At 42.4% G+C, this 234787-nt stretch overlaps 4 protein-coding genes across 12 annotated transcripts; 1 reads left to right on the forward strand and 3 right to left on the reverse strand.

Moving 5' to 3' along the window:
- Positions 1 to 40213: 40213 nt before the first annotated feature.
- On the reverse strand, positions 40214 to 102438 carry NPNT (nephronectin). Of its 4 annotated transcripts, XM_083756549.1 has the most exons (14): positions 101921 to 102438; positions 95999 to 96099; positions 77458 to 77508; positions 74336 to 74428; positions 70780 to 70872; positions 65021 to 65140; positions 63269 to 63388; positions 60843 to 60977; positions 57155 to 57277; positions 53096 to 53560; positions 46627 to 46722; positions 45328 to 45426; positions 43102 to 43358; positions 40214 to 41133 (listed from the first exon to the last, which is right to left on the reverse strand). In XM_083756549.1, the coding sequence occupies exons 1-14, from the start codon at positions 101989 to 101991 to the stop codon at positions 41038 to 41040; spliced, it is 1920 nt and encodes a 639-aa protein (XP_083612675.1). In that variant the 5' UTR covers positions 101992 to 102438; the 3' UTR covers positions 40214 to 41037. The 4 variants fall into 4 exon arrangements, with proteins under 4 accessions (XP_083612675.1, XP_083612676.1, XP_083612677.1 ...); XM_083756550.1 differs by lacking the exon at positions 77458 to 77508 and having other exon boundaries at positions 101921 to 102437; XM_083756551.1 differs by lacking the exon at positions 70780 to 70872 and having other exon boundaries at positions 101921 to 102435.
- A 9076-nt stretch (positions 102439 to 111514) lies between these two features.
- On the reverse strand, positions 111515 to 166974 carry GSTCD (glutathione S-transferase C-terminal domain containing). Of its 3 annotated transcripts, XM_083756555.1 has the most exons (14): positions 166810 to 166944; positions 160334 to 160479; positions 158834 to 158903; positions 156211 to 156627; positions 155475 to 155927; positions 154701 to 154955; positions 153689 to 153782; positions 129240 to 129355; positions 128959 to 129003; positions 126886 to 127014; positions 125316 to 125449; positions 119896 to 119926; positions 116035 to 116104; positions 111515 to 111947 (listed from the first exon to the last, which is right to left on the reverse strand). In XM_083756555.1, the coding sequence occupies exons 4-14, from the start codon at positions 156619 to 156621 to the stop codon at positions 111811 to 111813; spliced, it is 1875 nt and encodes a 624-aa protein (XP_083612681.1). In that variant the 5' UTR covers positions 156622 to 156627; positions 158834 to 158903; positions 160334 to 160479; positions 166810 to 166944; the 3' UTR covers positions 111515 to 111810. The 3 variants fall into 3 exon arrangements, with proteins under 3 accessions (XP_083612681.1, XP_083612680.1, XP_083612682.1); XM_083756554.1 differs by lacking the exon at positions 158834 to 158903; XM_083756556.1 differs by lacking the exons at positions 158834 to 158903; positions 160334 to 160479 and having other exon boundaries at positions 166810 to 166974.
- Positions 166975 to 167006: 32 nt separating this feature from the next.
- INTS12 (integrator complex subunit 12) lies at positions 167007 to 180069 on the forward strand. 3 transcript variants are annotated; one of them, XM_083756679.1, is made up of 7 exons: positions 167007 to 167136; positions 169476 to 169633; positions 170654 to 170806; positions 171958 to 172148; positions 175898 to 176057; positions 177444 to 177596; positions 179266 to 180069. In XM_083756679.1, exons 2-7 carry the CDS (start codon positions 169484 to 169486, stop codon positions 179842 to 179844), a joined length of 1386 nt encoding a protein of 461 aa, XP_083612805.1. In that variant the 5' UTR covers positions 167007 to 167136; positions 169476 to 169483; the 3' UTR covers positions 179845 to 180069. The 3 variants fall into 3 exon arrangements, with proteins under 3 accessions (XP_083612805.1, XP_083612807.1, XP_083612806.1); XM_083756681.1 differs by having other exon boundaries at positions 171961 to 172148; XM_083756680.1 differs by lacking the exon at positions 167007 to 167136 and adding an exon at positions 167172 to 168189 and having other exon boundaries at positions 168416 to 169633.
- Positions 180070 to 180755: 686 nt separating this feature from the next.
- ARHGEF38 (Rho guanine nucleotide exchange factor 38) lies at positions 180756 to 232058 on the reverse strand. Of its 2 annotated transcripts, none has more exons than XM_083756493.1 (14): positions 231694 to 232058; positions 222570 to 222760; positions 215152 to 215275; positions 208615 to 208762; positions 207319 to 207336; positions 200446 to 200645; positions 198916 to 199049; positions 195724 to 195828; positions 194703 to 194825; positions 193355 to 193675; positions 190755 to 190895; positions 187444 to 187642; positions 185580 to 185845; positions 180756 to 183760 (listed from the first exon to the last, which is right to left on the reverse strand). In XM_083756493.1, the coding sequence occupies exons 1-14, from the start codon at positions 231893 to 231895 to the stop codon at positions 183575 to 183577; spliced, it is 2358 nt and encodes a 785-aa protein (XP_083612619.1). In that variant the 5' UTR covers positions 231896 to 232058; the 3' UTR covers positions 180756 to 183574. The 2 variants fall into 2 exon arrangements, with proteins under 2 accessions (XP_083612619.1, XP_083612618.1); XM_083756492.1 differs by having other exon boundaries at positions 185571 to 185845.
- Positions 232059 to 234787: the final 2729 nt, after the last annotated feature.

Genomic DNA, 234787 nt, shown 5'->3' on the forward strand with positions numbered 1-234787 from the left:
TGGAACATGTGCAAAGGAGGGCAGCCAAGATGATCAAGGGTCTGGGAACCAAGCCTTATGAGGAACAGTTGAGGAAGTTGGATTTGTTTAGCCTGGAGAATAGAAGACCGAGTGGTGATAAGGTAGCCATCTTCAAATATCTGAAGGACTGTCACATGGAAGATGGAATAGTCCCCAATCTTGTTGGCAAGCAGCATTGGGAGCCTTCTTTGGTTGAAGAGCAAGATAAAAATGGTTGGAATAAACAAACGATAGCTGGCAAGGGAAGCAAGGTTTCCCAGCCTGGAATTGGCATTGCTGGAGTACTTGACCTGTTGTCCTCCGAATGTTGTGGGCTGCCACTTCCATCATCCTTGGCCATTGGCCATGCTGGATGGGTCTGGTGAGAGTTGTAGTACGAAGCATCCGAAGAGCACAACATTGGCTACCCCTGCTGCAGTGTGTCTTCTGGCCTGGAGTCATTTCAATACACCTGCAATGCTTGTGGATATCACCAACATCTTTACAACTTTTTTAGTTCCCAAGTACAAGAAATATGCAGATGTACAAGCATTTTGGAGGGGGGGAGGGGGGAAGGTGAGAGTCGTTTTTGCCTCCAGGTATTCCAAAGCGTGTTTCATCAACTGTCAAAGGACAAGTTTTTTCTGCCGAATATGTATTTACCTGGCATTATCACGGTAAGCTGATTCCAGTGTGAGTCACGGCTCCACCTTTTCTCAGGCACCTCTGTAGGGAGAAATTTTATCTTGTTTCTTGGTTTAGGACATAACTCTGGCGCCACAGAGCACAAAAGTAGCACAATAAATCTTTCTTCCGCAGGATAATTGTTAATATTAGCTACAATAACAAGCCTGTCAGTATGCAGGGATTCAGGGGCACTGGGTATGGTAGACCCCAAGGAATTAGGGGAGGTTTAGCTTTCTCGCCTCCAGAGTACTAGACTCGATTTGCCTGGTTCCCACCCTTCCAAATGCCTTCAGTTAATCCTTTGGAGTCCTTAATTAGCCTTCTCGTTTTCTGACGCTTTTGAAACGTCTGACATTTCTCTCAAATCTGGCTGCTGAATGATAGTAGCGTATCCGCGATTAGGCTTGATGTTCCATAAGGACTGTGTGACTTCAAGGTATGGCAGAATCAAGACCCAGTTTAGAATGGACATCAGTTACTGTAGGTTTGTTTTCTCTTAAGGATGTCGTTCACATCCTATTGAAGTCAGTGGCAGATTTCATGTTAATTGTTATTTTTGCCATTTATAGCCCACCGTTCGTCCAAGGAGCTCAAGGTGGTTCTCCTCCTCAGTGTTATCCTCACAACAACCCTGTGAAGTAGGTCAGGCAGAGACACTGTGACTGGCCCAAGATCGCCTACTGAGTGACCTTGGGATTTGAACTGTGGTCTCTTAGTTCCTAGTGCAGCACTCTAACCACAGCACCACATGCGCTATCAATGTGCTTGTCAGTGCTTGTGGATTGCACACCTAGGCTGCAATCCAGTTACATGGAGCTATGAAAGCCGATAGGCACTGGCAGAGGAAGGGGGTTGCGGGGTATGTGGTCCGCCCCAGGTGTCATCCCTGAAGGGGTGACATCGCTGCACTGCCCCCCTGGGACGCTCGTCCTCCCCTGAGTTGCTCATTGCGGGCGGCACCGCCCCTGTGCTCACCATGCCGCCCCCATGGGATGCTCGCCGCCCCAGCCCCACAGCTCGCCCCGGCTAGCTCCGCCTCTGCCGACGGTGACGGTTGCTGGCATCCGTCTTTCTTGAAAAACAATGGAGTGTGCCTCCGAGTGTCAAGTCAAACCGCTGTGGAATCACAGCACCCACTGTGGCTGCAGAGACGGATAACTCACAACTGCATTGTTGTTGCTGCATTAGCAACACCAAAGTGACCCCACCCCCACCCCCAGGGTGCAAGCCTGGGCAGTGTGTGTGGAGGCCCTAGGCTGCCCAAATGATATCACCCCCCACCCTGGCTGAAAAAGTTTGCTGATCCCTGGACTAGATGATCCTATGCCCTTTTAAAATGTTTGGGGGGGGGAGGTTATTTGGTTGTTGTTTTTATTTTCATTATATATTTTGTGGTTTTGTGTTCTGGTTTTGTTCTGTGAGCCGCCCTGAGACCTCTGGGTATAAGGCAGTATGCAAATTCAATAAATAAAATAAATAATAAATAATGATCCTTGGAGGCCCATTCCAACTCCACAATTCTATGATTCTAGACAGAACATTGGCCTGATCCAGCAGGTTCATCTTATGTTCTTGAACTGGGATAAATGCCGGATTTACATATAAGCTAAACAAGCTGTAGCTTAGGGCCCCACTCTCTTGGGGGGCCCCCAAAAATTAAAGGAAGAATACCTGGATGTGCATTTCCAAAATATAAGATAAAAAACAAAATCTACATGCAGCAACAGTTGTGTAGGCTCCTGTGATGTAAGTAATGGGTCCTGCCTGCTAGCCTGCTCCCTAAAATATCACTGGCTTGCTCATTTCTGTATATAGGGTACATGTGCAAATGGCTTTAGATACCTATTAGGTCCATAAATAACCATACAGCATATATTCATCACAAAAAACAGCGACAATTTGTTGTTGACAAAGGACAGCTGGACATATAAAGGGCCCCATTACCTTCAGTAACTTAGGGCCTCATCAAATCTACATCCAGCCCTGACTGGGATAATGCCTCTTGATTACCTAGGGTGGAAAGATGCCTAGAAACTCCTGAATTTTTGCATAGCTTCATGGAGACTGACAGCTAGCTTCCCCAAAGTCCCAGAACACAACTGTCCAGAGCCTGACCTTTGGCCAAGGCCTGACAAAAACCTGGCTGACCCTCTGCTTAAACAAAATGGACTATCCAGAGAGGCTAATGACTGTCATCCTCCCTCAGGAGAACAAGAATGTATTGCGAGGAAATTCCCTTTCATTTTTGTTTACATAGCAGTAATCCGATGAATTATTACAGGCTGATGTGTGTTGGCTGCTGCATTGCTGGCATATGACAAAATCATAAACCATCCCCTGGTTGTCCTTTCGTTCAAAGATTTTTCCAGGACATGGTGAGGCACGATCGTTAATGCGTTCCTAAAACGTTCACAAGTCCTGTCAACATGGTAGCATTCCTCTCCAACAATGTTTGATGGTGTAGAGACGGACTGAAATGCAGTTAGTCTGGTATATGCTTTGCACAGATCATGGAATCATGGAATTGAAGAGTTGGAAGGGATCCCAAAGATCATCCTTTCCAAGCCCCTGCAATCAACTAGATCAGGAATGGCCAAACTTGGCCCTCCAGCTGTTTTAGGACTACAACTCCCATCATCCCTAGCTAACAGGACCAGTGGTCAGGGATAATAGGAATTGTAGTCCCAAAACAGCTGGAGGGCCAAGTTTGGCCATGCCTGAACTAGATGACAGGTGGCCATCCAACCTCTGGGAGAGTCCACAACCTCCTGAGGGAGACCATCGAACAGCTCTTACCGTCAGAAAGTTCTTCCTGATGTACATATAGTCAGACTTCAAGCTACGTCTTCTTAGTTTACCTAAGCATAACCATGTTTTGCATATCCTGTGCATTTAGAAATTGTGTTCTTTCAGAGAGTTTTCATTGCTTCTTTTTAGTGGGTCATTTTTGGAACCAGGGACCTCAGAGTTTTTAGCTTAGCAAAATCCGACGCCTTCTTGAAAACTAAGAGAGACAGTAGAGGAACAGGGAGGTGGAACATGAAAGAAATTCTCTCACTTCCTCCCCTGTGAAGGAGTGACTGTTATAATGAATCCATGAAAGGAGTCTCCTCACAATGAGAGGGGGAGCTGAGGCTGTGGCGAGCAAAGGCATCCTGGAATTAGTTGCTAATTACAAGTTCCTGCAGCGGCTGATTAATTGGCACTTGTGTCTTCAGCTCAGTATTTGTCTCACATAGGGACTAATGGCACATCAACACTTTGGCCCTTAAACCAAATTTAGCCATTCAAGTCCTTCTCCAAAGTAAACTATTTCTGTGTGGAGAGCTAAGTATATCATAGAACATTCTTAATACCCTCAACAGACGGCAGCTCCCAGAATTCTTTGGGGAAAGCCCAAGACTAACTAACTATGCCCCCTATGGGTTTGGGTGATACAAAGCTAATTGCTAAGTATTTAGAATCCTCACTTCCCACCAAACTTGACGTCTTTAAAACTTTCTGCCCTTTCTCAAAGGAGTACAAAGATACCATTTTATTCACACAATAGCCCAGAGAAGTAGGAGTATTTTTTTAAAAAATCCCTGTATTTTTTTAAAAAATATTTATTTATAAACATTAAACTTCTATAGCCTTGTCCCTCCTCTCGTTCAAGGCAGATTTTGGGTTATGTGAAGACGGAGAACCTATGTCCTTCCAGATGTTGTTGGACTACAGTTCCCATCATCCTTCATCATTGGCCATGCTGACTGAGGCTGACGGGACTTGAAGTCTAGCAAAATCTGGAGGGCCACAGCTTCCCTATCTGTGAGTTAATAGGCGATGACCCGCCCAATTATTTTCATCCCTCAGTGGGGGACTTGAACCTTGATCTCTCCAGTCCTCATCCAGTGTTCTGCCCCCTACACTACAGTAGCTTATCTGGCCACCCAAATTGTCCAGTTATCTGAACAATATAAAAATATGTAAGTTAAGAGTTTGCTGTTTTCACATGCAGCTTCTTCTGTGATTCCTTGTGTACATTCTGAAGCGAAAGAAATTGGTGAAACAGTTGCACCTGAGATCTACAACCTGCTGGCTTGCAGCACAATCCTATGTGCATTGACTCAGAAATAGCTCTCATTGGTTTGCTTCAGAAGAGGCTCTTCAGGCACCTTCATTGCATATCTTTAAGCACCAGGCAAAAGCATCCCACTTCTCCCAGGCCTTTGGCTAAGGAAACAATCTATGGCCTTTTAAACTGTAGTGGGATGGGGGTCATTGTTTTTGTTTGTATGCATTTTTGTGTTTTTCTATTGTAAAGCATCCTGTGATCTTTGAATGAAGGGCAGTATAGAAATATAAATAATAACAAAGCAGGGCTTTTTTTCAGCCGGAACTCGCTGGAACTGAGTTTGACACCTCTCAGATGGGCGACATTGCCATTATAAGAGAAAAATGACCTCGGTCCAGTATACCTGAAGGAGCGTCTCCACCCCCATCATTCTGCCCGGACACTGAGGTCCAGCGCCAAGGGCCTTCTGCTGGTTCCCTTGCTGCGAGAAGCCAAGTTACAGGGAACCAGGCAGAGGACCTTCTCGGTAGTGGCACCCGCCCTGTGAAATGCCCTCCCACCAGATGTCAAAAAGAAAAACAACTACCAGATTTTTAGCAGACATCTGAAGGCAGCCCTGTTTAGGGAAGCTTTTAATGTTTAAAAGGTTATTGTATTTTAATATTTTGTTGGAAGCCACCCAGAGTGGCTAGAGAAACCCAGCCAGATGGGTGGGGTATAAATTCTTTATTATTATTATTATTATTATTATTATTATTATTATTATTATTACAAGGGAAGCATTCAGGGTGAGTTCCACTACCTCTTTTTCTAGAAAAATAGCACTGATAACAAGTATGCATAGGATCACACTTTGACATTATGTTGTTCAGGTACTCTAATGTATAAATGGAAAACAAGGAGTCGCAGCAGCCTAAAGTCTCTTTCACTTTCAATGGCTTGTGAATTACTAGGAACCAGCATCATGGCTCTTTCTTAAAAATTGAGATCTGTCCATGTAGTGTGAGAATGTCCTTGGCCAGTGTTTCTCAGCGCCACACTCAAATTGCCAGTTGCCCTTTCATGTCCGGTTGATCTTAGCAGAAAGAAGCTCCATTGTGAACAGCAGGTGAACTGTAGCCTGCAACAATTATGTGAGGAGGCGATGTTGCTCTTCGTTGAAGGTGTGCCTGTTTTCAGATCAAGCCGCGGCACAAACCCCAATGGGGGAAAAGGTAAAACTCATTAGTGTTTGGCAGAAGAACAAGCGCCTAGCCAAAGCCTCTCTTGTACACTCTTCACGGCATGACAAAACTTGAAGTTGTTTGTTGCTGCGCAGCCCGCTCGGGAGTCCCGCGTCCCTTGCCAGTCCCTCTTAAGAAATCTCGAACAATAAACAATAACCTTTTTATTCAGTTGCAATCAGTTGAAGAGCTGCTCCGAGAGATAAATCTGCTAGAACTGTCATGAACAAAGGGATGGTCATGGGGCTTGGCTTTTGCCGAACTTTACTGCTAGAAGCACACCTTGCATGTCTAGTTTAATGTTGCCTCCCACCCTGCCCACAAAGGCTCGCTTTTTTTCCGGGTAAAGTGGCTGCAGGAGGCTTTGGGTTGAGCAGGAAAAGTCTCTTGGGGTGAGACAGGCAGGGACTGCAGAACTCTTTCCTTCCTGGCAATTTCCCTGTTCAAAATTGGCATCACCCAGAGAGCTGCATCTTTTGTCTCTCAAGGAGAAAAGCCAGGTTAAACCAGGCAAAGGGAAGAATTATATAGGGTCCCTTTTTTCCTACTCATATCCTCTGCTCAGCCTGAAAGCCTGATGTACCTGATATAAGGATAAAAGGCTCTTGGCAGAGGCAGGGAGAGTGGAATCATAGGCTTAAACGCTGAGATCTGTTTCTAAGAGGAGCATAGAAGGAAAGAGGCATGACTGTGCTCACTTTGTTGAGAATTTTGTTCTGCCAATCCCAAATTGTTGTTGTTGTTTTTTGGCAATCCAAACCATGTTTGCACAACCATGTTGAAATTTCAGTTCACCTCCAAAGCACTGATTATTGATTGATTATTTAATTTCTATACTGCTTAATATATTACAAATACCTCTAAGCGGTATGCAGGGAATTGAAGCAACAACAGGCAGCTTAGACAAAATATTACAAAAATACAGAGTTACATATGAAAATGTGCCCTGTCCTCAGGAGCAGTTTCTCAGGGGCTGCACCCGAAAGAAAATTCTGGGAAATTCCAATTCATGAATGCATATCCACTCTCACTATCCTGGAAGCAACCCTATTCTGTTCATTCATCTGCCACATCAACTATTTTATCAAATACCTAGATTATCTTGGTCTGGAAGAAAATAGGAATTTGTAGCCAACCTCATGTAGTTCATTCCCTCTCCTTTCCCCCCCATCTTTCAAAAATTCCCCCCTGCACAATCTGGTGCCTAGATTGTGGCTAGTTTGAGGTTGGCGAGTTCTGAGATAAAATGGAGATGTGTAATTATTACCTTCATGCTGTCGATATACATACTCATTATATCTTGTCATTTGTTTGCCGGAGACATAGAAGATTTGTTCTTTTTGTGGTGGCGGCAATGTTTGTCAAGTGTACAGAGCACAACAATGTAGTCCTGTGTTCCTTCTTAAACACTTGCAATTATCTTTATTAAACTAAGGAGGAAGTAGTATTTTTTTTTGAAAAAGCTATTTTCTTAGTATCATTTTCCCATGAAGCACTGAGGATGAAAGAAAGTCAGATCCTTGGTTACTTTTTCAGAGTTTAAGTCACCTGGAACTTCTTGAAAAAGTGTCAACAAAAACCATCATTCCCTCACCTGGTTCACCTCATGATGAGCTCAATGTTCCTCAGCTCCCTCAGAGCACTCTCTAGGGCAGGAGTCGCCAATATGGCACCCTCTGGGTGTCGCTGGACCTTCATCTCCCATAATCCCTAATCATTGGCCATACTTTCTGGAGCTGATGGGAGCTGGAATCCAACCATACCTGAAAAGCACTACGTTGGTTGCCCCTTCTGCTCCCCTATTTACTATTAGGGCGTTGGCATCAGGGAGAGCTAGTGCAGAGCACAGCAGCACAGAGGAGTCTGGTTCACGAGGAAACTCAACCACCAACCTCAGTCTGCTCTCAGCCAACCCTCACCTGCCCGTCTTCTTATTTGTACTCAGTTAGGAGATTGGAGACTACCTGTCATTGGCTCTGATTACACTTATGGTTGATCTGGCCTACTGGTCCCAATGGAGAGCTAGGCCTATACAAATCCACCTTAGCTGGGTTTCCCCTTTCCTTTAATATCATTACTATTCGTGCCCGAGTCTAGCTTATAGACAAGATATCCTTATCTAGGCAGTCATTAAACAATTCTGCAACTATAAGAGCCAGTTCGTTTTTAAAGGACTGATAAAATTCTTCTCCTAGCCCGGCCGGACCTAGGGCTTTGTTTTCCTTTGCCTTTTGTAAATATTCAGTGACTATGTCTATGGATATTGGTTTACTTAAGGCCTGGTTATCTTCAAAAGAAAAGCTAGATAAATGAAGGTCACTGAAAAACTTTTAAGATAGCACCAGCTACCGCTGCTTCAGCAGCAACAGACTTCTCTTCCATAAGAACTGAATGCCTGAGCAGAGCATCTGTTGCCACTAAGGAGCATGAGAAATGGAGTTACAGGTGGCTCCTGACTCCATCTACTTGAGTGTTACTGGACCATGTCTGGATCCAAGAACTGCAGATTACCCCCTCCCATAGTTCAGTCCAAACTAGCAGGTCCTGAATGGAGATTAGAATAGGGATAACTTAATGCTGGGTTAAGTTAAATAGATGTAAATTCTGAAAGTTTCCTGTACTTAAAATGACTCTCTGACTTACTTTCTTCTTGCAACAGAAGCAGAGTTGCCCTTAACAAATAGAGCCATTTATAGCCAGACAGGCTTAGTTCTTCTTGTTTTTTCTCAGTGAACCAATGGTGTTAGGTGCTGGTATGGCAGCAGCTGTAGCGGGCATCACTGTTTAAATACAACATATTGAAATCATGTAAAAAAGGGTAATGGTTTTTTATTCAGTTCTGTGCTTAATTCTAATTTACACTCAGTGGTCTACTTACAATAAGGTATAGAACTTGCTGTAAGTAACTAAATCTAATGTGCACACTTCTGAACATTTTCAAAAACCTCCATGCAGTTGTGGTCAATATGTCATGCTGGAGATCGAGAGAGAGAGAGAGAGAGAGAGAGAGAGAGAGAGAGAGAGAAGAAATTAAAACCTGTTGTCTTTTTGTTTTCAAAGAATGCTGGCCAATCGCCGAGTTCTATTTGAAGATTGTGCACCAGCCAGATAATCATCTCCAGGTTTCAGCTTGTGTCCCAGGAGCTAAGAGCTTAAAATTTGAACTCATTAAGGAGATGCGATAACCGGATTCATTGTCCAAACTCTTCCCTCCGTTCGTCTGGAATAGGCAATTTGCAGCCGCAAGGTTTTTGTTTCGCGCTACGTGATAGGGGTGTAGATAGTCAGGATTTGACTGGGATGCTGCTGCTATTGACTCTGCTGTTGTTTCCCTTTGTGTCTGTGTTGTGGGCTCCTGTTTTTGAGACCGACACATTGTGAAGTTTAGGGTGGAGGGGGATGCACTGCAGACACACAATGGGGACAGAATGGAGAGGGAGATTTTTTTTTAACATTTGAGATAATGTGCTTTTGGAGAGATGGTGTTTGTCATGACTGCAGACTTGTTTTAGGCTGAGTGGAAAACTGAGATACACAAGGAGTTCATTTACTTACAGTGTTTAAACTGTTTATTATTCCATTACATTTGTATCTTGGTTGTAAAACACCTTGGTACTCAGACGTTTTAGCTCCCGAATGCCACAAACCCAGAAATGAGTGTTCTGGTTTGCCATCATTTTTTGGAAGCCGAATGTCCGACGTGATGTCCACAGCTTCCAACTGAGTGGAGGAAGCTCCTGCAGCCGATTGGAAGCCACGCCTTGATTTTCGAACGTTTTCGGAAGTCGAATGGACTTTCGGAACAGATTCCATTTGAGAACCAAGGTATGACTGTACTGTGAATAATGACAAATCATATAATATATTATTACAGTGGTACCTCGGGTTACATACGCTTCAGGTTACAGATGCTGCTAACTCAGAAATAGTGCCTCAGATTAAGAACTTTGTTTCAGGATGAGAACAGAAATTGTGCGGTGGTGGTGTGGCGGCAGCAGCAGGAGGCCCCATTAGCTAAAGTGGTGCTTCAGGTTAAGAACAGTTTCAGGTTAAGAACGGACCTCTGGAACGAATTAAGTTCTTAACCCGAGGTACCACTGTACTAATATATTATAACTATATTAAAATATTTTGACCAAACTGTGGGAGGCAGTGGAAGACAGGAGTGCCTGGCGTGCTCTGGTCCATGGGGTCACGAAGAGTTGGACACGACTAAACGGCTAAACAACAACAATATTAAAATATATAACACTATATATAATATAACCAGTACATAGAGTAAATGCATAGAACCATAGAACTGTACCTAGTCTAACCCAGTTCTAATCCAACACTCTTAACCAATACACCATGCTGGTTCTCCTGATGATAAGATCCACACAGCTAATTTTCTCTTAGAATCAAAATAAAAGTGATGTTCAGACTGGCTGCCACCTCACATCCTCTTTTACATAAGATGAGCCTACTGGATCAGGCCAATGGCCCATCTAGTCCAGCATCCTGTTCTCAGAGCGGCCAAACAGATACCTGTGGGAAATCCTCAAGCAGCACCTGAGCATAAGAGCCATCTCCCCTCCTGTGGTTTCCAGCAACTGATGCTCAGAAGCACCACTTGGAGCATTGCTCCTTCTCAATTTGTTCATTAGATTACGGGTGACCCAAAGAGAAGCTTGAATAGAGATCACTTGTGCACGGACTAGCCAGGAACAATGCCTCCTTTCTTTTTGCCGGAGGAAACATGGAAAGAAGAGCTCTTTTATGAATGGCCGGTCAAAATTGATAGCCAGTGGAGGAAATCTGAAAAGCTCTTTGGGTTGATGAGAATTGCCCTTGCTCGTCGGGTTTCCAAGTTATGGAGGTGATTAATTTATTTAGCTTTCGTTAGGGAGGGACTGTGTTAGAAGCAGGTTTTCCACTGCAGCTCATTCCAGACTCCCTGCAGGGGAAACTCACCTCCCTTGGAGTGAATGAGAAGCCATAGAAGCAACATGTTTGCAAAGGCATACTACAAAAACAAACGTATAAATACCGTAATTTTTGTTCTATAGGACGCATTTTTCCCCCTCCAAAAATTAAGGGGAAATGTATATGCGTCGTATGGAGCAAATGCAGGCTCCTTGGCTTCAGCGATAGCAACGTGAAGCCTCTGAAGCGCAGAGGGAGCACTCCCTCCGCACTCTGGAGGCTTCGTGTTGCTTTAGCTGAAGCCTGGAGAGCGAGAGGGGTCGGTGCGCACCGACCCCTCTTGCTCTCCAGGCTTCAGGGATAGCTGCCTGAAGCCTCTGGAGTGCAGTGGGAACACACACTGCACTCCGGAGGCTTCGGGTTCCTTTTGCTGAAGCCGGGAAAGCAAGACTCTCCTGGCTTCAGCAGAGAGGGAGAGCTGCGTAGCACCCCTTCAGCGAAGCGGAAGGAGAAATGGAAGGGGCTCCGTTTCTCCTGCTGCTTTGCTGAAGGGGCGCTGAGCAGAGAGGGGGAGAATTTTTTTTTCTTGTTCTCCCCCTCTAAAACAAGGTGTGTCCTATGGTCGGGTGCGTCATATAGAGCAAAAAATACAGTAGTTACATCTAATTGTTGGGATTCCATGCCACCTTTTGCTGCAGCCATAGGATCGTTGTGTGTCACAAGTCTGTTTACATTCCAGCACAGATTGCTGGCGCAAGCAGAACTTCCGCTCTGTATAGCTGTTGTTTTTGGCTCTCTCTGTCTGAGAAGACGGCAAGGAGAGACGACATGTTTCTTTGCCCTGATTTATGATTAATAAATGCGTAGCTTAGTATGTACCTACAGCCTCAAGCCTCTTCTGCTGCGCAGTATACACTGCTGAGTAAAGTGTGCTCAAGTCGGCAAGCTTGAATCGCTGATGTACGTCGAAGCTAGAGGTCAATGAAGCTTCGCAGCGGCAAGGCTGAGAGGGAGACGTTCCAGCTGGGACCGAGCCAGCTGGTATTTCAACCCCTAGATGCCTACACTAATCAGGGTCGAGCTTCCTTTTTGTGAGGGGTTTTTTCACCCTATCATGACTCTTGTCCCATTAAACTTTAATTAGTTTAATGTAAATGCCCAGTGCGCTTCCATCGTCACAAGTCCCACTACAGCAGAGTATTTCGCACAGCAGTTGAAGAAGGGCAGGAAAGGCAGTATCTTTTCAAAGAGGAGTCTTGGAGCATGCGGTTTGTAACTCAAAGATAAGGTTTATTTACAAAAACAAAAAACAACCCTGGCGAAGAACCACACATCTCAGCAAACACGCCCAAAAAGGGGGAGAAAAGGGAAGAACAAACACACAGGAGACTATTTATACAAACTCATGTTCCTGGAAGCCTAATGACCTCCAGCTGCTCAGTGATTAGAGCGTTTCTGCTACCCTTTAACCCTTTGATAGCAACACCCCCTCTCGCTCGTAACACTGAGCTGTACCAACCTTAATTCAAATTTAAACCTGAACAGAAACATTTATGAGATTGCGGACTCAAAGCTTTCATAAAACCGTCTGCAAGGTTTTCTTGGCTTGGACAATACTTTAGTTCAATTAAACCTTGTTTTACACTTTGGCATACATTTTGATAACGGATATCCAAGTGTTTTGTGTGTGCCTTGAATTGACCTGATTTAGCTAGTTTAATACAAGGTTGATTGTCTTCCCACACTCTGATAGGTAGGGAACATTCTCCAAACAATTCTTGTACCAGTTGCTTATAAAATTCCAGTTCTCTACATACATCTGATAATGCATTAAACTCAGATTCAGTTGAACTTAAAGCTATAAGTGACTGCTTTCTTGATCTCCAACCAATTAGTGCATTTCCAAATTTTATCGCCATTCCTGACACTGATTTTCTATCTGGTCCAGCATCTGCCCAACTGCTGTCGGCCCAACATTCAAGTTGTGTGCTGCCCTCTGCTGATAGTTTTAAGCGAAACCTTTTGGTAGTTTGGAGATACCTTAAAACTCTTTTTACTCCTTGCCAAGCATGCATTGATGGTTTTTCAGCTTGTCTACACAGCATGTTGACAGCATATGTTATATCGGGCCGAGTCCACTGTGCAATGTGGAGTAGACTGCCTATCGCTGACTGGTAAACCCCGGGATTAGAGAACTCTGCCTGTTGCTCGGCTTGAGCATCCTTTGTGTAACTTAACTCCATTGGGGTTTTAACGCCAGCACAGTTGTCCATTTTAAACCTTTCCAGCAACTGCTGGATCTTAGCTTCTTGGCTGAGCCAATAGTTCCCATTTTCATCTTGCTGAATTTTAACTCCTAGATAAACAGATACATTGCCTAGTGATTTTATCTGAAACCTTTCTCCAAGCTTTGTGGCAAATTGTTGTGCAAGTTTATCATCCTTTCCACTGTATAATAAATCGTCAACAAATATCAAAACTGCTTCTTGTTCACATCCCGAGCCTTTTAGATAAAGACACGCATCTGCTGCGCTCTTTCTGAACCCCATGCTCTCTAGAGCATCGTTTAAGCAGGAATTCCAATTACGGGCGGACTGTTTCAACCCATAAATGGATTTGTGTAGGCGCCAGACCTGGTTTGGCTTGTCTCCTTCAAAACCTGGTGGTGGTGTCATATAGACTTCCTCCTGTAAGTCTGCGTTTAAATAAGCCACATTGACATCAAAATGAAACAGCTTATTTCCCTTCTTAGCTGAAGAGGCTAAAAGCATTCTTAGTGACTCTGATCTTGAAGTAGGGGCATAGATTTGAGAATAGTGAACACCTTTGCGCTGCGAAAACCCTTTTGCAACTAGTCGGGCTTTATATTGCAACTCTTCAGTAGTTGTGGGCTTTAAACGATATACCCATCGACAACCTACAGCTTGTTGCCCTTTCGGAAGCTCTGTACTTGTAAACACACCGAGAGACTTCATTGAAGCCATCTCCTTTTCCATTGCTTCCTGCCACTTTACGGCTTCTGAGCTTGGAAGCTGTTGTACCTCTATATAGCTATCTGGCTCACACTGTGCCATATTTACGTATACACTTGTCACCTTAAACCGCTCTGGTGGCTTGCCCTTTGTGGCACGATTTGATCTGCGCAATTGTTCCTCTTGTGCCCCCTCTGACCGTTGGCTGTCAGAATCTGTCTCAGACTTTATACCTGGATGTGCCTCTAGGGATAAAGACCTCCGTTTAGATACCTCCCTTGGGCTTGGTGTTGCAGGTGACCTGCTTCGCTTTTGCTGTCTGCTAGGCCTACTGACTGGCGATGTTGGAACACCCCTAGATTTTGGCTTTCCTACCTTAGGAGAAGGACCTTGTGCCTGGTCAGAATCTGCATCTGAACCATGTGCACCATCCTCTTCTGGCTCACTACTCTCTGGACTTTCATTCTCAGCATAAATGCCTTAATCATCTCTCAAAATGTCAGGGTTAGCATGTAAGTGAGTCCATCCAGATTGCTCACAAAATTCAGCGCTCCTACTGAGGACCACTCTTGTAGTATCCCCATTTGGGTTCACGAACCTCCAAGATTTGGCGTGTGGTTCGTACCCACAAAAGATGAGTTTCCTAGCCCTTGGACCTCCCTTTTTCCTTAACGCTTTTGGGATAAGTACATAGGCTGGACATCCAAACACCCGAAAGTAATTAATTTTGGGCTTCTTCCCATATAAAGCAAAATAAGGGGTGGTGCCAATTACAGAATTATATACTCGGTTCAGAATATGAGTAGCCGCCTGCCAGGCTTCCGCCCAGTAACTTTGAGGGAGTTTAGCATCAAACAACATAGAGTTTGCCAACTCTTGCAGAACCCTGTTTTTACGTTCGGCCACGCCTCCTTCTTGGGGGGAATAAGGTGTAGACAGACGATGCTTAATTCCCTTTTTCTTAAAGAAATTCTGCAACACAGACCCGGTAAATTCTGACCCTCTGTCTGTCTGAAAAGCAAGTACTCTAGTACCGAATTCAAGTTCCACTGCATGAACCCAATTTTTAACTGTTTCTGCAGTATCTGCTTTTGTTTTGAGAGGAAAAAACCATGTAACCTTTGTTTTGTCATCCGAGAGACACAGTGCATACCTCGAACCTCCCATGCTAGCAACAGGCATTGGGCCACATAGGTCCATATGCACAAGTTGGAATACTTTGTCAGATTTCCTATCTGAACTGGGATAGCTGCATCTATGAACCTTCGCCCTTTTGCATGCAGTACAATCCAAATACTTAGTACATTTGTTCATTTTGCACCCTTCTGATAATTCAGGTTGCCTTTTAACATACTGAAAATTAATATGTCCCAGACGGCGGTGCCATAAATGGACACAAGAATTATGGGTAGGTGAGTTCACACAACCAGCATGAACCTGTTCAACTTCATCTGGACTTGTCTCAAAATAATATAACCCATCTCTGCATTCCACCTGCAAAAGAGATACGTTATTTTTTGAAATAGTGCAAACCCCATTTTCAAACACAGTTTTAAACCCAACTCTATCAAGTTCTGACACAGACAAAATACACCCCTTCATTCCCTTTAGCACGTAGGCATCAATTTCTGTTTGCAAACATTTCAAGAACACTGTGCCTACGGTCTCTAAGGAACGTTTAGTTGAATCTGCCATTGTCACAACTTTAAGGGTTTGCAAATGTCTGCAATTCTGCAAACGGACACTAGATGGCGCCACCAGGTGGTGAGATGCACCACTGTCGATCAACCAGCGTAGATTGCTGCCTTGGCCACGCCCTTGCATCAACGCCATTACTGAAGCCATGTGCTGTGTGCTGTGGGAGTAGCCACGACCTCCTCCTCTTCTTCGACGTCCCCTGGAACTCCTTGTCTGGTAACTAGGGGTAACGGCCTTGGTGCTGTCTTGACCAGGTTCACGTGTGCAATTCCTAATTAAATGGGAAGGGGAACCACAGCGAAAACAGTGTCTAGCTGCAAAAGCATTTACTGTGTGCTCAAACTCAGCATCAACACTCTTAGGCACAGCATAACTCCCTTTTAAAGACAAACCTCTTTCTCTTTGCCTCTTATCCTGTTCATCTGCAAGCCGAGATGAAATGTATTCAAGGGTTAATTCAGTTGAAGGCATAGCTTCCAAAGTTAGAGCTAGAGTCTCATAGCTTTTATCAAGAGAAGACAACAATATGTATGACTGCTGCTCCATAGAGAAAGGAATGCCCAGCTGTCTTAGTTGATTAAAGGCAGACACCATTTTGGCAATATGTTCTTTCACACACGCTCCTGGTTGGAGACGTAAATCAAACAAACATCTTGTAGCATGGATCTTGGCCCCCGCAGTGTTTCTGGAATTTAGCCGCTGCAGAACCGTCCAGACCTCATGCGTGTTCTTTAACTCAGAAACGTAAGGCATTTGCTCTGGTCCCACTGCCAAAACTAGTAGACCTTGGGCTTTCCTGTCACGTTTCTGTGAAGCTGCTGCTGTTGCTTTGTCTTCTGCAGACGCGTCTGCAGCTGCCTGTAAAGGCGGTGCTTCAGTACAATTCCACAACTCTTTTGCTTGCAACCAAACCCTCACTCTAGCCTTCCAATCTTGCCAATTTTTCCCATTGAGTCGCGTAAACGGGACAGTAAAACTTTCCTGGGACTCTGCCATCCTCCCTGGGGCTTAGGAACGATACTCACACACCTGTAGACCGTCTCCCAGCTGCTGAGGTGGCTCCTTGAAGAATAAGACGTCTTCCAGCGAGTACAAACTGCTCAGTGCCTGTTTAAAACTTTTCTAGGCACATTGCAGGACTCAAGCTGCTTTGAAGGCTTTCGTTGTCGGCAACCGCTTCTGTCTTCGCTCCAGTCCTTTCATAAATCACTCTGAACTGCACTCCTTAGCTCCTTCTTGACGTACAAACACCCATAACCTGTCCCATTAAACTTTAATTAGTTTAATGTAAATGCCCAGTGCGCTTCCATCGTCACAAGTCCCACTACAGCAGAGTATTTCGCACAGCAGTTGAAGAAGGGCAGGAAAGGCAGTATCTTTTCAAAGAGGAGTCTTGGAGCATGCGGTTTGTAACTCAAAGATAAGGTTTATTTACAAAAACAAAAAACAACCCTGGCGAAGAACCACACATCTCAGCAAACACGCCCAAAAAGGGGGAGAAAAGGGAAGAACAAACACACAGGAGACTATTTATACAAACTCATGTTCCTGGAAGCCTAATGACCTCCAGCTGCTCAGTGATTAGAGCGTTTCTGCTACCCTTTAACCCTTTGATAGCAACACCCCCTTTTCTCCCCTTTTTGGGCGTGTTTGCTGAGATGTGTGGTTCTTCGCCAGGGTTGTTTTTTGTTTTGTAAATAAACCTTATCTTTGAGTTACAAACCGCATGCTCCAAGACTACTCTTTGAAAAGATACTGCCTCTCCTGCCCTTCTTCAACTGCTGTGCGAAATACTCTGCTGTAGTGGGACTTGTGACGATGGAAGCGCACTGGGCATTTACATTAAACTAATTAAAGTTTAATGGGACAACTCTGCCTTCCTTTCTTCAGGGCTTGAGGAATCGCACTATTGAGTCAGCCCCAGGAGCACCTAACCAATTGGAAACACTTCTGCAAAAAGACCCCATGGTGCCAGTAGCCCTCTGTCCAGGGGATGCCACATCGCCCTCTTCTGACTCAGAGGAGTACAGGTGTCATGGACTGGCTGGATGCTGAGGAGTGGTGGAAGGCACCAGCTAGGGAACCCACAAGGGAAGAAGGCCCAGAGCCAGGGGATTGGTGGTAGGACAAAGGTGTGCAGTCAGAGGGGCAAGAGGGAGAAAACTGGGAGGAGGTGGTGTTGGAAGCTGAAGAGGCAACAGAGCAGGGAGAGACTGGCAGAGAGCAGTTCAGAAGCAGCGGGAGGCCAGGAGACAGAGATGAGGCAGGCTGCTGAAGAAGCCAGGGAGTCTCCCCCTCCTGCTGCAACCAGCTCCACTGCCCTTTTGTCTCCTAAAACATGCAGAGAAATGAAGAGGGCAAAGCAATGAAAGGCAAGATGACAGAGCCTTAGGCTGCTGGGGCAGGAACCAGCAGAGGTATGATGCTTTATGTGTGTTTTTGTTGTTGTTGTTGTTTTATGATTTTAAGTTTTATACATTTCAATAATTTTACAATCATTTTAACATTTCAAAACTTGACTTCCTTCCCCCTCTTTCTGCGGTTCCTTAAATTTATTTTTAATATTTTCTGCATATCCAAATTAACTTAATTTGCTCATTTATTCATCTACTTTAAATATATACTGTTATAAAACTGCAGGTTATTACAATAATCCTGCCAATGTTCTTATCTGTTTACAGTTTGCTTGTAAATATTCAATCAACCCATTTCCATTCTTTTATAAAAAGTTTGATATATATATATATATTCCAATATGTTTCACCATTCCTGCATATTCCATATGTTTTTGAATCCATTCTTTCGCTGGGATGATTTCTTCTTTCCATTTTTTGGCGGGTAACATTCTTGCCACTATAGTCGCATACACAAATAAATTTCTCTACAGTTTGGGTAGATCTGTCCCTATAATTCCCAAAAGGAAAACTTATGGGGGTGTTTCCCCCCCCCCCAAATGTTATTTTAAACAACTTTTTCAATTCATTATATATGCTGTATGGGCACATCAGCAGAGCCAACCTGGTGCTCAGCTAGTCGCTGATGCGATCTCCCTGTCACCTGGGCCCTTTTCCTCTAAGTAAGCAGCAACAACTCCATGAGCAAGAGACCAGGTGCACAGCATCACCTGATCCTCTTCACCAACTGCTCGTCGCTCACCTGTCTCCACCTAGAGCACTGCAATGCCATACAAATGGCATCTGAGCCACCCCCTTCCTGTCTCCCAACCAGCTAGGGCCTTATTCTGCACCCTTAGTTTGGTCTTCCACACAGAGTATCTGAAGGAGCGTCTCCACCCCCATTGTTCAGCCCAGACACTGAGGTCCAGCACCAAGGGCCTTCTGGCGGTTCCCTCCATACGAGAAGTGAGGTTACAGGGAACCAGACAAAGGGCCTTCTTGGCAGTGGCGCCCGTCCTGTGGAATGCCCTCCCACCAGATGTCAAGGAAATAAACAACTATCTGACTTTTAGAAAACATCTGAAAGCAGCCCTGTTTAGGGAAGTTTTTAATGTTTGAAGTTTTAGTCTGTTTTTAATGTTCTGTTGAAACCGCCCATAGTGGCCAGATGGGCAGGGTATAAATAAATTATTATTATTATTATTATTATTATTATTATTATTATTATCATCATCATCATCATCATCACTACTACTACTTATAACATTGCTTAAACTCTCATGCTGGGCTGCAAAACCACCATTTCATTTGCCAAGCACACTGAGTTCCCTCCCTCTTGTTTCTCAGTCGACCTGCTGTGGTTACATTGGCATCATAACTCGGCAGCTGACTGATCTTCTTCTTGTAGGTGGATGGTGAAGTGAGGGCATGAAAGCCTCCGAAACGTGCTGGTTTGAGCAAAAGAATGGGAGGGGTGGCCTTGAGCCAGTTCCAGCTCCTACATGCTTTCACAAGCCAAACCTCAGCCTTGCGAGACTTCTATAAAAGATGCTGAAAGACCTTTTTTGACAGCTGACTAATCTCCTTGGAGTGGAAGGCAAGTATCGAGGTGAGATAAATGCAGCCATAATACCTTGACAGAGAGAGACCAGCTACTTTACTTGTACTCTCTCTCTCTATATATATATATTTAAAAAAGAACACACACACCTTAGGAATCAGGTTTTTCTTTTTTAAAGGTAACTTGGCATTCCACAAGAGTTGCAAAAGGGAAAAGAAAATACTAATTCTGCATCAAATGACTTCTGTTTGCATAGCAGCTCTTGTCAAAAAAGAAAAAGAAAAAAAGGGGGGGAGGAATAATTTGGTCATTTGTGCCAGGAATAACATCCAGGGAGTTCTCCATCTCCTGAGGGCAGAGAAGTTAGGTTATTGTTCAAAGGTGGATCAAGCAAAACCAGCCAGGTGTCATGCATATAAATATAATGAGCTTGCTACTTACAAGGCCTGCAAAGAGGAACACTTAATTTTCAAATACACACCCTTGGAAATAAAAACATTTAATTAATCTTTTTACGGCCTTTCGAAACAATCTTCTCTTTATCACCTCCATATATTATACCCCCCAAAAGCATTAACGAATGCAAGAGCTCAAACACTTGCCACAGTCTAAGGGCGTGTCTTCACAAACTTTTGATACAAAGAGCAAAAGCTTAACGGCTTCTAAAATAACTGTCTTAGGATTTGCCGTCCGTTCTTCCAGTCACACTTCTGAAGGGCAACAGGGCTCCATGCTACTAGTGATAGACACCATATTGACTTTAATAGAGGATTAGACAAATTCATGGAGGGTGAGGCTACCAGAGGCCACTTTTGGAGACACTGTGCATCTGAAATGCCAGTTAAGAACATAAGTTCATTCTCATGGGGAAGAATAAATAACTGCACTTGGCACTGTTGCAGCATGGAAAAATTGGGCAGGTGTCTCTGGACAAACACACAACACCCCCCCCCCCCTGCAGTCCTCACAACACACAAAGCTCTCCCTTTGTGTACCACCAACCTTCTTCATAACAGACGGCATTTGCCTATCAGTAAATAATGCCCACTTGAAATGCTGTAGTTACAACAGTTCACAGATCACACCCATGTGTGTCACTATGAAGATAAAATGATCTCACACGTCCCTTTCCCCCAGCTCTGTGGAAATTGAGGAGAAACTGCAAATAAGGTTGGGGACTAGCTCCAAGGACACACACCCTCTCGTGACTTAGGGCTTAATAATAGAACTTGGAGACAACAGAGGCATCCACTGTCAGGCCATCCATCAGGAACCATCTCTGTCAAGTTTCTAATTGCTTCAGCATTCCAAGGATTGTTGGACAGTCCAAGTAGGGATGACAGTTGGCCTGTTCATGGTGGTGGTTCTGAATCCGTTGCCAGTGGGGCCACGTTACCAAGAGAATGATGATTAACTGGGTGTTTTGTTTGTCATGGATTACAAAGAAAGGCTTAGTTTAAATATGTAATCAAATCCAGTCCACTCATACAGAGTGAAAATGTCTTTTATGAAACCAGTGGGAGGCAAGAGTTTACAGTGGTACCTCGGGTTAAGAACTTAATTCGTTCTGAAGGTCTGTCCTTAACCTGAAGCACCACTTTAGCTAATGGGGCCTTCCACTGCCACCGCTGCACGATTTCTGTTCTCATCCTGAAGCAAAGTTCTTAACCTGAGGTAATATTTCTGGGTTAGTGGCGTCTGTAACCTGAAGTGTATGTAACCTGAAGCGTATGTAACCCGAGGTACTGCTGTATCTCTTTTTCTTTTGGCAGGGGGAAATAGCAAATACTGAGGAGAAGTTGTGACTGGTTGTGGTCTGGTGGCCGCTGGAGTCTCCAATGACAGCAACATCCTCAGCAGGGCATTGAAGGAGCCTCTCATATATAACAAAGGCTCTTGCGGTACCTTACAGATGGGTGAGATTGTTGTGGCATAAGTGTTTGTGGACTTCAGCTCAATGGAAGAGATTCTGCTCTGCATCTGGTTCAATCCCCAGCATCTCCAGGTAGGGCTGATGATAGTCCTTATCTGAAATCCTGGAGAGCCGCTGCCAATTAGTAGAAACAATATAGGGATGCGGGTGGCACTGTGGTCTAAACCCCTGAGCCCCTTGGGCTTGCCGATCGCAAGGTCAACAGTTCAAATCCTCACGACAGAGTAAGCTCCCGTTGCTCTGTTCTTGCTCCTGCCAACCTAGCAGTTCAAAAGCACGCCAGTGCAAGTAGATAAACAGGTACTGCCGCAGCGGGAAGTTAAATGGCTTTTCCGTGTGCTCTGGCACTTGTCACGGTCCTCCGTGTGCCAGTAGTCATTTAGTTAGGCTGGCCACATGACCAGGAAAGCTGTCTGTGGACAAACACTGGCTCCTTCAGCCTGAAAGTGAGATATACGCCATACCCCATAGTTGCCTTTGACTGGGCTTAACCACCGTCCCGGGGTCCTTTACCTTTTTTACCTTTACAATACAGTGGTACCTCGGGTAACATATGCTTCAGGTTACAGACTCCGCTAACCCAGAAATAGTACCCCGGGTTAAGAACTTTGCTTCAGGATGAAAAACGAAATCGTGCTCCGGTGGCGCAGCAGCAGCAGGAGGCCCCATTAGCTAAAGTGGTGCTTCAGGTTAAGAACAGTTTCAGGTTAAGAAAGTACCTCCGGAACAAATTAAGTACTTAACCCAAGGTACCACTGTACAGAACAAGCTAGGTCAAAGGTTTGGCTCAGTATAAGGCAGCATTCTGTGTTCCCATGTCCATCTGCTGCCGACACAGCCACCTGTTTGGAAATTATATCCTTGTGATTTTCTTAATACAGTTTATTTTCCCTGTTATAAAAACACAACACAAGGCAATTGCAAACTTATTTATCCTCACAACTTCAGTTGGCCTTAACTGCTCATGACTGAAATCTTACCTGACTGAGAATTTGCTCCTTCCATCAGAAAAGAAGTTGCTCTCTCTGATCTATTGCCTTTCAGCTCACGTTTAATTTCACCTATTGACTCTAATCTATGGCCAAAACAAACAAGCCCGCCGATGCTGCAGGGAAATTGGCCCCTTCCAAAAACAAAAAAAAGTGGTGCATAATGTTTTAATATGCAATTAATTTAACAGCTTCCCCTGAAGAAATTAGCAATCAGCGCTGGTGTTTGCAGCAGTCAAAAAATCTAATTATGAAGAACCCTTAGAAAGTTATATGGAGGCGGCTGGCTCATTCATTCCCTGCTTAATGGTGCCCATAACCGCTAAATAGTCCAATGTGTCTGGCTTTTATGTAAATCACTGACCAATTCAGTGCAGGGCTAGGAAGCTATTTTTCTGCCTTCAGCTTGAGTTACATAATACATTGCGCAAGGCAATGCTATTTACCTGAGGGCACCCACAAAATATAATAATATGGCTAATATTCCCCATGTCCTCAGTTAAAAATTAAGGACAAATCTATTAAGAATCCCATCTGCCTGAGGAAATTTCCTGCAGAGATTTGCAGTACATTTCTTCTCTCGCACCTGCATGGCACTTGGTCCAGGGAAAGAGCAGGGTGGAAAGTGTGAGGGTTTCAGCCTCCAGTCATGCCTTTAAGGATATAGGCAAAAACCCAGCATTCTTCCTTCAATGTTGGAGGCAGTATGCCCTTGAGTACCAGTTGTTGGGGAACACCAGTGTGGAATGTGCTGTGGTCTTGCTTTCTGACTTCCTGCAGGCATCTGGTTGGCCATTGTGAAAACAGGATGGTGGACCAGATAGGCCATTGACCTGGTTCATGCTGTCAAATTAGTGTGGGGAAATCTTCAGGACTTGCAAAACGCTCTCTGCAAGGGCACACCATTGCTCTTAAAACTCCCCCGTTTGTTGCACTGTTAGAATCTGAAATTACAACTCAACATTATGCCCATGGCACACCTCTCAAATAATAAACCACTTCCTTAGTGTTCATGCGCACCCACACACCCTGCTTGGGTTCTTTGTGCAATTGGTCTCATCCTGATTCCTGCTTCTTAAAGTAAATCAGGATGGTTAAAAGGTAAAAAAAAGGTAAAGGACTCCTGGACTGTTACGTCCAGTCAAAGGTGACTATGGTGTGCGGCGCTCATCTTGCTTTTCAGGCAGAGGGAGCCAGTGTTTGTCCGCCGACAGCTTTCCAGGTCATGACTAAACTGCTTCTGGTGCAACGGAACACCATGATGGAAGCCAGAGTGCACAGAAATGCCATTTAGCTTTCCACTGCAGCGGTGCCTATTTATCTCCTTGCACTGGTGTGCTTTCGAACTGCTAGGTTGGCAGGAGCTGGGACAGAGCAATGGGAGCTCACCCCGTCATGGGGATTCGAACCGCCAACCTTCCAATCAGCCAGTTCAAGAGGCTCAGTGGTTTAGACCACGCGTCCTATTGTTAACAGAGGAACACTTAAGTGATTTAAGTGTTATATAAGTTGCAATGCAATAGAGTTAAACATACATAAGCCCAGTCACATCAAGAATCCTAAACTTGCTTAACTCTGCAATAGATTGTGTCTAGTATTAAATATTGGGGAACAGGCATGTTATTTAGGTTTTTTTTTAGAAGAGTGATCCCAGCCAGTATGTTTATGTAGCAACATGTTGATGATAGTAATACTAATGACGTTATTATTTTTTAAAGGCCCATATTGGCTGTGGTTGTTCACCAGCAGCTAATTTGAGGAATGTTCATAGGTATGTGGTACAGTAACTGCATTGCATGCAGAAGTTCTCAATTTCAATCCCAGCATCTCCAGGTAGGGTCTTCCAGTCTGAAAGCCTGAGAGCTGCTGCCAGCCAGTGTAAACAGTACTGAGCTAGATGGATCAATGATGCTGACTCGGTGTAAGGCAGCTTCCTTTGCTACTGATAGCTCCCAAACGAATCATGATCTACTACAATAAGTAATATATAAATAAGTGACAACATTGTTTCACGATCATGTTATTATACGTAAATCCTTGCATTAAAATATCCAGCTGATGTGGCATACTACGCATGGTTTAGGCTCAGAAAGCCGGGAGTGCTTCCCTTTGTGGCAGAGCTGGGTGCCGCATGCCTTTGTGTACTCGATCACAGCTGATGACACAAGCCATCCGAAAAAGCAATTTGTACAGAGAGGAGCAAAGGATGACAGGTTTCACTGATTACTTGCCAAGGCCAAAGAAACAGATGGAAACATTGGCCTCAAAAGGTCTACAATCACAGGAAAAACAATGAAATGACTGGGTCAAAAGTGTGATTTCTTTTTTTAATTTTTAAAATAAAAGCTTGGACTACTGCAATGCTCTCTGCGTGGGGCTATCTTTGAAGGTGACCCGGAAACTGCAATTAATCCAGAATGTGGCAGCTAGACTGGTGACTGGGGGTGGCCGCCGAGACCATATAACACCGGTCTTGAAAGACCTACATTGGCTCCCAGTACATTTCCGAGCACAATTCAAAGTGTTGGTGTAGCACCCTGCTTGTGGTTAACGCTTAGCTGGAATGAAATATTCAACGCAGCAATAGAGAAATTAAAATAATAATTTATTTGTCAGACAAATAAATGAGAGGCTCAGTGGTATATGGTTACCAAGCTCTGGCCTGGCCTCTTGCCATCCTGGCCAGCACTTATATTCCCTTAATCCAGCCCCCTTTGCTCCTCCTGTGGCTGCCTCTGTCCAATCAGCCTGGTTGAAATTCCTATTGGCTGTTTGGTAGAACCAATCACAAAAGATACACCCACAAAAGATACACCCACTTCCTTGCCCTTATAAGGGAGACAAAGAGCTATATATAAATGACAAATAAGTAATAATATATCTTACATGGAATCTTAATTACTAGCTCACCTCTTGCCCTCCTTGCCCTATTGCCTTCTAAAACAAATGTTTAATCTTACATTTTTATGTTCAACAGATGTCAAGGATCTTGAGTTTCACATCAATATTGAAAGATTTCCTTCATTTGAAAGTTTCTAAACAAATGCCTGACAACCATATATATCAAGAGTGCTTGGATGGCGTCTTCTGTCTAGCAGGGGGGCTAGGCTGGTGGCTGACTTAATTTCAGGATAAATACAACTCTTACAACCATATGAAATAAGAATCTAGCATTCCTTAAATCCTTTGCATAATTACATTTAAGCCAATATATTTAAGCTAATATATTTCATTCACTTATCATAGGTAGCCTTTTAAAAGAATAAAGCCTTTGTAAAGTAAAAAGGAACTCAGTAAAAAACAGCTTTTAAAAAGAAGCCTCTTCAGTTTACACCTCCCCCCTTTCCCCCTCCTTTCCCAGCCAGCTAGATGCTTCTCCCATTAGCTCTTCCCAACAGCTTTAGAAAATTTCCCAAAAATGCTCTCTTTTCTTCTAGCCAAGCCAGTTGCCTTTTTCACTGCTCTTGGCCTTTCAACCTTGGAAAGAAGATCTGGCTCATTTTACTGGGAGGCACATTGGTATTATTTTACTATTTACCCTTGCCTTTAATTGTGTTTTCTCAGCCTTGGGGCAGCATATGTAATTCTCCCTTTTTTATGACTTTGAGAATTGTTTTTCTACTATAAATCAATGGGGCCCCCTTGTCTTAGGAGAAAAACCTCTTGCCAAGGTTCTTTCTGCCTGGCATGAAACATTTGAAAATCTAAGCCCATTTAATTTAGGAACCTGATCAAGATATAAGCCAATATAAGTCTTGATTAAAAATGCAGTCTATATTCAGATGCCACATTCCCCCCTTTCAAGCTCAAGGACCTTCATCCCAAGTGTCCTTGATAGCTTGACCTTCATCATATTCCTGAGGTAAAGCTCTGTATAGGGCCATGATATGAGGTAGAGTTTCATTTGAAACCATCTTGCTAATTGTACTTCTAAAACATGAAATGATACATGGCATCATACACAAAACCATTACCACTACTGTCAAGAAAAACAAGCAAGACAATAGTATCCCTTTGAGTCCTGTGACATTAGGTAACCAATTGGTGAGCCATCCCATATCCCATCCTTCCCATGTTTGTACTGGGACATGTGCTATATTCTCCATCTTTGTGGCCAACACACGGATTGCCTCACCATTATCTGAAATGTTAAAGCAACAGGCATTCCCTGTCAAGTTCAAGACTCCACATAGGCCTCCCTGCCTGGCAAGTACATAATCCATTCCCATTTTCAGCTGCAAAATGGCGGCTCTACTTTCATCCAACTGTTGTGCAATAAGTCTCAAACTCTGGGCCGTTGCATTGGTTACAAGTTCCACTACTGCTTGCAATTGAATTATTCTGTTTAGATTATAAATAGGATCCCGTGCCCCTTGTATGAGCTCACCAGGATTCCAGGAGGCAGGATCATAATAGGCTATAATGCGCTCTGGCGGCCAATCATCAGTACCGCTCCAACTTTGGGTACTTCCTCCTGCTATATGAGAAATATCAGCATTCCTTCGTGTTCGCCTGGCCGAACTAGTGGGCATAATCCACATTGGTGGTAATACCCAACCCAAGAAACAAGTCCCACTCCATTTGGAAGGGAGCTTTTTGTATGCCCATTCTCCACATATCCACCACAACCATCGGGTCTGAGGTTTTTGGTACGTGGAGTACAGAAGGCGAAATACCAAAAGAGGTAGAGAGTTCACAGTGCAGTATGTTAGATTGCCTTTTTCTGTCACAGTTATGTTCCACACCACTTTCCATGCGTGAATAAAAGGAGGTGCACAGGGCAAGGTATTCCGAGTTCGATAGGTAGTACCGTGTGCCCAGGTATGACTATTCTTAATATAATCCCAAGTATAGTGACAATGAGAAGAGCCTATCATGGGAGAATCAGCTGCATCTGATGATTTATGTACACAGAATTCCCCTTGTACAGGTATAACTCGTAATGGTTTAGTTGAGTTCCATCCGGGGAAATTCTGTATTTCTGTTTGGTGTGGCATTTCGCTTACCATACCAATGGCATCTAATGGTATCGGTAATAAGGGCATACCTCCCTCTGAATCATCTGGCCCAAGAGAGCAAACAAGGCAATTGGTCCTATTTGCAACATTGGCTACCATCTCAGCTAAGCCTACCCACATATTGTGGTCATGGCTGAATCCATATTTAGCCAATTTGGTCAGATTCAAGGACCCTTCCCCTTCCCAAGGGATCAGGATTAATAATAAAATCATGTTGATGTCTAGCATATGCATTCCTTCCACAAAAGATTACCTTATTGTGATAGCAAATAATTATTAGCCCCAATATAATTCCCCCAGTGACAGAAATGGGGTACCACCAAGACCAAAACATATATCCCGAGGATCCCCAATGAGTAATATCTCTGATAATTGTTCCACAAGGGGGCAGTCAATCAATTGTATTAGAGAATCTTTCCGTTCACAGTCGCTGGTTCAGACGCTCCTCAAGCTTCAGGCGTGCGCAGGTCAGCCAGCTTCCAGGTTGTGGCTGCAGCAGGCCGGTCGTCAAATGTTGCCCGTGACCTAGCCCGTTCCCGGTAGGGCTAGATACAGGGGTTTTTGGAGAGAGTTAGTTTTAAAGGATTAGAGGGGTCACCTTTGCACGTCCAACTGCCTTCGGACTTCTTCAAACGAGAGTGATGAATCCAGGGGGTCACCTCAGCTACCTTCACCGCTGTTGGAGTAGAGAGCAAGACGGTGTAAGGTCCACGCCACTTTGGTGCAAGTGGATCACGTTTCCACTCTTTCACCCATACGCTATCGCCAGCCTGGAACTGATGAATCGGCTCGGCAACGCTGCACGGCGTGCGTTCGAGGGCCCACCTGTTAAGAGAAACAAAAACACGGGAGAGAGATTGCACTTGTCCCTGTGTCACATGATCTCCTATTTGTTTAAGGTCAGCTGGAATATCCTGAACAAAGGAGGGCGGTCTCCCATACAGGAGCTCAAAAGGTGACAACTTAAGTTTCCTTCTGCCACTTCTTCTTCTCTTGCTTCTCAGCCTCATCCCTATTCCGATAAACTCGGCGTGCAATGGCCATAATTTGGCTCATCAGCATCCCTTCCCATCCTTCTGATTTCTGAATTTTCTTACGAATATCAGAAGCGCACTGGGCCACAAATGTAGCAGTAATCATTCTGCTGTTTTCAGGGGCTTCAGGGTCAAAAGGAGTCCATATACGATAGGCTTCTTGCAGCCTCTCTAAAAAGTCTCCTGGACTCTCATTTGGTTTCTGTTCTACTTCTGAGACTTTAGACATATTAGTGGGCTTCTGGCATGCCCTGCGGATACCTTGCACAAGTGTCTGGCGGTAGGTGGTAAGTCTGGCCAGATGAATTCCATTGTTTGGATCCCAATTAGGATCTTCCAAGGGAAAGTTATCTTGGAGATGACGGTCAATATTAAAAATATTTCCCACTCTGGCCTGCTCACGCAAATATATCTGTGCCTTTTCAATTATGTCTCTCCTTTCCTCAGTGGTGAAAAGAGTATTTAGGAGCTGGCGACAATCTGTCCAAGTAGGGCTATGAGTATTTACTATTGAAGTCACCAAGTCCATCATAGCCTGAGGTTTTTCTGCAAAAGATGGGGTGTGTGTTTTCCAATTCATCAAATCTGTAGTTGTGAATGGAATATATTGCAGGGTCGAAGTTCGAGGTGGCCGTGGTCCGGGTTGCCCGTTAACCAGCGCAGGCTCCTCAAGTGCATCAAATACTCTTCTAAGAGGGGCTACTACGTGATCTTTCTCTTCGCTTTGCTCTAGGGGCCTCAAATCATAGGGGATGGTATTTGTCCCAAGGCGTTCTTTTAGCAGCTTTATACGCCTGGCTGTATTGCTTGCTGACCGATCAAGGTCTCCCTGTAACTTCTGTAATAATTCTCTAGGACTTGGATGTACAGGGGTTTGGGGTGGGCAATCAGTTGTTCCACTAAAGGAGACTGTAGATGCAGGTCTATTAGGAGTCACAGGTGGAATAACCACTTCTGCTTGGGCTTTATTATAGGACTCCAATGCCTCCTGAAGATATTTATCATAATCTATCAAGGAATCAAGCTCTGTGACTCCACTCCCATTATTCATTCCACTTTCTTGCCTTGGGGTTACAACTGGCGGAGTGTTTGAATTAAGCTCCCTTCGATGTGGAGCATAGGGTGGAGGTGGAAGCACCTCTTCCTCTGGTCCCTCAAAAATGGGTTTGAGTTTATTTGGCAAGATTCCTTTCCTAGCTTCAGCTTTTACAGCCAATAATTTGCATCGTTTGACTTTGCATTCCCTTATCCATGGAGGATTTTTATTTAATGTGCTCAGCCAGGAATCTATATATGGAAATTGTTCTGGGCACCCTCCAGTTTCTTTGGCGATATTAGACCAAAGTTTGCTTACTAAATTTATATCAAAAGTTCCCTGAGATGGCCATTCAGTATTTTGTTTCGGCCATTCTAGTTCACATAACGTTCTCAAGCGCTCTGGCGTCATTTTGACTCCATATGCCCCTGAGAAGGCTTTCTTAAAATTATTTAACATACACTCAAGAGGTGTATTTTCCCCCTTTGAACCCCCAACTCCCATTGTATGGCCCTGTGAAGTATCCACTCAGTCACTCCACACTCAGGTCAGCTACAGATTGCTCTGTACTTTCTCACACATACAATGCGCTAGATACTTCACCACACTCTACCTCCCAATTTTCCCTTTTCCTCCACCAGACCAACATCTGATGTACCCAACCACCTAGCGTACTCAGTTTCCCCTTACTGAGACGCAGAAGTTTGATCAAGACTTCTCTTCCTCCCAATTAATTGGAGGGCCAAAAATCCCTTTGTGCACTTACCCTTGGTTGGTTCCCTGTTTCCCCCGGTCCGTCGCCGCCAGTGAGCAGGGTATCAGACAGACGAGTCTTCTGCGTTCCCCCTGGAAAAATTTACCAGTGCGCGCTGGGTAAGCAGTGGTCCTCTCTCTTGTACCCTGCCCAGTAGGGCGAAGGGGCTGCGTTCCAGCAGACCACTTATCCGAGTCACAGTGGCACCATAAAATGTAGCACCCTGCTTGTGGTTAACGCTTAGCTGGAATGAAATATTCAACGCAGCAATAGAGAAATTAAAATAATAATTTATTTGTCAGACAAATAAATGAGAGGCTCAGTGGTATATGGTTACCAAGCTCTGGCCTGGCCTCTTGCCATCCTGGCCAGCACTTATATTCCCTTAATCCAGCCCCCTTTGCTCCTCCTGTGGCTGCCTCTGTCCAATCAGCCTGGTTGAAATTCCTATTGGCTGTTTGGTAGAACCAATCACAAAAGATACACCCACAAAAGATACACCCACTTCCTTGCCCTTATAAGGGAGACAAAGAGCTATATATAAATGACAAATAAGTAATAATATATCTTACATGGAATCTTAATTACTAGCTCACCTCTTGCCCTCCTTGCCCTATTGCCTTCTAAAACAAATGTTTAATCTTACATTTTTATGTTCAACAGATGTCAAGGATCTTGAGTTTCACATCAATATTGAAAGATTTCCTTCATTTGAAAGTTTCTAAACAAATGCCTGACAACCATATATATCAAGAGTGCTTGGATGGCGTCTTCTGTCTAGCAGGGGGGCTAGGCTGGTGGCTGACTTAATTTCAGGATAAATACAACTCTTACAACCATATGAAATAAGAATCTAACATTCCTTAAATCCTTTGCATAATTACATTTAAGCCAATATATTTAAGCTAATATATTTCATTCACTTATCATAGGTAGCCTTTTAAAAGAATAAAGCCTTTGTAAAGTAAAAAGGAACTCAGTAAAAAACAGCTTTTAAAAAGAAGCCTCTTCAGTTTACACCTCCCCCCTTTCCCCCTCCTTTCCCAGCCAGCTAGATGCTTCTCCCATTAGCTCTTCCCAACAGCTTTAGAAAATTTCCCAAAAATGCTCTCTTTTCTTCTAGCCAAGCCAGTTGCCTTTTTCACTGCTCTTGGCCTTTCAACCTTGGAAAGAAGATCTGGCTCATTTTACTGGGAGGCACATTGGTATTATTTTACTATTTACCCTTGCCTTTAATTGTGTTTTCTCAGCCTTGGGGCAGCATATGTAATTCTCCCTTTTTTATGACTTTGAGAATTGTTTTTCTACTATAAATCAATGGGGCCCCCTTGTCTTAGGAGAAAAACCTCTTGCCAAGGTTCTTTCTGCCTGGCATGAAACATTTGAAAATCTAAGCCCATTTAATTTAGGAACCTGATCAAGATATAAGCCAATATAAGTCTTGATTAAAAATGCAGTCTATATTCAGATGCCACATTGGTGCTGACCTTTAAAGCCCTAAACAGCCTCGGGCTGTATATCTGAAGGAGTGTCTCCACCCCCATCATTCAGCCCAGACACTGAGATCCAGCGCCAAGGGCCTTCTGGCGGTTCCCTCATTGCGAGAAGTGAGGTTACAGGGAACCAGACAGAGGGTCTTCTCGGTAGTGGTGCCTGCCCTGTGGAACGCCCTCTCTTCAGATGTGAAGGAAATAAGCAGCTATCTTATCTTTAAAAGACATCTGAAGGTTTAGGGAAGTTTTTAATATTTAACGCTGTATTGTTTTTAACACTCGATTGGAAGCCGCCCAGAGTGGCTGGGGAAACTCAGCCAGATGGGCGGGGTATAAATAATAAATTGTTGTTGTTGTTGCACATACACTCGTCCTGTATTGTCAGGCATTGCCCTACCATTAGGCAGAGTGACGCAGCTGCCTTAGGCGTCTGAAGCTGGGAGGCAGAGGGAAATGGCAGGCTGTTGGAGGGGGAAAGGATATATGCCACACAGCCGGCCCTCATCTCTGAAGATGGCCCTGCTCTCCTCTGATGTGGTAGAGAATGGTGTACCACTGCCAGTGTTGAAGTAATATTCAGCGGCTAACCTTATCAGTTTCTCTGAGTCAGGTGTGAGGAAACTTTGGTCCTCCAGAAACTGCTTAACTACAATCAACATCTTTCCTGGCCATTGGCCATGCTTGCTGGGGATGATGGGAGTTGTAGTTCAGAAACATGTGGAGGTACAAAGGTTCCCTATACTTGCTCTAAGTGGAATAGGAGAAATGCCACCATATTGCCCTTCGCCTCAAGCATCAAAATATCTTGGGCCAGCTCTGTTACTCTATGTTTGTCTTCAGGGTGCATATCTTATTCTGTTTTCTTTTTTTCTGATAGGATTGACTTCGTTGGCCTTCTTGTGGGACCACAGCATCTAGAGATGGGGGCTCCAATTCAGTGGCAGGGAATTCTCCTCCTCCTACCCCAATGTCAAGCTCCATTCCACGTTCACAAGAATCAGGTTTGTTCCTTTAAAAAGCTAAACAATTTTGCGGGGGTCAGGAATGTTACTTTTTGAAATATGGCAACCCTACAAGAATACAATGTTGATATAAATTCAGCGTGGATCAAGAGGTATGCTTAAAAATTAAAAACAAACAAACAATAGTACCACAGTGTAAGCATCATTGACCTCTCCGCCCTCACCACTGTAAGAAAGAGGAAATGATCTCCCATACAGAGATGTAAACCTGAAACCCAGTAAATTGCGACACTTAGGCTGCAACAAGGCAGTGGAACAATTAAAAAGACATTGCATTTCTTCAAGGCAAGGGTGTGTAACTCTAAGAAGCGGGGGATATGATTGAATGAGCACAGGCAATTTTCACAGCAACTTGCTGTTGGGTTTTTCTGCCAGAGGAATAATAAATTGGATTTAGTGGGTCACATACAGAGTTATGGTGAGAACCAGATGTGCGATACTTCCTCTATCTTTCGGGAAACAAGGAACATAATAACGAAAACATTTGCTATAGTTCAGTCTGCTTCTAAATGGAAAAGCCTGTTAGGAGGGTATCTGACCAATTCTGAGAGGAGATGAGAAGCCTGTTGTGCATGAGGATTCCACCCCCCACCCCCCGCTGAAACAAGAATGCATAATGGCGGCTGCCAAAAATTGCGAAGATTTACCACTTGCCCAATAATAAATGCTGGAAATGTCATGAGACTGAAGGTACCTTCTTTCACCTTTGGTGGACCTGCCCAAAGATTAAAGCCTTTTGGGAAATGATTTATAATGAAATTAAGAAGGTACTTAAGTGCACCTTTTACAAGAAACCAGAGGCTTTCCTCTTGGGCATGGTCGGTCAATTGGTGTCAAGGAGGGACAAGACCTTTTTTATGTACGCCACTACAGCAGCAAGGATCCTTCTAGCAAAGTATTGGAAGACACAAGAACTACCCACACTGGAAGAATGGCAGACGAAAGTGATTGACTTTATGGGACTGGCAGAAATGACTGGCAGAATCCGTGACCAAGAGAAGGAGACGGTGGAGGAAGATTGGAAGAAATTTAAAGTATATCTTAAGGACTGTTATAAAATTGAGGAGTGCTAAAATGTCAAGGGGAAGGAAGATGCAGAATTACAGCTGAAACTATTTGATGATTTAAGGTGGAATTGAGAAAGATAATAAGTTTTAATTTAATTGGTAAAAAGGGTTGCTGAAAAATTGTAAAACAAGGATGCAAAAAGGGTGAGGTACGGGGAAGTCCGAGAAAGGAGGGTTAAGAAAATGAGGTTAAGAAATGATATTTTGTGTATCTGTTTGATCTTATCGATGGTTATATGATGTTGCTGTTTTATTTTAAAAATTGGAAAATCAATAAAAATTATTTAAAAAAAAAAATTGGGCCCTACACATTCAGGTGGTGCTGGTGACCAAGATTGGTGCTTTGTCTTCCAACGCATTTTCAAATGATTTGCCATCTGTGACTGAAGAAAGGGACTGAATTTTAGTTATGTATACAGTGGTACCTTGGGTTACATACACTTCAGGTTACATACGCTTCAGGTTACAGACTCTGCTAACCCAGAAATATTACCTCAGGTTAAGAAGTTTGCTTCACAATGAGAACAGAAATCTTGCTCTGGTGGCACAGCAGCAGCAGGAGGCCCCATTAGCTAAAGTGATGCTTCAGGTTAAGAACAGTTTCAGGTTAAGAACAGACCTCCAGAACAAATTAAGTACTTAACCCGAGGTACCACTGTATATTGTTATAATCAGAGTTGCCATGGGTCCTCTTTTTCCAGGACACATCCTCTTTTTCAGGGATAAAATTTGGGACAAATTGCATTTATTTGCTTTCGATGGCCGTCATAGCATCCTCTCTCTTCTTTGCTCTTCAAAATATGGCAGCCCTAAAGTATTGTAATGCTTTCTGTGTGGAACTAGCCTTAAAGATATATGGAAGCTTCAGCTGGTGCCGTGTGTGTTCCAATGCACATATAAAACATTACCCATGTGCTTCAGTGAAAGGATAATCTTCTACATATGCCTCCCTTTGCTTATGATTGCTGTGTTGCTGGAACTCTAGCTGGTAATCTGTAGTCTGACTAGCCTTCACTGGGTTGAGGAAATCCAAGTCAGTTGTATATCATGTTGGCTTGCATCTTATCCAATGTACCTTGCACACAATAAATGCTTGCATTTCCTTTCCTTCTTATTCTGTCCTGATTAGTGTAGTATACCCATCCCCTTCAAGCTTTCCACACAGATCTTGGCTCCCCTAACCTAACAGGCCTCTAAATGGACACATTTAGAGAGCCAATGTGGTGTAGTGGTTAAGCGCGGTGGACTCGTAACCTGGTGAACCGGGTTTGCTTCCCTGCTCCTCCACCTGCAGCTGCTGGGTGACCTTAGGCCAGTCACACTTCTCTGAAGTCTCTCAGCCCCACTCACCTCACAGAGTGTTTGTTGTGGGAAGAAAGAGCCGCTTTGAGACTCCTTAGGGTAGTGATAAAGCGGAATATCAAATCCAAACACATTTATGTCAAACAATGTCCTTAACCTGCGCAAGGTTCTTAAATTGTAAACAATAAAACTGTATTGGTGGTGCAATATTTGTGGTGTTCCGTTCGCATGTGCTGTTCAACACATGCTGTGGCTGTGATCATGTGGAACTGGGATGTGCAAACCAGCCCTGCATTCCAGTTATAGTTTTCCCTTTAAGGATGTGTAAGATTCTTTCTCTCCAGAGCTGTTGAGTGCAGTCTTAAAATGAGTCAGATGTCAGCAGTGCAGTCAGCTTTGTTTCTACATTTGCTTTGTAGAATTTGTAGATGTTGTCTAGAAGATGCAGTATGCATGGCCTTTTGGCCTCTCTGTTTAGTTTTAGTTTCTAAAGGAATTTGGCCATGGAGTTAATGATACACATCAAAGAAAATGAAGGGGAGGGGAAAGTTGAAAATAATGTACAATGGTCGTTCAATTTCCTTGCCACTCCTGCTTGGCTCTAGTCAATGATCAGAATAAAATCATACCAAGATTAGGACTTTACAGAAATTATGCTTGTTTATTTCAACAAATGGACATAGCCTTACATGGATGACAAAACCAGATATCGTATTGTACCCTTGGTTATCTGCATTTATTTTGCTTTTAGAAATAACAAGAATGACAAATGCATGTGAATTTACAAAGATGTCTTCATTTTGAGTCTGTTTTGGAAAATTATTCATTTCTTTAAAACCATATTAAATTATTAAGATGTCCTACAGTACATTTGATAAAATGTGTTCCACTTGAACTTTGTGCAATACAGGTTTGTTGGCACCAAAAAATATTATTTATTTTTTTAAAAAAAGAACTGTTGTCAGAGAGGGAAGTCACTGAATGGAGGAAAGTTATATATATGAATGATATTGGACTTTAGGTACATTTTAATGCCCAAGTCGAGCAAGAGAGATCTGCTTGTACAGAAAGCTTGCTACATGGGCATATCAAATACAGATGTCTTGATCCAGATCATCATTTTATTGTTTGGACACACATTGGCATCTTTACTGTAATGCAATGATAATTCACCCCTTATCTGCTCTTGTGCAATACCTTCTTTCCCCGTATATACAGCTGGACCAAAATCATTGTGTGTAAAATACTGTGTGTATTGCTTGTCACGATAGTGAGATCTGTAGTATAGATTTTTTGTGCTTGTTTATAAGAACTGTATCTCCATAAAATGCCCTGTGGAACGTAACTAGAGCTGTTCTATATATAGCGTGAAAACAGGAAGATCAGCCAAAAAGAAAGAAGGGAATAGCACACACAGAGAAAAATCAGCATTTATGTTTGTTAGATCAGACTAAGCCGAATAGTTGGGGAAAGGTAAGATCAATAAAGCTGCCAGTGAAAATTACAGAAAAATGTATTTTGAGATAGAAGAACTTTCGACAAGTTATCAGAGGCTGTCTTGAGATGCTGTACTGCAGACTACATGAACTAATGGTCTGCCTCAGTATTAGACGGCTTCCTATGTTCCACTGAAGATGTGCATGCAACTTGGCTTTAACAGTATAAGGGGAAGTCACTCCCTCATCCAGCCTTGACTACATGAGCTTTCATGACATCTGGTGCCCATGCATGTCACCACAAAAAGAGATATAAGACTTCCCCCCGTAGTTATTGCACCAGCAACACGGTAAGCAGATGTGAAAACAATTCATGCATCTACCTTCCCGACTGGCGATTTGAAAAACCACCCTTACTGAAATCCTCTTAAGCTGGATAAAGTGATGCCAATTTGTAGCCATTGGAAGCAGCAAGCCTTGTCTTTGTCAGGGACTTTTCTCTATATGGGAGACACTCAGCGGCTTTTGCCCATTGCAAAAAGCAAAGCACAATATGTTGGGTGAGCTGTATCAAGGTTAAAATACCAAGTCCTCAGTGTTGAATGTCTTGCCTACTCTGACATGCAGAAAGTCTCCTATGTGAGCAGGCATCCCATTCACTTCAATGGATAGGGCATCTCTGTAAGTGCAGAGTTCTTCCATTAAACTGAATTGGGATGCGCTTTTTGGTGGTTGCATTGGAGCTCCAGGCCCTGTAAGATATTATCATGAAAAACTGTACACATACAAACACACACAAAAATCTAATTTGAACCAAGTAAAGATGTTAAGAGCATACACTTTTTTAGGATTACAAAAAAAAAGTTTTGTGAACACTTGCTGTCCTATCATACAACATGATTCAGGTCCATGATAAATACACACTTTAATACTGCCAGTATATCACTAAAATCCATGAACAATATGGAAACCTTTGGCCACAATCTAGAAAAAAACACTTGATAAGCTTTTGAATTTCATCCTCTTTTTTTTCCTCCCCGGGAGCAAGAAAAAAACCTCTTGGAACAAAATGATGGCCGCATTCCAGATACAGAAGCTAACCAGATCGGCAACTGAATTTTGTTCCAACGCTGATGGTTGGGACAGTGTCTTTCACTGCACCTGAGAGAAATGGGCTAGTTTAGGAGTGCAGGGCAGGCCATGTGCTAATCATAGAATTGTAGAATTCAGAAGGACCCCAAGGGTCTTCTAGTCGAACAGCCTGCAGTGCAGGAATCTCAGCTAAAGCATCCATGATAGACGGCCATCCAACCTCTGCTTAAAAACCCCCAAGGATGGAGAGTCCACCAGTTCCTGAGGGAGACTGTTCCTTTAAAAGATCCTAAAGATCTTCCTGATCTTTGGTTGGAATCTCTAACTTCTTTTCTAACACCTCACTGCTGCTCACCACCCTGACTGCCCCCCCAGCATCTGCTGCCTGAGGCAACTGCCTGGCTCTGTCTACTGGTTGAGCAGGCCTTCCCTGGCTCTGTGGAACCAAACATCTTTTGGAACTTGGGATAGCTTCAAAATCAGATTTCAGTGCACTGTGAGAAGACACTGTACAATGGGAGAAAAGTCAAAAGTCTCAGGGTGCAAGATTTCAGATTAAGGAATTCTAGATTGTGGCAGATGCAGGGACCAAAGAAAGGGGTGTGGTGGGTGTGGGCCACCCCAGGTGTCACCACTGAGGGGGGGCATGACAAAATGCCGGGCAGTACTCACTGCAGGGCCTGCAGCACGCCCAAGCCACGCGTCTCTACTAGGAGACCTCGGGCGCCTGAGTGGGAGGAGGCAGGCAGACTCTGGGGGCCCAGCAGTGCACCCCACCCCTATGGGAGGCTTGCCCCACTCCTGGGTGCACCGTCCCAGGCGTCCAAGCAGCTTCCTCTGCCACTGGGCAGATGGCAAGCTATGTGCCACTAAAAGGCTGTAGTGGAATATACTCTGTCTTTCAGCAAAAGAGACATTAAGTTAGTATCACCTTGCATGTTACTGGCTTAAATAGAAACAAAAAGCAGTTGGGTCTAATACTGGGCTAAATTCAGCAAACATTAACCATGGCGATGTAAGTCCCATTGAAACCAGTGGAGCTTAAATAGATTGCATGAATGCACCAATAAAACAGCCACATTCCATGCCTTTCCTCTGATATTTGACATGATGAATTTGCAAGATTCTGCCCATTACCCTTAATCTGCATTTTACATTTCAATATAGTTTCTCTATAATAGTACAAGATTCAAACACAGCTGTACTGTACCTTCTTGTTTTAAAAAAATAAAATAAAAATAAAACAAAAGGATGGCATTTTGGTCTGTGGAAAGAAAACTCTGAAAATATTGGTTGTGGTTTAAACCCCATTTCACACACCAATCCAACCAGATAAAACCGAACAATGTGCATTTAATGATTCCGAAACTTACTTAGACGGAAACCTTACCAAGTTATGTGTGCAGGTGAGGTACAGGGGTCTTGCTCACAGCAGGAATGCTGCAACAGGTTGCCTGGCAGAACAATCAAGCTGCATTCAAAACTTAAAAAAACAGCTTGCCTGTTCAGCTGTGCAAGTAGCAGCAGTTTTCAACTCCCTTGTGCGCACCTTTAAAATGGCAACTTTAACCGATTAAAAAAAAAAATCAACTGCCTAGATAAACATTATTCTGGCCCAACTCTAATGACATTATTACTTCTATAAATGGCTCATTTGGTGTGTTCAAAAAGCTGCATGGTGACTCCGGGGGGCTGGGAGTAACCTTGGAGTAAGTTGAAAAGATCCTGGCATCTGTGTATACTGCTAATGGCAGTATGCTTCATTCATGGCATCGTTCGCTGCTAGGATGGTACTTAGCTGTACCAATGACTGAGCTACCTAAGCATTCTTTAAATGTACAAATCCTTGCGTACTAAGGGCATACAGGCACTTAAGAGTAAAGACTCTTAAGTGCCTGTATGCCCTTAGTAGGGCAGGGACATCAAACTTGTTCTCTGCATCTTGCACCTGTTGGACTGTCTGTATCTGTAATCCATCTGCCCATACACCAAGACTTAGCTCTGCTCCAAGTGGCCCTGAGAGCCAGAGTGAGGTGAGTGGCAGGGAAGGAGGGAGACTTTTTGGTGGTGGTGACCTGCTGTGGAATGGCCTCTGGGGAAAATCTCACTTGCTCATGCTGCTATCGTTATTGTGGTGCCATATGAAAAACCCTCCCCAGGTTTCTTCATCTTTCCCATCTTTAACTCTTTTAAGCCATTTGAATCTCCCTTTGACTGGAGGTTTGTTTTATTATCATTCTATTGTGTTTACTATTGCATTTTTATTTTCCTTTTAAGCTGCCCTGGGCAAAGTATGGAAGACCAGTCAATAGCTGGAAACCAGTCTGCCGGCTGCTATAGTCTTTTGCTCAAGATGGCCAATTCCTGACCCAAAGAGAGCTCTTTTGGCTTTTAATAGCTGCTGAGAAATGACATTAATGTCAAATGTTCCCTGGCCACATGACTATTAAATTCACAAGAGCACCTATCAACGCTGTTGCTACCAGTTATGAGTGCTTTTCCTTCTGACATGAGACCATTGATTTGAGTAACTCAATACTGTTGCAGTGAATCTAGCACCCAACTCATCATTACATTTACTTATAGGTGAAGTTCATTGCCACCCTATAAAATTGTCCACACATGGCAACCTGTGTCGTAAATACTTACTGCATGACTATCATTGTGGGTTTCTGTGTTCTAATCTAACTTGAATGTGCACAGCTGCCACTTAGTCTTACAAATAGATCCTGCAAATACACAACACATATAAATACATTAATATCCATACACATTTATACATAACACAGCACTACGAATATTAAGGGATGCAGTGCCTACTCTATAATAACTGTCTCTTGTTATTAAGATACAACTAAAGAATAAATGCTATTATATATATATATATATACATACACACACTCTCTCTCTCTCCTTTAAAAGTTGAGGGCAGTAGAACAACAGCTCAGGTTTATTCCTGAGTTATTTTCAATTTATACAGCTGAACCAGTCCCATGGCAGAGTATAAACAGCAAAATGGAGAAACACCCAGAAGTCTATTAATGCAATTGCTGTATGTACTGAAGTCTCCTTTTGATGAATCCTAGGAACAGTTGGTTCTTTTTCATGAAGGATATTCATAGCCATAATCCAGAATTTATGCCTTTATCACATATGCAAACGTGAGCTGGATAACTGTTAATGAAAATCCCCAATATTGGCTTGAGCTTACTTTGTCCTTTATGGAAAGTTCATTTTTTTTTAAGATGTAGGTTCACTGGGATTTCATAAAGGCAAGGGAGAACCAATTGTCAGTCCACCATCTCTCTTGGCTACAAGCCATGGGCAATGTAAGTACGTTCTTTTTACCAGTTTGTCTATTACCACTAATGGTCTTGAGAACACAGGCCTTTCCTCAAGCTCACATCATCCAATCCAATTTCCCCAGTTCTTCCTTTTCCTTTCTCGCCTTTGAAAATAACCTGGGGGAGAAAAGTATTTATTTATTTATTAAATTTATATACCGCCCGGTACCCAGGGGTGTCAGGGCGGTTCACAAAATAAAATCAAGATATATAACCACAAAATACATAATAAAAATAAAGAACAACCCAATAGCCCCCACTATTGTGAACTGTAACATAGAAAGTTTATTGTATGAACCAAACTGTAGCACAGCTATGATCCCAGCGTAGGAAAATGTGTGTATCGGTGAAAGACAAGAGGTTATTTTACCATGAACACATAGGTTAGACTGCACCACCTGTATTTTGACAGTAAAATGAACTCTCAAGTCATTCTTTATGTGTGATATTGATGAGCCTAAGAAAAAATAAGCAAAGAAAAATATGACTTATATAGCATTTTCTTAGAAGCTGCCTCTGGTAGAGATAGATCAGCACCACTTTGATAATCAGAAAAGGTCCTCCTGATCATGCCACATCCTGCAGAAATACATCACATGATCATATGGAGAAGGGCCTTCTTGGTGGTATCTAGAGTAGACTTTCTCAAATGTCAAATCCAGTATGCTTATGAATACCAGCTGCTCAGAATCCTAGGTGCAGAAAATGCTGCTGTACTTGTAGCAGGGATGCCATATATCTCGGACATATATGGGTTTTGTGTGTTGGAAATAGCATCTAGGCAGAATTCCCCAAAATTGGTTAAAATCTCATGGAAAACCCAGGCGTATGGCAACCCATGTTGGAAGTGTTGGGGGTTTTTTTGGTGAATTTCCATAAAAATAACTCCAAAACGTCTTCTTTTTTATTTTTTTTTGGAGATTTTGCATAGAAAGCTCAACAAAAAAGTCAACAATTTTGCCTCCCCTCCAAAGAAGAAGAAGAAGAGGCGGCTCAACAACCAGCTTGTATGCCAACCCTAGGCATCAGGTTGGCTACTCCAGAAAATGCTGGATTAGATTACCTTTGGCCTGATCAAGCAGGTGTCAACAGTGTTTGCATTTCACCAATTCACCAAGGTTTATTTTAAGGCCAGTTTTGCTGCTTCATGGATGTTGCGGTTTGTGTGTGCATGCATCTATACACACACAAATTTGATTTGTTTTATCGTGTCTTGAACCACCCTGCTGTTGTTATAACTGAAGATGGTATATAAATAAATCAATAAAATAATATGGATAAAATCTAACAATGACTCCAGTTCTGATCATCTGTCTTCTCAATGCATCTAACTCAAACTCTCCAAAGGCACTGATACAATCCCTGCTCTTACAGAAACCGTGAGAACTGCCACCATCTTCATAGCTCATGCAACCTGAGTTTGGTCTTAACTATGACAAAGCCTCTTGTTGAATGGCAACAGCAAATGGAGACATTCTATTTCAGGGAGATCTCTACTTCCTGCCAACATGGCTTTCTCCGAACAGCGAGGAAGTTGATGACTGCTTTTGAAGTACAACAGGAATGCTGTCATCTATGGTAATTAGGAGAGACTGGATAACACATGGGCCACAGGCAGCCATGTGCTCTTGTTATAATCTAATATTTTTTTAGCTCCACATGATCCCAAGGATGAAAGTAGCGAAAGGGTCTGAAACACTGCAAAACTAAAAGAAAACCCCGAATTACTTATAAGCACAGGCACACCAACAAACCACTGTTTATTGCAGCATGAATGTGTGATATGGTTGAGTTCTCTCTCCTCTGCCTTCTTCTCTTGTATACCTGGCTATGGAGGAGTCATCATGGTTTGGTAAGCCACGGTTTCCTGTGACCAAACTGGGAATGGCAATTATTCTATGTCTGGGAAGGAAAGCTTAATTTTTAACTTTTTATATCATTATTAACCATACCCAGGAATCTCAGGGATTCAAACCCAGTAGCCACATTTTACAACATTTTACAACATTTTACATGTGGAGTTTAATAAAGAATAATATCATTCTCAGGAACTCCCTTTTCCATGCACCCTAGAATGATACTCACACTCTTGATGCCAGATCCTTGCAGACTTATTTGTGTTTGCCTCCAGCCATGACCGCCATTCCTTCCCCAAACTGCTGGTCCGTGAGCCCCGGCCTTTCTCACAAAGACTTGAAGTAAACCAGAATGGATCCCAGACACTTTATGCCTGAAGGACAGACACAGATCCCCAAAGTGACCTAAATGGCCAAGAGGAAGGACCAAGCGTGCAACGTGTCCCGATTTTCCTTTGGGTTCAGAGACAGATAAATACTGTCCTCCTATAATAATAAGAGAGAGAGAAAGAGAGAGAGAATCTTTGACTCAAAATGCTCATAGTCATCATACTTAAACTAAAGCACAAGTTGGAAACTTCAGGCTTTGGGGGCAAATGTGGCCATCTGGGCATCTCTACCTGGTGCACTGAACAGGTCACAACCCTTCACTGGAAATGCTTTGCACTCTGAGTGTTTTAACCTGGCTGGAAGATTGTACTCCGATAATGCCAGCATAATATAACCAGCAAAAAAGATAAGGTAAAGGTAAAGGGACCCCTGACCATTAGGTCCAGTCATGGGCGACTCTGGGGCTGTGGCGCTCATCTCATTTTATTGGCCAAGGGAGCCGGCGTACAGTTTCTGGGTCATGTGGCCAGCATGACTAAGCCGCTTCTGGCAAACCAGAGCAGTGCACAGAAACACCGTTTACCTTCCCACCGGAATGGTACCTATTTATCTACTTGCACTTTGACGTGCTTTCGAACTGCTAGGTTGGCAGGAGCAGGGACCGAGCAACGGGAGCTCACCCCGTCGCGGGGATTCGAACCACCGACCTACTGATCGGCAAGTCCTAGGCTCTGTGGTTTAACCCACAGCACCACCCGCCTCACCCGCAGCAAAAAAGGTAGTGTAAGTCAAATTCCTTCTGAATGGAGTTTGGAAGAGGAGTAACTTACCCTAGTGTGACACATGTCAATAGAACCTATGCCAGCTTTCTATAATTCTTTAGTTCTCTTGCTGCGCAAATAAAGAGCAGCAGCAACAGAACAGTGTTAATAACCTAGGACTTACTAGACAATCCTCCCTTGCTTAACTCAGATTGTTCATACATCAGTTGCTTGGATGTATGGCCTGAACTTACTGTCTGAAACTCATCATGGGAGATTCACTTAGTTCTCTGAGTCTTGCTCCCTAGTAAATGTGCATATGATTACAGCCTTGGATTCCCACCCATTATTATTTTTTAAAAAACAGCATGTCCATATTTGTAAAAATTGCCCCAAACCCAATAAACATGGAATAAGACTCCAGTACTCCCTAGTGTCCATTCCCTTGCTGCCAAGCATGTGGGATTCATCTGAAGTCATTCATGCACCTCTTCCTCTCTGGGATATTATCTGTTCAAAAGTCATCAGCTGCTAAATGAAAACCAGAAGACTGGCACCATTGAGAAGAGCCAAAATCAAAACGCATGTAGTATCAATCACTTATTTCATGGGGCCTTTCATGCAAGAAGTCAAAACTCTGCTGAATGAGTCTTCGTGCCACATAAACATTAATGTGGATTTCTTTATTTTCATCTCATTTTATTAAGTGTTTCAAAGCTGGGGGTGGAGTTCATGACAGGATACATAGTTTTTATATGAAAGTGGTAACAGAAAAAACAATCAAACATACAAAACAATTGCCCTGATCCAACAAGAGAGATCCATACATGTAAGCAAGTCTTATACATACACATGCAGAGTTTCAGTAGAGATGTCTATCTCAAAGAACATCCTATTTTGAAACATGATACTCTTCTAAGCATTATTGAACTGGCTAGATGTGTCCTGTATGTCAGAGACACCAGTTACTGTGAATGTCTAGCTGCTTGTAGCAACAAATAGATGAGAGACCCACATGTTTCTGGGCTTAAATATCCTGAGTATCTTAGGAGAAATGCACACTAAAATTGTGGTGAATTGTCATAAGGAAATTCCATGAAATGTGGTAAAGCAAACTTAAGACTAGAAAAAATGAGAAACCGAGAGGGGGAAAAATTGACACCTGTCAATTCCTACTAAAGAATCCCCCCAAAATAACCTGGAATTGGCTCCACACATTACCTCCCCTCCATAAAATCTTTAAGTCTGGAGTAGAAAATTACCCAACTACACAACTGTGCGGCTGTTCAGATTACTTGTTTCTTGCCCCTCAAACTTTGGTGATAAAATAGGCTTGAACTAAATCTGAGGAAATCAAGCAATACCTGAGGCATCTTTCACGGGTTCCCAGTGCAAATCATCGTCTTTTTCCTTCATCCACCCACACAGACCAGCATCAAAGTTACAGCTGTGAACCAGAACACCTGCAGATCAAAGGTCAAAAAAAGAGCGTAAGGTCTTGACTGTTGGAGCTGGTGAACTTTTCAGCCTAAAGCTGCTTGGTTAGAATTTATAGCCAATGTTGGGGGCGGGGGGGGGGCAGAGTGATCAAATTAGAGAAAGTTGGGCCTATGGATTTTATTAAGGCTTCACTATTGTGGGTGTGGTGGTTTTTTTTGGGGGGGGGGGTTGAGAACTGTCCCTAGTGCACTTGTATTGCTAGTAAATGTGGCCCATATTTTTATGGCAAACAGAAATACTAATGGTGACTATGTTTCTCCCAACAGTTCTGTTTGCTGCAGGAAAATACAGCACACACATAGCAGCATCAACTGCAGCCTATAACATAGATTCACTCTGTATTACTAGCAGTTGGAGAACACTGGTAAAATATTTTATCTATTTTATTTCATTCCCCCCCCCCACCCTTCATGGAATCCAAGGTGACATGTGTATGGTTTCCAGGTGGCCCAGGCACCGACCAGTCCTGCTTAGATTCAGCAGAGAGGTGTCTTCAAACACTTGGACCTTAAGGGGCTCCTTAGTGCATTTTCATAGGTAAAGCTAAAGGGACCCCTGACCATTAGGTCCAGACGTGGCCAATTCTGGGGTTGCGGCACTCATCTCGCTTTACTGGCAGAGGGAGCTTCTGGGTCATGTGGCCAGCATGACTAAGCCGCTTCTGGCGAACCAGAGCAGCGCACGGAAACGCTGTTTACCTTCCCACCAGAGCGGTACCTATTTATCTACTTGCACTTTGACGTGCTTTCGAACTGCTAGGTGGGCAGGAGCTGGGACTGAGCAACGGGAGCTCACCCCGTCGCGGGGATTCGAACCACCGACTTTCTGATCGGCAAATCCTAGGCTCTGTGGTTTAACCCACAGTGCCACCCGCCTCATTTCCATAGGTGGCACCAAAATGTGTCATGATGACTCCTGTAGCTGGCAGTGATCTGGACACAAGAGCTGGGGACTGCAGGGGCACCAAACTGGGAGGCAGGTCACGATCTGGGCTCAGAGCTTAAAGTAAACGGATCTGAAGGGTGGTGTGTCTCAGCGCCAGATTGCAGGCCAGTTGACTCAAGGATCGCATTGCAAATGAAAGGACTAAAAATGTTGCACGCACACACCATAAGCCAACAAGAAACACAATTAAAAGAAGATGTGAGAACTGTGTTGGCCACCTGGATCATCGTTCGCTTCGTCGTCATCGGCACTAATTCCTCTTTCAATTTCAAATGTTTCAAAGAGATTATTGCTCACTCCAGGCTGGCGTGGAACTGGGGGAAGGAAAAAAAGGGAAGCTATTTAGAAGGAATGAATGCAGTAGATAAGGAAGTAGGCCACTGAGTAATTCCAACTTTAACATTAAATAAATAATGAGAGAATGCTTTGTGCTCCTGGAAAATTCAATCTATTTAATCGCCTTTCATATGTGGATTTATAGCCCCCACTCAGCAACTTATACAGTAACATTTATCTGGTTTCTGTCAAAGGTAAGTTGAAAAAGCTCAACGACGTTTTGAACTTAGCAGACTTTGCCCCATAGAAAACTTCTACTGTCTCCTTCTCCTCCTTTCCTATCCCTGACATAGCAATTGTTATCATGGCAGCATTTCGAAACACAGAGATGCTGCTACTGTAATGCAACCTTTTTAGAGCGGTGGCATCTTAGAAAAAGTAATCAGTTTTGTCATGAGCCTTTTGCAGACAAGACACACTTTCAAATCCAGTAGGTACACATGATTACCAGGTGTGCAGAAATCATTTGAAATTCCTGCATTCTGCTGGCTTGTGTACAACTGGTTGTGTGCAGGATCTAGTTGCAAGAATCATAGGAAGCAACCCTGTACTGAGTCAGACCACTGGACAGATCAGGATTGTCTACACTGACTAGGTGTAGCTCTCTGGGGTTTCAGGCATCCTGGGGCACCCCCAGCCCTACCCATAGATTCCAAGGATCAAACCAGAGGCCGTCTGCATGCAAGGGTTTACCACTAAGCTACGGCTCTTCCCTCACATAAGTCTTCCCTCACATAAACAAGTCACCAAGGCAAAGTGGAGGATGCTCTCCACATCAACACAGTCCCCAAAGGAAAAGGCTGCTTTAAACCACTCCTTGTTGAAACTGACCAACCACCTGCAATGCAGGAATCTCAACATGCGGTCCCTCAGCCACTTTGAAACCATCCTGGACCCTGCTTAGCTTTGCAATTGTGCTAGCAGTTTTATTGCCCCACTGGAGGCAACCTTAACTGGTTAAAACCTTTACTTATGGAGAAGAAATGTGGTCAAATGCCTTTTTGTGTATGTGAATTCTAACTGAAGGAATGTTGCAAAGGATACTACTTGAGATATGGCTTTCATCGAATATACTCTGCACATGAGCCTTGTTGCTTTGTATCTTGAGTGGATATAACAGGGGAAAGAACCAATAAAGTTATTTCTTGCACATCTTCAAAGAAATGAGTTGTGTACCAGAAGATTTACTGTGACCGCTGTACAGTGGTATCTCGGGTTACAAATACCGCAGGTTACAAACACTTCACGTTACAGACTCTGCTAATCCAGAAATAGTACCCCGGGTTAAGAACTTTACCTCAGGAGGCCCCATTACCTAAAGTGGTACCTCAGGTTAAGAACAGTTTCCGGTTAAGAACAGACCCCCAGAACGAATTAAGTTCATAACCAGAGGTACCACTGTATAATCATAGATATCTAGCCATATTGTTTTAATTTTTTTAAACTATTCTATATGACATCTGAATGCCATTTTATCCCCTTATTATCTCTGCACAGCATGTTTGGTTTTCAAAATAAGGTTGACAAATAAACAATACAGCCATTGTATTAATACAAGTTAGCCTTCATTTAATAAAAGCTTTCATTGCTCTTCATTTTTTTTAGCTCTTTCTCCCCTTAGACACATTTTTGTTAAAACTGAAGGCAGAACTAAATCATCTGAACACATAACTCTAACTTTGCAATAAATAAGGATGGATGGGGAATCCTGTGACAGATCTCCCAAAATACGCACAATTCATATAAATTAAAAGTAGGTGACAAAAATCCTAATGAGAAACTGTTTAAATTTCCCATTTATTTCAACCTATTATGTTCATTAAATGTAATTTTGATGTTTTCTGCATTCTTTGGCAGAAGGGTGGAGTTGTGGTGGAAATGCTTGGCTTGCTAGGGCAACATATTTATTCCAAAAAATTAACAAAAAGTAAATAAAGATCTCTAGAAAACAGGAGTGCCAAGAGGAGGGAGTGGGAACAGAATATTTTGAAGGGCTAATTAAAACCAATTTTTCACTCTGCCTTTTAATCTTGAACGCTTTTATCTATTTGCCAGTGGCTGAATTTGGCTGGGAAAGAGTTGCATTGTGGTAAGCCATGATTAAGGATCTCGGTTTCAAGTTGATTCAACGGGGCAAAAAGAAGCTTACTCAATGCTGTCAGAAAACCTGAGCACTAAATATCAGCCACAGGATTAAAGAGAGTGTTAAATTAGGACTTTCTTGAGAGAGAGGATGCAGAAAAGGAAACACAACCACCCTATGAGCTAATAGAAAACTCATTCTCGACTGCTGATCCTTATGTACTCAAAACTGCCATCTGCACACCAGGAGGAGATATCAGCAGGCCTCAGGAGAATGGCAACACTGAAAATCTTTAAGACAACACAAAAGCTTAGTGAGTGGGATTAGTGGGCATGGAATGCTCATTGAATTTAGAATTCAAAGTCCTGATTTTGACCCCTAAAGCCTTAAATGGCTCAGGACGGCAGTACCTCAAGGACCGCCTCTCCCCATATGAATTGATCTGGATCCTACAATCATCATCTGAGGCCCTTCTTCATGTGCCCTCTCCACAAGAGGTCCAGTGTGTAGCACATGAGAACAGGCCTTTTCTGTGGTGGCTCCCTGTCTGTGGAATGCTCTCCCCAGGGAGGCATGCCTGGCACCTTCACTACATATCTTTAGGCGCCAGGCAAAAACATTCCTCTATAGCCAGGCATTTGGCTGATTAAACAAACCATAGCCTTTTAAATGTGTTTGTGGGAGGTGGGTGTTATTGGTTGCTGTTGTTGTTAAGATATTATTTTGTATTTTCATTTTGTATTTTTATTCTGTAAACCACCCTATGATCTTCAGGTACACTAATAATAATAATAATAATAATAATAATAATAATAATAATTGGCCAAGGACACATCTCAAATAAAACTCCCCAAACTGGTCCAGACTGAAGGCATGAAACTGAAAATGTAAAGGGGACAGAATCTAAAATCCTTCTTACAGAGATTATCACTAAATGAGTTATTTTACTTAACACAGAGTAAGAAATTGTCTAGGCAAATGGGTTTTGAATACAGAAGGAAAGATTCCCATCACATGCCCTGCACAAATTTTCTGTCTAAACTGAGAGGGCACCTGTTTATTGTATTTTTAGATAAAGTTAATTACAGTGCTAGTTTTGAGCTTATGTTGTATCTTCCTATTATTTAACGGTTATGATTTAAAAAAAAAAGATTTATGCACTGCTAACAGGGTCCTCAAGGCAGTTTGTAGCAAAACATGATTATAGTATGAACATTAAACTAAAAAGAAAATCATAAAACCCACCATTAGTCACCACCAATTAAAATAGCAAAAAAACGACAAACAAAACTTTTAAAAAAATCAAATAAAAAGAGTTGCCCAATTAACCTGCTCAGAAGTACCTGCAGAAAAGTAGTTGCCTTTGATTGTCCTTCTGCTCAGGGCAGTTTCTGTGGGTTGGTTTTTTTCCCCTATTAACCAACATGCTTTTATTCTGGACTACGTCATCGACTGTCAGGGACAAGAAGATCCCTGGCAGGTGATGTGCCCTTATACAGTGTGCCTTTTAATTTCAAGCCACTTTGGGTGATAATCTTGTCAGAAAAGAAAGCAGGGTGTGAGCTGAATAAAAAATATTTTCTAGGGAGGAAATCACTGCTCTGCATTATTTTGGTCCAAATTACACAAAGAGTTAGCAGTTTATTTAAGTAGTTTGTTCAGGACTGGGCGCAATCCTTCTTGAACAAAAAGTAGCTGGAAGGGGGCGACTGTTCTGGAAAGTTTAACTTTCTCCTTTAATGCTACTTGGAAGTCGGTTGGCTCAGTTGGTTAGAGCATGGGGAGAGAGGGAGAGAGTGCCTTGCCAGGCAATATCCACCTAAAACTTAAATTTAAAGCTTTATTTCATTGTCCACGCTATTTTTCAAAAACTGCCCTCGAGTTAAGTTAATAAAAGGCAACATAAACTGGCCCTGGGCTCTCTGGAAAGAAAAAGGCCTCAGGGCAACCACCGTAGGAATGCTTAACAAATCGTTAGCATCCAGAGAATGAAAGGAATCTTGTGTGCAGAACACACAGCTGTGCCTTTGCTTCCATGTATATCAACTAAAGAATAGCATTTGGTTAATATTGCCTTGACTTGCATATATCTGTAACTCAGAATGTCAAGGCATGAATGCTGAGTACCTGACATTTCTGCAAGGATGATATGTGGTGTTTGCATGGCACACCTATCACCCTATACTCTTTACACCCATATGACTTCCTTAAGTACTGGGCAATTTCTTCCAAGTATCCTCTCTCACTTGTTCCTTTCTATGACAATTCCTTTCTCCTCCACTTTCTTCCTTTTATGTAGGTACCCTCGGACTTAGAACCTGCAAAAGGACAAAATTCCAGCCAAACTGGGAAGATGGGCTGCTTTTTCAGAGGGTAGAACAGGGGTAGGCAACTTAAGGCCCGTGGGCCGGATGCGGTCCAATTGCCTTCTCAATCCGGCCCACGGACGGTCCAGGAATCGGTGTGTTTTTACATGAGTAGAATGTGTCCTTTTATTTAAAATGCACCTCTGGGTTATTTGTGGGGCCCGCCTGGTGTTTTTACATGAGTAGAAGGTGTGCTTTTATTTAAAATGCATCTCTGGGTTATTTTGGGGGCATAGGAATTCATTCATTCCCCCCCCAAAAAAATCTAGTCCAGCCCACCACATGGTCTGAGGGACAGTGGACCATCCCACAGCTGAAAAAAGGTTGCTGACCCCTGCCTTAGAACCTGTGAGCACTCCATGCCATCAAGCTACCCTGGCTGCCAATCACACTGTGGCTTTACTGCCACAAGCACATTACAATATAGACCACTTGAATGGTCAGCCACAGCGTTGAAAATACTTTATCTGTACAAATGTACTTATAACTTATTCTTTTACCGTGATACCTCAGGTTAAGAACTTAATTTGTTCCGGAGGTCCGTTCTTAACCTGAAACTGTTCTAAATCTGAGGTACCACTTTAGCTAATGGGGCCTCCTGCTGCCACTGCACCGCCACCGTATGATTTCTGTTCTCATCCTGAAGCAACGTTCTGTAACCTGAAGCGTCTGTAACCTGAGGTACAACTGTTCTTGGATGCATTAAATTGAAAGATGCTTACAACACAATATTCTTTTCCAAAAACAGACAGAAAGGAGGCACTTTTTAAAAATGCCAACACAGAAGCAATATTTTGGTCACACTGCGCACAGTGCCTGCATGAGCACCCTTGAAATGAATGGGAATCGCAGTATGGTTCCTCTTTATTTCAACAAGAATTGTACGTTCCAGGTTGTGACTTCATTTTCCTTAAACCTCTTGTCGTGTTTTGTTTCTTCTGTCCCAGTTTATCAAGCCTTCATATCTGCAGCATGTACTTAAAAGGAACAGATATCAAACCAGATAGTCGTTTCAACAAGGGGAAGAGCTTAACATGCCTCAAACTGTGCTGCTGGGAGTTGCTGAAGCCAAGCCAAAATCACTCCCAAAGCCATTAAGGAATGCACTTGTCCATCTGCCATAAGATAACAAAACGCACAGACTATTTTGCTCAGCAATGCTTCTGTTTATGAGGCTGAAGAGCAAGACTTGTCCAAATACCAACCCCAAGCTCTATAATTAACCTCAGCCCTGGTGCTATAGATGAAACAGAGTGCTGGGTATTTCTTGGCAGGCATGCTAAAATGAGCAAGCCAGCAAGTGTCATCTGTGGCATGAAGTCAACTTGGCATAAAAGTAATGCAGTATCAATACAGCTCTCCGAAAGATACTTCCTCATATGAGGAGCATCTTTACAGCACCACGAGCTTTAAACCTGTCTCCTTGTGGTGGGCACATTCCATAAAGCAGGAATCAAAAGTTATTTTTAATTTGATTTTTGCAGTTGCTTAGCAATAAATACCGAGGGGATGACTCTGTGAATTCATGGATAAGAGCATTGTGCCACTTAAAAGCTTGCACTTGAAAATAGAAATGGAGCCAATAAAGTCACCGCTTTATCTATTTCGTGTCCCTCGTTTCATTCAGTCGTAAAGTGGAAGAAACTTTCCATAACACAGCAACCTGCTCAATTCTTTGCCTTCCAGATGTTTGGTTAAATGCTTTCATTAAAAAAAAAGCATTTAACCAAAGTCACAGTTGATTTACCAGTTTTAGCTATGGCACAAGGCCCCCCCAGGCCTTGAGTGACCAGAATTACAGTTATAGCTATGTACAGTTTTGTGTGTTGCATGAGACTTCAAATGTTTTTCATGTACAGAACGGCAAGGTTCATTGATAGAAAAAGATTCGGTGGTACTTACTAAAGACATCTCCTCGTGGTTTCTGAGGATCGATTGGTATCCTGTTGTCAACTGTGAATCCCTGCGGAGCTGTGGTTTCACTAGGAAAGTGCAGCGGCTCTTTAGTTGTGAGTCGTGGTGTTTTTGTCGTTATAGGCTTAGGCGGAGTTGGAGGCGGCGTAGGGGGCCTTGTGACTGGTGGGAGTCTTGTCACTGGCTTCAAAGCTGGCCTTGTGGTTGCAGGCTTGGGTACAAACCTGGTAATTGGTTTGTGTGTCGGCCTCGTGGTTGGCTTTGGGCTGGGTCTCATTGTTGTCCTGAAAGGAGGCCTCGCTGTAGCTGGAGCATTCGGTGGTTTGATGGGATGCCTCACACCACCAGTTTCAGGTATCCTATTTGTCATGCCACCACTGCCTTTAGGAAAGGTTGTATTTCCCTTAAATACCGTTTGTGGGCCAGATGGATCAATCATAACTTTGGGAATAGCTGAAGGCAAAAAACACATGGATGATGTTATCTCTCTATGCAAAGCATACCAAGGACACAATTGAAATATTCAGAACTTATGGACCAAATTTGAACTTTTAAACCAGTCACTTAGCCATTTGGGGGTATACTTCATGTACCTCATTTTGCAGCAGGGCTGTACAAATGTGGCAGCCCAACTGCTGACCATAGCAATCAACATAGATTGTATTAATCCAGTTCAGGATTAACCCTGCAGGTAAACAATTTTTTTGCAGGGATCAATTTAAGGTGCCACCTGTGACCTCTGAAGCTCTAAAGTGGGGGTGGGGTACCTATGGCCCTCCAGTTCTTGGTGGACTGCAACTCCCATGTTCAATGACCATTAACCAAGCTGGCTAGGGCTCATAGAGTCCAATGACATCTGGAAGATCTGCTCTAAATCACCTGGGGGAAAGGTAGTGAGATGTGAAGGCCCAGGAGGATCAGAGGGGGCTTGGTTATATGAACAGCATCACATTATATGAACAGCATCGCATTACTCACAGCATCTGTTAATACTAGTTCCTTTCCTCCTCTCTTTTACTTTTGAAATGTGATTGATATTATTGCTCATACACACCCTTTCATAATAATGAGAATAGTGTGCAAGGTTCAAGCTGATCAATGGTCCCCAGACTTTATTCCCATGGACCACTTGAAAATTGCTGAGGATCTTGGTGGACCAGTTAGATATTTTTTTTCTGCCTGTGGCAGCAATTGTAACGCTCTGTGCTAGACGCTGGTTTTTCATTATATTTTTATAGACATGCTGCAAACCACCTGAATGAAGTTTGTGGACCACTGGTCAACCACAGACCACAGTATAGGACATGGTCTTTTCAGGGATGTGTTTGAAAACACCGAATCAAATCTGACACAACCAACACACTCAAGAACCCACAAACTGAGCACATGAAAAGTGTACATGAATACCTCTGAAGTGAAGGAAAACTATAAGTTTTGAAAAACTATAAGAAGAAGACTATCTGGCTGAAATGTTAAGGTATTTATTCAGGGTGGGGTGAGTTCTACATATATGAATTGGCCTAAGCTGCAGTGCCATAAGGTGTGAATTGAGTCCCTGCTGCTGAAATGTGATTCTATACTTAGAAAGAGTTCCTCTGCGGTTTCTGTAGGCCTAAATTACCCATGTTGTGATATAGCCCCATCCCACCAGGATAGTCTTGCATGACAGAGCTAGGCTGCATGGTGGTGCTTGCTAAGCAACATCAATACACTGTAGCATTGGTGCAGGGACTCAAGCTGTCTCTGACCCTACTCTTAGGATGTACACCAAAACATATTGGAACACTTCTATTACCGTATTGGCTTGAATATAAGCCTCATCCCCCCCCCCAAATTTGCAACCTTACAGTATGCAGCCAGGACCATGGGGCAAACAGCGCCAGGAGAATGGCAAAATGGCGCCCGCCCCGCACATAGTCCCCCGTCCTCTCCCCCAAGGCCAGGAAGGGAGAGAGTGAGGAAGGGGAAAGGCCACTGGCAATGCAGCTTATATTTGGGTATTTCTTATTTTTACTTTCCTTTCCCACCCTCCAATTTTAAAGGTGTGGCTTATATTCGGGCCATCACGGTACAATCTGTGTCTCCCGTGTCCTTGGCATTAGCCACTAGAAATGTGAAGCAAGGCTCTGGAGATTCACAGTGCAATGTGACAATTTACACAGCAGGTTAAGTCTAGACTTTGTATTGTGTCTAACAAAGTTCCACTCAGAGTCAACCCATGTTCATTAATTTCAAAGGGTCATCTTTGGGTGATGTAATCGGGATTGAAGGGAGGACATTTTTAGCAGCTTCTTCCTAGCAAGTTTAACATGTGCTTTTTTTGTAGTTTACAGGCTTCGTCTATAAGGTAGATACAAATAGCCATCTAGCCTTGACATAGAACAAATAATCTTTTCAGATGACTGAGACACTTAGTGTTTGAAAAGCTATAACGACATCTTTACTTCCGCACAAAAATGAAGAAACCCACAAAGGAATTATTGTTAAGGAAGAGGATTGATCATTTGCTGCAACCGTTACATTGATTATCTGTCATCCAAACGTCTAAGGGTTGAAGCCTCACTGCATTAGGAACGGTACAAAGACAGACAGAGACCATCCCTTACCCCACATTTCCCTCTGATATGCCATCTCAGAGAGAAGCACATTAAAAGGATCCCGTTCACCTCTGCCATGCGCCTCAGCTGAGCCAAAACCCGTCTCATTTTCAATAATATCGAAAGCTGGTGAAAGATTTAGCACTATCAGATTAGCACTATCAGTCGCGTTCTCGAAAGAAAGACATCTTTGAAAATCACCTATTTGGATCCATCAAAGTCTTTCATGCAGGTTGACGGACCAAGTTAGGTGTCCGTGCAGTCCAACAATAACCACACTACCAATCTTGTTTCTTCACAATAAGCAAGCACGTTTCTAATTCACATGCGGAAAATCCCTCCCAACAAGCAAAGCCAAAGAAGCCAGAAGCAGCTTCTCTTGCACAGATTCTCAGATCTCTCTTAAAAGCTAGTCACATGCTGTCAAAAGCATGCAGGAAACAGAAGTTACTATTTGCTTCTATAACTTTATAAACTCTCCAACTTTACAAACTCAGAGGTGATTGTACCATGCAAAGTCCCTAAAGATTTCAACATGCTTCAGACAACAGGAAGGAGTAATTTGGGGAACAGAATTTACAAATGCGGATGTCTATAAAGACATCTTTAAAGGTTTTCTTCCTTCCTCCTGTGTTTCTTGACATATAACTATTTTCAGCGAAAACAGTGAACATACCATGCTTCCTTATACTGAATCAAACCATTGGTTCACCTGGCCAAACTCTGTCTTCTTTTCAGGTGGCCTTAACCTCTCCAAGGTTTCAGACAGAGGGCTACCTGCTACCTGAAAATCCTAATTATAAAGCATTGAATTTGGAGCTTTCTGCACATTCTGCCACTGAACCTGACCAGACTCCACTGGGTTAAGCCAATGACTTCCAAATGTTCAGTTAAGATCAAACTATAACTGTATGCTTCAAGGGAGGCTTCCTAAATTGGGCACTGAGGCCCTGAGCTGTGAAAAGCAACTGATAGTGCAAAGTAGGAAAATAGCTTTCAACTCAAAGAGGGACTAGGGCGTACATGGCTGGGGAGGCTTCTTAAGAAAGACCACATTGCTTAGTACTTGAACTCTATAATGAAATCATAGAGATGTGTGTGATCTGCTAAAGTTAACCACTGAGAATTACAATTTTATGCAATGCACACCATGACAGGAAAAGCATTAATAACAGTCAACAGGAAAGGCTTCGGCAAGCAGACCATATTCCTAAGAAAAGCTGCAGACTGCAAAACATTAAAACAATTAGAGCAATGTACAGAGATGTAACTGCAAACTACGACCACTGGCTTTTCAATCTAAAAACGAAAAGTGCTTGAGGAAATTTATTTTTACACTGGCATATCAAGGCTCATAAAACTTTAAATACACTAGATCAGTGTGATGGCACGAGGATGCCTGGCGATGTTTCGGGATTTGGAATTCAAGAAGAAAATGATCATTACGTACTTATGCAGTTCATTCCGTCACCTCTGTATCCTTCTTTACATTTGCATTTGTAAGATCCCTGTGTATTGTAACACTGTGAAAAACTCCCGCACTGATATTGGCCAAGTGAGCATTCATCTATGTCTGAAACGAAAAACATTGCATGAAACTCCTGTGATAGCAATCATAGGGCACATTTTAAAACTGAACATCAATTATCATTCTCTTGCTTGCTGAAATAGTGAAGCAAATCAGGAATAGGTAATCTGTGGCCCTCCAGTTATTGATGATCTTCTATTATCTCTGACCATTGGGCATGCTGGCTGGGACGGATGTGAGTTGGAGTCTACCAACATCAGGAGGGCCACAAGCCAGGATTTAGGTTTAAGCTACTGGAGGTAATGGGGCCCTTTATATGTCCAGCTGTCCTTTGTCAACAACTAATTGTCACTGTTTTTGTTTTTGTTTTGTCGAATATTCAGTATGGTAATTTATGGGCACCCTGTATATAGAAATGAGCAAACCAGTGATATTTTAGGGAGCAGGCTAGCAGGCACGGCCTATTACAGTGGTACCTCAGTGGTACCTCAGGTTACATATGCTTCAGGTTACATACGCTTCAGGTTACAGACTCCCCTAACCCAGAAGTAGTGCTAATAAGGTTAAGAACTTTGCTTCAGGATGAGAACAGAAATCGTGCTCCGGCAGCGCGGCGGCAGCAGGAGACCCCATTAGCTAAAGTAGTGTTTCAGGTTAAGAACAGTTTAAGGTTAAGTACGGTACAAACCTCCAGAACAAATTAAGTACTTAACCCAAGGTACCACTGTACTTACATCATGGGAGCTTACACAACACAAAATACTGTTGCTGTATGTAGGTTTTATTTTATTTATTTTCTTATCTTATATTTTGGAAATGTACATCCAGGTTTTTTCCCTTTAAATTTTGGGGGGCCTCCCAAGAGAGTGGAGCACTAAGCTATAGCTTGTTTAGCTAATACGTAAATCTGGCACTGGCCACAGGTTTCCCATCCCTGAAAGAAATTGTATTTATATTTTAACATACTGAAACACCAATTGTGAAAATAAAAAGAAGTTGACAAATGATTGACTTTATCAGTATTCTGAGGCCCAGCCCCAACACTTGATGTTCAAAATAATCTTTGGAAGTAACCCTTCTGCCGCAGCAAATGCTTGCATATTTTTAGTAAATGGTTTTTAAAGAGGCATTGGAAATTCTGTAGGCAGGCAGCCAAGAAGGAATGGCTGAGACATTTTAGGCCATTCTAATTATAACTTACAAGTGGGAAAGAAAATAAATATATGTTTTTTAAAAAACAACAAAACAACAAAAAAAACTAGTAATTCGCTTCATGAAAACATTCAACACACTTCCAAATGCATATTAGGATGTGCAAAGTCCACTCGATTCAAATTATATTTGGCTGACTACGTGGTTCCTCCATAAACAGTTGGGAAAAATATTGGTTATTTACAGGAGTTTGGCCAATGTTTTGAGGATTCCAATCTTTTGGGTGAAAGTTTTAGGAAAGTTTTATGTCTTCTACTGAGTCAGAGCATTGATCCATCTAGCTCAGCATTTTCATCACCATTATATTTAATTTATCTACCGCCCTTCATCCGAAGATCTCAGGGCTGGCCACATTAACGGGCAGCAGCTCTCTGGGCTTTCAGGAAAGGGCATCTCCCAGCCTCACCTAGAGATGCTAGAAATTGAATCTGGGACTTTTCACATGCAAAGCAGATGCTTGAACCCTGAGATACAGCACTTTTAATTTACTGCTTGCACGTTCTCACAGTTCTCCCTGAGGAACTGTGGTGTGGGGTCGCTGAAGCAGCTGTGCAACACTCCTGTTGTTGTCTAGACCATGGGTAGGCAAACTAAGGCCCAGGGGCCAGATCCGGCTAAATCGCCTTCTAAATCCAGCCCGCAGATGGTCCAGGAATCAGCGTGTTTTTACATGAGTAGAATGTGTCCTTTTATTCAAAATGCATCTCTGTGGGGCCTGTCTGGTGTTTTTACAGGAATAAAATGTGTGCTTTTATTTAAAATGCATCCCTGGGTTATTTGTGGGGCATAGGAATTCATTCATTTTTTTCCTCAAAATATAGTCCGGCCCCCCACAACGTCTGAGGAACAGTGGACCAGCCCCCTGCTGAAAAAGTTTGCTGACCCCTGGTCTAGTCCAAGTTATGAGGTACTGGGCCCCTATTTGGGTGCTGAAGCATGGAGGAGTATGTGGTATCATCAGTTTCAACAGCAGAAGCAGTGACGCCAGCTAGATGACTAACAACTGCTACCATAGGGCCGATGCTTGCTAAATGCCACATATCGTCTTCTCTCCTCAGGTGGGAGTGGAGCCTAATGCATGTGTTAGCTTCCAGTTTGTCAAAAATCTTTTCGAAAAACCTCAGTAACGGATTGCTCAGTGGTGATCAGCAATAGCAACGTTCGGGATTTCTGCGGCAAAGAGTTCTCTGCACCTGAGCCTGCAATAAATCTGAAGGTGGACCTTTATTTGCACAGGAATTGTTGGAGAGGTCACTGTGTTACCAAAAAGTTTCTTATATGCACGGGTCTTCGCAAGAACAAAATCCTGCTGACAGGTCATAGATTATTTTAATGGATAAGGCCTACGTTAGCTATTTCAGGACTTTGCAAATTAGTTCATTGTGAAGAGTTTGTGCAGCGGCTATAAAAAATCTTTCCCTTCCACAGCCTCTTATCCCCTAAATCTCAGTAAATCTTAAATTAGTATTCTACCACATGCAAATCACATTGGAATCTGTCTCCGTTTTAAGCAGGCTGATTGGGAACGAGAAAACTCATGACCATCAAGATGAGGTATCGGCTGTAATGCCAGTTAGTGTGAATGCAATACTTTTTTAAAAAATTAGCACTCAAGAAACTCTTAAGGAATTGAAGACAACTTCTGTGCAGTTACAGAAAAACGGGGACTATGCAGATTTGTCGATGTGCTGTCTGAACTGCTTTATCCACCAGAGAGGAGTTTGTGGACTTTGCAGTATTATTCCCCGACCTCAAAAATGGGACAAGTAATGGAGACATCAATTCTAGCCCAATGTGAGGGAAGGTTTCTGTATTCTAAGGATGGAACTACACATTATGGGAGATATAGACCTGCATATCTCAATAAAGGTAAAGATAAAGGACCCCTGACAGTTAAGTCCAGTCGCGAACGACTCTGGGGTTGCAGCGCTCATCTCGCTTTACCGGCCGAGGGAGCCGGCGTTTGTCTGCAGACAGTTTTTCCGGGTCATGTGGCCAGCATGACTAAGTCACTTCTCGTGAAACCAGAGCAGTGCACGGAAACGCTGTTTACCTTCCCGCCGGAGCGGTACCTATTTATCTACTTGCACTTTGAGGTGCTTTTAAACTGCTAGGTTGGCAGGAGCTGGGACCGAGCAACGGGAGCTCACCCCTTCGCGGGGATTCAAACCACCGACCTTCTGATCGGCAAGCCCAGAGGCTCAGTGGTGGTGGAGCTGCATTGAAGATGCAGGGCTACTGTGTTTTGGGGGGTGGGTCTCTTGATGGGCTGTTGTGCACATCACAGAAGGGAAGACTGCCTATGCCTCCTGTAATAAGTAGGTAGATTTGGAGTAACATTATATTTTGCACACAGTTTTCTTCTAGGAATGCTTTTGTGATCAGCTCATTTCATTACCGTAACACTGGTATTTGCCTCCAATGTACATCAAATCAAATCCTTTATGGCACTTGCAAATATAGCTTCCAAAGGTATTGACGCACTTCCTGAACCGAGGACAGGTAACTCTGCCAGTGGCACATTCATCCACATCTACAAGTAGAAATCCATTAATTTCACCAAAAGGTTTAATCATAGTACATTCAAAAGTATGTTCATGCGACAAAACCCGAAGGTCAAAAATACTTTTTGGAAATTACCTTTTGCTCTAGCTTTGTGTTTTAAACTGCCTCACAGAAAATACAATTTTGTTTTTAAGGCATATCCATGCTCAACTTTTCTGTCTCTCCGCACCCATTTCTCCAAGGCTCTCCCCTCCCAAACTCAGGTCACACACAAGACTTTCCTTTTGTGCCACAGTTCTAGGTACAGGACTGGACTTTAAAGTTCCATGTATGAGTGCTGGAGTTTTATTGTCCCAGAGCTTTCCTTGGGGAAATCCACGTTATACTGCGTTAAAACCAGATTTTTTTGCAGATTGTTGTTTGCTCCAATTCAGCAGTAAGACGCAGGTCTGCCCAGGAAAACGCCAGAATCCAAAACCCCCCCACGAAGCTTAGACACAGAGCTTTAAAACGTCTGTAAAACTGGATGTAGGAGTAACACAGTTCAGTTTTGTTTCCCAAACCTGAATAGATTTTAGTATAGTATACAGTTACCCATGTGATTTTTGGTGAAGTACTGATTGTAGGAGAAACTTGAGGGGCATTAGCAACAGTTTTTGTTGGGGGGCAGTAAGGGAAAGATGCAAAGCCTCAGACTCATGCTTAAAATAGGTGGTTTGTTATAGTCTGAAAGTTGTCCGACACATTTCAAGAACGATCAATCCTGGGGCAAAAGGTCTTCATATATATTACTGTTGAACCAGTTGAATAAACTCACTCAGGGAACATTCCTTCAGTCATGAAAATGTTCTTTCACAAAAATATTTCCTGAGTGAATTGTTTCTGCCGAGGTACCAGGGTAAGAAATACAGTGACCCTTTGCTCCTCAGAAGATCATTCTCAAAATGTGTCAGGCAGTATTTTCAAAACTCCACTCTGAGACTTTGACCTTTCCCTTTCCCCCCAGTGCTGATGTGCATCAATTCATTCACTATTAGATATTGCCTTTAATTTTAATTAAAAGTCACTGGGTGAACTCACACAAAACACCCATGTATAGTTTTGTGCCCTCCAGATGTTGCTGGACTCCAACTTCCCTCAGCCCCAGAGCCAGCATGGCCAAGATTGAGGGCTTATAGGATCTGTAATCCAGCAACATCTAGACGCATGGTACCCACCCCTAGTTTAGCTGTATCCAGCCTGATCAAAGTGTCAGCTCATGTGCTTCTCCCCTGCAACATATAACCTAAGTCGTCTTTGTAGATGACAAAGCGGCAGCAGGATTGCCAGCTTTTTAATTAGCTCTGCTCTTGTTAGTCTATCAGGAAAAAATAAGTTGGCGAAGGCTGCACTTAGGAGTAAGCTTCCTTGATCACAGTGCGAGTTACAGTACTTTCAAGTACATACGCAGAAAGGATAGGCAACAAAATATATAGTCTGTCTCAGGTAAAAATGGGCAGTTTTAAGCATGTGCTTTAAGGGTGTGTGTGCGTTTTGCAGCTGGCATCCGTCTGTCTCAGGAGATAATAAAAGAGTGCACATTCAGGGGTAAAGTCAAACCATTGGAGAGTTACAGTGCCTGCTGTGGCTTTAGAGACAAATACAGGAGAGACATGTTTTGTTGCACCTGGGGCAGATGACGGGATGTACCATGGCATTTTTTCCCTCTACACTCCTCCTAGTGATCATTCCTCCTCTGGTCGCTGCTGTAGATACATGACCTGACTAATTGTCTCCAGGCACTGTGGTCATCTGCAAGGGATTCCCCCATGTGTTGTCAGCTATCATGTCAGATTTGCAGACATCTTTGTAATGCAGAGTTGGTCTGCCAAGGGACCTGGTGTCAGAAGCCAGCTCCACATGGAGCACGCACGTCCTTGGGGATCCTGCCAGCTTCTGTTCTGTGGACGTGACCAAGCCAGTGTAGATGTCGCTGAGACAGGAGTGTGAAGATGCTGGGAATGTGAGCTTGGGAGAGCACATTTTTGTTTGAGGCTCTGTCCTGCTATGGTATCCCCCAAATCTTCCTGATGTAGCGCATGTGGAAGGCATCAAGGCATCGCTCCTGGTGATGGTCAACCATAAAGCAGTGTGGTCAACCGTGTGTGTGTGTGTGTGTGTGTGTATTTCAGCCAAACAACCATCTGATGTAGCTCCATGTAAAGCTATGTGTCTTGTCTCCCACCCACCAGTGTCAATGGCCAACAACAACCACTGCTGCCCAGAATTTCCCAGTGTGCATGAAAGGGAGAAATAACACGCTTAAAACTTTTGACTTACCTACACAAGTTCTACCATCAGGAGCTAGTTGCAAGCCTGGGGAAGGACAACGGCACCGCACCTCCCCTTTCACGACATCACAGCCGTACTGACAGTTTGCCATGGAACATGAGAGAGCGTCTGTGGGAACATCATACAAATGAAATTATCAACAATATTTCAGAGGCTTTGTGAGATTGGGGAAGGGAGGCATAGCTCAGTGGTAGAGCATGTGTCTTGCTTGCAGAAGCTCCCAGGTTTAATCTCTGGTATCTCCAGGTAAGAAGGTGAGAGATTGCCTGCCTGGAACTCTGGAGAGCTTCTGCCAGTCACTGTAGACAATATGGAGTTAGATAGACAGGGCTTCTTGGAGAACAAAACATGTTTGTTTGATCTTACCTACTTAGTGCAGGAACCATCCTCAATCTGGTGAACCTCCAGGTGTTGCTGGACTAAGACTGCCATCATTCTTGACTTCTGGCCAAGCTAGAAGGCACTGATGGGAGTTGTAGTCTAAAACAACTGCAGGGTACCCAGTTGGAGAAGGCTGTTGTACAGCAAAGCTCCAGTATAGAGGGAGTCCATTATTCAAATGACCACCCTATCCTGTGGTGATTTTAATTGTCCGTATTCTTCTGTCAAACAGTCCCAGGTACTGATATGGGAAAAGCATGTGACAGAATGGCTATATCTGTAACCACCCTGTGACTTTCTGTACCTTGAAATTACTCAAGAGGTTGGCCGCTGGGTTTTTGCAGAATGGATCTTTCAGTGAACTCACTAATGAAAAGCAATTTCCATTCTTAGGAGAAACTGGTATGCTTTTATCTGAAACCCTCCTTCTAAAATCTAATCTCTTGGCTGTAGGGAAGGTTCCGTCATTCCCTCTCCCATTCTTGGTGTGGTGAAGTATTCAAAATATTCGCTTTTGTAAGAGAAAGGAAGAACCTGGCCCCTGGGGAGTTTTGTACTATGGTTTCCAAACACAGAAACCAGCAGGCGCTTGACAGTTTTAGTGAGTTGCGTTTACATTGTACAGTAACATGCAGCCAGGTATGTTGCAGCTCTTGCTAAGAACAACATTCCCAAATGAGCTGATTGTGAGTAAAAGAGAGGCTGTGCTTGTATATTTTGAAGAAATTCAATTTCTGCCTACTCCAAAATTAACTGACCTGATCCACACCACCCAGACAAATGTGTGAATTGGAAGCTACAGTAATTGTCCTTTACTACTCCAAATATTGCCTTTCAGTTCTTGGCTCAAAAAACCCAAACCAAAATTCATCAAGAATGTAGATTTTAAGATAAAATATATTTTGAAATGCATGCATTGACGAAGTACAGTAGAACTTAGTTACATACAGTTCATGACGAAGTACAAGGGCTGTATATAACTAAGTTCTACTGTGAGTAGGGTCGTTGAAATTAAGGACCTAAGTTAGGTATGTCATTTAATTACTGTTGGTCTACTCTGCTTATGACTGACATTGGATACAACCCCATATTTTTACACACACAAACACTGAAACACTAATTTATATTTTTCATGTGATTATTTTCTGAAACAGGACAGAACAGATTTATCGATGAACATGGGCTGCAAAGAAACTGCTCTGTCCATCCCATATATCTTGCAATAATAAAAATAATGGGATGAATTATTCCATTTTTATTGTTTGCTTTTCCAGTTTAGCAGACCGTTCATCCTTTACTCGCGGCAACATTTTCTTTAATCAATTAAAAAAAACCCTAAACAGAAGGGTCTTGACTTACTAGAACATGATCCATCTGGCATAAGCATGTATCCATTCAGACAATAACACTTGTAGCTGCCATAGGTATTCATGCACCGGTGTTTGCATGGTCTTGGTTTCAGACCACACTCATTGAGATCTAAAAAGGGCACAGAGGGGAGGAATCAAAAACAGAGCAGGCATTGCATATTGGCATCTTTAAAATTGAAGAAGATGGTAGTGATAAGGTTCTCAAACCCAGACCAGCCTTGATCCTAAAATGCCTCTTGCAATATATTCCCATACCTACATATAGTCAGAAGGACGGTCTGTTTGCAGTACTTCTAATCCCATAACAATAGAGGCATTGCACACTCTCCACTTCCATCCCACATCAATTATTCCTGCCTATGTAGCTGTAGTCAAGGCTTTTGTTGGCACCAGACTTAACCTGCATCAGTTTAACGATTCCTAAGGTCTGGGCTGGTGTAAATCATAATCATTATTAAAGCTGGCTGGCTGGGGAGAGGAGGAGTTCTAAGTATGGAGTGTATGGTTCAGCTTCCCTCAGAACATGGACAGGCAACCTTTTGTCTGTCAAGGGCTACAGGGCTAATCTGTCAGGGGCTACCTGCCAGTGAATCAAAGTCAGCATGGGATGGGGCCAGAATCAAAAGTGTGTGGAGTCATCCCTTTTATCTTTCTGCCATTTGCTCTTCTTTTCTGCCATCCCCTTCCTTCCTTCTCTCCCCCTCTCTCTCTCTAGCTACTATCCCTTTTCTTTCTCTCCTTTTCTGCCACACCTTCCATCTTTTTTACCTCCCTCTTCCACCACCCCACTCCAACAGACTGAAGGGAGAGGGCAACATAATTTTTGCCAGAATATTTTTAGGACTGACATTCTATCAGTCCTAGGATAGATTTGGCTATAGATAGGCACGTATGACTCAATTGCTCCATTTCCTTTAAAATCAAGTTCAGCTAAACTCTATAGGTTAGAAGGCAGATATTAAGTGAAGAACATAAACTAAACCCAGCAGATAGAGTAGGTTCATATCTTTTTCTCTCCCAAATAATGCAGTGGCTTAGTAAAACTAAATCCCAGTCCACCTGTTGTATTGTTTGGATCATTCTACTGAGCTTTGAATCTGACACCATCTGGCATAATATATTTTGGTACTCAAGTGTAATGATATTGGCTAGCTATTAGTGGCATAGTCTAAGAATAATGTGCACATACTTTAAGTCTTTCTGCTGGGAAGTGTATTCATACTTTGTTCCAGTAAGCTTCTATAAGTTGCTGAATTTTAATTATATGCACAAAATATTTTTGCTGGCTTTATTCGATCGCTTCATCAGCAAGACAGTGCGAGCATCTAGTATAGTGCTAGAGTTTTGTTTAATGTTTTGAGATTCACTTCTTGCAAAACATTCTAGAAACCTTAGGAAGATGCATAAGGTCACATTTGTTTTCCCACCCCTGGTGTTCCATTCACTGGCCAAAAGCAATACAAGGGGCTTAATTAAGGGTCTCCATTATAATTCCATTAAATCTAAACAAACATTGTGTGATTCCTTCCCTTCCGCAGCCTTAGCTTCTTCTGGGAAATGGTTTACACTTTCAAGTTATATTTGTAACAGCTTTCCCTCTGCCTTGTTTAGAACACATAGTACACAGGCAAGTGAAAGAAAAGTCATCAAAACCTTTTTACGGTTGTTGTGGCTAGTTTGTTGTTCTTTTCACACATTTCTTACCATTTCAGAAGGACGTTTAATATTTCTGTGTAGCAGGCTTTGCTCTGTGACATTTCTCTCAGTGGTTTTCTCTTCCATTTGAACTAGCTAGGAAATGCCACTGTTTCCATGTGCCTTGTGAGTATCAGTTATGCTGAATCAATGCAATGGACATCTGAAAAATACATCACCTGGAACTACCTTAGCGTAGTTGCATGGGGTGGCCACAAATGTCGATGGACCTCAGCTACCATAGACTCTAACCAGAGGCCATACTGGCTCAGCCTGATGGGAGATGGAGTCCCTGCTTTAAAAGATATTCTCCACTTCTTCAACCATGGCACAGCTACCTTTCTCGAGAGGGAAATGGTTTCATCAGTGGGGCAGTGAGAGCAACCACTATTTTCTCCAACCATGCTCCTGGAAGGATAATATATCATGACTGAATCAGGGAACTAGACACTTTAAAGAGGGACATGTGCCCTGTGACACTCTCAACTTTCATCAGCCTTGACCACTGGTCATGTTGGCTAGAACTGATGGAAGTCCAAGCACATCTATAGGGCACCATGTTGTCTGCTGGTTCCTTGGTGTGTGAAATCATTTAACAAATGTTGCATTGGAGAAATATATACATATTAGCTTTGTCTAGGTCAACAAATAATCCTTTCAACATCCCTGTAAATTAGATCACTATGATTATCCCTAAATGCCAAATGTGTGTACGAGGCTAAAAGAAAGAGAGAAAGCAAAGAGAGAAAAGGCCATCCATTTTCAATAGTGTTTAGCCAGGAATTTCCTGGGTTTTTAAACAACTCATTCTCTTAGCCACTACACTTCACAACTCATTTTACATATGGTTTTATATTGTGATGTTTAGGGGAGGACTGTTTATTACTGAGCAGGTTCAGGCTAACATTAACATTTAGCTTGGAGTCAGAGAAATGCAAGACTCTTAATAAATTGGCACACACATGCTGCGTTTGCTGAAAAGGTCAGGAAACTTTATCTTTTGTCTATTTTTTATTTCACAGGCTCTCCAAACATTTCACTTAGCACAATTTCTCTACGGGCAAAAGAGGGGAAGAAGTATAACCCAGCAGTCTGAATCTTCTAAGATGAAAAGTTTCAAAGACTTTGCAGAATCTTTTCACAACATCTATCGCAATCCTCCTTTCTTCTTTGCACTTTGCAAAATTTCTAATGGGGGTTAAGAGGTTTTTTTTAATGAACCCACTTATACTCCTGACTGAGATTTCCCTTCATTATTCCAAGTTAAACAATATGACAATAATGCTATTCACAATCATGGGGTGGGGTAGGGAACCAACAACAACAACAATGCAAGAATAGTGTCACCATCAAAGCTGCATACTGAAAAGCTTTTAGAGCAGGTTGGATGCTGCAGCACTTTGGAAAAGCAGTCCCAGATATAAGCGCAGGCTGCTAAGCTTGAACATCACATTGCAAGAAGAAAGACAGTTAATGTGAACACATGAATTACTCCAGAAAGACAACTGCTTGTGCGCTGCTATATTTGCATGAGAGCTACAAAGAGATAAGCAAGACTCCACCTACAATAATGTGGTGTGCTGTATGTAATAATGAAATATTATTTGCTCTTGAGGATATAATTGCATCCCTACATTTCATTATTGGTCTGAAGCTGCTTTCAGACATACATCTGGGGTCAGCATCAGGGGCTGGCATCAACGGATACCTACAAAGAACCACAACCTGCTGGGTGCCCATCTCTAAGCCCTGGAGGTGCCAAATCCTGCCGCTCTTTTTCTTTGCTGTGTCTACCTGTTCACCTACTGTCTCTAAGCATGGAAGCAATGACAAGGGTGATGCAAAGGTTGGATGGACCCTGGGGAAGAAGACAAATTGGCAGACAATGAGGAGAAGGAGAGCCCCATCAGAGAGGTGAGTCCCCTAAAGGAAGCTTCTTGCCCAAGGCCCACCCCAAAAAACTAGCAGTGGTCCTCTTTTCACACAATTAACTTTGCAGATTCCTAGTGTATGGAAGTGACAGGTGTATGGAGGACACAGCCTGGGGCAGTTTAAAAAAAAGCATAGGGAGAGATTCATGTCACACCTTGTGTCACATCTCAAGTACCATCCAATGAATGGCTTTGACACTACTGAGAAGACTTTCCCCACAGAGGAGGAGATGCTATAGTGTGAATTGCAGGGGGAAGGGCAATGGTCCCAATTTGTCAGCAACAGGTGATCCTGGACTAAAGTGTGAGCACAATTTTCCCAACAGCAAAAGCAGCTGCTTGAGCAACATCATCCAGCAGCCCTCCTTTTGCAACCCCCACCAAGGAGCCCTAGCAAAGATACAGCACTGCTCAAGAGCGTTTAGATTTTGATCATCAGCTTCAAACTGTACTGTGCCAGTGAGCATCACAAACAACCAGGAGCAAGGATCTGTGTGGCTTACTGCAACTTTTAAAAATTGGTTGTTGTTGGCGCTGTCTCGAAGGACAGTGGAGTGGGCCTCTGGGGGTGAAGTCAAACCGCTGTTTTAGCAGTACAGTGTTACCTCGGTTAAGAACTTAATTCGTTCCGGAGGTCCATTCTTAACCTGAAACTGTTCTTAACCTGAAGCACCACCTTAGCTAATGGGGCCTCCCGCTGCTGCCACACCGCTGGAGCATGATTTCTGTTCTCATCCTGAAGCAAAGTTCTTAACCCGAGGTACTATTTCTGGCTTAGTGGAGTCAATAACCTGAAGCGTCTGTAACCTGAAGTGTCTGTAACCCGAGGTACCACTGTACTGAAATGACCTCGCTGGGGGCTCAAGCCTGGGCAATTTATTTAGAGGTCCTTGGCTGCCCCGGCAACAAGCTCCACCCCACCCCGCCTCGGCCTCTCTGATTTGGTCCAAAAGGAAAGGAAAGCAATACGTTTGGCACCAGCGGAGTTGCCAGAAGGAGGCGTACAGGATGCCATCCGCCTTGGGGACTCCAATCCAGATTTGTGCAGAGTTTACTCCTTTCCCTTTTCTTCTCCTGAAGATTTCCCACAAGACAGTGGAGATTTAGGATCAGAGTTTTCCTTCTCCTAGATGGGCTATCTTCCCAGGTTGATGAGCCCCATCTGCTCCTTGCTTCCCTCTACAGCGCGTGCAGAAAATGCCTTCTTGACTGTTGTTCTAATACCAGGTCAAGTTATTTAACCATCCATCCCAATGCTGTCTTCTCTGCCTGGGAGTGGCTCAGGAAGAGACCTCAAACAGAGATACTCCTGTTTGAAACCCTCAGTCAGCGTAGGCAATAGTGAGATGGATCAATGATTTGACTTCAGATATGGCAGCTTCTTAATGTCTACTTATGCTCCTAACTGGAGATTCAGTAACTGAACGTGGTCATTCTGCATGCAGAACATGTGCTCTGCCACTCTTCCTCAGATATGAATGCCTATGTCAGGATGGCATGTAATGCTGTAAGTTGCAAGGCTGCCTGTATTGGTCATGTGTCACTGCCATTTGCACAGTACATGTTATGTTTTACATGCATTAAACATGCTAACCCAGAAATTAATATCTGTGTCAGAAATACCCCAATATTAATGATTATTAAATAAAATTCTTCGGCCTATTTCAATCAGACTGTTTCCTTAACCAATGCAGGATTTGGGTTTTCTTGTATTTTGTTTTTAGTGCTTTGGTATTTTATGGATTTTCAAGTTGCTTTGAGACTGTGAAAAGTAATGAATAAATGTAAATAACAACTATGGTAACAGACTGTTTTCTTAGTTTGAGAAAGAGCTTAGAAAAAGCAGCATGTGTCGTAAAAGATCTGAGTAGGAAGGGAACTATGAGAGCAAATGAAGAGAATTGTCTAAGGTCAAGCTTTTCCAGGAGAGAGAATTGCAGCCTCAAGGAAGTGTCAAAGCAAAGTCGCTTTGCATGCCAATTATATTGCAGACTGGGCTTTCACATGGCAGCCAAAATGAGTTCATTGTCCTTTCAGCACACTTGCAAGAGGTTTCATGGTGGGGGTTTAAAGCCGTGCAGGTGGAAGGAACGCACCACCTGAAGTAAAGGATTGTCCTCACCCCTCCACGGGAAATGTGTTGCATGATGATCTGGAGGGCTGAAAAAATGTGGTTCGCTGGGCCAGTCGTGTGAGGTTGCATATGGGTGGTCAGCTTCACATGTTGAGGAGAAGGCATAGCAGAAGTCAAAAGACCGAGACCCAGTAAAACAACATGGCAAATACCATCAAATACCTGTATGTGCAGGCATGGAGCTCTGGATCAGGAGAATTTTAGGCGTATCCCATTATAGACCTTCACACTGAACACCAAGCAAACTACAGATTGCACATGGAAAGTCTTTTGTATGCAACTTATGCTTCCCTCCTAATCCAGAGGTGGAAGTGCTTACTTTCTGGGGAGAATCAGCAGATATTCATGGCTATTTTACCCTTTCTTTGCATACAGATTCTGTCCACCTAGTATTCTATCCCACCCCCAACAGTTTAAAATCATTTCCCCTATGTCAATTCCAAAAGCAGAGATGACACTAGCTAGTGGCTGAGTGGCCTGCCCTCGGGGAAAGCTGTTTAGTGACCACAGGCCAGTAAACTCCACATGTCTGTTATCTTAGCCAGCACACAAATGGATCCACAGGTTTGCCTCCTAGTTCTACTGTAAGATTTGTCGAGGCCCTGCTGATTCTTTGAACTGTGACTATTTCAGATTATTATTTCAAATGAAATGTAAGTGACCACTTATATGTCCTAAAAAGAGGAAATGCGTCATCATCACCACCATAAAAAAGGAATGACACTATAAATAGAATGCAATAGAACGGTAGAGTTGGAAGGATCATCTAGTCTCAACCCCCTGCAATGCAGAAATATGCAGCTGTCCCATGTGGGGATTGAACCTGCAACCTTGGCATTATCAGCACCATGCTCTATCCAACTGAGCTATCTCCCACAGTATTACTATAAATCAAGTAGAAATCCAATATGTCTCGTAGTGGGGAAGTCTGTTACCAGGTAACCTGTGTGCCTGCTTAGTTTATTCTCCAGGTGTGAATGGCTGGTGGGCAACTTCAAGGCCCCCACTCTCCCTTCTTCTGACCATCTTTAAGCCAGACATGGGCCAGTCAAATAGAGGACTGTCCTCTGCAAAGTAGGATACATGGCTACCATGCAAATGTGTTATGGCAAAAACAAATGTGAAAGTCACTGAAAAAGTACATGGTAGATTTTCTGTTTTCTACTCACTCAATTTACTGTACAATCCTATGAGAACATCTATGCATCTGGCCTCACTTCAGGTAAAGGTGTCTAGGATTATAGCCTAAGGCAGCAGTTCTAATGCACACCCTCTACCCTTAGGACGTTACAGATCCACCACAGAATCACAACCCAGTTGCTCACAGCATCAGCTGCCAGAAGTGGGAAATTTTAATGTCTTCAGCTCAGCTAAGTTGGGGAAAGGAGAAGAATTTGGAAGTCATGTATGCAATTAATTAATTAATTAATTAATTAATGCAAGCAATTGATCACATAAACATGATTATTTCATTTCAAAGTTCTGTGTTTAGTGTGCAAGAAATGGAAATAAATGTTAAAAGTCCTGCCTTACGAAAAGGCATTGTCTTCCACTTGTTAATGAGAAGACCCTTAAATGTGTTTAACACACAAACACTTGCACATTTATAGAACTCTGTTATAAAGGGAATGCACAGGAATTGTAGCCTTTTGGGATTATGACAATCATAAATGCAGTGAAAATAAATTGCCACAGACAACACCATCCGGTTGGAGCTAGACAACTCCATCCGATCTCATTTCCAGCAGGAGAACTTTTATTTGATGATGGTGTGATAATAATTTGGGGAGACGTTTCCCATTCAGGAAAGGCCATTCATATTACAAAATGACATTGACCTATAATAGAGCCAGGCAGTGGATGCCAAAGAAAGCAACAATAATTACACCCATCCGGCTGCTTGACGTGTGATCTGCAGTTCTGCCTCATAAGTACAGTTTGTTTAAAATATAGGCAACTCTTTGCAGCCAGGGCTAGAGGAGTGAATAGCTTAATCTGGTCAGTTAGGGTGCTGGACCCTTTAGCAAAGCTCTAATTGATTCCTGATTAAATCAATGAAAGGAAGAGCATATCAAAGCCACTGGGCATGGAGGTAAATGTGTCTTTGTGTTCAACATGCAGGTTTTTAACAAATGTAAATAGTATCAGTACAAGCACAGTCCTCACCCCATACACCAGCTGATTCTATTCTATTCTATTCACCCCATACATCAGCTGATTCTAAAATCTCACTGGAAAGCTCCTCATTGAAATGAATTGGAGTCCTATGATTAAGTAGCAGATTTGTCAACAGGATGCTGTGTATAATCTAAAATCAGCATGAGCTTTCTTCTCTCTGTTGAGCTCGTTTCACAACAGCTCCTCTGTTTTTGATATTTTAAATTGCTGCGGACCTACAGTATCTTTGTGGCGGGCACTTCTGAGAGCTGAAGTTCTAGAATAAAAGCAATACATAACAACATTTCTCCCAATAGTAAAACAATATATATAGCAAAGTGTCTGTAAGATGGAGAAAAAGAAGAAAGCAGAGGAAATGAGGTCACAGGGAGGGTGGGCTTAGATTCCCCATGAATTCGTCAAGGAAGGATTAATATATGCAAACAAATGAGTTTTAAAAAGCGTTTAGAAATCATTATGCCATCAGAGGATTAGTAACTCTCAGGGAACACAGTTCTGTACAGCACCACCTTACTCAAATTGTCAGGTTTTCTAAAACACTCGTTTGCTTTTCTGTAATGAGCTTAGGAAAGCTTTATCAAGGCTAGCTGGAGAGAGTGGCTGTGACTTCCTTAAGTACCTGGCAGTGCTCAGCACTATATAAAATAATACTTTGGGGAGAAGTGAATAAAAATAGTGTAATATGTTGACAATACTGGTCATTTTAAACAACACTGTTCTTTTTCATTATAATATGACTGGGGTCATTGTGGGTAGTTTGCTATTACAAAGTGAAACTGGAATTATTATTATTATTATTATTATTATTATTATTATTATTATTATACTTTAAATTAGCATGGGGACTTGCTTTCATAAAAGCAAGGTCCTTGTTACCTAAATCAAAACCAGCATTTTAAGTTTTAGGCTGTACACCTGATCTTAGAAAGGAACCAGTCTTGTACCTCTAACAACAAAGGTACAATCTTGTACCTTTTTTAATACTTTCATAAAATGGATTGTGCTGGGATGCAGTATTAGCAACTGCCAAGTGGGTGTCTTTGAGAAGGGTGGAAGCTCTAATTCAATTCAAGTAGGTGATTGGTGCTGTGATTTTCATGCAGGGAGACCTAGAAACTCCAGTTCATAAACTGCATCTGGCAGGAAATGACCGCCATAGATATTTTTCCACCAGTTCTTCTTGGGCATCACCAATAGGGCTGCAAATATATGAACCAGCTTTCACCCTGCTAAATTCAGCAGTATGTCAGCTGACCCAAGGGCAGTTGAAACTTGAATTAGCTGCAGAACATTTAGTTCAAGTTTCAATTGCTCTTTTCAATACCTTGAAGCAATACCACATTCCTTAAAATAACATAAATCTTACCTTGATTGCATGTTTTCCCAGTGTATCCTGGATGACACTTGCACTTGTTTGGTCCAACGCATTCCCCATGTTTACATCCAGGCTGACATACAGCTGTGAATACACGTAAGCAGACTTGTCACTCTTCTTGTCGAACTGAGGTGCACAAACATTATTTGATTATAATGCATTTGACGCAGTGGTCTTATTCACATGAAATGCTACGCCAAACCATGGTTTAGTGAGACTTACTGAGCAAATATCATGGCTGGCTTTGCTCCTCCTCTGGGCCTGTTGCTGCCATGCTACCCTGAGCTAAGGCATGGTTTGAACCTGGGCTTGTGGTCTGTGTCACTCCCAACAATCCACGAGCTTGTCCTTTGCCTACAGGTTGTGGTTTGTTTGGGGGATGTGCCATGAGCCCAATTTTGCACATAATGTGCATAATGCATAGTTCCAGGTACTTGGGGAGCAGCAGCACAGGGTGGTGATGGAAGCAGCTGGATTTCCTCACCCTTGCTAAACCATAGTTTAGGGCCAGTGAGGAGTAAAGGAGAGAGTTGGAGCACAGAAGTGATGGGAAGAAGCAGTGCTCAATCCTTCCCTGTTCACCACTTTTCTGCTACAACTCTCCCCTGCCGCCCAATATGCTTCCATTAAAATACACACAAACAAGGGGGGAAATGGCTAGCCTCACTTTTAAGCAATTTAATTTAAAATGCAAAATATGACATGTGGGTTGCTGAGGGAATGTATTGTATGTCCACTACAACTTCCAATGGCACTATGAAGAACCAGTAAAAAAAGGATATAGCAAAATAATAGGCCTATGCATGTCTACAACTAAGCTGCATTGAGTGCATTGGGATTTATGCCCAGATGTGGCTGGGGCAATGCAGCCAGATGGGCGGGGTATGAATAATAAAATTATTATCATTATCAGATATGTATAGGCTTGCAAGCTAAGTGTAGTGTGTATAGAGCCTAAGAGTCCATACATTCATACCATAATAAGGTGATAGTTATTAAAAGGAATTTTTAAAATATATCCTACAGATGCATGCATTGTGTATGTTTTATGCATATTTTGGAATGCCATGCTTGAACTTTTCCTGCTATTAAAACTTAACCAGATGTATCTGGACACATGTTGGGTCCCTCTTTCACCATATATACCAGTACATAGCCTCATGATCCAGTGTTGGTTCATTATTTGTAGGCAAGGAAGAAGCTTTCAATTAAATGAAGAGTAGCCCTTAAAAGCTTCTCTAGACAGGCACTGCAAATGTATTTTCTTGTCAAAAGCATCTCCATGTATCTAGCATGGATGACACTGAAAACATGGAACTTGATAGGTTGGCAGTGACATTTCCTGAATTTTCTATGAAAAGTTAGTGCATAAAATATCACATTTCTAGAGTAGAGGGTTGGTGGGGAAGCAACCTAAGTCAATGATTAAACTGCCCTTTCTGATTAAGGGACACATAACTATCCTAGTTGTGCTATTAGTTTAAGTTTTCTTAATCCAAATAAAAAATAATATGTAAGTTTATAAAACACGTGCTTCATTCATGAAACGTATTTTACTATAAAGCCGTTGTAATGGTTTGATGTGCACATTTACAACCTTTTAATGTGCTTTCCCAAAACTTTATTGCGGGCAGCTGGCCTTTAATCTTTAAGCAGCTCTCTCTCTCTCTCATATTGGAGTGACAGTGCCAAATGTTGGACATATGCTTCCATATGCAATGGGGAGAAGCACTGGAGAACTAAACTTGTGGCCATCTTAAATAAAACAGGTATTGGAATTCCAATCACCCACCAAATTATGGCATTATTATTAGGATTGTGTATGAGAAAACCAGTGCAAACAACATGCTGCTACTGTTTTTGAAAATGGCTTTCATACTGCACATACAGTTGCTTTACCAAAAAATAAAAATCAAGTCCCAGGTACCTAACCAGCTAAGCTACTTACATTTTATGTAGCAGTAAATCAATATTGCACATCAAGATAATATATGACAAACATTCCTTTGTATGGTACATAATGTTGGAACACCTCCAGGAAAGTTCAGTGCAAATTACTCATACACCGAAGTCTGAAGCAGTATTTGCCAAATCTTATGTTGCAACAGAGGCTGAAATTGGCTTCAAAAAATTAAGCCACCATGTTGGATGAGTTCACCATTTCCCCCCCACAAGAGCTGGGAGGCTCTGGGGCAGATTTGATCCTCATTCTCTGCCAATATTTGGTCAAATGGCATCAGTCCAGGAGCCCTTGTTGTGCCTTGCCTTAAAACTGACAGGTGTGAGGAAATCTCACATTTGTCAACCTTGCTCAGAAGGCACAATCGCATCCCTAAGCCTAGCTGACTAGGCAAAAGAGACACCAGAAACCAGAAGGCAGCCTCTTGTTCTGTGAGCTGATTGATAAAATACGTATGCTCACCAGAGTGTGTCTGAAAACTCAACATGGCAAGCGGAGTTGGGGTTCCCAGTTTTCGTAAAAAGTAGAAGGAATCAAACAATTGTTTTAAAATGTATACCATGCCAATCATGTGCCCCCTTCCTCTGCTTATTTACTGGGAAGCTCTGCTAAATTAAACTGAACTTTCTTTCAAAAAGTATTCAGAAGAAAGTCCAGTTGAATCCAGTGGGGCTTGCTCCTGAGTACTCGTGCAGAACAGCTCTATGCTTATTTACTCAGAAGAAATAAGTCTTGCTATACTTAATGGGTCTCTCTCCCAGGTAAGTGTGTATGGGTGTGTGCTACTCACACCGATTTCAAGTCACAATGAGGTAAGACCTCTTTAATAAATTGTAAATATATTACAAAACATATTAATAGCATCCATAAAGGGATAAAGCAAAGTATTTGGATCTTAAAAGCTAATCATTTAAATATCAAATCATATATATATATATATATATATATATATATATATATATATAATGTCTACATTAGTCATTAAATACATTCGTGAAGTGCTGCTATCACCCTAAAATAATAAGCAAAGTAATTACATGCATATTTCTTGTTGGGTTGTTATATCATTCTTGCGCTCCATGCATGACTTTAGAGATCATGCCTCCAAAACACCATCTTGCCAAAATTATTTTGAGAAATATGTTCAGCTAACCTTTGGGCTGGCACCTTATCCTGGCTATTCTCTGCCTTAAGATGTAGAAAGCTGCAAAACAAATGTCCATAAAAAGCAATTCCAGCTTTTTGTCTTTCCCTGCAAGGAGGATGGACTTGGCTTGGATTTTATCAACTTGCTACATTCCCGGTGACTTACACACATTCAACATTCAGAGCTTTTCTTCTGAAATAAAAAAAATAAACTGGGACACGTTTAAAAATAGAAATGTCTTATGTCACTATCTTGTTATGAGACGTCTGCAAACAGATGTTGCAATGCACTCTCTATGAAAGTTACAAAAAGGAATGATGTTGTGCTATTCTTATTTCACCCATCAAAGAATTCCAAGTAAACAGTGAATAGGACAGTGTTTCCCCCCACTTCCAGCAGCAAAGGTATGCACCATTCCGCAGTCTAAATGTAATGCATCTTACAGAACAGTGTTGGGTTGTGGGGGTTTTTTGCCTTTAAAGAGACAGTATCCCTTCATATCCAACTATAATAACAGATTTCCCCCTAATTGTCTTCAGGGTGCTAACTCTGGTTAAACTGACATCACTTGAAACTTGAATAGATTTTTAACAGTTGGGGACCAATAAAGGAACCAGCCATCTTTTCATTCTGGTTTTCATTAAACCTAAATAAAGCTTTCGGTCCACAAACCCTTTTGACTTCCCTAATGACAGATCACGTGAAAGGCAGATTGCCGTACTGTAGAATCAAATGGAAATTAGATGAAATATGTTTGGCTTCAAATACTCTGCCATGCCTCAACAGCTGATTATAGTACTGGATTATTTAAAAACATGCAAAATATCAAGTCCAGATTTTGTTTTATTGCATTAACAAGATGGGATTGCAACACATCTGGAGCCTAAGAGTTCGACTTCAGTATCACTTGTGTGAGTTTAAATTCTGATTTAAAGAGGAAGTTCTGACTCAAAGCCAGACCCTGATGAAGCTCAGGGCCAAGTGCTCACTTCTACCTTTTCAAGGAGTGTGGGCAGCAGGGCTTATCCTGCTCTGCATTGCAACATGCACCCCCTATATGTACACCATATTGTGTGAACCATCTGTCCAACACCAATGGAACAGTTTGCCAATAAAACAGCAGCAAGTGGTTTGGAGGGGAAGTTTCAAAGAGGCACACCGGCACGGCTTTTTGCCCCCTAAAATATCTGCTACTGAAGGCCACTTTTGCTCCTGGGCACATGTCTCTCTGTGTTGGTGCTGAAGCAGCAGGATTGGATAGATATGAGAGGAAAAGGTAAGTCTCTTTAAAGGTTAAGGAACCCCTGACATTAGGTCCAGTCATGGCCGACTCTGGGGTTGTGGGCTCATCTCGCTTTATTGGCCGAGGGAGCCGGCGTACAGCTTCCGGGTCATGTGGCCAGCATGACTAAGCCGCTTCTGGCGAACTACAGCAGTGCACGGAAACGCCGTTTACCTTCCCACCGGAGCAGTACCTATTTATCTACTTGCACTTTGACGTGCTTTCAAACTGCTAGGTTGGCAGGAGCAGGGACTGAGCAACAAGAGCTCACCCCGTCGTGGGGATTCGAACCACCAACCTTCTGATCAGCAAGTCCTAGGCTCTGTGGTTTAACCCACAGCGCCACCCGCGTCCCAAGACCTCCTAAATGTAGCACAGTACAAAACAATACAGCCAAATTTCACATATATACCTTTTGTCCTGAGTTTTGTCGGAAAGCAAATGGTGCCAATTACATGTATGGGGAAAATGGGTCTGTGTGCACATGGGGAAGGATACTGTTTCCTTAATACACAATTCATTTTTCTGCAGTGTTTTGCTTAAAATACATTTTGCTGTTTTAAAGCAACACGCTGGGGATGGGGGGAGGAGCAGAACAGAATAGCAGAACCTCATTTTTGACATAAACATAACAATGCAGTTCTGTACTATAGGTACAGCATAGTTAAAGATTCACGAATTGAAGTATAAAGAGTTAAAATAAGAGTCCCAAATTAAACAGCTCTTTTAGTGAGAAAGGTCTATTCCAGGTCATCTTCAAGACCATCATTTATTTTCTATTTAAGAGTTCAGATTAGGGCATATTTAGTTATTATACAGAATTGCATTTATGTTCAAGCACACAACCCCCCACCAAAAAACAACAACAACTAGTGGCTTCCCCACTCCCCACCCACCCCAATATCTGTAACTCATGAAGGAATTTCCTATGGGCAACATTCAAAAACGATCCCAACAATTAAGCATAAACATGCATGAAAAGGAATATAAATAATTTGAGATGGCAGAATCTAGCATGTATTTTTATCCCCAAAGCATAAAGGAGGAACAGCAGTTTCTAGAGTGTTGTTTCTTTGCAGCTGTAGCAAGAAGGCAGAAGCATGCAGAGCTCTTGGTTATATAGCAGCATCTCCAGCACCCTCCATAATCGCTTTCGCAAGCTCTGATCTTTCTTACATGCATTCTACTACAAGTAGAATATCCTGCACAGATTAAAGAGTCACGCTCTTAATCTCAGGGAGGTGGGTTTGAGCCTCACACCTGGCAAAAGATTCTTGTCAGTAGGTCCTTTCAACTCTAGAATTCTATGATTGAGTGTTTTGTTGAAGAAGGCTAAGCAATGCAGCCAGTTATTACACTATATTTTTATTATCAAGGATATTTTACTGGTTATGACTTTAAAAACAACAACTTTGGGTCATACCCAGTGTCATGTTTAGTCACTTAGCACTACGCATGCTCTGCTGCTCAAATGTTTTGCACCTGCAAAATGTTGCTACACAAGAGAATGCATAAGAAGATTGCCGAGGACTTTGTTGCACAACAGACTGTGCAACCTGTTGCACAACAAGTTTCCACTAGTGCAACTGTTGCACTGGATTTTTCTGTTGTGCAACATTAAAGCTCACCCATCCACTAGTGCAAGAGCCTGTTTGCTAGCAGACAGATGCTATTGGATGCAGCCCTTTGTCTTATTCTTTAACCGTTAGCTCAGTTGGTGTTAAAAGCTACATTCTGGTCCGTCAGGAGCTTTTTCAGATGTTGCTCAGTGTCACTTGTAGTAGAAAAGTGTCCCTGAAATACAGCTTGCTCAGTGCTGCTGAGCTTTCCCTGCAACGCATAGCCTCAGGATTGTGTTAGGTCCTCCCCAAGTTCAGTGATGTAGAAGAAGAAGAAGAAGAGTTTGGATTTGATATCCCGCCTTTCACTCCCCTTCAGGAGTCACAAAGCGGCTAACATTCTCCTTTCCCTTCCTCCCCCACAACAAACACTCTGTGAGGTGAGTGGGGCTGAGAGACTTCAGAGAAGTGTGACTAGCCCAAGGTCACCCAGCAGCTGCATGTGGAGGAGTGGAGAGTCGAACCTGGTTCCCCAGATTACAAGACTACCGCTCTTAACCACTACACCACACTGGCTCTCAATGTAGTGGGCAGGCAGAGGAGAAGTACCAGAGTTTTTCCTCAGAGCTGAAGCAATGCTGCCCTCATAAATGGGTGTGGGGCACTCCACTTTTTCTAATAATGACAACCCTGTGAGGTAGGCTAGGCTCAGATAGTGACTGGCCCAAGGTCTGATCAGGGATGTGAACCCAAGCTTCACCCCTGTACCACTCTTCATCAGCTTCCTATCCTATGACTGTCAGCTCATCCCAGTATATTAGGTATTTATGCTATGCATTGCTGCTGTGTGTGTGTCTGCGTGCACTTGTATGTGTGTTGGGCTCAACACTGTTGGGCTCTCCTTGGGGGTGTTAACAATGGACTCTCCTTAGGAGATAATACTCAAGGTCTGAGAAACACTGAGCTAGGCATAAGCAAGATTCTTCCAGAGATACTTGCAGTCTATCATTGAGGGGTGACAATTATTTCCCCTGACCATACTCTAAAAGCATGACGTAGACCTGTGTTCTCAGTGTAAGGGCATCTTGCGATCCTGAAATGATCAGAACAAAGCCAGTCAAGTTCAAAAACTTGAGATTACATTCTTTAAAAATCTGTAAACTGTTCTGCTTGCCATGCTTACATTTTTAGAAAGAAGTCCACTATTGCTCTGAAGATGGGGCAACTTTAAAGGCCACATGTGCAACATAGCTTGATTTGTTAAAGCTGCTGTGCAAACAACAAGCAACAATCAGGCATGCAGGTCAGCCCAGAATAGGTTCATCTTACCAAAATAACAACAAAGGCATCTACTGGCATTTTAAAACTATGTTACATAGAACCCTGAGGCTCCATGTAAGCTTCTCAGAGGTTTCTAAATGAGAAGATCAATAATGATAGGCAAGTTTCTCTGAAAGACAGATTGAATGTCCATATATTGGTCCATATATTTAGCATGCTTTCTCGTTTCTCATAGTGCTATTGTACAGCTCAGCAAGCCTGGCGGAATTCTGTGCAAGCTGACAAGACCCTAAGTTTGTGATGGCCATTAACTTCAATAGGTCTACTCTGAGAAATATTTGTTGAATACAATCCAAAAGCTAAGAAATAAAATAAGTAAAAAAAACAAAAAACAATTTAAAATCATATAGCAGCTAGCATATCACTTTACAATTTGCTGCAACAGGCAAAAAAATTCATTAACTGGTCCACCAAGACCTTCAGCAATTTTCAAGTGGTCCAGGTGCAAAAATTTGGCAGTCACTTTATTTGCTGTTGAGTGGTACACAAATTCTGTTAAACAAATAAATAAAATAAAAATATGTGTAGTAGATTGAGCAGAACTGTCACTCCCATTCAGGGGGGAGGGAGAAAGACTCAGAAATGATGTAACCCATATACCTTATATTCAGCTATCTTTGCAAGTAGCCTTTCGTTCACCCAGCTCCTTAAATGCCTGGCATGCTAAGACCTTAATGTAATCGTAGCCAGTATGCAATAGTATCACATAAATACACCATTTGTGTCATCTAGTCACTTAACGTATTCCAGGCATTGCTGATTTCTAATTAAGGGGCAGCTTCTCAGCTGATGCAAAGCAACATTACTTTATAGCCTTCATCATGTGGACAAAGGGAGACGGACACAGTTTTGCCTTCCTGCACAGGGCTGGGGAACTGGGACCAAATTAAAGGACAAGTGGATTCTGAATATACACTAGAGGTGTGGTCTTTCAGATGTTAGACTCCCAGAATGGCTAATGGTCAGGGGTGATGTGGCTGAAGTCCGGCAACATCTGGAGGACCACAGGTTCCCCATTTCTCTCCGACATCCACAATGTTCTAGAAACCCATGTCTTTCAACCAAGTCATGCTTGCCTCCATCTGACAACACTAACAACTCGTCAAATTTATGTTGAGCCGAACCTGCCTTTGCCCCATTTCAGTGCAGCACCAATGCTTTGTGCAACACTAGCCCTGACCGGAGGGACGCGGGTAGCACTGTGGGGTAAACCATAGAGCCTAGGACTTGCCGACCAGAAGGTCCCCACAACGTAACGGGGTAAGCTCCCGCTGCTTGGTCCCTGCTCCTGCCAACCTAGCAGTTCGAAAGCATGTCAAAGTGCAAGTAGATAAATAGGTACTGCTCTGGCGGGAAGGTAAATGGTGTTTCAGTGCGTTGCTCTGGTTCGCCAGAAGCGGCTTAGTCATGCTGGCCACATGACCCAGAAGCTGTACGCCAGCTCCCTCGGCCAGGAAAGCAACCCCAGAGTCAGTCACGACTGGACCTAATGGTCAGGGGTCCCTTTACCTTTACTTTTAGCCCTGACTGGAGAGCCAGAAGCAGATCAGAATCATACACAGCCATGCACTGTTTCCCTTGCCAAGAGCCAGGTCTGCACAGGAGATGGACTTGAGGGTATGCATCCATGGCATGTGGTGAATTTTTTTGTAGGGGAATAGTTCAGGTCAAAGGCGCCAGCTTGTGAAGGCAACTGGGGATGGGCGATGTCATGCATGTGATATCTTGACATCCTGACGTGAGTGTTGTGCCTCTGTCCCTAAACCAATCAGAACATTTCCAGACTTTAGGAATGAGGCACCAGGGGAACATTTAGGTGAATAGCCTAATCACCCTAGTCCACTGACCGTACCCAGTGGGATGCATCCATGTTGGGTCAGAGAGACAGAGTGGAGATTTGGCTACTAACCACCTTGCCCCCCAGCAGTTTCTCTGTCCAAGCTGGCAGAGGTGGTCTTGAGTGTGATGCCAGAAACCCACCAGATGCTTGTCTTGGGAGATTTCAGCATCCATGTGGAGGCTACCTTGTCTGCCCCAGCTCAAGACGTAATGGCTGCCATAACAACCATGGGGCTGTCTCAGTACATCACTGACCCAACTCATGACTGGGCAGTGGGTCAGTGGCGTAGCATGGGGGCTGCAGGGGGGGCCGGCCGTACCGGGGGTTAGGGTTAGGGTGCGCAAATCCACGGGTTAGGGAGCGCAAATTACTTGCATTGCCCCGGGTGCTGACAACCCACGCTACGCCACTGCAGTGGGTTAATGTTTGGGCTGGAGGGGTAGATATTGAAATGATCTCATTATCAAGGGCCAACCATTTCCTGGATTCCATCTTGCCCCTAGAAGCCCAAATGACTCTGGCGGCATGGGATGTCTATTTCCAGCTACACCTGCTAGCTACAGCCTAGACAGGGATATCCTGGCCGCTGTGACCCACATTCTAGTCGATTCCAACTTAAACTACTGCAGGGTGTTCTATATGGGCTGGCTTTGAACACAAGCCTGGTCTTATTTATGTGCATATTGGGATGGAAGGGAAATTCCTATTTTCTGCGCAACAACCAAAACTCTTCTTTGCAGTATATAGAAGTGGCGAAGAGTTGGCATGGCTACAGGAAAAACCTTGAGGCACATACTGCTCTTCATCTGTATAGGAGCAAGGCCAAATTCTATTCCCTCAAAAATATGAGTGGGAGCTTTGCATTTCAATGGAGTGGGAAAAGGCGGACCATTTGCGGATCAGCATTTCTGGACACTTTTCAAAGATTTTTCCTCTCTAAAGTAAACATGCTGAAAGTTCTTACTGAGGTCAAATATGTCACTACCACACCAGCTTAGTTCCTCAGTGCAGGCCCATGCCACCAGAATGTTCTCAGGTAAAGCTCCCATCTATTTCAATCTTCCTTGCACAGGAGGTGGTCTGGTGGATCATGCCCTGGTTTTAGATCACCTGTCCTCAAAGTAAACAGCAGAGGGAAAAGTCTTGAGCATCTCTAGATAAGAATTTGCTTTCATTTGGCTTAATGTCCTTCTATGAGCTACACTTCTCTTTCTTGCCCAGATGGAGGACTAAGGGTTAAAACTCAGTGTGTTTTGCAAGTTTAGCATATACAGTCAGAAGCACCACTGAGTTCAAGGGAGCTTACTTATCAAATCATAGAATTATAGAGTTGGAAAGGACCACCACCCACCGGCTCACTCCAAAAGTTAAAAGAGAAGGTGCTTCAGTGAGGCATCTAATCATAAGCCTGCATTTTTATCAAAGCTTATATGTTTGATCAGGGCTTGTATTTTAAAATGAGCTTAAAGATTTTCAAATGTTTCATGCCAGGCAGAAGTCCAGCTGCCTAAGAACCTTGGCAATGTTTTTCCTCCTAGACAAGGGGGGCCCCTGATTTATAGCAGAAAACAATTCTCAAAGTCGTAAAAAGGGAATTACAGGCTGAGAGCAGGACACTGACCTTGCATGTTACAGAGTACAATTAAGCTGTAAGAGTGGTCAAAATTAAGAGTGGGTAAATAGTAAAATAACACCATGTGCCTCCCATTAAACTTGAGCCATATTTTCCTAAGGTTGAAAGGTCAAGAGCAAATTGAAAAGCAACTGGTCTGGCTGGCAGAAAGGGAGGGAAGTCTTTTTCTAAAGTTGTTTCTTTCTTAAACTGAGATCCTTTTAAGATTTCTTTTCCTTTTAAAAGGTTATTTATGTATTAAATATATTGGCTTAAATGTAATTATGCAAAGGATTTAAGAAATGCTAGATTCTTATTTCATATAGTTGTAAGAGTTGTAACTATCCTGAAATTAAGTCAGCCACCAGCCCAGCCCCCCTGCCAAGCAGGAAACATCATTAGATATATGGTTGTCAGGCCTTTTGTTTAGAGACCTCCAAATGAAGGAGATCTTTCAATGATGATGTGAACTCAAGATCCTTGAAGATAAAAAGTTAAGATTAACCATCTGTTTTGGAAGGCAATAGGGCAAGGAGGGCAAAAGGTGAGCTGGTAATTAAGGTTCCTTGTTGAGACACATGTAAGATATATTACTACTTATTTGTCATTTATAGATGTAAGAATATATAGCTTTTTGTGTCCCATAAAAGGGCAAAAGAAAATGGGTGTATCTTTTGTGATTGGTTCTAGCAAACAGCCAATAGGAATTTCAACCAGGCTGATTGGACAGAGGCAGCCACAGGAGGAGCAAGGGGGCTGGATTAAGGAAATATAAGTGCTGGCCAGAATGGCAGGAGGCCAGGCCAGAGCTTGGTAACCATATACCACTGTGCCTCTCATTTATTTGTCTGACAAATAAATTACTATTTTAATTTCTCTATTGCTGCGTTGAATATTTCATTCCAGCTAAGCGTTAACCACAAGCAGGGTGCTACATCAGCACTGTTCCCAATTGCTTTATAATTTACAGAAGTGATTATTGCATAGCAAAAATCTAGTACACCTGCAACATTTGTCCAAGATGGGGGGGGGGGGAATACATGACCAAAAAAGGACAAGTTAATCCACATAGTTACATATGACTGAGTTTAGTGAAGTTCTCTATTACAGAAAAGAAAACCTGTGTTTGGGATAATTAACCAGATGCTCATAAACAGAGACGTATAATTATTTGTGTCTGCCTTTTTTCGGTACACTCTGGCTGACTTATTCTGCTGAGTAAAATTTAATAACGTAACAATTCTGGAACTTAGCACACAGTTTGCTGTTGAGGCAAGCATCAGCTTTGTTGGAAGCAGTAAGAGCAGAAATAGATTCCTATATATCTCACTGAAGCAGCCAAAACAGAATCCAAAAGCAGAAGTGAGCTATAAATCACTGTTGCATCATACACCCAAACCCTTACAAACAAGTAAGTAAAGGTAAGAGCATCCATTATTTCTAGGTCCTTTTGTAAGAGGATTTAAAAAGAACTGTTGCCTTTGTCTTCAGCCGTGTACAGAAATTAAATACAGCTATAAACTGCATTATAAATCCTCATAAAAGAACAGGCACCTCAACAAAAGATTTCGCTGGTGTAGCACTCAATTGACTTTTTGATATTCCCTTCTCTTAATACAGTATTAACTGAAGTCTGGAAAACAGAATTTACCACACCCAGGACATTGTCTTCACTTGTTTCTGGGGGAAGCTAGTTGCTGGGAAGCTAGATTCTATAGAATCTGAACCTTAACATAACGGGTTGATAAGACTAAAATCTAAATGGATTTGTTGCAATGAAGTTTCACTTCATTCCAGTTATTGGCATCCAAAGACTCTCTAGAGCTACACAAAATGAGTTTATTTGAGTTTCTTTTTAAATGCACTGTAGGTTCTTATTTTCAAATCAAGATATAATTTCCCCAAGTTCAGTAATTTGGTTTGTGTCTTTAGAATTCTCTTCTGGCTGACACCTACACTGAAACCAGGCTTCCATGTTTGCTGCGAGGCTAATCAACTAGAAGAAGATGCTAAACAGCTGTAGCCAAAGTAATGCCCTCTAGCAAGTGTTGTGGTGCGACTCCTATTAGCCCCAACCAGCATAGCCAATGGTTAGGCATTATGGGAATTGTAGCCCACCAAAGATATTTGCTACTCCTGGGATAAGGATATGTCTCCATCTATTGCAGTTTTGTTCTCATTTCTCCTTTTATTGCTCCTTCCTCACTTGTTCAGAAAAGAGAGTAAGGGACCAGTAAACACACAACTATGTTGGTCCAGGTGACCATGTTAGTCCAAGTAGGCATGGCAAACTGGTAGAGATACTCTGAGATAAATGCAGCAGAACACCTTGAAACTTGGATGTCAACGTTCTTAAGTGCATCATACATTGCAATGGATCCTGAAGGGAAATTAGTACTGACCTTTCTGTGACAAATGTGGAAGTGGAGCTCTAGCCAGGGACATAAGCCAGGATGAGATGCTGACTGCACCAGTTGTTCACAGTATGTTTTGGGACACATGACGTGAAGAACAGCTGGTGTAAACTTAGTTTTCAACAGAGTAGGATCTAAGCTATCAAAAAGCAGTATCTCGCTAAGTACCTGATACTGGAGACAAACAGCAGGGATTGCGTATCACCATTAGGCCCAGTTTGTGATATCTGCAGTGTCTTCCAGCTGGTTAACCATTGGGAGAAAGTACGCTAGTCTAGGTGATCTTTGATCTGACCAACCAGGCTATTATTTTCTTGTTAAGAAGTCAGTGGCCATGTTTGCATGTAACACCAAGACCTGGTGGTTTGTGTTAGCCATGCTTTGGTTAATAAACAATGGCTTACAAAACTATAGCTTAGTGTTGCGTGCAAACCAGATCATTGTGTATGGCACCCATGTTTCTACAGTGCCTTGTACGAAACTGGTTTTAGTGGGAGCAGCATTACCTAATCCAGGCATAGGCAAACTCTGGCCCTCCAGATGTTTGGGATTAAAATTCCCATCATCCCTGACCGCTGGTCCTGTTAGCTAGGGATGATGGGGATTGTAGTCCCAAACATCTGGAGGGCCAGAGTTTGCCTATGCCTGACCTAATCTAACCCCCAGCCTGAGAACTTGCAAGGATTCTCAACACCTTTGTTCTGCTGACACTGATTTCGAAAATCCTAAACTGCAAATCCAGCAAACACAGCAAGCTATGCCAGTCTCAATAGGGCGTTGCTCCGATCCCATTAAGAGAGCACATGGCTCATGAGCAATGTCAAGAAAAAACAGCATCTACTTAGCTTAAAAAATAAAAGTTTTAATATATGACTGCATGCACACACGTGTACACATATGTGTGTGCAGTGGTGGAGCAAGCCGATCGGGCACCTGGGGTGGAGCGCATGTCCTGCGCCTGGGGGCGGGGCCAGACAGGATGCTCCACAGGACCTCTGAGTAGTCTGCCTGCCTCCTCCCACTCAGCTACCCTACAGCTGAGGGGGAGGCGGCAGGCAGACTGTTTGGGGCAGCACAGAGCCTGCGGGTGCCCAAGCCACCGCGTCACTCCCAGGAGAGAAGTGTGGCTCGGGCGCGCTGCAGGCCCCGCGGTGAGTGCCGCCCGGCATTTTGCCACCTCCTCAGTGGTGACACCTGGGGCGGACCACCCCCACCGCCCCCTTCCTCCACCCCGTTCCCCTCTCTGTCTATCTATCTTTTGAAGACTGTGTCTTTAATCCAAACATAAGGTGCCATTTCTATAAAAATAGAGCACACACGTTGAAACCAGGTACTGCCTGCAAGGGCTCATCACTAGATTCATCACATATTAGTTTATGTGATGAGTCCAGTGCTGCCACTTAAGAAACTGCAGAACTTTCCATTCCATAGCACAGTAGGTATTTCTCCTTTGGAGCCAAAGTTGCACATTAACTTTTAGAGGATGTGCTATGTTTTATGCCGACTGCACTCAACGGTGAAGCAATACTGCTAATCTACTTTGCTATACAACCCTGTCATACTTCCTGAGAAATGTCACCTGGAGCAGTCTGTACCACTTAGGATCCTAAATGAAACATTGGTATAAAGCTTTTAAGAAACCTGCCAATTTATCCTATAATTTTTTCAGGAGGTTTTGTCTCAGGCACATTTCAAGTCAATGTAAGTGGTAACCGGTTGGTCTCAACTAAGTAGGTCAGGAAAAAGAAAATCAGTGATCCAAAACAGATCTGCCTTGTCTAAAACCAGCTTGCTCATGAAATGGAACACTTCTATCCAGTCATCTATAAATGTTTCATGTTATCATTTACTAATAATACTATGAATTATCCAACCAAATACAGGCCAGTAAGTCTTCTAACTTTTTGGCCTGTTTGCTTGTATTATTCACAGTCCTCCTCTTAAAACTGGCATCAGACTTGCCCTGCTCCAGTCTCTGGTCATTCATCATGGTTTGCCTATATGTAATTGTAGAAAAAGCTGCTAAAATGGGAGCCCATCGCTTGATGCTGAAATTCCATCTTTAGCACAAGCATGAAAAATCTCTTTTCTATCTGACTAAAGCTGAAAATAACAATGACTTTAATACTATTGGCAAGCAGGTGGGGGGGGGGATATGTCTTAACAGCCCAATCCTGTGTTTATTATTCTGCTATTGCTTCCCTGTTCCAAGTGTCCAATGTGTTTTAAAATTTTGATTTCCATGTGGTTCTCTAATGCAGCCTTTGCAAAGCTGATGCCCTGCAGATATTTTGAACTACATCACCCATCAGCCAGCACATACTAATGGGAGCCATAGTCCAAAACCTTGGGAGGTGTTATGTACTGAGTTGAATAGGATTCAGAATGCAACAGTCTGATTGGTCTCAGAACAATAGGATCCAGAATGCAGCAGTCTGATTGGTCCGCAGGAGCCACCCAATCCAACTCCAGGTGGAAGTGAATCCACAACCTGATTGGCCTACAGGAGAATCCCGGAATTAGCCAATCACGTGGGGCCCATTGTGTAAATAATGTATATAAAGCAGACATTTCAGGGGAACTGGCATTCCTCACTACTATGAGCTGAATAAAGAGCATGAAATCCACACTCGACTCCGAGTATATTTCAGGAGGGCAGCAGTCTGGCAAAGGTTGCATCTAATACATCTATTTTTTATTCTGTTTATGAAGCCTGAGTTTTGGATGTGTAGCCTGCCTGCCTTGGTGTCATGTTAAGAAGCTCAGTCCCTGTGTCCATTCAGGTTCCTGGTTTTCTCTTGGTTTGTACTTTCTGCTTTGGTCTTGTCAAAAAGCTTGACGGCTAGAGCTGTGCTTAATGTTTGCCTACAAATATTTTCAATGATTCTATGGGATCTGAAATATCCCACACCTTTTCCCACAGCCCCCACACAACTACTCCACTAGCAGATACTTTAGTGCTTCTCAAACTTCTTCCAGGGAACACTGATGCCATTTTATAGCAAATCCACTTGGACAAAGCTACTTCAGCTTTATGGTGTCTCTGGGGGCAAAGGGAGCTATTTCAAAGTGAGGAGGCAATGTTTCCTGTGTTGTATTGTCAGGACTCTGAATGTGCAAACACTTCCACACCTTTTCAGAAACTCCTCTTTTTTAAAAAAAAAAAAAGGGGGGGAAAAAGAGGAAGCTGAAAGGAAGAACGGATTTGCTGGTGGAAAAATGTTCACAAAGCACCCGCCTCCATTGTTTCAGATCAGCCCTGCTGGTGACCTTTTCAACACACCAAATGGTATTTGTCACTTTAGTGATGAACTTTTAGTTTCTAATAGGAAGGAATTCTATCTTGATGTATTTATTTCAGGCATTAGGTAGATACTTTTTTCCTACTGGTTCTTGCTCCTTTGCCTTCAACAGATACTTGTTCAGCAGACATTAATGCTTATCTACATGTTGTGTATAGGACATGGGTGGTGCTGTGGATTAAACCACAGAGCCTAGGACTTGCCGATCAGAAGGTCGGTGGTTCGAATCCCCACGACAGGGTAAGCTCCCGTTGCTCGGTTCCTGCTCCTGCCCACCTAGCAGTTCGAAAGCACGTCAAAGTGCAAGTAGATACATAGGTACCACTCCAGCGGGAAGGTAAATGGCGTTTCCGTGAGCTGCTCTGGTTCGCCAGAAGCAGCTTAGTCATGCTGGCCACATGACCCGGAAACTGTATGCCGGCTCCCTCGGTCAATAAAGCGAGATGAGCGCCGCAACCCCAGAGTCGGTCACGACTGGACCTAATGGTCAGGGGTCCCTTTACCTTTACCTTTACATGTTGTGTAGATCAGGCATAGGCAAACTTGGCCCTCCAGATGTTTTGAGATTACAGTTCCCATCATCCCTGAACACTGGTCCTGTTAGCTAGGGATGATGGGAGTTGTAGTCCCAAAACATCTGGGTGGCTGAGTTTGCCTATGCCTGGTGTAGATCTTTATCCACCAATCTCTGTGAATCAAGCTCCTGCTAAGTCCCAGGGATTTTTTTTTCCTGAAAATGTATTTGAGCATGAAGTCATTGTGCAACCTCAAGCAAAGCATTTTCTCTTGCTTCAACTTTCAAATCTGACCTTGGCTCCATCCATGTACCAATAGCTGGGGTTAGGTAGAGGAGCACTAGGTGCCTCTTTCTTTTTCCCCAATAAATGGATGCATGTGGAAGAAAAACCCATTTGTGTTCTGTACAAACTATATTGTAATAAGCATGCATGTTCAACTTTCAGCACTGCCTGAGCACCTGTATGTTAGGTAAAACACACACACACACACACACACACACACACACTTCATAAAGAAGCCCCCAAATGGATATTCAGCACGGCTACCTTAGGCTCAGAGAGCACAGTGGTCTGCTGCCCGCTACCCCATGTCTCCGTTGTTCTTGGAGACAAAGGGCAGAAGGAACAGGTGCTGCTGCCGTAACCTGTCGAGTTTGCAAACTCCTAGGGTGGAGGTTAGGTGAACTGTTGGCAGAACACATTGGCTCTCCCTCTGTGAATCTCTCTTATCAGATAGGGACCTATTGCCCCTGCAATAAGCAGCACCCACTCAGTGTGGGATGCACAATCTCCATCCTGGTTCTATCCTCCTGCTGCCTCCACCCACCATGACGCAGTGTGACTCCTCTTTCACCTACAGGCCTGCACAACTTTTGACCCATTAAGCTGAGCACAGCCCAGCAGTCATGCATGGGAGCATACTAGGGACTTGCTAAACCTGTTTTTGCTGCCCACCTGAGACTACAAAAATTGGGGGGTGGGGAGATATGTTGTCAAGCACATTGCAAGCCACCTTATAGTTTTAGTGGGCTGAATTCAACTTGGCAGGTCACTCATTTTTCAGACTTGCCCAGTAGTTAATGGTGATTTCCTTCACAGGGTTACTGCAAGAGTAAATTAAATGGGAGCTGCAAAGTGTTCTGTATATTAAGAGTGATAACAGCAGCTACAAAGATGGTGCGGATCATTCTCAGAACAATTACTACTCTTCTTATATAGCATCTTCCTTAAAACCCAGTTGAAATCTCAAGTAGTTCTCTGTTAATCATTGCAATTTTGTTTGCTCTTCCTTAAGGGAATGGCCCCAGTGACCATTTTTAAATAATGTTTAAAAATAATTACACAAAACCACTGGCTATTATCTGCCCTTGGATCCACAAATGGTATTCTTGAATTGTTTGAATATAAACATGCCTTCTCCCCTTAGAAGAGATGAGATTGGTTTATTTCTGTCTTTAAAGAAGCTAAATGGGTAACAAAGAATATGTCATTTAATGTGGCTCGGAAAATAATAGCCTGGTAACCTATTTATTGTGGATAAGAAGAAATAATGCCAAATGAAAGTGAGATTGCTGGAGCCTACTATTCCTGACAACTTCCTAATCATTTGACCAGCATTTATTACATTGATGTAAAGTAATGATTTTCATGCCTTACATCACTAAATGTGAATTGCTTTCACATTTTTATGTGAAACTTCAGTGGCATTTCTAGGAAATGTATCCAAAGCTGTTATTACACAAGCAAAATAAACTTCCACTTGCACAATGGAACTTCTTCCCCACCGCAGATCCTCAGCATTATGGGTGGAGCCAGGATTTGGGGGGGGGCAAGACTTTGTCAGGGGGGCAGGACTTTTGTTAGGCAGGACAGAACCCATGTGATTGCTCAGTTAGTTAAGTATTTCTATTGTTTTACTTGATCTAGCAGTGGGCTGCTGCTCCCCCACCTCTGTGTTGCTACACCCATGCTCAGCACCCTCAAAATCTGCTCCAGAGAATGGAAGAGGGGACCTTTCCAAATACATTTTGGAGGTGCCTAGGGTCTTCAGCAAAGGAAGAGGAAATCATGTTGTATAAATGCATTGCTCTTTCCTTCAGTTTCCTCCCTCGATACTTTGTTTTGTTTTAAGATATTTGCAAATTGAGAAGTTTTAGGTTTGCATTTAAATGGTTTGAAATGTTTTGAGATGCAAACTTATATAAATAGGGTTCTTTTTTTAAAAAAAAAGAAAAATAAATATTTTTCATTGCCCAACTAAGTTAAGCATTTTTCATTTAGATTTATTTCAGTGGGAGAATTAAGCTTAGGTGCAACTCTTTCCAATTAGAAACAGTGGGAGACTGAAATGTTCAACTCTGGTTGGATTGCACCCGTTTGTGCTCAGAGTACAGAGGTAAAATTCTAATTAGATTTGTCAACTGCGGAGCATCAATCAACAGAACCAATAAAGACCTTAATTTGGGGCAGGAGAGAAGCAGAAATGTCACACTGCAACCAACTGCATTCCATCACAATAATGAAGACAGATTGATGCTTGAAGAAATGTACTTTATCAAATGTGAAGAAAGCTTTGTGGTTGATTATCTACAGCGTGCCAGATTTTGCATTTTTATTGTTGCCACAGGCTTCGTTTTGTGCAGGACTAGAACCAGCTGATAGAAATTGCAGAGAAGCCGATTTAGGATAAACACTAGGAGAAGCTTCCTAGTAGTAAGAGCTCTTAGATAGTGGAAACATGGCTAGTGCATAAGCTTGCACTGCCAGGTTCTCCTCCCCCATCACCCTCTCCGCTGCCTCTTCCCCATCACTGTTGCTTCCTCACTACCCCTCCTCCTCCTATGATCCATTCTCCCCCTACTGCCACGCATGTTGCCACATTATTGTGGTGGTGGCACCGGCAGTTTTCCTGCCTTCCCCTTTGCCTCCCTCCTACCCCACTCTGAGGAAGGGCCATGGCATTCTTCAGAGCAAGGCATTCTGGGTGAGGTGTCTAGGAGACTGCCTGCACTGCCGCCGCTACTGCAACAAGCTGAGTAAATGCTGCTCAAACTTTAAAAGGTTTAAAGTTACTCATCGTAAACAGCTTTTTCTAGCTGCGGCAAACTACAACAGTGGCACCTGCCAGGTCTGGAATGCCTCAATCAGAGAAACAATCCTCTTCATCATTCCTCAGAATGAGGCAAGGAGGAAGAAAATGTGGAGAGCAATAATAATAATAATTTATTATTTATACCCCGCGCATCTGGCTGGGTTTCCCCAGCCACTCTGGGAGGCTTCCAACAAAATATTAAAATACCATAATACATCAAACATTAAAAGCTTCCCTAAAGAGGGCTGCCTTCAGATGTCTTCTAAAAGTCTGGTAGTTTGACATCTGGTGGGAGGGCATTCCACAGGGCGAGTGCCACTACCGAGGAGGCCCTCTGCCTGGTTCCCTGTAACCTCACTTCTCGCAGCGAGGGAACCTCCAGAAGGCCACCAGCACTGGACCTCAGTGTCTGGGTAGAACGATGGGGGTGGAGATGCTCTTTCAGGTATACTGGACCGAGGTCGTTTAGGGCTTTAAAGGTCAGCACCAACACTTTGAATTGTGCTCGGGAACTGAATGGGGTGGCTGGGAGCACAAGCAGGGCCAGCAGGTGGGTGACAAGGCAAGTAAGTGGAGAGGGGTTGCTAGATCACCATCCTCTCCACCTGCTATACAAGATAAATGTCTTCTTAGCTTCCCTTGTTATTGGCCCTGAGTGAAACGGACTGCCTCAGTGGGCTCTTGTTTTCTGGAGGTATTCAAGCCAAGGGTAGCTAGGTGTCAAGTAGGCATCCTGAACTGTAATCTCTGGCTTGAGCAGGGAGTTGACCTCCATGGTTACTTCCAACTCTGATTATTTTATGATTCTGTGATTGTGAGATTGTGTCTAATCTGGTGCAAACATAGAAAAATATGCAAGTAGACAACAGAAAACATGGCAATCTATGTCTGGCTACTTTGGTCAGCTCTCCAATTCAACTGAAAGCTAGCATTTCTGTATTCCCATCGCTTCTATAGCTTCTAGCTGAATGCTTCTTTTTCAGAAATTGTAGTTGATAAAGTTGACAGGGCAATGAGAAAGTGAGAAATGTTATTAATATATGTACCACCGCAAGACACTGTCAGGTTAAATACCGGAGCATAATCTGGGAAGGATTTATTTTAATCTTTTTCCTTTAACTTCAGTAAGGATGTTTCTGAAAGGTTTTTGTTTAACCTTCTCTAAATGTTGTTAAAGAACAAAATATACAGCTAAAAACTGCTTATGACTGCAATAAGTTCCGCCTTTTTTTTGGAAAATTGGGAACAGAAAATGTTAATCTACAAACAAAAATTATGTAGATAAACTTTTTCAAAAACAAAAAAACACCCTGAATCAAATGTAATGCTGTAAAAAAATGAAATGAAGATACATTTGGTTTAATGCTGCATTTAATTTCCATAATTTACAGTACTGTTCATATGGAAATCTGGAGTTTAAAATGGGTAAGATTCTTAACCTGTCAGTGTCCCTCTAGGTGAAAGCAAAAGCCCCATGTACATTATAAGCCCTGCATCAAGTGAGTGTCTGTGATTATATGAAAGCCATTATTAGAGAGGAACAAGCCCTGTTTTAAAAGGCTCAGAGCCCAGCAGCGGTGATACTCACGTTGGCATTGGCCCCATGAGTGGCGAGCCCAGCCCCAGCAGCAGTCGACTCTGCTTCCAAAACGGCACAATCCAGTCGTGGAAAGTATTTGCCTGGGCCACCTGCACCAACGCCAAAAATAAATTTGGGAAAGAATGAACATAAGGACACATGGTTGCAGTTCTGCTGCCCTGTGACACCATACTGACATTCTATACTTATAGGATTCTTGACAAAAGGCCTCTAAAACCTTTGGGCTGACAATTTCCACTGGAGGCAATCACTGTCTTCATTAACAACTCACTCCAGTACACTGAACTGCGCCTATTACTTTAAAGCAGGATTCGGATCTATTCAGACACACAAGTTTGTGAAGGTGCATCTACAAGACATTACTTGATATCACAGCTATCACTTGATGATTATGCAGATATAGCATCATAACAGAACTTTCCATCTTTCTCATTTCAACTCAGAGGCAATATTTTTCATTGGAGTATGTTCGTTCAGTTGCCAGCTGTCAAGTGGGCGGGGGGGGGATCAGTGACACACATGCAGGTGTGACGCAGGCTACAGAGAAGTTTTGCAAAGGTTAAGATTAATGGACCTTCTTGCCAACTGAACTCTTTTTCAGAAGCCATTGTTCCTTGTCCTGTCCTCAAAAGGTACAGTGCACTCTTCAGTCTTCTATGTAGATATTTTGGTTAACTAAAATACCCTCCTTTATCATCTCTTCTTCGCTCAACATAACCCATTTCCTAAGTGTTGCATAATAAGAAACATACCTTTATCATGCTTTTAGTTTTCCTTTTAGGTCAGATTCACACAATAACGACCCTACAAGGAGGCTTCTCAAAATCCAAAGCATGGGGAAACTACCATATGTTATTAGGCCACATGCCCTAAAATCAAAGATATTGCAAAGCATTTCCTGGTGATTGTAATGGTGCCATGAACTCTTCAGAGCCAATGGAGCTCCTACATACAGAACTGCTCACCTGTATGGGACAGCCTTTGCAAGGTCTGAATTGTAAACAACCACCCTCTTCCTCCATAATGTTTAGAAGGTTTTACTATCTCGTTCCCTTGTATCCCACCATGAATAGTCATCCATCCCTCTGCTCTGTTTGTTCTATGCTCGTCTCTTCTACTCCATCTTTTTTCAAGAAACCATGGCTTGTCACAGTGTAATGGGCCAGGGTTCCAGCACCCCCTTAGCTTTGGGTGGAGGGATTCCGAAGGCTCTGTATAACCCACTACCAATGAGACGCAGGTCTTTGTTAGCTTGGACAAGCGCTCTTACATTGCTCTCATACATTCTCATTTAGAAACACAGAAAGGTTTCTTATACCGAGTCAGAACATGTATACAGCAGTTCTCCAGGGTTTCTTCCAGTCCTACCTGGAGATGCCATAGATTGAAACTGAGACCTTCTGCATGCGAAGGAGATGATCTACCACTGACCTATGGTCCTTCCCTTTCTTTCATGATACTGTGCTCAGTGGAACTTGTTATGCCCCACAGGAATATTACTAAAGTTATAAACTAGGTGTGGGGAACCTTTGGCCCTCCTGGTGCTGCTGAACTACAACTCCCATCAGCACTGGCAATTATGGTCAGTGGGCAAAGATGATGGGAGTTGTAGTTCAGCAACATCTGGAGAGCTGATGACATCCCCACAGCTATGTACAAGTCCTGGCTATGATCTTAGGACCAACATCGAGAAAACTTATACATATATACATGTAACTTTCCTATTCTCCTCCAAACCCATTTGAAGCACATTCTAACTTCAGAAGATGATTTCCCCTGCTTCTTCCCCATCCTCAAGATGTGGGAAGTGACTGAGCCTCTTGTGGGTTGCCTTGTACCTCTGAAGCTCTTGTGGCACCTTGGAATTGCAGCACAACTGTGACAACCTCCAGCTCTCCTCCCGAGTTTGAAGCAACTGAGGTGTGGAATTGTCCCCAACACCTTGATGAATTTCAGAACAGCAGTGCAAGAACCCAATAAAAATACCACCCTTGGGGAAGAGATGGAATCCTGGTGACCACAAATGTTGGGCTGACTATCATGAACAAGTGAAATTTGTGGACCCCGACACTACACTGCAATGCACAATGAAGTAGGAATAAAACATACTTTATTGGAGCAAAGTGTCCATATGAGATAAATGTCAACTGCTAAACAAATTGAGAAAAGCACAGTTAAAGGAAGGACCTTTTCATGCAAGATCCTGTTTAGTCTTTTCTACATTCTGCATGACCTACTCCCTAATTTGCATCAAAGTTTTTCATCACATTTTGACATATTATAGCTGTAGCAATTACACACACATTCCAGCTCTTCAGCGCTCATTTTCGCATTTCACTTATCTCGATTCATGTTTAAACTTGAGCTGCAGTCTTCTCGGTATACTGATTCACTGACTCTGTGCTCAAGACATCAACTTCTGACTTATTTAGCTTATAAAATAAGATTTGTATATTAAATGGGATTTTTTAAAATAAGCCATCCAGTAGATCCGTATGATCGTGAAGTAAAATGGATTATTGGGCACATAGCAAGAAGAAATTGCAGGAATTGCTGTTACTGCATTAGTTCTCATGCTACATTTACTAAATAGAGACTCAATGGCTGTGTTCAAACGCAATGCAAAACCACAGTTTAGCACTACGTAAATGAGCCTAGCCTCAATCTGGGCTCTCACACTCCTCCCTCCCCTTTCTGTACTGCTGGGATAAGAAGTTCAGAAGCTTTTGCTTTCTGTTTTAATTAATCACAGTTTGTCATTTCATCTGAACCGAGGATAGTCATTCAACATTAACTATGGCTGGCTTCCGAACAAGCCAATTTAAAACCATGGGTAGTTGAGCTAGCTTGTTAAACCACAGTGAGTGTTAAAAACTAGTTAGGATGTAACAACAAATCGCAGTTAATTAAAAGCAGAAATGAATGCTTCTGAACTTTTCCTCCCAGCTGTGCGGGAGGAGGAGAGAGAAGGGAATGTGCAAGGCTGGGAAAAGTTGAAGTCTTCTAGGCTCTTTCACATAACACTAAATCATGATATAACATTATATTCAAACACAGACAGTGCTGCATAAATATCCAGTCCAGGTAAAGAAATGAATGCATGCATGCATGAAAATAAGTGTCTGAATGTGTATTATTAGGAACTGTGAGCATAAATAAGATGCACATCCGAATGTGCGTTAGGAACTGCCCCTAAATACACATCCGGCTACAGATTTCATCCATGCAGACTTCATCACTTTCAACTGGATGAGTATTCAGTTGGGTAAGCATCTCCACACTGCTGCATCTAGTCACAAGTAACTACCCTTTTTACATATAAAAAGAACTCAATCAAGACAACTGCATAAGGTGGATTCACACATGTGGCTTAACTAGTTGAACCTAACTATTGTTAGGCTCTGTGGTATTTCTTTTACAAAGAAAAAAAAAGGAAGAAGCATTTCCAGTCAATCATTCTACCACACAGATCTGCAACCTTTGGTAAAAACCCTCCATACTGCTTAAAAAGATGAAAGACAACTGAGCTACCCCTGGCAGTGAGCCAGTGTGGTGTAGTGGTTAAGAGCGGTAGACTCGTAATCTGGTGAACTGGGTTCGCATCTCTGCTCCTCCACATGCAGCTGCTGGGTGACCTTGGGCCAGTCACACTTCTTTGAAGTCTCTCAGCCCCACTCACCTCACAGAGTTGGGGAGGAAGGGAAAGGAGAATGTTAGCCGCTTTGAGACTCCTTCAGGTAGTGATAAAGTGGGATATCAAAATCCAAACTCTTCTTCTTCTTCTGGCAGAGGCAGAATTAGGGCAGCGTGAGCATCTTATTAGTGCCCCCCATTTAGTTCAATGTCATTTTATTACATGCTATTTATATCATTGCTGTATTGCTATAAAATGTTTATTGCTAGCCAGCTTATGATGGCTTGCTTCAAAATGCAGGGTAGAAATAATACGAAGTACCTCCATACGTGCAAGCTTCTCCAAATTAGGTGCAGTTGCACGTGCAAATTTCAGATATTGTGAAAGCCACAGGAGCTCATTACATTGACTGCAAACCATATACCAAAAAGGTTGGCTACACCTCACTATCCCCAGGTGTCTTCATAAATTCCTTAAGAGAGAGACACCGTGTCAGTTTGCAGACCTTCGTCATTTCCAGTCAATGAATGAGGCAAATTTCCAGGTGTGCCTTTTTTCCTTGGCTTGGGGGATACCAGAGAACATTAAACAGATTTCACTGGAAACAAACACCTCCCAGTCAATTTGCTTGCCACTGCCGCGTGCATCATGGCATCCAAAAAGGAAACTGTTTTGTAACAGTCATCAGTTCACCACAAATTTCAAAATGAGATGGCTTTATATACAAAATACACAATAGCCATGATCTACCTGATAAATCACACTGAGATTATTGGTTATTTTGCATGGAAGTAGCAACTGAGTAATAAAGTTATAACGAACTCTGGGTTGCCCAAACCTGTCAAAGCTTGTCTATCTCACATCTCCACACAAGTGAAGTATGTACATTCCATGAGGGAATGCAATCTAACCCTACATTTCACAGCTTTTCTATTTCCTACTTTAGATACCTGTTTTGCAGCCACACAAGTATGTCTGGAAAACACACACACACACAAGTACTTGGGGTATTATGAACATTCGCAGACTTGATGTTGGTTGTACAATTCACCTAAGGGATGTCCTTTCTCTGCACCATGTATATATATATATATATACATAAATGAGTTTTGGAGGTTTCAGCTATTCAGTTTTGACAATCTGCACGATTCTGCATAAATAAAGGGGAAATGGTTGCCAATGCACACACAGCACAATAATCAATATACTTTATTCTGACGTTCTTGTTGATATGTTTCCCTTTTGTGAGATGTGTCAAAAGTATCGTGTAAAAAGAAATCCATGGAATGCAGCCAACATCCATTGATATGACTGCCACACACTCTTGTCTTCTTCCTGTCAATTAATCCAGAGCAATTTTCCTTTGGTTTCATATGCAGTACAATTCCTAATCCAGATTAGAACCCCCAACTAAATCGTTGCCACCGGCTCTAAGAAAGTAACAGGAATCCACCCTTTTAGTTGCCCTTACAGTTAAAAGCCCATAAGGAAGAATCAGTCTAGATTAGTAGTTCAGTTGTGCACACATTTACTCAAAGGCAAGTTCCAAAGAACAAAAATGGAAGTTATTTTCAAATAAAACACACCTAGATTGTGTTTAACATAATCAATACTACAGTATTATAAATAATATGCTCTGATAAATAATAGGATAGAAAACAACCCATTCTTAAAAATGCAGCCCCCCCAGGCCAAGAAAACTGCTGTAGTGACACTGACAGTGAAATCCTAGCCATGTCTACTCAGAAGTAAATCAACGGATCTTACTCCCAGGCAAGTGAGCTTCAGGTTGCAGGCTAAATTGTGCATCAGAAGTTCCTGATTTGACTCATTCTTCCATGAAACAAGCCATCTCTCTGTGTGTCAATGCCCCATATTTGCCCCATATTAGTTACTGCATGGGGAAAAGGGGAACAAACTAACCCTCCCCCTTCCCTTATTTCTACTGATTACATTATGCTCCTGTGCCCTCTGCAGTTGGGGTTTGCAGGTGCGTCTGCCGCGTGTGTTTTTTCCCCGAATGCCGAGCGCGCCGAGCGCCAGATCTGTACCTTGCACACTCCGGAAAGAGCCCTGACCTCTCGGGCAAGCGTGGGGCGAATGTGTCACGACGAGGAGTCTCCCCGGCTGGCAGGTTGGGACCCCCAGGTCCCCCAGAGGAGCCTGAGCCCGCCCGCCCGCCGCCCTGGGTCTCTCTCGCCTCGCCTCGCCTCGCCTCGCCATCCATCTGCCCACCCGTCGGTCCAGTGTCCCAAGTGTCCAAAGTCTGCGCTTACCTTCCGTCGAAGTCCCCTAAAGCCTCCAGGTAGAGCCAGGACAGAATGATTAACCTCAGGGATAAATCCATGGTCGGGAAGGGAAGACAGAGAGAGAGAGAGAGAGACGGAGAGAAAAAGAGAAAGGAGGAAGGAGGAGAGTAGCCTCGGCGCGTCTCTAGCAATAGAAACGACGGCAGCAGGTTGGGGAGGGATGCGAGGCGGCGAGGGCGAAGGCGCACGGATTCCTTCTCCTCTCGGAGGCGCTCCCAGCCAAGCGCGCGCTGTAAACTGAACTCCGGGTGCCCTCGGGGCTGTTGCTAATCCTGGCTGGCGGAGGGATGGGCGGAAGAAGAGAGAGAAGTCCACGAGCAGCAGCAACAGGAGGAGGGAGCCCCCTTCTCTCTCTCTTGCGTCCCTGCCTTTCTCTCACTCTCTTCCTCCCTCCCTCTTCCTAAAGCGAAGGAGACGCTGCGCTCTGAAGGCGGCGCTGCCGCTCACCAACGAAAGAGGCGCACGCGAGAGCAACCTCGCCACCTTCCCCCGCGGCTTTCTCCTTTGGCAGCGGGGAAGAGGAGCGCAGGCTGGGAGGCGGAACTTCTTATTTGTTTCTTTTACTTATTCCTCCCCCCCCCCCACACCATTCATTAAATCTCTGTCCTTCCCTGCCTCTCACCAGGGAGTGATAAAGCACCTACAAACAGCCAGCAATTAAAACCATTCGAAACCATCTCCATCTATAAAAAACAATTGCAGATGCAGACTTCTCAGCACCACAATGGAAAACTTATTCTACCAAACAGGGACAATTTTGGAACCCTGTTATCGTTTCGTCATCAGCAGCACCACTGTATGCTATGCGAGAACTCCATAAATTTATTATAAAAGCAGAACAACACCTCAAAACACATTTTGAGTCATAGAATTGTGGAGCTGGAAGAGATCTGAGGATCATCTATCCCAACCCCCTGGAATGCAAGAATATGCAGCTGTCCTACAGCTCCTCCTTTGGTCCTCCAGAAGTGACTGAACTACAACTCCCATCAGCCCCAGCCAGTATGTTCAATGGTCAGGGTTGATGAGAGTTGTAGTACAGCAACACCTGGGGGAGCTACAGGTTCCCCAATTCTGTTGGTATGGGAAAGAAACACAGACATTATTTTATTCATTTAGTGCATTATTAATACTTAATGACATCTGATTGCAGCTGAAGAGTTGCAGCACCAGCTTCTATGTGTCTACTGGTAGAAACTTCTATGTGTCTACTGGTAGAAACTAACTAAGTTAGTTATTGGTGTGAGCTTTCGTGTGCATGCACACTTCTTCTTGTTAGACCAATTGCAGTTGTTAACAGTCGTCAACAGGTTTACCACCCCTATCAGCCAATCACCCATTCCCACCACCCTTCTGAGTAATACCCCTCCCCACTCCCTCACTATATATAAGGGTCTGGTGACTTCTGTTTCAGTGTAGCTGAAAAAGTGTGCATGCACATGAAAGCTCATACCAAGAACAAACTTAGTTGGTCTCTAAGGTGCTACTGGAAGGATTTTTTTTTTGTTGTTTCGACTACAGCAGACCAACACGGCTACCTACCTGGAACTAAATCTTTTATGTGTTTGACCTTCTCAGGCACCCAATGAATCCCACCTGACATTGGCTGGAAGGTGCCTGCAGCTGAGATGAGGTTCAAGACTGCAAGGAGGTCAGCTGCTAAAAAAACCAAAACCAATAAGCCAACTCTGCTAGGACAAAGCCCCTTGCATGAATCTAAGCAGCTTTTTGAATCCCAGACATTGTCCTTTGAACCCCAGACACTTGATATTGATATCCCTTGTCCTTTTGATATTGTATTGCTGCTTTATCACTTGTAAAATAGGTTACAGAAATGGAAGTTGTGGTATTGCAAGATACGTTTTAAGTACGGTAAGCGTGGAACATGCAAACATGCAACATCCATGGGTTTTGCTGCTGTCATTAGTAAAGGGGTTTAGAGCAGGAACCACCAACTTTTTGCATTTTGAATTTGAGAGAGTGCTGAAGGTGGTGGTTGTTGGCATAGCAGAACATTAGAGAGCCACCCCCTAAGAACCTTATGCTTACCATGGGGAGTCACCTGTGTCCTGATTCTGGAGATCACACACACACACCACAAACACATTGGTACTTTTGCTGTTCAATAGCAATGGGTTCCTGCAGAAATATACTAGGTGGCTCACAACATCCAGTCTTATTTCACAGAAATCTCTTAAAAGCTACCCACACATTTTGCCCTGTAACTTCCTACCCAGGAGGACTAGAGGTTTGTTGTTGTTTTTTTAAAAAATAAAAGTCAAAGTCCGGGACACCTGCCCTGGGTTGGCAGTGAAAGCATTCACTGGAACAAGGTTGGTGACCCCTGGTTTAGAGAAAGAAGCATCTAAAGGGAAAAGGAAGCAGAAATGAAGTGTTCAGCCAAATAGCAAAGGGCAGATAACTCCTTGAAAAAGATGTAACGCTAAATTCCAGCACAGCTTTTCCATGTGGGGAATCACATGTGCATATGCACAAAGGACCATGCAGATGCTTTGTGAATAATAGTGTCTATCATAACCACCTACAACCCAGAGTTCTGCCCAATCTCTGTTTAGTTACCCTGCCATAAACAGGGCACAGGTTTTCATGGGTGTGGTGGTGGCAGCAGTGGAGATTGTATGGCTCCATCAAGGTTGGCACATGCCAACTTATGAATTCGTAATTCAGACTTGTGCACTTTATGGTGTGTGTGTGTCAGATGCATTGGCTAACCACGTGTTTTACAACAGCTTCCACTGACCGAACCTTTTGGAGGCGGGTCTGTGAAATCATGACTGCTCACATCTATGTAGTCAAAGACTGCACAACTTGGGAGAACCACTTTCTACACAACCTGCATTGTTATGTTTGTAGGTCTTCCCAATGACACATCTGTAGTCTACTCATTTGGAGCTATAGTTGGCAGCTTGCATCCCATCTACTTCTGGAATGACAAGAAATTCTCCCTGCTTTGGGAGATCATGATCCTATTAATGTTTGGCCCAGCCTACATGCCTTGCCTTTGAGGGGACACTGCATGGGTCCTGTGAGATGGGTAGTTGACCCTGTATATACATTCTAGTTAGAACTAATGGAAATGGGGTGAAGAGGCAGTAGGCATACAACGCTCAGAAGCAGTACACTTCAAATTGCTAGATGTTGTGGGTCTATGTTTTGATGCCATGGCTGCTTTAGTTGAGATTCCTGCACTGCAGGGCGTTGGTCTTGATGACCCTCAGGGTCTCTTCCAACTCTACAATTCTATGATCACCTTCATGCCTTACTTGTGAATTTACACAGCAGGGATGCAGAATCTGCCACCTTCCAGATGTTGTTGGACTTCAGCTCTCATCATCGCTGTCAACTAGCTATGCTGGTTGGGGCTGATGGGAGTTGGGAGTCCAACATTTGGAGGGCAACAGGTTCCCCATCCATTATACAAGCAGCCATACAGAAGACACTGCTGAACTAGAGAGCCAGTGTGGTGTAGTGGTTAAGAGCAGTAGACTCCTAATCTGGGGAACTGGGTTCGCGTCTCCGCTCCTCCACATGCAGCTGCTGGGTGACCTTGGGCCAGTCACACTTCTTTGAAGTCTCTCAGCCCCACTCACCCCACAGAGTGTTTGTTGTGGGGGAGGAAGGGAAAGGAGAATGTTAGCCGCTTTGAGGCTCCTTAAAAAGGGAGTGAAAGGCGGGATATCAAATCCAAACTCTTCTTCTTCTTCTTCTAGTTGTATGTCGTGTTGATTCAGCAAGGCAATTCATAATACTCTCAAGAGTATCCCCTCTGTGTCTTATGTCAGTGTGTGTGCTTTGCTTTATCAATGCAAGAGAACAGGATCAAAGACCCTCCCTTGTGGTTGACTTTTCACCCATTGATGCATTTTAGGAAAATAAGTTGAGAGCTCTGATCCTGGATCCCCCAGATATTGTGTAGCTTGAGCTTAAATAAATTTGGTGGGATCATCTCATCCGTCTTCATAATGCATAGTTGTGGCACTGAACATGATACCAGAATGCAAGTTAGAAGCTAATAATAAAAAGAAAGGGGGGAAATGCTTTGAAAGCCACTTACCAATCTGAAAATATATCCATGGAATGCTTTGCTAACACACCCTAAACCATGACCTCGGTTTGAACACGAGTATCATATGGAAAAAAATAAACAACCCACAAAGCACATAGTTGAGCAGATAAAATTACAAACTGTGTGGACTGGGAAACCATGCAAGAATTTAAACACAAGCTCCAGTTGTTGATGCATTATGGGAAACAAACATAGGAAATGCCAAATAAAGAGATTCTGAAATTATGTTGCACTGTGATTCCAGCAAGTTGGATCAGAGTGAGGTGATTCAGAGCATCACAAACCTTGCATGTCTTGCATACTGTAAAATTTTCATCAGTTTGTTTTAGTAAATACACAACACAGAATGACTAATAAAACATGGCTTTAAGGAAAGGCTTGGGTTTTTCTAATCCCAGACAGAGAGAAATGAATCCAGGCAGAAATATGTAGGATCATGCACTCTTGGGAGGAAATACACATCGAAGGCATTGCAGCAAGCAAACAAATCAAATTCAGTGGTGACACTGGCAAATATTCCTCTTGGCTCCTTGTTCACATGCCAAGTTGGAATGAGTTAAAGCAGGCAAAGGAAACAAGCATACCCGAGACAAAAAGTGTGGCAAGATAAAGCAAGCTGATTTCTTGCCCAGAGACACTGAGCTGTGTCCAGGGTCTTATTGGCTGTGTGTATACACATCAGGTGGTGTCCACAGCAAATCCTCTACTTAACATTCCAATGTTAAATTGCTCTTGCATAGCACTGTGACCTATCTGTAAAATATTCTACCATGTCTAATTTACCAAAGGACTTCCACTGTGCACCCGGACCTGATTTTCTACAGCCATGTTGTTCACAGCTGCTGGCTGTTCTCCAGACTTGTCACTTTTGAAATGTCATTACCAGTGCATGTGAGATATCTGTCAGTCTGTTTGCTTAGCCATCTGCTTCTCTCTCCCCCTTCCACTGAGTACCTGAGCTGTGACTGTGTTGACAGGGTTCAGGGTTCCCTTCTAGAGTTGATGCCAATCTCCCAACATTTTTCCTGTTTCTGCTAGGTGGCTGCTAGGTAGGATCAAGAGCCATTTGCCTTATCACATTTCTCTTTAGATGCTGGAAAGCTTTTGGACACACCTTTGTAACTTATACACTGTTAATGGAGTAGACCTGCAGGAAAGAGGACAATATGATACATTGCTTGCTATCACCCTTGTAAAAAGGTAAAGGTAAAGGGACCCCTGACCATTAGGTCCAGTCATGACCAACTCTGGGGTTGCAGTGTTCATCTCGCGTTATTGGCCGAGGGAGCCGGCGTGCAGCTTCCGGGTAATGTGGCCAGCATGACTAAGCTGCTTCTGGCGAACCAGAGCAGTGCACGGAAACACCGTTTACCTTCCTGCCGGAGCGATACCCTTTTATCTACTTGCACTTTGACGTGCTTTCGAACTGCTAGTTGGCAGGAGCAAGGACCGAGCAACGGGAGCTCACCCCGTTGCAGGGATTCGAACTGCCGACCTTCTGATCGGCAAGTCCTAGGCTCTGTGGTTTAACCCACAGCGCCACCTGCGTCCCTACTTATCACCCTTGTACCAAACTTTAAATTTGTTGTTGCCTTTTCAGTTCTGATAGTACCATGCCACTAGGTTTACACATGTCCCAGATCAAGTTCCCAACTGAATTCTTCTCGGTTTGAATATTTCTGACCATGCTACTTCCTAACTTGGGAGCTGTGATCCATTAGTTTTAGTATTTGGGAATCAGTTTTTAAGCTGATGATACTAAATTGTTCAGGGTGGTTAAAACCAAAAGGTGTTACAAAGAGCCCTCAAAGGAGTTTTCCAAACTGAGCAGACAGTAAAATGACAAACGAAATTCCATGTAAACAAGTGTAAAGTGATGCACATTGGGGCAAAAACTTATTAATTTCAGCTATGCATTTATAGGGTCTAAAAGGTAAAGGTAAAGGTACCCCTGCCCGTACGGGCCAGTCTTGACAGACTCTGGGGTTGTGCGCCCATCTCACTTAAGAGGCCAGGGGCCAGCGCTGTCCGGAGACACTTCCGGGTCACGTGGCCAGCGTGACATCGCTGCTCTGGCGAGCCAGAGCCGCACACGGAAACGCCGTTTACCTTCCCGCTGGTAAGCGGTCCCTATTTATCTACTTGCACCCGGAGGTGCTTTCGAACTGCTAGGTTGGCAGGCGCTGGGACCGAACGACGGGAGCGCACCCCGCCGCAGGGATTCGAACCGCCGACCTTTCGATCGGCAAGCCCTAGGCGCTGAGGCTTTAACCCACAGCGCCACCTGCGTCTAAATTATCTAAATTATCTAAATTATCTTTAATTTCATTTCATATTACAAAGGCACATCCAAACATCTCCAGAAACAACAAAGTGTGTCTTCAGCCCTCAACTTCACTTTTTTAGCTTTCGCTGAAAAAAATTGGGGCCTTATTATTAAGCTCCTGCTGATTGGTTGAGAAATTAAACTGATAATGCTTGTAAAGAGTGAGATTCGTGGAACACAGTGGGGCCTACTTCTGAGTGAATATGCATAGGATTGAGTTGCAAGGCTTCAGTTCTATGCAATTTGGGAGTAAGCCCCAGTAAATACAGTGGAACTGTAGGAATGCCCTATAAAACTTCTAGATTTGCAAACCCCCAAACAAACAGATCTGGCTTAGGGCCAGGTGAGATGTTGCGTGACAGATGCAGCTATCACAACTGTCTTCCAATATTTTTCTTCCTTTTTGTAGTGAAGCCTCAGGAAGCTGCAATCTTGAGTGAAATGGTTTGTGGGTATGGTGAGCTCAATGGGTCCTTTTCCAATTGTGTTGGGCTGTGTGTGCTGAACTGAAAACCAACTGAAGGGGAAGGTTTAAGCAGGCTCTCTTTCACCATTCCTCCACTTAAGACTGTTGCTTCCTGTCCCCGCCTTTCATTTAATGATAATGAAAATAATAAATAGTTGGGAGATTGTTACTCACATCTGCCATGTGATGTCTAGTTTGGCTTTAAACCAATGACTATTTGCTCCATATTTTCACTGCCAGGTTAGTTTCCCCACTCTGTCACATTATATGCAACATACGTCATAGTATGGCTTAAAACCATACTAAATAAGTGCTGCTGTGTTCCGCTCTGCAGTAGTCATCTATTAAATACAGAAACGCTTATCTCCACTTTTGCAGATAAGGGTTTGGTTATGAACAGAGTGTTATGAACATGGCATGTTTACTATTAGTTTTGATCCATTTCCTCTGATGAAACACCTCTGAGAGTGTGAAGGACATTTGGTTTTGCTTATATTTATTTTGTCAATTTTACTCTGGTATACTTAGCCCAAGCAAAGGCTCCTCCAGTGGCTTACTATGTTTTTCCTTCCTCTTAAATCATACACATGGCAGGGGACATTAAAACATGCAACGTTTAAACAAATGAATTGGAGCAACATTGAGAATGCAAATATTTTATAACTGTAGACGGAACACTTTATCATCCAAGGATAATAAGCAAATTGCTTTCTTAAAAAGCAATTCACCTTCCTGGGAAAAGAATTGCAAAGTGTGAGTGCCAGGACACAGGAGCTCCAAGATTTCACTGCTCACATTTGCGCCTCCACATATTAAGGAACTAGCAACAGGGCATTCTTTGATGCTCCTTGGCCATTTCCCATATCCCTTAAAAATCTGATATTCAAAGACCCCCTTCATATTTGCATAGTTTGCAAGATCTGGTATTCAAAGAACCCTTTGTACTTTACATCTTGCAATGCTTACAAACGATTGTGTGAAGAATTACTTGGAAAAGTAAGGTCAGACAATTAATTAGAAGTGAAGTAATTCTAATACTAAGAGGACTCCTCTATCCAGAAACTGTGCTGCCCAAGGGGAAAAACCAATTGTGCATTCTTTGCTCTGAAAACATCTACCAGATAACATGATCGTTAATATTATTTTCGTGGGTTGATCAGTCTTATATCCAGCAGGATAAAAAATTTAAGCACAACAATAATGTGCATTGGACATGCATTTATATCTCAGAAACACAACAGTGAATTGAAAATTGCTGATTTTAAAGACAGCAAGCACAACAGAAACTTGGTAGAAAATAACATGCTGAAATGTTATAGCAACAGCAGCCACCATCTTCTGTGCATTACTAAAAATTGTGCAAAAAGAAGAAGCAATATATCAGATCTCATTAGATGGCGAGAAGTCCTTAAAATGAAGTGTGATTTCTATAGGCTTGCTTAATAAATTTAAGAAAATGCATACAGGTGTTGCCTTTATGTTCCTTGCCTATATACAAAAAAGCAACAGATGAATTATTCGCAAATAAATACTTTTACTGCACAACCACAGCACTGCTTATTTATTAATTTATTTCATAAAATTTATGCCCCACTTGATTGTAAAAAAACACACCTGAAAGTGGTTTACAAAAAAGTAAAGCTATAAAAATCAAGAAAAACTTACAACCATACTTAAAAAACACAAAAGTTAAAATACTAAAACAGATTAAAATTACCTCAACTTTCTAAGCATCTGGGTGGGCTTTTCTAAACAAGAATGTTTTTAGCAGGCACCAAAGAGAGTACAGTGAAGCTGCCTGCTTGATATCAATAGGCAGGGAGTTCCAAAGTGTAGGTGCTTCCAAATGCAGAATGGGCTTGGAAGACAAAAGGAAACTATAAAGCTAAACCAAGGATCATGCTCCTTAATGAGTTCTACAGTTAATTAAGTCGGAGAAAGTTCTCTACATTGCTGTTGTGGCAAGTCGGCATAAGATCATAAGAAGAACCTGTTGGCTCAGGCCCATCAAGTCCAGTATTCGGTTCTCAGAAGCATACTGTCTCTGACTATGAGCAAAGCCATAATGGGCAGTAACCAGTGACAAGACGTATCCTCCATGAATTTGTCTAATCTTCTTTTATAACCATCCAACTTGGTGGCCATTACTGCCCCTTGTGGGAGTGAATTGTCCACACTTCTGCTTGTCCTGTGCCTGGAAAGCAGAGGTTTGAGTAGTCCAAGCATTCCGCCCCCCCTTGCCCCACTCATTTCCCAAGGAAAACCCACTCTTTAGCTCTAAATCGGAGCAAACATCAATCCAGAGAAAACCTGAATTGCCATTTGCTCCAAATGAAAGCTAGAGTGGTTTTCTCCAGGTGAGAGCAGCGAGACTAGAGGAAGTGTGGATAAGCCCCAAGTGCTACATGAAAAAGTACTTTCTTTTGTCTGTTCTGAATCTTCCAACATTCTAACTCACTGAGTGTCTCCCAGTGTTTTGGGAGAAGAAGAAAAACCTTTATTGTTCACATTCTTAGCATGGTTGCAGAATAAGCATGTTACTAGATTTTAATGATGAGAGTTGAGTACCCTTGTTAGTATAGTCAAAGTCTGAGTACAAAAATACTTGCAAAATCTGTTTTCGAACATGCAAGATCTATCTTCATAGAAAAGGAAATGAAATCACCTTGCCAGTGATGAAGCTTTTTTTTAAAAAAAAAAACTTTATTGGTATTACTGTGGGGGCAGATAGACATTTTGGGATATTCCTGCTCTGAGAACCAGCTGTCATTTAATCACACATTTCAAGGAGGATTTAGGAAGCTTTGCAAGCAGCCCCACTGCCAACCCCTTTCCTCTCTGCTTCCTTATTTTGGAGACAATGGATTCAAGATGTGCGCTGTCTGCTTCACAGCTGCAGTTTGTATCTCCAAAATGTTATTGGACTTTGATCACAAGGAGTGATTATTAATTCAAATTGATCAGAAAAGCCGTTTGAACTAAATTGGGACACCCACTATCAAGTTGTTCTTTGGGGAACATGTCTCTGGTTCCATTGATATCACTTGCGCAGAGTAGTTGCATTTTTCCACTGCCCAAGCCCGGTCCAGATCCACCAGTCCCATGCAGTGTTTACCTAAAAATAAGAACAAATAACATATACACTTTCTCATAATTATTGTAATACTACAAATGCAAATGTATATTTCAGCAGCAACACACACTGATGAAAACGGGTATCCTAGCATCAATTGTAACAATAGTGAATATGGTCATTTTGGTATCAATCATTAACAGCAGTGGTGCCAGTATATATTTTGCAGTGTCTCAGACCTTTGTTTTGCTTATTAATGCAACTTGGAATAATTTCCTAATCTGGTTATTTCTAATACAGCTGAAATGTCTTTTTATAGCAAGTGTAGGGAACATTTGGCCGTCCTTATGTTGAGGAACATCACCTTGCCAACAAAGGTCCGTATAGTTTTTAAGCCATGTTTTTCCCAGCAGTGATGTATGGAAGTGAGAGCTGGACCATAAAGAAGGCTGATCGCCGAAGAATTGATGCTTTTGATTATGGTGCTGGAGGAGACTCTTGAGAGTCCCATGGACTGCAAGAAGATCAAACCTATCCATTCTTAAGGAAATCAGCCCTGAGTGCTCACTGGAAGGACAGATCCTGAAGCTGAGGCTCCAATAATTTGGCCACCTCATGAGAAGGGAAGCCTCCCTGGAAAAGACCCTGATGTTGGGAAAGAGAAGGAGAAGGGGATGACAGAGGACGAGATGGTTGGACAGTGTTCTCAAAGCTACCAGCATAAGTTTGACCAAATTGCGGGAGGCAGTGGAAGACAGGAGTGCCTGGCGTGCTCTGGTCCATGGGGTCACAAAGAGTCAGACATGACTAAACAATTCAACAACAAATTTTGAGGAACGACAACTCTCATCATTCCTGGACATTGGCCATGCCTACTGGGGCTTATGGGAGTTTTGGTTCAGACACTTCTAGAGGGCCAAAGGTTCCCTCCACCTGCTTTATAATATTTAGAGTAGAAAATGTGTGACCAAGTGAGACGGATTAAGGGCTGATGTTTGCATACTAAGTTACGATAAATGAAAGATGTGTGTTTTTATGGGGGCTCAGTGTTAGAAGACATGCAGAAGTCCATGGATTCATCCCTGGCATTACCAGTTAAAAATGACTTCTGGCTGAAACACAACTGATGCTAGCCAGAGTGGACAATATTAACTAGAGCACTCACATTTAATTGCAAGAACGTTTTGTAATATTGCTGCTAATTAATATTCTTGCTGATGATCTACACTGTTGCTGTTGTTGAACATCTGACTATTTTCATTTTTTTTCCATTTTAAAATAATACCTTGTTAACATTTAATTCCAGAAAGTTTAATACAATATGGGCAAAATATCCCATTATATTATGGATAAAATAAGCATGTCGAGTTACTGAAGAATTCTGAAATACGAGAGAAAAAATTAAATATGCCACCTCCCTTAAGATAATAGAACTGATTTTTTAAATGTCCTGATTCTGCATTTGTTTAAAGTGGACTTGTTATACATGACAGCATATATCTGCAACTTATTATGTAGGTAGATTGTACCATCTTACCATCTAATACTGGAATCCTATACCCACTTGCCTGGGAGTAACCCCCATTGAATTCAGCAAGCAGAAACACACAGGATTGTGCTGCAAGTTATTTTTATATGATTACTGGCAAGGAATGAGTGGTAGTGCAGTGGTAGAAAATTTATTTTTGTTGTATTGTTCTGTATTGTTTCATTTTGGGTTGGAACTTTAATGCAAAAACAATCATCTTTATAATAAACGAAGCAATGGTGACCATTTTAACTATGAAACCCTGTGTGTCTTTTTTCAGAAAGAAGCACCACTGGATTCAATGAGGTTTACTCCCAAGTAAGCATGTCCAGAATTGCAAGCTAAATAGTACACCTTATGTAGAATCTCACTATCTGATTCTGCCTCTAACAGAGCATGTGGTTAGTGGTGATCTGATCTGACCTTTACCCTAGTCATTTGAAAACAAAACTTAATCCTCACCAACCACAGGGTCATTAGCAAGTTTAAAAGGTGAAGAAAGATGACTGAAATGGAAGAGATTATTTTAATGGAGCGAATAAGCCTGATGTCAAATATATCTTCAGAAGAAACAAGGAGAAGAACAAAAATGCCAGTGAGAGATCGTTTTTTGTGGTTCACAAATGTCTGCTCTACCTACTTTATCTTTGAAGGGGGGGGGGTAGAAGTACTATAGTGTCACAACATCAAATTTACCTGAAATGCTGAGTTGACACTCTGTGATTCATTTATAGCCATCCACTCCACCCTTCATTAAGTAATACATTTCCTTCCCATATCACCAAAGGGCTGGAAGAAATGGCCACTCCCATTTGGTGGAGTGGCACCTCCTGAACTCACAGCTGTGACCTTGTCAGCACGTTTTCCTTTCCAGATACAGGAGTGCCTTTAAAGTTTTGCCAGTTTTAGTGAAAAAATAGGTAAGATTATCTCAAGTCCTCAGTGCTTCCTGTTGTACTCTTAGGCACCACAGAAGTGATCAGGGGTCAGCAAACCTTTTCAGCAGGGTCCACTGACCCTCAGACCTTGTGGGGGGCAGGACTATATTTTTTGAGGGGGGAAAGAAAGAACTCCTATGCCCCACAAATAACCCAGAGATGCATTTTAAATAAAAGGACACATTCTACTCATGTAAAAAGATGCTGATTCCCGGACTGTTTGTGGGCTGGATTGATAAGGCGTTTGGGCCAGATCTGGCCCCCAGGCCTTAGTTTGTCTACCCATGGTTTAGATGCATAGACATTGTTTCTTCTTACTGCCTGTTATACATTCGGAGTGAATTTTGTATTCAAAACATGCAACAGTATCAAACCCTCTTTTGTCTATTTGTCCCAAACACCTTGTCTTTATTTTTTGAAAATCAATGCCCCATTTACGAGCCAATAAAGTTCCCAGAGTAGCTTGCAAGAAAACATAACTCTAATATAAAAACACTAACAAATTAGTAGAACTGATTAAAAAGGCAGAGAAGCCATTGAGTCTAAGAAAACAGTATAAAAACAAAAGGATCTAAAGTGCCCGACCATGTTTTAAAAAGACCTTTATCTGGTGCTGAAAATAAAAAAGCTTTGGCATCAAGTAAAACTCCCAGGGGAATCCCTAGAATATCAGCCCACCTATGCAATCTTACATATTCTGAAGACATTTGAACAGCTGTAAAAGAGAAACACAAGCCCAAAGCTTCCTTGGGCATATGGAACTAGCTATGCAGTTGTGTGGATCCCAGCCAGCTACTCTTCCTCTGTTATAAAAGGTTCCACTAGATCTATTGCCATCCTTTGTAATTGCGTCCTTGTTACTGTCCTTTTTTTGGCAAGAGGGACACTTTCATAAAAAGGGAGAAAACTTTCATAAAAGCCACCACCCTTTTCAGATTCTATTTATTTTGTTTCAAATACTGTGGTACCTCGGTTTACAAACTTATTCTGTTCTGGAAGTCCGTTCTTAAACCGAAACCATTCTTAAACTGAGGTGCACTTTCCCTAATGAGGCCTCCTGCCGCCAAAGCCCTTCCACCGTTTGGGTTTCGTTCTTAGACCGAGGTAAAGTTCTCAAACTGGGACACTATTTCCAGTTTTGCGGAGTTTGTAAACCAAATCGTTCTTCAACCGGACTGCTCTTAAACCGAGGTACCACTGTATTTCTATCATGCTTTTTAAAGTTCTCCAGACTAAGGCTACTAGAGTACTGGGCTTGCCTAAGGCCATTTATTTAGTACATGGCTGATGTGAGATTTGAACGGGTGATTTTCCAGCTCTTGCACTATAGTAGCTCCCTTGCACTGTTACTAGCTCCCAATGGCATCAGAGAGAACATTAGCATGTTTCTCAAATTCTATCATCTCCTTTATTGGACTACAGTAACAGATGAATGTTCACTGTATCACTGTGTGATACTTTCAACCCCATATTTAAACTGAGCTTCAACAAAGAAAACTATTTCACTGTATCTCTAAATACACCTCCCTGTGTGTTCTGAGAAACCAGCACTTTCATTCCTTGTTGATAAGCATGCCACAGCAACCCATATATAGTAAGCTAAGGACATCACCAAGTAGAGTGTATGTAATCTACACAACAGCTGTTCTATGGAAAAGCATACCTATTTGCCTGCGTTCAGGGGGAAGCTGGACAGCTGTCTGATCAGCAAATCGGCAAAGAGTCATGTGCTCCTAGAATAGAAAAAACACACAGAGAGATAACTATTGCTAGCTTCTTCCATTACATTATTCCAAACTAGCACCATAGTAGCACATACTGGGAGACTGTGTACATCTGAAGACCCCAATATTGACTGGAGATGCCTGTTTTGCTATGCAATATTATTCAGAACAGGTCCTTCTGGCATGACATCAGATTTGGACACCAATGAAAGGGATGCTAGTAGAGGGTATAAACTGAAGCATTCAAATTAGCCTAAGATGGCCTGGTATGACCTGTGTGGACTCTTTCAACACTGTAGTTAGATCCTTAAGCATCTGTATCACATCTGACCCATGGAAGCTTTGTACCATGCAGCTTCACCAACACAGGTGAGATGGGAAACAGGCAAAGAAAGTACTTCTTCATGCAGCACATAGTTAAACTATGAAATTCACTTCCATTAATTGTAATGGTGGTCAACAACTTGGACAATCTGGTGGAGGACAAGGCTTTGAGCCATGATGGCTATGTTCTGTCTGTCTGTGCCTCTGAACACCAACAAGAGAGGAGAGACTTCTGTTCTGCTTGCAAGCTTCCCATAGGCATCTGGTCAGTCTCTATGAGATAAGGATGCTGGACTAGATGGGTCTTTAGCTTAATCCAGCAAGGATCATATTATGTTCCCAGTGTTTTGCTACTGCAACACCAGACTCACAACACTGCAGTGCCCAAAGAGCTCTTGTACCCAGGCCTTTTTGTTTTCCTTTGTACAGCAAATCATAGAATTAGGCTACAAAATCTATCAGTCCCACCTGGTGAACCACAATTAGGTTACGCTGATCACATCTTATGACCCACAGCGATATGGTTTATAATATACTTTTACACACACTAGACCTTAGAGGTGATTATGCTTTTGACGGGGGGGGGGGGGGGAGGAGTGCAAAAGGAAAGAAAAATGCCATAACAGTGCTTTGGCTGACAGCTGCACTAGCTTGGACAGCTGCAATTTCAAGTGCCAAGTCACAGCAATCAGAACCATTTCAGAGCTGTATATCTTGACAGAGCTATTTGTAATGTTAGATGGAGATAAGTATGTGAGAACACAAAACACTTTTGGAAGGAATTTAGGTAATACCATTTACAAACGACAAATCCTCCCATTCTGCTTTTTAAAAGCAACAGGGATTTTAATTTCACAGGATTTCTTGAATTTTTAGGTTTCCAAATTACAGTTGGATATTACACTCTTGTTTTTGTTATGTAATAATTGTCCTGATGAAATATTTGTATTGCATTTTTAACCCCAACTTTCTATAAGAAATGCCTAAGATGGCTAAAATCCAATAAATAAATTAAGAAGGAAACAGGAATGCTGAAAATATGCAGAGTTATCAGGATTTAAAAATAAAATAGTCTTTTTGTTTAACAGAGAATATTTTTAGAAACTATGGGAAGGGTGCTATTCCTGTACCTTGACAAAACAACACCAAAAAGGTATTTGGGATAGCATAGAGCGCAAGATATGCAATATTCAGCTTCAGGAGAGGGAAAAGTGGAGAAATGGCAGGCAAGGTATGGGTTGAGCATCCTCTCATATGCGCCATTGCTTGTCCAATCAAAATCACCCTGGCCAAATTCTTTTTCCTTTAAAGGCTTTTCCCATTATGTGCCCTAATAGGTTTCAAACTGAATAGTCAGTTTCAAACTGAAATGTGTGTATACTATTTCCCATGAGAAAAGAGAACTTGCTACAAATTGTTCTAAAAAGTCAGCGGTGAGTTGAGTCTTCACAGTGGGATGCCACAGTTGCCATTTTGAATAGGGTGGGTGGGAATCATCAAGTCTCTATAATGCTTCGGTTTTACTTGACACTAATCCTTGAATTTCCCAGCAAAAGGAAACAGAAAATTAAGATGAACTATGGAGACAGTGACAGTGTCTAGCCACCACATTCCAACTTTTGGCAACACATCAGTAACTGAAAATATATCAATCCAATATGCAAAGTTGTATAATATATAAAGCCTACAGAACCAATAATTATAAATTTATACATTGAACTGAGCTACCATCTGGTCTACATCCATGTAAATAATACAATACTGATTTTAGAGGGGCTTCTTAGCACAAGTTTTCTTCTTTAAAAAAATCAACTGATACAAATTTATTAAAACAATATGCTTCTTAGAACCTGTGGAGATTTCATATCTGTTATGTTCTATTTAAAAGGTTGCATTAATTTTTCTCATAAAATACAGTCTTTTCAAAATTTATGTGAAGGTTGGAAATGTAATGCAATGGAAAATGTATCAACTATTATTTTCCAGTGAACTATGTGATGGTTTTAGACAAAGTTAAGGATGCATATACTCAGTGCCAGATTTATGTATGAGCTAAACAAGCTATAGCTTAGGGCCCCACTCCCTTGGGGCCCCCCCAAAAATGTAAAGAAAAAAACACTGGATGTACATTTCCAAAATATAAGATAAAAAACAAATAAAATAAAACCTACATACAGCTTCAGTGTTTTGTGTTGTGTAGGCTCCTATTTGTTATGTGCAAATGGCTTTAGATACCTATTAGGTTCATAAATTACCATATAGCACATATTCAACACAAAAAAGTGACAATTGGTTGTTGACAAAGGACAGCTGGACATATAAAGGGCCCCATTACCTTCAGTAGCTTAGGGCCTCATCAAATACTGCCTGCATATACTATAAATAATATTTAAGTTATTTTTCAAATGAATATGTCATATTTTCTAGCCAAATAGGGCATTAAAGTAAAATACGGTTTTCAACAAGCCAGAAAGAAGGCAGAACATAGCTCTTTATGTATTCTTAGAAAGACCTCAAAGCATATCTGTGTGAGCTGAAACATACATGGTTATCTTCTACATTTTGGAGCAAGTTTCAATGGAAAGAAACATTCCACACATGAAGTGCTTGCTTCTGCTGAAATGAATGGAACATTCATTGTGGGTGATGAGCTTCATCTATATGTCCATAACAAATTGGCAGGAATTATTATGAAAATTTATTTTTACTTATTTTATTTAAACTCTTTGTTTCTGTAACTATGTCACTAGGCTTACTTGTGCCAAAAGCAATTCAGCCGCCCATCTTATGAAAATGTGGTTATTAGTTCACATGCTGTTCACTACGAAAACTACATCTCAAATATAATTGGGAGAAAAATAAAGCAATTTCAAGCCATCACTGTCCAAATTGAATCTGGATAGAAGAAAATCAAATGAAAAGGGAAAATAGCAGCCATAAAGAAGGAAAACGGTTAAAAAATGGGAAACTGGCATAAAAATGCACACAAAAGCCTTCAGGCCTATCCAAAATATTTAGTGGAGCAGATTAGGAAGAAAGTACTCCTAGAAGGCTCAACAGGTTCTTGACATCTTTGTATATTTGATGGATGAATATGGTTCTTTTATAGTGAAACAATTCAGTTGTTTTATCATTGTTCTTTTCATGGTTTTATGTTTTAACTAATAAATAGTTGTTTTAATTTTTTTTAATGATCCTGTCATCTACTTTTAGAAATTATTGAAACTAAAAAATGAGATATAAACTAAACTACACACAGAAATGTATTCCATACTGTATTTACGAAATGTCTTTTTCCTGCACTAAAAGAAAAAAGAGGAAGGAACACATGGAATGCAATGGTGAAGTTTCCGTATTCTGATGTGATTTTAACCCTATCATTAAAAGAGAATTACCCATTCCACTCAAACCATACGGAAAGACACAGAAAACGGCACAGAAAGAAATTCTAAACCACAGCTTCACCTTTTGCATACCTTATAGGATAACACTTCCTTGAACTGACGGCTGAAATAGAAAAGAAGATGGATTTGATCACCATGAGAAACGACGATTTTAAAATAGATGCAGTCTTTAAGGCATATGGCTGAATTTTAAACAAATACTTGGGTGGGTTGTTATCTGGAAGTTGAACAAGATCCAGAAGCAGACACTACTGAGAGTTTCTGTTCTTTTTTAGTAAATGTCTATAATGTGCCAAGTTTTATCACTTACAGACATTTATCATTTAAGATATTTTAAGTGCTAAACAAATGCATAGGGCTGTATCATGTCACTGCTACTGACTCACTGAAAGCAAGCATCTGACTTTTAATATATTTATCCTACATAGGGCTGATGATGGATTCAATGTTCAGTCTGCATTGGTTGGGATTATACCCTTTTTAGAATCAGGTTTGCAACTCGGGAGTACTTTTGAACATAATAGCATTGCTCCTAAACTAGTCAGATGGTGGCTGTAGCCAGGTTTGCTGCACATGTTGGTGGCCCCGGTGGCTGCTGCCGCTTTGCCGTGCGTTTGTGGGGAGGGCTCTTCCCCCTGCAGGCCCACTCTCCATCAGGCCAGGGGGCGGGGCCCACGCTCACCACTGCCGCAGCTTTGGGGACACTAGTGCTGCTGCAGCGGTTGTTTGAAGTGTTTTTATATGTTTTAAACTGTTTTTATTTTTGCTTTGTTGTACCACCATAAGCGGTGGTTTTTATCCATGTATTTTTTATTTTGTTTTGGTTTATTTTAGGTTGGGGTTGGGTGGTTGTGGAGTGGGGTGGGGATTGGTTTTGTTTTCATGTAATTGTTTTTTATTTGTTTGCTTTTATATTCTGTAAATGGAAGCGAATATTAGGCTTGGGATTCCTACTGTGGAGGGGCGAGGGAGGTATGGCGGTGGGGGCAGATGTCATAGGCGAAGGGGATCGAGATACGGATATGCTCGTACCCCTTCCAATCTGCGCCCCATCCCGAGAGACGAGGGTAGGGTGAGCAAGGATTACTCACCTCCGTCACTGGTGTTGTGCAATGCCAGGTCTATAGGCAACAAAACCGCCACCCTGCGAGATTTCTTCACCTCGCAGGGGGTTGACCTGGCATGTGTGACTGAGACCTGGGTGCGCGAAGGGGTAACTGTTACCTTACGAGAGATGGCGCCCCCGGGTTTCTCCGTCCTTCACCAGTCGCGGACTGTGGGCCAGGGGGGAGGGGTGGCGTTATTAATCCAGGAAGATTGTTCTTTCAGGGCTCTACCATCGCCATTGATCCCCGGCATTGAATGTGTTGGCCTAGTGTGGGGCTCCAAGGTGAGCTTGGCTGTCTGGCTGGTGTACCGGTCACCTAGTGCACCAGCAGCCACCCTGTCAGGCCTGCTGGAGGCAGTGGCCGGCTGGGCCTTGGAGTTCCCTAACCTATTGGTATTGGGGGACTTCAACATCCATGCTGATGCCACTCCCTCCTCACAGGCTCTGGACCTGGTGTCTTCCATGGCGACACTAGGGCTCTCCCAGTTTGTTTCGGGCCCCACACATCAAGCAGGCCACACGCTGGATTTGATCTTTGGTATCGGTATAGATGTGATCATGTTTCCTTCGATGAAGGTGCCATGGTCTGATCACTATGCTCTGAAAGCCAGGATTGACGTTCCACCCCCACCCTGCTTGGGTGGCGAGCCAATTTGGGCTCGCCCGCAGAGGCTGATGGACCCTGATAGATTCCGTCAAGTCTTGCGGGACCTTTCTCCCCCTGGCGACTCATTGACTGAGCTTGTTGAGGCCTGGAATACCCAGCTCCTAGCAGCCATCAATGAGATCGCACCTAAGCGCCCTCTGCGACCCCGCAGAAACCGGGCTCCCTGGTTTACCGAGGAGCTCCGGAAAATGAAGCGGGACCTTAGACGGCTAGAGCGAGTATGGCGGGGTGCCCGTGACGGAGCTTCAAGAACATCTTATAGGGTTTTTATGAAAACCTACGAGATGGCAGTGAAGGCCGCTAAGAAGTCCTACTTCTCGGCCTCCATTGCATCCGCTAGCTCTCGCCCGGCGCAATTATTTAGTATAATTCGGTCTTTAACGTCCCTTGAAGGACAGCCAAATTTAAATAACAATTTGACACACAGCTGTGAGGCATTCGCGACCTTTTTTGCGGAGAAGGTCTTGTTGCTCCGCCATGACCTCCCTGCCAATTTGGATACAATAAAGGAACTGGAGGCCCCTCGACTGTCCTCGGGTTCAGTATTAGACCACTTTGACTGGATATCCCCAGCCGATGTGGACAGACTCCTCCGAGCTGGAAAGTCCACCACCTGTCCTCTCGACCCGTGCCCGTCCTGGCTGATTAGAGCGTGTCCAGACGAGGTGCGGGCCCCCCTGGGGGATATCATCAATCTGTCCCTTGGCACCGGGACATTCCCAGGGGAACTGAAGGAGGCAGTGGTGCGCCCGCTCTTAAAGAAAACATCATTAGATCCTTTAGATCTATCCAATTACCGCCCAGTTTCGAATCTTCCATTCCTGGGTAAGGTGATTGAGAGAGCGGTTGCTGAACAGCTTGGTAGGTTTCTGGATGAAACATCAGCTCTGGATCCATTCCAGTCCGGCTTCCGCGCTGGTCATGGGACCGAGACGGCTCTGGTCGCCCTAACAGATGATCTCCGCAGGCAGCTGGATCGAGGCGGGTCGGGGCTGCTGATTCTTCTAGACCTGTCAGCAGCCTTCGACATGGTCGATCACGAACTCCTGGACCACCGCCTTGCCGACGTGGGGATTCAGGGCACAGTCCTTCAATGGCTGCGCTCGTTTCTCTCTGGTCGGGGACAGAGGGTGGCGCTTGGGGGGGGAATTGTCATCCCGCCACTCCTTGGTGTGTGGTGTGCCCCAGGGTGCAATACTCTCCCCGATGCTTTTTAACATCTTTATGCGCCCCCTCGCCCAGCTTGTCCGGAGTTTTGGGCTGGGCTGCCATCAGTATGCTGATGACACCCAACTCTATCTGTTGATGGACGGCCACCCAGACTCGGCCCCAGACACACTGATCAGATGCTTGGAGGCTGTGGCTGGATGGTTTCGTGGGAGCCAGTTGAAGTTAAATCCTTCGAAGACAGAGGTCCTCTGGTTGGGACGGGACGACATGGGACTGAGGGGGCAACTCCCATCTCTTGCGGGGGTGCAATTAGTGCTAGCACCGTCCGTTAAGAGTTTGGGTGTAATCTTCGATACCTCCCTCTCCATGGAGGCGCAGATTGCAGCTATAACAAAGGCGGCATTTTTTCATCTCCGCCAAGCTAAGCAGTTGGCTCCTTACCTCTCTCGCCCTGACCTAGCCACTGTGATCCACGCGACGGTCACCTCCAGACTGGATTATTGTAACTCGCTCTACGTGGGGCTGCCCTTGAGACTGACCCAGAAACTCCAGCGGGTGCAGAATGCCGCAGCGAGACTCCTTACGGGGTCTTCGCTTAGAGATCACATTCATCCGGTGCTATATAAGCTGCACTGGCTCCCGGTGGAGTACAGGATCAGGTTTAAGGTGCTGGTTTTAACCTTCAAAGCCCTATACGGCCTAGGGCCCTCGTACCTACGGGACCGCCTCTCCTGGTATGCCCCACAGAGGAACTTACGGTCTTCAAATAAAAACACCTTGAAGGTCCCAAGCCACAGAGAGGTTAGGCTGGCCTCAACTAGAGCCAGGGCTTTTTCGGCTGCGGCTCCAACCTGGTGGAACACTCTGTCACAAGAGACAAGGGCCCTGCAGGACTTGACATCTTTCCGCAGGGCCTGCAAGACAGAGCTGTTCCACCTGGCCTTTGGTCAGGGCGCAGCCTGACTCCCTCCTTTGGCAATCTTTACAAGACTTTAGTTTATGGTTGCCATTAATTTTGATTTTAATTCATTTTTATAATGTTTTATAATGTTGTACTGTTTTAGTGTTGTTAGCCGCCCTGAGCCCGGCTTCGGCTGGGGAGGGCGGGATATAAATAAAATTTATTATTATTATTATTTGTTCCTAGAGAAAGATGGTTGTGCCACAGCTACATCCACATGAACTGGTTCTACATAGGGCTGCACAGAGAAAAATGTAGCAGATAAAAGGTTTCTTTGCAGATTGTCCACCACTGGTGTTGTACCAACTACTGAGAACTGTTATAATAAAGAATGAAACAGAGACATGCAGTTTAATTTCCTTCTCTGCACAATATTGTGTACTCCAGTGAATCACAAAAGTCAAGAGATTACAACTGGAAAGTGAAAGGACTGTTTTCAATCCAATAAAAATAATATGACTGTATGAAAAGGTATATGATCAGGCACTCAGAATTCTTGCACCTGAAGCACTACTTGACTTCTACTATGTTCTGTGGTCCATTCATAGGTGCATCACGGCTGCAATCCTGAATGAGCCCCACTGAGACTTATTTCTGAGAAAGCATCATGGGATTTGCATTGCAGAAGTTTCTTATTTTATAGATCAACGACTTTATTTAAAAGAACCAAGGTTTACAACTGTGGGTGTAATAAATGTTAAAAATAATGTGTGCATGGATGATTAGGCAAGGCTAATTAAGCCTCTGAACAAAACGATAAACAGAATGTGACGCAAGCATACTGAGAGAGATCTTTATTGCAGGCATGTATTATGTATTTTTTATAGCTGCTACTAACTTCCATTTCAGAAATGTCACTGGTAATTTGCAGAACAGTTAGAAATGTATCTTTACAGCTAGAATTATGAAGTCATAGCTCTAGGTGACACATTCAGCCATTGTGACAATGAGCAGGATGTAACTCATCTTTGGGACTACCTGTTCCCCTTAAACAGAGGCAACACAACAAACCTATTATTCTCATGTCTTCTTCTAAATATCTGAGCCTAAGGTGGAGCTTCACATCACTTGACATCTGTCTTCTAGCACTTTAAGTAAGGTGTTAAAAACAAAAGGTATTGTTGGACTTGGGTATTTTTCTTGTTCTGTGGGACCAACACATTTACTACCTATGCAATCCTTTGCAAGTTTTCTCAAAAGTAAACTCCAGTGGGTGGTATCCAACAAAGTAGTTTGCTAGCACAAGGACTTTGGGCTGCAATGAAGCTCCCTATCCCACTCTTCTGCCTGTGTGTTGCCTACACCACCTACATCTGTTTTGGATTTCCCCCCAACCCTCTGGAGCAGATCTGAAGAGGGCACAGCAGTGCATGGCGAGAGGAGAAGGAGGGCAAGTTTCATTGTGCAAGCAGATTTATTTATTTTTTGTACTAGCAGAAGCACTTTTGGGAATACCACCCACTAAGCTCAACAGAGCTTACTCACTAGTAAGTTCATATAGAACTGTGGGCCTTTGTAGTCAATGCCATACATGTCAACCCAGGTTCCTCTCCACACATACACACTGATGTCAACAAACCACTGACCTTTGTGGAAATGCAAACTTGGCTGTGTTCTGAATGAAGCCATAACAACATGGAGAGATAACAAACGCTGCATGAGCTTTGACACAGCGTTCAATCACCATGTCTGTTGCCACACCACAAGCATGCAGTGCTACCTGTGAAAGTAAAACAATGGAATTTAATGATAACTGTGCATTCAGTTACTATTCAGCCATTTCTGGATGGCTGAATTATTGCAACATCAAAGAAAGAGAGCAATCTGTTGCAAAATCAATCTCTTTTTAGCCAGATAATGCAGCATCCATTATTTTCTTTGCTTACGTTGAGACAAAATGTAGCTAGCTCAATAAAATATATTCACATTTGGCAGTAGATATAAAATACAATACTAATCCAAAACGAACTAGTGCAACAGCATTATAAAGTTAAAATCTGGCATGATACATAAAGGTCTCAACCCAACGTTTTTTGACAGTTCTAATCACCATATAGGGCCAGATGCCATTTCTTTTCAAGATAAGAACAAAAACTGCAGGCCTCAGATATTAATCAAACAATGCGTTAAAATTGCCCAGAAAGGTTCATAGGTAAAGGAATGTTCCAGTATTACTTATGCATTTCATTCATAGAGCTCCAAAATGAATCATGGCTGATTATGCTGAACATGGAGATAGCTGAAATTTGACAGTGTTCTGGCATAGGTTTCAAAACAAACCGAAATGCTTCCTGCTAGGTCTACTCTCAGTCACCTGAGATGACAGCTTCAGCTACAGATAGTTCTATAAGCATGATAACTACATAGTGCTTAAAAAATGTTTGGGTTTGGTTGATGAACTGAAGATACTGTGGTTGTTGCTTTTTAAAGACTAGTTGAGAGTCATGTGACCCTAGGAGGCTGCCAAGAAGGAAATACCACCCTTGCGCTGGAAAAAGTTTCTCTGCACTGCATTACAGCCTTAAGCATGTTCAAGGACCAGACTGCCTTATGTCTGCATCATCTCTTAGTATCTTCTTGCCTTCTTGTGTATCAACTGAACTTGTATCAACTATTCCTGTCACTATCCTATTAAGAAATCATCTCTACTGACATTTCATACTTCTTCGTGTTGAATAATGTAATAATTATTGGAAGCTGACATTTCACAGAGCTAATTATGTTCTGGTTTTAAACACACTCTTCCAAGAGCTAACTTCAATGCTCCATTATTACTATTTGCTTGCAATAAGATAAAATAAAATCCTCCTCCCTCCTCTTTGCCATGTCACCATTTCAGTACTGTACTAATTAACTTCAGTTGTTTTCTGAACTTGTATGTTCATTTGGCCTTATAAGGCAGCATGGAGGACACATGAATTCCTTATTTTGTACACAGCACAACCGTTGGGAATCAACAAATTAGCAATAGCTCAAAACTCTAACTTCTGATTTCCCGTTAACACAAGTTTATACAATAGCAGGGTTTATAGAAAAATAGTTGAGGTTACATAATATTAAGTGATAGGTTGTAAGTGAGAAGACAATATATGAAGACAGTATTTTCTTTTTAACATTACATAACAGCAAAGTATGAATATTTTCAAAATCACTTACCCCTATATTAAAATTTCCTTTAAAATAGTCCATATTTGCTTGGATGAACCAAATGTTGTCTAATCCTAACACACTGCTTCTTTCTTCAGCACGTGTCAGTGACAACTCTTTATTTTCTACCAATATGATCTATATTTTACACAAAATAACAGTTAGTTGTGGTAAACTTTTTGGTGAAATAAAAATTGTTGCAATAGCATGTTGAAGCACTTGTCGGGGCAGGGGCAGGTGAGAGAGTTGTATTCTGAAACAGAAATGTATCTGTCCAGTCATTAATAACAGCAGACTTCACTTGACTCTATCCTTTAATCAAACCTGACTATGCAGGATTTTGTGCATGCCAAGCAAACTTCACTGCTTTCTTAGTGAAAGATTGTACGGCCTGCTTTCAAAGCATAACGCAAAGTACCTCCATGTTGCTGACCTATCGGAGGGGCTTCCAAGCCTGACATTGATGCAGCAACACATCTATGACTGCTGCTGTCCCAGTGAAAGGGACAGTCTGGTTCTGCCAATAGAGATTCAGCAGGCAACACTTGTATGCCAACTTTTAAATGCATGCCGGAAACTTTTATATTGTGCTACACCTATGCAGGCAATTAAGAATACATCCTTTCACAATGGTTAGTTGATGTCTGTTTTTAACTTGTTATGGTTTTTAATGTATGGTTTTATGTTTTGTTGCTGTAAACTCCTTTGGGAGTTTTTTTTAAGGACACAGTGGTATGCAAATAGCTTTATAAATAAATTAATCAAGGCAGAAAGAAAAGGTATCTTCTTCTGGTACTGCACAGAATCTAGTATTCCATCTTGTGAGTAGGTGCTAATCTGCATAAGACCATAGGCTGGGAGCATTTAGTTATATTGCATATGGCAACTATCCTATATATAGCCAGACTTTGCTCCTACAAAGGAAAATATTACAAAAAGTACATTTCCCCCCCAAATTAAAACACATGGTGCCTGTCACATCTAGTTTCTTCAAACACATTTGTGGCAATTGGACCCAGTTAACACAATTTTGGAGAACTGTGGAAGTAGCAGTTCCCAAAGGTATCTGTGAACAAACCTCTCTGGTTCATTTTTCAAGCATTTGGAAGAGGGCCAACTTTTTCAGGTTCACTTGTAGGCCTGAACATGATAGACTCAAATTTCCCAGAGAAAATCTCCTTGAGACTTAATATGGAGATGTGTTGCTCCTTAGGGAAGCATACAGATCCCGCTTCTATAGTTTATCAGCCAGTAACTGCATCTGGGCATTTCTCTATCAGCCAGTAACTGCATCAGGGCATTTCTCATATAAAATCCTTCTAGAAGAATGGGAAAAAACACAGATTGCCAATCTGGGTTTTTTATTGTTATTTCCAATTGAGTTTTTGTTTTGTTTAAACTGTGATACGATTGTTCACTCTTTTTTTGGGGGGGGGGGGTGTTGATGGTTTTCTCTGTTACTAAGCCCAGAAAGGAGTAATGTTGTCTGTAAAACAACTTAGCCAAAATGAAAAACTAACCCAAATTAGCCACAGTTTGAGATTAGTTCATGCAAGGTTTTATATTGGACCTAGAATAAGGAAGGGGCTGTCAGACAATGAAAGCCACAAACCCCACCTCCTGCTTGTCCACCAGGAGCCTCTCCTCATAAGCCACACCCCCAGCTTGTAGGATCTTGCTTAACTGCACTGAAATGGAAGAATTAAGTTCATGTTCTCAAACAAAGGCTTTAGCTTAGTCGCAGAATCAATGTTTTGCATGCAAAAAGGTTTTAGAGTGTCTATTTGAGAGTTTGGAGACCTGGTGTGAGGATGTCCCTGGGCTACTTTTATTCTTACTTTTTAAAAGTTGCCTTCAGTCATACAAATTTTATTGCTGGGAGTGAAAAACAGTGCTTTATCTTACTCAGAATATGAGAATGGGTAAATTAAGTACTTTATTCTACCACGAAAAAAACGAGAGTGGGTGTTTGATTTAGATAATTCTATCACTTTCACATATTTTACAAACAGCCTGTGTTTGATTGTGTATCTGAAATTCCAGGTTATTAAAGTCTGAATTTACATTTTACTGAAACCTTACCTGACATGATGGAAGTACGTGAGCAAGGACAATTCCAACATGGCCCTGTTCAAAGCAGAAGAAAGTGCACAAATAAACCTCGATCCCAACGAGCTGATCCATTTGACAACAAAATATTCCAATAAAATATTGATAGAGACTTTGGAAGCAGATCAAATTCCAGAGTTTTGGACTCTTGTGCTGTTGGACTTATAAACATACAAAACCAACTGTGACTGAACTTACAAACAAACAAACAAACAAACAAACAAACAAACAAACAAACAAACAAACTACCTTACCCCACCACTGCAAAAATCCACAATTTTATCTCCAGGTTTAGCCAGCTTTTTCACTAAGGCCACCATATTGTTGAGCTGCTGCTGTTTCCTAAAAGCGCGATCACTGGACATTTTTCCTAAGGATGACAACAAGGAATATACATTTGCAATCGCTTATGGCAAAAATGTGGTTTTTACAGTATTTCCTTTTAAATGTAAGTGATTAGATACAGACTTGCAGCTCCACATATTGAATGACTTTTTCCATTCACAGAAAGGGCCAAGATCCAATGGAGGTTGCCGGATACAGGAATCAACTGACACTGATTCCCTCCTGCCTGCAGTTTCTGCACCACTTCTCAGGCTGCTCCAGAGTGTTCCCCAAACCCTCCAGAGCAGATTTTCAGGGGGTACAGGGGGCTGCAAGAGGAAGGTGGAATAAAAAAAGGTGTCTTCCTTTCATCCGATTTATAGTTTGTCCTAATGCCAAGGATTTTATGTTGCAGGTGCCAAGGAAAAGGAGGAGCCTGTTCCCAAAGAGCTTGTGATACATTTTAATCATTTATTATTACTTGTGTTATTAGTCACTTGTTACTCTGAGGTCTCCAAGTAACTTACAAGACATTTAAGAACATAAATATGAATGCATTGATTATACCATATCAATAGAACAAAACAACCACCATAACAGTCCCAGGAATATTATTATATGGAAGGTTTAGAGACCAGCAATGAAGTGCTAACAAGGTGAAGAAGAGGAAGAAGAAGAAGAAGAAGAAGAAGAAGACAACCAGAGGAACTACAACACATTTAATACTACAACACATAAGTGCATTCATATATAATAATAATAATTTATTATTTATACCCCGCCCATCTGGCTGGGTTTCCCCAGCCACTCTGGGCGGCTCCCAATCAAATATTAAAAACACAATACAATATAGAAGGATTTGATCTATAAGGTGTTTTTCACATATATGAGCCATCAATTGACATTGCAGCCATCTAGAGATAAGTTTGCATTTGTGTCCATGGGTAGCAAGAGAAACAGAAGCTACTTCTCCTCCTATGGGGGAATCTTTCATATGTCTATGCTCTCATCTAATATTCATTTTCCAGATAACTGTATGGTGTGAAAAGGGTTTCCACATGTCCTTGATTATGAGGGAATAAGTCTTCTATCAAAAATTGTCCCTGTTCCATAGCACTCTGCTGCATGTGCTCTGGCACAGCAAATGATGACTTGGATCCAGAGATGCTTGGACTGGGTTCCTCTCATACAAAAGAGTTTTTCTAGCTCCTTTCTGATAATGCCCTTTGCATTCCTTGAAAAGCTGCTCTAGGGAGTTAGAAGGTCCTCTGGAAGCAGGTATTGTTGGAAATCAGTGATACCACCTGTTAAATGCAAGCTTAAAAGCTCTCCACCTTGCTTATGGAGCAAGGCCCACTCATTATGTGGAATTTGGGATACTCAAGAGAGCTTGAAGGGCTGTGCCAGTTCCCGCAAGATCTCGCATGAGCATTCCTAGCCATGCTGAGCAGGCCTAGTCCAGCAAGGAAGGCAAAGCACTTAAAAGCTCTTTCTATGCCAGGTCTGCTTATAACAGTAGCTCTCCAAGGTCTCAGGCAAAGAGGTCTTCTTACTTATCTTACCCTTTTAACTAGAGGGCCAAGGATTCAACTTGAGGTGCTCTACTTGTCAAGCATATGGTCTATCTCCCAAATGAACTATTGAACAGGTATGATTTGTGTAATAGCTCCCCAGCATATATAGAATGGCTATCTCTTTTGTATTTAAAAAGATAAAGTAAAACAATATTTTAGTAATAAAGTATACTACTTATTTGTCATAGGCAATGACATTTGTTTTTAAACTGCATTCCCTTTCTCGCAGCAGCTGAGCTGACATACCGTATCTTAAAACTATGAAATTGAGATTGTACTATATTGGATTGGTACAAGCTAAAAACAATGGCAGTACCTGTAGGAAACAATAATACTTCTAGAAAGTTTTTTTCTCCTCTCCACAACTAGGCTTGTGGAAATCTGATACTGATACCATGTTTGGTGGTGTTCAGCAAGTGGCTATGATTTCTTGCAAAACACAGGACTCATTAAAAGTTTAAGTATTTGTTGAAATGCCACATTTTCCTTCACAGTCTCAGAGCAATTTATACAATAGCCATAAACAGGAGCTGAAACTTATAACATGGGAATTAGAGCCAGCCATGCATTTTTTAGGAATAATTTATGCACCAAGATCAAAATATTTCTTCTTCTGTAATTACTTTTGGTCCAAACACATTTAACTTGACGTAGAGGAACAGCAACAAATGTCTCCGAGTTATTAATGTCACTGTGGCTTTAAAGTATATCCCAGCTGGCTTTGTTCTTCAAAATTATGCACACAACCAGGTAAAACACAGGAAGTGATTCTATTGCCTTATTATAGGGGGATCAGAAATGAAATATTATGACCAAACAAATGAAACATCTCATTGCCTCCGTCTAAATACCACTGCCATTTTTAGAAAGTTGGACAATAAATTGCAATGAGGGAGCTGCTTAAAAACTCACTGCAGAGGGAACTGCAACTTCACAGAGAAATGGACACCTGCAGTTTTTCAGTCACAAAACATGGCAAGTGCTACTATTATTGTTTGGTGTGGCTGGGGTCGGCCAGATGTTACAGGAAACCAATTCTCTGCATTGTTGTAGTCATGTCATCTCATGAGCAAAGCTTTAGCACTCCCATAGCTCAGTGGCATAGCATCTATTCTGCAGGTAAAAGGTTTCAGGTTCAACCCCCAACATCTCTTGAGATGCTTGAGGTAAATGCTCTCCTCCTTCTGGCTTTTTCAGGGCTTTTGTATTTGGCAGCAGACTTGCCCCTGCCTGGCAACATGCTAATTCCATGGGAAATGCTAATGGACTATGCTGCATTCACTTTATTTGGGAACCCTATGACCTAAGTTGATATAGCTCATTGAGGGCACTTCAGGAGCTGTGGCTGAGGCAAAATTAAAAGAAGGATGAGGCCAAGTGAAGCCAAACTGAATGAATGCCTGAACAGGGGTTGTGGAAGATTCCAAGCATAAAATACAAGGCTTTCAGATACTTCACCCTTTTGTGTTCTACAAAGTACAAAGGTCCTTCTCCATCTCTCTCATTTTCAGCCAACAAGATTCTACTTTTAGACACACACTACAGTTGAAAAGTTGGTTTAAAAGGTTGTTGAAGACAGAACAACACAATAATGGTTGTTTTTTTAAAAAAATATAAATAGTACCCCCCCGCCTAATATAGCTAACTAATTTGTTCTGCATTAAGGTAAGCTCTGCAAAATGGTTTTTATCATATAAGGTATCAGAAAATAAAGCCAATTTCTTCTTGGATTTTAAAGATAAAATTAAGCATTTCAAATTAACACTAGCAGCTTGCTTTACTTGTATTAATTTTATCAGATGTCAACAAAAGTTTAATAAAATTCTGTACTGAAGGGAAAAGCACACCTAGTTTTAATTATTTCCAAGCCTCTTGTTAATCTGTCCTTTTATTGAAGTTCCCACTGGTTGTGATTTTTGTATAGCCTGCTTTGTTTTGCTGTCCAAATAGACTTCTTAACTGCAAGCAAAGTAGGGCTTAAAAAGAGAAATCTGATTCACATTGTATAAATCATCAAGGGAAGTTTTTATAGTCATTTGACCTTTCCAGGAAATAATGGAAAAGGCATGTGTAGGACAATACATATGCGTGTGACTACTTTTGTTATGTTTGTGGTTTTTATATGTTGTAAGCTGCCTTGAGCAAGGTTTTAACTTTGGAAAGGCGACATACAAATAAAATGATTAATCAACAAAGTTATTCTCATATGCAAAAATGTGCAGGTATCCAAATCTCTGAAGATAAAAATAATTTAGCCTTCCTTTCCCACTATTTTATCTCTTCTATTATTATAATAAATTTATGAATCACCTTTTACATATGCCTCAAGATGATTTACAGCCATATCATAAAACAGCTAAAAATCATGGTTAAAAATACAAAAACAGATTGCCATAGATTTAAAACGTAAGCAGGGACCTTTTCATTTTTCTGGAAAAGCTTGTTGAAACAAAACAAGTTCTTTGTTTGCAGAAAATACAGAAAGTGCTAGACAGCATGTGACATCTCAGCAGTAAAACTATTCCATGGAACAGTGGCAGCCACATTGAAAGCCCTGCTGCATTTTGGGGACTTCAAGGAGAAACTCTCCTATGGAATCCAGTAACCTACAAGCAACTTGGTCCTGAGCTCTATAGGGCCTTATATTTTAGTACCCAATCCCTGAACTTGGCACAAGAGCAGATTGGCAGCCAATGTAAATCCCACAAACGTGGTATTCTAGGCTGTTAGTAGTGTGCCTCCACAAGCAACCTACTGTAGTCACTGTGTTCTACCCTAGTTGAAGCCTCCAGACCTCCTTTCTTTTACAAAGTGTTGGCATGCTTGTTTCTTCTTTGTTAATATATTTTAGTGATTTCTGATGTACAAAATGAAAACAACCACCACCATACAAGGTAAAAGGCTACTAATGCTTTGATCCAGAGATAAAGGGTGCTTCCAGGCAGGTGAGATTATTGTGGGATTGATACTCCTCAAGCATGCAAGTTTCTCACACTGTCCACATGACATTGTCTTCATCTAGATCTTAACTCCCTTAATCCTAATTTACCGTTTCCATGAAAACTCCAATGGTTAAAAAACGCCCAACTGTTGCCAAGAGGCTGTTTGCAATCTCGGAAACCCATTTGCAATATTAAGACCCATCTATAAGTACCCAAAGGCACCCTGTATAACCAATGGGTAGGAGAGCTTCAGATACTTCAATCCCCCAATTTGGCAAAAGGTAGTTCTGAAGTTCCACATCATTACAATTGTATGCTAATTTATTCTGACAACATGAAATGGATATTTATTCAAAGTGTGCTCAGTCTACTCACCATACCATAATGCCACTGCTTTTCTTCTGGTTTTGATTAGTAAAAAGAGGAAAGCGTCACTGAGAAATCCACCACATGTTTTTCATTTAACATGCAAAGATGGTTTGGTTACTACAGTACATGCAATGTTTAATTTCCCCTGTCTTGGGGGGTGGGGGAAGGATATCTGAATTAAACTACAGTGGTACCTCGGGTTAAGTACTTAATTCGTTCCGGAGGTCCGTACTTAACCTGAAACTGTTCTTAACCTGAAGCATCACTTTAGCTAATGGGGCCTCCTGATGCTGCTACGCCACCGGAGCACAATTTCTGTTCTCATCCTGAAGCGTATGTAACCTGTGGTACCACTGTATAGGGTTTTTTACAAATGTGAATATTAAAATCTAGTAAAATCCTATTAACGAAAGATTTCTTGTTCTACTGTTTATCACTAGATTAAGTAATTCAAGAAGTAAGTCACCTATTATGGATGGAATGATGGGAAAGCCCCTTTGGTTTGATTCAGAAAGGGCTCAGCTAATAAGCGTTATTTCCCCTGCTAAAAATGAAATCAGAATACAACCTGTTTCACCATCACCACACACAAAAATTCAACATTTCAAATTCACTGCATCCTCAATGGCATCAAATGGGTAGCAATAAACCCAAAGTCCCACTGTTGATCCCATGAGCTCTCTTGCTTTGTCTCTTCCGTGAAAATGTACTTAACTGGTGTTGGTGGTGATTGCAACAACTGGGAATATCTCACACAGGCCTCTGTGTGGTTTCTCAGTTCACCCCAGATAACTGGCATACTGAAATGGCAGCATTCCAGACAGCAAGGACTCTGGTAAACAGTTTTCCAGGATGACTAAATATTTAGTAGGGACTTTAGCTGCCTAGGAATCTGAAAGTCCCAGGGCTCTTTGCACCTTTGTGCTTCATGACAGTATCCCAGGGTTTAAGAAGCCCAGGGACATATGGTTTCCAGGCCACCTAATAGCAATATGAAGTGCAGTGCTCAGACACCCAAGGAAACTATAATTCCAAAGGATTCTGTAGATATTCCAGACACAAGGGAGCAATGAAGAATTTGGAGAGGTCTCCTTGTACTATCTACCACTAATAGATACATTTTCAGGGAAAGGTCTGGAATGAAGACAACATGACAATCTTATCATGTGATAGACACTGCGAAGTTTGGGTGGAACTCATATTGAATTGGAGGGGAGGGGGCTCCATTACAAAGCGCTTCCCTTCAGTAGTTTACTAACTACAGGCAATCTTCATTTTGTGCAGAGGTTACGTTCTGGACACCCCCATATGTTGGCAGACTGCACGTAAGTCCGCTCTGCCCCTTCCCCGTCCACTTTGCCCGTTCATATTTTGGGGCTATTTCTGGATTCAGTGCTGTGTATGCAGGCATGTGCAACTGCATGTCATTAAAGGTAAAGGGGCCCCTGACCATTAGGCCCAGTTGTGGCTGACTCTGGGGTTGCGGCGCTCATCTCGCTTTATTGGCCGAGGGAGCCGGCGTACAGCTTCCGGGTCATGTGGCCAGCATGACTAAGCCGCTTCTGGCGAACCAGAGCAGCACACAGAAACGCCGTTTACCTTCCCGCTGGAGCAGTACCTATTTATCTACTTGCACTTTGACATGCTTTCAAACTCCTAGGTTGGCAGGAGCAGGGACCAAGCAACGGGAGCTCACCTTGTTGTGGGGATTCGAACCGCCGACCTTCTGATGGGCAAGTCCTAGGCTCTGTGGTTTAACCCACAGCGCCACCCGCGTCCCTAGGACACGTCTAAATTGGTTATTGCCTGTATAGTTCTTTGTAGCAGCTACGAAACTAGCCCATGAATAACAAGAATAAAGTTTCTTCACAACCAGAATGGTTAAATCTTTATAGCTACGACTTAAAATAACAACCATTTTTATGTTATCTTTACTAACATAAATTCTCATACTGCCTCCTAACATGAAGTCATGTACAATGTGCAAAGAAATGTAAATTAGGAATAATTACCTCATTTGCTTTTGTAATAAATCATATTAAAAGTTCAGCTTCAGGATAAAGCTATTTGCCCTTCAGTTGCCTAAAAGGGGCAGGGAAATGGCAGCAACAATTCTGAATTGTTGTTACATGGAATTAATAGAAATTAAAACATTTTTGGAGAAGTTAATTGCCTCCTCAGTTCCTGAATGCCTGATTTCTTGGCGTAAAAGAAAAGCAGCCTTCTTTTCTGAAACAAATGTACCCCTCAACCCCAAACTTTTCCCAAAGACGGTAACTCACTGTCACACAAATATCAAGCTCAGCTAATCCTGTTAAAGTAAAGACAAAAATCAGAACACGTCCTAGAGATTCCAAGTTTAGAATATTGTGATTTATAGGTATTCCCAGCCTAGCTATCTGCTAATCCAACTTCAAAAAACCAACTAGCACTCTTGCACTCAGCAGTCTTTTCAGGGTGGGCTTTAGCACTACTCATTCTGTTTATGAAGATAAAATGCCAAAGCAGCCCTAAATCCCTTTATTGGCTTTCGAAAGAAAGACCAAGATGTGGGTGGAAAATTAAAGGGGGGGAAAAGTTTTTCATCACTACTGAGAGATTGGACACCAGCCCAAATCCTTTGAGCCTTAAAGTTCTGTGATGAAAAGAAATTAGTAAGTGTTCACAAAAATATGAAATGGTTAAATATATTTATGCCTTTCTATATATCTGTTTTGCTGGTTAAAATACTAGCCATGTTGCAAATGAATATATGTCATTAGGCGTCCATCATGTGGCTGAGTGCAAATATAAATAATAAGAGGCCTGAGATCTTTGAAATATGCTCCATTACATTTAATATATAGGGCTGCTCTGGGCAAAAGCAATTTTTCACCAGTGGTACGTCCTGCCCCAGCTGTCAAAAAGTCCATCTGTCCATTTTTCCCTCCTGCTGTACAGCAGGGTGGTATCAGCACAGAGGAGAGGAAGGATCAATGTACTATATGAGCACTGGGGCATTGTCTCTGCAGGAAATTGTCTTACCACCATATATTTTATTGCTATAACACAATGTCTACATCTTCATCACCTTAAATTCCTTACGTCTCCCAAGGTCAAGGTGGCATCATGCTTCTTCCTCTCTCCCTCACAACAATACCATGAGGTACCTCTATCAAAGATAGTGACTAGCCCTAGACCAGACATGTCCAACTTCAAGTAGGCTGTGAAATACAATCCAATATCAAAAACTGGCAGTGATCTACCACCCGGGGATGCGTGCAGGGTGGGCGGCAGGCTGCTTCCCCCGAGGGGGCAGGGGTGGGCGGGCAGGCACTGGCTACTTCCCCTGATGGTGGAGGTGCTGGCTGCTTCCCCCGAGGAGGCAGGGCTGAGTGCAGGGTGGGCAACGCTTCTCCCCCCCCCCCCAAACCAGCATGCGATCTCTAGATCTCTTCCTTGAAACCAGCTGGGCTGGGGATCTCTGGGTGACACTTCTCTCCCCACCCCCAAACAGCACACAATCTTCTTTCGATCTCTCCTCTGAAACCAGCTGGGCTAAAGATCTCTGGGTGATGCTTCTCCTCTCTCCCAACCAGTGTACAATCTCTCTCTCTCTCTCTCTCTCTCTCTCTCTCTCACACACACACACACACACACACATGGCATGCCTTCCCATCTGCATACGCCTATGCGCTCTTCCTCCTCCCTGCTCCCATCTCACACTGGCTTCTCTTTCTGCCTCTGTTGTGCGTGTGCTCGGCCCGCGATCGAGCAGTTGATCACGGTTTACCGGTTGCACATGTCTACCCTAGGCTATTCAGTAAGCTTCATGGCCAAGTGGTATTTGAACATCCCCATATCTGACAATCTAACCATGATATCACACAGTATGGAGCTGGTAACTCTAGTAAACCAGTAAGATACCCTATTATGCATGAAACTCTTAATTATATTAGTAGAGCCAGAAATCTTTCAGCTCGGTTGTGACCCTATCTGCTCCACACCTATGTGGGGCAGGTGGGCATGGTTTGATCAAAATAAGACAGGCAGGCTAAATGGGGAGGCCTGATGCACCCTACCTGGCTCCCAGGCCAGAGGTTCTGCTTTACATAACATATAGCTCCTTCAGCCATAGCAAATGCAATCTTACATTTTTGAGCCAAAACAAGAGATTGTGGAACACACAGCTTCTGAAGTTCCATATTAATCATTGAAAAATGAGAGTACTTCTTACTTGAGTGCTAACACCCCAAAATAAAAGTCGCATTATCGTAACTGCTAATAAACTTCATAAAGAACCCACAAGGCCAGCAAGTTCAGGCATACAAAATCCATCTGTCATGGGGAATGATTGTGCTTCGGGATGATCTTGCTCTTTATATAAACAGCTGATTCTTGCATAAAGCTTAGCAGAAACCAAAATATTAAGTTGATTTCATGTCAAGTTATTTAATACTTTCTGAAAAGGCTGACTTGTCTTCTCAAAAGCTCATTCAGTTATATCTAAAATTGTTTTTTATCATGAGCTATGCAGGGAGACCCATGTTGTTGGCAGAAGGAAGAGGGGAGCTGCCTGTCAGTCTCCATTCTATCTCCTGAGAATGAGGTTTCCATGGTAGCTATGGAGATAGGTTGGACTTGGTTTCTGTCACTATCAGTAGCACTGGTGTGGGCAGATCCAGCACCCCCAACTCCATAGGAATTCAAGACCGTGCAAGCACAATCTTCTCGCTTGGGACAGGAATAACTGGCCCTGTCCTGCTCTTTAAAAGTAAAGCAGGAGGAGTGTGCCAGGTGTTGGGACAATGTCTTCACTACTTCATAGTATTTTAGAGCTCTGTCACAGACATATGAATTGTGTGCTCTGCACTATGGGCTAATGTTTAGACTGTGTGCTGACTTCTTGAACAAAGTTTTCAGCTTTCCTTGACCAGGAAATCTGACTACTGTGTCCACGGGTAGGAGTCTGGAAAGAATTCAGTGTAAGTTATCCTAAGGCATAATATCAGAATGACTACCGTACCTTATCTCCAGGACCATTTTCTTCCAACACCTGAGCAGCATGTTTCACTGGAATTCCCTTTTAGCAGCTGAACACCTCCATTTCCCAGTAGTAATTCCACAGGGCTTGACTTGCAGTAAGCTATATGGCATTGCTCCTGACACCCTCTTGAGTTTTAAAGAAGTTGATCTACATGTGTACTATAATAATGGAGCTGCTTCCTATTAAATCTTTTAGAACCATTGTAAAAGAGCTATATATTCGGGTTGGCTCTAAGCATTTGTTTTTGCTATGTTTTTTCCTCACCTTAGTTGCAAGTGAATATTATGTTTTGGGGGTGTTTTTTTGGGGGGGTTGCTTTAAATTTCCTATCTTAAATCTTTGGGATGCAGTGGATTACTTAAATAACTGCTCTTAATTTTGCCTGTTCCTAATCTCTACTTGTTAACTATACATGGAAAACTGAGTTGCTATATCAATGGCAAACTATTTAATAATGGTATCTCCTGACTTGATATCTAAAAATCAAAGTGAGCAATTAGCTTGTAAGCACCAAACCAAAAAGCCTTTGGGGTGTGGGGGGGGGAGGAACACACAAAATATGCTTTTAATTATATGCATGCAGTATCAACTTTGTGTGTTATGGCTGGACCATGAAATCTTTTGAGATAGGTTTAATCTGTTTCTAGTTAATTTTCAAAACACTGTAATCTCCTAGTCAGTAACAAACACTACTGCTAAATTTAACCGACAGAATTTAAAATGAACGGTACATTCTGTTCTTTTAGATACTTGGATAAGATGAACTACAGAAGGAAATGAATATTTTTGGAGCTTTTTGGTATGTGGCCTATTTTATTAAGTATTCACAATATACTAGAAGAAAATCAAGACTTTTATTATTATTCCTACAGCCTTTTTATATGCTGCACTGAAAGCCAGACTAAGAGAGAGACTGGTGATCCACTGAGTAGATCTCCAGTCTTTTTAAATTTCTGTAAAAGCCTGTAGGGTGTTTCAATTCAGATCAAGGCCATTGCACTAGAGGGAAAGGGGTGTATCCTTTCCTTCAACACCATTTTCCAAATGAAAATCCCCTCCACCAAGCACTTTACCCCATTAGGGAAATGTATGGGCATTTGTAGGGGAAAGTGCTGGCAGACTTGCTTGAGCATTAAGCATTATGGCACAAACCTCTGTTAAAGCAAAGGACATGATCAGGCTGACCCTCAAATTATAACACAGTGTTGTTCAAATACTTGCTGCTGTGCTTCACTTATAACACCAGTGTTCCCTAAGTTTGGGCATGTACAATTCATACACATGCCAGACACATCTGAAAACAGTGTCCCTCTTCTGACTGGCTCATAAAGCTACATACCACTTTTAAACCCTTCAATGAGGTTTGCTGCAAGATGTGGAAATGAAAGAGGCATTACTGTGCTAAAAACAAAACATTGCAGAACACACTAAATCCCTTTCGATTACACAAATTGCTTTTCTGGACAATGACCAATAGATTCACATCTGAAAACACTTGGTCGCAAGCAATACTACCACCTTCAGTAGGACTAGTATCAGGAAGGTGTTCTCAGGGTTTCTGCCAAATTAAGTGTGAATGAGCACATCCATAAATCTAAGCACATACGTAACTATATTTGCCAACTTGAAGATTTGGCTTGAAACTAATTGTGCATAATGTAACTTTACATTTTTGTTTTTAAACAAAATAAAGGCTCTGATATAATTTTTCCAATGAAAATATTGTTTCTACAATTGCTTGTTGCAATTTAATGTGTCTGCAAATGAATACCAGTCCCTCTGCAGGGACTTTAATTGTGCTTAACAGAAACAAAAAAAAGTAAACAAGAACGCAAAGTATGGGAAGACCATTTTTCAGTAGGGTTTCTGTATTATTAGCGTCTATATATGGATGTGTTAGAAAGCCACAGCTTTAAAGAAAAGTTAACGTTATCCTCGTAAACACTCTCAAAACACAAAGTTAACATTATCCTTGTAAACATTCTCAAAATACATTTACAAAGGACAAACATTAAGTTTATGAAACACAGAGAGATACTTTTATTTGTATCAAGTCACAGAATGGCTAGTTTCTGGCAACGGTTGACTTGGTGAGCATGCAAACACAAATATCTACTGAGCTAGGCCAAATTTTGGCTTAACATATCATCTAAACTGGGATTCATAGTCAAGCTCTTTCCTTACTAACCATAAGCTGTAGCCAAGGTTAGCAAAATAAATAGCTTAACCAACAGCCAGGGCTTGGACAGCAGAGTCAGCCAAACTTTAGCTTAAGTCAGCATAGCACAGCAATAAAAAATGATCAGAGAGCAAAGCAGCTGGGAGCTCCTGTCTGGGAGCTTACACAGTCTCTCTAAGTCTGTGTGTGACTTAGTATGTTGTGTGAACCAGCTTGTTAAGTGGGAGCTTACAATGGCATACATATGACCAAGCGATAAGCAGATGGCCAGTAATGCCCTACCAAAGAAAATCTTAGCAATCCCCTGCTTCCCTGGATTTTGAATCGGGTGCATGAGTGTAGTAAGATTTTCTTCACCTGTCACTTAGCAGGAAAATAAAGACCACCCAGCTTGCTGAACAGTTACGTGCACATTATGGTTAACCATTGCTTGGTCATCTGTATTCATTCTTCATATCTTCTCTGGGTTTATTTCACATGATAAAAGGCAGTATCAAATTTGAAGTGCATAAGTCCCCTAAACATATCCGAACATTAATAGTGAAAGCAAAGTCTTTTTCCAGGATCTGATAATGTATTATTGTGCTTTCTGATTACGTTTTAACATGCTTGGTATTTTTATTGTTGCATTTTACCTCTGAGTGTGAATTTCTTCAGGACTGATATCAGAACTGATATATATATATATATATAAATTTAATAAAATTTTAATAATAAACGGTGGGGAAAGAAACATCATTCAATGATGCCACTATGACATAGGCATGGAGAAGAAATTCAGTTTGATTCTTGTTTTAATACAAATCTATCCAACTTGCAGTTACTGAAACAATGCAAAAACCAAAACACACTCATAACTTGAAATTCTTACTTCTTCAAATTTTGCAATGCAAAATGTGTACAAACAAAAAACATGTACAAAACTGTAAATTAGGGGAGAAGTTGGTATAATATTGCATGTATTAGTGAATATAGCACACAGAATGCATTATGTTAGAGGAAATTGCTTGCAAAAATGTGTAAGGATAAATTGCATACATAAATGTATATATTAGGAGAAATATGCATTGCAATGTAGACCAATTCTTGAGAGGTCTCACAAATGTGGCGAGGTGTATTTAAGATAGGAAAAAGGAGGAACTGAGGGAAATAGAAACTGACAGATTTGTCTATCCCTACTATGTTATTGCTGTTGCACAACACAGTTGTAACATTCAGAATTTGCTATCACAAGACTTGGATGGTTATCTCCACCATGGCAGCCTGATGGTACAAGTTTCTTAAATGTATATATCACTTCTGATATCAGTCCTAAAGAGATGGGTCTGGGGCTTTATTTCTTTCCATCAAGCTAATACATGAAATTTCACCTCATCTCTCCTTTAAAAAATAGAACAACAAACTGGACTAAGAACAGCTAAGTACATCTTGACAATTTCACATTCACAAAGAAAACATAATTGCCCTAAATACAGATTTTACCTTGATCTTTATCTCATTTTTGTATGTATCAAACACATCACAGCTGAGGCAGAGCCTAAACAAGCATGAAAAAAAATCAATGTAAAAATGTACAGCAGATAAGATGTACCAGTAACTTAAAACCTCTAATGCAGATGGTATTAGATGTCATAAATGATGGCATGAAATTGGTCCATGACGAATCAAGTATACAATGGATGAACTCTTTCAAGGAAATAGGATTTCTAATGAATCATTCCTAAATGTTCCAAAACAGAGTACCAGAATGAATATTTTGGGTACTGGTGTATGTCTGTTGTCACACAAAATCACTATTATGCCTTTTGTTGTTGTTGTTTAGTCGTGTCCGACTCTTCGTGACCCCGTGGACCAGAGCACGCCAGGCACTCCTGCCTTCCACTGCCTCCAGCAGTTTGGTCAGACTCATGTCTGTACCTTCGAGAACACTGTCCAACCATCTCATCCTCTGTCGTTCCCTTCTCCTTGTGCCCTAAATCCTTCCCAAAATCAGGGTCTTTTCCAGGGAGTCTTCTCTTCTCATGAGGTGGCCAAAGTATTGGAGCCTCAGCTTCAGGATCTGTCCTTCCAGTGAGCACTCAGGGCTGTAAGAATGGAGAGGTTTGATCTTCTTGCAGTCCATGGAACTCTCAAGAGTCTCTTCCAGCACCATCATTCAAAAGCCTACACTACTGTAATTCATGGCTTTTCAACAGGACTCATTCATATATAGTGGAGTCTTAAGGTATAATTGCCCTTTCCTAGAGTGAAATTACTGTTTTTTCTTGTCGGAAAAACAGACAATTTCTTAGAAACCTGTAGTCAATCAAGTGTTGCTTGATTTGGTTTGGCTATGCAGGACTGTAACTTTAAAGCTAGGGGTGCTTCAGACTGCACAACAGGGATGCAAGGGCCATTCAATTTTTATGGCTCTTTTTAAAGAGGGTTCATCAATTTGCTATAGGGCCTTTTTTATTTTAGTTGTAAAGGTAAAGGGACCCCTGACCATTAGGTCCAGTCGTGACCGACTCTGGGGTTGGGGCACTCATCTCGCTTTATTGGCTGAGGAAGCCGGCATACAGCTTCTGGGTCATGTGGCCAGCATGACTAAGCCGCTTCTGGTGAACCAGAGCAGCACACGGAAACCCCGTTTACCTTCCCGCCGGAGCGGTACCTATTTATCTACTTGCATTTTGACGTGCTTTCAAACTGCTAGTTGGCAGGAGATTTTAGTTGTACCTGAAGTTAAAACAACAGCCAACTCTTATTTCACTCATAGAGGGAAGGTGTGAGGCTAGGGAGCAGATAAGGGAGTAACACCCACCCAGGAATCTCCAACTGAGATCCCACCACCTTGCTGTCAGTAAGCCTAGATGTTGTGTTATCATGTGTTGCTTTTCTGTCCCATAGACTGAGGACAGGTTTATACTACAGCACACTTCACTGTACAATGGCCACAGTTGCCCTAGTCTCAGTAACATAAAAGGAATAATGAAATAGTATTAAATTATGCAGTAATCAAATCATATTTGTCACAATCCCTAAGTCCTCAGCCAATGACTGAAACAAAGCCAAAGTTTAAGTAACATTATTTACCTATATTCATGCTTTGTTGTCCTCTTACCTATCTCTCAGGCTCTTCTCCACTGTTACAACTACAGGTTGTAAAGTCCTCAGGGCAGAGAATAGTTGTTTTGCTTACGTTTTGGTACTTAGAACAGGGGTTACCAACCTAGCCTCCATGGGCACCATGACACTCACAAAGATTTCAAACAGTGCCCCTGGACCATTTGTATCCATTCTTAAGGAAATCAGCCCTGAGGGCTCACTGGAAGGACAGATCGTGAAGCTGAGGCTCCAATACTTTGGCCACCTCATGAGAAGAGAAGACTCCTTGGAAAAGACCCTGATGTTGGGAAAGATTGAGGGCACAAGAAGAAGGGGACGACAGAGGACGAGATGGTTGGACAGTGTTCTCGAAGCTACAAACATGAGTCTGACCAAACTGTGGGAGGCAGTGGAAGACAGAAGTGCCTGGCGTGCTCTGGTCTATGGGGTCATGAAGAGTCGGACACGACTAAATGACTAAACAACAACAACCAAGAAAGAAAATTATGGGGCAAAATGTGAAGGTACCTTATTAGGGGGTTCTATTAAATCAGAGTGGCACAGCTACCTTGTTTATTTTTCCTGGTCCCAAGTGTGCACATGCTCTCCATAAACAGAACCAGCAAGACATGATTGACTTTCTCATAGGGTTGTTAGAGGTGGTTGCTTCTCTAATTTTGTGTTATTCCATGCTTCCATGTCAGCCATTTTGTGTTATGCTCTCAAAATGGAAGTCCAAAAATTGGCAACCCCTGAAGTCAAAATATGAAAGAAGAGGAGGAGGAGGAGGAGGAGGAGGAGGAAGAAATCCATGAAGGAATTGCAAAAATTCAAAATCTAAAGGCATAGTTAGGACAATCTAGAGTTTGTGGAATCCAACACGGTTGGTCAGAGATTATTTGCAAAATAGCCTATGTTATTGTCTTCTAAACCTCCTAGGCAGAAATAAATTGAAAGCTTGCTGCCACAAACGGACCTGCTTTTTGCTGGATAGACCTGGATGTGACCTTGTGTTTTATGTCCTGCCAGTTAAAACAAGGAGAAAGAACCAGCCTCTACAACAACATTCTATTTAAAATAATCAAACCTGTTGAAATGGTGTCAAAAGAAATAACAACAAAAAAGAAAACCCGCCCTGGATGTACTTTTTAAGGGATTTAGGCCACAATGCTGATTAAAATTTAAAAATAGTAATACAGGGAGTTTGCCAAACACTTTGGCTGCTGTGGGAACAGTAATGTGGAACGAAGGCAGATAATTCAAATGGTGGATTCTAGAAAATGAGTAGAATGTCTGATGGCCTCTTCTTCAAGAGTGACAACCTGGGACCATGTAAGTGGCCCAGAAGTAGTCTAAAGGTTTATGGTGTGGTTCTAGAGCCGAAGTAAAAAAAAAGGTCTAGATTTGTAAGCCAGGTTAATGAGATCCTGCTGGAAAACTAAGTGCAAGCTTCCCTGAAAAACAGCCTGGTATAACATAATGTAGAAATAGAATCTCATTTTATCATTCATGCCAAACTCCTTTGCATAGAAAAAACCACTTACATAACAGCCTAAAACTATCACTTAAGCACTGTTAGATCAGGAAGGAACCACAAGTTCACACACTTTCCCACGTCTCTCTTCTGCAAGCTAACCATTAAGAGGAGTTAGTGCAGTATCCATGCTGTGTCAGAGTCATAGCTAAAAATATGCCTTAGAAAAAGGAATTTTTCTTAAAATATGTTCTACTCTAAATGAGCACTGTTCGGTCTCCAGACTCTTGATCATCTTGGTCGCCTTTCCCTGCACATGTTCCAGCTTGTCAATATCCTTCTTACATTGTGGTGCCTAGAACTGGATACAGTATTCGAGATGTGGTCTGACCAAGGCAGAATAGAGCAGTACTATTACTTTCCTAGATGGGAACACTCTACTTCTGTTGATGCAGCCTAGGATAGCATTAGCTTTTTTTTTGCTGTCCAGCCTATATAATGCAGCATTTTCTAGCACAACAGGATTTTGGGGCCATGCCAGGTTCCAACCCTGGTTGCACACTCTGAAAACCTTGCATGAATAATGCAGTTAGCTTCAATAATTGGAAGTGTAGATAATTCTCCTGAGAGTAAATAAGCCCAGAGCATGGCTTTGGTTTCCTAACCATGGTTAGAAGTCTGAGAAAGTCACAACCAATAGTCTTGACTAAGGAACTCTCTAACCTCTCTTTTCAAGTGATGTACATTTTTAATTTTTTTGAGTATAAAACGCAGTAAGTCTTAAATGTATCTTGATCTAGAATCACCATACCAATAGGATTAAGTATTTTAGTAGGGAAATAGGTAGGAAAAACCTCCTTTAAGATTATTAATTTATATGTCACTTCTTAACACTGATTGGGAGCCGCCCAGAGTGGCTGGGGAAACTCAGCCAGATGGGCGGGGTATAAATAATAAATTATTATTATTATTATTATTATTATTATTATTATTATTATTATTATTATTAATTATTATTATTATTATTTTAAAAAACACACAAGGTAGCTGTGATGGGCTATTTATTTTTTAGATTTAGGCTGGATTTTTTCCCAATGGAAAAAATAAGTTATGTTAGGTCTGCACAGTTTTATAAATAGAGTGTCATTTAATGACAGAAGGCCAAAAGGTTTCATTTTCCCTTCCTTGTCATTTCCTATCTAAAAATTTCTCCTGCCAATGAGAGATGACAGATTTACAGTAAGTTCTTTGTTTTGGTTATCTCTCAGGTATTGAGCCATGAAACTCTGCCTCATATCAAAGTCATGTCATCATCTGTTGCTACAGGCTTTAAAAACCTTGCACTGGATGGTCTTTGTCTATATATGCACATACTCTAGTAACAACTTTAGTCATAAATATATCTGAGAAACTAATCACTTGGCATCAGAACAAACTCTGCCTCACCTTAACTCTTTATGCAGCACTTAACTTGCTTATAAGTTAATGCAAGGCAGATTTTGGTCTAGGCAGACTTAGGACAGAGGCATCTGCTATCTAGAAAAAGGTCTTTCTTGCATGTCCAAGTTTGTTCGTGTAAAGGGTCATGGCTATAATTGTTCCTGCTAGTTCAGATATAATTAAATAATAATAATAGGACTGTAATGAAAGATAGGAAAGACAAAACAAGAAAGGTAATAGATGGTTGTTTTGTTCTTTTTAAAATTACCCAATTACATACTTTTATCTTCACAGAGAGAGATACTGGCATCTATAAGGTTAGCAAAACAATCATCAATAATTTCTCTTGGCTTTCACCTTGAGTTCTATTTTGATTCTGCCTGCAACATTATTCCACTTTTGACACATGTCTCTTGAGTCCTTGACCTCTGAACTCCTGAACACGCTTCATTTTGATCATACCTTCCATTTGTTGCTTGATGTCTCAGACATTAGTCATAGCATCTCTTCCTTGAGCAACTTGAGGAAGCACTACCTGACTAGGAGGTCTCACGGTTCCTGAATTTGTTGGGATTAGAGTTTGAGAGGGAAGCCCCTGAAGACCTCTTGGAGGAAGACTCAAGACCTATCAATGGTATTTGAGGTAAAGAATGGGAATCTACTAGGCAAAGACTCCCAGTTGAAGAAGTCAGAAGACACAATCAGAGGTGCCACAGCCCTTGGGCACAAGCCATTGTCCCACCCCGATCAGAAGGTTGGCGGTTCGAATCCCTGCGATGGGGTGAGCTCGCGTTGCTTGGTCCCTACTCCTGTCAACCTAGCAGTTTGAAAGCACGTCAAAGTGCAAGTAGATAAATAGGTACCGCTCCAGCGGGAAGGTAAACGGCGTTTCCGTGCGCTGCTCTGGTTTGTCAGAAGCGGCTTAGTCATGCTGGCCACATGACCCGGAAGCTGTACGCCGGCTCCCTCGGCCAATAAAGTGAGATGAGCGCCGCAACCCCAGAGTCGGCCACGACTGGACCTAATGGTCAGGGGTCCCTTTACCTTTATGGTCAATTGAGGACCAAGGGGTTTAGAAGTCATCAGGTCTTTCTAGGGGAAGCTGATCTCTGAACCTTGCTGGAACAATGCCTGCCTTCTGAAATAATTATACATATTAAATCACTGGGCTGCATTCAATGCTGTCCACTCACAAGAGGAATGGACTTCAGTCTGGGCAATGGGATTTCCCCCTCCCCTTTCCCATTCTGCTCTGGAGATTTTGGGGGAAGTCCCATTTTGCAAGCAGAAGTCCTCTTGCACAGTGTTGGATTCTATCCAATACACAGAGCAGTCTGGCCTTTAATTGGGATAATGAAAATCTTTTTATGTATCTGAACCAATGATGAACTGAGCATAATGAAATACTTAAGATTCATTTGGTATTTTGTCAGAACAATGCTCCTGGCCCAAAATCCGCCAATATAAATTTTAAATCTGTAAACATGTACAGTATAACTTTACTTTTAAACTTGAAGGAAGAAACAAGATAAAAGTCTGACCCTGCTAAATATAGGACTGGATCCAGTTTATGAAATTCATCTGCAGTTCTTCATTTGGATATCGGAAACTACTACAAAGGCAGATGGAAACAATAAGCAGATTCGGCAGATGAGATTTCCTTTATCTCTGAATTTTGTAGCAATTTGTGTTACCAAAAAAGTCAGCATCAAATAAAAAGCTTAAACTGCTTAGGATGTTTTTCCTCCTTCAGATATTTAACCTAATCCTAGCTTTAATTAATTTAAATCAGCTGCTTCTTTTCATACCCTTGCTAGCTAAGTTGAACACATTGCTTTCACTTCTTCTTGATGACATCTGTCCAAATCTGCTCTTCCATTCTTGATCCAATTTTAGACATACTGAGCAAAGAAATCAAACTGTGGCCAGGGAAGATTGGAGTGACAGAGTCACCACACCCAAAGCCTTGCCAGCTCATGACAGTCAGAGTACTTCTTCTTCTTCTTTTTAACAATCCAGTATAATTTTCTTTAAGGTCACTAATGCCTTGCTAAACATAATACCAAGAATCACAGCAAGCCATATGCATGCAGCATATCCTTTAACAATGTTGAGTGTTATTTTCTACCAAATAGGCCAGTGGTCATATAAACAGATTTTGCTGCCCTCTAGTGGGAAACAAAGGTTTCCAGCCTACCAGAAAGTTCCTGTGGAAATTTATTAAAAAACAGGTACAACACAGATAATCTGTCTGCATCCTATAACCTTTGTACTGATTGCCAAGCTGATATAGCAATGTGGATACTTACAGCCAGGATGAATACAGTTTAGTTTATACAATACAAGCCAAATTGTTTTTGTATCTAATAAAATATATTTTTAAAAAGTGTTATATTCTTGTTTAAAACACACACTAAAATTTGTTATTTGCTAAAGAAATATTCTAAAATTTGAATTTTCTTCTAACAATGAATACACAGATATAATATAATAAACAACTATTGAAAAGATTAACATTTGTTCCAGCATCAAACACAGAACTGGACTGCATATTTGAGATGTGATTAAAATGGATTCTCTCAAGAACACGATTTTGTGCACAAAGCAATCTGTACTACTACTACTAATTAAATTTGTATACCACCTTTTCACCAAAGATCCCAGAGTGGTTCACAATGGAAAACTACAAAATGAGAATACAAAATACATAACAAAACTTATTGTATCTATTAGAGCAGTCATGTCTGTGCCATATGTGAGCAATGATAGAAAAGGCTTATATAAAGAAATTTGGGTGGGGGCATGGATTATTTGCATGGAGGGGATGATATTCTATGAAACATGAAAGTACCTTTAACATTCTGAACCAATGCAGACATTAATTGCAAATAAACATTACGTGCAGCAATGAAACTGCAAATGATCTAAAACTGCTCCAAACTGGGGACAAAGACAACAAACTATATCACTCAAAATTCAATAAAACTGTTTGCTTTTCCCAGAAAATGCCAGAGAAGAATGTCAAAGGCATTTTTTTCAGCTTCTTTATTTTTAAGAATAGGCTGCCAAATGACATATCAGCCATGTTCACAAGACACATTAAGTCACACTTTTGGTGCAGGGGTGAAGAACTGGATTCAGCCTGAGGGCAGGTTTTCCTCCTGCAGGGCAGCATGGACACATGGGCAAGGCCACCCATCTGTCAATCACCTGGTATACAATGACATCAGCTGACCAATTTTCCTCTGCCCATGCAATTTGGAACTCAACCATGTGGCAAAGGCACAGAGCTTTGCAGGCATCAACAATCAGCTGATTATTGTCAGGCAGTGCTTGCAGAAGCAGTTTTGCAAGCACCGATGATCAGCTGATTATCAGTGCCTGCAGAGCTGTGCTTTGCAAGTGGTGCCAATCAGCAGCATGGATTGGCCAAAAATGACCTGGTTTAGAGTGATGTGCATAAGTCACAGCTTGCATGCTGTCCTCTTCCCTCTCCGCCTCCCGCACAGTTTGGAGGAAGAGTTTAGGAATTTCTGCTTCCACATTTGCTTAGCCAGTTTGTCACTTTGTTTGAATAGTAGTAGTAGTAGTAGTAGTAGTAATAATAATAATAATAATAATTTAATTATACCCTGTCCATCTGGCTGGGTTTCCTTAACTAAGGTTGGTTTAAAACAAGTCAACTAAAACAGAGCCACTGCACTCTCAATGTGCTGAAACAAAATTTGAAATCTTATATACTTGATTAGTGTTACTTAACTTTTAATAAAAGAAATAGGAACTTCCCGTTTCCTCTAAGGTAATGTGTTGGAATTGTGCAGAGCCATTCCATCTGCTGTTAGGATCACCATTACTCTGGTACCATTATGCAATGAAATTTTCAAAAATGTATGAAGATTTTAAATGTAAGACACAGCAGAAGAGATTAATTAGAAATATTTGTTGATTCACTTGAGATTCACTTGTATTACATTGCTATCCTTGCAGATTATCAGGCAAAGAACCATCTGTTGTGAGAAACAAGCAGCAGCAAAGGAAGCTTAAGAGGAAGGAAAGCTACCCCAAAAAAGATGAGGAACTTCTCAAAGCCATTCAAAAAGTTCTGACAGACTCAGAAAGAAAATAAAGGACTTTCAAGTACAGTTTTTAAAACCTTATTTTACAGGGTAAATAGCTATTTGAATCCTACTTAAGGGGGGGCTGTTGTGTTTGTTGTTAAAAGAAAAGCAACGTTTACAGCAGTGATCCTATCACTTTAAACTGGCAATAAATTTTAATAATGTATCTGTTTTCACAAGAGCTTTTGCTTTCAAGCTTTCTGTGCTAAAGACAGCACTGAAAGAAAATTCAACTATATTACTTACTGTTATTTATTGTGACATGTTTTGAGAACTCCTGTGAATTATTTTATTCTTCCAGTGAGGGTGCAACTGGTAGATTTGCCTAGATTCTCTTCCCCACCTCCACTCCCATGCTTATTTTAAACAGATCTTTGAAATGAGTGATGACATGTGTGCAAGGGGAGTCCAGGAACAGGAAAAGGTGAAATCTTCCCACTTCAGCCCTTTAAAAGACTTACATTTCAATCCAGCCACAATGCATGGTTGTTGGTTTTCAGACCAATGGAGTCTTCTCTAACATATATTAAGCAAACACATCTGTGTTGTGAATTGTGCAGGTAATTGTTTTATGGTTGAGAGCAAGGTCAAATCTGAAAGACCTACATCACAGTTGTGCAATGTCTTCAGTTATTTTCTTTTATTCAATCATTTCCACAAGTGAACTAGCCCAACACATAAGGCTTGGTGTTCCTTTACCATACACATCTCAGCACCACACATTTGGTGGCCTCATACATCAAACTCTTAAGCCCACACAAGAATACTTTTAACTGACAGCCCCTTCCTGTTTTGGAAAGCTTAAGGAACTTCTGCTGAGACTAGATAATAGGGTTATCAAAAGGCAAATGCCTTAAGATCTATTCCTGCATTCAGACACTATTCTGCGCCGACATGCAATTTATATAGTGATTAAGCCCTTTAAAAATAAAACCCAATTGCAGCTGTTTTGCATGAGTGTCAACCAAAAGCCACCAGAGGTAGCAGTTCTGGGGAAGTTTAAATAGATGGCATCTGCCTGTGCAAAGGACATATCATGCCTGTGAAGAAAGTTGTATTTACAGCTGGGACACATGGTGCAAAATGAAAACAGGCAGCAGTGATGTTAAAGGAATATCACCAACAAAACATTCCTGTTAAAAATTGATCTGAGGAGCTGAAGAAACTGCTTGCTTTAAGTGTTTGTGAGATCTTAAAAGAATGACAATACATCTGGGCTGTCTATTCACCTTACGTTTGAAACAGATATTCAATAATCTAAGTTAACAGAGGCAAAAAGATATGGATGAACACAGGATTAAGTTTCAGAAGTGTACAGATTTGTAATAATGTTAGTTTGTACAATAAGCTGAAGTGTAGAACAATCATAGAATTTAAGGGAGAAATTGATCTAATGCACCTTTTATGGAAGGCATGGAGAACCTTTAGCCCTCCTAATGTTATGGACTCCAACTTCCATGTTCTCTGACTCTTTGCCATGCTCTCTAGAGGTGATGGGAGTTGAAGTCCAACAATATCTGGATGGTTGTGGATGCTTCATCCCTGTTTTACAGCCCAATATTTTGTCTATTCAGAATTACACCCCTCTGTATTTAATGATTCCAGGTAACTATGCCTAGGACTTAAATCTTAATCTCTTCTTAACCTTGAATATTTTAGTATTGATTCACAAGTATATGCCAGAGCTAGGGTTGCCACCTTTGAACTGGCAGAAGACAGGACAGGAAAGGGCGGTGTGGTTGGGGCCCTCCCCTTTTTTCATCTAGTGCTGAAGCGATTTCAAAGCAATCCATTACAATCTACTGCAGCTTAACAGGATGATCTCTCTGGAATTTGTCTCTCTCACACACCTATTTGTAAATCTGTCTGTGCTTGGCTTAAATACATGACCCTTTCAAACACATACATTTGGAGATGATCCCTAACTTGGCAGAGGCCGGGGGGGGGGGGGGGACACCTGAAATACGGTACTGAACTGTATCAATACAGAATGTAGCATTTGAAATAATAATAATAATAAGTTGGTCCATTAGAAGAAGGAAAAAACCCCCTCCAAAATCCACAGCTAGCGATATACTTTATTAGGACCTGCCAAAGTGTTGTCAAAGCATCCTTTTGCAACCAAATGAATTTCAACAGGAAAAGCATAAGGCAAATAAAACAAACCTACCTTCTCCTGGATTAACCGCTGCTGGCAGACTGTCCCAATCTAGTGCCCAACTAGGACAAGGATGAGGGGAAAATGTTGCTTCAATACCACTTTTCTGCATTTAAGAGGAGGGGGAGAAATCTTAAATCAGCTAAATAGGAATGTGAACTTTGCAAGTACTGTAACGATGTCCAAATGTTATGGGAAATTATGTTTGTTAAACAGCACATGTAAAATACAAAGCCACTCTGTTTGTCTATCAAAACATGCTCACTGGGACTAAGGGGAGTTGCAGTCCGAAACATTTGGAGTGTTCCAGGTTGGGGAAAGCTGGCGAACATGAACCAGGAAATCTCTAGTTCAATTCTCAGCTGAGCCATGAATTCCATATTTGGGTAGGCACCTGTTCTTTCAACCCCATTCTCCATCTGCAGTATGGTTATAATGTTGATCATCTTTGCAGAGCTGTTATAAGGGTTACTTGGGAGTTTTGTCTACTTCAAATGAGCTGTATCAGTATTATAGGGTACTCCCCCTCCTTGATAGGATTATACCATCAAACAAAATAGAGTGGTACCTTGGGTTACATACGCTTCAGGTTACAGACTCCGCTAACCCAGAAATATTACCTCGGGTTAAGAACTTTGCTTCAGGATGAGAACAGGAATTGTGCAGCGGCGGCGTGGCGGCAGCAGGAGGCCCCATTAGCTAAAGTGGTGCTTCAGGTTAAGAACACTTTCAGGTTAAGAACAGACCTCCAGAACGAATTAAGTTCTTAACCCGAGGTACCACTGTACAACCTATTTTTAGTGACAGAGACCTTTGATAGAGAAATATGCTTGATATTGCAAGAAGCTAAATAAAAAGTATCTATTATGGATGAATGCATTGAAAAGTGCCTATTTTGTGTTAAATATGTGTAAAATTTAAATGCTGACTTTTTGTGCATTCTTTCAAAATATCTGCACAATCCATTCTATGACTCAGTGCCAGTGAGCGAGTGAGCGAGTTGTGTGTGAAACTATTAAGTTACCATTAATTTTGTCATGGTTGGCCTTGGTCCACCTATAAATGAAGGGTCTTCATGCTCTTCCTCTGGCTCATCAGAAGCTGTGCAGATAAACTGCATGTGTTCATCTGATAAAGAGACCAAGCCTTGATGGGGTAAAAATTGCATATTGCATTTGGCAGCAGCTCTCTTTATTCCAGGTACTTCCTGAACTCTCTGGAACCAACTAGATATCAATGGCAATCTTAACAAGTTCTCTTGGTGTTTCTTGCTGAAATCCTGCAAGGAAGAAAACAAAGCTCTGGTTATCAGAGAAAATTTATGAACCTACCTGATGTACAAGCATGAATCAAGCGTGTCTCTGTTATCTTAAGACATTCACTACCTTGTGGGCTTACCCAGGAATATACTGGCTTTCTGCCTCACTCAGATTCAAACTGTGGAGTGGTAGTGGTTGAGTTGTACACAAAGAGAGATTCTCATGCCTAACTTAACCACTATGACTACAAAGAGTGACATAATGGATTAATGGATTTAAAGCTTAAGAATAAATAAATCAGAGCCACTACAGGAATAGAGCGTTTAGTGGTGCCAGCATTATGGTTCTACCAGTCTGCAGGGGCTGCAGTCCTAAGCACACTTACTAGGGAGTAAGTTGCATAGAACTCAGTGAGACATACTTATGAGAAAATATGCTGAGAATACATAAGCTCCAAGCGATTCATCTCTTCCCAACATCTACTAGATAATGTTGACAGTTTACTGGGAAGCAACACACATAAATGTGTAAATCCTTACCAAAAAATGATGGATGCATGGAAAGAGGACTACATCAGCCAAAGTGAAGTATAGCCCTTCAGCAAAAACGTGTTCCAAGAGTGGCAATTCGGATGTTTTCATCTTCCTAATATGAGAGCGCTCCCTTTTGGCAGCAACTGGTGTTTTCTGCACAGTTAATTTAGATAAAGCTAAACTCAGTTCCAGTTCTGCAGGAGAGGAGTCCAGATTTTCTGCTAATCTTCCCTCTTGTGAAGAAACATCTTTACATGCTTCCTTGACGAATGTCTTTTGCTGTTGAACTTTCTGTCTTCGAATTTTGTCATCATTATGTACTCTTACAGGCTCTCCCAGCTTCTTTTCAAACCGTAATACTTCCTCCGGAATACTCTGAACCTGATCCGAAGACACGCTCAGAAAGTTTTCAACTGCCTGAGGGATGCTGATTTCACAAAGTCTGGTCCATTCACTAACCTGCAAATAAATAGGATTAATCAGTTGACTGTTTTCCAGGCCTTTCGTAATAAGGTGGTGAACATGTGGCTGTCAAGGTGTTGTGGGACTCAAAACACTCATTAGCTCCATCCAGCACGACCAACGGTCAGGGATGATGGGAGTTGTACTGCAGACATATATTAAACTTTGTTCAGTGAGTAGCCTAACTGGTCACTTCTGCATTAGGGTCATGCACTGAACAAGGTTTAATATAGGTGAAATCTTTTATGAGATAGATTTACGAAAAAATAGAAATACTCACTTCAGCACAAGCCTTCAAGCAGGTCTTTTTAAATCCCAAGAGTTGCAAAATGTCCTCTTTTGACGGATCTGCTTCATATGTTTTTTGTACTATGTGCCTCAATACCACAGCAAGTCCTGCTCGACAAAATCTTCCATTCTTCTCGACAACAGCAGGTAAACAGCAGCTCTGGACCACCAAAGGAAGTTGACATCTTTTGATGAAGCAAATATCCAGGTCCTTGGGAAATACTTTGTCTTTAGGCTGGGCATCTGAAGCTGTTTCACCTGGCAGTACTAAAAATACTCTGAATGTCTTGCAGTCACAGTATGACAACAAAAACAAGGATATGGAGGTGTGGAGAGGAAAGACACAATCTGCATTCTGATTAAAGTAGTCCAGGTACAGGTGATCTTCAGTCAATCCTTTCATTTTTTTCTTAAAGGAAGAAATGTGATTAATAAAATTATAAAAGGTTTAATATAAAGCTATGCAAAGCAAAAATGAAGATGATCCAGAACACAACCCCTGCACAAATTGGGGGTTGCCTGTATATATAAATAAACAGAAACAGTAATGCCTAAAATCCATCAATTTCTCCCTTTCTCAATATAGTATGCAAATATTAATTAATCTTTGTTGTTACTGTTTCTAAATGGATTTTAATATTCTGCATTTTGAGTATATTTCTTATTCTGTTTTGAAAGGGAGAACAGTTAAAATAAAAATAAAAACAATAAATATTGCCAAGATTGTTTCAAGGTCACATAAGAGAAGGGTCTTCTGAAGCAAACATTTGATTATTATTAATGAAATGCACTTTTTGGAGGGCCATTATAGGGAGGTCACAAAAATTAGTAATGCATATGCAATTCTTTCAAGTATAAAATATATTTGGTTCCATCTAAATGTTACTCAGAGCAGACATAGACTTAACTATTTTTAAATCTCAATACATTGTGGTTATTCTTTTTGTTTATATATATATATATATAAACCCAAAAGAAAATCAAACTAAACTAAAACCAGAATGGAGGGAAGCAATAAGAAGAGAAGAGGAATGGGTCAGCATGCATAGGTTTTGTTCACTTTCAATGTAGAGGCATCATAAAAAACCTGTACATTCAACTAGGGCCAGAGTTCAGTACAGAATTGCCACAGAGCATGATAAGTACCAAATTTACGTAATCTGTAGTTAGTTCATGTATGGAAAGCAAGAATAGATCTTTTGTCCATTGTTGGATTGTTTGTCCGTTTACTTTTCCAATGTTGTAAAATGATATGTTTGGCAACCAACAGAGCACAACTAATCCATTTCCGTTCCCTGGGGTAAGCTTCCACACAATAAGGAGGTGTTCTATCAAGGCCCTTTTGTCCATAAATTTTAGTTGTTTCCAGAACCAAGTTGATATGATCAGTGTGACCTCTGTCCAGAATTGGAAAATAACAGGATAGTACCACATCATGTGAAATAAGGAGAGTATTGACTAAATTAAATCTAGATAGCTCAATGCATCTATTCTAAGTTTGTCCACATGCAATCCACTGTAATTTTCTACCCACAACCAAGACCATTAATATCCCTATCATTGGCTTGGATCAAAATATGCAGTTCTGCTAGCAGAAAGCCTCTTCTGGTCAGGGAAGACTCAATTTATGATAAATCCAGAGATGTTCTTCCATTTTACTGAAGACCTTTGTTTCATAGACATATGCTACAGGCATCCTTATTCTCAGTTTCTCATACTGTAACACAAGCCCTATATACTATGGTAAAGGTAAAGGTAAAGGGACCCCTGACCGTACTTGCACTTTGTTGTGCTTTCGAACTCCTAGGTTGGCAGGAGCAGGGACCAAGCAATGGGAGCTCATCCTGTCATGGGGATTCGAACCGCCAACCTGCTGATCAGCAAGCCCTAGGCTCTGTGGTTTAACCCACAGCACCACCCGCTCCCTATATATTATGGTAAAGGTAAAGGGTAAAGGGACCCCTGACCATTAGGTCCAGTCGTGAATGACTTTGGGGTTGCGGTGCTCATCTCGCTTTACTGGCCGAGAGAACTGGCATACAGTTTCCAGGTCATGTGGCCAGCATGACTAAGCTGCTTCTGGCGAACTAGAGCAGCACATGGAAACACCGTTTACCTTCCCACTGGAGCGATACCTATTTATCTACTTGCACTTTGACATGCTTTCGAACTGCTAGGTTGGCAGGAGCAGGGACCAAGCAATGGGAGCTCACCCAGTCACGGGGATTCAAACCGCCGACCTTCTGATAGGCAAGCCCTAGGCTCTGTGGTTTAGACATATACTGTGGTGCTACATCTTTCACTACATAGCCCAAGAGTTCACAAAAACCTAAGACTTCAGTCCTGTTTGCTAGAAGTAAATCTAACAAACATTCTTAGGATTGCAGCATTAGGTTGAACACCTAAACACTTCCTAGGGAATAAGCACTAATATATCTGGTGAGACTTATTTCTGAGTAAACTGGAAACTTGTACTGGGTTGCATTGTAAGACATTTTCAGATCAAAATAATTACTTTTCTTAGACTACAGTATTCCTGAATTGCAAGGGGTTGAACTATATGACCCTTGGGGTGCCTTCCAACGCTACAATTCTATGATTTCAATTAAAATTACCTTAGTTCTTGACTGAAAACTCAATTTCCGCTCCCTTTACATTATTTTCTAAATAGTTGAACACACAGAACTAAAGGGAACAAATTATATGCACAATTAGTTATGATTCTGCACCAATTATATCTGATTTATGGAGACTATATGCTTAGGATCCTAGACTTGAACATTAGTACATATTTAATAAATCCCATTGACTGTCTTTTTTATTATTATTATTACAAATCAGGCTGCAACTATTGGACGCTAGATGGCACACTTTCAAAACAATTGCAGCTGAAGAACATAATACCATATTAAAAAAACCCTTTACTATACCAAGAACTGTGATTATTTATTCATAATTTTTTTTTCATCTTTAAGTAGAGCTGAAGTGTGTTATCAGCCAATACAGCTACAACAGATCTGTGTACTGATTTTCCTTTGTATTATTTGTCATTGTTTGTCCAGATGCTTTGCACTAAGGGATGTTTGTCTTATCAAATGCTAATGTTCTGTGTAAACTGTGTCTGGAACTATGTAAAACTTGCTAAATCCTCAGGAATATCACACCTTGGCCTGCCTGAGCCACAGTAACCCCACCTTATGTGTGATGTAATTTCTGGTTGTTTGTCCTTCTCCATGCCAAAATACAAACCCTTAAAAGAGATGTTTCTTCTTGATTCTGGGTCTCTCTTGCCTCCTTGATAGGAGGCGAGAGAACTCTGTTGCAACAGAAAAATAAAGATCTACCTTGCTTTCACTGCATCCTGCCTTCATCCATTCACCTCTGACCGATCATAGACTTAGGGGACTCAGTCCCTTGTGTAGGAGCCATCCTAGTCTCGTGTAGGACCCTGGTAGAGAAACATGCCCGACTGGCATGTTCTCTCCCTCCTGGTCGATCGTTCAGGAGCTTCAAAAGCTTTCTTCTGCAAGAACATCACAGTGACTGATGCCAACAGACATCAGCACACTTAGGCAGTGGCGTAGCGTGGGGGGTGCAGGGGGGGCGGCCGCACTGGGCGCAACATCTGGGGGGCGCTTGCACTCGAGTGCTAAAATCCACGGGTTAAGGGACGCAAATTACTTGCCTTGCCCCGGGTGCTGACAACCCATGCTACGCCACTGCACTTAGGGATCCGCAGAATGTTTGCAGTTTGCATAACAGAACTCAATAGCTCAGCATTTGGCTAATCTACATTTATTTACATATAATACACTTGGAGCATTCTGACTTAGCTCCTTCCTCTTTCTCATCAGACAGCAAAGAGAAAGAACAAGGACAATAGTCCCACTTCACGGAACACAGTAACACAAACATCCTGTCTCCGTCACTTCCCACTCTGTGGAGTCAAAACATACACCGTCATGTGATAGACAACAATCCCATGACTGCAATCACGGAGCAGGAATCTTAACACCTGGGGGAGTTGGCCAGTAAAAGCCAACCATCCCTATTTTTCTATATCAACCCCAAAGCTCCAAATATTGGAAACAATTATCTTTCAGAAAAACACTCACCAATCAAAGAGCTAAATCTTCCAAGTGATGGTGTTTTACGTTCTGCTGTTCCCCTTTTCAACATCTGTAGTTCAGTTACAAAGTTTTAATGGCATTTGCCTATGAAGGATTTAATCTCCATCTCCACCCTGTTTGCACACTGATCCCTGTAGAGAAAGTCAATCCATTGTAAAGTTGAAATAGAATTAAATTGTTGCCTTTCCCAGTTTTTCAAGTCAGTAAAAATACAGTCTCTTCCATTAGGATACTATATCTGTATATCTTTTTATAAATATATTTCATATAAAGAAGAAGTCATACACATCCAGAGCAGGCTAACTGAATGCTGCCCAGGGCTACATTTATATGATTTCTAATGGCACCTATTTCTGAGTAAAAATGCATAGTTAATGCTAAGTCTCTTAACTTGAAAATAACTCACATTGAAGCAAACTTACTGCTAAATAGAAATATTTTTTTAAAAAGAAATCAAAGTATCTAGAAGGATTTAATAAGAATTGTTGGTGTAGTCAAATCTGGAAAATTAACTTGAAAATTAAGGTGGAGAACAAAGAAAAAAGTTGTTAACTATGTGACAGAAAAAAAAATATATAGAAAATGATAACCATGTTTGAATGCCTCCTGTGAAATATGCTACTACTTGAAAATCTTTGTAACTTTTCAGCTTCAGGTTAGAACATCATGACTTCAAGGACAATATACCAATATTTATAAATAAATGAAATGTTTACCAGCCTCAAAGATCAGTAACAATAATTATTATTCCCAGGAATTGTGAATGAAATCACCAAAATTTGTATTTAAAAAAATATTATCATTTGTGTGGTATATGTTTATTTTTAATTCAATTGTATTGCTTCTTAACTTTTGTATGTCATTGAAATATATGTTATTGGTTAAAGAAATATAGAAAAAGAAATATAGAAAAGATTTTTACTTCTGAGTAAACATATTTAGGAAGTGACAGTACTGATAAACGTTATGAAGAAGCTGGTGCATAAAGGGTGTGAGCAGCCCAATGATTTTATCCGGAGTTATTCAACGCATTACTGAAATGAAGTATACAGCCATGTTTTGCAGAACAGGAAGATCTTTTAACTGCTAGTTCTTCCTCTCTCCTGTTTAATACTGCATGAACTGAGCAATTACGGACCCCTCTCAGCAAACCCTAGGGACGTGATTGTCTCACGTGCATGTCTGCAGCCTCCGCTTTCTAGTTGGTACTTGTGAGCAAATGCACCATTTATCCTTTTCTTTCACATTAGCAGTGCACTAGAGTTTGCAGAAGAGGGACACAGCTTTCTACTCCACTTTTAAACTCATTCTGTGGAGAGCAACAAGGTGACATTCTCAATTAAGAGTGTGCCTAAGGCAACAACATTGTTCCTTATTCACAGAGGGCTTCCGAGTAATGAGTAGAGTTCCATTCAGTGGAGATAAAAATAATAAATTCTGCGAACATACAGAAGAACCATCAGGCAGATAGTTCTTCATTTTAGCTTCTTCTGCTGTTTGTTATTCCTGTATTTACTCAGATCTAATGCTCACCATTTTTGGCCAAACTACGTTGCAAAAATTGAGGTGTGCATTAGATTCGATGGCACATTAGAGTTGAGTAAATACAGTACTTAAGCTTTTATCTACAGGTCCAATTGTTAAGTTTCACAATGGGTTAAACGTCATCATTCCCATTTGTTTATTTGATTTCTGTGTCACCTTTCCTCCAAAGAGTTCAGGGCTGGACATATGTACAGGAAATGTACAGATCTTCCACTTTCTGGCCCTCCTCTTTGGTACCTGAGCTCCAGACTTAAACTTCCTCATGGCAATCACAGAATTATCGATAATGGTGTTATTGGCAATTAACATAATTTATTCAAGAGCTGGTCTTGCTAGATCAAAGCAAAAACATTCTGGAGCATCTCAGCCTTGTTTTGGAAGCTTAATGAACAACCCTATGCAAAAGAGCTGAAATTTGCTGCAAACACTGTAGTACGTGATTTAAAAGTACACTTTGCCCTAAATCTTAAATGTAATAATACTACATTCAAAAAGTCACTGGTTATACACAAACAGGTGCACCTCAATACAGGTGCTACCATTATTTTCACCTATGTCTTCCACAGAATATACCAGCTGCAATATAACATGCTCAACTCAGTCTCACCGATATATATTCTGTTGATATTTAAATCAATCAATCATAGATTAATCCTGCAGGCTTTCTTTCATTGTCATTCCCCAACCCATCAAAAGCCTTTTTGTCATAAAACAGATAGTTCAATGGCATTATCTCAAATATTTATCTAGGGGAAAAGGTCTTTTTCAATCTAAGGCAGATGGCAGTGATCAATACAAGCCAGCCTGCTATGTTCAAAGGCCTCCTGCCTTTTATTCCAGCTTAGCTGGTCTCTCAAACAATTGGTTCTGCTTTTAAAACCTAGCACTGCCAGTTTCCTGAGTGAACAAGTCTGTTATTACTATTAAAAAGAAATGCCACAAACAATTTTAAAAAAGAATGCTATTTACCTAAAGCAGACCAACATGAGAAAGACAGTCTACCCATCACTAAGAAAAGGTATTTTTTTAACAACCATTCTACAAAAATAAGAGGTATGGATGGCTAAACAATTTCAGTATTTTCATGCCCTGAATAGAATGAAACAACAAACTATTCTTTTACAAACTGATTTGCGTAAATTATCCCCAGTTTACAATTCATATAGAATACAAAGCCTGCTCTAGAGGTGATCCAATGCATCTGCCACATTCTCATGTAGTTTCCTGGGAAATTAACCAAATATGTATGTGTGTATACATACATGGACAGACATGCACACTTGAGCTTCTAAGCAGGAGATGGAAATTTTCCGGGAAGGTACTTTCTATAATTACAGGGTTGTATCCAACATTAGTCATACTCAAAGTAGACCCACTGAACTCAATAGGCATAATTAAGTCCATTAATTTTAATGGGTCTAATCTGAGTGTAACTTAGTCGGAAAGAACTCAGTTTTTAGGCTATTTGTAGTACAATAACCCCTCCTCAATGAGTTAATGACAGTAACAAATGCATGGTTTACCAATCTGTCACCAAAGGTACCATAGTCAGGATTTTTGTTTTCTGTTATCCTACACAGGAGCAAGAGGGCCTGGAGACCCAACTACAACCTATGTCTGCACTCTTGCCTTGCACTGTGTTGCAGCTGTTTACTCCCAGTTCAGTGGACTAGATGAAAACCCAACTACGGTTTGTAGTGAGAATGACAACTGCATCTCCAAACAGCAAGAGCAGTTATTAACACAACAGAAAATCACTTGCTGAGCAGGACAGTAACTCTCATCTACTTTACCACAGACAACCTTCTAATTAAGTTGTGACTATGCAAGTAAGAGGTATAGAATATAAATAGTATCTCTAACTGCTGGGAGTGAGATAGGATGAGAAATGGAAACCATAGAGAATTGGATCATGGAGTGCCCTCATGCATTGAACAGTTAACTGATAAAATTCACAGCCACAAGATCTGATTGTTTAGATGATTGTCAGAGGGGATTAGATGAATTTAAGAAGCATAAATCTGTTAATGGATACATGTCATGATGGCTATATGCTTCTTCCGGGTTCAGGGGCGCCATGCCTCTCCATATTAGTTGCTGGAGAACAATGGGAGAGAGCACCATTGTCTTCTTGTCCTGCTTATGGGCTTCTTGTAGGTATCTGGTTAATCACTGTGAGAAAGAAGATTTTAAGCTAGGCAACTCTTTGATAAAGCAGAAGTCCTTATGGAAACAGCTCCAAATTAACTATATTGCATTATTTTATATAGGACCCTTTGGGGAGCCTTTTAATTAGAAAGTGGGTAAGGGGAAAAATAACATACAGCTGCGCTACATCTAGTTAACAATAGTGATTAACTTAAAAGCTGCATATGGACAATCTCACTTTAGGAGACTGGGAGAACTATTTAAGCATTCACAATCCTTGCATTAAGTTGTGAGTGATTGTGCATGCCCGTACAAATGCATGAGTACAAATGAGTATGTTTGTATGTCTCCTAAATAATAATAATAATAATAATAATAATAATAATAATAATAATTTATTTATACCCTGCCCATCTGGCTGGGTTTCCACAGCCACTCTGGGCGGCTTTCAACAGAGTAGTTAAAATACAGTAGTCTGTTAAACATTAAAAGCTTCCCTAAAGAGGGCTGCCTTCAGATGTCTTCAAGAAGTCTTCTATGCCCATCCTAGTTTGCCTATTGTCAGTCCGTATGGAGAACAGAGACGAGCACATGAACAGCATGTGCGCTGCAATCTACACAACTGACTCCCCACCTACTCCCCATGCTAGGTGCAAATTTCAAACTGGATTCAAACTCCACCCTGGTCATGGATTTACTGGGTGCTACATAGTCTCCACCCTACTTCCAATAGAGGGGAACAAATAGTAGACTACTTAATTGAAAACAAGCAGTCTTGTACCATGAGGCTGAATTAGTCAAGAAGTTGGAATCAACTTAAGCCTTACTTTTATATCGTTGTAATGTGCTTACAATTGGATCTTAAAAGTTCTAGCACTCCAAACTCTGTTAATGTGCAGGGATTCTAACTGACAAATAACCAGAATTCAGTAGTTTTTTGCAGATAATCTTTGTGTGTTGCCGTTTAAGATTTATCACTGCTTTGTTGCTCCACACTAGCATGCAGCATAAACAAACAATCTCTGTTTTAGCATGATGTTTGAACCTGGGATAGTGGAATTGTTTCACTCCAACAAACTACTGTACAATCTGTAACCAAGGTTTATTGTTGGCTGGCTAGCTGTACTTAAAGCAAAATAAACCATGTTCTCCTGACTACTAAATGCAGCGGGGCAAAGTAGCCCAGATCACATGTTCATGGTAAACCATTAATGTGTGAACAGTGTAACTGTCTTCCTCTCACTGCTTTTATTAAGCCTTTGAGAAACCTTCATTGTGGTGGTATATGCTTTTGTGCTTGTGGAAATGAGGCAAGCTCAGTCTCTTCCTTACTCATAAAGGGAAAGGGACCCCTGACCATTAGGTCCAGTCATGACAGACTCTTGGGTTGTGGTGCTCATCTCGCTTTATTGGCCGAGGGAGCCGGCGTACAGCTTCCAGGTCATGTGGCCAGCATGACTAAGCCGCTTCTGGTGAACCAGAGCTGCACACGGAAACGCCTTCCCGCTGGAGCAGTACTTATTTATCTACTTGCACTTTGACATGCTTTTGAAGTGCTAGTTGTCAGGAGCAGGGACCGAGCAGCGGGAGCTCACCCCATCATGGGGATTCAAACTGCCGACCTTCTGATCAGCAAGCCCTAGGGCTCTGTGGTTTAACCCACAGCGCTACCCGCATCCTTACTCATAGCAGAACATAAAGATTCAGGAATTATGAATACAGTATAGGAAGCTCATACACATACACCAGCTACAGTGCCTGCTGGCAGCTTTCTAGTATTTCAAATAGGGTTTTCCAACCTTAGCTGGAAATGCCAGGGATGAAACCACGTAACTCTCTTTGCATACAAAGCATTTGCTTTATCACTGTTATAACCCTTCCTTACATTTTTCATCAGTTACACTGTACAGAGTGTTGCCACGTGTTTAAAAACCGAAGCATGCACATCTTTCAAAAGTTGCCTGACGTGCAGACATTCAACAGATGCAGCCTCCCACCCAGCTCTACATGCTGGAGGAAAACCCCACCTGTTGAATTTTGGCTGTGCCCCGTGAAATCATCTACTTAATAAGCTCACCAGCAGCCAGTATTCAACAGGTGGAGTTTTGTCCCCCCCCCCAAAAAAAGGGGGGGGGACATGCTTTGTAAGAAAGAAGCTGGCAATCTTATGCTCGGTCCTGCGCTGAAGCTCAAGCCTGTCTGGAAACCACCCACCTCCCTAAATGTATAGGTAGAAACTAAATGGAGCCCACTGTGCCCAAATCCTTTGCATCACCACCTCACCTCCAGCAGCAAGAGGAGACTGTAGAGGCAGCAATGGGTCGCTGGCACTAAGCAGCTACAGATTTCTGGGAATCGGGTGGGGAGGGAGGACTAGATCACAACCCTCCATCTACGCCCCCCCCCCTTGAAACCATACCTAGTCCAGGCATAGGCAAACTCGGCCCTTCAGATGTTTTGGAACTACAACTCCCATCATCCCTAGCTAACAGGACCAGTGGTCAGGGATGATGGGAGTTGTAGTCCCAAAACAACTGGAGGGCCGAGTTTGCCTATGCCTGAGCTAATCAGAACCGGCCCTGAGTGAGTCTGACCCAAGGGTGAAACGGTGATGCACTCTGCACGCGCTCAGGAGGCTGGATTGCCCAGAACACCATCGCCCCGCCCCCATGAATTTCAGCCAAGGGGTGGCGCCCAGCTCCCTCTTCGGTCCTCCTCCTCCGTCGCCCCTCTCCTGCTCCCCCGGAGACCCTCCGCCAGAAACTTACCCTCAGGATCTGCTCCCTTATTAGCAGGCAGCCGCCTCCCGGCTTGAAGTCGCAAGCTCCGCCTTTTCCTGCCTTCCGTCATGGCTGCCGCCCGCCGCTTCCGGTGCCTGCCTCCGCGAAGGAGCAAGCGCGGCAGGGCCGGCGGCACCTCCGGGGAGAAAAGCCGGGAGCTTCGCGAGGTGGAGGTCGGGGGAGAAGAGGAGGTTGCGCCGGTCCGACGGGGGCGTCGGCGTCGTCTGCGTGGTTTTCCGGGCCCTACGAGCGCTCGGCGGGGGAAGAAGGGGCGAGTTTTGTCTACGGGGTTTCCCGGGCGGAGACGCAGCTGAGGTAAAAAGAGCAGGGGCGCGGGCGGGAAGCGCCTTGATCTGCCTGAGGAGCGGCAGAGGGACCTAGTCCCGCCTTTCCCGTTAAAGCGCTTCTTCCCCGCCGCATTCAAACACCTCGCTCCCCTAATCTGACAGTTTATTAAATCCCCGTCTCTCCAGTTAATGTTATGGCCGCTAAACCACTTTCAGGTGTTGTGGCTTCCCCCTCCCCGCCCCCCTCACAATCAAGCGGTGTATAAAATTTTAGGAAACGAAACAAGCGGTGGTTTGTAACCCGGATCTTGATGCTCGTATAGAGAATGAATCGAGGCGTTCCTTGCCCGGAATTTGGGTCCGCCTTGTTTCGTTTTCAGGCGACATTACAGCTCTTTATGTCGTGTGTGGGAAAAAATGTTAAGGTTAAATTTATATACCGCCCTTTATCCGAAGAGCACAGGGCGCTTTGCAGCAGAAAAACACAATACATAACAACAACGAAGCAAATACACTTCCCCCCTCCTGCCTATTACAGTATTTCAATCATCAGCTCCTGCTTTCAACCCCAGTTTTGGTTTGGTTGTTTATGTTTTTTGTCCGTTTGTGCTATTAAGATAGGCTTGTATTATAACATTGCAAAACCCAGTGCTTTTTTTTTTAAAAAAAAAAGGTTAGGGGGCTCTCTTTTTGACTCAAGAAAATCACCATTTTAGAGTTGAAATCAGGAAAGATGAATACAGTAAATGGACCAAAGTACAAAGATTCATAAAATGTTTAGGGGCATGTGTACCCGTGTCCCTCCAGAAAAAAGCACTGGCAAAACCTAATAAAAATTACTTTAAAAACACACACAATGCATAGTGTGAAGAGCTTTGTACAAGTTAAACGTGTAATCATCATCATAATTTTATTATTTATACCCCTGTCCATCTGGCCGTTTTCTCCCAGCCACCTTGATAGGTAGGCACACACATGCGCCTGATGTCGATGGGTTGCAAACACATAAAAACACAACACCAGAAAGAGTCTTGTTGGATCAAATCAAAAGGCCCATCTAGTCCAGCATCCTGTTCTTACAGTGATCAGCCCAATGCCATTGGGAAGTCCGCAAGCTGCACCTGGGTGCAACAGCGCTCTCTCTCCCTGTGCGCTCTCTGGGAACTGGCATTCGGAGGCATAATGCATGTATAGGCAAACTCGGCCTTCCAGATGTTTTGGGACTACAACTCCCATCATCCCTAGCTAAAAGGACCAGTGGTCAGGGATGATGGGAGTTGTAGTCCCAAAACATCTGGAAGGCCGAGTTTGCCTATGTCTAATGCCTCTCATTCTGGAGGTAGCCTTATGCTTGGTAGCTGCTGGTAGCCTTATCTTCCATGAATTTGTCTAAAAACTTTCGAAGCCGACCAAGAGGATGTCATTATTGCAACTTTTGACATTACTTGGAGTTCCTGGACCAAGGTCAGGGTGTTAAACGTTGGTATATACCGTAGTTTTCCGTGTATAAGACACTTTTAAAAATTATAAATTAACATTAAAAATTGGGGGTTGTCTTATACACAGATAGTGCGGGGGGAAGGGGCGATTTGTTGCAGCTGCGAGCAGGAGATTGTCAGTGGCGGTTGGGTGGGTGATTGGTGGCTGCTGGCATTGAGCGGGCAGATGATTGGTGGCTTTGGCAACACGTGCGATTGGCAGTGTCAGTCAGGCGGGGTGCGATTTTCGGCAATTCCCCCCAAAAAAACTCAACAACTCGTGGCAATCCCCCCAAAAAATTAGCTCAACAACTCTGGGCAATCTCCCCCCATTTTCTTTATTTGGAGTCCCCAAAAATAGGTGTCATCTTATACACGGGGGCGTGTTGTACACAGAAAAATACGGTAGGATAGCTTGAGACCAGAGCAGTGTGGGGCTTGAGAAATAACCTTGCCCCAGATATGACTTAAGTCTATGGAACTTGCACTGTTAGAGATGCTAAATAATCCTAGTTGCGCACTTAGTGCGGTGGCACCTACACTTTGAAACTGCTCACTTATAAACACCAGACAGGCGCCTTCACTGTAATCTTGTTTTATTTTCTGTAAATTGGTTAGAGGTTTTATTTACAATCAAGCAGTAAATACATTGTTTTAAATAAAATAAATACAGACTGTAACTTTCTTGAGTAACTTGAGTTAGTTACCGAGACCGCCAGATTCATAAGTCTTGCAACCTATATTCTAAATGCACAGTATTATTTCCAGAAACTGTTTTATTTTTGCTAAGAATAAGGTGACAGATTTCCTCTTAAGAAACTTGTACTTTTGGAGGGGGGCATATATTTGTTTAAAGTTTTGCTCTTTAATTATTTATTTTCTTTTAAAGATACTGCCATGGCTGCTACTCTGAACTTGGAGCTAGACCCCATATTCCTGAAAGCTCTGGGCTTTCTGCATTCAAAGAGCAAGGATTCAGCTGAAAAGCTAAAAGCACTACTGGACGAATCTTTGTCTAGGGGGATTGACTATCGCCCATCACAGAAGGTACTGGAGTGAATGAATGAAATGTGTTAGATATATTTGTGCTATGTATAACTTCTGAAATGGGAGGCTCTTTCTTATTACTTGAGGAAGCCAGTAAGAATTGAAAAGAACTTCAAAAATAATCAGTATCTACTTTCATTTGTCCTTACATTTGCATTCTGATCCAGTAGATGTATATGAGAGGTGAGCCCCACTGGGTTCAACGGGCTTATTTCTTGTTAAGACTGCTTGGGACTTATTCTGAATATTAGAAATCAATGAAATTTGTAGCCCGTGAGCAGAATGTGTCTCAAGAAGGCTGCTAAGTAAGGAGTGGTGGTGGTGCTGTGAGTCATGTTTCAGGTACTTTAAAGCACAGGAACAAGAACTGCTGTTATAACAGACCTACCAGATTCTTTCATCTGGGCTCCAGAAGCCCATTTTAATGGTTCTGATGTGTTGCTGCAGCCATCAGCATTGTTCCTTCACTAGTAAAGGGTTGGCCAGTGGGTAAGTTCTGCTTAGCCTTTGTAGTACCACGAGTGATAGATTGACCTGGTAGCTGATTTCATTGTTGACTTGGGATGTAAAAATAAAACCTGATAGCAGAGGAGAGAGAAGTTCTGGCTTGGATAGTAGAAGTGCTGACATTACTGTCAAAATGGCCCAGATCCTTAGCATACACAGGCTGCTACCATCTTCTACTTAAATAATTTTGTGTAGGATTGGCATGTAAGTGACTGAACCGGAAAACCCCTGCTGCTTTTAAAATGCCTATACTATCTGTATTAAAGAAACTCTATTTCATCCCCTTTGTTTGGCACTTTAGGGCAGGAGTAGCCAACATTGTGCCCCCTAGATATTATGTATGGCAGTTCCCATCCTCCTTGACAACTGGCTGTGCTGGCAGGGGGAAATGGTATTTGGGGTTGGGGTAACATTTGTCACCTCTCAAAGTGAAAACAAAATTGTTTTGATCTCAGCATAGCAACTATATCTAATATTACCATTAATACAACATTATTGTTATGCTTTATACAGGAGGTAGATCAGCCCAAAGTATCTATTACAAAACCAGTTTCTGTTAAGCAAGAGCCTAAGGCTTCCTCAAACCTTCCTTCAGGTAGCAATAATGGCAAGCCCATTGCGGCCGAAAAGGTGAAAAAAGAAGCGGAGAAGAGGTCTGCTGATAAAGTAAGTTCTACTGCTACATGTAAAGCATTATTTGGATAGGAATTTTAAGGGTTACATATTTGTATTTGCAAAAACTGACTCTTTATTTTTTCTTGCTTTGGGGTGGTATTAATTCTTGTGTATGAATGTGTTCTGCTTTGCTAGCTGTGTCCTCTCCATAGTTAATTGCTCACTTCTTTCAAGAGTAGGAACTGTGTGCTTTCTCTTCTATGCAGATTGTTTAGTTTTCAAAGGGTGCCCTTTTCCTTGTCTACAAATTCCTTAGCAGCTTTCCAGTGCTGCAGGCTGACAAGCAAGCATGTTAATTTTGCTTGGGCTTTGTTTATTTTGCCTCGCTTGCAATCTCACTTTACCCACCACTGTTTTTGACTGCATGACAGCAGGGCTTCTATTTAATGCAAGGCTGTAATTAAATCTAGCTGGTGCTAGCATGGAAATTAAGAGCAAGAATGATGGGCCTGGGAGCATCTTAGTTCAGCCATGAAGTTGCTTGGGTAGCCTTAGATTAACCACTACCTCTCAGCCACAACAAACTTGCCCCATTTATAATATGAGGTTAGAATACTGGTGTGCCATGCATACCAGGGTGACAAACAGGTATAGAGGGTCCTTGTAGGAATGAAGTGCTCTTAATAAATCAGGAAAATCACTTTAGTATTCATAAGTAAGAATTCATTTCATTTTAAGGGATCTACAAACTTGGTAAGGCATTTAATCCAGAAGATTAAGTTATGAATAATACACCTGATCTTCAGACGATCCATTCTGCTTCATATTCTTGGTAAAGGAGTAAGATCAGAGTAATACTAAACTATGAATCTGCTGGAAGAAAAAGCCTGAGGCACTTTTTCCAAATGCTTTAAGCAAGAGCAGCAAACTACTTTGATTTCAATGTGCCAGTACACTTTGGTTCCTTTTATAGTGGCAATAAATACGTTTATCAGTATTACTGGACTTCTGTAATTTTCAGAGCACTTCACATTCTACATAATTTGGAGGTATGGGGGGGGAGTTAAGTTAATGAATGTAATGCTTTCTGTAAGTTTTGTGTTATGCAATGAACATGCTTTCTTTCAATTATAAACTGATTTCCTATTTACTTGCTCGAAGCTTTCATGTTTTCACCATCACTGTGTGTGTATATCATTCAGCAGATAAAGCTGGAAAGCAGTGAAGGAGTTGACATGCCAAAGAAACCGAGACTAGAAAAGCCAGAGGCTCGTTCATCTCCAATCACAGTACAGACTAGCAAGGATTTGGCCATGGCTGACCTTTCAAGTTTTGAAGAAACTAGTGCTGATGATTTTGCCATGGAGATGGGTTTGGCTTGTGTTGTTTGCCGGTGAGTATGGGAAAATTTGGCAATTGCATCAGATTTATAGGGTGTAATTGACCATTTTGTTGTAAATTCTAAATAGTCACTTTTCTTTATAAGCCAAGCGGTAATTTCTAATAGGATTTTCCTATGGTTCATGAGACCTAAAATTTAAACAATAAATTATGTCTGTAGTTTTCAGACTAGCAGCCCAAGCTTGTGCATGCTCACTTGTAGGTAAATATCACTGAGTTTAAAAGGATTTACTCCCAGGTAAGCGGGTATAAGAATGTAGCCTTAATTCACTTTGTTGTTGTTGTGTTTGTGGTTGGTGAGGGTATTTTGTGGGCGTGCATAGGTTTTGTTTTTAAGCATATGGGTATTCAGTTCTAACTGAATGTTCATGCTGCTGTTTTAATGCAGTATGAGAAACAAGTTCACATTGCACAGCAATATATTGCAGATTTATTAAGTTAATGAAAAAAAAAAAAGAAATATTTGGGTCAAAATCTGTCCCCTACTGCAGCTACTAATAGCATAGTCGTTTTGGGTTTGCAAAAGATGCCTTTGTGTAATGCACTGCATATCTATGCAACTTGAAAATCTTAAAATCTCAGTTCTCAGGTATCTTTCAGATATTAAAGACTTTTGAGTTCACCAAGCAAAGGAATAGGGCTGTGTTCAGTCTTCAAATTGCTCGCTTCAGAAGTTCACCCTAAGTAATCTCATTGAAGTCTAGGTTGCTTCTCTTGAGTAAATTTGACTGAAGGGGGTGGGGTGGCAGCCTGGGCTTAGACAATTGTTGAATTTAACTTTATGTATGCATATAGGTTAACCAGAGACATGAAACTGTCAGTAGTAGAATAAGTATAAATATAAAAACCATGGTAGTCTGTAGGGAGACCTTAAATAGCTGTTCTGCTTAACAAATATTGTTAAGCCACTCTCTGGTTTCCAAGTGTAACTAAATATTCAAAAGCAAAATGTTCTGTGTGATTTGCAAGTGACACTTCAATCCTGTCAAAATAGAGGATTTATTAGGGAGAAACCTGTATACCTTTTCAAGAACTCTTCTATATCATACCCTATATATTAATGATACTGTGTTTTATTTAAGGCATCAAACTCTTTCAACTGTTTCCATTTCAAACCAGCTTAAAATGAAATTTGGTTTTGACAGTTTTTGTCACACAAAGTTTTTATGTTTCATTTGGCGTGGAATTTAAAAAATCTCACCACAGTTACTATTTTATAGATTTAAAATATGAAGGTATGTGTCATATAGTTGGAAGATCTTAAAGTTTTGTGATCCAGTTTTTTTTTTTTTTTTTTAAAGAAACTGTAGCTGCTCTATTTAGCAGTCAAGGCTGTAAATCCTTAGCACATTTCCAAGGAAGTAAGCACAGCCTGCTTAGAATCACACTGCACATACTCCTGAATTGGCACAAGATTTTTCTGATTTGTTTTCAAATTAGCCCACCTTTTTAAAAAACAGTTTCTGAAGCCATCTGAATATTATCTTCTGTCTTCATTTTCCTGTTAAATAAAGGAATAGCGTATTTCTCTTACCACATCCACCTGCAAATAGAGTTTCCATGGTTACCTATGTACCTGTACCATGGGGATATGTGCCAGAGCAGCTTAGAAGTAACCTGATTTGTCATCTAAAAGTAGTAACGCATTGGGAAATTGTGTTTGGCTGACTCCAAGCCATATTTCCCTTAACGTATAGTCTCCAAATTGTCATTTATATATTTTTCCAAGAGAAGAACCCCCTCCCCTGACATAGTAGTAATGTTTTAACTGTTAAAAACATAGCACCTTGACTACTCTGATCAAAGCTGCTGCTAGAATTATCCCATTTTGCATAACAATACATTAGGATAATGCCTTTCAAGTCTGTATGCCTTCTTTCCCCCTTTACATCCTGTGTGAACTTCCTGGGTGACATCTAGCAGCGGGCAGACTTTCACTGACAGACAGGGGCTTCTTTTCCTCTTTGTCACATTGTGGGTCCCTGTAGGTCCCCAAAATCTGCTCCAGTGGGTTGGCGGGGGGACCCAGGAGCAGGTTTGGGGGCATGCAGGAGGCAACAAGGGGAAGAAGAGGAAGGGGAAGTACTGTTGTGCAAGATGGAGTCTGTTGCACAGTCTTGCTCACATCGTTGTCCCTCACTGTTTCTTCTTGGAGGTCTCCTTTTTTAATCTGTCATTATTCTAAGATTTGGCTCTTCTTCCACAACTAAATCATTTTTTTGTTGTAACTGGGCTCTGCTTGCTCTGATGTCTTCCATTATCTAAATGGACTGGATCCAGTCTTCAAACAGTATAACTTGTGGTGACAGTTTGGACAGTTTTCTTCCCAGTTAGATTTACATAACTCAGATAGTAGCAGTCAGCACTGAAGAGTAATAAAATAAGAATTAGTCATGATAGTAGTAGTTCAGTTTTGACCCTACTTTGCCGCTTTGGAAACAGCTGACCTTGGTCCAGATACTTCAATGACTGCTTGATATGACTCTGGGCTCCAGGCCAAACTGCTTCGGGGAAAGAAAATGTTTCTCTCCCCCCCTTTTTTTTATTATGAGGAAATCAAAATAGCTATACTTTTTATATAAATGATTTGGTAGCATAATAGCACATCTAGAGTGGATAAATCTGCCATATAGATCTGGAGATTTTTGTGAAGGGTATCTTCAAAAAAAATTTTTTTAAGGAACCCTTTGTAACTTCCTTATTTTTTGGCAGAATTGGATGAAATTTGCAGACATCCTGAGGACTTTTATGGAAGACTCAATCTATCCTAGTATTTTATGGGCAATTTGTATGAAACCATCTTAAATGAGAGAGGTACCCATTGGTAATAAACCAAGTATATCTAATGCTTTTCCTACTATACAGCTTTTTAAACTTGATTTTTGGGGGGAGGTGAAAAGTAAAGAGAATCATTTTTTCCCCGGTGGCTTTGTGGGCAGCAATTCATTATTAATGTATCTAGGCACACAGAGCAAGCAAAATGTTTTGAGTTAGGGAGCAGGCTGGGATGGGCAAGTTTCCTCTTTATGTACAGAAACAGGCTTGCCAGGGCATATTCTGTTCTCTGAGGAAAGATCCTATAATCCTTAGCTTCCTTTTCGCTTCTTTTTCTATCCCTCATACCCACTTTTAGATGGTTTAGGTTCCTCAGAGCTGGGGCCATCTTCTGAACGTAGGCTTCATTGTGATGCACATGGATGTTGTTCTGCTGAGAAGTATTAAGAATAGCCCTTTGGAGACAGCTTTGGAAACACCCAAACTCTGTTTTGAGAGGAAATGTTAGCTGTTTGACAGTGGAATGGACTCCCCCCCCCCCCCATGAGGTGGTGGACTCTGTTTCCTTAGAGGTTTGGATGGCCATCTGTCATGTATGATTTAGTTGAGGTTCCTGCATCACAGGGGGTTGGACTAGATCAGGAGTCAGCAAACTTTTTTAGCAGGGGGCCGGTCCACTATCCCTCAGACCTTGTGGGGGGGGCAGACTATATTTTGAAGGGGGAAAATGAATGAATTCCTATGCCCCACAAATAACCCAGAGATGTATTTTAAATAAAAGGACACATTCTACTCATGTAAAAACATGGCAACTCCTGGACCGTCCGCGGGCCGGATTGAAAAGGCGATTGGGCCGGATCCGGCCCCCAGGCCTTAGTTTGGCTACCCATGGACTAGATGAACCTCAGGGTCCCTTCCAACTCTACAATTCTATGACTCTTGGGCCATACATTTTGTGCTTTGCAGACAAATGACGGTTACTTCAGGAAATCCATTAGTAGAGTGCCAGGAATGTCATAATCTCTACCATCAAGATTGCCATAAACCTCAAGTGACAGACAAAGAAGTGAATGATCCTCGCCTAGTGTGGTATTGTGCTCGATGTACCAGACAAATGAAAAAAATGGTAAGAAGTTCCCCCCTTAGAATAATTGATAGCATGCAGTGAGCCACTAATTGGGTTCTTTAAGTAAGGAATTTCTTGACTAAATATAAAAAGGGGAATTAGGAGGGAGGAGGGTTGATGGAATACATTTCCCCCCTATATTGATTTATTGTCAAGTAAGAAATGCCTTAATAAATAGTTATATATGCTTTTTGAAGTCTGCTGGTGTATTTTTAGCTGCTGCTGTATTGATTTTTATATCTTAATATTTCCCATGCCAAAGGTAGGTGTTTGGATTACAAAAAATGTAAAAGTCAGGCAAGGTCATTGGAGCACGGGAAGAAGGAATCAGCTAAATGAATCAATAACCCCCTACTCTGTGCACTTATGTCCTGAATGGATTGCTCTCTGCAAATTATCTTTTAAGTAAGAGAAAGTAACAAATATTGGGCTACATTAACCATCTTTAGCTCCTGTAGAATCTTTATCTTTCATAGAAGATGAAAGGCTTCTCTTTCATTGCTTCTCTCTGGGGACATGCCTTTTTGCATGTTAATTGAAGATATGGGAAGAATATACAATTCCTGCCATTTTAAAAGTTAGTTAATAGAAGGAACATTTCAGTGTTAGAAAAAAATGCGCTTCTCGTAACTTCAATTTAAAAAACAAACAAACAAACAACCATGAAAGAATCACTCAAATTACAGGTAAACTCCTTACTTTTGAAATCTCTTACTTTTGAAATCATATAATACTTAGCTTAGATGCTAATATCCACGGAACCATAATCTGAACTGGGCCATTGACTGATAAAACAGCAATATGACCTAGTCTGTTTAAAAAACAAGCAAACTTTGTAATGTTAAAAAATGTAATTGTTGACTTATTTCTTCCTAGATTGCACCAGCCAACAAATGTACTATTTGAAGGACCTCATCCTTTAATATGTTGGGATGTTGACATTTGAATGGGTATCGCACTCCTCATTGCATTTGCTATTCTGCAGTTAGGAATAAATTCATATAACCCTGTCTTTCTTATGACTTGTTTGACTTTTGTGATTGATGCCAAAAGAGCAAAACCACACCTATTATTAGAATCCACCCCATACTAGTTTTCCAGTTCTGTTTCCTTTGACTAAATGCTTCCACCTTACCCACTTGTACTTTTTCCATTTTCCTTGCCATTCTTGCTGCTCTTTTCCCAAATTTGGGTTCTTGATTTATGTGCCCATTCTCAAACCTTTTATTTCCATGCAGCTTAAAATTCCACACTCATCTTTCTTTCAACTGTCCCTCATGCTTTCTCATGTCCAGTGATGAATATTTGCATTGATATTGCTAAGGCATTTCATTTTGTTTTTAATTCTTTCCATATAAAGAATGATAACATGTGTAATTTATACAGGCTCAGAAAACACAGAAGCCTTCTCAGAAGCCAGCCCCTGCTATAGTTTCAGTAGCTCCAGCTGTGAAAGACCCGCTGATAAAGAAACCAGAAATTAAGCTAAAGATGGAGACAACGTCAACTTTCCTAGCGTTTAAGAGGACAGAAGTCAAGGTACAGTATATAATATGTTTTGTGGAAAAAATAAGTTATTTTATTGTGTTTAGCACAGGTCTCCCTCCCCCTCCCTAATATCACACATACCTCATTAGAATCCCAAACCGAAGCACTTTTATTTTACACTACTAGTTTGTCCATAATTCTGAATGGGTGATAAAATATGTCTTCCATTTGGATAGCAGCCCTCAATAAAATACTAGTCTTATCTCACTATCAGCTGAAGAAGTGATGAAAACAAGCCAGGGGGATAGCTCGCAGAGACTATAATAAAAGCCTTGGCTTCTGCTATTGGCTTTCTGGATTAGGAAGCTTTCCAAGGCTTAAGCTGACAAGCTCCAAGGCTGCACAGCTTCATTTTTTCCAAAGCTTAAGGGCATCGCTGGGCTTGCCCACCAGTAACTGAAACCTTACAGAATCCCTGTTCTGTTTAAGCTGAAATTAGTATGTAGGATTTTTGAACAAATGGAAAAGAGGACTTTTTAAGCCAATCTAATATTGTAGTGTATCATAGTCAACATTACAAATCAATTCAGACCTGGAGGCAGGGGGGGAAATATTTAATTTTCAAAGAGTTCTCTAATAACACGTGTAATTATTGACCCATTTCCGAATCAATGTGTTGGGAGTTTTAAGGAATGATCTTTAGAAACAAAGATCAAGAAGTTCAGCATTGCCATGTTCTTATACAGCATCCATTCATTTCCATGGGAAACTGTGCAGCAGAATTCCTAGCCAATTGTGCCCAAAGTTTGTGCAAGTGTGATCTATGTTGAGCTGAAGTGTAGATGAGTTCTTTAGTAGGTTTTTCCTGGTGATTGTCTTCTAAACAACTTGTCAGAAGCCTGGGCAAATATTTGCAAGGCATTGCAGGCAGCCAACTTTACTGTCTATTAAGGCTAAATAGAAGTAATTCCCTTTTTCAAAACATGCAAAACAGATGAAGTCTGTATCTGGGAATTCACATTTGTTGTCCTGATAACAGCAATTTCAGGTAATAGAAGAATAGCCATGGATTCTGCTGTTTATCTTTTCAATTCCCAAGTGCTGAAGTTTTAGGTGCTGCAGATTGTTTTGTCATTTTTACATCGGAGTGAAGGATCATTGTGCTTATTTAATTCTTAGGTAACAATGTTGGTCTTGTCTTAACCTGGAGAATTAAGATATACCTGCCACTTTGTGCCCTCTGGTTTTTTTTTATCACTATACACTAATACACTGCTTCCTAGATTCATCTGTTTCAGTGTATCTGAAGAAGTGTTCATGAACACGAAAGCTTATACCAAGAACAAACTAACAGTGGTACCTCGGGTTAAGTACTTAATTCGTTCCAGAGGCCTGTACTTAACCTGAAACTGTTCTTAACCTGAAGCACCACTTTAGCTAATGGGGCCTCCTGCTGCCGCCGCGCCGCCGGAGCACAATTTCTGTTCTCATCCTGAAGCAAAGTTCTTAACCTGAAGCGTATGTAACCTGAGGTACCACTGTAGTTGGTCTCTAAGGTGCTACTGGACAATTTTTAATATAAATATATATATATTGCACTACTTCCTGTTGATTTATTTTCTAATACCAAGAATGTGAAAAATATTATTATTCATGCTGGTCTGTGTTCTGCAGGGATCAGCTTTAACTAATGTGGAGTTTGTATTGGTCTTTATTTTAGACTTCAGCAGCTATTTCTGGTAACTCCAATAGTGCCAATGTTTCCTCCTCGTCAACCAGTGGCCTTACAGGATGGGCAGCTTTTGCAGCAAAAACGTCCTCCGCAGGTCCATCAACAGCCAAGTTGGGATCCACCACCCAGAGTACTAGCAGCAAGCCAGCTACTGCCTCAAATAATCAAAAACCTGTGGGTTTGTCAGGGTTGGCGACAGCCAAAGCAGGGCTAGGCTCAAAAATAGCAACGCCTAACAGTGGCACAACCCCTGTTCCGTTTAAGCCCCTGCCCCCTCTCACGTTGGGAAAAACAGGTCTTTGTCGTTCAGTTAGCAGTGACAATGTAAGCAAAATAGGGCTCCCAAGTCCAAGCAGTTCAGCTCCAAGTATCAGCCAGGCTGCTGGTGGAAACGGAAGTGGTGGAACAGCAGGCAGCAGTGGGAGCAGCACCAGCAAAGCAAGTGCAGAATCCGGCAATCAGTCCCCTTCTCTGAAGGGTCCTACTTCTCAAGAATCACAGCTCAACGCTATGAAAAGGTTACAGATGGTAAAGAAGAAAGCTGCTCAAAAGAAGCTAAAGAAATAATAGAAGTATCTGATGAAGTGCAAACATGTTTCTGGGATCAGTAATAAAGTCCTATAATAAAAGCTATAATCAGATGTCTTTATTTGGTGGCGGCAGTTGTGCTTTCAAGTCTCGAAGCAGAATTGGATTTTCAGGTAATGCCATATTCTGAACCTGCTTTAGACCCGAAGCCTAAGGGTATGAACTATTTCTTTAAAATATTTCAATAAAAATATTGTTTGAAATGCATGTGACTTAGCACTTTTCTCTATAATTCCTCAAAGAGGAGTTCATATAGGAGGGGAGGAGGTGTCTTAATGCCAGCTTTACACACATTTTTGGTGATTTTCGCCATGCAACAACAAGCCTTCCATTTTTGTGAACATCTCAAATTGCATGTGCAGTTATGTACTGATTGAGATTTATTTAAATATTGGGCTACACTCACACCCAATGATGTGGCTTTCACATTAGGACTTGCTTTCCCTCCTCACCCATACAGCCCCCTCCTGTGAGCATCCTTTACCTCCTCTGAAGTGTGGAGGCATCCTATAGAGTACAAGGGGGTTGTGATTGAGAGAGCATCAAGTAACCATTGGGCGGGCAGGCAGGTATCATCGCCTGCTAAATAACTTTATTTGAAGATAAGGAAAATAAAAAGTTTTTCAGATTTGTAGAGAAAATGGAATAGGATGCTTGACAAGTGCAAATCAACAGCTGTGTAAGAGGAGCAAGCGCAAGAATGAAAAGAGGTGTACTTTGTTTTTTAAAGGTCCTGTCCTTTAATAGCAGCAATAAAAATATATACGAATGACTGCTTTCATAAAGTATTGGAACCTGTTTTTTGTTTTATGACACATGTCAAGATCCATGATTTGCAACAAAATGATCACCTAAGATAATCACAGCACAGCAAGTATTTAGACAACAAATATTTGTAAAAATACATTTTATTAAAAGCAAATACCGTATTACTCTGAGTCACGGACATTGCTGTAGTTTAAATTCACAGTAATAAATCTCTAGTCATACAGGCTTTGTCCCAATAATATTTGCTGTAGAAGGAGCTAAGCTTTCCATTTGTGTTTTGATGAACACTTTTGAATGCAAAGGCATTCTTTAGGATTATAATTGAGATCACAAAAAGATGGTAATATAAACATTCGTGAAAGGAATAAGTACAGATAGTGTTTGGCCTAGATTCTTTGTGTGCCATCAGAATAAGAAGGTGTATATGCAGACATTGGTTTACCAAAGAGGCGTGAATATCCATAACAATATTTTGATGGCAATCAGCTCTGATTGAAATGAATAATGCTTCACACAAAGCATTCCATGAGCAATTGCTGCACAAGGACCTTTCAACTGCAGGATTATTTTTATTTTTTTGCTTTATCTTGGCTCCTATTCAGCTGAATGAGGCTCCCAATTGTTCAGTTAATTTGATTCTTGATCCTCCAGAATAAACTAAAATACAGATACACTTCAGATATGACCACAGTTCAGATTGACAAATTGTGTTCCTACCATGATCCCAGTTATTTAGGCTGTTGATGCTATTAGGGTTGCCAGATCCAGACTCAGACAGCTCCTCTGCATTCAAATTACATAGAAAGGCAAACTTCCGTATGTAATTTGCTATGGTGATGAAACAATGTGTAACAGAATTTGTCTTTATACTACTGCTTAGCAGGGGTCGGCATCCTAAGACCCATGGGGCACAAGCTGCCCACAGGAGTCGTTTTACAGGCCCACAAGCTGCCCCCGAACTGAGCCTCCCGCTCAGCGAGTTCCCGCGCTCTGCACTAAACCAGCACAGTGCGGGGACTTGTTTCTGCAGCGCCGGAAATTGCGTCTGCGCAGATGACGGAAATCGCGCGCCCACAATCTGGCCCACGGAGGGGGCTCCACGGCAGTGAACCGGCCCAGGCAAGGTAAACTTTGCCAACCCCTGGCTTATAGCACAGCAATCCCCAAAGAGTCTACACGCTGAATCAGCTGGAGTTATTTGCTGAATTCATCTGCTTTTATAAGAAAATAAATACGTTCAACTAGGTATACTATATGATATGTTTCATGCAAGCCCACCATAAGAGTGAATACTTGAAACAAACACATTCTAGACTCCATTGTCAATGGTTGGCAACCAACTCATTAGGATTCTACTTAAATGAAATTGAGTTGGAATAGAATTCCTTATGCATCTTTAACAAATCTAGCTGAAACAACTGTCCTTCATTCCTCCTTAATCTGACACCTAGTAGGTAAAGGCACATCAAATGGCTTGTGGATCTTTATTTCTGGCTTGAGCGAAACATTTTTAACACGACAAGTGCCTGGTAACTAGAGACTTTAAATATCATATTTCAACACCTCAAAAATGAAATCCTGAAAATAACTCTTTGTCACAGATAACATTATACCCTTTCAGGGTCTCAAAAACCCCCGCAGATAAATACAATAAAAATAATATCAAATTGTCGGCCCAACTGTTTCTTCTTGGCCTCCGAAGCTTCATCAGTGTGTGAGTTCAGCCCTTTGCACACCGTTCAGCTACTGCTGGAGGAAGGGAAAACTGCTTCATCCCATTTTGAAATGTAAAGCATACCATAAACAGTGCAGGGAGCCTTTCAGCAAAGGAATGCTTTCTTCATTACGAACCATTTGGTATATAAACAAAAGAGTGCAACAGATAGGGGTAGTCAACTCAACCACATAGGTCTTTTAAGCTTCATAATCCCCATTAAGATACAGAAAAGCAGGACAGCATCAAGCAGATACTTCATTCCACCCCCATTTCTCAATTTGAAAGACAGGTAGCATTATTTAGAAAGCCATGTTTGTTTTCTAGTCTGCTGAATTTCACTGTCACTGCAAAAACATTGGTGTGAGCATTCTGTTTATTACAGAAACTGCAAATGCTTAAATGCATGATAGGCTTTCCCCGGGACAGCCTTCTGTGTGTTAAGAGACAACAGAGACTTAGTAAAAAAATTTTTTTTAAAAAAGCCCAAATCTAAAACTCTTTTAGGGGCCCAATGCATTCCTTCTTTTATCACAAGGCAATCAAATTGGTGCCATGCACTAAATGTCTGGAATACTTATCCTCTGCCCTGTTGCAGGCACATTAGGCACTAGGGATGTTTATAGCCCAATCCTGAGCACATTTACTTAGAAGCACGTCTACATTCAATGGCGCTTACTCCCGCCATTAAGTGTGTTTAGATTTCCAGCTGTACAGAAAATCCTAGGCATGTCTACTCAAAGGTAAGTCCCACGGTGTGAGGCCATGCCTTGCCTCTTCAGAACAAACTTAGGAAGGCCCCAGTCCTGCAAAGTCCTATCGGTCACAGGGCCTGGCTCCTGCATGCACACCTGACACAGCCCTGATGCACAACAACCCTTCGAGGTAGATTTGGCTGAAAGGCAGAGACTGGCCCAAGGACACTCAATGAGCTTCATGGCCAACTGGGGAATTTCAACCCTGGTCTCTCCAGGTCCTAGTCAGACATTCTAACCCCGATGCCACACTGGCTCTCCATACACCAGGGGAGATTCCAACAAAAGCAGTGTGGCAAAGTGAAAGAATGCAAGCAATTCAGGACAACAGTTTTTTCTTTGTTTTAAATACCTCCTTCATAAGTTCTTCAGCTCTTGATTTACCAATGAACTTTTGAGCAGACCAGAGCAAAACGGAAGACTTTTGCCTCTGACGTTTCAGAGAATGAGGTGTCGTAAGTGTTTCCGATGTTTACGCGTAAGTCATCTTCCCAAGGTAATTTGCTGGCACGTATCCCTTTTGTCCTTTCGCTTCCGCTAGCCACCATTCCTTATTGCCGCTCAGGTCGGAAAAACGAAGGATCCGAACTCGCTGGTACTCCTGAAGGCTGAGCTCCTGGTGGCTCCTTGCTTGAAATGCATGAACCGCATAAAATGTCTGAGAGGAAGAAACAAAAGAGAAAATGTCTTTTCTGTCCTAGCTGCTCTTTCAGAATACGATGGCTACATACACACATTAAAAGCACATAGCGCCCCCCAAAGATTCTCAGGGACTGTCATTTATTAGGGGTGCTGTGAGGGTTGGACTGCAGTTCTCAGGATCCTTTGAGGAAAGCCATGTGCTTTAAAGGTATGGTATGTATACACCACCAATGGGAAAGATGGCAGGTCAGTGGGAGAGCATTTGCTAGTCATGCAGAAGGTTCACAGGTATGGCTGGTAATGTCTCCTGTCACAAACCTGGGATATAAGCAACTCTTACGTGCTATGATGATATGCAGCACTCCTTCTATAAACACACACAAGTTTGCAAACCAGGGACAGCCAATGTGATGTCATCCAGATGTTGCCAAATTACAAATATCGGATGTCCCATCAACCCCAGGCAGAATGGCCAACATCTGGAGGGCACTCCACTGGATACACTTGATGCAGAAAGGCAAACAGCAGGCAAGAGGGAACTTCTTATTTTTCTTATTTGCTGATTACATTTCTAGCCTGTCCATCCTCCCAAAGGAGACCAGGGTGGCACCTGTGCTATGCTATCAGCTGGATAACTCAGTTGGCTAGAAGGTGATGCCAAAGTTGCAGGTTTGACCCCCCATATGGGACAGCTGTATATTCCTGCAGTGCAGTGGGTTGCACTAGATGATCCTCAGTCCCATGATTCTCGAATCCAGGTGGGCAGCCTCAGAGTTCCTAGTTCAGACACTGGGCAGCATGACAGGGCCTCACAGTTTCCAGAAGCACCACTTCACAACTTTAGAACATTTCCTATGGGCTGCTGCTAAGTTTGACATAAGTAAAGGTAAAGGGACCCCTGACCATTAGGTCCAGTTGTGATCAACTCTGGGGTTGCGGCACTCATCTTGCTTTATTGACCGAGGGAGCCAGCATACAGCTTCTGGGTCATGTGGCCAGCATGACTAAGCCGCTTCTGGCGAACCAGAGCAGCACACGGAAATGCCGTTTACCTTTCCCGCTGGAGTGGTACCTATTTATCTACTATTTATCTATTTGCACTTGGTGCTTTTGAACTGCTACGTTGGCTGAAGCTGGGACCGAGCAACGGGAGCTCACTCCGCCGCGGGGATTTGAACCACCAACCTGCTGATCAGCAAGTCCTAGGCTCTGTGGTTTAACCCACAAAGCCACTCGCATCCCTCTAAGTTTGACATAGTCTTCTTCAAATCTAAAGCTTCCTTTGACATGCTCTTCCTCTCATCACAGCAAGGGACAACAGGAAAAAAAAAAAACTTTCTGACAGTAAGAGCTGTTTGACAGTGGAATGGTCTCCCTCAGGAGGTTGTTGACTTTCCTTCTTTGGAGGCTTTTAAGCAGAGGTTGGGTGGCCATCTGTTACGGATGCTTTAGTTGACATTCCTGCATTGCAGGTGGTTGGAATCTATGATGCTGTAATACTATGACTTTTGGACAGGTGTCTGGGCTAAGTAGGGCAAACTGACTTACCCTGCCTAGCTTAGCATTATTCACACTGGCAGCTGCTCTCTCTGGTTTTAGATAGGGCTTCCTCCAGTCTGACCTGGCAATGCCAGGGATTGAACCTCAGACTTTCTGCATATGAGATGGATGCTCTTCCACCAAATCACACCCCTTCTGAAGATTCTCTGAGTGGGCCCACCTCCTTGCCACTACTCATTTGTGTGCCTCCTCCTTGCTGCTCACACACCTGGAGAGAACAGGTGAGCAAGCAGCTACAAGGAGGAGGGGAATGAAGGTGAACTCACGATGCTTACATCTTGGTCGTCCACTCCGTAGAAGCAATCCACCTCTGTCCCGTTAATAGCTGCCTTTTCACACAGGCTATTGTAGGAAGAGCTGCTTCCGCTTCTCTTGTGCTGCCCTGCGGGTTTTGTGCTGCCGTCATCCACTTGCCTCACGGAGACAAAAAGGCTGATGTTATCAAAGTCGCCGTCACAGAAACTGGCATCTGAAGCCTCCTTTTGTGCCTTTGCTGGATTGTAGGGCTTCAGGAAGGAGGAGTAAACGTATCCTTTCGAAACTAGGGAGGGAGGAGGAAAATTTAAAGAAATTAGGATGTGCTTCCCTGCTCCCCAGTCCTTCTGCCCTTCATAAAAAGCAAGGAAAGGCTTGCCGCCAATAAGGCGTATGGAAGCAGTGGGGAGACCACTTGGTTCCTGTTACCCACCATGTTCTCTCATATAAGCCCTTCACGGCCTAGGACCCTCGTACCTCCAGGACCGCCTCTCCCGGTCTGCCCCACGGAGAGCCTCAAGGTCCATAAATAGCAACACCCTAGTGGTCCCGGGCCCTAAGGAAGTTAGATTGGCTTCAACCAGAGCCAGGGCCTTTTCAACTCTGGCTCCGGCCTGGTGGAACGCTCTGCCTCATGAGACCAGGGCCCTGCAGGATCTGATTTCTTTCCGCAGGGCCTGTAAGACAGAGTTGTTCCGCCTGGCCTTTGGCTTGGAGCCAATTTGATTCCCTCCCTCCCTCTCTTTCTTTTTTCTTTTCTTTCTCCTCCTGCGATGAGGCTACATTTTAATATTTTAATGTTCCATTATTTTAATGTTGTATTTTATTTTTGTTTTTAAGTTGTAATCATTCTTATTGTTTTTATTATTGTTTGTAAGCTGCTCTGAGCCCAGCCTTGGCTGGGGAGGGCGGGGTATAAATAAAAAATTATTATTATTAATTATTATATACCTAGTCTGGTCCATAATTCCCCCAGTGAGGCTGGGCAGTCCCTAGTCTTACAACTAGTGTTGTTGTGGTGTGGTAGGCCACTCTGGGCTGGGTGACACAGAAGGGGTAACAAAAAAGGGGTTTGGCCCTTTGGGGTCATGAAGAGGGCAAGAGTGCCCTTTTTTTGTTGCTTTAGCCTTTGGGAGTGAAGGAGGAAATATTGTGGGTGACGCCTTATTCCATGTAAGTAGGAGAGATAGCTGCCAAGGTAGGAATAATTGCTACCTATAAATTCATGTTTGCCTACTTGGTGGGTGACGCTGGTTGTGTCTGTTGTATTTTTGTATTTTGGATCTGCTAGTAGTTGTTATGGCGCCCAATACGTCAGTTGTTTTAGCTTGATGTTTAAGAGGATATCTTAGATAACTTATTTAGTTATGTTATCTGTGCTACTATAAAATGTGCGTTTTAATTTTCTTTTTTCTTTTGTATTTGACTTCAGTCTGGGATATTTTTAGGATGTTGTAAAGATTTTATTTAAAACATGAAGCAATATATATATATAAATACACACACACACACAAACTTCCTTAATATATATATTGCAAGTTAAAGACTAGAATTTTGCAATTCAGAAACCCAGTACAAGCAAGATAGAATATAAATTAAGAACAGCTTATGTGTTTTTGTAAATTCCATCATGTTGGGAGTTGCTGTTTTGCACCAGCAGCGCCAAATCTTTACTCAGGATAATGTCACTCATGCTAGGTTAGGTACTTGTGATGTGAGCCATGACCTGCTCACAGGGCAGGCTAGAATACTACTCACAACCTCTGTGAGAAGTCACTGTGGCACAATGTGGAAGCTGAGATCACAGGGCTGTTGCGTCCATATTTGATAACCATCACAGCCAAAGGACATCCAATATTGTGATGAATGTGCCTGAGGACTTACTTCCAGTGTCGACAAGCCATCTGCCAGTACTTCCGAAAGGATCCTTTCGTTCCACGACAGCTACCAATTCTCCTTCGTAGAGATCAATATCAAACTCCTGAGTGGCGTTGCATTTGCGCTTGGCTTGGTACAGCAAGTCTGAGTTGTATGTGGAGAGTATCACAGACCTGTGGCTCTCAGTCTGCCGTGGAAATTCAGGCTGGAAACAAAACAAAACCCAGCTTGAGAAATACTTTCAACTGCAATGCCATAGGAAAGCATATTCAGGGTATATCAACATTCCTGTTGCTGTTTTCTCCACCATATATGACAATCTCTGTCTCATTCACTTTCCCAATCAATCCCCATCACACTCTAAAGGCAAGTCAGTATTATTCAGTATCTCTTCTTCTTCTTCTTTGGCGATCACTCGTAGCCCAGTAAGACTGTCTTCCAAAAACACAGTTTTAACAGTGAGTCCGTAAGTATCTAGGGATGCGGGTGGAGCTGTGGGTTAAACCACAGAGCCTAGGACTTGCCGATCAGAAGGTGGGCGGTTCGAATTCCCACAACGGGGTGAGCTCCCGTTGCTCAATCCCTGCTCCTGCCAACCTAGCAGTTTGAAAGCACCTCAAAGTGGGTGCTTCTAGCGGGAAGGTAAACGGCGTTTCCGTGTGCTGCTCTTGTTCGCCAGAAGCGGCTTAGTCATGCTGGTCACATGACCCGGAAGCTGTACACCGGCTCCCTCAGCCAATAAAGTGAGATGAGTGCCACAACCCCAGAGTCGGCCACGACTGGACCTAATGGTCAGGGGTCCCTTTACCTTTACCTTTACCGTAAGTATCTAAATTCAGTAGCTGAATAGGTATTTGAATCCTGGTAACCCATGTCTAAATCTAGGATGTTGCCTATTGGAATACTCTTGCTTATTTCAATACAGAGCCATGGCCAAACCACTTACAGCATTCAATGCCCCTTTGTATTTAATGCTTCTTTAAAAAATGAGATAGTGGCCACTGGATGTGTTGATAATTAAAAAAAGGATGCAGTACATGTAGAAGATGGTTTGGCTCTTTCTTAAAGTCCTGACAAAAAACACTCATTTGAAGCTATTTTCACAGGGCTGAAACCCTCCATTGGTAGCACGGCAAGAAAGGGTTAAACTTCCCTTCCTCACCTGCTCTAACCCCCGCTAGTTATCAGCTCCCTCCAAAGAATGCTATTCAATATATATTTTTTAAGTACACTTTAACATCATGCCTAGTTTCACGCTCATTTCCACTGACCTGGGAAAATAACAGCTCGCACACAGTGATTTGTCATTTCGTAGAAGACGGGCCCGATCTAACAATGCCTATGTGAGTAAACTGCTTGTGTAAGTAGGGTTTTTGTGGAAATCAGCTGCTGGGCTCATTGTTAACCATGAACTATTGGGCAGATTGCAGTGCCAAGGCATTAAATACACAGGGTAAAGCTGTGTATAAATTGCTGCAGCTTATTGTACATGGCAGATAGTCTGAGGTACCTGTGCGTTTTACTTTGACGGCTGTAAGATTAGTCCTCTATGAATAGTCATGTAGAGGAAATTTGCCTTCGCCTCCCGTCTTAATGCACTTATCAGTGTCGGTGTCAATTAACGGGAAGCATTTTGAAGTCACCCCGCACAAAAGTGACAGGGACGTGTAACATCACAAGGCTTGAGAAACCCGTAATCCACGGATTATGCTGTTTTAGATATGGAATGGGAAGTTACCAATAGAGGACAAGCAGGACTTCTACACAGCTCTTGGCGACATTGTGCACTAGACACGTCTAAATCCGAGCACTTCTTTTTTAAAATAATAATAATAATAATAAAATCACCTGCCATCACTATGAAAGGCATTTAAAGGTTTCCTGTGTAATAAAAAAAAAATACATCGGAAGATTAGAATTGCTATACAGATGTTTAGTGGGAAATGTGTCTGCGGACTGAATATGCACAAATCGAAGAGGAGCTTATGACAATGGCATTGCCAAGGGCTGTGGAATGAAATGTCAAGCGTGATTTGGAGAGGAATGGCACAGGGTGGCGTTTGCTTTCAGAGGAGCGCATTGCTAGGCACACTTTTTTGGAGTTCTGGATCAGGCTAGGTGCAATAAGAGAGATCCCATGCATTTCTGCCCACTGCCAAATATTAATAACAGAGAGAAAACCAATTCAGATTGGGAGCATGATCCTTCAGAAAAGAGGGATGAACTCCTGATCCTCGTCCCTTTCCCCTGATTACTGCCAGCTACTCCCCCAAGCTGTATTTCTCTGCTTTCCTTTGGACCACATCAGAGAGGCTGAGAGAAGGGTCTTGTTGTCTGGGCAGCCCAGGACCTGCTTGCTCCCCAGGGAGGTCACTTTGGTGCTGCTGGCACAGCAATTTGACTTCCCCCTGAAGGCACACTCCATTGTCTCTTGAGACCGATGGGTCCCAACAGCAGCAACACAACAACAATTCCCACACGTTGTTATTTGTTGTGCAAGCAGAATACCCTGTGCAGGGCTTTGTTAGCCCTTTGTTAGTCCTGCCCTTTACTTCTATGCATACCTCCTGGAAGTTAAGTCCTGTTAAAACTCAACAAAACTTTGGATCCAGACTAAGATGAACATTTAAATCAATGGGACACGTTAGTCATGATGGATTTCAAGTCCCACAGATTTCAATGAGCACTAGGTGCAAATCCTTAACCACAAGCCAGGTCCTTTTGAGCTCTTGACTCTATACATCAGGAATGGAGAATCCATGCCCTTGCCCATATCTTTGGACTACAACTCCCATCATCTGTTGCCATTGGACATGTTGTCCAGCACTGATGGAAATAGGAGTCCAACATTGTCTGAAAGACCACAACTTTCCCATTCCTGCCGTGCATAAGCCAAGACTCATATCTCAAGTTTATAAGCAAGATTAGTCTTTTCTTCCCAAAGCAAATGACTGCTGATTTAACAGATAAAGTGTACATATTCATGTATTGAAAGTAGACAGTAGAACAACCCACAGAAAGTTAAAACAGTTGAAACTGACATGCAGCCCAGTCAACTACTGCTGCTGACACAGCAGTAGTTTGTAACAACTCAAACGGGACTTACTCCCAGGTAAAAATGCATAGTAGGATTGGGGCCTTAACAGTGCATGGGTGAAGGAATAGGGTTGGAAGGGAAGCTAAATACATTTAGCTTTCAGTAGATTCAATTTGCAATAAAAATGTGGTTTCTATATATTTACTTCTCCGCCCAGCATTTTGCTTTTCCTAGTACCCAAACTTGCAACGGGGACTCCTGTCAAATGTATGCTACAAACCTGGAGAGGGGTTGGCTTCTTTTTTTCAAAGCTCAGCTTTCTCTCAATGAAATTTATGCTGTTGTTTTCTTTGACAAAATTCAGACTGTGTATGTCTTCGAGCACCTGGTGCTGAACTTCGCTGATGCTTGGAGACGACAGCTGTAAGTCCAAAAGAGGTTCAAGTTTACATGATTAGTCACAAGCTGTGATGGATCGGGGAGTATATATACATAATGCTGGTTCTGATTTGGCAGCCTTAGAACAGCATCACTGCTTTTTCCTGTGGTGGGGCTTCTGGCAGAAGCTCATCAGGGGAAGCCTTTCCTGTTGTACCCCTTGACTTTCTGCAGACACAGTGCTGAATTTTTGATGCAAACAACACATAGAATCATAGAATTGTAGAGTTGGAAGGGACCAAGAAGACTGTCTAGTCCAACACCCTGCAATGAAGGATTTTTTTGCCCAACATGGGGCATGAACCAATCACTCTGAGATTACCAACTGAGCTATCTTCTCCCATGGGTAAAAAAAACTATCCTAGTCTAGATGATATCCTTTATTATGTATCTAGCTATCCCTTAAGCCATTGGCCTCCAATTCCCATTGGCCTTGGCCCAGCATGGGAATGATAAGGGGTTGGACTCCAATTACATCTGGAGGGCCATAGGTTCCCCTTCCCTAGTTCAGCAAGATATGAATAAGCCCACCTCAAAAGCTTCCATGCTTCCCTCTCCCCTATAGCTAATGGGGGTTTGGCAGCTTTCATTTTTGCTTTTAACCATAGCCTGATACGTTACACAAACCCAGAACTGTGCAGCTGGCTTTTTGGAAACTTGTAGATGTTAAAATTAACCTGAGTTTCCCAAGACTGACTGACACAACAAACTGTGGTTAATCACAAGTGGAAGCAGAATCCTCTAAACTCCTCCTTGCAGCCATGCTAGAGAATGAGAGAGGGGAGGGAGGGAGGGTGCGAATCAGGAGAGATATTATGCTCATTAAACTAAACTACAGTTTAGTGTGACATTCCCGCACCCTCATTATCTTCCATGCGTGTGTTTGAGGAGTAGCGGTATCCACTAGGACACTCTCTCCCACCCAAACAAATATTTCCTTTGCTGTTTTCATTTTCCTTCCAACATGCCACTGGACATGAGAAGAGAACTACGCTTCCCACCGCTGCTCAGTTGCATATATTAAACTCATTTTAATACATACACATTGAAAAGCACTTATTACCTAGCAACAATGCTGAGTCAATTAAAGGGAAAGAACATCCAACCAGGTGGCACAAAACCTGGTTGAACCAAAGAACACTAGAGGGCACCCTTCACACACTGGCAGAACCGCACTACAGGAAACCAAATAATATGCTAAGAAGCATGTCATTTTCTGGGACAGCGGGGAAGGCAAAACTGTCCAAGCACACAATCATTTAATAACCCAGGCAGCCCAGCCCCATATCTGTTTAATTGATCTCAACAGGGCTTAATTCCAAATCATTGAGCATCGGACTGCAGCTGTACTATATCCAGGATTAATTCTGGATAGAGATACCCTAAACCACGGTGATTTTTTGCTCTGGTATCATCCAGATCAGACAACTTCAAATCCCAAGTGGTAAGCCATGGAAAAAAGCAAGCTGGTTGTTCATCTGGAGAGAGATAAACCACAAGCCTGGGTTTGAACATAGCACTAAACCAAACTGTGCCTTGGTTCACAGCAGCAGCAGCAGCAGCAGCAGGACCAGAGGAGCAAAGCAGTCACAATATTCTCTCCAGGATCCCACACATCTGCACGTTCACACTAAACCATGGCTTGGCTTGGTGTTATGGGTGAACTGGCTCATAAAATAGGGCTGCCATATGTCCGGACATAGCTGAGATTTGTCCGTCAAAAATGTTCAAAAAGCGGCAAAAATGTCTGGGGAAACCCAGGCGTATGACAGCCCATATCTGAAGCGTTGATTTTTTTGATGATTTTCCTAAAAAAATAAATTTAAAAAATCAACAACTCTGGCCCCCCAAAAAGCTCAAAGCTTTTGGGTCCAGATTTTAAGTTTTTGAAATATGCCAACCCCATCATAAAACCACAGAATTGGAGGTGGCCCTTGCCCTAATTTCATGCAGCCTGTTAAGGGTGTTGGGAAATGTAGCTCTGTCGGGGATAAACTACAGTTCCCAGGATTCTTTGAGGGAAGCCAAGTGCTATAAATGTGCATTAAGTGTATGGTGTGCGTGACGCAAGTTCATATTACAGTGGTACCTCGGGTTAAGAACTTAATTCGTTCTGGAGGTCCATACTTAACCTAAAACTGTTCTTAACGTGAGGTACTACATTAGCTAATGGGGCCTCCCGCTGCTGCCCTGCCACTGCCATACAATTTCTGTTCTCATCCTGAGGTAAAGTTCTTAACCCGAGGTACAATTTCTGGGTTAACGGAGTCTATAACCTGAAGCGTCTGTAAACCGAGGTGTCTGTAACCCGAAGTACCACTGTATTTGTCGAATATAATTCTCCTAGGCTTTTGGTTTTTAAATAAGATTTCAAAGGTGCATAGCAGACAGGCAACCCTAATTGTAATCATTTAAATATGAGTATATCTACAGCTGACTTACTGATGTGAGGGATTCTCCTGTGGAATAGGATTGCAGAGCTGATGACATCATCCCCCGCAGGAGAGTGACGAGGCAACACAGGCAGTTGGTCACGATTTGCTTTGCTGCCCGGTTGAACGTCTGGAGTTCCTCCACCAGCTGGGCATTGAGAGCCTCGTATTCTTTCCTGGCCAAATCCATCTCCTCTCCCGCTGCCTTTTGGTGGTAGCTATTATAATCCAGTAGTTTGTCGTAGCGCTTCTGGATAAGCTTCTGAGGGCCTGGGAAGAGGGCCTGCAACGCTGACAGGGGGACCAAAACCATCTTCTCTACTTGCTCTGCCTAGATGTGCACAGGTAGGGAAAGCGACAACAAATAAATCTTCACCACCCACCTCTCCTCCTTTTAAGCTAACATTTCTCCTTCTCTACCAGTTATGTATCTACAGAATGGTCTTCCCTCTGAAGCACATCTCACCTCAACCTGGTATCATTCCTTTGGTTTGATTAGAGTGCCAGACTTGTACCTAAGAGGGCACGGTTCAAATCCCCACTCGGCCACGAAGCTCTTGGGCAACCTTGGGCTGCTCAGGCTAACCTACCTCAAAGGGTTTTCATTGTGGGGATTAAATGAGGATGGGCAGAACCATGTACATGGAGCTCCTTGCAGGAAAAGGTGGGATATAAGGACAATAAGACAAATAAATGCATTTTAGGAACTGATGGGTTAAGTCACTTTTTAATGATGATGCTAATTATGTAACGTGCAATAATGATTTTAATGTTTCCGTTGGCTATGTATTATGTTTTCAAATTACCATATTTTTGTAAACCTCCCAATTTTGGAGTAAAAGAATGGAGGGGCATCGAAATCTATAAATAAATATGTGCCCAAGGATTAAGGAGGGAATTAATCACAGGGTATAGCCCTGATCCAGCACAAGAACTACTCACGCAACATCTGTTTGTGATGCAATGTGATTCCAGAAAAACTGTTGTAAGGCTATCAACACATTTACCCTGAATTTAGAACCCTTGGCTCTTGATTTGTGTTGCTTGCCTACACAAGTACAGAGGCCTTTCTGCTGCAGACATTTTCCTTGAAAATGTGGAAAGCTGGAAGGAACCATGTGGCAGCCCTTTTTTACTCATTTTGCCCCTTCATGCCAGTAATGACTGACTAGGGCTGAAATCTTCCTTCCTCCTCATTGTGGAAGGCTAGAATTTTTATTTGCAAGAAATCAGGGCTTCAGGAAGCTGGTTAAAAAAAACCCCACACCTTCTGCTGGCTTTGTTGCAGAAGCAACAAACTTCCTTAAACTCCCTACCCCTTATCTTTTGTTTGAAACCAATATCTTTCAAGAACGTACATATCGTTCGCTGGGCTTTTCAGCATTAATCAAGGTGTTTGAAGAGCCACTTTCCTCATCTTCTTTCTCGTGCAGAAAATATTGAAGTTCGGTTATGTTCTGTGCAGCTAGAAGCGTAGACTCCTGGAAATAATGAAAACGATGAAATGGGCAAAAGATGTCCGTGCTCAGGTGTAAACACAAATGGAAGAGAATGCACATGAAGGAACTGAAACAGCTAGGTCAAGCTTGGGCAATTTGTGGCCCATCCAGATATTAATGGACTGCAACTCCCATCTGACCAGTGTGGCCAATGGTCAAAGATGATGGGAATTGTAGCCCAGGAAGATCTGGAGGTTCCCTACCTATGTGCAAAGCAGTCTACATTCCCCTCCAGTGCTAGCATGTGTTTCAGTGGATGTCATCCCCACTAAGGAAGCTAGAAGTCTGTTTGACTTGATATACACTTAAAACAGAATGAGGTGCACCAATGGATAGCACGTTTCAGAGGATCTCGTGTGAAAAGTTCTACCCAAGCAGGAAACTATCCCTGCAAAGACCGGACTCTGCTACAATCTCTTTCGTTTAGATTTGTCATATTTCCTAGTTTGTCATATTTTCCTAGTTTTCAGTTTTTCCCTTGCTTACACCACCCTGCAAACCACCAACTTATTCTGCACCAGGCCTTTAACAAAGGATGAGGAACCTGCGGCCCCTGCAGATGTCCACTTCTCATCCACCCCAAACAGCACGAGCAACAGTCAGTGATAATGGGAGCTGTTGTCAAGCAGCATACAGAGTGACATGGAGCCACTCATGCCTTGGACTAATATAGCCCTAAAAGCTTTTGCCAGGAGCCACACTAATTGAGGTCTAACCTTCATATCATTATGCAACTTGAGAATTCATCCTGGTCTTTTGATTTAAAATGTCTCATTCAGTGGATTCAAGTTTCACACTCATTCAGAAGCAGCTAATATTTGCTTGCAACATGCAAGTAGCAAATGGATTCTTTTTTTAGTTGTGCTGCGTTAACACTCACCTTCAGATGCTGTAGAGACACCGAAATATTCTTCACGCAGAGTTTGACCGTCTTTTCCAGACTTCTAAATAACTTCTCCTCTTTATTAAATGTTTCATCTTTCACCTAAAACACAGGGCAACACCGAGATCAGGAGCAGAGGCCACTCATTAGTAATTGGTGGAGTAACCCTAACACTAGCAGAGATATTGCATAAAGTATTTCTGCATTCCTTCCACTGAAGCTACAAGAATAGGAGGTTGGACGATTCTGTTGTCATTTTTATCTATGGTTTTTTGTTTCTTCTGGATGCAGACAAACCATTGTTAGTCTTAGCTAGCAAGACACCTTCAGACTTTGGCTTATGTAACTGACTTGTTTCAATCAAATGAAATGCTAAAACATGGCTAACTGGAAGCTTTTGTGTCAATTTTCAATCTCCTCCTCACAGCTGCATCAGAGAGGGGAGGAATGCATAAGTCCAAGGCTCACACAAGCTCATTCACAGAACGGCCTCGGCCCAGTATACCTGAAAGAGCGTCTCCACCCCCATCGTTCTGCCCGGACACTGAGGTCCAGTGTTGAGGGCCTTCTGGCAGTTTCCTTGCTGTGAGAAGCCAAGTTACAGGGAACCAGGCAGAGGGCCTTTTCAGTAGTGGCACCCACCCTGTGGAACACCCTCCCACCCAATGTCAAACAGAAAAACAACTACCAGACTTTTAGAAGACATCTGAAGGTAGCCCTGTTTAGGGAAGCTTTTAATAGACTATTGTATTTTAATCTTCTGTTGGAAGCAGCCCAGAGTGGCTGGGGAAACCCAGCCAGATGGGCGGGGTATAAATAATAAATTATTATTATTATTTAATAATAATAATAGAAATTCTCATGCATGCATACATGCATATGCAAATATCTACGACTGTGACAGTGAAGCAGATATGAAGTAGGGGAACAGCATTGCCCTAGAATTGGGGCAGTGCCAAACTTCTCTCTGGACCACTCATGCAGAAATGTGAACCCCTTTCATGAGATAGAAGCCATAGTGTGTGGCATGAAGTTGTCACACCTGACCTCCTGATAGCTGTGTTTCTGCTACTTATTTAGGAGGTACAGGGAGAGGGATTGAGGCAGCAGGGAAGTTGACACAGTGCAAATGTATCGGCAGCAGCATTGGATTGGCTCTGCCAGTACAATTTGCACCACGCCAACCTACCCACCACCTCTCTCTTCTGGTACGCAGCAGTGACTCAACTTTCAGGAGATCAGGTGAGCACGACAACCCCAACATGCCGCCCGCTACAGGATAAAAGATTTTGAACATAGTGTGGATTGCAAGGCCATCCCGCTGCAGTTCATAAACGCCTGCTAACCTCATGCATGTTTGGAAAACACACGTTCGCAAATGCAACTGTTAAAAGTTTTAACAGCAAAAAGAAAAGGAGGAGTGGGAAGCTTAAGAGAAGTGACAGAAATTTCCTTTTGCTTGTTAAGTAGGGTCAGCAAGATATCAGAGAAGCATGGGGTTGATTTTATGACACTTGCCTAGACTTTCATCTTTATGGTGCTCTCTTAGCTTGCATAAAAATGTATACGAGCAATGCATCATTTTATATCGTGCATTTGTCTGTCCCTCTGCTCATTACTGTACTTCTGCAGAATTAATACTTGCGCCAAGTTTGAGAGAGACTCCTATTATTTCAGAGGCTGACCAATACTTGCCCCGATTTGTAAAAGAAGGTTGGCATTTTTATTTGCTTCAGTTTTCTTTCTTTGTGTAGAAGAGAGAAAAAGAGAGAGAGAGAGAAGATGACGGCAACAACCTTGGAAGTGTCAAATCTGGTCTTCTCTTCTAATGCAGTAGGAGTTGCTGCAGATGTCAGAGATGTGAAATGTGAGTGCTCTGAGCCTCTAATTAAAGGGGGGGGGAAGGATGCTCAGTCATTCATAAAAGCATCATCTCCCCCCCCCCCACTCAAAGTGTTTCTCCAGTATTTGAGTTTGAAAAGTGCTTGCAAAAAGAACACCAAACCAGAGAGAATTTACTGTCTGAATAAAAATAGCTTCTCTTCGCAATTAAGGACATTTCACGGTGGCTGGCATTGGAAGGCTGCGAGTGCTGCTAGCAGATAGTTATAACTTGCATGTGTGTGTGTGTGTGTGTGTGTTGTGTAGTTTGGAAGATGTGGGAGAGTCACATGGCTCATCCAAACAGGCCTCACTCTGGGAACTGGGAAAACTACATTAACGGCCAGTGCTATTTTTCTAGAAAACATCTCCCCTGTTCTCTTATAATGCAATGGTGGCCACCTGAGAGTTGCTGGAAGAGAGTTTTGCTGAGTTCTGGCTGAAAAAACCCCTGGTCCTAGTCTCCATGGTCCAAATGTAACATAGGATTTAATTCACAATGGCCACCATCAGTTTGCACAGCTGATAAGGCCGCATTCATTGCCCACACTCTTCTCAAGAGCCATCATAATGCCTCTTACTTGCCAGGATGGAGAGATTTTTGTCTGCATGTGTGTAGAAACCTTTAGCCTTTGTGTGGCTTAGCATACTATATCAATGTAATCATTCCATCCATTGCTGTGCCCATTTTTTACTCTAGTGTCACATACTATGACTTCCAGCCCTGCCCACTCCTGACACGTGGCCTCACAGAAGGTTGCCAGTGGGGGAATGCGCCCCTTGTTTGAGAAACATGAATACAATATCCATTTGGATTCCTGAATTCCTTTGCAAAACAGGGAGCCATGCTGTGCTGCAGAGCCAGAATGAATGTTGCCTGCCTCTTCCTGCCACAATAAATCTATTAATGATGGACAACCCCATCATATGAGCAACTGCAAAGACTGTGTGATTGCAGCTACCTGGCTCCAAGGGGGTGACAGTGATGGGTGGACACTCCTGAACCTCTGTGCTGCATCAACAAGCCCATTGCACAGCAGAAGACACAATACAAGCATTGCCCCTTCTTATCCCATTGGACAAGCAGCCCCATCAGAAACCCAGGACTTCTTCTGAAAATGCCAAGCACAGGGCTATCAATGAGCCTTGTGCTGCAGTACCCAGTGGGCAGTCCTGTCTGCCTGTCGAATTTGATCTGCAAGACCGACCCTGATTAGGGGTCTGGCCAATGGAGCAAAAAAACCTCTCCACTCCTAGTTTACACCCTTTAAAACACTCTGTAAAGAAAAATGCCAGACACCTAAATACCTGAGGTTCTCCTCCAGTCAGAATTTTCAGATGGCCAGTTACTCTCTTCGATTTTTTACTAATCGAGTGAATGTTTAGTCTTGAAAATTTCTCTTTTAGAGATTCATCTTCATCATTTTTCTTATACTTCAGCACTGCAATTAGGAAAAAACCACATCAATACATCAAATCTGCATTTATATGGGGCTGATCCTACTGTCCTTCAAAGTCATGAAGAGACCAACAAAAGACAGGGAGAGATGAAGGTTACTACCTATGGAAATAACAAGGATAATGAAAATCATTGTGGCCATATAAGCTTTTAAAAATCCATCTCTCTAATTGTTCCTGTTGTTTGTAGTAGCTCCTTTGATGCTATTTACTGCAGAACATATAATTCCGTGTGCTATAATAATTTTCATGCCTTCACGATTTTAATCCCTAGTGAATCTGCTTGACAGAAGCTGAAACATAACAAGAAAAAAATGCCCCAACTTTCTTATACACCTTATGCAAATGCAAGAATCCAATGGTGGACCTGAAACAAATATAATATTTCATTTTCTCCCTCACTAGTTAAGACTAGTAGGCTGTAAGTCAAATACTGTATGCTGTTTTTCTCAAACATCTGGGGTCACCTAGCTGGTAACTTGAAAAACAGAATGTTGAAGAAGATGGACTTTGGTTTAATTCTGCAAGGCACACACTAACATCTTTAACGGACCCATTTAATTATCACGGTCAGTGGCCGTGTTCAGATAAATTATGGTTTATCACACCATGAATAAGACTTACATCCTGCCCCACTTAGCTAATCCTGACCTACTCCTCTCCTCTCTCACCATGCAATGGAGTTCAGAGGCTTTCACATTAGGAAGTTTATTTTCATTAAATATAGCAGGCATGGCCAACAGGTAGATCCTGATCGTGATCTACCGGTAGATCACTAGCAGATTACCGGCTCCCCCCAAAGAAGCCCAATAACTTTGGCTCCCCTAAAAAAAGCTAAACATTTTAGCCCTGCAGCCCATAAAAAGAAGCTCAACAACTTTGACCTGAACTCCCGAAAAGGGGGTAGATCACTGCCAGTTTTTAACTCTGCGAGTAGATCGCAGTCTCTTGGGAGTTGGCCACCCCGAAATATACTTTGCATTGTTGTCCAAACCCAGAAAAACCAGACAACTTCAAACCATGGTTTATGAAGCTGCCTTGTTTCTACTAACCATAGTTGAGTTTAGCCAGATTATTGTTTAGACACACCCTAAACTGTGGTTAAACTAAAATGGAAGCTTCCAAACTGCTTCTCACAGAGCATGCACCCAAACTGACATGGAAAGGCAGTTGAAACATAGGTTGAAGCAAAGACTTGTTGTAGTTTTGTGAGCACAAGCCAAAAATTACAAGAACCCCACTGGATAAGGCCAAAGGTCCATATGTCCAGCATCATGTATTCTCCAGCAGCCAATGAGATGCTTCTGAAAAGCCCTCAAGCCGGGTTCGAAGGAAATAGCCTTTTCCTGCAATTACCCCACATTGTTGACACTGTCTTACCTAAATCCTTTCTTCTTTTAAGTTCATTTATATTTGTATTCATGCCTTTCACAGCAACCAAGGCACCCTGCAATGCTGTGTGGTCCAGGTGGGACCTGGGAGTTGCATTCAAGAGCTCACATAGCAACAAGGGATACTTCATCACACGTTGGATGGGTTTGATCATCAGAGATCCCATGTCCAGCAGATTTGGTTTCCCCCTGAAATTTAAACAAAGCCCTGCTAAGTCAACAAATGAGTTCCTGAAGGTGGGGGAGAGAAAGGTCTTAGTTCCCTGTAGTGGCTCCTTTCACAACAAATCCATAACTGGTGAAGCTATTCCCTTTACTGTAAAATATCTAGTGGATGAAAGAATATATGAACTTTGGAAAAACAAACAACTGTTATCATGAGTCATTCTAATTGCAGGTATACCTGCTGCTAGCTAATGCTTTATATTCTTTATTGATGTGGCTAATGCTTCCAGCTGCTGGATGCTAGGAGCATTTTCACCCCTGTAAAAATTACGATTAGTTGTCACAATCAACCATTTAGTTTTCTTCCACTTGCCATTTAAGCCTTCTTGATAGCTGGAAAAAAAAGTATACACAGAAGTTTCAAGAAACAGGACCCTAGAGTGCTAAAACAGTGTTTAGGGTGCTGCATGTGAGATCATATGATTGCTTCCCTCTTAAGTGAACAGCAAGCTATGGTGGCTATCGTCTGTCCCCACTACATAAGTACTCAGTTTGACTTTGCCAAACAGATGACATCTTTAAGCGTACCTTTTTATTACATTTTCACATCAAAGCCTGACCTCTGGTCAGTCACTTTGCTGCTGCATGGCAGGGGATAGAGGGCAAGGAGGGAGGCAATATTGTCAAGATTAAATGCACCTTGTGTTATTAGAAAGTTGGCAACCCTAATATAGAAGCAACATCATGGTCAGCTTCTGTATTTGGCAACCCAGTAAGTCAATGCTTGCTTGCAGCATATATGCTTCTGATATATTCATTCTTTATTAGTACACAGTTGTACCTTGGAAGTCAAACAGAATCCGTTCCAAAATGTTTGGAAACCAAAACGCAGCTTCTGATTGGCTTCAGGAAGCTCCTGAAGCCAATCAGAAGCCCCGCTTCCCAAAATAGCTCGCTGGAACAGTCACTTCTGGGTTTGCGGCGTTCGGGAGCTAAGCTGTTCCAAAACCAAGGTATGACTGTATAATGTTTTTAAGGCATACATCAAAGCCTTTCATTCTGTCGTATCTTTTCATTTTAAACAGTTTCATTCTTTCCTCTCCTTCATCTAAAACACCTAAAAAATCTTAAAATTCCAGCAAAGATGCAAGCTGGGGAAGATTTAGGCTTGTTGGGAAAAGGTCTTCAGTAGATGCTGGAAAGACAGCAGAGACAGCCATGTCTAATAGTGAACAGGAGTGAATTCCAAAGGGTTGATGCCACAACATCAATGGCATGATTCCTACATCGTTTGGAAAGGACCTCTTGATAAGATGGCATTGGGTGATAGGATCTTCAAAAAATAAAAATAAAATCCAGCATTAGCAACCTTACTCTTCCTTGCTTGATGCTGCACCAAATATAGAGTTCTGCTTCTGCAGCACAACTGATTTTAAAACAGCAGCAGCAGCAACTTGAAATTACTGTTGTTTTCCTCAGAAAACCCATACGAATGCAAATATTTAAAAGCAGCTTCAGGAATGGCATGAGATAGATTTCAAGTGTGCCTTTGCTTCCACAGTTAGTCTTTGGATGGCTTCCCAAGTGATAAACAGCTCTCTGCTTGCATTTCCGCATGCCAAAATCTAGCAATATGTGTTGGAAAGATAGGAAGTTTGCGAAAAGATAATGTTTCCCTGGGGCATGAATTGCTACCCAGTTCAGCCCATCTAATTTGACCGAGTCAGATTACCCAGCGATAACGCTCCTTAGATTTGTTGTGTTTTTAACATGCATGTTTTTGCATTACACTGCAACCCTGGAGAGGGAAGGAAGGAGAGATAGAGAGGGAAGACAGTCTCCCTGCATAAGTTAAAACAGACCTGTAGCATCTTGTGACATACATTGTGCAGAAAATTAAGCCGATAATTCATTTGTGATGCTTCTTCAGCCATACACCGTCTTCATGCGGATTTAGTAAAAAAATTCTAGCACCATAGGTAGCTACACTGATCTCATCGCAAATCGCTGCTACTCCTTTACACTCATATTAACGCAGCTGGCTTAATTCTGACAGAATCCACTTCCTCTGCAGATGGCAGGCAATGAAATGAAGTCATATGCTGAATAACAACATGTAGCTTCTCCCCTCTCCCCCCTTCAAAAAAACCCTTGAAGTTGATGCAGTTGTAAAATGGAATAACCTCATGTTCTGTCGCCCTGAGCAACTTGAAAGGAGGACAGGGGGCACAAAATGGAATGATGATCACAGATATTCTCGATTCGTGAAAAACCCAGGTAATCAGGCCATCGTTTGAAATCCTCTTTTCCTAAAGCCCTATCTGCGCCATACGCTGAAAGCACTTTTGTACCACTTTAAACAGCGAAGCCTTCCTCCAAAAGAATCCTGTTTTAGAGACTAGTGAGCTCAAAGACAGTCACTGGAACTGATCTTGAACATTGACTTGGGGCAGGGAAGCAAAGTTTTGAATTTGGTGGACTAAGCCTCTTTAGCTCCCCAATACTAAAATGGAGATTCTTAGCAGAAGTCAGCAAACGATGGGTTAAACTCAACAGGATGAATCATTTTTTCAGAGGCTCAAGCAGGAGGTTGGGGAGAGAGCTGCTTGAAAGCCATTTTCCAAGCAGCAAAAAAGCTTTCAAATAGTGCTGTGCTGTGCTTTGAAGTCTCAACAACTGGTCCTTCAAGGCACAGCATCACCTGGCATTGGAAGTGGGTGGCCTGTCTAATAAAATTCCATTTTACAGTTTAGTATTATTTTTATCTTGAATTACATCTTGGAAGCGCACCATGATCATTTCCTTGCTTAGGCCCTCTAAACATATTGATCCGACCCGGCTGTAAGTATTTTGCGGGAACAAGTCAAGCACATACTGAGAACTTTAAAGGTAAAGGTAAAAGGACCCCCGACCATTAGGTCGAGTCGTGGCCGACTCTGAGGTTGCGGTGCTCATCTCGCTTTATTGGCCGAGGGAGCCGGCGTTAGTCCGCAGACAGCTTCCGGGTCATGTGGCCAGCATGACTAAGCCGCTTCTGGCGAACCAGAGCAGCGCATGGAAACGCCGTTTACTTTCCCGCCAAAGCGGTACCTATTTATCTACTTGTACTTTGACATGCTTTCGAACTGCTAGGTTGGCAGGAGCAGGGACCGAGCAACAGGAGCTCACCCTGTCACAGAGATTCGAACCGCCGACCTTCTGATTGGCAAGTTCTAGGCTCTGTGATTTAACCCACAGCACCACCTGCATCCCACTGAGAACTGAGAACTTTACATCTGTGCAATTAAAGTGGACTAAAGGAGTCTTGTTGTTCTAATGCAGGGTTTCCCAAACTTGGGTCTCCAGCTCTTTTTGGACTACAACTCCCATCATCCCTAGTTAGCAGGACCAGAGGTCAAAATGATGGGAAATCCCTGTTCTAATGCAACAAGTATAGTTGTTGTTGTTTTTAAATTTGACTTTCTGCAGTTTGGAAAGCAACTGAAATATGTGAGATAAACAAATCATTAATGGGAAAATGTATAAACACTCTGCAAGCAAAACAGGAGGAATTTAGGAGGAACGCTCATTGTTGTATGATCACTTCAAAAACAATTTGAAATGAATGCTCAATAAGGACTGGGCATAATCTAACCACTGCATAAGCTTTATAAAAGCAAATCACAATGAATGATGAATAATTGGTTTATCTATACAGCAGTGTTCATTCTCAGATGTTGTTGGGCTACAACTCCCATTATCCTCAGCCATGCTAGCCCTTGGTTAGGGATGGACGTTGTAGTCCAACAACACTGGGGACCTGATGTTGAAGAACGCTAATCTAGAGGGACTCTTTGTCTCTGCTTGGGGATGTTTCCTCTATTTTATATATGAAGGGCATTTTGTTAATAATAATAATAATAATAATAACAACAACAACAACAACTAAGGCAGGAGCAACATTCATTCGTGAATCTCCTTACCTATGGCGTCCTGCTTCTCATTCCAAATAGGCTACCAGTATTTTAAACTTTCCCACAACTGGGGAAGTTGTTCCCTTGTTATGTGATAAGTGATGAACCAATATGTTCCAAGCTGCAAATAGTTTTAGAGGAGTCCAGCAAATGGGACAGCACAGTCTCTCTCTCTCTCTTCATAGAGAAGTTATCTGGTACATTATCCCAGTTTAGGGAACAACACTAGCTGGGATCTCGCACTACAGCGCACTTAGCCTAAAGGCTAATTCAGCTCTGCATTGAACTCAGCGACGGTTATATGGGCAGAGAAAGAACCAGGCAATTTAGCTTGACAGCTTGGGGGAGCTGCTACCACGCAAGAAAGTACAATATTTCTCTCTGCTTAAACTGAGCGGCAAACATCTATCCTCAGAAGAATTCTGATTTCATCGTGGCCACATATTATTTCTGTGTGCGACTGTCAAAAAATTATTCACAGATCTCACAGAGGTATTTATTCTGCTATAATCGCCAATCTGCTGCCTTTGCTGTGAGTTATGGGGCTCGGCACAGAGGCAAGAGAAAGGGTTACTGTGAAGCTGAAATGTCTTGGAGGCAGGTGTTTCCAGGCCAGGAATCCACAAGCTAAAGTGCTCATTAGGGTTTCCAAGAACAGGGACTGTTATTGTGCCTGGATTGTGAAAGCCAGAAGGTTTCATGGGTCCCTCTTATTCAGCCACCACGGGGTCATCCATAAACTGGCCTCTGAAAGGTAATTGCTGATGAATTATTGACCAATTTACATCCCATGTGCAACTCACAGTTTATGGCATCTGTTTTTGAAGGTGATAAACACACATTAATTTGTGGAAGTGCGGCACAAGCAATTTGTGGCAAGTCTGTGCTCTTCTCACACACACACACACACACACACACACAGGCTTTTCTCTCTCTTTTACAGTGGTACCTCAGGTTACATACGCTTCAGTTTACATACGCATCAGGTTAGAGACTCCGCTAACCCAGAAATATTACCTCGGGTTAAGAACTTTGCTTCAGGATGAGAACAGAAATCGTGGTGCAGCAGCGCGGCAGCAGCAGGAGGCCCCATTAGCTAAAGTGGTGCTTCAGGTTAAGAACACTTTCAGGTTAAGAACGGACCTCCGGAACGAATTAAGTACTTAATCTGAGGTGTCTATGGCTTGTCTTTTGTGTAAAGCTCCACAATCTTCACTCAGAATCTCTTGATCTTTATCTGGAGAGGAAACTTTTTTATTTCTGCCTCATCCCATGCAAGAGGAATCTATTGGATGGACCCATTCATGCAACACAGACATTCAGTTTCCTGTAAATCCCCAGAAAACTCATCCACAGTGCATGGGAGGGGATTATTTTCAGCCTGAGGCAAAAAAAGTGGGCAGGACAACAGGTGTGACACATACCTCTGTACAGTAAGCTACACTGCAGCCAGTAGCATGAAGAATAGCAAGAAAGAGGCATTATCACAGTTCAATGCACTGAGGCGGGCATGTGGGTAGGACCAGTGAAGGGTGTGACCTAAGATGAAGGGATGTGGCCTAGAGTGGAGGTATGGCCTGGGGAGAAATGTATGGAGTGGCCTACAAGACCATTTTGGACAGGGCTGTAGCTAGGGGGTGGTGAGGTGGGACCCCGCCAGGGGCGCAGGCGAGAGGGGGGGGGAGCAAAATTGGCTTAAAATATGTCCATAAATAAAAATTTTGTTTATTGCTTCATAAGAAAAGGTTTTTAATAGAGGGTGAATTGAACTGAGGTGGGGGTTGGAGGAGAGGCGGAAAGAAGAGCTAATTTGTCAGTGGCTAGGGGGCGCAATCTGGACAGTTCTAGCAGGGGCGCAATATCACCTCTGATTTTGGAACCCCTGGCCTCAAGTTCCCAACCTCCAGCCCAGTGTACTCTTTTCATGGATCAGTCAGATATCAATCTGGCAGCATAACATATCCCCCCCCCTGAGATGACAGCCTGATGAAGACTGCACAAAAGCCATTTCCATTGCTTTAAATTCAGCTAAAAATAACCCCGTCAACTGTCCCCTTGCTCCTTTGCATCTTGCTCAATGGCACAAATATCAGGGCTAAGAGGAAGAGAACAGTAGTCTCTGCTTTCGTAGAAATCCAGCTGGAAATCTGGAATTTCAGGGGGAAATGATTGAGACACGTGAAGCAGCAAAGCCACAGCTCAAGTCCTCTTGTCCCAAGGGTCTTCAGCAGAAGAATATTGTACCCTTCCCAACCAGTGGTTTTTGGAACTGCAGATTTATTTGTGTATTTGAATTTTTATTCTCTGCAGTTTCATAAAATATATCAAAGTGGTTTTCAACATAAAATACAATAAAATCCACCTATAAATATTTCCTTTTGAAAAAACCAGTCAAATTATTTTGAATGTAATTCTTGCTTTTATGCTTTGTTCTGGTACTACTTAGGCTCACCTTCAGTTTGAAGGGGGAAAGTGGGATGTAATTTATGAATGAATGAATAAATGAATGAATCATACCAATTTCCCAAACATGCTGCAAGTGCTGTTGGATTCCCACTCACATTAGCCCCAGTCAGCATCTCCAGATGTGTACCTCAACAAAATCTGAAGGACCATAGGTTCCTCACCCCTGCTGTCCCTCACCCACCTCCCTTCAGATGTTTTGCTCTGCAGCTCCCATCAGCCCTGGCTAGCAAGGTAAAAATGTAATAATAATAATAACAAAAAAGAAATATGGTACATACCCTTCTTCATATATCTTTCTGCCAAGAGAGAGAGAGAGAGAGAGAGAGAAACAGAAGGATCTGTTAACAGTCTGATCTTCATTATATTGATTTAAATGGCCAAGTCCACATGTAATGCTAAAACATTCTCTTTACAAGGATACAGTGCAGTAAGCCTTGATTCCTGAGCTCCCCGCTCCAGTGCAAAGAGGAGACTGAAAGCTTTCATTTCTGTTATAGATTAATCATAGTTTAGGGTAACATCCGTACCCTAAACTGTGGTTAATGTTAACTACGGATTATTTTTTTAACAAGCCAGATTCTTAAACCATACTTTAAAAAGCTAAACTGATTCAACCAATCATAGTTAACATTAAACACAGTTAGAGTTCAGATGACATGGCCAACGGTATAAGCTAAAATTAAAAGCTTTCAAACTATTCCTTGTAGCCATGCAGCAGGAGGAGGGAGAAGCAAGCGAACCAGACTGCTTGCCTAGGCCTATTGTTGCAACACTAAACTATGGCTAGGTGTTATGTCCAAACTATACCAGTGGGAGTTACTTCTGAGTAGACATGTTTAGGATTTGGGAGCAAGCAGTGTTAACTTCAAGGAATACTTAAATCAACTGCATTATTACACTTCAATCACTACCAAAATAATAAGGCAACCTGCTACTAAGGCGTTTTTGTTTTTGTTTTTTACATATGTCCTAAATTAATCTTCCCCAATCTGGTGCAGCTCTGAGGTTTTGGACTGCCTGGTCAGATATTTTGGGAGTTGTAGTCTAAAGCATCTGGGAAGGCTTTTCTAGATTCTCTGGGGTTATACACAGAAGCCAAAAAGTTCCAATAAATCTGATCCTACAGCTTCCTGAAAAAGCAGTTTATAACGGGAAGGGCCATAATGAAAAGGCTTGGGGGGGGGGCAGCAAAGACAAGCCCCAATATACTTATGCACAATTTTACAAAATGAGGGTTAAGGATTTTATTATGGTGATAATTTAATTTAGACACAGATGTGTTCAGTGCATTAAAAGGATGGAATGTTTCAGTTTTAGATGGTGCTTCCCTGAAGCAACCTATTTTTTTTAAAAAAAGCCTATTTTGGTGGCATCTTGGATATTCTTTCCATTTGGGATCCCTCTAATAACAGTGAAATATATTCATATTTCCAGGAAAGGAGCATAAGTGTATGTTCCTAGTAAATGCCATAAAACTCTGGATTTATAGGAGATATTTTGTTTTATATCCATTTAAGCTCTCCCATGACAGGCAGCGAGCAAGGGATGGAAACAACCATTTGAAAAGTTCTTACTTTAAGGACAGTAGGCAGTCACGTATATGCTGCTTCAGTTCTTCGTCTTTTTCGTAGGATTCCAGCAGGATGTGTGCATCATCGTGCTGGTAACAGTAGATTTTATATGTGTCTTCTAGTAGGTCTTTCATCTGCAAAAACACTTGCCCTGTTAAAGTGCAAACAAAAAAGCCAAGAAGATGAAAAAAGCACAACGTCAGACAATTTAAGGTCTGCTTCAAATATTTGAACCTGCCAGGCCTTGATGGAAGACCTGCTCTCTGTCCCATCTACTCACGAGATCTTATATTGCAGTACAAGAGATAGGGACTTCTTGGTGGTGTCACCAAGAATGCTGCATATGAATACCTTCCTGGGCAAGATCTGCTGGTTTTCTCCTTTTGCTCCATTATCTATACATTTTAAAACCCAAAGCAGGTTTCAAAGTGCATTTTAACTCTTCTAATGTTTTCTGCTATATGCTGGGACCTTTAAGATGGGCCAGTGGTCTGACCCAACATTCTTACATTGCTAAGAATGGTGGAAGTTGTAGTATCTCTCCCTCTCTCTCTCTCTCTCTCTCTCTCTCTCTCTCTCTGTGTGTGTGTGTGTGTGTGTGCACTGATGATAGCCATTGTTTGGATGGGGGCTTTTATCTATTTCTGCAGTCACACAGAACTGGGTTCCACACAGTCACAAAAGCAAGTCACAAAAATAAAGACACAAGCCACAGTCACAAGTCAGTCCCGTAAAACGAAGAAAAAATTACAGTAAAAAAAATGAAAAAGCCACACAAACAAAAAGGCAAAAATTTTAGCAAAAACAAAAGCTCCTCTGTGTTGTGTGGGTGCTCAGGACTCAGTAGCCGATAGATTCAACAGAAAGCCTCTGATTAGCAGAGGGGGACTTAATTTATAAATGGAACACACTCAATAGGAAGCGGAACATGTTCTGCTTCCAAGGCAAAGTTCACAAACTGGAACACCTACTTCTGGGTTTGAAGCGTTCTATTTCCAAATTGTTCATAAACTAAGCTGCTCTAAAACCAAGGTACCACAGTATTTTGTTTCCCACAGTGGCCAATCAGTTGCCCACGGGAAGCCCAAAAGCAGGGCATGAGGGTAACAGCCCCAAAATGGCATTCAGAGACATCCTGTCTCCGATTCTGGAGGTAGCAGATGCAGCCATCACGACTAGCAGCCCTTGGCTATATTTGCACTCAAAAATATTTGTTTTATTTTTATTGTCTTTGTTTAAGACATTAATATCCTGCTTAATCATTATCAATTCTAAGCTCTAAAAGCAAAAACAAAAAGGAAACCACACAGAAAATGAAGCAATAAAAACTCATCATAAAACTGAAGTCTACCTTAAAATGCCTGCTGGAACAAAGAAAGTATTGGTCATGCATCTGAGGTTCAGCAAGGATGGTGCCTGTCGAATTTCAGGTGGGAAGGAGTTCCACAGGCTTGAGTCACAGCTTCTAGTATTTATGAGCCATGCAGCTCAGCCATGGCAGGAACCACCAACAGACACTTAAAGATTTATATCTCTTTCCTTCCCCACAATAACCGAACATTTGGAAACTTTTCATACTGCATTTCCATCTTTGAATATTACAGGGAAGTACAAAAGAGGAAGCGTAAGGAAATTGTGCTTCCTTTTTGCACTGCTGAGATAATGTGTGCTTTTTATCCTGCCCTTCAACACCTGACACACAGAACACACCTGCTGAACTTCTGCATGCAAGACTGCTCTTAAAGTCATAGAAGCAAGACAGAAGAAAGGAAGAAAAGAAGAAAGGGGGAGGAGAAGGCAGCCCTCTTCTTCGGCTGTAAGAGAAAACAGCAAACAAAATGAAACTATTTCCCATTTAAGTATATGACATAATTAAGAGTAAAGGTAAGGTGAGGTAAAGGTAAAGGACCCTGGATGGTTAAGCCCAGTAAAAGGTGACTATGGGGTGCGGAGCTCATCTCACTTTTAGGCCGAGGGAGCCGACGTTTGTCCACAGACAGCTTTCCGGGTCACGTGGCAAGCATGACTAAACCACTTCTGGCGCAACGGGACACCGTGACAGAAACCAGAGCGCACGGAAATGAAGTTTACCTTCCCGCCGCAGCAGTACCTTCTTATCTATTTGAACTGGTGTGCTTTCAAACTGCTAGGTTGGCAGGAGCTGGGACAGAGCAATGGGAGCTCACTCCGTCGTGGGGATTCGAACCACCGACCTTCTAATCAGCAAGCCCAAGAGGCTCAATGGCATGGACCACAGCCCCACCCTTATCCTATTAAGAGTAAGGCCCATTAGATATATAATGCAGATGCCAGTTGGTTTCTACAGTGGGTATGAAATTGTTATAACTGGTTTTTTTTTTTTATATCCAAATGTTTATATCTTATTATGAATTAAATTGTTGCATGCATGTTTCATTGGGGACGTTCTTGTTGTCCTTATTCTTTATTGTGGAAACATCTCAAGATCTGTCATAGAAAGTGATTCATAAATGACAGACAGAGAGAGAGAGAGAGAGAGAGAGAGAGAGAGAGAGAGAGAGAGAGAGATGCTGAACTATAACAGAACAAAACACGGCCTCATCTGGTATGTCAGCTGCTTAAAGGCTTGCAAATAACATTACTTTCATCTAAGAAGGAGTGCATCCCTATTGTACATTTCTTTAGGCTTCTGGCTAATTCCAGCCATCCTCTGACTTTCTTTTGTGCCTAATGACTGCGATGAATGGCAGATACCAGGGAGGGGGGAGAGGGGTGAATTCAACCGACAAGAGGTTAAATGTGCAGCTTTCATTAAAGACAGTGTGCGTCCACAATCTGGCTAAATGGGGCCATGTCCTTTATATTTCAGATATACAAAGAGAGAGCTCTCTACCACTCACATCATTTGCTTTCGTCTTTTAAGCAACAACAACATACCAGGCTCACCTAGTCAGATCACGCATGGATGTTGCAAAAACCTGAAGGTTGCTTCAAACAGCAATTCATTAAAGCGCCTCCAGACTGTGTGTATTTTGGAGGAGGGATTCAAGAACGTTAGGTTTGTGCATTTATTTATTTTATTGACTGCCTTTGTGCCTCACCTTTCCAGCCTAGTCTACCTCACAGGGCTGTGGTGAGGATAAAATGGGGGAGGGGGAGCTCATTTGAAGCAGATTAAGGGGCTCTTTTGCTCTAGTGAAACAAATCTACTTAACAAAACACACACAGAGAGAAACTTTTCATGGCTTGGAAAGTGATGGGGAAATAAACTGAAAAGTATGGGATGAAGGAATAATTAATGGGAAAAGGTATAAACACCCTGCAAACAAATCAGGGTGACTGCAGGATGAGTGTTCATAAACAAACTAAACTGGACATTTAGGACCAGTCAAATTTGATGATGGGGTGGGTTTCAGGCCAAGGAAGCCGGCGTTTGTCCGCAGGCAGCTTTCCAGGTCATGTGGCCAGCATGACTAAACTGCTTCTGGCGCAACGGGACACCGTGACAGAAGCCAGAGCGCACGAAAGCACCATTTACCTTCCTGCCACAGCGGTACCTATTTATCTACTTGCACTGGCGTGCTTTCAGTGCTGGTTTCCTATGTACAAGGAACTTTTAAACATGGGGAATTCCCCACTTGCATTCTGGAGTTAAACCAGGATGGATGGCTGTAGCAATTGTGGGAGAGTAATCAGCACTTCTCCCTGCCCCCCAAATCTCCGCTTAGCACAACCCACACTGGGAGGTGGAGGGGGGTGGACAGCTGGAAAGGGAAAGGCCCTCATTTCTCCCCTCATCATAGCCACTTTCCCTGAAAAAACTTCCAAGGTAGGGTATTCAACTTGATGAAACTACACAAATTTAAAAAAGAGGGGTGTAGGAAGCATTTGAAAGTAAGCAAAAAATAATAATTTAGGTAGCCAACATGTTCTGTTAAGACAAAAACAATCTAAAAGTAATATTGTTCTTAGGAACCACTTCAAAGTTCACTTCAAAGAAGTTAACAGACTTTCAAGTCCATCGAAACTCTGAATCAGGCTGGAGGTTAAGCTGAAAAAACAAAAGGGGGGACAAGGAGACGAGAAAGCAGTTGTTGGGCAAGGTGAAAATGATCTGGTCTTTAAATAGAAGGCAGGTGGATGGCGGGGAGATGTTGCTCATTAACCTTAGGGTGCCCTTGGTATAAATCAGGGGTGGAGGACCATTCTCAGGTCAAGGGCCACTTTCCCTTCTGGGGAACCTTCCAAGGGCCGCATGCACCAACTGGAAGGCTTGGCTGGAAGCAGCTGGAATGAGAAAGACTAATTTAGTCACACATCCCCTCTAACCTCCATCTCTAGGCAAGAAGGAAGCATGTCTGAGTTCAAAGACACGGTCAAGGCAAAAACAGTCAAGGAGGGTGCAAAGCAGGGCAAGAGAGGGGTCTGGATGGGCAAGGGGAGCAGCCTGGGGTGAGGAAGGGAGGCCTGGAGGGAGGGATGCAGTCAGCACCCAAGCAGAAGGTTTCCCATCCATGCTGAAAACAGAAGACTAGGTGAGGCACAGCTGCTTTGGATGCATTTGACTCTGGCACTATTCGGACACATGTGGGTTAAAAACTTGCATTATATCAGGTGGGGAGAACCTGTAGCCCTTCAAGTGTTGTTGGACCATGGGTCTCATCATCCCTGATCACTGGCTAAATGGCCTCGGCCCAGTATACCTGAAGGAGCGTCTCCACCCCCATCATTCAGCCCAGACACTGAGGTCCAGCGCTGAAGGCCTTCTGGTGGTTCCCTCACTGAGAGAAGCCAAGTACAGAGAACCAGGCAGAGGGCCTTCTCGGTAGTGGCACCCGCCCTGTGGAACACCCTCCCACCAGATGTCAAAGAGAAAAACAACTACCAGACTTTTAGAAGACATCTGAAGGCAGCCCTGTTTAGGGAAGCTTTTAATGTTTGATGGATTACTGTATTTTAATATTCTGTTGGAAGCTGCCCAGAGAGGCTGGGGAAACCCAGCCAGATGGGCGGGGTATAAATAAATTATTATTATTATTGTTATGTAGTGAAGTTTCACGCTGGGCCAGCAGGGGGATACTGTATATAGTTTTCACTCAGGTCTGTAGATAGTTTTCACTCAGGTCCACGTCAGTTATTTTAGGCGGGAACTCTGGGCTGTTGTTGCTACAATGTTGACAGCCGGCTGCCTATAAAAGCAGGCCGGCTGAGCTGTTTGCAGTCAGTTCTATTCCAGCTTACAAAATAAAGAGCTACCTTGGAGAAGTCGCTGTGTCGTCTACTATGTCAACCCACAACTTAACAATTATTATTATTATTACTATTATTATTATTATTACCAGACAGAGGGTCTTCTCGGTAGTGGTGATCCCCCTGTGGAACGTCCTGCCTTCAGATATCAAGGAGACAAAGAACTGCACAACTTTTAGAAGACATCTGAAGGCGGCCCTGTTTTGGGAAGATTTTAATGTTTGATGTTTTATCGTGTTTTTAATATTCTGTTGTGGTTTTCCTGGCCAGATGGGTGGAGTATACATTTATTACTTCTTCTTCTTCTTCTTCTTCTTCTTCTTCTTCTTCTTCTTCTTCTTCTTCTTCTTCTTCTTCTTCTTCTTCTTCATGAGAGATGGCACCTAACAACATCTAGAGCAGAGCTTTCCAAACCATGTGTCATGACATGCAAATGTGTTAGCTGCAGTGTGTAGGTGTATCGTGTGAACGCTTCCTGCTCTCCTCCCAGGGCTGGAAAGGGGCTAGTTTAACCTCTGGTTTGCTAGCAAAACTGAATTAAAGGTAAAGGTAAAGGGACCCCCGACCATTAGGTCCAGTCGTGACCAACTCTGGGGTTGCAGCACTCATCTCGCTTTACTGGCCAAGGGAGCCGGCGTACAGCTTCCGGGTCATGTGGCTAGCATGACTAAGCCGCTTCTGACAAACCAGAGCAGCGCACGGAAACGCCGTTTACCTTCCCGCTGGAGCGGTACCTATTTATCTACTTGCACTTTGATGTGCTTTCGAACTGCTAGGTTGGCAGGAGCAGGGACTGAGCAATGGGAGCTCACCCCGTTGTCGGGATTTGAACTGCTGACCTTCTGATCAGCAAGTCCTAGGCTCTGTGGTTTAATCCACAGCGCCACCCGCATCCCCCAAAAAAACCTGAATTACAGTACTGAGTCACAAAATGATGTCTAAAAAGTATGTCACCAACATGAAAAGTTTGGAAAGCTCTGACCTAGAGACTTGCAGGTTACCCATCTCTACTTTATATATTTGTCAGTAAAGAGATGTCCCAGTTAAGAGAGGACCAACGAACATCATCTTTTATTCCCCATGTCTTTAGCATGTAGGATCGTTACTTTCCACGCCGCATGAATCCACAGCTGGCCTCATGATTATGGGCCTGCTTTTGCTGAACGCTAATTGTTTCTTTTTTTATCCTCTAGTTATTTATTGAAAGAAATGGCAGCTTGGGAAAAAGCACGGGCTGGAGAAATGTGTGTTTTATTGCATTATCATTATTCTGTTCAGCTTCGAAGAGCTCACAGAAGACAGCAAACATACCGATTACTTGCTTGGCCGGCTCCACGTCCACCGTTGCTTCTTCCAGTGATGACAGCAGCCTGGTTGAGATCTGATGGACGGATTCAATGTTGCTAAATAAGCCGTCCACATCGAGCCTAGCAATCTGGTGAAACACAAATGTTGGACAGCAACAGTCGGGGGGGGGGGAATAGTAAGGGGATGCTGTTTATTGCTGACCCTCCCCTGCTATGCCGTTTTTGCCATTAGATGCAGTTTCAGCAAAGCCTTCTTATTAATCCTCTCATGTGGAACAATGGCTTGCATGGGCAACATTGGTTGTTTTTCTTCAATTAATACATTTCGGGCTGACACAGTTCATTGATTAAATACACAGTTATTTGAGATATTCCTTCGGGGATGCCTTGCGAAAGGAAATATTGGAATATATGTTGGATCCAGAGCAGACCTACTGAAATCAATGATACTCATCCATCATAGAATTGTAGAATTGGAAGGATCATCTAGCCCAACCCCCAGCAGTACAGGATTCCTGCCCACAGTTGTTCCTGGGTGGGCTCAAACCACCAACCTTCTGGCTAATAGCCAGACACACTAACCCATCACACCACAAGATATGGGATGATTATTGTTCAAACATTATGCCAAAGACATAAAGATGGTAAAACCCAACTTGGTGACAATTGAGGAGGAGGAGGAGGAATTATACACTTGATTTATTCTATTACTTAAAGGCAATCTCCCTTAAAAAGGTAAAGGATCCCTGACAGTTAAGTCCAGTCGCGAACGACTCTGGGGGTGCGTCACTCATCTCGCTTTACAGGCTGAGGGAGCTGGCATTTGTCCTCAGACAGTTTTTCTGGCTCATGTGGCCAGCATGTTCTGGCGCAATGGAACACCAAAACCAGGGCAGTGCACGGAAACACCATTTACCTTCCCGCTGGAGCAGTACCTATTTATCTATTTGCACTTTTTGGTGTGCTTTCAAACTGCTAGGTTGGCAGGGGCTGGGACCGAGCAACGGGAGCTCACCCCGTTGCGGGGATTCGAACCAATGACCTTCTGATCAGCAAGCCCAAGATGCTCAGTGGTTTAGACCACAGTACCATCCGCATCCCTAGAATCTCCCTTAGAAACACACAGAACAAAGCAATAGCGTAAGGGCAAAATTAAAGACATGTCATGAGAAAAATCACAAAAATCTATAAAGAGATTGCAAGCGTGGTGCCCTCCAGCTGTTGTCGGACTCCAAGTCCCATCAGTCTCAGCAGCATGGTCAATGGTCAGGGATGATGGGAGCTGTAACATCTGGAGAGCATCCCACTTTGCTGGCCCTGCTGCAAGTTAAATCAGAAATCTAATGAAGCTAAACCTAAATAGGTACAAATTTGACAGGTGTTGGAATATTCAGGACAGAAAGCCCTTCTGCACACAGCACATGTTAAACTATGGAACTTGTTCCCACATGAGGCAGTGATGGCTGCCAACCTAAATGGCTTTAAAAGAGGGCTGGACAACCAAAAATAATTATTATTATTGAGATTTCGAGGAATAAAAGAAAATCACGATGAGAATATCAAAGAAGTAATAATAAAAGCCCTAGCATCCTGGTTGGAAATTCAGGAAGAGGACATCTCTGTCTGCATGGACAGAGATATCCAAATTCATATGGCAGTATAAAAATCCAAGAATTAAACACAAACTTCTAACAGATAAAAAACATAGAGGTGGACTAGCGCTACCTGACCTAAATTCATATTACGACGCTGTCTGTCTAAATTGGCTAAAAGAGTGGATTGTATTAAAGATGGTGATTTGTTAGATCTAGAAGGATTTAATAATCGTTATGGTTGGCATGCGTATTTAGCTTATGAAAAATGGAAAGTACACAGGGGATTTATGAATCATGTCATAAGGAAATCATTATATAAAACATGGACAAAATATAAGGATTTCCTAGAACGGAAAACACCATGGTGGGCATCACCTCTAGAAGCAATTACAATAAAAAAAGAAAAAATATGGAATTAGAATGGGCCACATATAACAATCTGATTAAGGAAAAAGACAATAAATTGGTAATCAAAGATTATGAGGAAATTAAACAACACCTTACGGGTTGGATCCAATACCATCAATTGCATGAAGTGTTCAGGACAGATAAGAAAAATGGTTTCTCAAACGAACCTTCATTATTAGAAAAAGCGTTATTACAAAACAAAACCAAGGTTATTACAAAACAAAGCCAACAAAACCAATATCAAAAATGTATGATACATTATTGGAGTGGAAGATCAAAGACGAACAGGTCAAGGAGGTAATGATCAAGTGGGCTTTAGATATTGGGAAAACCATTAACTTAACAGCATGGGAAGAACTATGGAGTAAGAACTAGCAATTTACAGCCTGTGAAGTATTGAGGGGAACCTAATCAAGATGTTTTATAGATGGTACTTAACACCTACCATAATAGCTAAAATGTTTAAGACAAAAACAAATCTGTGCTGGAGGTGTGAAAAACAGAGGGGACACTTATACATGTTTGGTGGACTTGTGAAAAAAATCAAAAGCTTCTGGAACGCAGTATATGACGAGCTTAAAAAAAATGTTTAAGTATAACTTTATGAAAAATACAGAAGCTTTTCTACTAGGGATAACGGACACGGGTATAGCAAGAGAAGATCAGAAAATATTCCTCTATGCAACAGGAGCGGCAAGGATCCTAATTGCTAAAAACTGGAAAAAAGAAACTGTGCCAACAAAAAAAGGAATGACAAGACAAACTGTTAAGAGTATATTGAACTGGCTAGAGATCACACTAGACAAGAGTTTCAAAAAGCATGGGGGAAATGCAGAGAACACTTCACAAAACAGTGCCCTACCTGGACTTGTTTCGATTTGTGGATATTTAACTTATAATTAGAAAAAATCTTCAAAATTGTTCATGAAGGAAACAGTTTATAAGAAGTGAATAAGGAGGCCAGATACAGGATAAAAGAGGTCTTTTATTTGGTTGTTTGTATTGTTGTATGTTATGCTCACTGTACGTCATGTTCACATTTAATGAGGGTGGATTTGTGTACTGGGGGGTGGGGGGTTGTGTTATGTTGTAAAAAAAATTCCAATAAAAATTAAAAATAAAAGAGAACTGGACAAATTCATGGCAGAAGAGAGAAGCTATTGATGGCTGCCATACATGATGGCCATTCTCTGCCTCTATGGCTGGAGGCAGCAAAGCTTCTGAATACTAGTTGCTAGAAACCACAGGAGCATGGAGTGTGCATTGTGCTGAAATCCTGCTTGTAGGTTTCTCACAGGCCTCTGTAAGACCAGGCCTGATCCAGCATGCTTCTCTGATGCTCTCAGCTACTGCCCATCAAAAACAGTTCCTTTGGAATCATTCGAAAACAACAATCCAGCTCTTCTTGGCCCACATCTGGTTTTGCCTTTTAAGATGAAGGGAGAATGACTCAGCCTGAAAAAATCGTGGAACATACAGCAAGGAGCAATGCATGACGCGAACAATAGTGTTGATTTTGGCAGATAGGTGAGCACCTTCAAACATGCCTGCCCATTAGTATTCATTAGTAACAGAACTGTGTATTTACCCAGCCGCTTTCAGAATACAGCCCTAAAGAATCAAATTGCACGTTGTAGTAATGGGAACAATCATACACCACAGTAATTGCCAGTGGGAGTAATGTTTGATTACAGAGCCCAGTAACATTTTCAGTGCATAAGAAACTTCAAAGCAGTCTCAGCTCAATTCTGTTCTTCATTCAAGAATAACAGATTTCCTGAGATTTGTCCTGAGAAGAATAGGTTGGTAGCTTCTTTATTAAAAAGAAACGAACAGAGGGTACAGCTGTCAAATTGTAGGTTTGGCCGTAGTCCCCCTAACAGCACAATCCCATGCAGTGTGTAGGAAGTTAATTCAGAAATAAATACCACTGAATTCAATGGGTCTTACTCCCATAAGGGTTCTCAATTCCAATGTTATGATTATTTTAAAGCCATCCACGGGAATTCCATAGTTTAACTAAGGGCTGGATGAAGAAGGACTTTCTTTTACGTGTTCTGTTGGGTGCACAAGATCTCTTAATTTCAGTTAAGGGCCAACATGTTACTTCTGCACTGACCCAGAGACAGAAAGAAAAGTCAGCATGTTAGGTGTCGGCGTTTTAAATAGAGCTTTCTCTGATCAGCAAAAAAATGTTTCAAAGTTATACTGGACCGACACTCCCTCCCCAAAAAAGTTGTGTCAAGGAAGAGGTATTGTAACGTGACACAGTTGTGGATGCTCTGTGCCAAGGCTTCAAGGTGGGCTATGATATAAGAGTGCAATTGTGGTGCAGATCATTGACAAGTTGCAATTTGTCCATCTCTCCTGCTGTATTCCAGCAGGTGAAAACAGCTCCTGCCCGCAGAGCATGCTGGGATTCCCAACAGGGTTTTGCCTTGATAGCTCTGGGAAAACAACAGCATGTTGCCGTCTAAATGGTAGCTAGACAGCTTTGAAGCCCCTGCTGAACAACAGAACGGCGGAGTAAAATCTGCATGGAGAGATATAATTGTAGTAAGCACTTCCATTAGCTTCGCTGTCTAAACCACAGTCCCTCGGGACTTGTTCTGCTTCTCGGCAAAGTATTTTCCCACAGTTGCTGTCCACAGAGCCGTGGTGACTTTATCTGAACGATGCAGTGCTTTAGAAAGAATGTTGCTGAAGGATCGCATTGTCCGCAAAACTGGTAGGGCCAGCTAGGGCTTGAAGAAGGAACTTGATGGTTGGTGGGCTTTCGGGGATCTGCTCAAGACTGCAGAGACATGGTGGGGAAAGCATAACAGTGATAGTCCATTGCCTCCCCTCGCCTCTGGCCTAGAAATGTTTGCAGGCTGGGCCTGGGATGGGGTCTGGGATAGAGCCAGTGTGGTGTAGTGGTTAAGAGCAGTAGTCCCCACTCCTCCACCTGCAGCTGCTGGGTGACCTTGGGCTAGTCACACTTCTCTGAAGTCTCTCAGCCCCACTCACCTCACAGAGTGTTGGTTGTGGGGGAGGAAGGGAAAGGAGAATGTTAGCCGCTTTGAGACTCCTTCGGGTAGTGATAAAGTGGGGTATCAAATCCAAACTCCTCCTCCTCCTCTTCTTCTTCTTCGAGTTTAAGTCTTCCTTGGCCTTCCCTTCAAGCCCAGAGGTGGGAGATCAGGACTCTTTCCACATCACATCCTCTCCTCAGCCCTTCACGAGCCCTGCTTCTTACTCTCCTTGAGTGCTCTTGCCTGGCAATGACGTGTCCTTGGACTCTGGGTCATGCCCCTTGCTTGCTTGGATTGAGGGCAGAAAGGGGTCTGTCAGTGTGTATGTAGATACTAACTAGCCTACTGTACAACCGTATAATATACATGTTCTTCTCCTTTTCCTTTTGCTTCTGGCCCATGGGGGCCTGGAAGGGAATGCATTCCTTTGGCTGAAAATGGCCTCCTACTTCTGCTTTCCTACCTGTCTGTCATGACCCTTCATGAGCCAGGAGTCAGCTCCGCCTACTGAACAGCAGCCTGAAGTGGATGAAGTCAGAGCAACTCCACTTGCAGCTGATGGGCCTTCACAGAAGAAGAGGCACTGATGAGAACCAGCTAGCTCTGGGCTTCTTGAACAGAGCTCTCAGAGGTAGTCAGATGCCGGAAACAACGCCTTTGGTTCCCAGCTCTACCTTGGTCTCCATCTTGACCCTTGGCTCAGGATCATCTGGATGCCTGTCCTCTGGGCTGTCAGGCTTTGTATGTGGATTCTGCTCTCAGGCAAGTGTTCCTCAGAGGCTCCTAACCCACGCTTGCTCAGCAATGGAAATCAGTCAAGGAACTCACAGCCTGCACCTGTGCCGGATCCTCAGGAGCAGACACCAGATGAATCCACTCTGGCTCCAGAGGTGATTGAGGACCCATTGCCTACAGGTGCGCCTCTCCCAGCCCTGTCAGGGGAAGGTGAGCCTCCCCCTGGGTCCAGTAACCCTCCAGCCTCTTCTGAGCTGCAGAGGCTCAGGGCAGAGAGGCGGAGGGAACTGGGTTCTCTCAGGAGGAGTGCTTGCCTTAAGGCCAGGAGAGGCGGGTCACCTGTGGGCCGGGACTGCCCCAGCCTCAGAGAAGATAAAGGCCAGTCAGCCCGGTCCCAGGTTGCGGGAGCAACATCATTGGAAACCTGTTTCTGGAAGCACCCATACCTGTTCTTACGGAGTTCCTGACCACGCCCGGCTTCCTGCTTTGGACCCCGCTTCGCCCTTGGTGGACAGTCTCCAGACCCTCGACCCAGGACCGGACTCTGACCACGCCTCTCAGTAACCTCCCCTGGGTCCAGCATACAGTGAATGACTACCCCTTTCTAGATACCACCGCCCCTAACTCACCTGTCCACCACCCATTCAAACTCAACTCTGCCTTGGCTGCTCATAGCCAAGAGAAGAAAGTAGCCTAACCCTCAGAAGGTGTCTAATCTACAAAAAGCTAGAGCAATCCTAAGGTAGGATGTCAGGTAGTTCAGGTAGGATGTGTCTATGATATGGCAGATCTGCCAACACATCTGAAGCCTGGCAGATCAGAAGACAGCAGATTCACCAAACATTTCAGCCTAGCAGATCTTTTACAACTGTCCGCCTTTGAAAGAAAAGTGATGGGAAGATTAGCTACAACAGCTCTGATTCAGGTCCCTCTCAGGGGAATGCATTTAGGAGGTCCACAGCTGAGATGCTCCATTTCAGAGCCCAGCACTGGCTAGAGCCAACCAAAGCATCACTGGCAAGAGCTCTCCACCCATCAAGGTCTCCACAATGGTGGAGTATTCCCCCCCCCCATAGCAAAAACAAAAAACAAAACAATGGGGAACACGTCCACCATATCCTGACTCAGAGGTGGAGAACCTGTGGTCCCCCAGATGTTGCTGGACTACAACTCCCATCATGGCTGACGATTAACCATGCTGGCTGGGGCTGATTGGAGCTCGAGTCCCACACCATCTGGAGGGCCAAGCGTCCTATGACAGTAGGGTGAGATTTCTTTCTTGGTTCATCTCTCTCAAGAGTACGCTAGATGGTGAATACATTTGTTTATCATTTATGTATTAAACATATTTGTTACCCACCCTCCACACAAAAAATTGCAAAATTCAGTACCTGTGTAGCAAACAGTTAAAACTACAATGAACCAATAAAAACATTTATATAAATAAATAACCATCGCACTGTCCCCAAAGCCTGGTATTAAGCATATTTCAGGTAACATAAAATAAAAAATACAAATAGGTCAGAAGAACATGGAGAAAAGCAAAGGAAATTCTTAATGTGAATTCAGTTGCTATTCATTGCTGTTGAGCAGAGTAATACTGAATCAATATCTTTATCAGAAACCTGTCCCTGCCAAAACACAGCTGTGATAACCCAGGACTTCCTTACCTGCCTTCCTCTCAAGGGTTTGACCACTATTCTGATGCACAGTTCCAGATCATTGAGATAGTCTTTTTCGGTCTGGACCATTTCTGTAATTATCTTCTGCCTTCTAGCCATCAGACGCCTGTTCAGCTGTTCTTCACTTTCAAGGGGTGAGCCAACTGGCCCCAAGGACCCTGCTTGTGGTGCCATTTTTTCTGTAAGAAACAAACACCACTTTTGTTTTTTTCTTTATTTTTTAAAAATATCAGTAAGGGCTAGCAACTTTGGCTTCTTTCAAACAAACCAAGGTGAAGTTCAATCGTAGTTTGCCATAAGCAAAAGCTTATGAACTTCTCACAGCTGTGCCAAAGGAAAGTATGAAAAAGTATAAGAGCCTGAGGATCACCTCGGCCTGTTTCCAACACAGTAAACCATGGCTTGGCTTGCCTTTCAAATACATCCACTCACATCATTTTGATATATATGAGAGTGGTAGGAAGGATACCCACCTTTTCTATAGGGTTTTGTTTTCCTAAGAAAAACACACACAACCACACCAATGCAGAACAGCAGAAAAACCCATTAGGACAACTCTGAGTTTACTTTCAGCTCATATATGCTGCATTATAGAACAATCCTAACCTTTGATTTGAGCTGATGGAGGGGATTAGGATGCAGCAATTTCCTTCCACCTGGCTGTGCCAGCATCTCTGTGCACATAGAGATTGGCTGGGTCTGCCAATGGCATAGGCTATGAATGGGCTATCACTGCTGCATTCCCATTGGTGGAGGCCAGGACTGGAGAAGGGGTCGGCCACGGTTGGTTTGGGTTTTTAAGGAGGTCCAGCAGCACAAGAGGAGACTGCTTTAATCTCTCTGCCCTGCCAGAGCAACAAAAGTATTTTAAAAAACACACCTGGTCCTCTCTAGCTTTTGGTGAATGCATTGCAGGAGGTTGAACTAGATGATCCTCTACAACTCTACAATTCTGATTCATCCTCCGAATGAAATGAATCCTAAGAAGGTCTAACTTCATTTGCACATTTTCATCTCCTTGCTTCTTCCCTCCCTTCACAACTTGAGTTTAGATTGTAAGCTTCTTGGAGCAGGGACCTGCCTTGTATATTTATAAAGCACCATACACGTCTTTTGTACTACAGAAATAAATGATACAAGGGCTGTTTTCACAAGTAACGTTCCCAATGTTATACTGCATGAATTAAAAATATGAAATTAAACCAGTTCCCTCTTCTTTGGATGCAGTGTGCTGCCATTGACACTGAAAGTTGGAAATCAGATCTCTGTCTAATTGCATTGTTTTATAATATTACTAACTTTTGAGGGCGGTGTTGAAAAATCCATAGAATTTGATTCACCTTCTATGAATTTAAAAAAAAAAAACTTCAGAGATAACATAAAATCAGTGTGACAGATGCAGGCACTAAGTATTTCTTATTTATTTGTTTATGTATGCATTAGTCACATTTCTAGATCATCCTTCCTCCCTAAGCAGCCCACAACAAAATATAAATATGTATACAACAATAACTTTTAAAAATACCTTTGTAAAACTCAGAACAATAAAAACACACCAATCAGCAGTCATTTTTGTCCCCTATAAGAGACCATCCTTCCTTTCCATCCCCTGTGTTTTACAGATAATGTGATTTGTTTTCTAACTAGCTCAGTTGAGGGCTTCTGCGTTCAAGAGCTTGTGCATCCTACTCTTGATTTGATAGTAATGGCATGGAAGTTGGAGTAATGTACCCAAAAGCACGTATTCCAAGCACCAGACACCCACCTCTCTCAATGAGATATTTGCATCCACAGCAGGGTGGATGTGGGGGAAGGGAAGCCTTGCCTTTGGCTCCTTGCCATTACGCAATACAATAGGAGCTCCTGGTTTGCTTGTCCTTGGTGGTGTCGGGTTACATGCCTGCAAGGCTCTCCCTGAGGGGATGACATTGCCAAATAAGCTACCTGTGTCCTTTGCAAACAAAAAAAAAGTATATTGGAAAAATTCGAATAATAAAAACAATAGTAAAAAGCAAACCATTCCCCATGTCATGCAAGGTAAATCTCTGCACTTACCTCCACAGGTGTAATGGGGTGGGTGGGTGTGATTCTCTGAGTGAGAGAGTGGCAGGAGAATGTGTGTGTGTGTGTTTGCAAAGCCCTTGGCAAGCTGTGCAGCTCTAAACTCTGCAGCAACTCTCTATGCATCAGCTTGCAAGAGGTGTGTTGGGGGCAGTGTTGGGACAGGCTGAGGGAGGGTCTGCCGCCAGGAGTGTGGATATTCCAGTCTTTCCACTGCATGGATTCTTCCATTCAAGGATTTAAATAAGCCCTTTTAAGTGCGCAAACTTTCAGAAAGCACACCCAGCTATGCGACATGCCACTTAAAAAGACACAGACACACATGGCCATTATTTGAATATTTCCTTTGTGGGGGAAAAGGCATGGAACCACCTGGTTTGCCAAAGTTTACTGGCTTATGTGCTTGCCAGCTGAAAGATTGCCATTTGGTGCCTTGGAGCCATGCCGCATTTAGTCTTCTGTAGCCACACAGCCAACCCCCATGTTGCCCCACCCCATGGATACTTGGAATTCTGGGAGGGCAGAGGAGCAATGATGCTGGACATGAGAACATAAGAAGATGTGCCAGTCCAATGGCCCATTTAGTCCAGCATCCAGGCCAGCAGGCCAAACGTGACCTACCAGGGATAAAATTTGGCCCACAAAGCTGTTCCCCCCCCCAAATTATGCCATCAGGGGTGTGGCAGATAGGGTTGTGGCTGCCAGTGCCACAGTGGGGCTGGCAGCAGGGTCAGGGAGGGATCAGGGATCAAATCTGCCACAATGACCTTGGTAACATGTTAGGTAAGGGTGCTGAGAGTTGCTAGCAGACCCCTATTCCCCTTAAGTAAAGGTAAAGGGTAAAGGGACCCCTGACCATTAGGTCCAGTCGTGACCGACTCTGGGGTTGCGGCGCTCATCTCGCTTTACTGGCCAAGGGAGCTGGCGTACAGCTTCCGGGTCATGTGGCCAGCATGACTAAGCCACTTCTGGCGAACCAGAGCAGCGCACGGAAACGCCGTTTACCTTCCTGCTTGTCTGGTACCTATTTATCTACTTGCACTTCGTGCTTTTGAACTACAGGAGCAGAGACCAAGCAATGGGTGCTCACCCCGTCGCAGGGATTCGAACTGCCGACCTTCTGATCGGCAAGTCCTAGGCTCTGTGGTTTAACCCACAGCACCACCCACGTCTCCCTATTCCCCTTACAGAGCCACAATTCTCAGAGTAGTTTAACTGTCGATTTGCTATTCCCACTGAACTCTGGGAATTCTGGCTCGGTGAGTGGAATAGGAGTATCCTTAACAACTCTCAGTACTCTTATCAAACTACATTTCCCATGAAGCTTTGGGAGAAGCATTTATAGCGGTATGATACTGATTCATAGCGTAGATAGCGCCTGTGCATGTTTTGCTCGGCATAAAGAAGTTCTAAAAATACGTGTGTATCTACATTTCCAGGGTATTTGAACAGAGGAAACATTATAGTCTCTGTGACCTTGCATGAACCGCCACCAAATTTGAGAGTGCTCTGATACTATCAGGTCCAGTGACAGATTATTGATTAGGTAATCCAAACTCCAGACACTGGGTTTTGTTTTCTAATGAATTATTTTTTTGGCAATAGATATGAAAAAGGCATCGCTTCCAGGAAATATCTGGTTTCAATTTCCTGACCATAGAGTCTTTTAATTGCTAACCGAGTGCTCTCTGGAGTGTTGAAAGAGCTCAATGAAAGAAAGAAGAATTGCGCATATGAAATAATATCCTCACTGCCTCACTGTGATTTTTTTTCCTGGTTGATTCAGGTGACCATTTTCTCTTCTCACTGGGTGATAATTTCTGAAGTCAATGCATAAAAGGATCCCTGTATGGATTCTGCAATAGTCATTTCTGAAAGTTACAGGGGTGGAATTCAGGGTGGGATGGGTTTGCAGCATCTCCAAAGAATAGTGGTCACAGAATTTATTTATTAGAAGAAGAAGAGTCTGGATTTGATATCCCGCTTTACCACTACCCTAAGGAGTCTCAAAGCGGCTAACATTCTCCTTTCCCTTCCTTCCCCACAACAAACACTCTGTGAGGTGAGTGGGGCTGAGAGACTTCAGAGAAGTGTGACTAGCCCAAGGTCACCCAGCAGCTGCGTGTGGAGGAGCGGAGACACGAACCTGGTTCCCCAGATTACGAGACTACAGCTCTTAACCACTACACCACACTGGCTCTTTACATTTACATATTACATTGATATCCTGCCCTTCATCCAAGGAGCTCTTCTCACCTGTGTCGAAAAAAATTCTATTGGCCATAGGATATCTCAGTCGGTAGAGCATGTGACTCTTAATCTCAAGGTCGTGGATTCGAGCCCCATGCTGGGCAAAAAGTTGGGTTGGACTATATGACCCTTCTCCAACAATGCATTCCTACAATGCTATGATTCATAGCTGTCGACATTTCCCTTTTTTTTTAAGGGAATAGGATTCCTCGCATGAAAAGGGAAAAGTTGACAGCTATTGCTATGATTCCACAAGTTTGTTTCTGAGCCTGCTTGAAAATTCTGGTTCCTCAGTAGTCACTGTAACCTCAGTTAAATTTACCTTCATTTTTTTTTGCCCAAAAGAACAATGCTGTGTCTTGTTAATAAAGAGTTCAATATGAAAAGGGAAGAAATCAAGGCCCATAGAAAATATTTTTTACCTACCTGCTGGTTTCCCCCCTATGTAATTATAGCCTCAACATTATAGGCTCCCGCTGCTCGGTCCCAGCGCCTGCCAACCTAGCAGTTCGAAAGCACCTCCGGGTGCAAGTAGATAAATAGGGACCGCTTACCAGCGGGAAGGTAAACGGCGTTTCCGTGTGCGGCTCTGGCTCGCCAGAGAAGCGATGTCACGCTGGCCACGTGACCCGGAAGTGTCTCCAGACAGCGCTGGCCCCTGGCCTCTTAAGTGAGATGGGCGCACAACCCCAGAGTCTGTCAAGACTGGCCCGTACGGGCAGGGGTACCTTTACCTTTACCTATTCCTATTTGTAACTTGATTCTATTGAGGAAAAAGGGTTATATATACACATGCAGCAGGACATCAATAATGGAAACAAATCCATTGAAGAGAAAGTGCGACTGACCTGCATAGACAACCTCCAGAGTTAAAGGAAATTTGGCAACCAGTAAGAAAGAATCAGCATCCCTAAGGGCTGAGAGATGGGGGGGAAGGCCCTGCCCTATACAAACTTTAGCTTAGGTTGCATATAACCCACTCCCCACAGACCCATTGTATTTTTTCTAACCTCTGTAGTGCACTGCCACCTTAAAGATGGTGGTTGTCCACTTAAATTACACTAACCTGTCAAAGTAAGTAGAAAAGCGGGGAAGTTTGAGATGTGTCCAACAGTAGTATTGGTAAACCACTGAAAGAGATTTCAGAAACATTCTTGGAGAACCAACTTTCTAAATTTTAATAAGGAATATTTCACAGATAACAACACCACTTTTCAGAGATGCATGGATGAAGGAGGAGATGCAGTACAAAGAATCGTGGGGATCCAGAGCAAGTTTATATCATTTGTAGAACCTGAGATATGAGGCAAAATATACAAGCACTATTTGTCTTATTTTTCTGGTGAGAAACTAGCCTGTTCCCCCCCATCCCCCAGTGTTTTACTTATCTGCCCGTCCACCCCTTCCTTCTGGGGGGAAAATCCTACAGCCACCTATGCAAAGAAGTTAGTATTGCAATGACCAGCATTGTGGGGGTTTTTTTGGGGGGGGGGTTGAGACCTCATGTAAAATTATGCAAATTTCCATTTAATTCTACTGGATCTGACTTTTATCCAGGTATGAGTGTGTGTTTCTATGTCTTGGAGAGATGACCCAGGCAACAAAGTATATTATAACATATATAATAGAACTGACAAACCTAGACAGCATCTTAAAAAGCAGAGACATCACCTTTCCGACAAAGGTCCGGATAGTAGTGATGTATGGAATTGAGAGCTGGACCATAAAGAAGGCTGATCACCAAAGAATTGATGCTTTTGAATTATGGTGCTGGAAGAGAGTCCCATGGACTGCAAGAAGATCAAACCTCTCCATTCTTAAGGAAATCAGTCCTGAGTGCTCACTGGAAGGACAGATTGTGAAGCTGAGGCTCCAATACTTTGGCCACCTCATGAGAAGGGAAGACTCCCTGGAAAAGACCCTGATGTTGGGAAAGTTTGAGGGCACAAGGAGAAGGGGACAACAGAGGACGAGATGGTTGGACAGTGTTCTTGAAGCTACCAACATGAGTTTGGCCAAACTGCGGGAGGCAGTGGAAGACAGAAGTGCATGGCGTGCTCTGGTTCATGGGGTCACGAAGAGTCAGACACGACTAAACAACAACAATAGAACTGCAACTTCCTATATACTAACAGCCAGCTCATTCTGCAGGTGCCAATCCTTATATTACCAAAATGGTTCTTCCCCCATTGCAAACAACAGGGAGATATCAGCTGACTTGGAGAGGGGAATCCCAAAGCTTTGCAGCAACCCCCCCCCCCCAAGTACCATCTAAAGAGGCAGGGACCCAGCAACAAATCTGAGCATGCTCACTGGGCACTGAGGGCTAAGTGTCTGTTGGAGGGAGGTGAAATGGGCACTGAACAAGAAATGGACACTGAACAAGACATCGCAGCATTTTGCTGAAAGTCCCACTTGTTCACTGGATTTGCAGTGCAATCTTACACAGGTATATACTACAGAAACTCAAAAGCAAGCCCTTATTGAGTTACTTAACTGAAAGGGAAGCATGTGTAGGACTGTAGCCTGATAACATCTTGATTGACTAAAACAGGCACTTCGGTTAATCAAGCCACAGGTTTAAAAATGTTGTTTTGCATTACTTTTAAAATGCAAGTATTTAAAGCACCATTGGACACAATCGGATGTGCATGGCAGAGCAGCAGACTCTGCCCCTTGACCTATATGCATATTCATGGAGCCCTTATATGTTTGAGACTTCAAGTCGGCCATTGGGGATTGGCATCATTGGGCTGATGCTCACACCCCAGTAGGGGGACCAATACCAATCCATGGGGTCTCCTGGCTTGTCTATGCAGGCCCTCTTTAGGCGATAAGTGAGAGGAGCACGGAGAAGGAGCAATAACATCCACATTCCTTGTCCTCTCCTGGTATCCTGCAACTGAAGCCAGAAGTGAGGGAAGCAAGGGAGGCTTCCTTTCCCAGGGAACTATCCACTGGCAGCATCTTGATCAAGGGAACCCACACTATGAGGCTATTTGATTTTTCGTGTGATCAAATGAATGACTGGACTCTCTTTTATGGAATGACAGCCCTGATAGGCAATGCTCTTTGAACAATAAAACAAGCTTACTGTGAATCATAGAACCATAGCATTGCAGTGCAAAGTCTAATGTTTCAATGGCAAGGTCAACCGTATTCAGCACCCGACATCAAACGAGAGAAAATTACAAAATGCCACTAACAGGCTAGGCAAAGTTGTGAAATCTAGTTCCCATGCAAATTGGGCCAGGTCCAACGGGCACGTAAGCTCTGGGGCATATTTAGTGCTCACCAGGAACTAGATCATGTGACATGAAAGTACGTCCTGGAATTACTGAGTAGGTATTGTGGAAGGTGGGGTGGGCAGAACACTGCCGGCACCGGGTCTGTATATATAGCAGAGCAACATATCCTTACCTTGACACACCAAGCAAATGCACACATGCTGTTTCCTTGTGTGTTAAGAAGAATGTTCTGTGCAGCTGAAGTGTTCTGCCAGGTAGCTTTTGCATATAAGGAAATGCCGTGTCTGCAGTACCCTTTAAAAGGGCTGGAGGGAGTGGGGACTAAGAACAACACAGACTATTGTTCATCACAGAGATCTAGTTCTCCCTGGAAAGGGGGGGGGGGTGAAAGCCTATGGGGACATGGCCTTAGGGCAGCATAACCAAACCTGTTCCGTATTACCAGTGTAGTTTTACAGACTGCATTCCTCCAGTGAGGCGAAAAGAAATTTCACTGTAGTTATTTAAACCATTTTGCTGATAATCCTATGCACACTTACAGCTAAACATATGTAGAACTGGCGTGTTGATCGTATAGCCTAGCCCTCTTTTAGAGGATAGTTCTCTAGGAAGTCGTTTTAATGGTGCACAGATGGTTCTGCATTTATATTTTCCCTGCTCAGAAATGGCACTTTATTTTCATTATTTCAAATCTGCTACAAGTCCTAGGAACCATGTTTTTTCTCCCTGCACTCTGGGAGATCAGAGTTCTGCTGAATTCACGGAGACAGCTGTGCAATAAATAGCACTGGGGATTGCAGTTTGCAGGAGAGAAAACACACCCTTCTGCCCAAAGGGAATAGATATGTGTAAAATAAAATGTCATTGTACTTATGTGTGGCCTTAGGGGTGTGCAGGGGTGGAAAATGTATGTTGTCTCAGATCACCTGTTCCTAATCCAAACAAGAAAATAACCAAATCAAAGCATCTCCCCCCGCCCCACAAGACAAACGTTCACCAGGTGACTTCCTACTATTTAAGGCTGCCTACAAAATATCTCACCCTGTCTGTATATTTCAATGCGTGGCTCCAATGCATTAAAATTGCCCCTTGTGTTACTTACAAAGTGTTACAGCAGGAGCAGTATGACAGTTATAATGCTGCAAAATTGCATTTAATCACGCACTTCCCCTCAACGTGAGATGAACTAGGTTCCCTTCAAAGTATTTCCTAGCTTAGTGGTGCTACAGTGAAGAACCTATTTCTAACAACAGCAACAACAATAATACCGGCAAGTGCTTAATAAGATCTACTCCATAAAAATGTTTTCCACCAGCTCTCACCACATCTAACCTGCTCACCACCTTCCATCACAGCTAACACCATCATGCAAGCTTCTCTGGTATGGAATTGTTTTCCAATAGTTAGACCAGTACTTCAGAAATGTGGGTCACAATGCAGTCCTAGCCAGGTCTACTCAGAAGTAAAGATTCACTGAATTCCACGAGGCTGGCTCCCAGGTTAATAGGGTTAGGTCTGCAGCCTCAAGCCCTTCCTCTCCTCATTTTTATTACCTTGTAATTTCTGGTTGTATTCACTCCTGTCGGACTGACTCCTCCTCAAAGTCCCAGAGCTGTTGTAGTCTCCAGAAATATGACTCTCCACCACCGTGTCTGTCTTCCTCCTCTCCAGCATGTACAGCCTGTGCCTTATGAAGGTCAAGTTTTTTTTCCTGGCCCCCACACTTTCTTTCCCAGGTGGCTCTTTGGTGTCCATTTCCAGACCAGAGCAGGAAAAGAAAGGAGATGGAAAAGGAAGAAACCTGATTGAGTAGAAAAGCTAAGCTGGTTCTCCCTTGCAGGAGGTGTGTTTGCCTGCTTGTTGCTTGGGTGAATGGAGCAGCTTCTCCAATGGATCAGCTGTCTTGCTCAAAGTTCCACTTCTTACCTGGCTCACCTGACTGCCACCTCTGCAGCCTAGCAGGGCTCCACCCCTATGAAGTCATCCTTTAGTTACACTGACTGGGGAACCAGACACCTGTTACCTGAGAGACTTGCAGCACAGGGCATGGCATAGCAGCAGGGACTGATCAGCTGGCAAGGCCCTTTCGGGAGCATGCAGGCTCACTTGCATATCTTTCCCTCATTTTTACACCTCTTTCTTTTTAACATGTAAGACACCTTTTTATCTATGTGAAAACAAACAAATGCATGGTTTTAATTCTGCTTCTCCAACCTCAGCATATCCTGTCCTTTAGGTGAAGTAGGTGGAGACTTTGCATATCTTTACACTTGACAGGCAGTGGACACCTGAGTCATTGTCATGCAAGGCAAGGTGAGAACATATCTATTCTCATGCTTCAGGGCATGATTAACTAACCCAGATAGAGGTCAATGTTTTTTATAGCTCAATCCAATGCTCAGTTGCAAGGCCTTTTTATGATTACAAGGTTGCATTTATTTATTTTATGGTTGGAACAAAATTATACATATATTCCCTTCACTCAATTGAAACACTTTGTATTCTGATAATCAGCAACTGTAACATCTAAGTTCTGTGCACTGCAAGGAGCAAAACAAGGTGGTTTTTTTTAAAAAAATGCTTTTTAAAAACCAAAACTTGACCTTCCTCCAAATCGCTGAGAGTAGCATACAAGGCTACCCTGCCCGATTATCCTCACAATTACTGTTTATTTTTATTTTTTTAAAAAAATAAAACCTGCCTTTCTGTTTATACAGATAGTAGATTGGAGTGCAATCTATATATATTTTTTAAAAAAAAACCCACACAATACAATTCTAAATAAACAACAGAGAGGACAACAGTGGCAGAGCAGGTCAAACAGTAAAACCCTTAAATTGCCCAGGTGGATAAACTTAAGTCTTGACATGTTTCCAAAATGTTAACAAGGCTGGCACCAGTTGCACATCTAAAGGGGGGGCCATTCTACAGAAGGGGCACCACCACAGAGAGGGTCCTCTCCAAGCATCACCACAAAAGGCAAGTGTCCTCAGGATGGGATGCAGGGAAGAGCCTTATGAGGATCTTAAGGCACAAGAACCCCGTGAGATAAGATTCAGGTAGGTAGCCGTGTTGGTCTGATGCAGTTGAAATAAATAAAATTAAAAAATTGTCCAGTAGCACCTTAGAGACCAACTAAGTTTGTTCTGGGTATAAGCTTTCATGTGCATGCACACTTCTTCAGATACCTGTGAGGCAGGTGAGGTTGAGAGATAGCAACTGGTGGCCCAAAACCTACCAGTGAGCTAGTTTAGTGGAATCTGAACTCTTGATATGCTAACACGCCTGGACAGTTCTGGAGTCTTGGGTGCAGAATAAGGTGAATAATGTGGCAGGGAAGGGAAGTGAAATGTGGGTGGGGGAGAAATGTGGGAGTTTTGCCACCCTGACACAACAAAAGCTGTTGCTTCAGCTGCTGCTAGAAGTACTTCTTCTTCAGTACCCATTTCCTCCTTGAAAGAATGGCCTTAGGGAAAAGGACCTCAGGGAGGAGAAAATATGGCCCGTGTAGTATCATAGAAACACAGTCTACTCAGTCAGTTTGTAACAGGAACATGCTTTATTATCTCATTCCAGGCAGAGCTTTCTTGCGGATCTCTCTGGCTCACATAACAAGCCTCTATGGAAGCACCACAGGGACAAACTAGGTCTGGCAATAACAGAGAGCAAGTGGAAGTCGCTCTTTTAATAACATTGCCCATATGCAAAGTACCTAAAGCACGAATATTCCTGCCCAGAATATTAAATCTTTCATTTGCAGAGAGAATGAGCGTTTGGGTGGATGCAAATGGAGAATTTACTGGTAGGATGCTAAAAATAATCCGATCAATGATAGTAAAATGGCCATTACTGTTTAGCTAATCAGGTTTCAGATGGAAGATGCATACTAAGATACACTGAAATATGTAGCAACTAGTTTCAACAAAAAGCACTTATATGTACAAGGAAGAGCATAAACCATTTATTTCCCTGCGCACAGTGGAAGCACACACTGTCCTCATGTTAGCTATAGCCTTGCCAATGTTAATGTTCATATGAATTTCCTTTTTATAAGATAGCTTTCTCTTAAGTGGGGAAACAGGTGCTGGTCTCCGAGCAGAAAACATTGGTGCTGTGTTCCCAGGCAACATCATTACAAGTGTATCAGTAGTTATTGTTCTATGCTCACTGCTAATCCTTGTCCGCATCTCTAGTGGTGAATGTGCCTTTATCATGCCTCTGATAGCTGCTAGGTAAACCAAATGTTCCTTTTCCTTTGCAGCCAACTCCTTCTCATTGGTATAGGGCATTTCTTTGTAATCTAGTGAAAATAACATCTGGGTCATTATTAACAATGATTGCAATTTTGCAAACCGAGACTCAGTTCTGATGCAAATATGACTTTAAAAAAACACAACAGCAGAGCCATAAACTTGGAAGAGCTTCAAGGTCATCTTGCCCAATTCCCTGCAAGTGCAGGAAATCCACTGCTAACCTTATCCTTCATAGGTGTTCATCTAGCTGCTGCTCAAAGACCTCTAACCAGACAGTACATTTCATTGTTAAAGAACCATTGGAAGACTTCAGTGGGCTCTCAGAATGGTGTTTCTGATGGGCCCCAATATGAAGGGGCAGTGCAACAGTTGACCTTGGCTTCCAATCAAAAGT

Source organism: Podarcis gaigeae (assembly GCF_964106915.1).
Source record: "Podarcis gaigeae genome assembly, chromosome: 9".
Lineage (NCBI taxonomy): Eukaryota > Metazoa > Chordata > Lepidosauria > Squamata > Lacertidae > Podarcis > Podarcis gaigeae.

Excerpts from the sequence above, each read along its gene's own strand:
- NPNT (XM_083756549.1), bottom strand. The coding sequence starts at position 101,991 with ATGGATTTATCCCTGAGGTTAATCATTCTGTCCTGGCTCTACCTGGAG. Across the intron at positions 70,873-74,335 it reads TGGGAAAACATGCAATCAAG|CTGACCACCCATATGCAACC; the intron begins GTAAGATTTATG and ends CAACATGTGAAG. Across the intron at positions 60,978-63,268 it reads TGATGGTAGAACTTGTGTAG|ATGTGGATGAATGTGCCACT; the intron begins GTAAGTCAAAAG and ends TTCTACTTGTAG.
- GSTCD (XM_083756556.1), bottom strand. The coding sequence starts at position 156,621 with ATGAAAGGATTGACTGAAGATCACCTGTACCTGGACTACTTTAATCAG. Across the intron at positions 129,004-129,239 it reads TGGATTTTTGCAGTGGTGGG|GGCCATGTTGGAATTGTCCT; the intron begins GTAAGGTAGTTT and ends TGCTTTGAACAG. Across the intron at positions 116,105-119,895 it reads AGGAAGTGTTATCCTATAAG|GAGCACATGACTCTTTGCCG; the intron begins GTATGCAAAAGG and ends TTTCTATTCTAG.
- INTS12 (XM_083756679.1), top strand. The coding sequence starts at position 169,484 with ATGGCTGCTACTCTGAACTTGGAGCTAGACCCCATATTCCTGAAAGCT. Across the intron at positions 170,807-171,957 it reads AGAAGAGGTCTGCTGATAAA|CAGATAAAGCTGGAAAGCAG; the intron begins GTAAGTTCTACT and ends TATATCATTCAG. Across the intron at positions 172,149-175,897 it reads TTGGCTTGTGTTGTTTGCCG|ACAAATGACGGTTACTTCAG; the intron begins GTGAGTATGGGA and ends TGTGCTTTGCAG.
- ARHGEF38 (XM_083756492.1), bottom strand. The coding sequence starts at position 231,895 with ATGGACACCAAAGAGCCACCTGGGAAAGAAAGTGTGGGGGCCAGGAAA. Across the intron at positions 190,896-193,354 it reads CAGGAGAATCCCTCACATCA|CTGTCGTCTCCAAGCATCAG; the intron begins GTAAGTCAGCTG and ends TTGGACTTACAG. Across the intron at positions 183,761-185,570 it reads ACGACCAAGATGTAAGCATC|ACATTTTATGCGGTTCATGC; the intron begins GTGAGTTCACCT and ends TCTTCCTCTCAG.